This window comes from Haliotis cracherodii, unplaced genomic scaffold (genome assembly GCF_022045235.1).
Source record: "Haliotis cracherodii isolate W230 unplaced genomic scaffold, xgHalCrac1.p SCAF_14, whole genome shotgun sequence".
Taxonomy (NCBI): Eukaryota; Metazoa; Mollusca; class Gastropoda; order Lepetellida; family Haliotidae; genus Haliotis; species Haliotis cracherodii.
The window spans coordinates 27,310,036-27,594,761 of record NW_027266269.1 but is presented as its reverse complement, the minus strand read 5'-3'; the positions used below and the strand labels follow the sequence as shown (position 1 = coordinate 27,594,761).

At 42.6% G+C, this 284,726-nt stretch overlaps 5 protein-coding genes across 13 annotated transcripts; 4 read left to right on the top strand and 1 right to left on the bottom strand.

The window, feature by feature from the left end:
• Positions 1-34,067: 34,067 nt before the first annotated feature.
• On the top strand, positions 34,068-89,679 carry LOC139460662 (leucine-rich repeat-containing protein 71-like). Of its 7 annotated transcripts, none has more exons than XM_071242140.1 (18): positions 34,068-34,119; positions 34,595-34,707; positions 37,184-37,315; positions 40,564-40,689; positions 42,194-42,269; positions 42,897-42,971; positions 43,597-43,671; positions 45,190-45,349; positions 46,016-46,099; positions 48,708-48,797; positions 60,247-60,360; positions 62,093-62,168; positions 69,929-69,946; positions 81,367-81,393; positions 84,287-84,369; positions 85,581-85,695; positions 88,713-88,828; positions 89,556-89,679. In XM_071242140.1, the coding sequence occupies exons 2-18, from the start codon at positions 34,614-34,616 to the stop codon at positions 89,664-89,666; spliced, it is 1,572 nt and encodes a 523-aa protein (XP_071098241.1). In that variant the 5' UTR covers positions 34,068-34,119; positions 34,595-34,613; the 3' UTR covers positions 89,667-89,679. The 7 variants fall into 7 exon arrangements, with proteins under 7 accessions (XP_071098241.1, XP_071098240.1, XP_071098235.1 ...); XM_071242139.1 differs by having other exon boundaries at positions 37,184-37,330; XM_071242134.1 differs by having other exon boundaries at positions 37,184-37,399.
• A 21,609-nt stretch (positions 89,680-111,288) lies between these two features.
• On the top strand, positions 111,289-131,795 carry LOC139460334 (NADPH oxidase 5-like). Its single transcript, XM_071241827.1, has 13 exons — positions 111,289-111,384; positions 112,834-112,984; positions 113,783-113,993; positions 115,350-115,741; positions 116,434-116,609; positions 117,510-117,701; positions 120,510-120,642; positions 122,300-122,419; positions 123,484-123,608; positions 125,919-125,966; positions 127,290-127,499; positions 128,155-128,421; positions 131,664-131,795. Exons 1-13 carry the CDS (start codon positions 111,289-111,291, stop codon positions 131,793-131,795), a joined length of 2,253 nt encoding a protein of 750 aa, XP_071097928.1.
• Positions 131,796-148,666: 16,871 nt separating this feature from the next.
• LOC139461153 (NADPH oxidase 5-like) lies at positions 148,667-193,642 on the top strand. Of its 3 annotated transcripts, none has more exons than XM_071242713.1 (14): positions 148,667-148,963; positions 174,651-174,756; positions 178,539-178,689; positions 181,709-181,919; positions 182,588-182,979; positions 183,297-183,472; positions 184,498-184,689; positions 185,378-185,510; positions 186,620-186,742; positions 187,830-187,933; positions 188,076-188,132; positions 189,709-189,918; positions 190,784-191,050; positions 191,771-193,642. In XM_071242713.1, the coding sequence occupies exons 1-14, from the start codon at positions 148,743-148,745 to the stop codon at positions 191,900-191,902; spliced, it is 2,475 nt and encodes an 824-aa protein (XP_071098814.1). In that variant the 5' UTR covers positions 148,667-148,742; the 3' UTR covers positions 191,903-193,642. The 3 variants fall into 3 exon arrangements, with proteins under 3 accessions (XP_071098814.1, XP_071098816.1, XP_071098815.1); XM_071242715.1 differs by lacking the exon at positions 148,667-148,963 and adding an exon at positions 160,009-160,229; XM_071242714.1 differs by lacking the exon at positions 148,667-148,963 and adding an exon at positions 165,383-165,714.
• A 9,677-nt stretch (positions 193,643-203,319) lies between these two features.
• On the top strand, positions 203,320-235,672 carry LOC139460661 (NADPH oxidase 5-like). The gene is made up of 14 exons (XM_071242133.1): positions 203,320-203,637; positions 214,874-214,964; positions 216,247-216,397; positions 223,293-223,503; positions 224,849-225,240; positions 226,246-226,421; positions 227,357-227,548; positions 228,034-228,166; positions 229,905-230,024; positions 230,766-230,884; positions 231,044-231,100; positions 232,842-233,051; positions 233,612-233,878; positions 235,106-235,672. The coding sequence occupies exons 1-14, from the start codon at positions 203,396-203,398 to the stop codon at positions 235,235-235,237; spliced, it is 2,493 nt and encodes an 830-aa protein (XP_071098234.1). The 5' UTR covers positions 203,320-203,395; the 3' UTR covers positions 235,238-235,672.
• A 3,425-nt stretch (positions 235,673-239,097) lies between these two features.
• Positions 239,098-277,694, bottom strand: LOC139461152 (NADPH oxidase 5-like). The gene is made up of 15 exons (XM_071242711.1): positions 277,511-277,694; positions 273,571-273,747; positions 263,630-263,741; positions 262,724-262,874; positions 258,129-258,339; positions 256,064-256,449; positions 253,928-254,103; positions 251,883-252,074; positions 248,882-249,014; positions 247,221-247,334; positions 245,391-245,506; positions 244,310-244,366; positions 243,511-243,720; positions 242,603-242,869; positions 239,098-241,394 (listed from the first exon to the last, which is right to left on the bottom strand). Exons 1-15 carry the CDS (start codon positions 277,531-277,533, stop codon positions 241,263-241,265), a joined length of 2,457 nt encoding a protein of 818 aa, XP_071098812.1. The 5' UTR covers positions 277,534-277,694; the 3' UTR covers positions 239,098-241,262.
• Positions 277,695-284,726: the final 7,032 nt, after the last annotated feature.

Here is a 284,726-nt window from a genome sequence, read left to right as displayed (position 1 = left end):
GTTAGGATGCGCGCGCATAATCGTCAGCAGGTTAATGCAGCGGTTGCGTCAAACAGGTCGGACAGCAGACAGGCCGAGAACCGGGAGACCACGGGTGACCACGTGTATTGAAAACCGCCACTTCCGGGTACTTCACCTTCGGAACCGCTTCGTAACGGCGATGTTAACGGCACGGACGGCACTGGGACACGTGATAAGTCGACAAACCGTGTACAGGAGACTGCGGGCACATGGTATCCGAGCACGTCGACCCTACCGCGGAGCGTTCCTGACACCTCAACACCGACTCAACAGACGGATATGGGCCAGGCGACTTCAACGGTGGCAACGGTGGAACTGGGCACGTGTCATGTTTTCTGACGAAAGCAGATTTTGCATCTTCAGGAACGACGGCCGGCAGCGTGTGTACCGAAGAGTAGGTGAACGTTTGGCACCGAACTGCATCCATCAAGTCAGGCCATATGGAGGCGGAGGTTTAATGGTTTGAGTGGAATCTGCGGTGACGTCAAAACGAGACTCGTCATTATTCGAGGAAACCTGAATGCGCAGTGTTATCGTGATGACATCTTACAACCAGTTGAGGTGCCATTCATCCAACAACAGCCTAATGGTATCATTTTCCAGCACGATAATGCGAGGCCTCACACGGCAAGGCTGACCCAGAACATTGAACATTCACGTTTTACCATGGCCGGCATGTTCACATTGTACTGTAACCGGGTTTTCTTGGCTTTATCCATTATTTTAAACAGATGACACCAAGACGGCTACGGGATGTGAGGCTTATGTTTATTATAATCACGATAGACACCCTGTTATAAGAAACAATAGATAATATAGTATATGCATATTAAAACATAATATATATCATATCATATCATCAAAGCAATACAATCATTTCTATTATTTCATACAACTAAGTATTATTAGATGATATGATAGAAATGACTTACAATACATATTAACTAAAATGGTTAAACATACCCTATGTGTGGCACAAGGGTGTGAAACGTGATACCCTTGAAATGTCACCATTCGATCATGATATGTACTGCAGAAGAGAGAGCAGGAATAAATACTTAGAGTGATTAAATACAATGAAATGAATAACAAAATGCATAGTTGGTGCAATTCCATTAATGTAGATATAACCTGGCATGTATACAAGATAATATTAAAATACACTAAAGCTTAGGTTTAAAGTTCAGCCTCTAAACCACATTCATTCAAAACATCAGCATTAATAGAAATATATGATTCAATGTAAATATAATTACTTCTTAGATGCTTATTTATAATGCATAATCTTTGATTACTATTTAGTCCTATTTAGAAATAAAGATAAATTATAAACTAACCTTTTGTGGTGATCTATGAATACTCCCAGTGCAGTGCATAGTGAAGGTGGCAATATGGAGTTAGTCAGAGCAAGAAGGTAAAGTTTGAATGTGGCCAATCACAGGATCGCTTGGGGTTTGATTGATCAGCAGAGGGCTGGACAAAGAATGTAGTTGAGCTTGGGTTGTGATTGATCACTGAGGCCTGGACTTAGAATGATGGGATAAAAACAAACACACACCTGTTGAATAAAGTTCAACAGAAACAAAACTTGAAATAGATTTATTTACAAAAAGACTAAAATACAAATATATACACCTGCTACACACTTCCCCCCGGCATGAAAATGATGTCCTCATCATTTGCCTAAAACAAGGGAGAGAAATGCTTTCTGTACATCAGTACTGTCGTTGGTGAACACTCCAGCGTTGATAAGAGAACTGAGATCCTCCAGTCGGGATGCGGAAATGCAGACATGACATACTCACCGCTAGACATCCAACGTGTGTCCGAGTCCTCCCTGATCTTCTGGGTTGCTGTGCAGGCACATCTTCAGCTGACTCAGGATCATCTTCCACATTGGCAGGTTCTTCTGGGTCTGCACCAGGATCTGCGTCAGTGGTCTCCACATCTGATGTCTCCTCTGCAGCAGGATCAACCTCAGCTGAAATATCTACAGGCTGGTCTGGCTGGCTCCCAACTGCATCTCCAACTAAATCATCTTCGTCCAATGCAGAATCTTCAACTTCTGCTCTAGCCTCAGTTGGCCTATCAGCTGTATCCGCAGCTGACACTGACGGCTCAGACGAAGGGAAATATATGTCTGACTCGTCATCCTCTGGTTCCTCGACTGGAATAGCAAGTCTCTTTGATCTTCTTGGTTTCGGGATTTGGTCTCGGTGGTTTTTGGTGCTGGTGGATCCGGTACAGGGAGTGCACCAATGGGAAGTAGAAGATTCCGGTGTAACACTCTCTTCCTACCTTCACCATTCTCCTTTCCGACCACATAGACAGGCATGGGGGGGGGGGGGGGGGGGGGGGGGTTCGGCTGACGAAGAACTGTGTATATGCCACCTTCCCACCTGTCTGCTAGTTTGTGTCTTCCTTCAAAGGCGACGGTTTTAACCAGAACTCGGTCACCAGTCTCTATAACTGCTGCTCTTGCCTTCTTATCAAAGTAGGTCTTCTGATCCTGCTGTGCTTCCTTGCTGTTCTGTGAAGCTAGATGTATGCCTCTTGGAGTCGATCTCTTAATGACTTTGTGTACTGCAGCAGTGACTTGGGCTTGCTTGGCTGGATGTCAAGTCCAAATGCTAGATCCACTGGAAGTCTTGGGTGACGCCCAAACATAAGGTAGAAGGGGGGAATGTCCGGTAGACTCATGTCAAATGCAATTGTATGCATGGACTAAGGGTCCAACATGGGCCTTCCAGTCCCTCTTGTCGTCTGGTTCCAGAGTCCCCAACATATCACATATAGGGTCCGGTTGAATCGTTCACACATCCCATTACCCATGGGATGGTAGGGTGTTGTGGACGACTTATCGATCCCAAGCAGCAGGCACAGCTCTGTCATCAGCTTACCAACAAAATTGGCTCCTTTGTCGGAATGAATCCTCTTGGGTAGACCGTAAAGGATGACAAAGTTGTTGAAAAACAAGTCTGCTGTCGTCTTGGCTGATGTATTCCGACACGGATAGGCTTGAGCGTACCGGGTGAAATGGTCAGTAATGACCAACACATACTGTTGACCACTCTTGGATGGCTCCAGAGTCAAGAAGTCCATGCAGGCCAGTTCCATTGGCTGCGACGTCTGGATGCTCATCAAAGGGGCTCTGATGGATGTGTTTCCCTTCCTTTTCAGACATCTCTCACATATCTTCAGGTAGTCATCTACATCTTTGGTCATACCAGGCCAGTAGAAACGTTCCTTGAGTAGGGATAAGGTCCGATCTCTGCCTGGATGTCCTACACGATCATGCAAGCTTCTGAGTGCTGAAATCCTACATCTGAAAGGTAGTACTAGTTGTTCTTGATCACATCCATCCATGCTGGTGACTCTATATAATACACCTTCCCTCAAAGTCAAATGTGCAAATGTCTTCAATAAAGTAATCATCTCCGGGTCTCCTTGGAACTGAGTTCTGTCGGGTCTCGTGGCATTCTCCAGATGCTCCATGATAACAGCAAGGGATGTGTCCTTCAGCTGAGCACAGCACCAATCCTTAGCATTGACAGCACACACATGGTCACTTACATCTGCTTCACTTCCTGGAACCACTTCTGTAGACAAGCACAAACTCTCAACAAGATTAGGTGCACAAATCTTGTTACAGATAGCACTCACCACATCACGAGACAGGTCTTCCATCTGGACTGGGTCTTTGCTGGGCAAACGAGACAACACATCAGCATACAACGTTGCTCTTCCCTGGCCGGTACTTGATGGTAAAGTTGTAACTTGCTAGAGCAGCTAACCACCGACGTCCTGTGGCGTCTAGGCGTGCTGTAGTAAGTACATACGTCAGGGGATTATTGTCAGTCATTACCAAGAAATCATTGCCATACAAGTAGTCGTAAAATTTCTCTGAAACGGCCCATTTCAGACACAAAAACTCGAGTTTATGTGCTGAATAGTTCCGCTCAGATCGATTCAAACCCCTACTTGCATAGGCAATAACTCATAGGTGACCATCATGCTCCTGGTATAAGACTGCTCCTAGGCCATGGGTACTAGCATCAGTGTGCAGCTCGAAAGGTCTTGAGAAGTCAGCAAACCCGAGGACTGGAGGTGATGAAAGTCTGTTCTTTAACTCCTGGAAAGCTTCTTCTTGAGCAGGACCCCAGTACCAAGCAGTTTGGGATGTCTTAGACCTCGACTTCTTGGTGGCACACTTCGGCATAAGTTCTGAGAGTGGTCTGGCGATCTTAGAGAAGTCCTGGACGAATTTCCAATAGTATCCAGCAAATCCCAAGAATTTCCGGATGTCTTCTGGCGTAGGTGGTGTTGGCCAGTGCTGAATCTTGTCTATCTTCTCTGGATCAGCTTCAATCCCCTCAGCAGACACAATATACCCAAAGTACCTCACCTTCCTCTTAAAGAACTTGCATTTCTGTGGGGCGAGCTTCAGTCCACGTTCTTGTAATATTCTAAAGACGAGCTCCAGCCTCTCCACATGCTCTTTGTATGTCCGGGAAAATGTGATGAAATCATCAATGTATATAAGGCCGATCTTCAAGTTCTGTCCCTCTAGAAACTTCTCCATAAGGCGCTGATAGGTCGCTGGGGCGTTTGACAAGCCGAACGGCATCCTGTTGTACTCGAAAAATCCGAGTGGACCTACAGTAAAAGCTGTTCTCTCCTTATGGTCATCATCTATCTCGACTTGGTAATAGCCGCTCTTCATGTCCAGCACTGAGTAGAACTTGTTCCCTCCGAGACAATCTAGAAGTTCTTCAATTCTCGGGAGAGCATAACTGTCCTTAATTGTCCGGTTGTTCAGCTGGCCAAAATCTATGCATAGACGTAATCGGCCATCTTGTGCTTGGCTAACACAACGTTGGATGCCCAAGGACTATGAGAGTGTCTAATCACAGAGGACAACAGTTCTTCAAGATGACTCCGAACCTGGTCATCCATCGCTGGTGGTATACGCCGATGTCTCTGCTTGAAGGGCACGTCATCATAGAGTTCTATCCGATGCTTGACCATGTTGTAATGTCCAAGATCTTTATCGTGTTTAGAGAAGATGTCACCATACCTCCTTATAACCTCAAGTCCCTTGCAACTTCATCACGTGTAAGTCCATCTTCCTCCAACTCAATGTCGTCATTCCACTTCTCAGAGTCTGAACATCTCATATCTGGTAGGTCTTCTATTGTCACTGGTTGAAGTTCACACAGCAGAGCTTTAGTGGGAACAACCATGGTCTGGGTAGTAACATTAGACACATGAACTTGTATCTCATCTGGTCTGTCATGACAGTATCTCACAACGGCTGGTATGATGTCTAAGTCCTTGGAAATAGTAGAGTCTACAGTTGGCTGTATAAGGGCACACACTTGTGGATATGAAATCCCCTTGCACAGTTGTCCACGAATGATGGCAGAACCATTAGCAGGTATGATTACAGGCTTACATTCAATGGATCTAACAAAGCCCAACTTCCCACCATTCCTCTCTAACTCCTTCTCTCGAAGCATCATACTTCTAAAGGCCAGGTACCAAGGTGTGTAGAGGTTGGCCGTCTGAAGGAATCGGATTCCATTAACCTTTCTGCAGGCATCCAAAAGTACTCCAAGAACATTAGTCCCAAGAAGAGCAGGAACTTTGGCATTATGGCTAGTGTAAGGCACAACAAGTAACAAACAAGTCATGTCATCTTGGTCATCACAACCATCACCAATGCCCTTGACCTTAACCTCAATGTAACCAGAGTAAGGTAATGAGTTACCACCTGCACATTCAATATTAAGAAGGCTATCTACTGAATGTATGGGAATATGAGTGAGATACCTATCATAAAAAGAGCTAGACAAAATAGACACTGTGGCACCTGTGTCCACTAATGCCCTAACAGGAATATTCTCTATAAGTATATCTACCTCATTTGAATTCCCAACTAAGTCAGTGTGTGCGAATACACGAGGGCTGGATGTAACACCTACGGGCGCCCCGGGCCATAGGCGTGGCCGAGTTTAAAGGCCTCTTAAGATGGTCAAGACGTACACGACAACCATAATACAAATGTCCGGGATAGCCACACCTGAAACACACAGGCTCGTGATCCGATGCTTGTCCAGGTGTGAGAGATCTGTTGTAATTAGCTCCAACCCCAGGTTGATAGAAGTAGGAAGGGGCAGCGGCACTCCTTCCCTCGGGAGATGGAGCAGGATACTGGCTGGATTGAGGATCATACATAGCTGGCTGATATCCTCGTCCTCCCTGTCCGCGACCTCTTGATCTCAGTGGTCTTCTCCCATACTGCTGTCCGTGGGTGGTAGAACCAAAGGAAGGTTGTTGCTGGTACACTTGGGCTGACAGCTGCTGATGTTGGTCACGTAGGTCGGACACACTCGTGGTCAGATCCTTGATCATCCCCTTCAGCTCAGCGATGTCATCAGGCTTAGAGACAGGCTGGTTACTGGCCATGTTGACGGATGCGGGCTTTGACTTGGACTTCTGGATATCTGATTTGGCTCGGTTCTGTTCAAATTCTATCTCACGGAAGCACAGTCTAAGCTCATCAAAGTCGGAGATACTCTCATATTTATGAGCAGCAAGACTCGTCAGTGAAGTCTTCAATCCATCCCAAAGTCTGGACCTCAACATCTCATCCTGCTCTGCTGAAGAAATCTGCTTCTGTTCCGCCAACTGGTATAACAGTCTCTCAAGTCGACAGCTCCAGGCAGTCACGTCTTCATCATTTTGCTGGTAGGAGCTGTAGAACTCCGAAAATAATGAAGAACTTCGGCGGAGAGTACCGAAAGCACTCTTCAACTTCGACAGAATTTCCACAATAGAAGCATGATGACCACGCTTCATCACAATAAGAGCTGCCTTATCCTTAAGTGACTGACGAATAGCCTGAAGGATAACAGAGTTGTCATGGGTCTTGGACTCCATGATACAGTTCACCTCATACCGCCAAACATCCTAGTCAGCATCCTTGCCGACCGTTCCACTAAACACAGGAAGTTTAGGGAAGTGACGATAAGCAACCTTAGAACTAAGTGACACCTGTTCTGGCTGAGAACCATCTAAAGTGGAAGCTTCTTCCTTCTTCACAACTGGGCCACCCTGCGTGGCATACTGCTTCAACCAAGACTTAAAGTCATCGGGGTTATCAGCCTTAGGGTGCAAACCAATCTTAGCAAAACTATCAACAAGACTAGCATATTCTTCTTCAGAGAAATTCATCTTCAAAGGCACAAGACTCCAAGTAAAGAATAAACAAAATCAAACATGGATCCACGGCTGGCAGTAATTATTTCACAGGCACAACACAATGACTTGAAGTGCAGTAGATGGTGGTTTGTGAATGTGTCAATAACTACAAAGACGATGTTTTTTTTTTTTAAACATATACAGTGAGAGAACAACAATTGTATTTTCAGCGGCAAATAAACAAATTAAAGGACATCAGTTGGGTTTATATGGCAAATGCAAGTATTACACACATGGGTAATTAACAAGATTTGACCCTAGGATTAGATTATAACATGGTTGACAGAGGCAGAATAATAAAATGTGTGGACTACAATAACTATGAAGACCAGTGTGTCGGAACACGTGACAATATGTACAAAACCGACCGCGGTTCAAATCAACGCCATCATTATGTAGACATTTTACGACAAACGCAAACGGAAGCAAAACATCGCAAACGCAAAACAATGACAAACGGCAACGAGAATACCCACTCCCCCCCCCCCCCCCCCCCCCCCCAAAGAAAACAACAAAACACCAAAGCAAAGGGTGATAATTACAAATGGACCCAACATAATGAATGAATAAAGACCACGAGCAAAGGGGAAGACGAAGAAAGTGTATGAGCTGGTTAGATATTTAAACTAAGTGTAGTGTAGTGCAGTGCAGCGCAGGTTGAATAATATACCCCTTGATAAGAGCTAATAATGATTAACTTAACTAAGTTTATTTAAAACTAAAGTTTATTTGGCTAAGTTTATTGGTTTAAGTATATTCACACAATCATACTCACACGTCACACCTAAAAAAAAATTGTAAATGATTAAAGGTACTACAGTATGGAAATGAACGAGAACACCGATGAAGCTTGTACAAGCTCAACTAAATGCTAACTAATTAAGCTGCAACTAAGTATAAACAAACGCAAATTGTTATGGATATGTGTACACCGAATGAAAATAAATGCAGTTGACACTACATCTTATTGAGGGTAAATAACCTGCAGGTATATATGTAAACAATAGCAATGCTACTAACCGTAAAGGTATTTGAAGAAACGACAAGGAGTTATGCCAGGCAAATATTTACAAGTTCATAATGAACAGAAAATTCAAAGATGAATGTTTACAGACATGTCAAATGTAAACAAAGACAAAGCAATATTGCAAAAAAATGTAGAAACAGTACTTACAGTTCAAGAAGAACAATATATATATATATCCAATTAGATACGAGAAACAAAATAGTCCGGAAAATGAGTCACAATCACAATCACTGAACCAAGTCCAGCAAATTGTCAACTTGACCTGCCTTGGAGTCTCTGGGTCAAGGTCGCTGTCAAAGATCAGTAAGTCCTAGGGTCACAAGACCCAACCACATGGACCTGACAATCACTCGCGAGATGGCCAAATCGACCATAATTACAGTTCGTTCATACACTTGCATTCCATGCGGGGATCCAGGCATCACATCACATCACATCACATAAGAATCCTCACTGGGGGCTCCAAACATGTAACCGTATTTTCTTGGCTTTATCCATTATTTTAAACAGATGACACCAAGACGGCTACGGGGTGTGAGGCTTATGTTTATTATAATCACGATAGACACCCTGTAATAAGAAACAACAGATAATATAGTATATGCATAATAAAAACATAATATATATCATATCATATCATCAAAGCAATACAATCATTTCTATTATTGCTTACAACTAAGTATTATTAGATGATATGATAGAAATGGCTTACAATACATATTAACTAAAATGGTTACACATACCCTATGTGTGGCACAAGGGTGTAAAACGTGTTACCCTTGAAATGTCACCATTCGATCATGATATGTCCTGCAGAAGAAAGAGCAGGAATAAATACTTAGAGTGACTAAAAACAATGAAATGAATAACAAAATGCATAGTTGGTGCAATTCCATTAATGTAGATATAACTTGGCATGTATACAAGATAATATTAAAATACACTAAAGCTTAGGTTTAAAGTTCAGCCTCTAAACCACATTCATTCAAAACATCAACATTAATAGAAATATATGATTCAATGTAAATATAATTACTTCTTAGATGCTTATTTATAATGCATAATCTTTGATTACCATTTAGTCCTATTTAGAAATAAAGATAAATTATAAACTAACCTTTTGTGGTGATCTATGAATACTCCCAGTGCAGTGCATAGTGAAGGTGGCAATAGGGAGTTAGTCAGAGCAAGAAGGTAAAGTTTGAATGTGGCCAATCACAGGATCCCTTGGGGTTTGATTGATCAGCAGAGGGCTGGACAAAGAATGTAGTTGAGCTTGGGTTGTGATTGATCACTGAGGCCTGGACTTAGAATGATGGGATAAAAACAAACACACACCTGCTGAATAAAGTTCAACAGAAACAAAACTTGAAATAGATTTATTTACAAAAAGACTAAAATACAAATATATACACCTGCTACAGTACCAAGTGCTTTAACGTTCTTAATAGTCTGTCATTCCCTCAACGGAGGAGAAATCTTGATTCGTCGCTGAACCAGACATCTCTCCATCGCAGTTGAGGCCATACCCTGGGTTGACGACACCAATTCAGCCGTTGTTGACGATGTTGTCGATTCAGTATGACGCGTCGAACAGGACGTCTTGATCGTAGATCTGCTGCTCTTAAACGGTTTCGTACGGTCTGGTCGGAGATTCTGCGAAGTCCAGGTATTTGGGATGCGGTTGAGGTGACTGTGAACGTCCTTTCACGTTTCAAATATCCGTATTGCGTTTCCTTTTTTGAAGAGTATATAATTTTCACCACATTACTGTATTTTCCTCCCACTGGAATCTGTTTGTGAGGATATCTTAGACTGGTTATTATCTGGTCCTGCCTTTTTATATTTATTTAACGTGTCGTTTCAGGAATGGTACATTTGGTTATTGAGTCTGTCTGATACCAAAATACTCATGTTTTAATCGAAAGTTTATTGATAGTATTGTTAGCACTAACTGAACTTTAACTTTCATACATAGTGTAGGAATTTCAAAAACCTCGGCACAGAACATCTCATTTAATGACTACGGGGTACCATTGAATCTCCAGCAACATATGCTGGCCTCAACAGGCAACTTAATTATAGTTCACATAAATACAACTTGTGTCCTAAAAGGTACGAGTGTCAAGGAAATATTGTTATATACTGTCGTTATAGATGTAACAAATGTGAACACTTTAAAACTTACAATACAGTTAACTACGGTTATAACGAACTCAAAGGGACCACTGATTTTAGTTCGTAATAACCGTAGTTCGTCATAATCATATTTACAGCATATATACAACAGAAATAACGTGCCTACTCACCATGCAGTTTAGACCAACTATTGCTGCCTTTAGTCAAACATTTAAACCACTGGTAACATTGTGCCAAGAGCTTGGTGTCATAACGCCCTGTCCATATTGTGAGATTTGTTTTGACGACAACTCCACGTAACAACGCACGCTACCAGTTCTAATCGATATATTTGTTTGCGTGCACGACGGTTTCACAGGAGCTTGTAATTCCGAGAAGCGGCGTGACTTCGGTTTTTACGTCATGTCTAGAAATACACCAAATTCAATTGATCAGTTCTTTATTCCGCATAATAACAATACTGGTCACACGTCGAGAGAAAGGGTTCAACCAGAGACAGCTATACTTCTTTTGTGCATTCCATGATAAATAGACATTGCAATATTTTGTATTAAAATCTCATTTACATAATGTGAAATTCATCTTAAATATAGGACAAATTACATGTTCTACAAGTTTTTAGGCCAGGTGATTTTAGGCGGGATTAACGTTTTATTGCACTAAAATAGTGCGCGCGTGCGTGTCTGTGTGTGCGCGCGCATGTGTATGTGTCTGCTTTTTCTAGTCCGGACTCCCTGAGAGTGGCACCTATATTGAAGTGTTTATGATCAACTAGTGTTTTAATTTATTGATTGTGGTTTGCAAACACCCACTCGTGACCAAAGTGATGGCATAAATCCTGCTGGGATTTTGGTGGTCTAGCTTTGGTTGCCAGTGGTCTATAGCCTGGTTTTAATGTATATTAACTAATCTACTGAATAATTCTTTGTTTTGATATTGCTCAGGGTTTTGTTAATATCTAAAATGTGATATTTACCTTACTGTTTTACTGTCCTTCGTCGGAAGGTCTTTGATAATACAGTAAACTACGTTTATAACGAACACGCTTATAGCGAACCGACGGATATAACGAACTCTTTTTGGTTCCGTCCATTTGCTTATATATGCTTATAACGAGCTACGGTTATAACGAACAAAATTTGGTGGACCCTTTGGGTTCGTTATAACCGTAGTTTGCTGTTATAACTAAGTCATCGCGATATGGCTGCAATATTACTGATGCAGTATTTTAACTCACTCATTCACTCTAGTCTGGACTAATGCGCGTTATAAAGTGCTAGCCCACGGAGATACAATGTCGCAGTTGAACATGGATACCTCACCTAGACACAGCATACTGAGTAAAGCCGACAAGCCCTTAATGCCGAGCGCCAGGCAGAGAAACAACAAGTACCTTCGGTTAACGTGCCTCGCCCAATATTTGTTTCTGCTCGCCTAATATGACACCGTATTGGGCAACTAAAGACACCATAACTAATTATGATATTATGATGTCTCAAAGTGAGATTGACCAATCAGAGAGCAGAACCACCAAACCCATATACCGCCAGGAAAAATCCAAGATGGTTGTTACTGACTTATATGTCAATAACAGCCATAATGCCTTGCCCAATGTTTTTTGCTAACCTAATATGACACCGTATGTTGCAACTAAAGACACCATAACTAATACCATTATGCCTCAAAGTGAGATTGACCAATCAGAGAGCAGAACTACCAACCCCACATACCGCCAGGATAAATCCAAGATGTCTGTTACTGACCTAATATGAGACCTATACCGTCAATAACAGCCGCCTCGCCCAATACTTGTGTCCTAACGTTACATGATACCGTATATACGGCTACCAACGACACCATAACGAATAGAATAGATAACAGCCCGTCGTTAGGAAAATGCGGGCTGCTATCTAGTTTCAGTGGCCTGCTGATTTATGATTACAATCGGACATGTTTATGATAGTTCTATACATTATAGTTGTAAGAACAGTGGGAGGACATTCTACTCAACGTAATATGGGAGGACATTCTACTCAACGTGATATGGGAGGACATTCTACTCAACGTGATATGGGAGGACATTCTACTCAACGTGACATGGGGGGACATCCTACTCACTGTGACACAGGAGGACGTTCTACTTACCGTGACATGAGAGGACATTCTACTTTCCATGAAATTTGGAGGACATTCTAATTTCCGTGACTTTGGAGGACATTCTACTCACCGTGAAATGGGAGGACATACTACTTACCGTGACATGGGAGGACATTCTACTCACCGTGACATGAGAGGACATTCTACTCACCGTGACACAGGAGGACGTTCTACTTACCGTGACATGGGAGGATATTCAAACACGAAAACGTCGTTTTTTCCCGTATATGGTCATTGGACGGAAAAACGACGTTATTTGGACGCTTTCAAACCATCGTTTTTCCGTCCAAATAAAGTCGTTATTTGACATCGGAATTTACTGGGAGAGAACGATATCATCACAGTGTTTCGATGTGAAACTGCCAAAGTCATTCCTAACGCTCCTTGGAATATGACCGATGTCAGACCCGTGAAGATCCGGGGTAGAATTGTCTTCAGCAACCCATGCGTGCCGTAAAAGACGACTATGTTTGTCGTAAGAGGCAACTAACGGGATCGGGTGGTCAGGCTCGCTGACTTTGTTAATGAATGTCATCGTATCCCAATTGCGTGGATCGATGCTCATGATGTCAATCACTGGATTGTCTGGTCCTGAGTGATTATTTACAGACCGCCGTCATATAGCTGGAATATTGACGAGTGCACCGTTACACAACAAACAAACAAACAAACAAACAAACAAACAAACAAACAAACAGATCTGGGCCCTCTTGTACAAAGCGATCTTAGCGCTAAGATGATCGCTAACTCCCATAGTTTAACATAGGCTTACAATAGTCTTAGCGCTAAGATCGCTTTGTGCAAGTTGGCCCTGGACTGGCTCAATGTGTCCGGCTGTCCCAAGAGAGGATATGAATTTGGTCGATAATTGTGACTCTAACCGCGTCAAAATAACAAAGTCTCTAGGATTGTGTGTATGGTACCCCCTGAGAAGACACAAATTTCACCTTTACGTTTTTTCTTGTCGAATATGACTGGCGATACGGCGCCTATCGTCATTCTATCTCTAATTCAGATCCGCAAAGGTCAGTTTTCTCACAGATCGAACGTCCCTGAAAGCAATTTCGTATAATAGTTCTCATTAATACTACTTGTGTCCTAAAATGTACGACCGCGCAGAAATATTGTTGTATACTGTCATTATATGTAGTTTTAACTATTTTTAACACTATAAAACTTACAATACAGTAAACTACGGTTATAACGAACTCAAAGGGACCACTAATTTTAGTTCGTAATAACCGTAGTTCTTCATGCCGTAGTCAAGCAAGACTGCGTGACAAGGGTGTACTGATCTATACCGAAACGTGGCCTTTACAGCATTAACCCTCTGGATGCCGAGTTCTTTTTCTGACGCACATTTTCTTAAGATCGGAAAAGGTTGAAGGTTGTAGAGGAGGGACATATATGTCCCTGTGGCATCCAGGGGGTTAAAGAAGTTGTTATCCATAAATTGTGTTTACTTTGTCATCAGTTAACTTCTAAGTAATGCCAATGAAAAAAAATAAAAATATGTTCGTTACATCGGTAGGTTCGTTATAAGAGTGTTCGTTATAAACGTAGTTTACTGTATTTAATTTACTCACAAACTGATAAATTAGATAAACAGAAACACTGTTCAGCCCTCACTGACGACAGTCCAGGCACTTGCTCAGAGTTATCGCCCTTTGACCACACCCACCAAGAGAACCGGCGCAAAGGCAGTGTTCCCCTTCTGTTATTGCTGCAAACTTTCCCCCAACAAATGGCATGCATTTCAGGTTATACACTGAACCAAAGCTGCACAACTAACAACATATCAGGACCTTTAAGAACAAGTAGACCAACTATGACAAGTTTTCAACAATAAATTGTTTAAAAAACATATTTGTTCCATGTCCCTGTTCATATTTTCTTTTCTACTGTCCCTAATTATAACTCCTTTAGACCTTTCAGAAAACTGTTATATGGCCGCCTTGGAAAAAAAAATCAGATTCTATTTTTACAAAAAATTCACAACTTCACGTTATCAACATTAAACATGATGCTTGTAGTCAAAGACACTGCACGCAAAAAGTGCAATATAATATAAAATAATGTTTTAAATAGCTTAAGTCGCGTTGTGGTAGTCTTCATAGTTATTACATATTGACAGTAGAACGTTACCACGGACTGAGCTATGCCCCTTGCTGTAAGGATCCGATTATCTGGATAAAAAAATTAATTAATACTGTTAAACCTAAACTTTCCCTCCCGTCTAGGGCGCAGCGATTCGCTGTGCAGATTTGCGTCCTTTGGGCATGCCAGAAACCTATGGTTGTGGGTTCGAATCCCGGTCCGCCCCGTTTCTGTTTCTACGTTTGTCAGCACCATACCTGTGCTCGTGGGTTTCACCGAAGTGGTAAACGTCTGAGACCTGCATCACTTTAGGCTTTCCTCCCAATATTTTGCTGACACGCCGTGATACAACTGGAATACTGTTAAAAGCGGCGTAAACCCAACTCTCTCTCTCTCTCTCTCTCTCTCTCTCTCTCTCACACACACACACACACACACACACACACACACACACACACACACACACACACACACACACACACACACACACACACACACACACACACACAACCTCCTCGAAGGACAATTATCTGAGGAAAAGTCCATATTTGTGTTCGTACAAGCTATCGATTAATTGTCATGTTAAATATAGCCCATTGTGCCCACAGAATAAATGTATTTCACGGGAGAGGAAGGTTTGTATTTCCCAATACATTTCCCGTTCGGCGGATTTATACACGTGAAGGTGTGTACCGTTAGATCCAATAAAATATGGCCTCCAACATAAAAAACGTGTTTAATGTTCTTTTCCTTACGTGCAACACTGGAATCAGTTTCCGGCTATCTAGTTTGCATGTTCAATTGGGATATGCCGTACATGTTTTCTCATCTTACGTTACACATGAATGTCAGATTCTGATTGGCTAAGACCCATTCTGTTATTTTCAATGTGCCCCGCTTACATACAAGGTACAATTTGTATTACCCATGGGGTTAGAAATAAACGAGTTCATTAAAATCGTATGTGCACTTGTCAAATATTACTTCACGCACACCAGTGTGTTGTTTCAGTCATCGAAACGGTATTGTTGACGTTATTCGAATCCCATTGTGAAGTAAAGTCGGAATTACGTCACACTGGAAATGACGTCATAGTTGAAGATTGTTGACGTCATTCGACAAATTATGGTTCCGCTGCCGTTGCGACTTGCTTTCGTCCTTGTATGTGGACATCTTCTCCGGTAATAAATAGAACATTATATTCGTGTTCATGTCATACTATGTTTACGACTCGAGTGTCCGGAAATTAGACACGAGTGTCGTAAACATAGTATGTCATGAACACGAATATACTATTCTCTTGTTATGCTCCCCACTCGAATTGCCGAACTGTTGGCATTACATTTGTAACATACCAACCGACATTCTCCGGGTATTTACGATATTTCCCGAATGAAATAGATCTAGGGGACAAGAGATAAGAACAGCGATCTGATTGGATATCGCGTTTTCTTACAAGGGGCACAACTCGTGATCTACGCAAGCTGGCACCAGGGTCGAGCCAAGTGGCCTTGATGTGACAAGGGTAGAAATTAGGCTTTGATATATGCTATTGGACACGCTTGCCCTGGGATGATGCGAAACGGATGGTGGACAATTCATAAAGACATAGCAATAAGCCTATACTATGCATAAGCCCTTTCAATTGAGTTAGATCAAAAACACTGATAATTGTTGTTAGGATATCGAGTATTATTAATATTTACATTATATGGCGTTCATAGACAAAAAAAACCTCCAGTACTAAAAGCACGGCGTAGTGGATAGAACGCCTTGCTTGGAGGGCAGAAGGTCGGTTGCTCGATTCCCGGGCCGCGTCATCCAAAACGACGTTAAAAGGGGTACTTGTTGTTACCCTGCCTGACGCTCGGCATTATGGTGATAAGACATGGTCAGGTCGGGTCGGAGTAAGTACACTGTGTCTGAGTGGGTTATCCATGTTAAACTAACACATGGTAGTATGTCTGTCATACCCAAGAGAAGAAAAATTTAAAAAAAATAAAAATTTAAAAAAATCGGTAAAAAAATGATTTGGCAAGTCTAGGTTGCCACAGGTCCTGGATTGTTCTGGGCTCCATTTGGATTTTATTATTTTCATTTTGTAGATATATATGTTTGAATAAGATAGATTTATTTCAGGGACTAAATGTCAGTCTAGCGACATGGTATCTCAGTAGGATAAGCACTAGAAAACCGGCATAAGTCCGGACTGGTACAAACAGCCACACCCATGTGCAAGCGCTTCTAAAAATAATTGCAATAATCCCAATACAAACCCATTTGACTCACCTCATCGAATGAAGCTTGTTGCAATTGGTCACAGCGGCATAGTGTGTCCCGATTGATTGGAGAGACTCTGTACTCGTTAGACGCCATTAGCTTCTTAAAGGGACCACATCAATAACGTTATACAATTCTACAGGACCTTTCTCTACATTATCCTTTACAATTAACCAGTAATACCTCGCCGCAGATGTCGCCTGTCTGTCGTCTGTCAATAATGATACTACAAGCAGGCAGTAAGACCCAGTGAGGTGAGGTGAGGTGAAATTGGGTTTAACGTCGCGTCCAAGATAATTGCACTTATATAGCGACGTGTGTGTGTGGCTGCTTGTACTAGTCCGGACTGCTGTCGACTTATAGTGCTAGCTATGCCGCAGTTTAGCATGAATACCCCACTCAGACACAGTATACTGACTCCGAACCGACCAGTCCTTGTTCTAGCACTTTAATGTCTAACGCCAGATAGGGTAACAGCAAGTCCCATCTTTTAACATTTCTTGGTATGACGCGGCCGGAATCGAACCCCAGACCTTCCGCTGGAGGTCCAGACCCAGAGGCGGTCCAGACGCAGAGAGGCTTTACGACAGAGATATCCATTGTCCATCAGAACATCCACTTGATCAGTCTATTTTAAAAAAATATAACCAATATCTGACGGCAACTTAAACAATTGAATTTAAATGTATTTGGATGATAGTTCTTGGTTACGATATTTATAATAACCTGAGTATTTTCATATTTATTTTAAGAATTGTTTTTGGAGTGAGCATGCTTTTAGAATGCTTTTTGCAATAACACAGTCGAGATATTCTTCGTCGGAAGTAGCCATAAATCGTTTTCACACATTGTACCTTTTAGAATTTTCAAAAACAGAAACTGCGTTGTCTCATTACTGCAATAGGTGTAAGCAAGACCACGTAGTGAAATATTAAGGGCTGTGTTTTCCCTTGGTCATTATTTGTTTTTACAATTGTCTTTCATTTTCATACAATATCGGAATTAAATATAAAACATCAACTATAGACAACAAAGTCAGTGAGTTTGGTTTAACGCTGCTTACAGTAGTGGTGCAGATCTTAGACGCTTACCACTTTGGCGAAGCCCACGAGCACAGGTATAGTGAATAATATATAATCAGGTCGAACCGGGATTCGAACTCACGATGATAGGTGTCTGGAATGCCAAGGGACGCAACTCTGCACAGCGAATTGCGGCGCCTCAGACGACTGGGCCACCCGTGCCCCCAGACATCATTTGAGAGTGAAGGGGCAATAATTTTCGTCAGTGATTACTGTCAGACAATTATGAGACAATACTGTCCGTGACTGATAGCTGCCCCGGGAATCCGCTTTAGTCCCAGCCGATAGATCCCTCCTCGACCTCGGCAAGACGCTGACGTCGTCCCTAACGACCGAGCTCCGTCTACAAAGCATATGTGTAAGACGCTGCGTACGCAGAGAAAGTAAAATAACCAGTTGCTTGGACCAGCGCACGCAATATTCCGACTACTCACGTCTTGGAAACATTGTTATCGATCAGCATCTGAACATTGTATCCTGAGGGTGACACTCGCAGGTGCGCGATGCCGCTCCCCCGGACAGCTTCCAAGTCCTCCTTTTCCACCACGCGTACGTCCTCCCAAGGTAGTATCCGCGCCCCCTCACAGGCCAGCCTCAGAAGCCTCGGGACCAAACAACGGAGTTTTGCAAGGTGAGTGAATTGATAATTATGTTTTAGGTTGATGAATAATAAGAATGTTTTTGAGTAAACCAACTTTTGTCGGATGGTATGACATTGTAACTCATTATCCGTGGTTTAGTGGAGAGCGGAAGGCCCGGGGTTCGATGCCCGGCCGCGTCATACCAAAAGACGTTAAAAGATGGTACTTGTTGTTACCCTGTCTGGCGCTCGGCATTAAGGGTCTGTAACAAGGACTGGTCGGTTTGGAGTCAGTACACTGTGTCTGAGTGGTGTATTCATCATGTTAAACAGCGGCATTGTAATTTACCCCCCACCCCCACCCCCACCCCCCACCCCCATAAAGGCTGCCACAGAGGCGTCGTAAGAGGGCCAATCCTCGGATTTCTATGAAAGTGGTATTAAAAGCTTGAAGGACAAATGGAATAAGTGTTTTGAGGTGAACGGAGATTATATTGAAAAGTAAAAGTGCAAAAGATATTCTGCGACTTGGTCTTTTATTGAAGTTGCAAAACTTATTGGACGCCCCTCGTTGCATAAACTTGAAAATAGGATTTTCGACCAAACAATTACAAACGTTATCTAAAGGCTACTTGACTGAATACATTCGCTGAAACACCCCAAAACACAACTATAAAATAAGCACTTCTTGTTTGTCACCATCAAACAAGTTTGTATAGTTTCTTATACCCGACAATTTATAGGAACATTTTAATGATGCCTTCCCGGAATGAAATATGATTTACTAGACTAGTGTTTTTCCTTTTCCATCCTAAACTATGACCTGCTTGCACTTAAATGAGAGTGAGTGAGTGAGTTGGGCTTATCGCCGCTTTTAACAGTATTCCAGTTATATTACGGCGTGTCAGCAAAATGTGGGAGGAAAGCCCGAAGTGATGCAGGTCTCAGACGTTTACCACTTCGGTGAAACCCACGAGCAGCGGTATGGTGCTCACAAACCTAGAAACATAATCGGGGCGAACAGGGATTCGAACCCACAATCATAGGTTTCTGGCGTGCCCAAGGGACGCAACTCTGCACAGCGAAACGTTACTTGAAGCCGAAACACTGTGCAGTTTAGATTCCACACAGCGATCGTGACGCTAAGGAGATCGTAGCTCCCAAACAAAAGAATAGACTTGCGACAGTCGTAGCGCTAAGGCGATCGTAATTCCCATACTTTAGCATAGACTTACAACAGTCGTAGAGTTGAGGCGATCGTAACACCGGTACTTTAACATAGACTTACGACAGTCGTAGAGCTAAGATGATCGTAACTCCCATACTTTAACATATACTTACGACAGTCGTTGAGATAAAGCGATCGTAAATCCCATACTTTAACATAGACTTACGACAGTCGTTGAGATAAAGCGATTGTAAATCCCATACTTTAACATAGACTTACGAAAACCGTAGCGCTAAGGTGATCGTAACACCCATACTTTAACATAGACTTACGACAGACTTACGATCGCTTTGTGGAACTCGCCTAGACACACAACAGTTATACCCGTATCAAATATATCTCCATCGAATAACCATTTCTTGATTGTTTTATTTAGCCACCATCACTCGTGGGTGTATGCTCTCTTTTGCCCGGCAGTATAAACTACGTCAGAGAAAACATATATATATATATTTATATATATATATATATATATATATATATACTAAATAAGCTCCCGTATAATACCAATTTTATGAAACGAATGAATAGTTTTGGTATTTGACGAGCGAAAGCGAGTTTCATAAAATTGTTATTACACGGGAGCGAGTTTAGTGTTTTATTTTTTACTTGCCATTTATAACCTTTTTAGCATTGCACTGTCCCCAACGTTATCCAATTGAGCTTAACATTATTATGCTTCAAACACGTCAAATGTTGACACATATTAATTTAAATACCATACAACGGCCCACCTTTAGAAGTCGGGCATCCGCTGAACAAAGTTATCGTAGCGCAAATGTTATCGTAACTCACATACTTAAACAGAAACTAACGACTGTCGTTGCGCTACAGTACGATCGCCTTGTGGAAAGGGACCTGCACCACAAAGTTTACAATCACGTTACAATACTCTATGACGTGATTTTAAGGAATTTTGTTGCAAGATCCACCGGAGAAACAATGCCATGTGACGTCAGTCTAGCAACGGGGTTGCTGAGGTCATTGGGTGTGCATGAGCTCCTCTCAGTGATCTATCATCTCCTCACGCAATGTCATTGAATAAGCCAAGCGATGTTGGGAGCTTTCAATGTTTGTTAGTGTATCTTGTTCCCGCAGTACATAAGCGCGCGCTTTAGTATTACACAACGTGTAGTACAGCTGTATGTTTATTAAACAGGGTAGCTCTTCACGGGCAAGTAATACACAGGAGTGAGACTCAAGGTAATGTGGCCTTCTGTGATCAAGCCTCGTGATTTAGCCTGACTATCCCGACGTCGACATGGCCGTTATCGAGACACGGGTCTAATAAAGTATCGTAATTAATCACAACTGTTGTGTTCTATTGTGCTGTAGGTCTGCGTCCATATCGATTAGCAAACATATGGTTAATTAACATGTGTACCTGCACGGTTCTGTGGACAAAGACACTGTAGATTACTCTACCGTTGCAGGAGATCTGATTTCAAATTGTAATTCTGAGTGGAACTAGAGATCTAATGGGTATACTTGTGAATGCATGCTGCCTCAGACATACTTCGGTTTAGGATATTTAACAATATGCCAAACCCTAATGGTTTTAACATGACGTACGTACTCCCTGAAAGGTACCCGTAAACATCCGGGTTACAATTGGTCTTCAGCAACCCATGCTTGCCGTAACAGACGACTATGCTTGTCGCAAGAATGGACTAACGGGATCGGCTGGTCAGGCTCGCTTACTTGGTTGATGCATGTCATCGTATCCCAACTGCGTAGATCGATGTCCATGATGTTGATCAGTGAATTGTCTGGTCCAGACTCGATTATTCACAGACCGCCGTGACATCGCTGGAATATTGCTGAGTGCGGCTTTAAACAACAAAGAAAGAAAGGAACAAACAAACATCACGGCTTCGATGACATCAAAACCTCAAAATATTTAAAGTACACGCAGTTGGTTATTGAATTGGGCTTAATGTATTCACCATACTTTGGCCGAGGCACGCACCCGAAATCTCACCTCTAGAAGATCGACCTCAGTGCTTAATCAAGACCTCAATTAAAGGATAAACATGCCGCTGTTTGCGTATCTGTCCCAAGACACAACCGAAAACAAAAAAACATTGCCCTGTTTTTATCCATTTAAAACTCCTGGTCTCTTAGTTTATTGATTTCTCTGATTTTCCTATTAATAACTAGTCCCGAGCTTGTCAGTCAGATGGGAAAACACAGGGAACAACGACGGCTGACGATCAGATGATCAAATCAAGGTCCAATCTGCATTCGAGAAGCGAAACAAATCAGGTATTGATAACGGGTACTTAATCAAATGCTGTTCTGTATTAAGTCAAGTGTAGTCACAAGGTCTTATAAATCGGTTGTATACATAATGATTTGATCCCTGATGTGCCCCCCCCCCCCCCCCATCTCAGTCCGGGATAATGATTAATGTGGTGGGCGGGGTGTAGTAGGTGTGGGGGATGGGTGGATGGGGTTTAGGGTGGAGGTTAATTGCCCCATTCTCAACATAACGAACTTGCGCCGTCGCCGGGACGACACATAAGGCAATTGGCGGGCCTCTCACGACAGCGACCTTTCGACAACACATCACAAGTTTGTAAATAATGGATTCTAGACCAGACAGTGGAGTGATTGACATGAGTATCCACATCGGGAATCATCACCATTAAGTTTGATAGTGATTCATCAACCCATGCTTGGGATATAGTCGGAATCGTACAATGGACAATGCTTCTGGCAGATATTTCTGTGATGATGGCAAGGGTTTTCGATTCTATTTTACCTATCGTTGATATTACCAATTCGCGACAGCCCAAAGAACTATAAGGTAGTATTTCATTATCTCCTGTGATTGTGGAAAGCGTTGTATCGCTTTTATTTATGTGCACACTCGAAAATACTGCGTTAAACCCTCCCCTTATGTTTGTTTGTTTGTTGTTTAACGCCGCACATGGATATAACGAACTACAAGGGACCAGAGATTCAGTTCGTTATATCCGTTGTTCGTTATACACATTTACGCTCGGATACTTCCGCCATCTTGTATAATGCAAATCACAATACACGTAGATGGGCTTGTCGGTGATCAGATATCAGTTCGCTGTATCCGTTAGTTCGCTGTAGAGAATTTGTTATATACGTAAACTTTATATGATATTATATAGGAGATAAATCGGGGATTTTTTAACAGTTCGTTGTATCTTTTTGTTCGCTCTATCTGTGTTCGTTATATCCGTGTTCTACTGTAATCGAGTCCAGACCTTACAATGGCTTTTCTGAGTGATCCAGTTATACTACGAGCGAGAGGATACTGGCCTCTGCTCACAATATCGACCTTTACACAGTTCATTAGCTGAATGATGAGTTAATATGTAATAAATTATTTCATTACTTAGTTATACGTGACGTGAATAGACTGTGTAATTCTACACTGTGGTGTAACGTTTGTAATCGATGCCATGATTCGCACTGACTGATGAGCACTGCCCACGGATCGATATATGATCATAGTATCGGCCTTATTGTCGTATTGGTAAAGTCACTACGTCAGGTGTTAACTGGGGCGGAGTGATATCGTCACCTGATTTCAACAGTACCTCATAACTCAATCGAGACAGCATGCCTCCACACAGAACACCCTAATCGTTTTAACAGTGTGGCCTTAAAAGACTCGTGCGATAAAAATATTTGATCTAAAGATAAAAATGCACATTTCACCTTCGTCCTGCGGAAACAATGCAACTCAATCACTGCGTTGAAGCTTGTGAGAGAATTAGAGCGATATAGAAAGGTATAGGTTTATACGCTTCTCATTAATCATGTATTTCCTGTACCAAGCCTTGCCCCGATATCTGAAAGCTAGATATTTGCGGATTGGCATAGTAGGCGCGCACCTGTTATACCCGGTTTGGGGACTGAGCTCTTTCTCCCCGACTAGAGATGGACTATATAAGGGAAGTGATGTGTGAAAAATAAGCTGCGGTAAAGCGGGAAAATGAGTGGCCGTTCATCTACTGTAATGGATGATCTATAGCGCTACTGATGTAACACACGAACAAAGGACTTATCCAGAGTTGGTGTGTGTCGGGAGCGGTCTAGGTCGGGTGTCTATTGGCATTAACGCTTTGATGCTGCTGCCAGATTGAAGGATTGAACGCAGGAGTAACAACTGATCAGCGCTGTTGTGAGGGTCATGGACCCTTTTACTGGATATTCTGAATCTTTCGCGTAGGTGTATTGTGGTCAGGGACCGATTACGTTGAACCACTTCACAGGGAAATGTACCTCTTGTCCTGGCTTCTTGGCCCAGGCGAAGAGGAATTCTTGACTCTTGAACCACTTGTATCGGAATACTGTCCTATTGAGCCACGTGTGTGGGAATACTGTCCTATTGAATCACGTTTGTAGGAATACTGTCCTATTGAACCACTTGTGTCGGAATACTGTCCCATGGAACCACGTTTGTAGGAATACTGTCCTATTGAATCACGTTTGTAGGAATACTGTCCTATTGAACCACTTGTATCGGAATACTGTCCTATGGAACCACGTTTGTAGGAATACTGTCCTATTGAACCACTTGTATCGGAATACTGTCCCATGGAACCACGTTTGTAGGAATACTGTCCTATTGAATCACGTTTGTAGGAATACTGTCCTATTGAACCACTTGTATCGGAATACTGTCCCATGGAACCACGTTTGTAGGAATACTGTCCTATTGAACCACATGTGTGGGAATACTGCCCTATTGAACCACGTGTGTAGACATACTGCCCTATTGAACCACGTGTGTAGACATACTGCCCTATTGAACCACGTGTGTAGACATACTGCCCTATTGAACCACGTGTGTAGACATACTGCCCTATTGAACCACGTGTGTAGGAATACTGCCCTATTGAACCACGTGCGAAGGAATACTATCCTATTGAAGCACGTGTAAGGGAATACTGCCCTATTGAACCACGTGTGTAGGAATACTACCCTATTAAACCACGTGTGTAGGAATACTGCCCTATTGAACCAAGTGCGAAGGAATACGTAACTCTTGATGACTGGCATCTACTTGGTAACTGGGTCAAATATGCCTGTTTAAAGACAGCCTCATATACTTCTCTATGATAACGGATGGATCGAATGTCCAACGGAGCCCAACACGGGACAATCACGGGGTAATATCCTTACCGGAGTATTCCATTATACACGTGATGCTGCAGAGTTCCGGACACTCTTAGCATACACCCGAGTTCATAAACAAATATAAAATAACTGTTTGAAGGTCATAAGTACCAAATTGCCGGAGGATAGCAACACTTGACTTTACCGATCGAGAACTGGATAACACAATATCGGGATGGCGTCTACCGAAAAGCCCAATATGATGTGGACAAAACTAGGGTAAGTTTTCCTAGAGTGATGGGGTGATGGGTGAGGTGAGGTGAAATTGCAGAAGTCGATGCTGATCGCATCTCGGCCAAACCATTGTATGTCCTAGTCGCGAAACTAGTATACTGTTTGGTTGATTGTTTGAGTACATGTATGTGATTTGTAACGCTTTACTCAACAGTACTCCAGCTAGGACGGCGGCTTGTGAATAATCGAGTTTGAGCCAGACAATCTAGTGATTGATCTTATGAGCAAAGATCCACAACATCGAGGTAACCTATCCTGGCCACCCGATCCATTAAGTCGCACCTTACGACCAGGAAATGTTACGTTGAACTTCAAAAGCAAATGCTCAAAACAAGCAAGAAACAACTCGGCCAAGACTCCGTTATTTGCAAGCCGACGTGGTCAAGCTGAAATATTGATGGTGAAGTGAGATGAGGTGTGTGTGTGTGTATGCGTGTATGCGCGCGCGTGCGTGCGTGCGTGCGTGCGTGCGTGCGTGCGCGCGTGTGTGTGTGTGCTTGTACTAGCCCGGACTGATGTCGATTTATAGTGCACTTTAGCATGAATACCCCACTCAGACACAGTATACTGACTCCGAGCCGACCAGTCCTTGTTTAGCCCCTTAATGCCGAGCGCCAGACAGGGTAACAACAAGTACCATCTCTTATCGTCTCTTTGTGTGACGCGGCCGGTGATCGAACCCCGGACCTTCCGCTCTCCGGGCGGACGCCCTACCACTAGACCACGGAGGCGGTTGAAATATTGATGACTACGACGTAAGACAATATTCATTGCACTCACTCCATACGTTCTTACTGGGCTGAATTAGAAATAGGACATGTGGCGTTATCAGCCCCAGGGCTGACGGTTTGTCGTGGGTGAGTGAGTGAGTATCGAAAGTTTGAAACGTTTCTATTGTTTGTCATTAACAGACTCAATGTCATACATGAACACAAGCGTCCATAGGTTTGTTTGTTTGTTTGTTTTTTTAACGCCGCACTTAGCAATATTCACGCTTTATGACAACTGTCTGTAAATATTCCTGTCCAATCCAGTGATTGATATCATGAGCATCGACCTACGAAACTGCGATACGATGACATGCAGGAACAAAGTCAGCGAGCCTGTCCACCCAAGCCGTTAGTCCCCTCTTACGACAAGCGTGGGTTGCTGAAGATCAATTCTCATCCGATCTTCACGGGTTATGTGAACAGTGGTTCATCTATATCACGGCGAGTCTTCATGGCACCGGTTGTGTCGATAACAGTTATTTAAACCCTCGAGCATGGGTAGGGCGTTTGTAGACAAACGGTCATGGTCAGGGCGAAACTTGGATTCAGCGGATCTTGGTTAGACCAAGGGAGGTAACTGGGATAAGCACGTACCCTTGGAGTCAGTTCTGTCTGCATTTGGGCGATGCTTGGATGATCGGAAGAGAGCGCTTTTACTCGACTGTTCACGTTAAGCTAGTGACGTTAACACGATGGTGTAGGTGCACTGTGTGAAAAACCAAACAAGGCTCTATAGTGAGTCGTTGAGCTCCATGTACGGTACAATATGGTGCTGTTGTACAAAACAACCATAGCGCTACGACTGTCGTAAGTCAACGGGGTCGGGTGGTCAGGCTCGCTGACTTCGTTGCTGCATGTCATCGTACCCCATTTGCGTGGATGGCAATCACATGATTGTCTGGTCCAGAATCGATTATGTTTGCGACCGCCGTCATATAGCTGGAATATTGCTGAGTGCGGCGTTAAACAACAACAAACAAACAACTGGATTCTCAGCTAAGGTTTTCATTGAAGCTGAAGTAAAATCTCCAACACTCGGCGGTGGCGTACAGGTTTGTGTATAGAAGCTGAAATATCAGTCATGTTAATGCCCGAGTGAGTGTGATTTGGGGACGTTGTTAACAATATTCGCCTATATTACAAACGGGACTCGCGAAAGGAAATCACATCAATGCGGGGGTCGAACCAGGGACTTCGACGCGCCCACGGTTACTTAAACCTCTGAACAAGAAAATGGTGAGGTGAAATGGGGTTTATCGTCGCGTCCAAGGCTTATATTACAAAGCGCATGCATGTGTGTGTGCGCGCGCGTGTGTGTGTGTCTGCTTGTACTAGCCCGGACTAATGCCCATTTTATAGTGTTAGCCCACTGAGAAACAATGCCGGAGTTCAAACACAGTATTCTGACTCCGAGCCGACCAGTCCTTGTTTTAGCCCCTTAATGCCGGGCGCCAGACAGGGTAACAACAAGTACCATCTTTTAACGTCTTTTGGTATGACGCGACCGGGGATCGAATCCTGGACCTTCCGCTCTCCCGTGGACGCCCTAGGCTGACAAGAAAATAACGAGAGCTGCTTCTCAAACATTATTTAGATATATGCTAGTATACTAAGGAAATGAACACCAGTATAACAGCTGGTTTGAACAGTATTTCACTTATATCAGTGCATCAGCATGGTAGGAGAGGAAAACAATAAGTGAAGCATATGGTAGAAACTTACCATTGTTGTGAAACACAGGGGTTTGTGTTAGAAGCTTACCATTATTGTGAAACACAGGGGTTTGTGTTAGAAGCTTGCCATTGTTGTGAAACACAGGGGTTTGTGTTAGAAGCTTACCATTGTTGTGAAACACAGGGGTTTGTGTTAGAAGCTTACCATTGTTGTGAAACACAGGGGTTTGTGTTAGAAGCTTACCATTGTTGTGAAACACAGGGGTTTGTGTTAGAAGCTTACCATTGTTGTGAAATACAGGGGTTTGTGTTAGAAGCTTCCCATTGTTGTGAAACACAGGGGTAGGATACCGAAAATCTAAGAATCGCAATCATTTTTGTTTGTTGTTTATTGTCGTACTCAAAGTCCAATATTCCAACTAGATGACGGCGGTGCTAATCAGGTCCTAATCAGGTAAAACTACCCACGCCACGAATTGATATAAATCAAAATCCGTAACATAGGATCAGCAACACGTCCATATGTAAAAGGGGCTCGTCACGTAGAAGACCCGGATCCGAATCCCCACATGGGTACACTGTGTGAAGCCCATTTCTGGTGTCCCCCCCCGTGATGTTGCTGAAATAATGCTAAAGGCGGCGTAAAACAATACTCACTCACTCACTATGTAGAAGGAATTTCAAATGGATCCATGAAAATAAACCCAACAGAGAACAGTCGAGCACGGCTTCTTGAGGGAACGACGTGAAACACGTCGGGAATATGTTCTCCTCGCTGGCAGCAAGTGCGCTAATACATTTTGTGAAAATAGGATTCGAACCGTCGACCAGCGGATCCGGTCACACCCTTGCATATGCACTATGTGTGCTACAGTTAGGTACAGAACCTCTCCACCTATTCATCTTTGTATCTATTTGTCTTTTTTTCAAACTTTCTATATTGTTTTCTATTTCAGTATGAATTATAATGTTAATGTACACCATATTAAAGATCTGTCATCAGTCGTATGACATTTTTTTAATATTCTAAAAACAATCAAGTGAAACCCAGTTAGTGTTGTCTGAATAGAATTGAGGGACAATATTATTACACACCTATGGTTACCCCGTGATGATCCGAATTATAATTCATCCTCAGCAACCCATGCTTGTAAAAGGCGACGATGCCTTAACGTCTTTTGGTATGAGTGAGTGAGTGAGTGAGTATTTTTTACGCCGCTTTTAGCAATATTCCAGCAATATCACGGCGGGGAACACCAGAAATGGGCTTCACACATTGTACCCATGTCGGGAATCGAACCGGGGTCTTCGGCGTGACGAGCGAACGCTTTAACCACTAGGCTATCCGACCGCCCCCTTTTGGTAAGACGTGGCCGGGGAACGAATTCCGGACCGTGTGCTCTCCGGGCGGACGCTCTACCACTAGACCACGGAGGCGGTCATCTAGGTTAATACCATGGTACCTGTGCCCTGGATTTCCCCAGAGTGCACTATATGTGGTCAAGCCACTGACCATCACTGTATATATGGTCAAACATCTGATTAACAATGTATATGTGGTCAAAACAAGCAGTTACCCGTGAAGATTCCGGGGTAGAATAGGTCCTCAGCAACCCATTCTTGCCGTAAAAGGCGACTATGCTTGTCGTAAGAGGCGACTAACGGGATCGGGTGGTCAGGCTCGCTGACTTGGTTGATGCATGTCATCGTATCCCAACTGCGTGGATCGATGCTCATGTCAATCGGTAACGGTAACTGAAGTTAACAGACCCGTGAAGATTGTCTGAAGTGAGTCTGGATCACTGGATTGTCTGGTCCAGACTCGGTAATTTACAGACCGCCTTCGTATACTAGTAGATGGAATATTGCTGAGTGTGGCGTTAAACAACAAACAAAAAAACCCAAACAAAACCATATGTTTCAATTATCAGGAAATCTATTCACCTGAACGAGTTCAGTGGGAACGATATAACGGGCCGGAGTAACGAGGTTTACTGATAATAATAATGTCCATGATATCTCTAAATGTAGTAAAGGTGTATAAATATGTATATATGAACCTCTTTAGACCCTCGGCCATGGCCTGGCTGTAATAACGTTCAGTTCACAGACCTACGCCTTTTGAAGAAACGCAAGACACAGTTAATTGTTCCCACGTCAAGTGTCGGACTATAGCAATGACAGCAGAATCGTTCAAATCCTATCCCCGCACAAAGCGGAGAGTTCAGTTGGGTTCAGCTTCATTCAGAGGCTATTGATACATCTCGATTGATATCACTTGCTATTCAAAACGGAACAAACATATTCATTTACGGGAAATGGAGCGTGATGTTTTCGTTTTCGTAAACAGGCGCAGGTCTTGGGGTGGAGGTAAATACTGACTATATGTCACCGGTCGAGTCTATAGACCTCTTACTGTCTTGTAGGAACCGCTTAAAATGTTTTGTTTTTTGTTGTTAATCGAGTAATCGAGTCTGGACCAGACAGTCCGGTGTTTGACATCATGAGCATCGATCCACGCAATTTGGATACGATGACATGCATCAACGAAGTCAGCGAGCCTGACCACCCCCTGATCCCGTTAGTCGCCTCTTACGACAAGCATTGTCGCCTTTTTACGGTAAGCATAGGTTGCTGAAGACCTATTCTACCCCGGATCTTCACGGGTCAGGAACCGCTTAAGGGACAAGTTGAGTCAAAGTATTAAAGCTTAACTGGCTCTGTCACAGGCAATCAGGAAACTCAGGTTGATAGTTTCACTTCAGACTTGATTATCATTTTGTTTTTGTTTGTTGTTAAAAGCTGCACTCTACAATATTCCAAGTGCATGACGGTGGTCTGTGAATAATCGAGTCTGGCTAAGACAATCCAATGATTGATATCATGAGCATCGATCCACACCATTGGTTTGTTTTGTTTGTTTCTTTGTTGTTAAACGCCGCATTCAGCAACAATTTAGCTGTATATGACGGTGGTCTGCCTGGACCAGACAATCCAGTGATTGATATTATGAGCATCGATCCATGTCGCCAGGGTATGATGATACGTTGAGCCAAAGCCACCGGGCGTGACCCCCTGAGCCATTAAGTTGCCTCTCACTACCAGCATAGGGGCGGTCGGGTAGCCTAGTGGTTAAAGCGTTCGCTCGTCACGCCGAAGACCCGGGTTCGATTCCCGACATGGGTACAATGTGTGAAGCCCATTTCTGGTATCCCCCGCCGTAATATTGCTGGAATGTTGCTAAAAGCGGCGTAAAACCAAACTCACTCACTCAAACTGAAATTAAGGTATAATATAAAAACGAAAACAATTTGGTCTTTCTCAGAAAGGAAAGGGGCATTTCTTAACCACGACAAACAGTGAATGAATGTTGTTCAAAGCCGCAGTCAGCAAATCAGTTGAACACAATGTTATGGTCAAACCTGAATTACAAAAAAATATTTAAAAAAAATACACGAAAAGATTTGGGAAGCGTCCTATGTGTGATCACCAGGTTATGTTGGCAACGTCTCATTCGTCACCACTTGCATATTTCCGTAACCAACATTCGGCTTGTCCCGGAATTTGGACGAGTTGGTCACGAATGGGTAACGTCATATAATTAACACACAAACCAATATTCGATCATCAAAAATATTATATATCCATTCTATTGATAAGTAAGACTGCCCCCGTGGTCTAGTGGGAGATCATTCGCCCGGAGAACGGAAGGTCGGGGGTTCGAACCCCAGGGACGTCACACCAAGGTGTGGTGTAGCCTAGTGGTTAAAGCGTTCGCTGTCACGCCGAAGACCCGGTTTCGATTCTCCACATTGGTACCATTTCTGGTGTCTCCCTCCGTGATATTGCTGGAATATTGCTACAAGCGGCGTAAATCAATCCTCACTCACTCACACCAAAAGATGTTTAAAAATGGTACTTGTTGTTTCCATGTATGTCGGTCGACAATTAAGGGGCTAAAACAAGGACTGGCCGGCGCGGGGTCAGTACACAGTGTTTGGTTTGGTACTGCGGCATGGAATCTCAGTGGGCTAACACTATGAAACTCGGGGATGGAATACTGTAATACAGTGCAGCTGTAATATTACTCATTTCGACGTTAAACATAAAAAAACGAAACAAACAAACAAACAAACAAATAAAATATTTTTTATTCTCAAAACCCGACGCCATGTCGCTGGATCCGTTCAAAGGTTATAAACGGTAGTTTAACTGTAATATTGCTCATACTTGGCGTTAAAAACAAACAAACAAACAAACAAACAAAACAAATATTTCTCATGCTCCAAACCCGACGTCATGCCCTTCGCTGGATCCGTTCAAAGGTTATAAACGGGTTGAACTGTCTATAGGAAACGACCGTGAGTCTTTGATTCGCAGAGCATTCAACTGATCTAGCCGTCACAAAGACGGCATGGAGAAGGGTGTCCTTAAAACACAATCCGCCCAGCATACCACAGTGACAGCTGGGTGAAATATAGCCCCGACACTGACATGGAGGGGCAGAGACGCGTTAGTTTCGTGGACAATATGGCTGAGGTGGGACTGAGTAGTCTCTCTATCGCTGCCAAGAGGTTCAGGAAGAAAGGGGGGAAAGATGACGAAGGGGGTTTTCGACAGGTGGCGCTCTTGGGGTAGGTGTTAAATCGAAATATATTTATCAGTCCAAATTCAAATATTAGGGTAGAGAGTACGTGTATTCTAGGCATATTGGACTTAAAAATGTTAATTTTAATATGCATTGTATATTTCAATGATCGGAATAAAATAAGAAATGTTAAAAAATGAAGGAAGGTTGAAATTGTGTTGTGGATTTCATGTTTTTTTTATTCTTTAACGCAATTTTTGCTGTTACCTTTATTTGGCTAGATATCGATGTCACATTGGAGAGTTAAATAAGTTGATATCCATGACTAGTCAGTCCTAAGAAGGACCGTATCTAAATACCATTTAAAGATATCATAATGCGAACCAGAAGGTGTTTGTGTGGTTAGTTGGAAACTTCTACTCAAAATTTCGTATTTAAACGAATTTATACAGAATAGACACGTGAAACACATAAACAGTTACCTTTCACTCGACATAGTAATTTTATCAGTTTAAAGTAAGATAAAAAATGTAAGTATTTGTTGTGTCGAACTGTGTATTTGTTTGTCGAACTTTGTATTTGTAGTGTCGAACTGTGGGTATATTTGTTAATTAGGCGATGAAGTTGATATGCGTTCGGTGCAAATGTGAACGCTTGCTCGGGACATATTCTGTCTGATGGAAGCAAATTGGAATGAAACAAACTTGTTTCATCGTGAAACATAATTACCATAAGCGCTAAAGTACTAATTGGGCCTTGGCACAAATACAGCGTATCAAAGGTTTTTATGTCTTTTTACACGTAAAAGTGTGTAAAAATATGAACAAAACAGACTATTGTGAAACTGAGCATAATCAGGTGTTAGTAGATCCAGGTGAATGTCCATGACCTATGACACCTTGACGACAGGTGAAAACAGGTGCTTGAAACCCACGTGCATGTGATTTGTCAGTGGTTAGTGATTTGTCAGTGGCATTGTGGGATAGTGAATCGTCGTCAAAATATCAGAACGTAAAAGTAACATATTCCCTTCTCAAACAACAACTTACATGTCATTATTATTATGTACATAAACATAGCTATTATTTTTATTGCTGTTTTGATAACTTTTTTCCAGGTTAATTTGCATAATGCCTATAGCCTGTTTCTGCCATGTCAATTTGGTCTCAGTTTTATTTTTGAATGTTGAAAGTGCCTACAAATCACCTCCTGTAAAGTACATTTTGTATTGAGCACTGAGATAAAACTAGCAAATCCAGACTAGTACTTTTCCAGTTGTTTTGTTATTTCGTATTTACATCTACGTAATGCTTTGATTATTAAATCCAGCAAAACAGTTTTTTTTCATTTCCATGAGTACTTTAGTGGGTATGTTCTATTCTATTTATTTATTTATTTATTTATCTAAATTGGTTAGTTAGTCAGTTAGTTAGTTTACTTACTTATTCAATCACTTATTCACAATGTGCCTCGTGATTATTGTAAGGTTAACAGGACTTGACATAAAAGCCCAATGTTTTCAGTGTGTGCAAAGGGAAACAACTCTTATTCAGTTGCTAGGCTCGCCTTTCACTTGGCGTAGTAATAGCATAATAATATACCCAGTACTCTATCTTTGACGGTGTGTCTCCATACAGTACATACTCATCTATGTGTTCTTCGTGGTGATACAAACTTCTCTTATATGACTCAAAAGTAGCACAATAGGCCTATATTAGATGAACTATTTCTACTCCGCTAACTTCCGGTACATGTAATTCGGTGGACGATTGTTTACAATGGATGCAGATTGAAAGTGCTGTGTAGCAGTAAACGAAGTACTGTAACCTCATTTGTTTGTGTCATGTTTGTTTGTACGCATATGGTCTTTTCGATAGGTGACAATATACCATTCTCGTATATGTAAGGCCTGACAGTGTAGGCCATCTCGCGACAAATTGTAATTGATCACGTCCTCATCTTTCATCCTTATGAATATCATTTCATAAGATTTCATCTGTGGGCTGATTAAAGTCCGCAATTAACATAGAGGTATAAACAAAATGTGACCACCAGTTGTCAGAAACATGTTACAAATTACCAAAAGTTTAACAATACACTTTTTTTCTACTGTTTTGATCACGATTCCCTTCTGTGACCGTTTTCCAAATTGACCAACATCTCATATGGCACCAGACAGGTAGCTTAGCCTAGATGATTGTGAATTAGTGACTGTGTAAAGTCATGCCTTACTTTGTACCAAACAGACAGGTAAACTGAGTTATTCCACTTTCATTATCGTTCTTATTTCAGCATCGCAGCAAGAATCAAAATGGGCCGCAAAGGTGAAAAGAGTTTGAGCAAAGACAAAAACCAGTCCTCAGCTAGCCAAGATACCCAAGATGAGGATTCCAACAAGACCCCAGGTTTGTAATTATTCAAACTTATAGTTTGGCAAGATTGCAGTATACCAGATATATTCCACCATTTGGTTATGGTTTGTGTGTAATCTCCTTCCTTAGTAACGGTTTCTAAGTTTTCCAACCACCATTTTTTAGCCATCTTGTAGACTAACATCAAGTCTCTGAAATGAACATATTGTACAGAAAAAAAACAGTTGTTCAGTTATCTTAATAAAGATAGAATAAAAAGGAGCCCAGTGACTCTCTTCATTTTCAGATACTGCAGTGATCTAGACTTGCCAAACATTATAGACTTGCATGGGCTGTATTTGATATACATTTGTATCAGGGTCTGTTAGACAGACAAGCCATCTTGCCAAATTAACAGGGGGTTTAGGGGGGCTTTCCCCCCACACAGGTTATTATAATAAATGCATTTTTAATTCAAAGCAATTTTCAGTCACCAAAGTTAATGAAAAGTGCTACATGTTTGATGAAATGTGAACTGATGAGGTTGCCACTCGCCATTATAGAACTTCTACTTTTCACGTAATTATTAGCTGTTGATGGCTGATTTTCCATGTTTATCATTTGCTTTGATACTCAATTTCATGGTTTAATCATTTTAAACCCTACAATTGCATGCGAGATATTTCTTTCTGATTAGTTTGAGCTTTAAATCCCCTATTTTTTTAAGTAGTCTCATGCCCCTGTATAACATACATCAAACAAATATGTCCGACAGCTGTCTGGTATAATGCAAGTATACCCAGCAAAACACTCTGTGTCACTGTAGTTAAGATTTAGAAGTAGTGACAGGAATTGTGTAGACTTTCAGGTCTGACAGGTTGATGTAACGGTCAGCCAAATTCTAAGCCACACAGACTGACAGCTTTGAGACTATTTTGTTAATGGCTGAGATTCTAAGAGGTTACCTCTGTCTATTGCTACTGATGTATCATGTCTGGCTGGTGGTAGGGTAGCCTGGTGGTTAAGGTGTCTGCTTGTCACTACCGATTCCAGGTTCAACTTTCATGGGTACAATGTGTGATGCCCACTTCCCTTGACGTAATACTCCTGGAATATTGCTAAAAGTGGTGAAAAACTCACTCTTTCCTAAGATTTCCAGCATTCATCTCTATGGAAGGAAGAAAATTCAAATCAAGGCTAAAAAATATAATAGCCTTGGTTCTTAGGCACTACCCGCATCGTCATAAAGTCTGTCGCACATTTCGTTTTTATTTCTATTTTCCCCCAAAAATTAAAAATCCTAAAACTTAAAAAACAATTTGATCCAATATAGCATGCAGTTTCTTCCCTTTACATGCGCACTGCTTTACTGCACATCTCATGTTATGGTCATGGTGGCTATAGGAGTTTGTATGCTTGTTTATGTAGAGAGGCCTTTTCCAGGTTGATGGTACACAACTGTTAATTTGGTTACATACTAGTAACTATATTTTCAAAAGTCATCTGAGAACCAATTCCTTTTTTTTTTTTAAGCCCAATATCATTAGAAATTATGGAATTTCCATTTACCAAAATCAGAATTGAAATGTTCGTTCAAAATTATTGTCACTTATTTCAGTAATGGGAAGGAATTTGTTGAGGTGTGTGTGTTTGTTGTTTAACACAAATTCAAGCTGTATGATGGTGGCCTGTCTTGACCAGACAATCCAGTGATAGATCCACACCATCGGGGTATGAAGACACAATCAACACCAAGTCACTGACCATCCGATCCATTTGGTCACCTCTTATGACCGGCATAGGTTTCTGGAGACCTATTCCATCACAATCTCATTAAAATCAGAACTTAGATTGGAGGACATCTGATTACGGGTCATGCCAGAACGACCTTTCATCCGACCAATCAAAGCGCCGCTTACCTGATCATGAAAGTGAATGTGTTGTCTAATCATGCAACCTCAAAAATGCTAACACTGGGTATTCCGAACAACAGTTATGGCCCGTACGACTGATTCCTAAAAAAATATCGTCTATCTCTCCCTTCCGTTGGATAAACATTTGAACGAAGAAGGCGTTGTACAGTACGTGGGAAGCACTGCCATACAATTTCAACCATATATTAGATATTCCGGAATGTTCGTTTGTTCAGTTTTCAAAATTTTAATCGAGAACTTTGTCAAAATATTTTGTAAGCGTAGTCTGGAATGGAAGTCGCCAGGTTGAAACGAGTGCCGTAAAGCATGAGAAAGCTTCTTTATAATTGGCTGATGTTGACTTCTTGTCAGTCATTTCAGTGGTCAGTCAAAGTTCGCAAAAGGTCGTTCTGACGTGACACGTAATGGGATGTCCTCAGATCTTTGTTTATCGACAACGAGAACTCATATCTAATTTAAATGAGATTGATTCTAACCTGGAATCTCTTTGGGGTAATTGGTTGAGGAATGAGTTCTGTGCTCACATTGATTTTCTGTGCATTTGTTCCAACGGGCTGATAAATGAAGTATTATGATGATGATGATGTTTGTTTCAGAGCCGTACAACTGCTCTGGGTTTTTCCAGCCCGACTTTACTGAGTTGTGCCACAGACAAGACATGACCTACGTTCCACAGATCGTTCCCCGCCCGAAGCCGCCGGCCCCGTCTCCCAGTCAGGCCGCGGAAGGTAAACCAGAGAAGGGTAAAGATAAAAACAAACAACTCAGTGCCCCGGAACCAGACCCGGAACCTTTGTTAGACGAGGATGGTGGTAAACATTTTGTTTATTTCTTTTCTTTTCAATTTTTCTCATTTCTATTATTGCAAAAAACATTCTATTACTTTCTTTATTTTATTCTTTGGGAGGCCAGAAGGGTTGCAGATTGACACTAGCCCACCATCTTCCCACGATAAGAGCATCCACACACCTTTTTATCAAAGTCTTGTTTCCACCCTTGCCACATCAAGTCCTCTTTCGTGTGCTAAATATGGCTGGACTATCGCACATGTTGATAGTCCAGTCAGAGAACATTTCACAAAATCAACATCAACATCCACGATTGGTACACCTTCGTATGTAAGTGATTTACCGCTGCCTGTCTTTGTTAACACGTCTTTTTTGTCTTTTAAATCCCCCAACGATTGCCTATGTTTTTGTGTCAGGGATGAAATGGCGAATGTTTTTATTATCTGATCGACTAGGCTCTCGCCTATAGTAGTTGACGTATTTGTGAAGTTATACAAGAGAAGAACCGCGATCTGATTGGATATTGCGTTTTCATTACAAGGGGCACAACTTGTGTCCTACGTGAGGTGGCACCAAGAAATGTGGCCTTGATGTGGCAAGGGTAGAAACTAGGCTTTGATATAGGTTATTGGACACGCTTGCCTCGGGAAGATGCCCACGTTATTTTGTCTAATCTTACAGTATGTCCTGACGGCTAGGAGGATTTCCTGGCTTAATATGTTACTGTGTGTCCTTGAATAAGGACGTCATCGTAAATTGTGATGTTGATGTGTCAATAAACTCTGAATGTTGATACTGCATTGATACAAATTTATGAATATAGATAATAAATAAATAATTCACTGCTGTAGAAGTGTTTACATTTGTTAAGATTACCATGGTTAAGATGGACAATTAGAAGGCAGAAAATTCAATTTTAAACAGTTGATGGATCAGCAGGATGCATGTTTAGCATTAAGTTGATTATTTGCAGGCATACATTGATAATTTGTGGCAATAAACATAGACAAACTTTTCAATTTATCCATACTAAACTTTCCAATCAATGACCCCCCTAGGTCATCTGGTTATTTATCAACAGTCAAGTCCTGTTAATCCGACATGGTTGGTTGCATATGATTATGTCCGATTAACGAGTATGCATAGTATGATAAACAAAATTAAGTAGTATCATCGTTCGTGATCGAAAATCGGACAACTACATGATAGATAACGATACGAACACATAATAAAAAAATGAAAAATGAAATATTCATATTGTTATGTTGCATTGTTAGTGGAATATGTTTTCTAATCATGCAACCTCTAAAGCTAAATTTAAAACATTAATTGTTTATTGTTGAGCAAGTTTATCACTGCAGCCGTTGCAGCTACCAGTCTGGCATCAAGTGACGGGGCTGTGTACTCGCGACCAGTGAGTACCCGGGTACGCTGATCACTGTGTCGGATTAATGAGACTGATTAAAGGGGAAGTGTACACGCAAAAATTACTTCCTTTCTTTTTCTAAACAAAACGCAATTTTAGAATTAGTTAGTATCTGTGTTTGAAAATATACACTCATTTTTTTTCACAGTGAAAGTAGGAAGCTCACAATAGTGTGAAAGTGATATGCCGTTATGAGGCCTTCGTTTTACGAGCAAAATAGGCCTGAGTTATCCCCCTTAGATTATGACGTAATTGGTGCCAATTCAACTGGGTCCCTGTCTATTCTCAACGCAAAAGATATCAAGGACCAGTTTGCGGTAAAACAACATGGTCTACGACACACTCCGGCGCAGTGGTGACTCAGCATAACACAATTCTGGCTGGCATCTGAGATGCTAGAATCACAAAACTGTACCTACACCACGTGAAGCGGCTCTAACAAAGCATGATGACGTCATAATGTTTATCAATTGGCACCAATGACGTCATATTGCAAGGGGCATAAGCCATGGTGTTTTTGTTATGGAAATAGAACACTTGGTAAATGTGAAAAATATAAATCGTTTTAGTGCAATAAATATGTTAATTAAATATGATGTTTGTATATTTTTGTCTATGATACTTCTATGTTAACACTTTTAATGTGGAAAAAGTACAAGAAAAAATGGTTCATTTCCGTGTGAACTTGCCCTTTAATGAGTGATTTCGGTAATTCGTTGCAAATTAGGTGTGTCGGATTCGGAGTGCAAGACTGTCGGGTTAACGGGTCTAAATAGCACTCATTTAATCGGTTCCCATCATCAGTGTCGGATAAAGCCGAATGTCGGATTAACGAGTGTCGGATTAACGAGTGTCGGAGTAACGAGACTTGACTGTATATATATGATGGCTAGTACTGGTATATGTTTTAGGTTAATTTGCATAGCTGGTCCAAGAATAGCTTAGTTTTTCAATATATAAAATCTATAATTTCCAATTAAAGTCTGCCCTTGGTTATCTGGTAACAGTGGTTATATATCTATGATATGATGGCTGGTACCGGAAAATGTTTTAGGTAAATTTGCATAGCTGGTCGAAAGGGCTATTTTTAATTACAATATTTTAATTTTCTTTTATTGTGGTTTTGAATTATGTCTGATATTTCATTCTTATATTTTAACATCAAGAATTATTTTGCCTTATTTTTGTATTGTTAGACTACCAGTCCTCAATAAATTAAGGGTTGAAAATGATAGTTTGTAAACACAATGTTCGAAATGAAGGGGGGTCCTTGCGGCCTCCTTCTACATGTTCTATGGTACTTAAAGGGGCGGTTGGGTAGCCTAGTGGTTAAGGCATTCGCAAAAGACCCGGGTTCGATTCCCGACATGGGTACAATGTGTGAAGCCCATTTCTGGTGTCCCCCGTAGTGATATTGTTGAAATATTGCTAAACGCGGCGTAAAACTTCACTCACTCACTCACTATGGTACTTGAAGGGGTGGCCGGGTAGCCGAGTGGTTAAAGCGATCGCAAAAGACCCGGGTTCGATTCCTAACTAAATGGATAAGGTGGTTGGAATTGGTGCAAGTCATCATATTCAAATTGCTCGGATTGTGGCTCATGATTTCAATCACTGGATCGTCTGGTCCGGTGTCAAGTATTTACAGACAGCTGTAATATAGCTGGAATATTGCTAACTGCAGCATTAAACAAAAAGCAAAAATAAAATGGTAATCAATTCTGTAACTATCATCATGAGTTTCCTGATTGCCTGCAACCAGAGCCAGTCGAGCCTCCTCCCAAGACATACACCATGAAGGACAAGTTTGAGTACTTCAAGCCATCCATACAGGTGGAGATGGACAACCCTGACAAGTTGGACACTGTCACCGAAGTGTACATCCGTGGTGGGTATAGCTAGACACTGTTAGAGAAGTATACATCCGTGGTGGGTATAGCTAGACACTGTTAGAGAAGTGTACATCTGTGGTGGGTATAGCTAGACACTGTTAGAGAAGTAAACATCCGTGGTGGGTATAGCTAGACACTGTTAGAGAAGTATACATCTGTGGTGGGTATAGCTAGACACTGTTAGAGAAGTATACATCCGTGGTGGGTATAGCTAGACACTGTTAGAGAAGTATACATCCGTGGTGGGTATAGCTACACACTGTCAGGGAAATATACATCTGTGATGGGTATGTCTAGACACTGTCAGGGAAATATACATCCACGGTGGGTGTAGCTAGACACTGTCAGGGAAATATACATCCTCTGTGGGTATAGCTAGACACTCAGGGAAATATATATCTGTGATGGGTATAGCTAGACACTGTCAGGGAAATATACATCCACTGTGGGTATAGCTAGACACTCAGGGAAATATATATCTGTGATGGGTATAGCTAGACACTGTCAGGGAAATATACATCCACTGTGAGTATAGCTAGACACTCAGGGAAATATATATCTGTGATGGGTATAGCTAGACACTGTCAGGGAAATATACATCCACTGTGGGTATAGCTAGACACTCAGGGAAATATATATCTGTGATGGGTATAGCTAGACACTCAGGGAAATATGTATCTGTGATTGGTATGTCTAGACACTGTCAGGAAAGTATACATCTGTGGCGGGCAACACTCTAAAATATTGTTTGGTACACCTAGACACTTTGAAGTTTACATCTATGGTAGGTATATCTAGACTGTGTCACCTAACTATACATCAGGGTAGGTATATCTAGACTGTGTCGCCTAACTATACATCAGGGCGGGTATATCTAGACTGTGTCACCTAACTATACATCAGGGTAGGTATATCTAGACTGTGTCACCTAACTATACATCAGGGTAGGTATATCTAGACTGTGTCGCCTAACTATACATCAGGGCGGGTATATCTAGACTGTGTCACCTAACTATACATCAGGGTAGGTATATCTAGACTGTGTCACCTAACTATACATCAGGGTAGGTATATCTAGACTGTGTCGCCTAACTATACATCAGGGCGGGTATATCTAGACTGTGTCACCTAACTATACATCAGGGTAGGTATATCTAGACTGTGTCACCTAACTATACATCAGGGTAGGTATATCTAGACTGTGTCGCCTAACTATACATCAGGGCGGGTATATCTAGACTGTGTCGCCTAACTATACATCAGGGCGGGTATATCTAGACTGTGTCACCTAACTATGCATCAGGGTAGGTATATCTAGACTGTGTCACCTAACTATACATCAGGGTGGGTATATCTAGACTGTGTCACCTAGCTATACATCAGAGTAGGGATATCTAGACACTGACAGGGTAATGCTGAGAGTGGCATGTCAGCTCTAATGCAGCTGGTGTGAAGAATGCTGTTTGGAACAAGGGAGGTAATCCATGATATCTGTTACAGGGTGGAAGGTGGATGACTGTATGATGGAGATATTCAAGCAATGCTGGCCGGCCATGGAGAGGCTACATACAATCAAGTGAGTCAACTTGTACTGAAATTAGAAAATGTTTTTTGAATAGGTGTTATGCTTTAGTCTCTGAGAGTGGAAGGTCCGGGGTACGATACCTGACTGGGTCATACCAAGAGATGTTAAAAGATGGTACTTGTTGTTACCAAAGCTTGTACAATTTATCAACATCCTTAAAAAGGCTGCACAAAGGATTTTTAATGCCTCAAACAATACTTTATATAAGAAATAAATAACTTGTGGTTGTTGTTGTTTATTGTAAAATAGAACACTACAGGGAAAATAAACCACTCGGGGTTGCGACCCTCATGGTTTATTCTCCCTGCAGTGTTGCATGATAAAACAACTCCCACTCATTTATTTCTTAAATAAAGTATTGTTTGAGGCATTAAAAATCCTTTGCTGGCCTGCATACAATGTCATTGTTTCTGTCCTAGTTTTGAATGTAGGGACCTCTGTGAATCTTCTGTGTTTAATATCAGCATTATACCTCAGTCTCCATCTCTTCGAGGCTTAATTTTGAACACTGTTAAGCTTGTAATTTGCTCAAAAGTATTCTTCTTGTTATTAATTGTTCAAATGAATTAAAGGAAGATTATTTGTTTGTGTATTCCTGTAATCTGTTTCTGTTCCCAGCTTGTGGCAGGTTGGACTGACAGGGGAGACAGTTGCCATCTTGGCATCCTTCATGCCACTCTGTATGAATCTCAAGTAAGTTGTGTTGGATGGGTGTTACGTGTCAATTCCCGAATTGAAACAATATGTTAACCCAGGAATCTGTACATACAAGAACTTGGTGTGAAACCAACAAACAACCAGCATGTGGTATACAATCAACAAATGTATTACAAAATCCACTAAGTTTACAAATCAGTACAAATTACTGCACGTCAATTTACAATGGCAGTACACAACAGAGTGGTAGTGCAATATTCAATGCCAGTATATAATATGATGGCAGCGGTCAGTATCAAGTACTAAAATACTGTGGTGATAGCAATGTCAGTGATATATATATTTTCACTCAGCGATGAGAGTGGTCAAGCTTCCGTGATGGGCTAGGCAGAGAATCAGGGATGATGAGCAATCCTCACATGAAAGCTGATTCTGATGTGATGAAATGCATGATAGATATGTAAACATGCTCTTGTCTTGTCATATATTCTAACCAGCTACTGGAAAGCCTCATAGTGCCCTCACAACATAGAACATTCTCCATATTTCTATTACATACTATCACGGTTAAACTATCACTGTCATGTAACAATAAGGATTGCATGGAAGTACTGGACATGTTCTGCTAGTGGTGGACTATAGATGGGCTCGTCTGTTGCAGGAACCTGATCCTGGATGGCAATAGCATACAGGAGGGGGAGGAGAACTGGCATCTGCTGGTGGATGATGACAGCAGGTGAGGGTGTGTGTGTGTTGGGGCGGGGGTGTGTGGGTAGGGGTGGGAGGTGAACTGGCATCTGTTGGTAGACGATGTCAGCAGGTGAGTGTGTGTGTGTGTTGTTGGGGATTGGGGTGGGGGTGGGGGTGGGGGTTCTGGGAGGATAACTGGCATCTGCTAGTGAATGATGACAGCAGGTGAGGGTGTGTGTGTGTTGGGGCGGGGGTGTGTGGGTAGGGGTGGGAGGTGAAATGGCATCTGTTGGTGGACGATGTCAGCAGGTGAGGGTGTGTGTGTGTTGTTGCGGATTGAGATGGGGTTAGGAGGAGAACTGGCATCTGTTGGTGGATGATGACAGCAGGTGAGGGTGTGTGTGTGTTGGGGCAGGGGTGTGTGGGTAGGGGTGGGGGGAGGAGAACTGGCATCTGTTGGTGGACGATGACAGCAGGTAAAGGTGTGTGTGGGTTGTTGGGGATTGGGTGGGGGTGGGGGGAGGAGAACTGGCATTTGTTGGTGGACGATGACAGCAGGTAAAGGTGTGTGTGTGTTGTTGGGGATTGGGTGGGGGGTGGGGGGAGGAGAACTGGCATCTGTTGGTGGATGATGACAGCAGGTGAGGGTGTGTGTGTGTTGGGGTGGATTGGGGTGGGGGTGGGGGTGGGGGGAGGAGAACTGGCATCTGTTGGTTGATGATGACAGCAGGTGAGGGTGTGTGTGAGTGTTGGGGAGGGGGTGGGTGTTGGGGTGTTGGTGGGGGTGGGGTGGGAGGAGAACTGGCATCTGTTGGTAGACGATGACAGCAGGTGAGTGTGTGTGTGTGTTGGGGTGGATTGGGGGGTTGGGGGGTGGGGGAGGAGAACTGGCATCTGTTGGTGGCTGATGACAGCAGATGAGGGTGTGTGTGTGTTGGGGTGCATTGCGGTGGGGGTGGGTGTGGGGGGAGGAGAACTGGCATCTGTGGGTGGATGATGACAGCAGGTGAGGGTGTGTGTGTGAGTGTTGGGGCGGGGGTGGGTGTTGGGGTGTTATTGGGGGTGGGGGGAGGAGAACTGGCATCTGTTGGTGGACGATGACAGCAGGGGAGGGTGTGTGTGAGTGTTGGGGCGGGGGTGTGGGTGGTGGTAGGAGGAGAACTGGCATCTGTTGGTGGACGATGACAGCAGGTGAGGGTGTGTGTGAGTGTTGGGGAGGGGGTGTGGGTTGGGCTGGGAGAAATGGCACTGTAGATGACCCTTTCCTTGCATTTGGTTTGTGTTACAGATGCAAAATAGATTGTCTCCCTGCATCAGAGAGAAATGGTCTTGTAATGCTAATGACAAAATATTCTGTCTCCCAAAAATTTTCCAGGAGCACTTGTTTATTATTATTGTTATTATTGTATGGTCTGACCCTAATTATCATTTGTCTGTCACTCCACACCTTTTGGTTTCGTCGAAAATATGAAAGATTTCCCACATCAATCTGTCAAGGTGTGACATGACTGAATTCTGTTGATGCAGCAATCATCCATACTTACTCACTCCCTCATTCATTCAGTGTTCAGCTTCTCTCACTCCAACATTGCTCTGTCTCGGACGAGGCAGCGGAGGGGATCGGCAAGGCACTGGGGACAGCCAAACGGTTCAACACAAAGCTTATGTCTCTCAACCTGGCCGGCAACAGAATCACAGATGTTGGTGCGGAGCATCTCGCAGGGGTAATGTCTGGGGAAATCTCCCAACTAGCAGATAAAGGGTCGTGACTGACTGAGTGAATGATGTTCTTAGTTTACAACCATGATTGCATCAATGCATAGATGGCCCGCTCCCATCCGGATCCAGATTCTATGGTAGTCTGGATCCTGATAATACCCTCCTCCGGACAATTACTGTGTTGTAAAATCTATATAGGACAACACTGCTATGATTCATTTATTCATAAGAATTTGCTCTGATTTGTGTTTGCGTGTGTGCGAGCGTGAAGGCGTGCGGGCTTGTCTGCGTGCATCAATGTCCTGATTGAAGGGAGATAACTCTCATTTCTGGAAGTATATTTGCTGTGTAAAAGGTACAAGTGTATCAGATCAGTGTTGTCAGTTGTGAGAATTATATTGTGTTGGTAGCTGTCATTGTGTTGTCATGGTAGCGGGTGTATGACTAATGAGTGACACGACTAATGAGTGTTAGCAGTTCCTAAGAAATTGGTGTTTTAGTATTGAAGCGCATTGTTAAAGGTGGATCCAGCATTTATAAAAGGGAGGGGTCCAATATATCAAAATCCTGATGTCAATATATCAAACTACCCCTGGAACCCCCTCTGGATCTGCCTATGATTGTGAGGTATCTAGTATAAAGATGTGATGTCACATGATGTTATGTTACAGGGGCTGAGGATGAACCGATCGCTGCTGTCTCTCTCCCTCGCCAACAATCACATCGGAGATAAGGGGGTGAAGAAAATAGCAGAGGTCAGTGGGCATTCCTCAACTACAATCAGCAGACACTTAATTTTCAGACAGATTCTGCTGTCGTGATTGCAGGTAGATTTGTAAAGTATACCCACAGTACTGTTCTGTGTATGTTAACTCTGAGCTTTTCATTGTTGACCTCCATGGTGTCAACTGCTGCTTTTTGCTGGAGACTGGTGGTGTAACTCCATGGTGTCAACTGCTGCTTTTTGCTGGAGACTGGTGGTGTATTGGATGATACACCCATGGATCTTGCTGGAGACTGGTGGTGTATTGGATGATACACTCACTGATCTTGCTGGAGACTGGTGGTGTATTGGATGATACGCCCACGGATCTTGCTGGAGACTGGTGGTGTATTGGATGATACACCCATGGATCTTGCTGGAGACTGGTGGTGTATTGGATGATACACTCACTGATCTTGCTGGAGACTGGTGGTGTATTGGATGATACACCCATGGATCTTGCTGGAGACTGGTGGTGTATTGGATGATACACTCACTGATCTTGCTGGAGACTGGAGGTGTATTGGATGATACACTCACTGATCTTGCTGGAGACTGGTGGTGTATTGGATGGTACACCCACTGATCTTGCTGGAGACTGGTGGTGTATTGGATGATACACCCATGGATCTTGCTGGAGACTGGTGGTGTACTGGATGATACGCCCACGGATCTTGCTGGAGACTGGTGGTGTATTGGATGGTACACTCACTGATGTTGCTGGAGACTGGTGGTGTATTGGATGGTACACCCACTGATCTTGCTGGAGACTGATGGTGTATTGGATGATACACTCACTGATCTTGCTGGAGACTGGTGGTGTATTGGATGGTACACTCACTGATCTTGCTGGAGACTGGTGGTGTATTGGATGGTACACCCACTGATCTTGCTGGAGACTGGAGGTGTATTGGATGATACACCCACTGATCTTGCTGGAGACTGGTGGTGTATTGGATGATACACCCACTGATCTTGCTGGAGACTGGTGGTGTATTGGATGGTACACTCACTGATCTTGCTTGAGACTGGTGGTGTATTGGATGATACACCCACTGATCTTGCTGGAGACTGATGGTGTATTGGATGATACACCCACTGATCTTGCTGGAGACTGGTGGTGTATTTGATGATACACTCACTGATCTTGCTGGAGACTAAAGGTGTATTGGATGATACACCCACTGATGTTGCTGGAGACTGGTGGTGTATTGGATGGTACACCCACGGATCTTGCTGGAGACTGGAGGTGTATTGGATGATACACCCACTGATCTTGCCGAAGACTGGTGGTGTATTGGATGATACACTCACTGATCTTGCTGGAGACTGAGGGTGTATTGGATGATACACCCACTGATCGTGCTGGAGACTGATGGTGTTTTGGATGATACACTCACTGATCTTGCTGGAGACTGGTGGTGTATTGGATGATACACCCACTGATCTTGCTTGAGACTGGAGGTGTATTGGATGGTACACTCACTTATCTTGCTGGAGACTGGTGGTGTATTGGATGATACACCCACTGATCTTGCTGGAGACTGGAGATGTATTGGATGATACACCCACTGATCTTGCTTGAGACTGGTGGTGTATTGGATGATACACTCACTGATCTTGCTGGAGACTGGTGGTGTATTGGATGATACACCCACTGATCTTGCTGGAGACTGATGGTGTATTGGATGGTACACCCACTGATCTTGCTGGAGACTGGTGGTGTATTGGATGATACTCCCACTGATCTTGCTGAAAACTGATGGTGTATTGGATGATACACTCACTGATCTTGCCGGAGACTGGTGGTGTTTTGGATGATACACCCACTGATCTTGCTGGGGACTGGAGGTGTATTGGATGATACACCCACTCATGTTGCTGGAGACTGATGGTGTATTGGATGATACACCCACTGATCTTACTGGAGACTGGAGGTGTATTGGATGATACACCCACTGATCTTGCTGGAGACTGGAGGTGTATTGGATGGTACACCCACTGATCTTGTTGGAGACTGGTGGTGTATTGGAAGATACACTCACTGATCTTGCTGGAGACTGGAGGTGTATTGGATAATACACCCACTGATCTTGCTGGAGACTGGTGGTGTATTGGATGGTACACCCACTGATCTTGCTGGAGACTGGTGGTGTATTGGATGATACACCCACTGATCTTGCTGGAGACTGATGGTGTATAGGATATTTCCATGATTTTATCAACTTTGGCTAGCACATTCCTCTATTTCATGACTACGTAAGCAAAAAACATATTTGGACAATTATTGACATCTTCCCAACATAAGAGTGCCCACTACACGATATCAAAGTCTTTCAAGACTACTTTTCTTGTCGTGGGTCGTCTAAAAATCTGCATCACAGCCACTGCATTAGTGTTGAGTTGTACGAGTTAAAATACAATGAAGTTTGTGCGCAGATATATAAAAGACACCAAGTGACCGGTTCAGGCTAGTAGACACAAGCTACGATGAATCAATCAGAATCCTTGACATAGGAATAATATCCAGCTGTTTTTATGAATCCGTTTTTTTATCAACATGGTGGATTTTAGGGTACAGTTATATATTTTGTCTGCAGGCTCTGTCTCGGTTTCCACTGACCCATGAAGAGGTAGTAGAACGTCGTCGACTCATCTCAGAGAAGGGTTCTCCAGAGAGAAATAAATCTGTAAGTAATAATAACAATAATGATAATAAAAGATACTTGAAATGCACCAACCCCACCCTCTGATGTATGCTCACAGCACCATGTTATTATGACACTGTATTTCATTCTCTGCCTCCTGGGGAGTATACAAGTTACAACCCTAGCTACCCCAGTCATATTGCATTCTCATCCTGCCGGGTACCCATCCACTGCTAGTGAACAGAGGCATATTTCTAACAAAGTCACTCAGGAGACACTACATGTAACCTGTGTTTGAATTTGGGTCAGGATTGAAGCCTTGCAAACTTTCGGGAGTGGAGGTGGCCGTACACGGTTACCCATCCACCTACTCTCCGCAACATTGCCTAACTTTTCCCTACTTGTGACCTGTGTACTGTGCACAGTACCATATGTTTCCACATTACAGGGCAATAATTACATGAAGGCACAGAGCACGCTCTCATCCACCTAAAACATTGTTGTTGGCACATGGCTATGTTCTACTGTTGTCAAATAGACCAGGGTATGGGGGTTTATCTAGATATGCTCAGAGGCCAATATTCAGCCCCAGGTCTGCAGCAAGTGTCTGTAAATATTCCCAAATGTCTCCCCGAAGAGATTCCGGGTCAGAATAGGCCCCAATAAGCCACGCTTGTCTCAATGTAGAGATCCCGGGTCAGAATAGGCCCCTATACCCCACTCTTGTCTCCCTGTAGAGATTCCTGGTCAGAATAGGCCCCAATAACCTACGCTTGTCACTGTAGAGATCCCGGGTCAGAATAGGACCCAATACCCCACTCTTGTCTCCCTGTAGAGATTCCAGGTCAGATTGGCCCCTATACCCCACACTTGTCTCCCTGTAGAGATCCCGGGTCAGAATAGGCCCCTATAACCCATGCTTGTCTCCCTGTAGAGATCCCGGGTCAGAATCGGCCCCTATAACCCATGCTTGTCTCCCTGTAGAGATCCCGGGTCAGAATCGGCCCCTATAACCCATGCTTGTCTCCCTGTAGATATCCCGGGTCAGATTAGGCCCCTATAACCCATTCTTGTCTCCCTGTAGAGATCCCAGGTCAGAATCGGCCCCTATAACCCATGCTTGTCTCCCTGTAGAGATCCCGGGTCAGAGTAGGCTCATATAACCCATGCTTGTCTCCCTGTAGAGATCCCGGGTCAGAGTAGGCCCATATAACCCACGCTTGTCTCAATGTAGAGATCCCGGGTCAGAATAGGCCCCTATACCCCACTCTTGTCTCCCTGTAGAGATTCCTGGTCAGAATAGGCCCCAATAACCTACGCTTGTCACTGTAGAGATCCCGGGTCAGAATAGGCCCCAATACCCCACTCTTGTCTCACTGTAGAGATTCCAGGTCAGAATAGGCCCCTATACCCCACACTTGTCTCCCTGTAGAGATCCCGGGTCAGAATCGGCCCCTATAACCCATGCTTGTCTCCCTGTAGAGATCCCGGGTCAGAATCGGCCCCTATAACCCATGCTTGTCTCCCTGTAGATATCCCGGGTCAGATTAGGCCCCTATAACCCATTCTTGTCTCCCTGTAGAGATCCCGGGTCAGAATCGGCCCCTATAACCCATGCTTGTCTCCCTGTAGAGATCCCGGGTCAGAATAGGCCCCTATAACCCATGCTTGTCTCCCTGTAGAGATCCCGGGTCAGAATCGGCCCCTATAACCCATGCTTGTCTCCCTGTAGAGATCCCGGGTCAGAGTAGGCCCATATAACCCACACTTGTCTCCCTGTAGAGATCCCAGGTCAGAGTAGGCCCATATAACCCACGCTTGTCTCCCTGTAGAGATCCCGGGTCAGAGTAGGCCCATATAACCCATGCTTGTCTCCCTGTAGACTCCGGGTCAGAGTAGGCCCATATAACCCATGCTTGTCTCCCTGTAGAGATCCCGGGTTAGAGTAGGCCCATATAACCCATGCTTGTCTCCCTGTATAGACCCCAGTTGAGAGTAGGCCCATATTACCCACTCTTGTCTCCCTGTATAGATCCCGGGTCAGAGTAGGCCCATATAACCCACACTAGTCTCCCTGTAGAGACCCCGGGTCAGAGTAGGCCCATATAACCCATGCTTGTCTCCCTCTATAGATCCCGGGTCAGAGTAGGCCCATATAACCCACACTTGTCTCCCTGTAGAGATCCCGGGTCAGAATAGGCCCCTATAACCCATGCTTGTCTCCCTGTAGAGATCCCGGGTCAGAATCGGCCCCTATAACCCATGCTTGTCTCCCTGTAGAGATCCCGGGTCAGAATCGGCCCCTATAACCCATGCTTGTCTCCCTGTAGATATCCCGGGTCAGATTAGGCCCCTTTAACCCATTCTTGTCTCCCTGTAGAGATCCCGGGTTAGAATAGGCCCCTATAACCCATGCTTGTCTCCCTGTAGAGATCCCGGGTCAGAATCGGCCCCTATAACCCATGCTTGTCTCCCTGTAGAGATCCCGGGTCAGAGTAGGCCCATATAACCCACGCTTGTCTCCCTGTAGAGATCCCGGGTCAGAGTAGGCCCATATAACCCACGCTTGTCTCCCTGTGGAGATCCCGGGTCAGAATAGGTCCCTATACCCCACTCTTGTCTCCCTGTAGAGATTCCAGGTCAGAATAGGCCCCAATAACCTACGCTTGTCACTGTAGAGATCCCGGGTCAGAATAGGACCCAATACCCCACTCTTGTCTCACTGTAGAGATTCCAGGTCAGAATAGGCCCCTATAACCCACACTTGTCTCCCTGTAGAGATCCCGGGTCAGAATAGGCCCCTATAACCCATGCTTGTCTCCCTGTAGAGATCCCGGGTCAGAATCGGCCCCTATAACCCATGCTTGTCTCCCTGTAGAGATCCCGGGTCAGAATCAGCCCCTATAACCCATGCTTGTCTCCCTGTAGAGATCCCGGTTCAGAATCGGCCCCTATAACCCATGCTTGTCTCCCTGTAGAGATCCCGGGTCAGATTAGGCCCCTATAACCCATGCTTGTCTCCCTGTAGAGATCCCGGGTCAGAATCGGCCCCTATAACCCACGCTTGTCTCCCTGTAGAGATCCCGGGTCAGAGTAGGCCCATATAACCGATGCTTGTCTCCCTGTAGAGACCCCGGGTCAGAGTAGGCCCATATAACCGATGCTTGTCTCCCTGTAGAGATCCCGGGTCAGAGTAGGCCCATATAACCCACGCTTGTCTCCCTGTAGAGATCCCGGGTCAGAATCGGCCCCTATACCCCACGCTTGTCTCCCTGAAGAGATTCCAGGTCAGAATAGGACCCAATATCCCACACTTATCTCCCTGTAGAGATCCCGGGTCAGAATAGGCCCCAATACCCAACACTTGTCTCCCTGTAGAGATCCTTGGTCAGAATAGGCCCCAATACCCCACACTTGTCTCCCTGTAGAGATCCCGGGTCAGAATAGGCCCCAATACCCCACACTTGTCTCCCTGTAGAGATCCCGGGTCAGAATAGGCCCCTATAACCCATGCTTGTCTCCCTGTAGAGATCCCGGGTCAGAATCGGCCCCTATAACCCATGCTTGTCTCCCTGTAGAGATCCCGGGTCAGAGTAGGCCCATATAACCCACACTTGTCTCCCTGTAGAGATCCCAGGTCAGAGTAGGCCCATATAACCCACGCTTGTCTCCCTGTAGAGATCCCGGGTCAGAGTAGGCCCATATAACCCATGCTTGTCTCCCTGTAGACTCCGGGTCAGAGTAGGCCCATATAACCCATGCTTGTCTCCCTGTAGAGATCCCGGGTTAGAGTAGGCCCATATAACCCATGCTTGTCTCCCTGTATAGACCCCAGTTGAGAGTAGGCCCATATTACCCACTCTTGTCTCCCTGTATAGATCCCGGGTCAGAGTAGGCCCATATAACCCACACTAGTCTCCCTGTAGAGACCCCGGGTCAGAGTAGGCCCATATAACCCATGCTTGTCTCCCTCTATAGATCCCGGGTCAGAGTAGGCCCATATAACCCACACTTGTCTCCCTGTAGAGATCCCGGGTCAGAATAGGCCCCTATAACCCATGCTTGTCTCCCTGTAGAGATCCCGGGTCAGAATCGGCCCCTATAACCCATGCTTGTCTCCCTGTAGAGATCCCGGGTCAGAATCGGCCCCTATAACCCATGCTTGTCTCCCTGTAGATATCCCGGGTCAGATTAGGCCCCTTTAACCCATTCTTGTCTCCCTGTAGAGATCCCGGGTTAGAATAGGCCCCTATAACCCATGCTTGTCTCCCTGTAGAGATCCCGGGTCAGAATCGGCCCCTATAACCCATGCTTGTCTCCCTGTAGAGATCCCGGGTCAGAGTAGGCCCATATAACCCACGCTTGTCTCCCTGTAGAGATCCCGGGTCAGAGTAGGCCCATATAACCCACGCTTGTCTCCCTGTGGAGATCCCGGGTCAGAATAGGTCCCTATACCCCACTCTTGTCTCCCTGTAGAGATTCCAGGTCAGAATAGGCCCCAATAACCTACGCTTGTCACTGTAGAGATCCCGGGTCAGAATAGGACCCAATACCCCACTCTTGTCTCACTGTAGAGATTCCAGGTCAGAATAGGCCCCTATAACCCACACTTGTCTCCCTGTAGAGATCCCGGGTCAGAATAGGCCCCTATAACCCATGCTTGTCTCCCTGTAGAGATCCCGGGTCAGAATCGGCCCCTATAACCCATGCTTGTCTCCCTGTAGAGATCCCGGGTCAGAATCAGCCCCTATAACCCATGCTTGTCTCCCTGTAGAGATCCCGGTTCAGAATCGGCCCCTATAACCCATGCTTGTCTCCCTGTAGAGATCCCGGGTCAGATTAGGCCCCTATAACCCATGCTTGTCTCCCTGTAGAGATCCCGGGTCAGAATCGGCCCCTATAACCCACGCTTGTCTCCCTGTAGAGATCCCGGGTCAGAGTAGGCCCATATAACCGATGCTTGTCTCCCTGTAGAGACCCCGGGTCAGAGTAGGCCCATATAACCGATGCTTGTCTCCCTGTAGAGATCCCGGTTCAGAATCGGCCCCTATAACCCATGCTTGTCTCCCTGTAGAGATCCCGGTTCAGAATCGGCCCCTATAACCCATGCTTGTCTCCCTGTAGAGATCCCGGGTCAGATTAGGCCCCTATAACCCATGCTTGTCTCCCTGTAGAGATCCCGGGTCAGAATCGGCCCCTATAACCCACGCTTGTCTCCCTGTAGAGATCCCGGGTCAGAGTAGGCCCATATAACTGATGCTTGTCTCCCTGTAGAGACCCCGGGTCAGAGTAGGCCCATATAACCGATGCTTGTCTCCCTGTAGAGATCCCGGGTCAGAGTAGGCCCATATAACCCACGCTTGTCTCCCTGTAGAGATCCCGGGTCAGAATCGGCCCCTATACCCCACGCTTGTCTCCCTGAAGAGATTCCAGGTCAGAATAGGACCCAATATCCCACACTTATCTCCCTGTAGAGATCCCGGGTCAGAATAGGCCCCAATACCCAACACTTGTCTCCCTGTAGAGATCCTTGGTCAGAATAGGCCCCAATACCCCACACTTGTCTCCCTGTAGAGATCCCGGGTCAGAATAGGCCCCAATACCCCACACTTGTCTCCCTGTAGAGATCCCGGGTCAGAATAGGCCCCAATACCCAACACTTGTCTCCCTGTAGAGACCCGGGGTCAGAGTAGGCCCCAAAACCCCACACTTGTCTCCCTGTAGAGATCTGGGGTCAGAATAGGCCCCAATACCGAACACTTGTCTCCCTGTAGAGATCCCGAGTGAGAGTAGGCCCATGTTACCCATGCTTGTCTCCCTGTATAGATCCCGGGTCAGAGTAGGCCCATATAACCCACACTGGTCTCCCTGTAGAGACCCCGGGTCAGAGTAGGCCCATATAACCCATGCTTGTCTCCCTGTATAGATCCCGGGTCAGAGTAGGCCCATATAACCCACACTTGTCTCCCTGTAGAGATCCCAGGTCAGAGTAGGCCCATATAACCCATGCTTGTCTCCCTGTAGAGATCCCGGGTCAGAGTAGGCCCATATAACCCATGCTTGTCTCCCTGTAGAGACTCCGGGTCAGAGTAGGCCCATATAACCCATGCTTGTCTCCCTGTAGAGATCCTGGGTCAGAGTAGGGCTATATAACCCACACTTGTCTCCCTGTAGAGACCCCAGTTGAGAGTAGGCCCATATTACCCACTCTTGTCTCCCTGTATAGATCCCGGGTCAGAGTAGGCCCATATAACCGATGCTTGTCTCCCTGTAGAGACCCCGGGTCAGAGTAGGCCCATATAACCGATGCTTGTCTCCCTGTAGAGATCCCGGGTCAGAGTAGGCCCATATAACCCATGCTTGTCTCCCTGTTGAGACTCCGGGTCAGAGTAGGCCCATATAACCCATGCTTGTCTCCCTGTAGAGATCCTGGGTCAGAGTAGGCCCATATAACCCACACTTGTCTCCCTGTAGACTTCGGGTCAGAGTAGGCCCATATAACCCACACTTGTCTCCCTGTAGAGATCCCAGGTCAGAATAGGCCCCATATTCCACACTTGTCTCCCTGTAGAGATCCCGGGTCAGAATAGGCCCCAATAACCCACACTTGTCTCCCTGAAGAGAACCCGGGTCAGAATAGGCCCCAATCCCCCACATTTGTCTCTCTGTAGAGATCCCGGGTCAGAATCGGCCCCTATACCCCACGCTTGTCTCCCTGAAGAGATTCCAGGTCAGAATAGGACCCAATATCACACACTTATCTGCCTGTAGAGATCCCGGGTCAGAATAGGCCCCAATACCCAACACTTGTCTCCCTGTAGAGATCCTTGGTCAGAATAGGCCCCAATACCCCACACTTGTCTCCCTGTAGAGATCCCGGGTCAGAATAGGCCCCAATAACCCACACTTGTCTCTCTGTAGAGATCCCAATGTCAGAATAGGCCCCAATACCCCACACTTGTCTCTCTGTAGAGATCTCGGGTCAGAATAGGCCCCAATAACCCACACTTGTCTCTCTGTAGAGATCTCGGGTCAGAATAGGCCCCAATAACCCACACTTGTCTCTCTGTAGAGATCCCGGGTCAGAATAGGCCCCTATACCCCACTCTTGTCTCCCTGTAGAGATTCCTGGTCAGAATAGGCCCCAATAACCTACGCTTGTCACTGTAGAGATCCCGGGTCAGAATAGGCCCCAATACCCCACTCTTGTCTCACTGTAGAGATTCCAGGTCAGAATAGGCCCCTATACCCCACACTTGTCTCCCTGTAGAGATCCCGGGTCAGAATCGGCCCCTATAACCCATGCTTGTCTCCCTGTAGAGATCCCGGGTCAGAATCGGCCCCTATAACCCATGCTTGTCTCCCTGTAGATATCCCGGGTCAGATTAGGCCCCTATAACCCATTCTTGTCTCCCTGTAGAGATCCCGGGTCAGAATCGGCCCCTATAACCCATGCTTGTCTCCCTGTAGAGATCCCGGGTCAGAATAGGCCCCTATAACCCATGCTTGTCTCCCTGTAGAGATCCCGGGTCAGAATCGGCCCCTATAACCCATGCTTGTCTCCCTGTAGAGATCCCGGGTCAGAGTAGGCCCATATAACCCACACTTGTCTCCCTGTAGAGATCCCAGGTCAGAGTAGGCCCATATAACCCACGCTTGTCTCCCTGTAGAGATCCCGGGTCAGAGTAGGCCCATATAACCCATGCTTGTCTCCCTGTAGACTCCGGGTCAGAGTAGGCCCATATAACCCATGCTTGTCTCCCTGTAGAGATCCCGGGTTAGAGTAGGCCCATATAACCCATGCTTGTCTCCCTGTATAGACCCCAGTTGAGAGTAGGCCCATATTACCCACTCTTGTCTCCCTGTATAGATCCCGGGTCAGAGTAGGCCCATATAACCCACACTAGTCTCCCTGTAGAGACCCCGGGTCAGAGTAGGCCCATATAACCCATGCTTGTCTCCCTCTATAGATCCCGGGTCAGAGTAGGCCCATATAACCCACACTTGTCTCCCTGTAGAGATCCCGGGTCAGAATAGGCCCCTATAACCCATGCTTGTCTCCCTGTAGAGATCCCGGGTCAGAATCGGCCCCTATAACCCATGCTTGTCTCCCTGTAGAGATCCCGGGTCAGAATCGGCCCCTATAACCCATGCTTGTCTCCCTGTAGATATCCCGGGTCAGATTAGGCCCCTTTAACCCATTCTTGTCTCCCTGTAGAGATCCCGGGTTAGAATAGGCCCCTATAACCCATGCTTGTCTCCCTGTAGAGATCCCGGGTCAGAATCGGCCCCTATAACCCATGCTTGTCTCCCTGTAGAGATCCCGGGTCAGAGTAGGCCCATATAACCCACGCTTGTCTCCCTGTAGAGATCCCGGGTCAGAGTAGGCCCATATAACCCACGCTTGTCTCCCTGTGGAGATCCCGGGTCAGAATAGGTCCCTATACCCCACTCTTGTCTCCCTGTAGAGATTCCAGGTCAGAATAGGCCCCAATAACCTACGCTTGTCACTGTAGAGATCCCGGGTCAGAATAGGACCCAATACCCCACTCTTGTCTCACTGTAGAGATTCCAGGTCAGAATAGGCCCCTATAACCCACACTTGTCTCCCTGTAGAGATCCCGGGTCAGAATAGGCCCCTATAACCCATGCTTGTCTCCCTGTAGAGATCCCGGGTCAGAATCGGCCCCTATAACCCATGCTTGTCTCCCTGTAGAGATCCCGGGTCAGAATCAGCCCCTATAACCCATGCTTGTCTCCCTGTAGAGATCCCGGTTCAGAATCGGCCCCTATAACCCATGCTTGTCTCCCTGTAGAGATCCCGGGTCAGATTAGGCCCCTATAACCCATGCTTGTCTCCCTGTAGAGATCCCGGGTCAGAATCGGCCCCTATAACCCACGCTTGTCTCCCTGTAGAGATCCCGGGTCAGAGTAGGCCCATATAACCGATGCTTGTCTCCCTGTAGAGACCCCGGGTCAGAGTAGGCCCATATAACCGATGCTTGTCTCCCTGTAGAGATCCCGGGTCAGAGTAGGCCCATATAACCCACGCTTGTCTCCCTGTAGAGATCCCGGGTCAGAATCGGCCCCTATACCCCACGCTTGTCTCCCTGAAGAGATTCCAGGTCAGAATAGGACCCAATATCCCACACTTATCTCCCTGTAGAGATCCCGGGTCAGAATAGGCCCCAATACCCAACACTTGTCTCCCTGTAGAGATCCTTGGTCAGAATAGGCCCCAATACCCCACACTTGTCTCCCTGTAGAGATCCCGGGTCAGAATAGGCCCCAATACCCCACACTTGTCTCCCTGTAGAGATCCCGGGTCAGAATAGGCCCCAATACCCAACACTTGTCTCCCTGTAGAGACCCGGGGTCAGAGTAGGCCCCAAAACCCCACACTTGTCTCCCTGTAGAGATCTGGGGTCAGAATAGGCCCCAATACCGAACACTTGTCTCCCTGTAGAGATCCCGAGTGAGAGTAGGCCCATGTTACCCATGCTTGTCTCCCTGTATAGATCCCGGGTCAGAGTAGGCCCATATAACCCACACTGGTCTCCCTGTAGAGACCCCGGGTCAGAGTAGGCCCATATAACCCATGCTTGTCTCCCTGTATAGATCCCGGGTCAGAGTAGGCCCATATAACCCACACTTGTCTCCCTGTAGAGATCCCAGGTCAGAGTAGGCCCATATAACCCATGCTTGTCTCCCTGTAGAGATCCCGGGTCAGAGTAGGCCCATATAACCCATGCTTGTCTCCCTGTAGAGACTCCGGGTCAGAGTAGGCCCATATAACCCATGCTTGTCTCCCTGTAGAGATCCTGGGTCAGAGTAGGGCTATATAACCCACACTTGTCTCCCTGTAGAGACCCCAGTTGAGAGTAGGCCCATATTACCCACTCTTGTCTCCCTGTATAGATCCCGGGTCAGAGTAGGCCCATATAACCGATGCTTGTCTCCCTGTAGAGACCCCGGGTCAGAGTAGGCCCATATAACCGATGCTTGTCTCCCTGTAGAGATCCCGGGTCAGAGTAGGCCCATATAACCCATGCTTGTCTCCCTGTTGAGACTCCGGGTCAGAGTAGGCCCATATAACCCATGCTTGTCTCCCTGTAGAGATCCTGGGTCAGAGTAGGCCCATATAACCCACACTTGTCTCCCTGTAGACTTCGGGTCAGAGTAGGCCCATATAACCCACACTTGTCTCCCTGTAGAGATCCCAGGTCAGAATAGGCCCCATATTCCACACTTGTCTCCCTGTAGAGATCCCGGGTCAGAATAGGCCCCAATAACCCACACTTGTCTCCCTGAAGAGAACCCGGGTCAGAATAGGCCCCAATCCCCCACATTTGTCTCTCTGTAGAGATCCCGGGTCAGAATCGGCCCCTATACCCCACGCTTGTCTCCCTGAAGAGATTCCAGGTCAGAATAGGACCCAATATCACACACTTATCTGCCTGTAGAGATCCCGGGTCAGAATAGGCCCCAATACCCAACACTTGTCTCCCTGTAGAGATCCTTGGTCAGAATAGGCCCCAATACCCCACACTTGTCTCCCTGTAGAGATCCCGGGTCAGAATAGGCCCCAATAACCCACACTTGTCTCTCTGTAGAGATCCCAATGTCAGAATAGGCCCCAATACCCCACACTTGTCTCTCTGTAGAGATCTCGGGTCAGAATAGGCCCCAATAACCCACACTTGTCTCTCTGTAGAGATCTCGGGTCAGAATAGGCCCCAATAACCCACACTTGTCTCTCTGTAGAGATCCCTGGTCAGAATAGGCCCCGATAACCCACACTTGTCTCCCTGTAGAGATCCCGGGTCAGAATCGGCCCCTATAACCCATGCTTGTCTCTCTGTAGAGATCCCGGGTCAGAATAGGCCCCAATAACCCACACTTGTCTCTCTGTAGAGATCCCAGGTCAGAATAGGCCCCAATACCCCACACTTGTCTCTCTGTAGAGATCCCAGGTCAGAATAGGCCCCAATACCCCACACTTGTCTCTCTGTAGAGATCCCGGGTCAGAATAGGCCCCAATAACCCACACTTGTCTCCCTGTAGAGATCCCGGGTCAGAATAGGCCCCAATACCCCACACTTGTCTCTCTGTAGAGATCCCAGGTCAGAATAGGCCCCAATAACCCACACTTGTCTCCCTGTAGAGATCCCGGGTCAGAATAGGCCCCAATAACCCACGCTTGTCTCCCTGAAGAGATCCCGGGTCAGAATAGGCCCCTATAACCCACACTTGTCTCTCTGTAGTGATCCCGGGTCAGAATAGGCCCGTATACCCCACACTGGTCTCCCTGTAGAGACAGATCCTCACAACATCCACTCACATCCTCGTATTAAACAGCAAAGAGGCCTGCACTGACACTAATGTTTCAGAAGTTGTCTGAGAATGATCCGATGAACCTTTTTATCCTTCGTGATATCTGATGGTGCCAGCATGTTTGTGTTCACTGTTCACATGCACTGTTCACCCCTAGCCCCCACCGAGCCGTCGAGCTGAGTCCAAGGACCGTCCTGGCAGTGTTCGAAGCAGCTCCCACACAGACAAGGACAAGTCTAAGCGAGACAAACCATCGGCTAAAAAGAATAAGGTACACTACGGGGCATTTGACATTTACCATGGATGAAAGCAGAACTATAATAAGGCGACATTTTTTTTATTTCTTGGTTTATGGATTTCAAAAATCATTTCAAAAGTGAGGTAGGCAAATTGAAAAAAAACAAAAACCTCTAGGATTTTCTTTATTTGTCTTTTGGCCCATTTAAAAAAGTTAGGTAGGTATAAAAAAACATTATTCTGGAGTACCAAAAGTAAAACAACTCAATTTTTCAAGAATATTTTATTATATCCCTGGAACTCAGCTTGTGCACAAATGGCAATAGAGAAATATTCATGTAATATGAAATGCATGAAAGACGCCGCCATTTTGGCAGCATGGTTGACGATTAAACTGGTCGGCACTGTGCTTTGTGTTGACACGCTTAGATGGTATTAGAGAAGGATCCCAGTGGGAAATATCAGAGTGACTTCCCTTTGCTTTACACTCGATAACGAAACCAAAATGTTTGTTGTTGAACTTTTTATGCATTTTTTCAAGTAAAGATCGGTGGTAATAAGAAAAGGAGTAATTTGTATTTTTTTTTTTTTCAACATTTGAACTTTGAAAGAGTGGTGCATCCGTAAACCAAGAATTAAAAAAAATGTTGAATAAGCTTTTTGGTATTTGGGTATTTTACCCAGGGGTTTGATATTGATTGGGTATCGACGAGTTTTGGAGGAAATTTAATTTTAACCCACCTGTTTCTTCACATTTGGGTATTTTAACTTAAAACCTGTTTCATATCAATCCCTGTAAATCATTTAAAACTATGTCTAGGACGTCTAGACGATCTGCTCGATGATCAAGATCTATATTGTAATAAAACGGGTCTTACCCCCAGAAGTGCATCAAAACATGTGAGCACCTTGATTAAAAGCATGAAAGAATATGCAAAATATCTGTCTAAGCCCAGGTGGCTGTACACATACTTTGCAAATCCTGCAGTTGACCGAAATCTGCACGTTGAAATCCATGTTGTTTACGAACTGGATGTTTAGTTCGTTTAAGCAATTTTGATTGGTCTATGCATAAACTTGTAAGTCCAGCCAAAATGTAACTCTGGAATCGCAGCCCAGTTCAGGAAGGGTGGAAACTGGACTTTTATTGTCAGTTAATGCCCTTGCCTCAGGAAGATGCAATTATACTGCAGAGCTCCAGATAAGCTTTTGGTGTTTTACCGATGTATTTTAAAATCATTGGGTATCAGTATTTAAAAACACTATTCATCTAGTCCCTGCAAACTGGTGTTGTGTGGGTTCGAGAGCTTTATAGGACTCAAAAATACCATGATACTTCCACAAGAAAGTGTGATGGCAAATGATCATGATGTATCTGTCATCGTGGAGTTTGGCAAGGTTGACGGAAAGCCTGTTTATAATTTCAAAATAAGTTGCTGATTTGCTAATCGAATTCGCAGGGTTCCTTCACAATATTTTAATGATACACACAAGTTTTATTTTTGTAGCGTATCTGTAATGTTTGTTGCGTATTTGATACGCTTGGATTTTATTTTACTGCGTATTTCTGCATTTCTGATGCGTATTTTACGCAGATACGCAGCTTATCTGGAGCTCTGATACTGACATGGATAAAAGTATCAGTGTAGTGGCTAGTTTGCCTAACTATGAGAATAGTATTGACATAAATCAAGTTTTAGTATACCCGCTAGTTGTACCACTGCAATAGTATTGACATGGATAATAACACTGGCCATTTAATCCAGGATCCGAAGGCCAAAGAGGAAGACAAAAAGGGAGGGACGAGAAAAGAAAAAGACGACAAAGGAAGCTCCAAGAAGGGTACGTTTCCTCCCAGATTACCATTAATCAGCACAATTACCGTATTCAACGTAATAAGCGCCCAGGGCGCTCTCAAAATTGGAAATAGGGGGCTCTTATTAGAATAGAATTTTGGTGAGAAAAAAATACAGAATTGTAAGATCGTAAATTTCGTGATTTATGGTGACAGCCTGAAAAGAAACAAATGAAAAGTCTGTGCGTATTATGCACGACAGATATATTTTCCAGGATTTAATTGCCCATAATTAAGGGTGCATATAACACACAAGTGCATATTATACACGAATAAATAAGTGTTCATTGATCAATCGGAAGGGGTGGTAATTGGGATTGTTCACTAGCCAATATATTAGCAAATATTGCCGTGGGCGCTTATTAGAGCGGGGCGCTTATTACGTCGAATACGGTAGATAAACACTAGCTCGTGTGATAGAAAGTGTATACCGATCATGTCATATAAAGTTTGTTATTTGTAGACCATGTGGGATAGTTAATGACATGGTTAGTGTGTGATGCTTATTTTTATTTTTAATTGTTTTGGTGTGAAATATTTAGGTTTTGCTACTTGTGTGAACCTAGAGTTTTATTTGAGATTAGGTTTGTAATTTGTTCCTAATAACCAAGGCATTTTGTTGAACTGATTGCAACTGACTAATCACTTTGTTCCTAACTCTAGCGGACCCTGTACAAGTTAACTTGATAACTGAAACAGTGAGTCATGTGACAAGTTAACCGTTAACTATATTCGTGAGAACTACTTTTATGATGTACTGATAACAGTAGCTTCAAGGTCACTTGAAGGGTGGTCGGGTAGCCTTCTGGTTAAAGCGTTCGCTCATATCACCGAAGACCCGGGTTCGATTTCCCATATGGTTACAACATGTGAAGCCCATTTCTGGTGTCCCCTGCCGTGATGTTGCTGGAATATTGCAAAAAGCGGCGTAAAACCATACTCACTCACTCACTCAAGGTCACTTGACCCAGAACCCATTGTGATGATGTAATGGTTTTGTTTAGGTTTTTTCAAATCGTTTATCGGACAGTTGATGTTTCAAAGTAAGTTGTGCATGAAACTTGCATGCCTCTGTCGACAACGTAGATCTCAGAACTACTCACTCCAGCTCTCACCACAGCTGAGTCCCCGAGACTCCAACTCCTGTCCTGTCCTGCTCCGCGCCATGCTGGGGTTTAATGCTAACATGTCAACTCACTTTGGGATTTATCTTGACCCATATACAGCCCTCAGTCTGCAACTAATGTCTGGACAAAATGGAATAACGAGCTTCCCAATTCCTGTAGTTCTAGTCCTAACCAATCTGTGAAGATTCCGGGGTAGAATAGGTCTTCAGCAACCAATGCTTGCTGTAATAGGTGACTATGCTTGTCGTAAAAGGCGACTAACGGGATCGGGTGGTCAGGCTCGCTGACTTGGTTGATGCATGTCATTAATCCCAATTGCGTGGATCGATGCTCATGATGTCAATCAATGGATTGTCTGGTCCAGACTCGATTATTTACAGACCGCCGTCATATAGCTGGAATATTGCTGAGTGCGGCGTTAAACAACAAACCAACCAACCAACTAACCAACCAATCTAGTCATAACCAATGTTATGGCTTTGTAGAAATGACTTGTATTTCACTGAAGACAGGACCAGTGAAGAGGATTAAAAAGGCTTTAGTGGTTTGTTTTACACTATTGCCTACCTCCTAAATTGCGAAAAAAAAATGCAAAAAATACCAATTTTGAAATAAAGGTTGAGATTTTCTGCCAAGGTCACTTCGTATGGAATCCAAGATAAATCCCGAATACTAATGATACACGTCTTGGTGACGTTGTACAAAACAACCTTAGCGCTAAGACTGTCGTAAGTCTGTGTTAAGGTATGGGGGTTACGATCACCTTAGCGCTAAGATCGCTTTGTACAACGGCATTAGCATTCTTGCTTCTTTCTCAAAGTGAAGAAACAAATTCATCATCTCCAATGACCTTTGTTCTACGAACTGCATCCCTGCGTAGCGCCAGGATCTATGCTGGCCCTAAGAGGCCGGTTAACTGATTTCGTTGATAAAGAGACATCGTACCCTGATGGCAGGGATCGTTGCTCATAATACTGATCACTGGATTGTCTGGCCCAGACACAATTCTTTGGAGGCTCCTGTCATATGGCTAGAATATTGCTGAGTACGGTGTTAAAAAAACATTACCACAGAATGATATGGATATAAACCATGTTACCGTGTAGAGGGAGATTGTATTGTCAGTGATAGTGGATTATTGACTATATTTCGAAGACAGACAGAAAAACCTAATGTGAGGAAATGGCCCATATGTACTGTCTGTGCAACCTATTCAACTTTTTTGAGCTGAGCTAAAAAGACAGTAAAATTTTTTAGGCTCAGGCTGTAGACTAATGGATAATATCACAAGGGTAACAGACGGTAGGGCTGGGACGGGTAACTCGGGTACTCGGTCGTGTGGGCCTAAGAAAGACCCGGGTACCCACAGGACTAACCGGCCCCGTGGTTAGTCACGTAATATATTGTTTAATGACAAAAATGATCTAAAACTCTTTTGTTACACTACAAGTACTAATGTTCCCATTTCTTTCTGACTACGCACCCTTCCTTCTGACTTTAATATATTTGAATTAAGATCAAACTTCATGCAGTAAACGTCATTGTATGCATGACCAGATCGCTTTATACATGTATCTAAATACATTTTACCAGGGCTATGGTCAATCATTTCCAAATCTGACAGTTTGTACCTATCTCTATATATCTTCAGCAGGTATCCGGGTAGGGTTGTGTAATAGGGTGATGGGTACCCAGGTAGTAAATTTGGACTCGTCCCAGCCCTAACAGCCAGACAGGTGTCTGTTACCATGAAGTTTAGACCCAGGCTAGGACTTCTATTTAACTCTTGGCTTCATTATGTTGATGAAACAATGGTGATATTTCAGCCCTGAAGGTGTTTTAGTATAGGGAGCCTCCCTCCAGGTGAGCGACACAGACAAAACGTTTTATCAAAACTCCTTCCGTAGAACATATTTGCTTCAAACATAGGTGGACAAGCTTGTTTGAGGTAGAATTTGCAATAACTAATGCATGATTAGAGTTAAAGTGGGTGAAATTTCTTTGCTTTCTTGCATGTTGCGTTGTAGGTATTGAAGTAGCGTAGAGAAACCAACTAGCTGGTTTAAAGACTCTAGCCGCCTGTGCAAACAACGCAAGACTCGGCTTGGCCAAGCCTGTGTTTCAGTATCAGTGTTTGTAGATATTTAGGGAATCTCACCCAAGCTAACCAGCTCCAGAGTCAAAGAGATTAGTGATGTCATTTGATTGTGACATCAAAGAATCTGATGATGTCATAATGGTCTGCAAAGCATTGTGATGCAATTTCATTGCTGCGATATCTCCCTATTCCACAAAAGTATCTTAGCGCTACGATTGTCGTAAGTCTGATAAAGTTTTGGAGTTACGTTTGTCTTTTCGCTAAGATCGATTTTTGGAATGGGGCCCACGGAGAGATCACTTGATCTGATCCTAGCAAAATCTCTGTGTAGGCCAGATTTGGATGACGAGGATCGTTATCAGCTAAGCAGCGTAAAATACCCCCCAAGAAGTATTCAAAACTCAATTACTTTCAATTAACTTGCGTACAGGAACGCATGCATTAAATGAAAAACACAAATGTATAAAAACATCTCGCGTAAATACATCTCGCGTAAATACCCAATGAAGCTTTTTCAGCATGCGTACAAAGGAGCTAATTTCTGAAGTACAATTACGAGATGATTTACTTTCTAAGTCAAGCCTATATATTTAGAACAGTTGTATACATTCGAAACATTATTTCATATTTTTAAAATCTTAAAATGTTCACTAATTTTGGTAAATACCCAATAGAGTCATGAATAGACGAGTGAAAAAATATTGGTTACCCAATGAAAAATGTAATAACCCAATTAAAATAGAAACCCTACAGTAAAAACTCAATTGCTCAAAAAGTTATCTGGAGCTCTGTGTCTGAAACAAACGATATAAGACTCATGTTTCAGACAAGTGGTTCAAGTCACAGCCTGATTTAGGCTGGGCCCTGTTCAACAAAGGAGTCTTAGCTCTGTGACTGTAGCTTACACCGCTGAACACGGACTTAGGACAGTCGTAGCGCTCTGATCGCAGTGTGTGATACTACCGATGTAACGTTAAATTTGATTTCACTCCTTCACTGATTGCTGTAGGGTACAGAATCCTGATCTTTTGACTTTTGGAAAAGAACCCCACATGGAATCCAGCTCCCTGTCAAATTGTAGGGATTGACGAAACATGCAGACTTAAAAATCACTGCTCTGGACTAATGTGGACTTATATATACATATATAAATCTTGAAATTAACACTAGGCTAACATTAACTATAGGCAGAGTTACCTCCCTTTTATTGATATCCTTATGATATAACCTATCCTTCGTCACCACTCGCCCCTTTCTGTAACCTGCAAGAAGACTCGTCCCCCTATTGATAAATGTTATGTGCGAAAATACAACAAACAGATCAGAATGAGCGTGTGATATCAAGTACTTCCGTCAAAGAATCCCTCAGGAATACTGTTTGATTTTACATATCTTTTGCATCTAAACATATACCCAATATACAGTTAAATGTGTTCAATCATACTGTGTAATACCTTAAGTCCCGATGTGTCTTAAATAGCATCTGGAATATATATGACATATGGGAAATTTGCGTGAATCATTACGCAACGAGTTGACAATTCTTTCAGGTATTCTTTCTTAGATGGAACCCAGTTGCAAAAAATGTCCACAAGACGGGCACAAGTCGCTATTCGGCCTGTCCCGGAATAACACGAGTTGGTCACGAATGATAACCTATCTTGGGTTTTTCTTATAAAACAGGAAATTTGTTAATTTATTTCAAGAACGGGAATTGGTGGATATTTTTTACAGCAATGTAGGACTGGTCTGTGAAGAGGAATACACAATTTACAGGCCGAATATAATACTGACAGGAGTACATCTTAATATGACCTGTGAAGATTCGAGTTAGAATTGGTCTTCAGCAGCCCATGCTTGTTTGAAGAGGTGACTAATGGGCCCGCTGACATAGTTGATGCATGTCATCGTATCCCAATTGCGTAGATTGATGCACATGATATCTGTCACTTGATTGTCTGGTCCAGTAGATGTCAATGAGAAAATACTGATTACCTCATGTGATCAACTTTCTATGACTTTGGACTTGTGCCTGAAGTGGTTGAGGGAGCATGGGTGGCCTAGTCGTCTAAGGTGCCACGATTCGCTGTGCAGAGTTGCGTCCCTTGGGCACGCCAGAAACCTATGATTGTGGGTTCGAACCCCGGTTCGCCCCATTTATGTTTCAGCACCATACCTGTGCTTGTAGGTTTCACCGAAGTGGTAAACGTCCGAGATCTGCATCCCTTCGGGTTTTCCTCCCACATAAAGCTGACACGCCGTGATATAACTGGAATACTGTTAAAAGCGGCGTTAAACCCAACTCCTCACTCACTCCCTGAAGTGGTTGCATGTACATTTGTATCTCGATTGCTTTACCAGTTACCAGATTGGTTCCAGTGTTTTTTATCTTACTTATTTATACAGTTGCTAGGTAAGTGGTGCATAAACAAATCCTTGCCAATTTTACGATTTTTGCTGAAATTTATTTTAGTCTAGTTTTTTTGTTTTGATTTACGTAAACCATTTACACTTGTTTTTCATTTGATAATCATTAGAACAAAAATCAAGAACCATTGATAGCAGTAAACTAGTTTACTTTGTTAATCATCCTTGAAACATTTTGCTGTGCAAACACAGTGCTTTTATTTTATCATTGATGGATTTTTTTTATTTGAGTTGCTGACATTGGCAACTTTTTCAACTTTTTGTTGCATGTTTGGACACATGATATTTATAGGCTCCCTGACAATAATGATCAAATGCACCAAATGATGATGATGAAATCGACATCTTGTTCGTCGGTCGATTTCAGGATTTGTAAAGCATCAACTTGGTGTCAACAGATATTTTCCAGATCCTTTCATGTTTCTAATCAAGGTGCTCATGTGATTTCATGCACTTTGAGAAGTAAGACACGTTTATGCTTCATTATTGATCCGATCAGATAGTCTTGACTGGGCACCGCCATATTGTTTGAAGCAAATGCAAGTGATAAGAGAGAGGGAATCTGATTGGTCAATAGGAGGGACATAGAAGGGACATAACTTGTAATAACCGCTGATGGTGCTACGATCGAGTCCAGAAATTCCAGCTTTGTTCGCCAAGGGTGGAAACTGGACTTTTACAGTCAGTTAAATCCCTTGACTCAGGAAGATGTCTCAGTGTGGGACAGAGTCACCAATCCAACTACTCTTCCCCTGATTGTGAAAAAAATAAATGACCTCAGAACCCCAACTGCAATTATAATACCATATGTTTTTCGAGTATAGTGCGCACCCAAGTATAATGCGCACCCCACCCTAGCGGATACAATTTTGGAATTTTTTTTGTGGAATATTAAGTGCAGAAACAAATTACACCATACCTCTTCAGCTAATTCTGGCATATATGATATATATATCCATTCTCTGTCAACTAAAGTTCGATTCAAGGCGCCATTAGAGGTAATCGGATCGTGGTGACTGTTTATAACAGTGAGTTGTGCGATCTTCCAATTGCTTCACACACAATTTTGTCGACATTTATTAAAACAATATTAAAAGGAATTTTGAATAAATTTAAGGTAATAAGTTACAAACATAAGTCCAGATATACCATGAACACTTTTCATAACCAGACAGTGTAATACAAGATTGTGTACTCCAGTACAGATTTCTTGACATGGTATTTCCGGTGTTCCGTGCTCATGGTAATGTCTTTGCATTGGGGGAAAAAAATCATTATGATGGTATGATGCGCACCCCCTTCTACACAGCTGTGTTTTTGGGAAAAAAGTGTGCACTATACTCAAGAAAATATGGTACATATGAAATTATTGTTTCCAAAACGTTCATGTTCCAAAAGATCGTGTGTTCAGAGTTATTTAATGGATTTGGAACCAAGAAATACAATGTAACGTTGGTTGTTGAATTTCAGCCTGTAGATAGACCCATTGTCCACTGAACAAAGAAAGTTGAAGATCCAATCTCATTAAAATCAGATCTTAGTTCTCGCTACCGCTAAACAAAGATCTGAGGACATCCCATTACGGGTCACGTCAGACCGACCTTGCGTGAACTTTGACCGACCAATGGAATGACCAATCAGAAGGCAGCTTTCTCGTGCTTTACGGCACTAATTTCAAATTGGCGACTACGCTTCTCGATTACAAATATGAAACCTGAACAAAAGAACATTCTCGAACGGCTAATAGATGGGCTAGATTGTATAGATTCAGTTGTTAAACCCGTAACTATCGTTCGGAATAAAGTTTTCGAGGTTGCATGATTAGAAATCACATTCCGACGGTCACTTTCATAATCTGGTAAGCGACGCTCTGATTGGTCGGATGAAAGGTCGTTCTGACGTGACCCCTAATGGGATGTCTTCAGATCTTTGTTTAGCTGTAGCGAGATTGGTTGAAGATTATGATCATGAATATTTTTAGGGGTAGTGGTGTGGTGCATCTTAAATATTCATGATCCCTAACTTTTTTGTCCAGTATATGTAATTACACTGGCGTCCAATAACTACTAATGATGTTATTTCTTCTCTCCTCTAGACCCCCGAGGCGCAAGAGGTTATGACCGTTTTCTCCAGTTTTACTCCATATTGCTTTAAGCTAACTGTCCTTATCATGGAGATTCACCTGCCCAGTAGCACACACATACAATCTATACTTTCTAAAACAACTCTTTTAAGAGGAAGAACAATGTTTCTTTCTTAATTTTGTTCTAAATTTGATGGTTAGGTCGGCCCAGTTGTCTAAGGCACCATAGTTCATTATGCAGAGTTGTGTCCCTTAGGTGTACCAGGAACCTATGATCATGGGTTTGATTCCCAGTTCACCCTGGTTATGTCAAGCTGAACACCCTGATTAACTGAAATACAGCTTAAATTCGTGAAGATCCGGGGTAGAATATGTCTTGAGCAACCCATGCTTGCTGTAACAGGCGACTGTACTTGTTGTAAGAGGCGACTAACGGGATCGGGTGGTCAGGCTCGCTGACGTGGTTGATGCATGTCATCGTATTCGAATTGCATGGATCGATGCTCATGATGTCAATCACTGGATTGCCTCGTCCAGACTTGATTGTTTACAGACTGCGGTCATATAGCTGGAATATTGCTGAGTGCGGCGTTAAATAACAAACACCAAATAATAAATAAATCAGTGTTTAACCAAACTCACTCACTCACCTTGTGAAGAATCATGAAGAGTAAAGTACACAAGTAAAGACAGAGTGAGTGAGGTATGTTTGTCATTATATATATATATGTGATCATTATATTAGTATTCTAGCGTGTCAGCGTAAATTGATGCAGGTTTTACAAGTTTACCACTTTGGTGAAACTAACAATCATGGTTGTTATCATGACAAACCAAGCATGATATTCAGGATAGAACTGCGATTCAAACCTCATATATTAGATCCTGGCATGCCCAAGGGACACAACTGCACTTTGAATTGCTGTATCTTAGGTGACTCGCCGCCATATATGACTTATAATAGACGGAATAAGTTTACAAATGTTTTTTAGCAATCCTTCGAAAGTCAGATTATTTTATACATTGCTGTGTACAAAGCGGCAAGTAAGAATATATCGGAGATTTGCTGTTTCTGGATAATATGTGTGTGAGGGGGTGTGACGGGTGAATCTCTTCAGTGTTTCTCTTGTGTTGAGTTTTTTTGACAGTGGGTACTAGCTGTTTGTCTGACTTCCTCCGACTGCGTGTCTGACTTCCTCTGACTGCTTGTCTGACTTCCTCCGACTGGGTGTCTGACTTCCTCTGACTGCCTGTCTGACTTCCTCCACTGTGTATCTGACTGCCTTCGACCGCCTGTCTGACTTTCGCTGACTGCCTGTCTGACTTTCTCCAATTGCGTGTGACTTTCTCCGACTGCGTGTCTGACTTCCTCCGATTGCCTGACTGACTTCCTCCGATTGCGTGTCTGACTTTTTCTGACTGTGTGTCTGACTTCCTCCGACTGCGAGTCGGAATTCCTCTGACTGGGTGTCTGACTTCCTCCGACTGCTTGTCTGACTTCCTCCGATTGCCTGACTGACTTTTTCAGACTGGGTGTCTGACTTCCTCTGACTGGGTGTCTGACTTCCTCTGACTGGGTGTCTGACTTCCTCCTGTGTGCTTCCTACTTCTCATGTACTCCTACGGATATGAATCTACCCTGGACTATAAGAAAAACTAATTACCTTCTGTATGGTTAAACATGTGCTTCATACATCTAATGTTCAGGGCTGTGATTTGGAGATTGTTTTAAGAATGTATTTGAAGTTGCCTTTAACTGTCAGTAATACTTTTCAAAATACTTTTCTTAATTCTCAATTGTCTCCTTACTCTGACCTTTTTCTTGGTCAATGATGTCTGTTAATAATATTGGAAAAAATACTGTACCTTTGGCTACTTTTGCAAGAAAATGGTGTAAAATCTGAGGTAAACTGGTCTTGTTTAATTTAATTGGCACCAGTGCGGGTGCATGCATTAGTTTATATACATGTAGCCTATGTAGACTAGGTGACTTGTACACCCACCCTGGTGTCCGCCATAGCGTGCATGTGTGGGAAGTGTTCATCCTCTGGTCTCACTGACCCGTGCATCCTGCTATGCGTCAGTCAACTTTAGTCCTCCATCAGTCAATTATTGTTTTAAACCCAAACTGTTTTTCTTAGATCATGATAGAATGTACACAGAAGGCAGGTTTCTGCTGCAGACAACTGCAGAATTGATGCAATATTCATCAGTACCGTAATTAATGCATTAAAGGCATTGATAGATGTTATTGGAGTCCTTGGAACTTGAGACAGCAAGCCAGTATGCACTAGTTTCATTTATCACACAGCAACACAACTAGTTTCATATATCTCACAGCAACACAGCTAGTTTATATATGTCCTACAGAAACACAATTAGTTTCATATATATTCCACAGTGACACAACTAGTTTCATATATCCCAAAGCAACACAACTAGTTTCATATATCTCACAGCAACACAACTAGTTTCATATATCTCACAGCAACACAACTAGTTTTATATATGTCCCACAGAAACACAATTGGTTTCATATATCCTTCAGGAATACAACTGGTTTTATATATCCCATAGTGACACAACTAGTTTCATATATCCCATAGTGACACAACTTGTTTCATATATTCCATAGTGACACAACTAGTTTCATATATCCCATAGTGACACAACTTGTTTCATATATTCCATAGTGACACAACTAGTTTCATATTTATCCCACAGCAACACACCTGCTTTATATATATCCCACAGAAACACAACTAGTTTCATATATCGCACAGAAGAACAACTAGGTTTATATATCCCACAGCAAGACAACTAGTTTCATATATCACACAGAAAAACTAGTTTCATATAATCCCACAGTTGATGTGGGATACAACTAGTTTTATATATATATATATATATATATATATATATATATATATATATATATATATATATATATATATATATATATATATATATATCCCACAGCAACACAACTTGCTTCATGTATCTCAGTATTGCTAGAATGTTGCTAACAGAGGCACCAAAGCCAAATTACTCATTTCATATCCAGGCTTACCCTGGCTTACTGTTTGTCGCAGGTTCTAGCCCATCTGTAGTGTGTTGTCCCAGCTTACAATGGCTTACTGTTTGTAGCAGGTGCTAGCCCATCTATTGTGTGTTGTCCCAGCTTACAATGGCTTACTGTTTGTATCAGGTGCTAGCCCATCTATAGTGTGTTGTCCAGACTTACGCTGGCTTACTGTTTGTAGCAGGTGCTAGCCCATCTGTAGTGTGTTGTCCCGGCTTACAATGGCTTACTGTTTGTATCAGGTGCTAGCCCATCTGTAGTGTGTTGTCCCGGCTTACAATGGCTTACTGTTTGTATCAGGTGCTAGCCCATCTGTAGTGTGTTGTCCCAGCTTACACTGGCTTACTGTTTGTATCAGGTGCTAGCCCATCTACAGTGTGTTTTCCAGACTTACACTGGCTTACTGTTTGTATCAGGTGCTAGCCCATCTGTAGTGTGTTGTCCCAGCTTACACTGGCTTACTGTTTGTATCAGGTGCTAGCCCATCTGTCGTGTGTTGTCCAGACTTACGCTGGCTTACTGTTTGTAGCAGGTGCTAGCCCATCTGTAGTGTGTTGTCCCGGCTTACAATGGCTTACTGTTTGTAGCAGGTGCTAGCCCATCTGTAGTGTGTTGTCCCAGCTTACACTCGCTTACTGTTTGTATCAGGTGCTAGCCAATCTGTCGTGTGTTGTCCCAGCTTACACTGGCTTACTGTTTGTAACAGGTGCTAGCCCATCTGTAGTGTGTTGTTCCAGGTTACAACGGCTTACTGTTTGTATCAGGTGCTAGCCCATCTATAGTGTGTTGTCCCAGCTTACGCTGGCTTACTGTTTGTAGCAGGTGCTAGCCCATCTGTTGTGTGTTGTCCCAGCTTACGCTGGCTTACTGTTTGTAACAGGTGCTAGCCCATCTGTAGTGTGTTGTCCCAGCTTACACTGGCTTACTGTTTGTAACAGGTGCTAACCCATCTGTAGTGTGTTGTCCCAGCTTACACTGGCTTACTGTTTGTATCAGGTGCTAGCCCATCTATAGTGTGTTGTCCCAGCTTACGCTGGCTTACTGTTTGTAACAGGTGCTAGCCCATCTGTAGTGTGTTGTCCCAGCTTACGCTGGCTTACTGCTTGTATCAGGTGCTAGCCTATCTATAGTGTGTTGTCCCACCTTTACAATGGCTTACTGTTTGTATCAGGTGCTAGCCCATCTGTAGTGTGTTGTACCGGCTTACAATGGCTTACTGTTTGTATCAGGTGCTAGCCCATCCGTAGTGTGTTGTCCCAGCTTACAATGGCTTACTGTTTGTATCATGTGCTAGCCCATCCGTAGTGTGTTGTCCCAGCTTACACTGGCTTACTGTTTGTAACAGGTGCTAACCCATCTGTGGTGTGTTGTCCCGGCTTACAATGGCTTACTGTTTGTATCAGGTGCTAGCCCATCTGTAGTGTGTTGTCCAGACTTACGCTGGCTTACTGTTTGTATCAGGTGCTAACCCATCTGTAGTGTGTTGTCCCGGCTTACAATGGCTTACTGTTTGTAACAGGTGCTAGCCCATCTGTAGTGTGTTGTCCAGACTTACGCTGGCTTACTGTTTGTATCAGGTGCTAACTCATCTGTTGTGTGTTGTCCCAGCTTACACTGGCTTACTGTTTGTATCAGGTGCTAGCCCATCTGTAGTGTGTTGTCCCAGCTTACACTGGCTTACTGTTTGTATCAGGTGCTAGCCCATCTATAGTGTGTTGTCCCAGCTTACGCTGGCTTACTGTTTGTAACAGGTGCTAGCCCATCTGTAGTGTGTTGTCCCAGCTTACACTGGCTTACTGTTTGTAACAGGTGCTAACCCATCTGTAGTGTGTTGTCCCGGCTTACAATGGCTTACTGTTTGTATCAGGTGCTAGCCCATCTATAGTGTGTTGTCCCAGCTTACAATGGCTTACTGTTTGTAACAGGTGCTAGCCCCTCTGTAGTGTGTTGTCCCAGCTTACACTGGCTTACTGTTTGTAACAGGTGCTAACCCATCTGTAGTGTGTTGTCCCAGCTTACAATGGCTTACTGTTTGTAACAGGTGCTAACCCATCTGTAGTGTGTTGTCCCAGCTTACACTGGCTTACTGTTTGTAGCAGGTGCTAGCCCATCCGTAGTGTGTTGTCCCAGCTTACAATGGCTTACTGTTTGTAGCAGGTGCTAGCCCATCCGTAGTGTGTTGTCCCGGCTTACACTGGCTTACTGTTTGTAACAGGTGCTAGCCCATCTGTAGTGTGTTGTCCAAGCTTACACTGGCTTACTGTTTATATCAGGTGCTAACCCAGCTATCGGGGGTCGTGGTTCAGGTGGTGAGTACATGTATTGTTGAGCCTTAGGGCTCGATGAGTTCTCCTAACATCTGTTCCGACAGACTTTGCCCTGGCAGAACTAACTTTTCTTGATAAATAATTTTATTTGGATTTGATAAAGGCATATTTAAATAGTGATTATGGGAGGCATTATATTAATGGTACCCTAGAGAACCTTGATTTTAATTTGTGTCAAAATTTGAAAATTTACCTTATTGCTTCTGTCCATCTTTGCATCACAAAACAATTTCATATGTTTTACTCTGGGAATTGTTTACCGAAAGTATTTTCCTTTCTGTTTTGACAATGCACCACGATCAGTGTTTGTAACTGAAAAAATTCCCAGATTGCCATCACAACCCACATTCTTTAGAAGCTGCAGGCCCTGACTAAACTCTTCAGACCCTCATTTTTAAAAAACTGCAGCTTATGGTGTCAAGTATATCAACATTTAAATTTACTACAGGCCTTACAAATTTGAAACTACAAGCCTGACACAAAATCTATCTGCCACGGGCCTACAGGCAGGCGCTTATTTTGAATACTGACCATGATGTATCTCACTGTAAACCATGTCAGTGAATAGATCCTCTACTCTGACATACTGATTTTTATAAAGCTTATGATTGAAGACTAACTGAATCTAAACCAGAAAGTTTGTTAATTTTAATATGGAATGATGCAAGATGTGCAAGATAGGACTTGTTTAACTGGTTTCTGTTCTGTTTTACTTCATGGCATATTTAATTTTGTAGGATTTCTGACTGTGTTGCAATGATCTTTGATATAGTTCTACAGGGAAAAGTCTTTCTAGAAATTAACAAGAGATTATTTGTTCAGTTGTCCAAAAAAGTTCGTTATGTTTGCTTTAACAGTTTTACTAACGTCAAACTAACAGTGTTCAGTCCAATACTAACACTCTGTCAGACACTGTTGTGTGATGACACTACGTCCATAACACTAAGTCTTTCTCAGACACTGTTGTGTGATGACACTGTCCACAACATGAACACTCTCTCAGACACTGTTGTGTGATGACACTACGTCCATAACACTAACACTTTCTCAGACACTGTCCACAACCTGAACACTCTCTCAGATACTGTTGTGTGATGACACTACGTCCATAACACTAACACTCTGTCAGACACCGTTGTGTGATGACACTACGTCCATAACACTAAGTCTTTCTCAGACACTGTTGTGTGATGACACTGTCCACAACATGAACACTCTCTCAGACACTGTTGTGTGATGACACTACGTCCATAACACTAACACTTTCTCAGACACTGTTGTGTGATCACAGTTCAATAGCCTTGCAACTGTTTAGAGGAACGCCACATAACCTGAAGAGCACCAAGCACAGTCTACAACTCTAACACTCTCACAGACACTGTTGTGCGATCACAGTCCACTATCTGATAGGAACGCTACACAACCTGAAGAACACCAAGCACATTCTACAACTCTAACACTCTCACAGACACTGTTGTGAGATCACAGTCCACTATCTGATAGGAACGCTACATAACCTGAAGAACACCAGGCAGTCTACAACACTAACACTCTCATAAACACTGTTGTGTGATCACAGTCCACTATCTGATAGGAACGCCACATAACCTGAACACCAAGCACAGTCTACAACTCTAACACTCTCACAGACACTGTTGTGCGATCACAGTCCACTAGCTGATAGGAACGCCACATAACCTGAAGAACACCAAGCACAGTCTACAAATCTAACACTCTCACAGACACTGTTGTGCGATCACAGTCCACTATCTGATAGGAACGCTACATAGCCTGAAGAACACCAAGCACAGTCTACAACTCTAACACTCTCACAGACACTGTTGTGCGATCACAGTCCACTAGCTGATAGGAACGCCACATAACCTGAAGAACACCAAGCACAGTCTACAACTCTAACACTCTCACAGATTCTGTTGTGCGATCACAGTCCACTATCTGATAGGAACGCTACATAACCTGAAGAACACCAAGCACAGTCTACAACACTGATGAAACTATTGCTTACATTGAAACAATACATTTCCTGTTTGAATAGGTCAGTTCCAAGTTATCCCTGCTAAGATTAGCTGTGTATGGTCTCTGGTCTTGACCAGTTGATTCAGGACAATATTGCTGTCTTAAATGACCTTCACCTATTCAGCCAAGGACTAACTTCTGTACTTCCTTACCAGGCCATGATAGCTGTGCTATGATGTTCTCCCAGTCTAGCACCTTGGTGCCATGCTGGTGCCACACCCTCCCAATCTCTCTGATGGTGCCATGCCCGCCCCATCTCCCTGATAGTGGCACCATCCCCATCTCTCTGATGCTGCCACACCCTCCCCATCTCTGATAGTGGCACCCTCCCCATCTCTCTGATGCGGCCACACTCACCCCATCTCTCTCATAGTGGCACCCTCCCCATCTCTGATAATGTCATGCCTTCCCCATCTCTCAGTTGTTGCAACACCCGCCCCATCTCTCTTGGCACCCTCCCCATCTCTGATAATGTCATGCCTTAACCATCTCTCAGTTGTTGCCACACCTTCCCCATCTCTGATGGTGTCACCCTTCCCATCAGTCTGATATGCCAAATCCTCAACATCTCTGATGGCCTCATGCCTTCCCCATCTCTCTGATGGTGCCACAACCACCCCATCTCTCTGATAGTGGCACCCTCCCCATCTCTCTGATGGTGCCACACTCTCCCCCATCTCTGATAGTGGGACCCTCCCCAACTCTCTGATGCTGCCACAACCACCCCATCTCTCTGATAGTGGAACCCTCCCCATCTCTGATAGTGGCACCCACCCCATCTCTCTGATTGTGCCACACCCTCCCCATCTCTGATAGTGGCACCCACCCCATCTCTCTGATAGTGGCACCCTCCCCATCTCTGATAGTGGCACCCTCCCCATCTCTCTGATTGTGCCACACCCTCCCCATCTCTGATAGTGGCACCCTCCCCATCTCTGATAGTGGCACCCTCCCCATCTCTCTGATTGTGCCACACCCTCCCCATCTCTGATAGTGGCACCCTCCCAATCTCTCTGATTGTGCCACACCTCACCCAATCTCTCTTATGGTGCCATGCCCTCCCCATCTCTCTGATTGTGCCACACCTTCCCAATCTCTGATAGAGGCACCCTCCCCATCTCTCTGATTGGGCCACACCCACCCCATCTCTGATGGTGTCACCCTTCCCATCTTTCTGATTTGCCAAACCCTCAACATCTCTGCTGGCGTCATTCCTTCCCCATCTCTCTGATGGTGCCACACCCTCCCCCATCTCTGATAGTGGGACCCTCCCCATCTCTCTGATGCTGCCACAACCACCCCATCTCTCTGATAGTGGAACCCACCCCATCTCTCTGATAGTGGCACCCTCTCCATCTCTCTGATGCTGCCACACCCATCTTGTTTTCTGTTGAAATTGATAGTCACTTGTTCAAACATTTCATAATTACACAGATGTTTGGGTGGCCCAGGTGGTCCAGTTGTCTAAGGAACTGCAGTTCCATGTGAAGAGTTGCATCCCTTGGGCATGCCAGGAACCTATGATCTTGGGTTTGAATACCGGTTCCCCGGGTTTCTCGGTTTGTCAGCACCATACCAGTGCTCATGGGCTTCACCAAAGTGGGAAATGTCTGAGACCAGTATCACTTTGGCTTTCCTCCCACATTAAGCTGATACGCTGTGATATAACTGGAATACTGTTTAAAGTGGCATTAAACCCAACTCACTCACTCACAGACATTCGTGTTTATGTCAGTGTGCGCTGACATGACCAGTAGTCATGTCCTCACGTTGAACTCATGACATTAACCTGATCATGTTTGTTTGTTCAGATGTTTGTTGTTTAATGTTAAATGTGTTGTTGATGAATGTGAATGTTTATGTTATTTTTTTAATTGTACACAGTCAAGTCTCGTCATTCCCACACTCCGGCAATTGGGTCTATCTGACACTAATGATTTGATCCAATTAAATCAGTGCTATTTAGACCCGTTAATCCGACAGTCTCGCACTCTGACTTTGATACACCTAATTGGCATCGAATTACCGAAATCACTCATTAATCAGTCTTGTTAATCCGACACAGGTTCAGCGTACTCCGTGGTCATCTGCCTATGAGTACACAGCTAGTGTTTTGAAGTGTTGTCTGGTAGCTGCATATTACAACAGCTGCAGAGAAGAACTTGCTTAACAATAAACAATAAATGCTTTAAATAAACAAAACACGATTAATCACATGCTTAGATTAACTCAATCTCATTAAAATCAGATGATCCCATTACAGGTCACATCAGAACGACCATTCGCGAACTTTGACCGACGAATGAAATGACTTACTGGAAGTCAACATTAGCCACTAAGAAAGCAGCTCTCTTGAGCTTTGCGGTACCAGTTTCAAACTGGCGACTTCCATTCCAGACTATGCTTTAAAAAGTATTTGAATCAGTCGTACAGTCCGTAACAGTAGTTTTGTGTTAAGAGGTTGCATGTTTAGAAAACATTCTCCTAACAATGTAACATAAGAATATGAATATTTCATTTTTCGTTTTTTATTACGTGTTTGTATCGTTTTCTGTTGTGTGTTTTTCCGATTTTCGATCACAAATGTTGATTCTACTTCATTTCGTTTATGTGACATACTTGTTAATCCGACATAATCATATGCAACCAACCATGTCGGATTAACGGGACTTGACTGTACAGTAATCTACGGTTATAACGAAGTCAAAGGGACCACTAATTTTAGTCTGTTATAACCATATTTCGTTATCAGCAGAGATAAAGCATATATACAGCAAATGGATGGACCCAGAACCAGTTTGTTATATCCGTCAGTTTGTTATAAACGTGTTCGTTATAAACGTATTTCGCTGTATTTGGTTCTTGGTTCAGTTATTTCCAGGCTAGACAGATACAGCTGGAATATTGCTGACTGCAGCATAAAACAACATGCACTCACTCATGCAATACTAATGATTGGGTGTGTGGTGATGCATTGGTGTCTGGTGAACATTGGTATTAATACGCATACATGGATGTTCAAATATTAATATGGTTTCTACTTGTGGGTGTTTCAGACCATCGTCCAGGTCAGTTGACCAGCACTGTCCTTACACCACAGCGTGCTGTTGAATCTTCTAACATCACCATGATCACATGTCACACACGTGTGTCCGTCCATCGCACTCACTCACCACTCACATTCTCAGTGTCGTGTGTTGTAACTCACATTCAGGAACATGGGTTTTAGGATAGTCAGGAATTCTCATCATCTTGAGATGTCTCACGTGTGTTGCTGAGTGTGGCGTTAAACAACAAACAAACAAAAACAAACACAGTGCCCCAAGCTTGTAGTGTGTTCTGACTGACTTTCTGGAATTTTTGTCATCTTGGGGCAGCGGGGATCAGGTATTAGCCCTCATTTGATCTTTGGTTGACCATCCCTCAAGGGCTTTATGTAGTGACCTTGCCATTAGTATTTAATGTAATGACCTTGCCCTTTGGAATTCAATATAGTGACCTTGCCCTTTTGGGTTTCCTGTTGTGCCCTTGAGGGTTTAAAATGGCAACCTTGACCTACTGGGTTTCTTGTTACCTTGAGGGTTTAAAATGGCAACCTTGACCTAATGGGTTTCTTGTTGTGACCTTGAGGATTAAAACAGCGACCTTGACCCACTGGGTTTCCTGTTATCACCTAGGCCTTGGGGGTTTTATCTAGTGACCTTGCCTTCTGTGTTTGAATGACCCTATCTAGTCATTGAAGTTTACTTTAGCAACTCTGCCAAGTTCCTTAGCTAATAGTCAAAACCTGTGTTACAACTATATTACTTCTCCATTGTTTAACCTACTGCAAGGATTTTGTCCTCAGTGCCATTCATTGGCCCTACCAACACAGTGTTAAGATTAGCACTATCCATGTTCTTGAAATGGAGCGTGTTTCTCTCTGGTCAAGAATTATCACAACTTTTTATCTTTACACTTAACGTTGAGCATTCTAACACATCTTTATTCTTTCACCTCAACAGCCCTAAAACTTCTGTCCGTCCTCACTGGTAGGATCTTGTGTTGACCCACACCCTGACTGTCATGTGGCATGTTTTTCTCACTGTTGTCAACTCGCATGCTTCTGTTGAACCCCATCACACCTGGTTTTATTGCCGTTTTATGAATAATATCGTCAGATTGTTTGTCGACAATATCCTGTCCCTGTAACCATGGTAATGCCTCATCACATCAGTGGATGAACAAGTGTCAACTCTCATCAATGTCTTTCCATTGTGCACAGTTGTTACCATGGATACTTCTAATACTATGTCAACAGACTAACCCATATATCATATTTCCCGGCTCAGTGGCTCTTGTGAAACTTGCACCGACCCATACCATCATCATTTGCCATTTTTTGTCCCTTATTGTCAACAATGTGCTTGCTTCATATTGTCAACAATGTGTTGTCCCATATTGTCAACACAAGGCTTGCTTCATATTATCAACATTGTGATTGCTTCGTTTCATCATCACTGTGCTTGTACGATATTGTCAACATTGTGTCATCCCATATTGTCAACACAAGGCATGCTTCATATTATCAAAATTGTGATTGCTTCGTTTCATCATCATTGTGCTTGTCCGATTTTGTCAACAATGTGTCATCCCATATTGTCAACACAAGGCTTGCTTCATATTATCAACATTGTGATTGCTTCATTTCATCATCACTGTGCTTGTCCGATATTGTCAACAATGTGTCGTCTCATATTGTCAACACAAGGCTTGCTTCATATTGTCAGCACTGTGCTAGCTCCAATTATGTTTCTAGGTTTGTCAGCAGCATACCCGTGCTCGTGGGTTTCACCGAAGTGGTAAACGTCTGAGACCTGCATCACTTGGGGCTTTCCTCCCACATTAAGCTTACATGCCTCGAGATAACTGGAATACTGTTAAAAGCGGCGTTAAACCCAACTCACTCACTCACTCACATTGCATAGAAGTATATGCTTGTACCATAATATGCTGCTATACATGTATATTGTTCTGCATGTTGCATGTGTTGTTGTATATGTTGCACTATGTTCTTTACTCATGTGACAACATTCTTGTAGACCCGTGAAGATTCCGGGGTAGAAAAGGTCTTCAGCAACCCATGCTTGCTGTAAAAGGCGACTATGCTTGTCGTAAAAGGCGACTAACGGGATCAGGTGGTCAGGCTCGCTGATTTGGTTGATGAATGGCATTGTATCCCACTTGCGTGGATCGATGCTCATAATGTCAATCACTGGATTGTCTGTTCCAGACTCGATTATTTACAGACCGCCGTCATATAGCTGGAATATTGCTGAGTGCGGCATTAAATAACAAACACCCAAACAAACAAACAAACAAACAACATTCTTGTATATGTTGCATAGCTTGTTACACATGCATGTATATATTTTGCTACATGCTGAATATATACGTTGCACTTTATGCTCATTATGTAACACATGTTGCAATTTTTTTACCTTTTCATATGTTTTTGGTGCATATGTTGCAGTGGTGTTGAGCAGGTTATTGCACATGTTGCAATATGCAGCTTATGCTATTAAACTGCTCCACATACTTTCACAGTTACTGAGACTCTTGTGGTTATGTCCCCCCCCTGCTACACTCCATCCGATGGTAGAACATGCTTCATCACCTTGCTCAGATCCCCATTCCCTCTGGGCTGATGACCACTTGAGTTCCTACATCAGTTTCTGTGCTATGATTACATGTTCTGATGAAGTATGTAATTCATTAACATTCCCTCTGCGCTGATGACCACTTGTGTTCCTACATCAGTTTCTGTGCTATGATTACATGTTCTGATGAAGTATGTAATCCATTAACATTCCCTATGCGCTGATGACCACTTGAGTTCCTACATCAGTTTCTGTGTTATGATTACATGTTCTGATGAAGTATGTAATTCATAAATATTCCCTCTGCCCTGATTATCCGCCCGGAGAGCGGAAGGTCCGGGATTCGATCCCCGGCCACCTCATACCAAAAGACGTTAAAAGATGGTACTTGTTGTTACCGTTTCTGGCGCTCGGCGGGGCGGTCGGGTAGCCTAGTGGTTAAAGCGTTCGCTCGTCACGCCGAAGACCCGGGTTCGATTCCCGACATGGGTACAATGTGTGAAGCCCATTTCTGGTGTCCCCCACCGTGATATTGCTGGAATATTGCTAAAAGCGGCGTAAAACCAAACTCACTCACTCACTCTGGCGCTCGGCAATAAGGGGGTAAAACAAGGACTGGTCGGCTCGGAGTCAGTATACTGTGTCTGAGTGGGGTATTCATGTTAAACTGCGGCATGGTATCTCAGTGAGCTAGCACTATAAATCGGCATCAGTCTGGACTAGTACAAGCAGCCACACAAACACACACACGTACATGCACGTCGCTATATAAGTGCAATAATCTTGGACGCGACGTTCAACCCCATTTCACCTCACCTCTGCCTTGATTACCACTGATTTCTATGTCAGTGTTATTGTATCATCTAATGAAGTCTTTAATTCAGACCAACATACATCAGTCTGCATGGCTTTTATGTCTTTACATTGCATTTGATCATCTTGCTATGAATGATGTCAAACTAGAGATAAATGTTGCCATGAATAGTAATGTATGTATAATGCTGATCCCTCAATGCTGATATAGAATGACTGGTAACACTTTGATTCCATCAGTAAAGAAATCTATCTTGATCTGTTCCTTAAATCTATTTTCATTATATTTGTAATGAATAAGGAAAGTATTATATTAAAGTAAACTTTAAGAAAAGTGAAACAATTAACTATTTGCCAATGTGAGAGAACCAGTGCGTTCCCTGCACCCTTATGTGAAATGTTCTTTAAAGTGATGTTTATCCTGTATCTACCGGGTACCCACCATGCAGCTATGTGTATGTATGTTGGACAGCCTCTATAGCAGCTGATGCAGGGAAGAGCGTGGGGAAGACGAAGGACAAGAAGGTCAAGAAACCAACACCACTGGAACAGGAGGTGAGAAGTGTAACACGATAGATGTAGAGGCAGGGAGTTGGGTTGTTTGTAACTACGCTGTACCCACATCACTGATCTCACGAGGGGCGGTCGGGTAGCCTAGTGGTAAAAGCGTTTGCTCGTCACGCCGAAGCCTTGGGTTCAATTCCCGACATGGGTACAATGTGTGAAGCCCATTTCTGGTGTCCCCCGCCGTGATATTGCTGGAATATTGATAAAAGCGGTGTAAAACCATACTCACTCACTCTGATCTCATGACCCGGGTTAGAATAAGTCTCCAGCAACCCATGCTTGCCGTAAAAGGCGACTATGCTTGTCGTAAGAGGCGACTAACAGGATCGGGTGGTCAGGCTCGCTGACTTGGTTGATGCATGTTATCGTGTCCCACTTGCGTGAATCGATGCTCATGATGTCAATCACTGGATTGTCTGGTCCAGACTCGATTATTTACAGACCGCTGTGATTTAGTGGTAGCTCAATGAGCTAGCACTATAAAATCGTCATTTGTCTGGACTAGTACAAGCAGCCACACATACACACGTGCATGCATGTCGCTATACCTCTGTCTGTTTTCCATTTTCAGCCAGAACTCCTAAACTGTTGAATATTTCTTGTTGAAACTTGCTATACAGATCAGTCTAGTGGTGAACTGGTGCCTTTTAACATTTATTTATTTATTTATTTATTTATTTGTTTGTTTGTTTATTTATTTTATTTTATTTTATTTAATTTAATTTATTTATTTATTTATTTATTTATTTATTTATTTATTTATTTATTTATTTATTTATTTATTTATTTATTCATTTATTTATTTATCATGATGACAAGTTGGACATATACAGAAAATTAAGGCAGTGCTCGTTTCCTGAGCAGAACTCCTAAACTGATAAATTTTTCTAGATAAAACTTAATGCTCATTATTGTATATACGATTAAATATAGTTAATTTATACTCATCTTGTGTTCATATAATATGATTTTAAAGTGCACACCCTATATTTTATGAATAATTTTACACAAAACACAGCCACACGATTGGACAGTGTTGTAACAGCTGATGTAGGTACACACTGAAAGTCAATGTTTGCCATAGGCTTACCGTTCAGTCATGGTGTTCTTAAATATATGCATCAGTCTGATGTTGTTTACGACCTTCGAAGTGTAACCCAGTTACTTGCCCTTAGTTGTTATTGTGTCTTGTTTCACAGCAACCCGATGTCCCCGAGGTGATCAACCCTCTGATGGAGGTGGCGGACTACATGTCCGAGCTCAAGACCCTCATGGTGGCCGGGAACCGGGTCCTGCTGAATCTCAACCTCTCCAGTGAGTACGCCACGTGCACCACCTCTCCCAGTGGATAGAGTGTAGTGGATAGAGTGTCTGCCCAGAGAGTGTATGGTTTGTGGTTCAATCCCCTGACCGCCTCTGTGGTGTAGTGGATAGAGTGTCTGCCCAGAGAATGTATGGTTTGTGGTTCAATCCCCTGACTGCCGCCATCTTGTAGTGGATAGAGCGTCTGCCCAGAGAGTGTATGGTTTGTAGTTCAATCCCCTGACCGCCTCTGTGGTGTAGTGGATAGGGCGTCTGCCCAGAGAGTGTATGGTTTGTGGTTCAATCCCCTGGCCGTCTCTGTGGTGTAGTGGATAGAGCACCACCTCTCCCATGCTTACAACACAATTATTAATAACTGGAGACATGGCTATTTCAGTTTGTGGTGTCTGACTGATTCTGTGATTTGTGCAAGTAATGAGTGGAGCTCATCTTCACTATATCCGACAAATTTCTGACAGCAAAAATCGCAAAATCGCCATAATCGTCATGTTAGTAGTTGGTGTCCACCATTTGGTTTGATCCCCTGGCTGCCTCTGTAGTGTAGTGTTTTATAAATTGTTTTTAAAATGTTTTTTTGCATACGTAACTCAATTGTGATTATATTAATTTGGTCTCGTCGCTATGTGGCTGAAATAATGCCGATGTGATGTTAAATTTTAACTCAATCACTCACTCACTCAGAAAGTGTAAAGTTTGCGTTTCAAATCCACTTGCCGCCTATGTAGTGTGGTGGATAGAATGTTTGCCCAGAGAGTGTATGGTTTGTAGTTCAATCCCCTGGCCGTCTCTGTGGTGTAATGGATAGAGCGTCTGCCCAGAGAGCATACAGTTTGTAGTTCAGTCCCCTGGCAGTCTCTGTGGTGTAGTGGATTGAGCGTCTGCCCAGAGAGTGTATGGTTTGTAGTTCAATCCCCTGGCCGTCTCTGTGGTGTAGTGGATAGAGCGTCTGCCCAGAGAGTGTAAAGTTTGTAGTTCAATCCCCTGGCCGTCTCTGTGGTGTAGTGGATAGAACGTCTGCCCAGAGAGTGTATGGTTTGCGTTTCAAATCCACTTGCCGCCTATGTAGTGTAGTGGATAGAATGTTTGCCCAGAGAGTGTATGGTTTGTAGTTCAATCCCCTGGCCGTCTCTGTGGTGTAATGGATAGAGCGTCTGCCCAGAGAGCATACAGTTTGTAGTTCAGTCCCCTGGCAGTCTCTGTGGTGTAGTGGATTGAGCGTCTGCCCAGAGAGTGTATGGTTTGTAGTTCAATCCCCTGGCCGTCTCTGTGGTGTAGTGGATAGAGGGTCTGCCCAGAGAGCAAACAGTTTGTGGTTCAATCCCCTGACCGTCTCTGTGGTGTAGTGGATAGAGCGTCTGCCCAGAGAGTGTAAAGTTTGTAGTTCAATCCCCTGGCCGTCTCTGTGGTGTAGTGGATAGAGCGTCTGCCCAGAGAGTGTATGGTTTGTAGTTCAATCCCCTGGCCGTCTCTGTGGTGTAGTGGATAGAGTGTCTGCCCAGAGAGCATACAGTTTGTAGTTCAATCCCCTGACCGCCTCTGTTGTGTAGTGGATAGAGCGTCTGCCCAGAGAGCATACAGTTTGTAGTTAAGTCCCCTGACCATCTCTGTGGTGTAGTGGATAGAGCGTCTGCCCAGAGAGTGTATGGTTTGTAGTTCAATCCCCTGGCCGTCTCTGTGGTGTAGTGGATAGAGAGTCTGTCCAGAGAGTATATGGTTTGTAGTTCAATTCCCTGGCCGTCTCTGTGGTGTAGTGGATAGAGCGTCTGCCCAGAGAGTGTATGGTTTGTAGTTCAATCGCCTGGTCGTCTCTGTGGTGTAGTGGATAGAGTGTCAGCCAAGAGAGCGTAAGGTTCGTAGTTCAATCCCCTGGTCGCCTCCATGTTGTAGTGGACAGAGCTTCTGCCCAGCGAGCACATTATGTGTGTAATGTGAGTGTGGTGTGAATATTTGTAGTGTGTGTTTAGCGTATGTGTCTAATATATGTTATGTGTGTAATGTGAGTGTAGAGTGTATAGTGTGTGTGTACTGTGTGTATAATACATGTAAGGTGTGTGTAATGTATGCGTAATAGTGTAATGTGTGTGCAATATATGTACTGTGTGTGTAATATATGTAATGTGTGTGTAATGTATGCGTAATAATGTAATGTGTGTGTAATATATGTAATGTGTGTGTAATATATGTGTAATATATGTAATGTGTATGTAATATATGTAATATGTGTGTAATATATGTAATGTGTGTGTAATATATGTAATGCGTGTGTAATATATGTAATATGTGTGTAATATATGTGTAATATATGTAATGTGTATGTAATATATGTAATGTGTATGTAATATATGTAATGTGTGTGTAATATATGTAATGTGTGTGTAATATATGTGTAATATATGTAATGTGTATGTAATATATGTAATGTGTATGTAATATATGTAATGTGTGTGTAATATATGTAATGTGTATGTAATATATGTAATGTGTATGTAATATATGTAATGTGTGTGTAATATATGTAATGTGTGTGTAATATATTTTATGTGTATGTAATATATGTAATATGTGTGTAATATATGTAATGTGTATGTAAAATATGTAATGTGTGTGTAATATGTGTAATGTGTATGTAATATATGTAATGTGTGTGTAATATATGTGTAATATATGTAATGTGTGTGTAATATATGTAATGTGTATGTAATATATGTAATGTGTGTGTAATATATGTGTAATATATGTAATGTGTGTGTAATATATGTAATGTGTATGTAATATATGTAATGTGTGTGTAATATATGTGTAATATATGTAATGTGTGTGTAATATATGTAATGTGTATGTAATATATGTAATGTGTATGTAATATATGTAATGTGTGTGTAATATATGTTATGTGTATGTAATATATGTAATATGTGTGTAATATATGTAATGTGTATGTAAAATATGTAATGTGTGTGTAATATGTGTAATATGTGTGTAATATATGTAATGTGTGTGTTTCGCAGGGAACCAGATCACAGAGGATGGTGTGGAGGAGCTGATCAAGGCGGCCCAGTACCAGAAGACCCTGCTGATGGACAACAAGATCAACGGCACCGGCCTGATGAGGATCTGCCTCCATGTACGTCGGTCACCATCTACACATACGTCTTAGAGTCTTTGTTTCCTTATTTGATGTTTGACACCTCACTCAGCAATATTCCAGCTATATGACATCACCTGTACATAATCAAATCTTGACCAGACAAGCCAGTGATTGATATTATGAGCAATGATCAAAGCTATAAAGTAAGTCACGTAGCCTGACCACCGACCAATTTAGTCTTATGACCTGGAATCCTTGTGGGGCTTAAGGATTTGTATGGATTGGGAGGTTTCCCCTTGTTTTCTGATATACCTGGCCCTTAGAGTCAAGTGGGGGGGCATGGGTGGCCCAGTCGTCTAAGGAGCCGCGATTCGCTGTGCAGAGTTGCGTCCCTTGGGCTCGCCAGAAACCTATGATTGTGGGTTTGAATCCCGGTTTGCCCCGATTATGTTTCTAGGTTTGTCAGCACCATACCCGTACTCCCGGGTTTCATCGAAGTGGTAAATTTCTAAGACCTGCATCACTTCGGGCTTTCCTCCACATTAAGCTGACACGCCCTGATATAACTGGAATACTGTTAAAAGCGGCGTTAAACCCAACTCACTCATTAGAGTTAAGTGTCACACTTCAAAACCGTCAAAAATGTCCTTTTTAGGTATGTGGTAACATCAACTTTGAGAGAATATTGCATTGTATGGTTTGTTCCTCAGGGGTTTGATATGTAATTGAGTTGTCATCGGTTATTTTCTATCTTCTATCACAGAAGAACAAGGTGTCTGCCGACAGTGATGAGCTGAAGAAACTGAATGACATGATGGCAGCAAAACATCCCTTCTACAAACCACCAGCCACACCGGACGGAGAGGCAGTCTGAGAGATGTCCCCTATCATCAGGTGACATAGATAACCAATTATCCAGCAGTTGTCCACTGTTTTCTAAGAGGGTAACTCATCTATGTCAGATCCACACGTTAAACATGAAAAGATTTGGAAATATCTGTTGACGTTAAGTTGATGGTACACATGTTTTGCAAATCCTGCAGTCGACCGAAAGCTGCACAGCAGATGTTGATTTCGTTACTCGTTAGTCCAGCCTAAATATAACTCCGTAATTCCAGCCTAGTTCGGAAAGGACGGAAATTGGATTTTTATGTATAGGATAAAACATGTCCGAGGGTTGTTTTGATATTTAAAACCCGCATCCCGAGGGATTTTCCGAGGGACAGGGTTTTAAATATCCTAACAACCAGAGGGGAATTGTTTTATCTTCCTTATAAACCTATTTTGAACCTTAAAACAACATTTATCAACATTTTTATGTTTTGAACATACTTTCCATGAACCTTAGGAAACGGGCGTAAAATATCTGTTGCTGGCGTACGGATCTTGAAAAGGACATTCTAAAAAGCAGTGTGGCTTATCAACACCTCTGTAGCCTTGTGGTACACTCACTGGTCTACAGATATGAAGGTTGCGAGTTCGATCCTCTGGAATATATAGAAAACATTTGTCATTTGATTTTACATTTCATTACATGTTACATGAACGGAAGTGATATTAATAAAATACCCAGGACATTATATAAAATCTCTGGGATATTATAACACATTATATAGCAAATAATACTTGATATTATATAAAATCCCAGGGACATTACAACGTCCCTGTTTATGAGATTTAACCCGACTGGAGAACAATAGGATGACGTCACCAGAGGTTTATAAAGTCAGTTAACTGCCTTGCCTCGGGAAAATGCGTGTTGCAGCCATTCTGGCTTTCTCTTTATAATTTTGGCAAGCTTCACCAATGAAATTGCCACTTGGTGAGAGTTGCCCTCCAATGTGGTTGATGGCCAATATTATATCTGCACAAGTGTTTCATGCTTTGTTTTATCTATCAACTGACCCGTGAAGATCCGGGGTAGAATAGGTCTTCAGCAACCCATGCTTGCTGTAAGAGGCGACTTATACGATTGGGGGGTCAGGCTCACTGACTTGGTTGATGCATGTCATCGTATCCCTATTGCGTGGATCGATGCCCATGATGTCAATCACTGGATTGTCTGGTCCAGACTCGATTATTTACAGACCGCCGTCATATAGCTGGAATATTGGTGAGTGCGGCGTTAAGCAACAAACAAACCAAACAAATCTATCAACTTTTTGTTTATTTCAGATGTCAAAAGTTAAAGCAAAATGGATCAACATTTTTAAGGAACACAAATTTTCGACTGAGGACATCAGAATCTGCAAATTGCTGCCTTACAAACTGCAGAACAATTGAATTTGACAACAGAGAAACATGCCATTTCGATGGTGTTGGATTTACATTTGTTTAAATGGTGAAACAGTGAACAGGTGTTCACAACACAAGCTGTGATGGAATGATTGTGATATTTTGAATGTATATATTCTCAAAATGATAATAAATTGTTTGACTGCATATTTTACATTTCATTTTGGACAACAGGACATGTGGACTTTTCAACCATAGCCAGGAGGAGAGAGTTCCTGATTGAGTGATCGATCTATAGTGGGGTGGCCCAGTCATCTAAAGCGCCGCAGTTCGCTATGCAGAGTTGCGTCCTTTTGGCTCGCCAGAAACGTATGATTATGGGTTCGAATCCTGGTTTGCCCCGATTATGTTTCTACCACTAATAAACAATGCCACGCCGCCGCTCTAACGACCAGGGAGCACGGGTGGTCCAGTCGTCTAAAGTGCGCCGATTCGCTGTGCAGAGTTGGCGCGCCAGAAACCTATGATTGTGGGTTTTAATCCCGGTTCGCCCCAATTATGTTTCAAGGTTTGTCAGCACCATACCCGTGCTCATGGGTTTCATCCTATTGTTTGCATATGCCGCACGCAGAGTGTGGGGTGTCATTTGTAATTTTGACACCTTCAAGGAATGTTGATTAATGTCTGTGGACCATTATTTTTGTCAATCTTTTTCTGCTGATCACATCGATATCGTTGTGATTTACTTGATTTCATTCATTGTTTGTGTATGAACTAGCAATGCGGCGTCAGTAACACGCCGAGCGTCTGGAGGCTATTGGCATGCTGGAAATTGAAGTAGCCAATACGTGCAATGTTTCCCAGTCTGTGCTTAGGGAAGTGACTAGATCTCAGCGGAAGTGACAGAATCTCACCACAAGTGACGGAATCTCGCAGGAAATGACCAGATCTCACCGGAAGAAACAGAACCTCCCCGGAAGTGACGGATCAGTTTGATGCTGTGCTCATGGGTTTCGCGGGGCGGCCGGGTAGCCTAGTGGTTAAAGCGTTTGCTCGTCAGGTGGAAGACCCGGGTTTGATTCCCGACATGGGTACAATGTGTGAAGCCCGTTTCTGGTGTCCCCTGTGATACCACAGGAATATTGCTAAAAGCGGCATAAAACCATACTCACTCACTCACTCCTGGGTTTCACCATCGTGGTCCGAGACATGCATCACTTCGGGCTTTCCTCCCACATTAGTTTGGCACACCATGATATAACTGAAATACTCTTCAAAGCATCGTTAAACCTAACTCACTCACTCACGCTCATTTGAGGCCTTGATTTTGATGGTAGATATATATATGCTGAACTCAACAGAAACAGATATAATTCCGAGGCCATCAACCCCCTTCAAAGGATACATTACACAAGATTTCTTTGATCCAGAGGATTAACAGGAAGAACTGGTGTTGCATACCATCCTATTGTACAAGTATCTGTACTGCTATAAAGTGGTCATGTGTAACCCAGAAGGTGAAATAAATTGTAATTTGGATGTGGTACCTTCAAAATCAGGAAATGAGAATATGTCACATTTGATTTTAAATACATTTGTAATATTTAAACAGAAAACAAACGTATCATGGAAACGAAACCTCGTAATACGTTTTCAATACAATGACTTTGAAACATTTGTTGTATATTTACCCCTGTCGCCTGACACGTCAATTATTCACGCTGTACAAAAGTGCTAATACCTCGCTACAAGGAAATTGGGTCAACTTTTCCCGCCTGTCCCCACGACAGCTTCCCTACATTTGATCATTGAATAGGACTAACACAAACATGTTTAATGTAATAATTTACAGTTAGGACTGTGTTAAAACTTAACTCAAAAAGTGCCCTTAATGTGAAGGATAAAGCATGTCCAAGGGTTTTAAATATCATAAAAACCCGAGGGGAAGTGTTTTATCTAACTTATAACCCCCCCCCCCCCCCAAAAAAAAAAAAAAAGAAAGAAGAAAAAACAAATAACAACAACAACTTAAAATAACATTTATCAACATGTTAATGTTTCAAACATTCTTTCCATGAACATCAGGAAACGGGCGTAAAATATCTGTTGCTGGCCTACGGTGCTTGAAAACGACATTCTAAAATGCATTTATTTATCAGCGCCTCTGGATCCAAGTGGTAGACTCACTGGGCTACATATACGAAGGGAATATAAAGAAAACATTTGTCATTTGATTTTACATTTCATTGCATTGTGTTCAAATGCAAAATAAATTTAAATCGAGAAACATTCATATGTTACAATTTAAACGGATGTATTGATAAAAGCCCGGGGATATTATAACATCCCTGTTAATGAGATTCAACCCGACTGGCGAATAATAGGAGACGTTACTTAAGGTTTATAACGCAAAATAACGTGCAGTCGACGCCTTGGATCTTTTAGCGAACCATTTTAGTATAAAGAAATAAAGTTTGCTCTACCCGCATGTGTAGTGTAACAATGTATAGTTCTGCCCTGACATAGTATAGTTAAGTAACAAGGACACATAAGTGCGTTCTATTCCTGTGGCAAAACTATATTTTATTACATTAAAGCGAACTTTGTTACTTTTGAAAAACGGCTAATTTAAGACAAACCTTATGATTTATTGGAGATGGGTTTAAAATGAAATCAGTAACAAACGGTGCCTTAAATTGAAAATCCTCGAACAGGACTACATGTAGCTGACGGGCCGTTCCACCTAATTGCCTGTACCCTGACATTAAAAGACAAAAATGCCTTTTAAACATAATAAATCCCTACTCAAATTGTAAGTGTATTGTTAACTAAGCCGCATTTTATTATCCGTTCAGTGTGTGCTTATTCATAACCCTTAAAAATTATGTTTTTATAATAGTTTGCTCCAGTGACGCGGGACATACCACGAGTGCATTGTAGGGCCGATCTAACACACGAAAACACAGCCGACTTCTTGGTCGCTTGTTATTAGTTGGCTGGTTTTCTGTCGTAAAAGTTGCAACTTTGTTTCCATCCCTTTTGTTAGCATACAGCAGGACCTGCACGCCATGAAATATTGTGCTTAAGCCCCCTTTACACAGGGCTGCGACCTTTGTGCCACCTTTGAGCAATCAGAAACTGGCCAGGACGCTCAATGATCGCCTAAACCCAGAAAATCATGTTTCTATGTAACTGCTCCAGCAGTTGTTCAGCAGTAACTGCTCGAGTTGTTCAGCAGTAACTGCTCGAGTTGTTCAGCGTCTGCAACCACAATGAAACACTGCAGGTACAAGCCCTCTATTTATAGGCACGTTTACGAGGCACTAGAGGTAGCTGAAAGGAGGCCGAAAAGAGGGAGAAGCATTGTCATGGTGTCTCAAGGGTTGCCGGGGTCGCCGAATGTAGGCACGGCGGTCGCCACAGTCATCGTTCAATGCACGCTGTTAGTCGCCCAAAGGAGGCACAGGGAAGGCAGACGCATCGCCCAGATTGACTGTAAAGATTTGTAGCAGAACACATCTATTACCTGGCGACCTTTGGTCGACCACTGTGCCTTCATTCTGCAACAACGGCAATGCTTGTGCCTCCCTTCTGCCTCCTTTGAGCAACAAACCTTCTCGGCGACCTTTGTGCGACTGTTTTGAACATGTTAAAAAAATCACGGCGACCATGGCGTCCATGGCGATGTCTGAACCTCCTGTGTACCACCTTGGAACGACATAGGCAACCATTTTCGCCGTGGGACAAACATGTGGAAGGAAGAGCAACAGCGATTGTTTTGTTTGACTGCAGTATGTTGCTAAATGCCCGACACTGAGGGGCGGTCGGGTAGCCTAGTGGTTAAAGCGGTCACGCCGAAGACCCGGGTTCGATTCCCGACATGGGTACAATGTGTGAAGCCCTTTTCTGGTGTCCCCCGCCGTGATATTGCTGGAATATTGTTAAAAGCGGCATAAAACCATACTCACTCACGCACTCACTGAGCAACAGATGTACATGTGAGTATGAAACTCTTCAAGGATTGATCAAGCCAGGGTTCAGACACAACCATAAGTTCCGGGACATCAACGTCCATCTCAGGCAGCTTTGTGGTACGGACATAGTGGTATGAAGATGTTTGGGAAAACCCACGGTTGACATGATTTTGCCATTTTTCTTATTCTGTACTAAAAGTCAATTATTTGACAAGTTTAAAGAAATCGTACGTATTTCACCAATCGACGATTGATGTGGATGCGCTGTCTTGCGTAACAGTGGACGTTACCAAGGATACGTTATGTCGCGGGAAGGTTAAGCAAGAGTATGACGTCAGGCAGCCCACAATGACGTAACTCAAAAAGAGTCCTTTACAGTACAGTCGCCGCATTCCAGCTATATGTCGGCGGTCCGTAAATAATCGAGTCGGGGCCCGACAATCCAGTGATTGGCATCATGAGCATCGATCTACACAATTGGGATACGATGACATGCATCAACCAAGTCAGCGAGCCTGACCACCCGATCCCGTTAGTCGCCTCTTACGACAAGCATAGTCACCTGTTACGGCAAGCATGGGTTGCTGAACATTTATTCCACCCCGGGACTTCATGGGACAGTCGTTCATCTGTACTCGTGTCCTTTTACGCGTCCACACCAAGACCAGATACAGCCAACAATGATCCCAGACGGATACGTCTACTAATGATGAGGGATTTGACCTCAAAATCCCCATCGTTGTGCATTTGAGCGTCTAAAGGACACTGGTCCGTATCTCTAAAATGTGACCTACATTGATTGTGAACAGTGATAAAATTTGAAAGGAGCTTTTTAAATGTTTTGCAAATAGGTTAAACGAATGGTATATGGACATCAATCTGATGTGGTTGTTATACATATTTAGTGACCGAATCTTTACACTTCACTTGTTACCACTCCTTCCGTGACCTAAATGACGGCGTACGGCTCGACCCGATATGATAGGAATCGTGACAATCGTACGAGGCTTCTTCAGCTTCTTCAGCTTCGAGTTCGAGTTCGAGTTCGAGTTCGAGTTCGAGAGAGTTCGAGAGAGAAAGAGAGAAAGAGAGAGAGAGAGAGATATTTTATGTTTACATATATACTGAATCACAAAAGAAACGCCACCATGGATAGATATATGAGAAACCTTATTTGTCCAAACACTGTAAACATATTTGGAGACATATTAAAAGATGAAACTTGGCAAAACTGATCATCATGGTTGAAATTAAAGTGTCAAATGTTCTTAAAGTGAAACACAACAATCTGGTGTGGTTGTTATACATATTTAGTGACCGAATCTTTACACTTCACATTTTACCACTCCTTCAGTGACCTAAATGACGGCGTACGGCTCGACCCGGTATGATACGAATAGTGACAATCGTACAAGGCTTCTTCAGCTGAGAGAGAGAGAGAGAGAGAGAGTGAGAGAGAGAGAGAGTGAGAGAGAGAGAGTGAGAGTGAGAGAGAGAGTGAGAGAGAGAGTGAGAGAGAGAGAGAGAGAGAAAAGAGAGATTTTATGTTTACATATATACTGAACCACAAAAGAAACGCCACCATGGATAGATAGATGAGAAACTTTATTTGTCCAAACACTGTAAACATATTTTGAGACATATTAAAAAGTTGAAACTTGGCAAAACTGATCATCATGGTTGAAGTTAAAGTGTCAAATGTTCTTAAAGTGAAACACAACACCAGTCACAGAGAAAATGGCATCGCAGATCAGTATCTCGTGTGTCCGCCATATGCATTGATGACTGTCGTGCAACGTCGATACATGGAATGGATGAGGCGGTTGATGAAGGCCATAGGCACTTGAGCCGACACTCTGAGGAACGCCTGATGCAGTTCAGCTACAGTTGTCGGCCTTGGTCAAACGTCATTCAGCCGTCTTTGAATCTCGTTCCAGAGGTGTTCAATGGGATTTAAATCAGGACTGAGGGCAGGCCACTGCAAGGTTCTGATGCCATTCTGCTGGAGGAAGTCTCTTGTTGCTCTCGCAGTGTTGGCACGGGCGTTATCATGCTGAAACTCGTGGTTGCGGCGACGTGCCAAATGATGTAAGGCGTGTGGTCTCAAGACTTGATCAATGTACCGAGCTGATATGACACCATTGCCTCTCCCTGGACCGATGTTCTGCAAGACCACAGGGCCGACCCTCTGTGCAAGATCAATTCCACCCCACACCATGATGCTGGGACTACCACATGAGTCTCTCTCAACAACACAAGCATCCGAATAACGTTCCCCACGGCGTCGCCAGACTCTCTCTCTGCCATCTGCTGTTGAGATACAGTAACGGCTCTCGTCTGAGAAAAGGACTATTCTCCACTGCTGGTGGCGCCAATGCTGGTGCTGTGTTGCCCACTGAAGACGGCCCCAGCGATGACGTGGTGTCAGAATGGGTCCTCGGTGTGGCCTCTGACAGTGGAGGTGTCTGCTCGTCAATCGTCGACGCACGGTGTCCACACTAATGTGTCGCTGGTGTGTCCCCTTGGTCTGTAGAGCAGTTTCGGCAGCAGTAACAAAGCGATCTTGACGATGCTGTCGCACATTATGACGATCCTGACGTCGGGTCGTGACCCTTGATCTTCCACTACCTGGTCGGTCACCTGTAGTGTTGGTGGTCTGGTACCGCTTGAGCCTGTATATGGTCCTTGCGTGGACTTGAAATGCATTGGCTACTTGGCGGGCGGTTTGTCCAGCTTGCAATCGTCCAAGGGGTTGGTGTCGCGTATTTCTTGTCAATGTTGGCATATGGTAGCAATTCAATAACGAATGAATGTTATCCGATCTGGGTGGATTTTTATAGGGAAAGAAATGGGGGAACGCATGTCCATTTCAATGTGCACGGAACTCACGTGCATCGGTTTTATTGTCATCTGCTTTGAGTTTTTTTTCAGGACAAGGTAATGTTGAATTTTAGAAACTTTGACAAAAAATACCAAGATATTTAAATGACAACTTTTCATGCAATGTTACTTGGGGTGACGTTTCTTTTGCGGTTGATAATATATTAAAATCAAGTTTATCATCATCATCATCATCATCATCATCATCATCATCATCATCATTTACAGATTTAAAAAAAATGCAGCAAAGAGGGTTTGGGTGATCCTGGCACAGTCAGGCTGGTTAGGCTCATCATCAGCTCAGGGCCCTCCCCAACACTACAGCCTTCTGCATTACCCAGATTGTCAGAAGGGCTGTATTCCTGGTAGCAATCCCGGGTACTCTCCCGATGTCAGTCAACAGATTGGGAGGTACCAAACCTAAGGCACCGAGAAAAATGGGTAGTCGGAGAACTTGGTACTTGGGATGCAAGCGTGACATTTCGAAAGCGAGGTCTGCATATTTGCCATGTTTTTCCTCAATCTTGTCAATCATATCAGTGTCAAAAGGGACAGAAAATAAATTCAATGATATAAATGATTTCATTGGATTTATCAAAAAGGACAAGATCAGGTTTGTTGGCCTGGATATGTCCGAGGGTGTATACGGGCCTATTCCAAAGGATTTTGTATTTATCATTTTCCATGACGCCCTCATATTCCGGGTCGTACCATGGATGGACCTCTGTGTCAAAACCACAAGCATGGCGAAGACGGTAATAAAATGATTGAGCCACCCAATCATGTCCCTTAAGATACTGTGTCTGTGCCAAAGCTGGGCATCCACTCACAATGTGATGGACAGTCCCATTATATTCATTACATAATCTACATTTCATGTTCACATTTTGATGCAAAATCACACATTGACGGTTTCGAGTTGGAAGTGGCTGGTCCTGAGCAGCAAACAGAAAGCCTTCTGTTTTACACTTTTCAGGCCAGACGACTTCATCCAAGTGAATCACTCTGCAGGATTGCTGATGTTCTCAACACGCTGCACATAAACTCGACGCAGTGGTCGTTCAGATAGCCTCTCCTTGAAAAACTGAGTCTGGGCCGACTTGATATGGCACTTCGCTTGGTTGGCACTCATTTCTGTACCACCTAGCAGTACAGAACAATCAACAAAATCAACACCGATATTGCGATTATGTCCCACATCCTTGTCTCGTTTTAGAAAACTGTGGAATGCCTTGTTTTCATCACGAGTCTTGACATGCTTCACAAGAGGATCATCAGACAAATAAATGTGTGCAAAAGTGCACAAAACAATTCTACCACGAAGAGCCTCAACGTTAATCAAACCACGCCCTCCCATTAGGATTGGTAAATGTAAGCGATTGAGGGAAGAGCGAGGGTGGTGGGATCTATTGTCTGACACGATTCTTCGTTTGAGGGTGTCAATACCCTCAATTTCTTGTTTCGTCCAATCAACAACATCAACAGAATACGAAAGGACGGACACAGCATAAGTTTTTGTGGCTTTGACTTTATTACGTGAATTTAGCTCTGAGCGCCAGATTTTCTTAAGTCTACATTTATACTCTGCCCGAAGTTTGTCCTTGATATGGGTATTCTGAAGTTTTGTTCCTAATAAAATTATTATAATTACGCACGAAAGTTTTCTGTTCATGTTGTGTAAAACGTTACGAATCTGTTTTAAGTATATTTAAACTGCATGCTCATCGCAAATAAAATAAATTTTCAAATCATTCCGTGTTACGCAACATTCCTATTGCAGATTAATTAATTTTCATTGCCAAATGACACTGTCAACTTTGAATCAGACACAGACATGTGATTCACTTACCTGAGAGCTTGAGCTACCTCAGTGATTATAAAGCTGTAAATGGTAAAATGCATAGAGGAAAGTAAATGTCAGAAAACCAATGATGTTCTCAAACATGAACTGACAAAAAAGGATCTCCACTTAATTAGGGTGTAGCTACATTCATGAGTCACCATCCCACCTGCCTGTTGGAAATAAACATCCCTGTGATCATTTGTAGAAAACAGGCAGCATTTTACACTGCAGTAACAACGCAATTTCAAGTGAACATAAATTATAAAAAGGAACTGTAATTATCCGCACACCCATTGAAGTTTATACAGGAAGACGTGTACCCTGTGGTTTGTCGATTTGATACGAACAGTAAAAGCCTAGCAGTATAATGGACGAGTAAGTCCTCAAATGGTTATTATGAATACTTTTTAGGTTATGGATACCAGATACACACAGGTAATTATAAGTTAGTCGTTCAGAACAAAAAGAACATCCAGGTTTATTCTGCTGGCAAGTCTTAAAATCCCGATTCGGATTTAACCTGACACAGGTGCACGCGAGCAGTTTCTGAAACATATAGCACGACCTTATCTCTTCCGTTACGTGATGATAACGTTTTAATGTCAGACTGGTATATGGAAACGTACGGAAGCGTAGTAGGGCCACGATGAATTTCTTTTTGTCTAAGTGCTAGTATCTCCTACGTAGGATTTATACTATCTCCTATGTAGGACTTACTATCTCCTACGTAGGACTTACTTTCTCCTACGAAGGACTTACTGTCTCCTACGTATGACTTACTATCTCCTATGTAGGACTTACTATCTCCTACGTATGACTTATTATCTCCTACGTATGACTTACTATCTCCTACGTAGGACTTATTATCTCCTACGTAGGACTTATTATCTCCTACGTAGGACTTCCTATCTCCTACGTAGGACTTAGTATGGCCTAGAATCACTATCTCCTACGTACGGCCTACTATCTCCTACGTAGGACTTATTATCTCCTACGTAGGACTTCCTATCTCCTGGGGCGGTCGGGTAGCCTAATGGTTAAAGCGGTCGCTCGTCACGTCAAAGACCCGGGTACAATGTGTGAAGCCCATTTCTGGTGTCCCTCGTCGTGAATATTGCTAAAAGCGGCGTAAAACCACACTCACTCACTCACTCTTATCTCCTACGTAGTAGATACTAAGTCCTGCGTAGGAGATAGTTATACTAGTCCATCCTAAGTCCTACATAGGAGATAGTAGGTCCTACGTATGAGAAAGTAAGTCCTACGTAGAAGATAGTAAGTCCTACGAAGAAGATAATAAGTCTTACGTAGAAGATACCTAAACAAAATAAAATGTCACCGTGGCCCTACTACGCTTCCGTAGAAACGTCTACGAAGCTATTCAAAGGGAAATGCTTTGGTGAGGTGAAATTGGGTTTAACGTCGCGTCCAAGATTGTGTGTGGCTGCTTGTACTAGTCCGGAATGATGCCGATTTACAGTGCTAGCCCACTGAGATACCATGCCGCAGTTTAACATGAATACCCCACTTAGACACAGTATACTGACTCCGAGCCGACCAGTCCTTGTTTTAGCCCCTTAATGTCGAGAGCCAGACAGGGTAACAACAAGTACCATCTTTTAACGTGTTTTGGTATGGCGGGGCCGGGGATCGAACCCCGGACCTTCCGCTCTCCGGGCGGACGCTCTACCACGAGCAGCATCACGGTCACCCATCCAACTACTCTCCGCGACCGACGCTATTAAATTTCGCCTGATTGTGCGCTGTGTGCTGTACACAGGACCACTTGTCGCCTCAATGGCAGCCATTTTGACCAGCATCCAAACCCGTGAAGATCCGGGGTAGAACGGGTCTTCAGCAACCTCTGCTTGCCGTTAAAGGCGACTAAACGTGTCGTAAGAGGCGACTAACGGGATCGGGTGGTCAGACTCGCTGACTCGCTGACTCGGTTGATGCATGTAATCGATCACAAATGCGTGGATCGATGCTCATGATATTAATCACTGGAATGTCTGATCCAGGCTCAATAGCTGGAATATTGCTGAGTGCGGCGCTAAACAACAAACCAACCAACCAACCACCAGCATCCAAGAACATTCTTATTATATTAACAAACATGCATTTTGGTTGTTTTCGGAATAAATGAATTCCATATGATTCCGTGGCATTTGATTGGCTAACCAAACACCATTCTTCTCAAACCGAAAAAAACCAGGCCACGCTAACTAACGAGCTACTGTCTTTTAACAGAATGGGTAGGACTTGTGTTACATCAGATTCAGAGTAATTTGTTTACTCGCAACCACCCACGGTGTACACGAGTACAATATATAATTAACATTAGATAAACATATACTGAACCAAATTAAAAACTTCACAATCCTAAAATGTTAACATTTTGACCAGTTATCATTGTGGGCCCTTATTGTGTATTTAAACTGTAGTGGCCACGTATTGTCTTCAGATAACACCCGTTTTTGTGCAGGTGAATCGATCAAAATCATGTGCACAGCACTATAGTGGCAAAAGTGGTTTTTCACGTGCAACTGGTCACGTGGCCAAAATACCGCACGTGTTTTCAGCCATACTTGTTAGCAGTCATTAACAAAAAAAAAGAAAAACACAAGAAAACAAAAGTCTTGATGGCCATTTGTCATGCCACGCCTTTCAAATGTGCAACGTGAACGTGCCATCGGCATGTTGCAGACAGGAACGTCCGTAGCTGAAGTCGCAAGGACAATGGGTTGTAGTCGACGGACTGTTTATGATTTACAGACGCGTCTACAGCAAACGGGTACCACCGGTGACCGCCCTCGGCCAGGTCGACCACGTGTGACGTCACATGCAGAGGATCGTCAGTTTGTCATCTCTGTAACCGATTTTTGACGGCTACATCAACCAGAAATGAACAGTTTAGGGGTAGACTGAGTGTGCAAACTGTTCGAAACCGTCTGAGAACTGCTCACCTTCAAGCACGTCATGAACGTTACGCCCAGTGTTGTGTACAGGACGTTGACAGATTTCGAGGCGAAAGTGTCATGGTGTGGGGTGCTTTCTGTGGCAATGCACGTTCCAGGCTTCTTGTCATCCGTGGCAACCTCAACGCTGCTGCTTACCGCGACCAGGTACTGGCACCAGAACTTCTGCCTTTAATGGCAGCACATGGACCCGGTTTGATCTCCCAACACGACAATGTCAGACCCCACACAGCAATTTTGACAAAGAATTTCCTTCAGAATGCGGGATTCAACGTCATGGACTGGATGTCAAGGTCTCCCGACCTCAATCCCATCGAACACGCCTGGGATGCTCTTGGCAGATGTCTGCGCACTCTCCAGAACCAACCACCGAATTTTCAAGATCTTGGCACCATTTTACAGCAACAAATATTAATGGCGTCGTCTTCCCAATCATGTGTTCACAAGCATCACAAGGTCCATGCGGAGGCGTTGTGTGGCAGTTGTCAACGCACATGGTGGCCATACACGCTACTGAACTTGTGTGCCATCAGATTCTCGTGCTTGGGACTTATGATTTAAACTGTTGAAGTTATTACCGAATACCGTAGGTGCTTGGAACAAATTATGGTTACCACCGTTAATTAAAATCCTTCTTTGGACATTAATGATTAAAAATTACCTTCTCTGATACATTTGCCCGTTGTATATCATATATGGGATTACTTTTAAAAATGTGAATGTTTTAATTTTACTCAGTATACATTGAAAAATTTAAGACATCAGGATGAAGGGTTTGAGAACTCATTTATTGGAGAGAGAGAGAGAGAGAGAGAGAGAGAGAGAGAGAGAGAGAGAGAGAGAGAGAGAGAGAGACAGAGAGAGACAGAGAGAGAGCGAGCGAGAGACAGAGATATGCATCAGCTACTAGAGTGATGGGGGGGGGGGGGGGGGCTACATAGTTGGCGTGTTCGTTCTTCTCGGGTGAGTTTTTTTTTCAATCTACCGCCTTCTACCGGGAATCTATGATGGCATGTTCTACATTTTAATACAGGGATAGTGAGTGAGTATGGTTTTACGCCGCTTTTAGCAATATTCCAGCAATATCACGGCGGGGGACACCAGAAATGGGCTTCAGTAATACAGGGATAGATACGTTTTGATTAAGTAGGAGTTCAGGTTTGATATACTTAAATAGATTGCCTTTGGAACTGCATATGATACTGCATCGCCATTCTTGAAGAAACTGGTCCTTTAAAGAATTTTGGACACGGTTTGTGAGCCACTAAGTCGTAATTGAATAAGGGTTGTCCATCACTTTACATACCACAAGCGTTTCAGATATAAGTTATACATTCTTACCACTTATTACTATCTCCAATACTTCTTGAATCGGTTCGTGAAGTCCAGGATAGAACGGGTCTTCAGCAACCCATGCTTGCCGTAAAAGGCGACCATGCTTGTCGTAAGAGGCGACTAACGGGATCGGGTGGTCAGGATCGCTGACTTGGTTGATGCATGTCATTGTATCCCAAATGCGTGGACCGATGCTCATGTTGTCAATTCCTGGATTGTCTGGTCCAGACTCGATTATTTACAGACCGCCGTCATATAGCTGGAATATTGCTGAGTGCGGCGTTAAACAACAAACAAACAAAATTTCTTGAATCACGATAAACATAAACATACACGCATGGGACTCAAGGGGAACGCGTTATGGTCACGTGGTATGTCACACGGCATGTGCGTGCATTGTGGCGCTGAAGGATGTCACTCGTTTAGTATTATTGTCTACATTTGTGTGTGACATTTGTGTGTGACATGTGTGTGCGTTAATAAATAAATACGCAGTCTCTGACTTTATTATTGACGCATATGTGTACAGCACACTACAGTTAAAACGAACACGCTTATAACGAATTGACAGATATAACGCACTTACTTTTTGGTCCCGACTATTTGCTGTAGTTATGCTGTATATATACTTATAACAAACCGCGGTTATAACGAACTAAAAATAGTAGTCCCTTTGAGTTCGTTATAACCGTAGTTTACTGTATAAGAATTTATTTACGTTTAGGCTTATATGGAGTTATAAACGTATACATCGCTGTGCATATTTTACGTATTCCGTCAATTCATAATTAATTATTATTTAACGCCGCTTTGAACAATTTTCCAGTTATATCGCGGCGTGACAGCTTAATGTGGGAGGAAAGCCCGAAGTGATGCAGGTGTCAGACGTTTACCACTTCGATGAAAACCCACGAGCACGGGTACGGTGCTAACAAACCCAGAAACATACTCGGGGCGAACCGGGATTCGAACCCACAATCAAAGGTTTCTGGTGTGCCCAAGGGACGCAACGCTGCACAGCGAATCGCGGCGCCTTAGACCACTGGGCCACCCGTGCCCCCCTCATAATTACAATGAGATTATTCAATAATAGTATAAGCAGCATTTGCCTTACCCAAAAGGACGTTGTACTTTTGAAGAGGGTGGTGTTCAAGAGATACATTGGAGTATGACAGAGTTGCTGATAACCACATGTTGATGCAGACCCCTGAATGATGTACACACCTCTGGCTTTACTTTATCGAACTGAGCACGGCGAGTCTGCACCATCAGCATCAGCTTAACAATGTCCACCTTGCACGCTGGTGACATACCGGTTTAGTATTCCGCCACCTGTCCCCCAATCACGATGATAATAAACATATTTTGGCAATAAACATATATATTTATGCCTGCCCGACGAGAAAACGCATTACATTTGACATATTTACAATAAAACTGGAATCTTTATCTGGACAGTGACCATGTGAAATACAGGATCAATAATCTTGCTATGATGTACAATATTCTTATTTTCGAGCTCGACAAGAACAACAGGCTAGGAACAGAATAATAGTGTAGCGTGTCCTGGTCGTTATCACGAATCACCTTCATGAGTGTCAAATGTTCAGTCATTCACTATTGCCACGCGGGAATATGGTATGTATTGGAAGGAAAGTAACATTTTACAATAATGCTGGTGTCATTTTAATTGTCTTAATTTGCCATGTTGCAAGTTTGTTTTATGCATGTTTGTTGTTTTACGCCGCAATCAGCCGTCCAGCTGTATGATCGCGGACGGTAAATACAGTAAACTACGGTTATAACGAACACGCTTATAACGAACAGACGAATATAACGAACTTACCTTTTGGTCCCGACTACTTGCTGTAGTCATGCTGTATATGCACTTATAACGAACTACGGTTATAACGAACTAAAATTAGTAGTCCCTTTGAGTTTGTTATAACCGTAGTTTACTGTAATCGAGTCTAGACCAGCCAAACCAGTTGCTCGACATCATAAGGATTGATCTTCGCAACTGGAATAAGACGACATGCATCTACCAAGTCAGCGAGCCTGACCACCCGATCCCGTTTGTCGCCTCTCACGATTGTTTTAATTTGATTGGTTGGTATGCATGTTTTTGTTTGATTGGTTGGTATGCTTATTTTAATTTGATTGGTTAGTATGTTTAAAAAAAAAAATTGATTGGTTAGTATGATGGTTTTAATTTGATTGGTTGGTATGCTTTGCTTATTTCGATTTGATAGTATGCTTCTTTCAATTTAATTGGTTTAATTGAATGCTTGTTTTAATTTGATTGGTTAGTATGCTTGTTTTAATTTGATAGGTTGGTATGCTTAGTTTAATTCGATTGGTCGATAAGCTTCTTTCAATTTGATTTGTTAGTATGCTTGTTTAAATTTGATTGGTTAGTATGGTTGTTTCAGCTTGATTGGTCGGTATGCTTGCATTATTTGATTTGCTTGGTTTGCTTTTTTCATTTGATTAATATGCTGGTTTTGATTTGATTCGAAAAGTGCTTAGTTTAATTCGATTTGTTAGCATTTTTGTTTCAATTTAATTTGTTTGTGTGCTTGTTTTAATTCGATTGGTTAGTATGTTTGTTTTAATTTGAATGGTTGGTATGCTCGTTTCAGCGTGATTGGTTAGTATGCTTGTTTGAATTTGAATGGTTGGTATGCTCGTTTCAGCGTGATTGGTTAGTATGCTTGTTTGAATTTGAATGGTTGGTATGCTTGTTTCAGCGTGATTGGTTAGTATGCTTGTTTGAATTTGAAAGGTTGGTATGCTTGTTTCAGCGTGATTATTTAGTATGCTTGTTTGAATTTGTATGGTTGGTATGCTTGTTTCAGCGTGATTGGTTAGTATGCTTGTTTTTGTTTGATTGATTAGAATGAATTTTGGAATTATACATTCGCACATGTAAAGTCCACTTTTTTATTTGTCCTTCGTCAACGTTCGGGTCTTCGGCGTGACGAGCGAACGCTTTATCTAGTGGCTAAAGCGTTCGCTCGTCACGCCGAAGACCCGGGTCCGATTCCCCACACGAGTTCAATGTGTGAAGCACCTTCCTAGTGCACCTGCCGTGATATTTCCGGAAGATTGCTAAAGGCGGCGTAAAACCATTAATATAATCTGGTTGCAGGCGAGATTTTGTAATTTCTTTGTTCAACTTCGAAAGAAAATCTGCCCTTAACAAATAATTGACAAACTTATTATGAATGTTGATGTACTCTCATTAGGGTTACGCATTAGGATACACAGTAGTGCGAACGACCAACAATCCATAGCCGCATCTAATAAACCACCGCACTTCGGAAAGCAAACAGAAAACGTACCTATATTAAATCGTATAGTAACATTCAACAGTTTGATAGCTGTATTATCACGGCTTTGGTATATGGGTATTACAATATAAGAGTGGCGGATAATTATCTGGCTGTGACACAGGTGTAGTGTCACGCCATATATGGAGAGAGTGAGTGAGTGAGTATTGTTTTACGCCGCTTTTAGCAATATTTCAGCAATATCACGGCGGGGGACACCAGAAATGGGCTTCACACATTGTACCCATGTCGGGAATCGAACCCGGGTCTTCGGCGTGACGAGCGAACGCTTTAACCACTAGGCTACCCGATGGAGAGACTTAGGGTTGGCGATATACCAGGGGTGTCACGATAAATCGAAATATCGATATATTGCTAAGCACTTAAAGTCAATAAATCGATTGTTAAATCTGTTACCGATTGTATTAACCGTAGTTAGACAGATTCAGTAAAATACATGCAGTGCTGTTCAAATTTGTTTTTCTTTTGATCATGAGTGGTAGTAATTTACACATGGTAATGTGGAACTTTCATTTTCTTAAATCATTAGGGTAAAGAAAATACAAATCAGTCATATCTCAAACTTCACTTTTTATTTGTTGTTATGGTTATCACAAACTATCGATATTTATCGCAAAAATTGCTTGCAATATCAATAGTTATCGCAATAGTTTCTTTCAATATCAATAGTTATCGCAATAGTGATTTCCTGACCAAAAGTCACCCCTACGATATACCATTGGTACCGCTACGCCGTGATGGACAAAACTGCTGGGAATTCTTCTGGAATTCCTGGAGGTCTAGAAGCAGGAATTCTGTGGGCCCTAGGATCCAACACAAGCAAAGAGGGGGACTACGGGTCCAACAACGCCGAGTTGAAGGGATGTGTCCCAGTAGGAAAGAAAGAAGAACGAACACGACTGGATGAAGGAACGAAGGAAAGGAAGCAATTCGATGACGTCACTGAACATCTTGAGTTAAACCGCACCGCCAGGTAAATATCGACAATATTTTTGACAATATCAATTCTTCATGCAATATGTTATTTACATACCATGTTTCAATTACGTTTTGCTGATCTACACGTATGCCGATGTTAAACATGATGTTTTTTTGTTTTGTTTGTTTGTTGTTTGACGCCGCACTCAGCAATATTCAAGCTATATGACGGCGGTCTGTAAATAATCGAGTCTGGACCAGACAATCCAGTGATTGACATCATGAGCATCGATATACGTAATTGGGATACGAAGACATGCATCAATAAGTCAGCGAGCCTGACCACCCGATCCCGTTAGTCCAGACTCGATTATTTACAGACCGCCGTCATATAGCTGGAATATTGATGAGTGCAGCGTTAAACAACAAACAAAACAAACAAACCCACATCTTGGGGCATAACTGTCACTTTAAAAGAAACCAAGATGATGAAAGTCTTCTGAATGCGTACCTGTTGGAACAGTATCCCTTGTTTGTTTGTTGGTTAACGCTGCACTCCATGTTTAAATTACGCTTTGCTGATCTACACGTATGTCGATGTTAAAAATGATGTTTTGTTTGTTTGTTGTTTAACGCCACACCCAGCACTATTCCATCTATATGACAGCGGTCTGTAAATAATCGAGTTTGGATCAGACAACCCAGTGATTGACTTCGTGAGCATAGATTTGGATACATCAACCAAGTCAGCGAGCCTGACCACCCGATTGCTTTAGTTGCCTCTTACGACAAGCAAAGTCGTTCTCTACCACAAGCATGGGTTACTAAAGATCAATTATAACCCGGATCTTTACGAGATAAAGACAAAGTTAAATGCTGCAACTTCATGTGCAGTATGTTTTCTGAAAGGCATATTTGGATATTATTGCTATAACTGAGATTGAATGGAATTGAAGTTCGAGGAATGGGTTGCTGAAGACCAGTTCGAATCCGAGAACCAGCTATGTCTTTCACCATCTGCTGCCATGATATCTTCCCGAACAAGGGAGATGGAATTTCTGGGCTCGATCGTGGCGCCACCAGTGGCTATTACGAGTTATGTCCCTTCTTTGTCCCTCATACTGACCAATCAGATTCCACCTCTCATACCACATGCAATTGCATCACATAATATGGCGTCGCCCAGTGAAGACGATCTGATCGATAATCAAGATCTATTTTGTAATATAACAGGTCTTACTTCGTTAAGTGCAACAAATCACGTGAGCACCTTGATTAAAGACATGAAAAGATTTGCAAAATATCCTTTGACGCTAAGTTGTCGGTACACATGCTTTACAAATCCTGCAATCTACCGAAATCTGCACGTCAGTTTACGAACCGGATGTTGATTTCGTTACGCGATTTTGATTGGACTATATATTGACTCGTTATTCCAGCCAAGATCTCACTCCATAATTCCAGCCGAGTTCGGCAAGGGTGGAAACTGGACTTTTATTGTCAGCTACCCCCTAATTCTGGACTTGGCAAGTGGCTGCGTGTCATACTACTCTGATAGCATTAATAGTTTGTTTACGACCTCTGGCAGCTGTTTGCTTCATCCAGATTTAATAAAAGAAGCAGTTGGATTGTGGCTGCGGCATTAAACAACAGTCAATCACTGAAAGTCCTTCACTGGATGCTAAACATTTATCCATATAGAATGTCTCCTATCATAATTGCTCTCCATGTAAACATCAAAAACACAATGTAAGGCCTCGTTCGTTCTTTTCAAAGATAAACGCAAGGTTAGTAAATGCGAGGACGTGCCGTTGAGAGCGACGACAAAAGAAAAGAATTGCATGAAAGACGCCCCCCCCCCCCCCCCCCCCTTCCCCGAATCCTCCAAACCCACCTCGGATGTATGCCTATCACGAGCTTTGATCAATGTATTTATAATTGCTTCATACAAAATCATCTGGGGGTGAATTTTACATTTGGCTTTCAAAACGACAAACCTTCCCCAACTTTTGTACATACCGGCAATTCAATTAGTAAGCGCAGCCTTAAGGAAAATTGCGATGAGTAATACGTTCAAAATACACGTAATACATTATCAAAACGTAGACAGAATTATGTGTTTGACCGCGCGACAATACAGAGAAGTTTTAGTGTACCAAATAAAACTTTCATTTGACAAATACTGCAGTTAATAGGCTCTTGCATCGGGGATAGATGTAATCTGCTATGAGGGGGACTTGCAGGGATCCCAACCCCCTTTTGAATGACAAATGTACTATGTTTGTAGGCAGTAAATTGACTGAGGAATTTGATTTTGATACGTTGGACCCCTCCCTTTAAAAGATGCTGGATCCGCCCTTGAACCAATACCGACAACATCTGAGATTAAACTTGTAGGCATCATCCTCAGCCCTACCTATAACTCAAGGGCGAGAACCCTGGATAGTTGCTCCAAGCTACGTTCTTCAGCAATGGCACTTGACAAATCTGAACTTCTTATCTTGGCGCTGAACCCAATAACAAGTTGACAGCTACTTTAAACAGTTTGCACAGTCAAACGTGACAGCCATGGCCATACTAGCGCTTGAGAGAGAACAGCGCTTTGCCTTCAAGATGGCACAGAATCCACCCCGTCGTACAAGATCTGACATTGCAAATGCCTTGCATGGCTGGTTACCCTTAGAATAACAGAAAGAATATTAAAAAATGTTTTTCCGTGGTGCCCTATGCAAATGAGCATCATTTTCCTCAGAATTTGTTTTTCACATGTCTATGTTGCGGTGTCCTCAGATATTACTCGTATTGGCGTAAAGGGTCGGGTGTTTAATCCTTTGCAAAGAATCCTAAGGCAGGGTACGATATACACACGTGCCAGGTATCGCATTTTCTTAATCAAAATAAGCTAAAATATATTGTTTTCTACTGTTATCAAGTGATAACGCATCTAGAGTGTCGTGTGTTTATGTCCAGTGTCCAGGACATGGTGGCGGCACTAGAGGGTCAGTTGTCGAAGACCGTGGGACTGCACACAGGCATAGGCTACGACACCTTCAAACGGTCACTCAAAGTTAGAGATGTGAGTTGCCCACGCTGTGTGAGTTTCTGTGTGTGAGTGTGTGCGTACGTGCGTGCGTGCGTGTGTCAATGGGAGAATATGTGACTGCGTGCGTGTGTCAATGTGAGAATATGTGCGTGCGTGTGTCAATGTGAAATTATGTGTGTGCGTGTGTCAATGTGAAAATATGTGTGTGCGTGTGTCAACGTGAGAATATGTGTGTGCGTGTGTCAATGTGAGAATATGTGTTTGCGTGTGTCAATGTGAAATTATGTGTGTGCGTGTGTCAATGTGAAAATATGTGTGTGCGTGTGTCAATGTGAGAATATGTGTGTGCGTGTGTCAATGTGAGAATATGTGTGTGCGTGTGTCAGTGTGAAAATATGTGTGTGTCAATGTGAGAATATGTGTGTGCGTGTGTCAATGTGAAAATATGTGTGTGCGTGTGTCAACGTGAGAATATGTGTGTGCGTGTGTCAATGTGAAAATATGTGTGTGCTTGTGTCAATGTGAGAGTATGTGTGTGCGTGTGTCAATGTGAGAATATGTGTGTGCGTGTCTCAATGTGAGAATATGTGTTTGCGTGTGTCAATGTGAGAATATGTGTGTGCGTGTGTCAATGTGAAAATATGTGTGTGGGTGTGTCAATGTGAGAATATGTGTGTGCGTGTGTCAATGTGAGAGTATGTGTGTGGGTGTGTCAATGTGAGAATATGTGTGTGCGTGTCTCAATGTGAGAATATGTGTTTGCGTGTGTCAATGTGAGAATATGTGTGTGCGTGTGTCAATGTGAGAATATGTGTGTGCGTGTGTCAATGTGAGAATATGTGTGTGCGTGTGTCAATGTGAGAATATGTGTGTGCGTGTGTCAATGTGAGAATATGTGTGTGGGTGTGTCAATGTGAGAATATGTGTGTGTGTGTGTCAACGTGAGAATATGTCAGAGTTTGTGTAAAAATATTTGTGTGAGGTCGGTCGGCCCGTCTGTCGGCCCGTCGGTCGGCCCTTCGGTGAATGAATGAATGAATGAATGAATGAATGAATGAATGAATGAATGAATGAATGAATGAGGTATTTTTCTTTCTCAGATATTTCAGTCAGATTAAAACCCTGTTTATTGAAGGGGGGGTCGGGTAGCCTCGTGGTTTGAGCGTTCGGTCGTCACGCTGAAGACCCGGGTTCGATTCCCGACATGGGTTCAATGTGTGGAGCCCATTTCTGGTGTCCCCCGCTGTTATATTGCTGTAATATTGCTAAAAACGGCGTAAAACCATACTCACTCACTTTTTCATGAAAACCATGTGGGGAATCAACCCAAACCGTCTGCAAGACGGGTGAACACCTCACCACAATATCGTTCTGTTCTTTCAAGTTTGCCTCTTAATCGAGGCGTGTTCCTGATCCAGTTCCTGGAGCAGTTCCTGGAGCAGTTCCTGGAGCAGTTCATGCAGCAGCTTCCTCCTATTTCAGTCCTACTTCGCGGAGCGGTTCTTCAAGCTGTTCGACACTGATCACAGTAACTCAGTGGAGGTGCTCGAGCTGTTCGCCGCCATCATACGTTTAAGACACGGCACATGTACACAAAAACTCAAGTTCCTCTTTGACGTTTATGACGAGAGTGGTAAGTCTTATCTTCCTTCAATGAGACGGGTAACCAGCTCCTCTCTGTACTATCGCTGTTCTTCCTTGTAGGTGGTTATTATATCGACACGGTGTATACACTGTTCTCACTTCTCTTAGACGGTTATATCGACATTATGTATAGTATTACCACTGTTCTTCCGTCTAGGTGATGGTTATTTCGACATGGTGTGTACACTGTTCTTCCTTCCAGGTGATGGTTATATCAACATGATGTATAAACTGTTCTTCCTTCTAGGTGATGGCTATATCAACATGATGTATACACTGTTCTTCCTTCCAGGTGATGGTTATATCGACATGGTGTATACACTGTTCGTACTACCAAGTGATGGTGATATCAACATGGTGTATATACTGTTCTTCCTTCTAGGTGATGGTTATATCGATATGGTGAATATACCGTTCATCTATCCAGGTGATGGTTATATCGACATGCTGTAGACACTGTTCTTCCTTTTAGGTGACGGTTATATCGACATGCTGTATACATTGTTCTTCCTTTTAGGTAATGGTTATATCGACATGATGTATACACTGTTCTTCCTTTTAGGTAATGGTTATATCGACATGCTGTATACACTGTTCTTCCTTTTAGGTAATGGTTATATAGACATGCTGTATACACTGTTCTTCCTTTTAGGTGACGGTTATATCGACATGCTGTATACACTATTCTTCCTTCCAGGTGATAGTTATATCGACATGCTGTAGACACTATTCTCCCTTCCAGGTGACGGTTATATAGACATGCTGTATACACTGTTCTTCCTTCTAGGTGATGGTCATATCGACATCGAGGAGTTACGGACGGCGTTGCGGTCGTGTATGGTGGAGAGCTCGGTGAAGCTGGGAGAGGAAGAACTGGACATGCTGACTCAGGCATTATTTGAGGACGCAGATGAAGACAAAAACGGAGCAATTTCCTTCGAGGAACTCGAATCTGCTATTGGTAGACATCCCGGGCTGAAGGAGAGCTTGTGTCTGAGGTGAGCCTGTTGCTGAGGACGTTGAACTTAAACCCATCACATGCCGGCTGACCAACATCATTCAGGAGAAAAACCAGAAAGGACAGTCATCACAGATGCTTGGCACCGTGGTGAAACCAGCATCTCTGACCAACCCGTGCCTTCCGTAAAAGGAATGAATTAGTAATCTACTGAGTGAGTTGAGTTTGACGCCGCTTTTCGGAATATTCCAGCAATATCACGATTGAGGACACCAGAAATGGGCTTCACACATTGTACCCATGCATGCAATCGAACCCGGGCCTTTGGTGTGATGTGAAAACACTTTAACCTGTAGTTTTCACCACTGTCCCTGAAACGAATGAAGCTCAATAGGGATCAAACAGTTGATTGTCTCCCTTGGTTGTATGATGACACTCAATGAGAGGGTAGCGTAAAGTGTGTCTTTTCGGGTGTCATTTCTGTTTCCGAACGCTGCTCAAACTTTCATCTTTTATTACCCGAATCTGCATCACCTCGTGACTATTGCTCGGCATAGGGCTTTACGGGGCTAAAACAAGGACTGGTTGGCTCGGAGTCAGTATACTGTGTCAGAGTGGGGTATTCATGTTAAACTGTGGCATGATATCTCAGTGAGCTAGCACTATAAATCGGCATCATTCCGGACTAGTACAAGCACACACAAGCACACACACACACACACGCACGCACGCACGCACACACACACACACACACACACACACACACACACACACACACACACACACACACACACACACACACACACATACACACACGTCGTTATATAAGTGCAATAATCTTGAACGCGACGTTAAACCCCATTGCATCTCACCTCACCTTCCTATGATTATGGGTTCGAATCCCGGTTTGTCAGCACCATACCCGTGCTCGTGGGTTTCATCAAAGTGGTAAACGTCTGATACCTGCATCACTTGGGGCTTTCCTCCCACATTAAACTGACACGCCGCGATATAAATGTAATACTGTTAAAAGTGGTGTTTAACCCAACTCACTCACCTCACCTTCCCCCAACACTAAGCTGACACGCCATTGTACAAAGCGAACTTAGCGTTAAGGTGATCATTACTTCCATACCATCATATAGATTTTTTCACAACGGCACCATGAAAAATTGTTTGAAGCGGAGTGAAGCCCAAACAATTCACTCACTTACTATACGGGGCGGTCGGGTAGCCTAGTGGTTAAAGCGTTCGCTCGTCACGCCGAAGACCCGGGTTCGATTCCCGACATGGGTACAATGTGTGAAGCCCATTTTGGTGATATTGCTGGAATGTTGCTAAAAGCGGCGTAAAACCATACTCACTCACTCACTTAATATTCGTCTTTTCTTTGAAGCCTGGACCAGTGGCTGAAACCTCCACTAGCAAGCAGAAAACAGACGTTTCTCCAGTACTATTTCTCGAAGAAGTACTTCTTCAACAACCCCCGGAAGATATCCTTCTTCGCCATGTTGATGCTCCTCAACTGTATCCTGTTTGCTGTGGGCTGCTGGAACTACCGGACATCCAACTGGTGCATCATAGTAGCCAGAGGATGCGGCCTCTGTCTCAACTTCGACTGCACCTTCATAGTTGTCCTCATGCTCCGGAAGTGCATCACCTGGCTGCGTGCGACGCCTGCTAGCCACGTGCTTCCGCTAGACCAGCATATAATATTTCACAAGCTGACGGGAATCTTGATAATGCTGTTCACAGTGGTGCATACCGCCTTGCACATTGGAAACGCAGGTAAGAAGACAAGAAATCTAGAAATCAGCATGAGACTAATGTTTGATGATAAATGAACTAACAAAAATGCATCTTGGCATTAATGCCAAAATGCTTGATGAAAATATTGATGAAAGCCACGTTCATGTATCATAGCTGAGTGAACGAAGGAACGAACGAAGGAACGTGAGAATAAGGTATCTTACTATATCAGATATTTCAGTAAATAAATAGTAGTTAGTGATTTAATATATTGTATATCTGGGGAGCAGATGGCCATGTTGTGTTTGTTTGTTTGTTTGTTGTTTAACGCCGCACTCAGCAATATTCCAGCTATATGACGGCGCTCTGTATATAATCGAGTCTGAACCAGACAATCCTGTGATTAACATCATGAGCATCGATCCACGCAATAGGGATCGATGACATGCATCAACCAAGTCAGCGAGCCTGACCACCCGATCCCGTTAGACGCCTTTTACGACAAGCATAGTCGCCTTTTACGGCAAGCAAGGGTTGCTGAAGACCTATTCTACCCCGGATCTTCACGGGTCTCCATGTTGTGAGGTGGTGTTTGAGATGTCAATTGTACACTACAGTCATGGTTGCCGAGAGTCAGTTCAACCTGACAGTGCTTGTCTTTATGTTTGTTGCAATCATGGTGGCTGAGAGTCAGTTCAACCTGACACTGCCTGTCTTTATGTTTGTTGCAGTCATGGTGGCTGAGAGTCAGTACAACCTGACAGTGCCTGCCTTCATCTTCACCACACAAGCGGACCTGGGCTGGGTGGCCGGCTTCGCTCCTCTGTCTGGTGTTCTACTCGTCGTCGTCTTCGTCATCATGTTCATCTGCTCCATGCCGTTCGTCAGGAGGAGTGGCTATTTTCAGGTAGAGGATGACACAGTGGGGCTACTTTGAGGTGAAATACCACAGTGTTTGAGCCAGTGGGCGGCTGAGGAACTGAATATTTGATATTCTTGGGATTCCTGGGATTTTTTGACGAGATAATATATTTTTTCAGCCACAGCTATAGAACCAGATATTTTTTTTTATATTTAAAATTATTAGCCTGAATTTGTTTTAAGAAAAACACCTTGCAACAATATAATTTTTTGGTGCATTTGTTTCAAAAGTCTGAAGCATAGTTATTTTTGACAAGAATTTCGGGGACAACTTATTTTTTCGATAACATCCAAGGCCTCAGCAAGAAGGTGGTGAAATGGGGTTTAACGTCCTTGTTTTAGCCCCTTAATGTCGAGCGCCAGACAGGGTAACAACAAGTACCATCTTTTAACGTCTTTTGGTATGACGCGGTCGGGGATCGAGCCCCGGGCCCAGTCGTGTAAGGCGCCGCGATTCGCTGTGCAGAGTTGCGTCCCTTGGGCACGCCAGAAACCTATGATTGTGGGTTCGAATCCCGATTCGCCCCAATTATGTTTCTAGGTTTGTCAGCACCATACCCGTGCTCGTGGGTTTCATCAAAGTGGTAAACGTCTGAGACCTGCATCACTTCGGGCTTTCCTTCCACATTAAGCTGACACGCCGCGATATAACTGGAATACTGTTAAAAGCGGCGTTAGACCCAACTCACTCACTCACCCTGTTTCATCCTAATTATGTTTCTAGGTTTGTCAGCACCAGACCTGTGCTCGTGGGTTTCATCAAAGTGGTAAACGTCTGAGACCTGCATCACTTCAGACTTTCCTTCTAAATTAAGCTGACAGCCGTGATATAACTGTTGATGTTCACTCACTCACTCACTCACTCACTCACTCACTCACTGTTCAGGTTTTCTACTGGACTCACATGTTGTACGTGATCTTCTGGGTCTTCTTGATTCTTCACGCACGCCATTTCTGGAAGTGGTTCCTCGTGCCGGGCGCCATGTTTATTCTGGAGAAAATATCACGGTCTAAAGTGATCAAGAGGATTTCTTACGGCAATACCTTCATAACGGAAATCAACCTTCTACCATCTCAGGTAGGCTATAGAATAGTGTGCCTTCGCTTGTTCGTGGTTCTCAAATCAGAAAATACAGAACTGTTTTCTTCTGTACAAAAAAGACTTTTATTCCGCTTCGATGTTTCTCTTTCACTGTATACTATAAGTAAGAGATGCCATCATAAAAGGACGTTTGGGTTTCTTGTCATATTGGATCTTTCTGTAAATAATCGAGTCTGGACCAGAAAATCTAGTGATTGATATCATAATCCACGCAATTGAGATACTATGATATGCACCAACCACGTCCGCGAGCCTGACCACCCGGTCCCGTTAGTCGCCTCTTACGACAAGCATAGTCACCTGTTACGGCAAGCATAGGTTGCTGAACATCTATTCCACCCCGGGACTTCATGGGACAGTCGCTCATCTGTACTCGTGTGCTTGTACGCGCCCACACCAAGACCAGATACAGCCAACAATGATCCCAGACGGATACGTCTACTAATGATGAGGGATTTGACCTCAAAAGCCCACACCAAGACCAGATACAGCCAACAATGATCCCAGACGGATACGTCTACTAATGATGAGGGATTTGACCTCAAAAGCCCCATCGTTGTGCATTTGAGCGTCTAAAGGACACTGGTCCGTATCTTTAAAACGTGACCTACATTGATTGTGAACAGTGATAAAATTTGAAAGGAGCTTTTTAAATGTTTTGCAACATTGGTTGCTGAAGACCTTTTCTAACACGAACCTTCACGAGTTTGTGTTTTATAGTTTTCGTTGGGCTAACATTTCAAAATCTATCTCGCTACTTACACATGAAGCTGATGCCGTGTTCCGTGTTTAAGTGTGTCAAAATACAAAAATGTTAGAACAAATGTTTACCTGGTTCCTGCGAAGAACAATTATGCTCAAGACTATCAATAGACTTCTAGCTCTAGCTCTAGCTCTAGCTTTATTCCTAGCTCTAGCCCTAGCCCTAGCTCTAGCTCTAGCCCTAGCTCTAGCTCTAGCTCTAGCTCTAGCTCTAGCCCTAGCCCTAGCCCTAGCTCTAGCTCTAGCTCTAGCCCTAGCTCTAGCCCTAGCTCTAGCTCTAGCTCTAGCCCTAGCCCTAGCTCTAGCTCTAGCTCTAGCCCTAGCTCTAGCTCTAGCCCTAGCCCTAGCTCTAGCTCTAGCCCTAGCTCTAGCTCTAGCCCTAGCTCTAGCTCTAGCTCTAGCTCTAGCTCTGGCCCTAGCCCTAGCCCTAGCTCTAGCCCTAGCTCTAGCCCTAGCCCTAGCTCTAGCTCTAGCCCTAGCTCTAGCTCTAGCCCTAGCTCTAGCTCTAGCTCTAGCTCTAGCTCTGGCCCTAGCCCTAGCCCTAGCTCTAGCCCTAGCTCTAGCCCTAGCCCTAGCTCTAGCTCTAGCCCTAGCTCTAGCCCTAGCCCTAGCTCTGGCCCTAGCCCTAGCTCTAGCTCTAGCCCTAGCCCTAGCTCTAGCTCTAGCTCTAGCTCTAGCTCTCTCTAGCCCTAGCTCTAGCCCTAGCTCTAGCTCTCTCTAGCCCTAGCTCTAGCTCTAGCCCTAGCTCTAGCTCTCTCTAGCTCTAGCTCTCTCTAGCTCTAGCCCTAGCCCTATCTCTCTCTAGCTCTAGCCCTAGCTCTCTCTAGCTCTAGCCCTAGCTCTCTCTAGCTCTAGCTCTCTCTAGCTCCACCTAGCTCTAGCCCTAGCACTCTCTAGCTCTAGCTCTCTCTAGCTCCACCTAGCTCTAGCCCTAGCTCTCTCTAGTTCTAGCTCTCTCTAGCTCCACCTAGCTCTAGCCCTAGCTCTCTCTAGCTCTAGCTCTCTCTAGCTCCACCTAGCTCTAGCCCTAGCTCTCTCTAGCTCTAGCTCTCTCTAGCTCCACCTAGCTCTAGCCCTAGCTCTCTCTAGCTCTAGCTCTCTCTAGCTCCACCTAGCTCTAGCCCTAGCTCTCTCTAGCTCTAGCTCTCTCTAGCTCTAGCTCTCTCTAGCTCTAGCCCTAGCTCTCTCTAGCTCTAGCTCTAGCCCTAGCTCTCTCTAGCTCTAGCTCTCTCTAGCTCCACCTAGCTCTAGCCCTAGCTCTCTCTAGCTCTAGCTCTCTCTAGCTCCACCTAGCTCTAGCCCTAGCACTCTCTAGCTCTATCTCTCTCTAGCTCTAGCTCTAGCCCTAGCTCTCTCTAGCTCTAGCTCTCTCTAGCTCCACCTAGCTCTAGCCCTAGCACTCTCTAGCTCTAGCTCTAGCCCTATCTCTCTCTAGCTCTAGCTCTAGCTCTCTATCTCTCTCTATCTCTAGCTCTAGCACTCTCTAGCTCTAGCTCTATCTCTCTCTAGCTCTAGCTCTCTCTATCTCTCTCTAGCTCTAGCTCTAGCACTCTCTATCTCTAAGTCTAGCACTCTCTATCTCTCTCTATCTCTAGCTCTAGCTCTCTCTATCTCTAGCTTTAGCTCTAGCTCTATCTCTCTCTAGCTCTATCTCTCTCTAGCTTGCATATGTCAACTCAAGTGGATAAAACTTCAAAACGTACTCGGGTGAGATTTCATTTATCATCCAAAATTATTCTTCCAACTTTTTCAGTTTGTGAACAGTAACAAGCAGTTTCGTAAGTTTACAAATAGCTCGACTATGTACATTTATGTATATATTTGAATTCCCGTATGGGAGAAGAGTTGATAATACAGCTTACCAGTTTAAGTATAAGAAAGCATAGTGATGTCATTTCAATGTGATGTCATGGCTACCAGTAATAAGTGACAATATTAGTAGAATCTTTATAGCAACATTATCCTATTGACCTCTTGATTTATAAACTGTACTCACACACGCAACTGAACTTTCGGTATTAGGTGACTCATCTCGTGATCACGAAGCCTCCAAATATGAAATTCCGACCCGGGGACTACCTCTTCCTACAGATCCCAGACATTGCTAAATATGAGTGGCATCCTTTCACCATCAGCAGCGCCCCCGAACTGGAAGGTAGGTCTCACCATAAAGCGCCCCTGAACTGGAAGGTACGTCTCACCATAAAGCGCCCCGGATCAGGAAGGTAGGTGTCGCAATAAAGCGCCCCTGAACTGGAAGGTAGGTCTCACCATCAAGCGTCCCTGAACTGGAAGGTAGTCTCACCATAACGCGCCCCTGAACAGGAAGGTAGGTCTCACCATAAAACGTCCCTGAACTGGAAGGTAGGTCTGTCCATAAAGCGACCCTGAACTGGAAGGTAGGTCTCACCATATAACGTCCCTGAACTGGAAGAAAGGTCTCACCATAAAGCGTCCCTGAACTGGAAGGTAGGTCTGTCCATAAAGCGCCCCTGAACTGGAAGGTAGGTCTCACCATAAAGCGTCCCTGAACTGGAAGGTAGGTCTGTCCATAAAGCGTCCCTGAACTGGAAGGTAGGTCTCACCATAAAGCGTCCCTGAACTGGAAGGTAGGTCTGTCCATAAAGCGCCCCTGAACTGGAAGGTAGGTCTCACCATAAAGCGTCCCTGAACTGGAAGGTAGGTCTGTCCATAAAGCGCCCCTGAACTGGAAGGTAGGTCTGTCCATAAAGCGACCCTGAACTGGAAGGTAGGTCTCACCATATAACGTCCCTGAACTGGAAGAAAGGTCTCACCATAAAGCGTCCCTGAACTGGAAGGTAGGTCTCACCATAAAGCGCCCCTGAACTTGAAGGTAGATCTCACCATAAAGCGTCCCTAAACTGGAAGGTAGGTCTGTCCATAAAGCGCCCCTGAACTGGAAGGTAGGTCTGTCCATAAAGCGTCCCTGAACTGGAAGGTAGGCTCACCATAACGCGCCCCTGAACAGGAAGGTAGGTCTCACCATAAAACGTCCCTGAACTGGAAGGAAGGTCTCACCATAAAGCGTCCCTGAACTGAAAGGTAGGTCTTACCATAAAGCGTCCCTGAACTGGAAGAAAGGTCTCACCATAAAGCGTCCCTGAACTGGAAGGTAGGTCTCACCATAAAGCGTCCCTGAACTGGAAGGTAGGTCTAACCATAAAGCGTCCCTGAACTGGAAGGTAGGTCTGTCCATAAAGCGCCCCTGAACTGGAAAGAAGGTCTCACCATAAAGCGCCCCTGAACTTGAAGGTAGGTCTCACTATAAATCGTCCCTGATCAGGAAGGTAGGTCTCACCATAAAGCGTCCCTGATCAGGAAGGTAGGTCTCACCATAAAGCGTCCCTGAACTGGAAGGTAGGTCTTACCATAAAGCGTCCCTGATCAGGAAGGTAGGTCTCACCATAAAGCGTCCCTGAACAGGAAGGTAGGTCTCACCATAAAGCTTCCATCAGCCTTACGGGGCACGGGTGGCACGTCTAATTAAATAAGGCGCCGCGATTCGCTGTGCAAAGTTGCGTCGCTTGGCACAATGGAAACATATGATCGTGGGTTCGAATCCCGGTTCGCCCCGATTATGTTTCTAGGTTTGTCAGCACCATGCCCGTGCTCGTGGGTTTAACCGAAGTGGTAAACGTCTGAAACCTGCATCCCCTCGGGCTTTCCTCCTAAATTCAACTGACACGCCGCGATATAACTGGAATACTGTTAAAAGCGGCGTTAAACCCAACTCACTCACTCACTCACTCACTCACTCACTCACTCGCTTTACCGTCATTCTCTGTCTGCAGGCAAGCTATGGGTGCACGTACGATCCACTGGACATTGGACAAAGAAACTGAATGACTATTTCAATTCCTATGACGAAAGAAGAAACTCCACTATGTATTCGCAAAATCACGACAAAAGAGGTGAGTGAGTGAGTGTGTTTTTACGCCGCTTTTAGCAATATTGCAGCAATATCACGGCGGGCGACACCAAAAATTGGCTTCACATATTGTACCCATGTCGGGAATCGAACCGGGTCTTCGGCGTGACGAGCGAACGCTTAGCCACGAGGCTACCCGACCGCCCCCACCAACAGAGGTAGGCTTTAGATATTATAAGTTGTTTCCTTAGCCGCATATTTTGATAATCGTAATTGGTTTTTAGTCTAGTCAATAAATTTAACAAAAGAATAACTGATCCTATGGTGATATATTTAGAATGCTTGAGTGGGTGAGTGAGCTGGAATTTACGCCGTTTTAAATAGTATTCCAATTATATCGCGGCGTGTCAGCTTTATGTGGGAGGAAAGCCCGAAGTGATGCAGGTTTCAGACGTTTACCTCTTGGCTGAAATCCACGAGCACGGGTATGGTGCTGACAAACCTAGAAACTTCAAAATCGTCGGGAACAGGGATTCGAACCCACGATCATAGGTTTCTTGTGTGTCAAGGGACGCAACTCTGCACAGCGACTGGACAACCCTTGTCCCCAGTTAAACAAAGACATAATTTTTCATATGATGACCTCGTCTGGTATTGTCTTTAAAATCATGAACATATTGTTCCTGGAGACAGCTTAGAGGCAAAACGTTTGCATTCAGTACATCTGTCAATGTTAGGGACCTGTTTTGAAACATTTCCCCTGATCAAGACATTGAGTTCACTCCGTCAGCCAAATCACGACGTGTCAGCTCCATGTTGGCAGAATGTTACCGTGGTTATATGCGTTTAATGCTTTGATGAAACCAAGGGGAAGACGAGGAAGAATCTGTTGTTGACAAGTGTCGTGATACATTAATGATAATAACTTCCTTGGAGCTACTGTTGTGCGCTAGTTGGGAAGCCTGGTTGTTAATGCGTTCGCCTGTCACATCGAAGGCCCGGCTTCGATTCCACACATGGGTACAATGTGTGAAGCCCGTCGTTATATTGCCCGAATATTGCTAAAAGCGGCGTAAAACCATATTCACTCGCTTTGTTTTGTACCAGGTCTCCTGTCCCCGGTAGAGATGCAGAGTCACTCATCTAAAACTGTTGATATGAAGCCGATCAACCTGGTAAATACCCCTCTATCTCCACCACCGCCAGAGACCTACTCAGAGACCTCCTTTAAGGTAAGGCGACATGGATATGTCTAGACCTACTCAGAGACTTTGAAGGTAAGTCGACACGGATGTATCTAGACCTACTCAGAGACCTCCTTTAAGGTTAGTCGACATGCATATGTCTAGACCTACTCAGAGACCTCCTTTAAGGTAAGTCGACATGGATGTATTCTAGACCTACTCAGCGGCCTTCCTTAAGGTAAGCCGACATGGATGTATCTAGACCTACTCCGAGACCTTAAATGTAAGTCGACATGGATGTATTCTAGACCTACATAGGGACATTCTTTAAGGGAAGTCGACATGGATGTATCTAGACCTACTCAGAGATATTAAAGGTAACCCACAAGGATGTATCTAGACCTACTCCGAGACCTTGAGGGTAAGTCGACATGGATGTGTCTACACCTACTCAGAAACCTTGAAAGTAAGTCGACATGGATGTATCTAGACCTACTCCGAGACCTTGAAGGTAAGTCGACATGGATGTGTCTAGACCTACTCAGAAACCTTCTTTAAGGTAAGCCGACATGCATGTGTCTATACATACTCAGAGGCCTTCTTTAAGGTAAGCCGACATGGATGTATCTAGACCTACTCAGAGACCTTGAAGGTAAGGCGACATGGATGTGTCTAGAAATACTCAGAGACCTTCTTTAAGTTCAGCTGACATGGATGTATCTAGACCTACTCAGAGACCAATATTCGGCTCAAAGTTTGAAACAAATGTCAGTTACAATGCCCAAATTGGAATTATATAATTGTCAAGTTGTATTATGATAGTACTAACTAATGTAATGTAATAAATCTGTAATGTTAAGTTTCACATTTGTGCATTGAATGACATCTTAAGATTCACCTTAATTTACGAAAATCCCAAATTATTTTTCCAAGGGTTCTTAGTTGTAATCCTAGATAAATCCCCGAACGATAATGTTAATGCGATGGTTAACTTTGGATGAACTGAATAGAGGATATTTCATGTGTCTCGTGAAATATCATGTTTCCCTCATAGAGTGACGGTGGGTGGGGAGATATTTTCACGAGTGGCTACGCAGTCACAAGATGAGAGAAACATGATATTTCACGAGACAATTGAAATATCTTATTTATATTATACTTTAATTTAATCATCTCATTACAAATGTAAAATCTTGATACGTAAAGTCTCCTTACGTAACAGACAGGGACGGTTCACCACATCTTGTATTTGCGACTAAAAAGTAGTTTTTTGTTTGCAAAATCTTAAAGAATGTAAACAAAAGTATCAAAACAGATTTAGGGCCAAGAAAATTCTTTTTCATACCTTTCGATGTGATTAAATACAAAATCAACTTTAACTAAAAAACATTCTTGAAAACTACGAGACAGTTGTTGGAAGCGTAAGAATACACTCTGGTCAAGTTACAAAAATGGCGCTTTGCGAAACGAACAGTCTCGATTGACGAGATAAATTTAGAAAGTAACAGTTTAAAACGAACTATATTTGAGAGAATAGCCAACGGCAAGAAGTGATATTAACTCCATAAATGATCACCTGTCATTATTTTGCCTGGTCAATGTGGAACTAACGTAAAAGGGACGTCAACGGTTTGTATACGGGCCCGATACTTACGATAAAGGGAGACAATTTAAGGGGAGATAACTCTTGTATGAGAATAGTTCCGTCAAAGTGTTATGTTCACTGCAGTGAAATATCAATTGTTATGTTAACTGCAATGAAAACATCAATTTTCTCAACTTCTGGAAACTCATTTTCACACTGAGGTATAAAATAAAAAGTCTTACCGCCAAATGTTGAAAAGAAACTACCTTCATATACAAGGAGGCACGGGTGGCCCAGTCGTCAAAGGCGCCGCGATTCGTTGTGCAGAGTTGCGTCCCTTGGGCACGCCAGAAACCTATGATTGTGGGTTCGATTCCTGGTTCTCGTCGATTATGCTTCTAGGTTTGTCAGCACCATACCCGTGCTCTTGGTTTTCGCCGAAGTGGTAACGTCTGAGACCTGCATCACCTTGGGCTTTCCTCCTACATTAAGCTGACACGTCGTGATATAACTGGAATACTGTTACAAGCGGCGTTAAACCTACTCACTCACACTCATATACTCTCTCTATATTTCATGATAAATATAATCTTAATATTTTTTATTTTGTTGGGTTTGTTGTTTAACGCTGCACTCAGCAGTATTCCAGCTATATGACGTCGGTCTGTAAATAATCGAGTCTGGACCAGACAATCCAGTGATTGATATCCAGTGATTATTTTACGTCTTTACGATTTGAGTACATCACTATATGAGTCGTTGTTATTTCACAGAGACGAGACCGTGGCGCTGGCGATACACACAAGGACGTTCGTGTGCAGGTAAGACCTACGCAGTGCAGCATTTTGTTTGTTTGTTTCAGCACTCAGCGTCCTGTCTATAATGACGTCTTTTCTCACAACATGGTGATTCGAATGATGACTGATTTATGACCTGGATATGGTCCGAACGATGACCTAGATACGGTCCGAATGATAACCTAGATACGGTACGAATGATGACTTAGATACGGTCCGAATGATGACTCAGGTACGGTCCGAAAGATGACCCAGGTATGGCCCGAATGATGACCTAGATACGGTCCGAATGATGACTCACGTACGGCCCGAATGATGACCTAGATACGGTCCGAATAATGATTCAGGTACGGCCCGAATGGTGACCTAGATACGGTCCGAATGATGATTCAGGTACGGTCCGAATGGTGTCCAAGGTACGGCCCGAATGATGTCCTGGATACGGTCCGAATGATGTCTTGGATACGGTCCGAATGATAACCTAGATACGGTACGAATGATGACTTAGATACGGTCCGAATGATGACCTAGATACGGTCCGAATGATGCTCAGGTACGGCCCGAATGGTAACCTAGATACGGTCCGAATGATGACCTGGATACGGTCCGAATGATAACCTGGATACGGTCCGATTGTGACCTAGATACGGTCCGAAAGATGACTCAGGTACGGCCCGAATGATGACCTGGATACGGTCCGAATGATAACCTAGATACGGTCCGAAAGATGACTCAGGTACGGCCCGAATGATGACCTAGATATGGTCCGAATGGTGACCTAGATACGGTCCGAAAGATGACTCAGGTACGGCCCGAATGGTGACCTGGATACGGTCCGAGTGATGACCTAGATACGACACGAATGATGACTCAGGTAAGGCCGGCATGATGACCTTGAAACGACCCGAATGATGACTCAGGTAAGGTCCGAAAGATGACTCAGGTACGGCCCGAATGATGTCCTAGATATGGTGCGAAAGATGACTCAGGTCCGGTCCGAATGATGTCCTGGATACAGTCCGAATGATAACCTAGATACGGTCCCTGTCATGACCTAAATACGGTCCCAATGGTGACCTAGATACGGTCCGAATAATAACCTAGATATGGTCCGAATGGTGACCTAGATACGGTCCGAAAGATGACTCAGCTACGGCCCGAATGGTGACCTAGATACGGTCCGAAAGATGACTCAGCTACGGCCCGAATGATGACCTAGCTACGGTCCGAATGATAACCTAGATACGGTCCGAGTGATGACCTAGATACGGTCCGAATGATGCTCAGGTACGGCCCGAATGATGACTCAGGTACGGTCCGTATCGTGACTCAACTTATTTCTTGCAGTGTTACATCGACGGGCCTTATGGCACTTGCTCTAGGGCAATATTTGAAACCGAGCACGCTGTTCTGATTGGCTCCGGTATCGGCGTGACTCCCTACGCCTCCATCCTCCAGAGCATCATGTACAGGTTCAAGGCCTACAAGAGATGCTGCCCCAGCTGTACCCACTCCTGGTATGATGAAGTACCGCCACACGTCATGAACCTCAAGAAGGTCAGTACCAGCATGGCGTGGTTGGAGTTTGGTGATTGTAGTTAGCGCCGCAGTAACGAGGGATTCACGAAGTGTTGTCTCAACATTTAATTTGTTTTTTTTATTGATCGTGACATTTGTTCGAAAATATATTAACAGCGTTAAAACAGAAATCACTTCTTGATCAAGTAAGTATAAGAAAGGTCTACAAATGATCCAATTCCACGGAGGATAGCTTATGATATGTATTATTGAGTACATAATTTCTGTAATTACATCGCTGTTTTATTTTTGATATGTTTTATACATTATTTTTTACTTATTTATATTGTGTATGCCGTTTATACAAACGTGGGGGCACGGGTTGCCCAGTCGTCTAAGGCGCCGCGATTCGCCGTGCAGAGTTTTGTCCCTTGGGCACGCCATGAACCTATGATTGTGGGTTCGATTCCCGGTTCGACCCGATTATGTTTCTAGGTTTGTCAGCACCATTCAAAACACGATCATAGATTTCTGAAACCGCGAACGGCGGCGCCTGGAACGACTTGGCAACCCGTTCGCAACACGGCAATTTATATAGCCTTAACTAACTATACCATGATCGCAATTAATTCCTAGAATATACCTTTGAATAGCAAAAGGGCCAAAATACGTGTTCTTTATCATATCTTACCAGGTCGACTTCGTCTGGATCAACCGTGACCAGAAGTCCTTCGAGTGGTTCGTCAGCCTTCTCACTCAGTTAGAAATGGAACAGGCTATGGAAGGCGGGCTGGGCAACTTTCTCGAGATGCACATGTATATGACTGCAGCACTTAACAAGACGGACCTGAAAGGAATCGGCTTACAGATGGCCCTTGACCTCATCCATAAGAAACAAGACAAAGACCTGTTGACGGGGCTGAAAACACGGACACAGCCAGGGAGACCTGACTTCAGAAAGGTAGTGAGACGTGAAATTAAATATTTATACATCGATGGAGACAAAATTAAGTGTAATAACTTCATATGCAGTATGTTTTCTGAAAGGCATGTTTGAACATCTGTGATTGAATTGAAAAGGAGTTTTTTCTGTTTTATGTCACAGCAAGCAGTATTCTAGCTAATTTATATCACAGTGGCATGCAAATATTCCAGACTCACATTAATGGTTGTCATTACAATCCTCTCGTGTTTAACACTCGTGTTTTCTTGAGGTGCTTAATGTTATGTCTCCGTGGTGTAGTGGATAGAGTGTTTGCCAGGAGACCGCCTCCGTGGTGTCGTGGATAGAGCGTCTTCCCGGAGACCGCCTCCGTGGCCTAGTGGATAGAGCATCTGTCTGGAGACCGCCTCCGTGGCCTAGTGGGTAGAGCATCTGCCCGGAGACCACTCCGTGGCTTAGTGGATAGAGCATCTGTCTGGAGACCGCCTCCGTGGCCTAGTGGATAGAGCATATGTCTGGAGACCGCCTCCGTAGTGTAGTGGATAGAGCATCTGTCTGGAGACCCCCTCCGTGGGCAAGAGGATAGAGCGTCTGCCCGTAGACAGCATCCATAGTGTAGTTGATAGAGCATCTGTCTGGAGACCACCTCCGTGGCTTAGTGGATAGAGCATCTGCCCGGAGACCACCTCCGTGGCCTAGTGGATAGAGCATCTGTCTGGAGACCGCCTCCGTGGCCTAGTGGATAGAGCATCTGTCTGGAGACCGTCTCCGTAGTGTAGTGGATAGAACATCTGTCTGGAGACCGCCTCCTTGGTGTAGTGGAAAGAGCATCTGTCTGGAGACCGCCTCCGTGGCCTAGTGGATAGAGTATCTGTCTTGAAACCGCCTCCGTGGCCTAGTGGATAGAGCATCTGTCTGGAGACCGCCTCCGTGGCCTAGTGGATAGAGCGTCTGTCTGGAGACCGCCTCCTTGGTGTAGTGGATAGAGCATCTGTCTGGAGATCGCCTCCGTGGCCTAGTGGATAGAGTATCTGTCTGGAAACCGCCTCCGTGATGTAGTGGATAGAGCATCTATCTGGAGACCGCCTCCGTGGTGTAGTGGATTGAGCATCTGTCTGGAGACCGCCTCCGTGGTGTAGTGGATAGAGAATCTGCCTGGAGACCGCCTCCGTGATGTAGTGGATAGAGCATCTGCCCGGAGACCGCCTCCGTGGCCTAGTGGATAGAGAATCTCTCTGGAGACCGCCTCCGTGATGTAGTGGATAGAGCATCTGCCCGGAGACCGCCTCCGTGGCCTAGTGGATAGAGCATCTGTCTGGAGACCCCCTCCGTGGGCAAGAGGATAGAGCATCTGCCCGAAGACCGCCTCTGTGGTTTAGTGGATAGAGTATCTGCCCGTAGACAGCATCCATAGTGTAGTGGATAGAGCATCTGCCCGTAGACAGCATCCATAGTGTAGTGGATAGAGCATCTGTCTGGTGACCGCCTCCGTGGCCTAGTTGATAGAGCATCTGTCTGGAGACCGCCTCCGTGGCCTAGTTGATAGAGCATCTGTCTGGAGACCGCCTCCGTGATGTAGTTGATAGAGCATCTGCCCGGAGACCGCCTCCGTGGCCTAGCGGATGGAGCTTCTGTCTGGAGACCGCCTCCGTGGCCTAGTTGTTAGAGCATCTGTCTGGAGACCGCCTCCGTGATGTAGTTGATAGAGCATCTGTCTGGAGACCCCCTCCGTGGCCTAGTTGATAGAGCATCTGCCCGGAGACCGCCTCCGTGGCCTAGTGGATAGAGCATCTGTCTGGAGACCCCCTCCGTGGGCAAGAGGATAGAGCGTCTGCCCGTAGACAGCATCCATAGTGTAGTGGATAGAGCATCTGTCTGGAGACCGCCTCCGTAGTGTAGTGGATAGAGCATCTGCCCGGAGACCGCCTCCGTGGCCTAGTGGATAGAGCATCTGTCTGGAGACCGCCTCCGTGGGCAAGAGGATAGAGCGTCTGCCCGTAGACAGCATCCATAGTGTAGTTGATAGAGCATCTGTCTGGAGGCCGCCTCCGTGGTGTAGTGGATAGAGCATCTGTCTGGTGACCGCCTCCGTAGTGTAGTGGATAGAGCATCTGTCTGGAAACCGCCTCCGTGCCCTAGTTGATAGAACATCTGCCCGGAGACCGCCTTCATAGTGTTGTGGATAGAGCATCTGCCTGGATGCCGCCTCCGTGTCCAAGAGGATAGAGAATCTACCCGGAGACCACCTCCGTAGAGTAGTGTAGTGGATAGACCGCCTCCGTGGTGTAGTGGATAGAGCGTCTGCCCGGAGACCGCCTCCGTGGTGTAGTGGATAGAGCGTCTGTCCGGAGACCGCCTCCGGGGTGTGGTTGATGAAGCGTCTGTCCGGAGACCGCCTCCGTAGTTTAGTTGATAGAGCGTCTGCCCGGAGACCGCCTCCATGGTCTAGTGGATAGAGTATCTGCCCGGAGACCGCCTCCATGGTTCAGTGGATAGAGCGTCTGCCCGGAGACCGCCTCCATGGTCTAGTGGATAGAGCGTCTGCCTGGAGACCGCCTCCGTGGTTCAGTGGATAGAGCGTCTGTCCGGAGACTGCCTCCGAGATCTAGAGGATAGAACATCTGCCTGGAGAACGAAAGGTTCTAGGTTAGATCCCCGGTACGTGTTGCTCAGCAAAAAGTGGATAAAACAAGGACTGGTCGGCTGAATGTACTGTCTGAGTGGGGTCTCCATGTTAATCTGCGGCATGGTATCTCAGTGGGCTAGCACCATCAAACCGGCATTAGTTCGGACTAGTACAAGCAGCCACATACACACACAGCCACCCGGGACTCCGGATTTTATATTTTCATAACGTCTTTTTGGTATGACGTGGCAGGGGATCGAACCCTTGACTTTCCGCTCTCAAGGCGGATCCGGAGACGCTACCACTAGAGCCGGCCCGAAGGTTTTGAAGAAAGTAATGCACCTTTGCTGTTAGTTTCTCTTGATGAATGGACACTTACTGACAGACTGAGTTTGTAAACAACATGCGGGGCGGTCGGGGAGCCTAGTGGTTAAAGCGTTCGCTCGTCACGCCAAAGATCCGGGTTCGTTTCCCGACATGGGTATAATGTGTGAAGCCCATTTCTGGTGTCCACCGCCATGATATTGCTGTAATATTGCTAAAAGCGACGTAAAACTGTACTCACTCACTGTAAACATCATTCACTAAATTCCCTCACGAATATTAAATACTGTTTTCGTGTGTCTTTTTTCAGCTGTTTGCCGATATTGCAATGAAGAAGAAAGGACAAGTAAAAGTTTTTTTCTGCGGGAACCCTGTGTTGGCTAAAACTATCAAACGACACTGTGAATCTTTCGGCTTTGCTTTTTCAAAGGAGAATTTTTGAAAAGACGTTTGTGCACATGACTATATATTGCGGTCGTGTTCAGGTGTAGAAACCTACCTACATCAGGGAAACCACCCAGCCTTTTAAATATATATAACTTACAGTTCAGCGGCTGAGAGAGGCGAAAGGGTAGCCTAGTGGTTAAAGCGTTTTTATGTTATGGTAACATGTAACATGTATAGCAAGTTATGTTATGTTACATGTAACATGTATAGTGAATTATATTATGGTTACATGTAACATGTATGGTGAGTTATGTTATGGTTACAGGTAGCATGTTTAGCGAGTTATGTTATGGTAACATGTAACATGTATAGTGGGTTATGTTATGGTTTCATGTAGCATGTATAGTGAGTTTTAGTATGGTTACAGGTAACATGTATAGTGAGTTATGTTATGTTACATGTAACATGTATAGTGAGTTATGTTATGGTTTCATGTAACATCTATAGTGATTTATGTTATGGTTACATGTAACATGTATAGTGAGTTATGTTATGGTTACAGGTAACATGTATAGTCAGTTATGTTATGGTTTCATGTAACATGTATAGTGAGTTTTAGTATGTTACATGTAACATGTATAGTGAGTTATGTTATGGTTACATGTAACATGTATAGTGAGTTATGTTATGTTACATGTGACATGTATGGTGAGTTATGTTATGGTTACATGTAACGTATATAGTGAGTTATGTTAGGGTTAGATGTAACATGTATAGTGAGTTATGTTAGGGTTACAGGTAACATGTATAGCGAGTAATGTTATGGGTTACATGTAACATGTTTAGCGAGTTATGTTAGGGTTACATGTAACATGTATAGTGAGTTATGTTTTAGGGTGAGTGTGTGAGTTGAATTTAACGCCGCTTCGAACTGCATGAAGTCATATCAAATCGTAACAGCTTGAAGTGGGAGAAATGTGAGCGAATGAGTGAGTGAGTTGGGTTTAACGCCACCTTGAACAAGATTGAGTCATATCACACAGCTGCAGCTTGTGGTCGGAGGAAAGCCGAAGCCCCAGGTCTTAGACGTTATGGGCACGGGTATATGGTCATAATCATCATCAACCGGGATTCGAACCTGCGATCATAGGCTTCTGGAACGTCTTATGAACGCAAGGCAAGGCAAGGCAAGGCAAGGCAAGGCTACGCATCGCACCTCTATGATTGCCGTAACTTGGTTCAAACGTACCACAGTATGCTCATTCGAGCGGAAGGTATGTGCACCCGACCGTGTTGATAGCACAGATAAAGAGCATTAAGATCGAGTTTTCGCCGGGGGTGATAAAGTGATATAGAACTCGGGGGCGGTATGGACAGGCAGTAAGGAGAGGCACATGCAGTGAAGCTGAATATGGTTATTCCGTAACTTGTTATCAAATAGTCAAGGTGTAAATAGTGCTGCATTATTCAGTAGCTGTATGGTAATCGGTGGGTAATATGGCTATATAGTAATCACTGGGTAATTATTGCTGTATGAGTATTATTCGGTGGTATATTTGTATGGTAGTCAGTGGTTTGTACACCTGGTAATCGGTGGGTGATATAGCTGTATGGTAATCACTAGGTAATTATAGATGTATGGTAATCACTGGGTGATATAGCTGTATGGTAATCACTGGGTGATATAGCTGTATGGTAATCACTGGGTGATATAGCTGTATGGTAATCACTGGGTGATATAGCCGTATGGTAATCACTGGGTGATATAGCTGTATGGTAATCACTGGGTGATATAGTTGCATGGTAATCAGTGGGTGATATAACTGTATGGTAATCAGTGGGTGATATAGTTGTATGGTAATCAGTGGGTGATACAGTTGTATGGTAACCACTGGGTGATATTATATGTTAATCACTGAGCGATGTAGGTGTATGGTACTCACAAGGTAATTATAGCTGTATGGTAATTATTGGGTAAAGTTGCTGTATGGTAATCACTGTGTGATATAGCTGTATGGTAATCACTGGGTGATATAGTTGCATGGTAATCACTGGGTGATATAACTGTATGGTAATCAGTGGGCGATATAGTTGTATGGTAATCAGTGGGTGATACAGTTGTATGGTAACCACTGGGTGATATTATATGTTAATCTCTGAGTGATGTAGGTGTATGGTACTCACAAGGTAATTATAGCTGTATGGTAATTATTGGGTAAAGTTGCTGTATGGTAATCACTGTGTGATATAGCTGTATGGTAATCGCTAGGTAATTATAGCTGTATGATGATCAATGGGTGATATATAGCTGTATAGTAATTAGTGGGTGATATGGTCCCATGATAATTAGATTAGATATAGCTGTCAAATCATAGTATATCTATATATCTATATGGACTTCGATCATGCAAGTGTCTGTATCTAGGCTTCACACAAGGTATTGCGAATATTTTGTTGAGGACATTACATGCCTTATGTCTGCAGAAGCAAACATCTTGAGTCAATTGGGCAAATTGTGTTGCTGCTACAACCAGTAAAATAAGCAGGAGCCTGTGACCTTAGCAGAAAGGACAAACTTTATGAACGTCCTGTGATCAATTACTTCCATAAAAAGGGCTTAACACCAAAGGCCATCGATGAAAATAAGTGCACAACACAAAGGAAGGATGCCCTATATGACACTGTGGGCAGCAGAGTTTAAGCGTGGCAGGGAGAGCATTGAAGACGACCGAGTCCCGGAAGGCCAGTGACGTCTGCAACACCAGGAATGATTAAGAGAATCCATGATATGGTGATGACCAACCTGCGTATGACAGTGTCATATAACTAGTTCAGTAGGCATTTCCCGTGAGATAATATTACATTATCACAGAAAATTTGAAAGAAAGAAAGTATCATCTTGTATGGTTCCAAAGCTTCTGAAATCGGATAAAAAAAGCACCAGACACAACATATCACGTTACAATCTAGCTCTGTTTGAAGCTGATCCAGAAAGGTTCTTGCAACTATCTGTTACTACAGATGAAACCTAGGTCCACGGGGACCAGTTGGGGAGAGTTGAGTCCCTTGGGCACGCCATAAACCTATGATGATGGGTAAACGTCTGTGACCTGCATCACTCCGGGCTTTCCTCCCACATTGAGCTGTCACGCCGTGATGTAACTGGGAATACTGATAAAAGCTGCGTTTAACCCAACTCACTCAGTCACTCACTCACTCACTCACTCACTCACTCACTCACTCACTCAAAACAGTGGACGCATATGACATCACCACCAAAGAAGGAACGTACTGTTTCATCTGCTGGAAAAGTAATGATCTCTCTGTTCTGGGATGCGAGGGAGTCACCATGGTAGACTATCTACTAAAACACCAGCCAATAAACGGAACATTATAATACTGCACTTTTGAGGTCATTACTGTGAGGGATTAAGACTAAAAGCTGAGAAAAGGTTCGCTCTTCCATCAGGAGAAAGCACCTATGCACAAATCAGCCACTCCTTCTTTTCTCCGCCTCCTTCATCATCCACCTTATTTTCCTGATCGGGTTCCGTCAGTCTTCCAACTCATTCGTGACCAACTCGTGTTATTCCGGGACAAGCCGAATAGCGACTCGTGCCCATCTCGTGGCCATTTTTGTGACCGGGTTCCGTCTTAGCGCAAACGGGCATACCCAAAACAATTGTCAACTCGTTCACATATATTTCCCCATATATTAAATATATTTCAGATGCAATTTAAAGCACATCGGGACATGCGGAATTATACAGTATGTTTGTATGGCGAACGGTGACGAATGTCTTCCAACTGTTCCAAAACACGAAAAAAGCCCAAGCCGGAACTCATTTCGACGCAAACGATGACGTCAAAGCAGCTGCATACTACGCGTACAGCCAGGAGAAAAAACCTTCAACTTGCATCGTCGACAATTTTAAAGTGCATCAATGTGGAAGGGGATAATGTTGAAAAATAACTAATTTTAATGTATTGGGTTCAGGTCTCCCCATGCTTTGACATGCAAGTGCACATGACCTCGTTGGCAATGGCTGTAACCGAAGCGTGTGCCTTGTTCAAATGTCGAGATTTCTTGTGTATGTGTGTTTAGTCGTTTGTAAGAACATAACTTAACCGTAACAAAAGGAAGTTGTTCACGCGTAACGTATCATTGAATTCCGTTTGCTAGTGACCTCGTTTTTCTGTCGACGTTTGTTATGGATAATTGGATAGCGTCCTCGCAGCTCGACTACTTCAATGTATATGTCTGTATACTGCCGTCCTTCTAAGTGGCTGACGATGTTTTTCACTGTTTTCGGGGCTTTTGTCGACTTTGTGAACTAATTTGTGACATTAGTAACTTCTTTGATCGTTTCTTTGCTTTTCACAGCCGCACTACTCAAGCCATATAAAAGCGGTCTGTCTTCATAAATCATAGTTCAGTAAGCTACGGTTATAACGAAGTCAAAGGGACTACTAATTTTAGTTCGTTATAACCGTAGTTCGTATAAGCATATATACCGTATAACTACAGCAAATAGTCGGGACCAAAAAGTAGGTTCGTTATCTCCGCCAGTTCGTTATAAGCGTGTTCGTTTTAACCGTAGTCTACTGTAATTTCAATTTGTATAAATGATGTAAATATTTGTGAAATAAAAAGTATTATTCATTTCATCTGGGGACAAAAATTCATGTCATTGCGAAATTCAGAATTCAGAAATCATTTCAGCATCACTTTACGCTGCTGACATAAGAGCACATACAATCTATGTAATCTAAGATGCTCCTATTTGTACATTTATTACCGAGCATCTTTTATTATACAACCGAGCCGCCTTGAATGTATGACCTCCTGAGGTAGGGTCCTTCACACATTCCTTCACCCGTGAACACAAAGGTACAGCCTGCAGTGCGTGTGTGGTAGGTAGCCTGTTGACTCAAGACGTACAAGAGTTATTCAACAGCGTCTAGAAAAAATGCGCGTCATCTCACATCAGCAAAATGGAATAGAAGGCGGATCCCTGACCTGGAGAGCGGGATCCGGTTCGCTCTCACCAAGGTGGGAAGCTGGTTGCTTTGTCGTACAGCAATATCTCCCCAAGCAACTCCCCACGACACATGAAACTGAGCCTTGCATGAATCAAACTTGTATTCGTGGTTACAGAACATACGTTTTTTGTAGGACATGTTGAAAGTCGTGAACTGAGTGATGGAAATTTATCCCCTACGCCACCCAAACACCTCAGTTGATTTTTACGTGAACGCATAGTAAATTTAAATATACACAGTATGTATAGTTACACATGTGCAACAGTACTTAGTTAGTAAATGTTGTGCATGTGAAAGGGGTATAAATTAATAAACAAACAACTAATACCCCGTTCACACGAACAGCATATACTGACGTAAGTGAGTTTGCACATGTGTAACTATACATACCTGTGTATATGTAAATTTACTTTGCGTTCACATGAAAATCAACTTAGGTGTGTAAATAAAGTATGTACACATATTCGTCAGTCTGTTTACGACTTTCAACACAAAACAGGTTGTTTTGCAATCAAAGCTGAATGAGAAAAGAGTTACTTCACCGAAAGTTTTCGCGTGAAGCAACATGTGTTTGATTTCATCTGTACACAAAGGTTTGACTCCTTTAAACCAAAAGAAAACACCGTCCACTAAACTCTGTATATACTCATAACAGTTGGCAACTGTTGACAATTTGTTTGGTGTTTGTCAAAAGAACAGATATTAATTATATCATTCTCTTACGTTAACATAAACGTTCACATTGTAACATATACGCACAGTGCAAATTTACATTTACATTTGCACCTGCTCCAGACATGATGCAAATTTGCTTCTGGTGTAAATATACACACGTGAGTACACGCGTTCACATTACAAGTATTTCTACACGTATGCACATATACACACATATGTATACAGTAAACTACGGTTATAACGAACTAAAAGGGACTACTAATTTTAGTTCGTTATAACCGTAGTTCGTTATAAGCATATATACCGCATAACTACAGCAAATAGTCGGGACCAAAAAGGTAAGTTCGTTATGTCCGTCAATTCGTTATAAGCGTGTTCGTTATAACCGTAGTTTACTGTATATGCGCATGTGAACGGGGTAAAAGGCAAATTTCCCAATAATGTAGTGGCATAGTCGAGATGAATTAAACTGAGGAGGTCGCCTCACATTAACTGGAAGGAAGTATCTCTGAAGGGGCGGTGGGGTAGCCTTGCAGTTGAAGCGTTGGCTCGGTACGCCGAAGCCCCGGGGTCGATTCCCCCATAGGTACAATGTGTGAAGCTCATTTTCCGGTGTCCACCGCGATGATATTGCTGGAATATTGCTAAAAGCGGCGTAAAACCATATTCACTCACTCACTCACTCTTAAAACAAAACATTTTGTGTTAATCATTAACATAATCTGGATCATCACTTCATCGTTTGGATGAAACGGATGCGATGGCAACGGCGGTAACTATAATATAGCTTTTGTTTTATCAAACTAAATTCTCAAGAATTATTTTCATAGCTGTATACAGCTTTGTAAAAACTATCTCATATTTTTGTTTTACAATCGTACTGTTTTTTGGCGATGAAAAAACGGGCATCGGAGGTATGAAATCTGTTTGCACAAATGTAACGATTTAAACTGGTTCCGAATATGGAACGCATTCCACCATCAATCACGAAGTTCAGTTAAGTTCAAGAAAATCTATACCCCCGTGGGGATTCCGGGTTAGAATAGGTCCCCAGCAACTCATGCTTGTCTCCCCGTGAGGTTGGTGGTTAGAATAGGTTCACAGCAGCTTATGTTTGTCTCCCCGTGGGGTTGGTGGTTAGAGTAGGTCCACAGCAGCTTATGCTTGTCTCCCCATGGGGTTGGTGGTTAGAATAGGTCCACAGCAACTTATGCTTGTCTCCCCGTGGGGTTGGTGGTTAGAATAGGTCCACAGCAGCTTATGCTTGTCTCCCCGTGGGGTTGGTGGTTAGAATAGGTCCACAGCAACTTATGCCTGCCTCCCCGTGGGGTTGGTGGTTAGAATAGGTCCACAGCAGCTTATGCTTGTCTCCCCGTGGGGTTGGTGGTTAGAATTGGCTCACAGCAACTTATGTTTGTCTCCCTGTGGGGTTGTGGTTAGAATAGGTCCACAGCAACTTATGTTTGTCTCCCCGTGGGGTTGTGGTTAGAATAGGTCCATAGCAACAACCTATGCTTGTCTCCCCTTGGGGTTGGTGGTTAGAATAGGTCCACAGCAACTTATGCTTGTCTCCCCGTGGGGCTGTGGTTAGAATAGGTCCACAGCAATCTATGCTTGTCTCTCTTTGTGGGCTTGGGGGTTTAGAAAAGGTCCCCAGCAACCCATGCTACCCCCCATCGGAGATTCACAGTTCAAATTTGATGCTGCGTTAAACAACAGGGAACACTGTGACCAGGTGGGAACTCCGATGCGACGAGCGATCACTCCGGCCACTAAGCCAATCATGGTCCCTGGTAACTGTGATGAAAGAACCGCGTGTTTCAAGACCCGCGCGGACAGCTGCATCTTGGGGAAAAGATGCAACGTTCGTGGTGATCGTTTCACATGATACATCATAACCCGCCGCTCTATATATCAACCGGAAACTGTGCCACTAATATACTCCCCATTACTTTAAGTCATAAACATTCTTTTTTGAAAAGGCACATCACTGCTGTCCCTGTTGGGCGTCTGAGTTTCTTTGATCAGTTAAGTACCAGCGGTTATAAAGGGTAAGAGAGGCTGAGAACCTACCCGACTAACAGCATGCTTGGATGAGGCTTCACTTTGTGACTCAATGAGGCCCATCTTAAGAACACTTATTGCAGTGATCATAGCTACCGTAAATCCTTGAATAAACGCCTGCCTTGAATTGACGCTGGTCAAGATATTTTTTAAACTTAGATATTCCATTTGGTACTTAATAAAGTGATATTGAAACGAAAACCGTTATCCTACACGGTCGGGTGGCCTAGTGGTTAAAGCGTTCGCTCGTCATGCCGAAAACCCGGGTTCGATTCTCGACATCGGTACACTGTGCGAAGCCCATTTCTGGTCCCTCCCCCTACTGCAATATTGCTGGAGTAAAACCATACTCACTCACTCATACACGTTTTATTATAATTACACGTCCCATCTCCATGAAAATTAAAAGTGCTTACGGTCATTAAAACGGACTCCTGCTTTGAATAGAAGCCGAGAGTAAGACATCTCTGAAATAAATAGACAGGTTTTGTTTGTTTGTTTGTTGTTTATTCCAGCTATATGGCGGCGGTCGGTAAATAATCGAGTCTGGACCTTACAATCCAGTGATTGATATCATGAGCATCGATCCACGCAATAGGGATCGATGACATGCATCAACCAAGTCAGCGAGCCTGACCACCCGATTCCGTTAGTCGCCTCTTAGACAGGTATTTACGGTACTTTAAGAGTAGAGTGTTATCACACTCAGGTCGTAATATACCTTGTCGCGTTGTTAAACATGACCCCATCAGGCTGGGTAGCTGGACATCACCGTCACACATCCTCTCGGTGTAGTAATTTTAAACATCCTCGGAATTCAAAGTTATTCTTATTTCTGTGAGGTGAGGTGAGGTGAAATTGGGATTAACGTTGCGTCCAAGATTATTGCACTTATATAGCGACGTGCACGTGCACTTGCACGTGCACGTGTGTGTGTGTATTTGTGTGTGTGCATGTGTGTGCATGTGTGTGCTTGTACTAGTCCGGACTGATGCCGATTTATAGTGCTAGCACACTGAGATACTATGTCGCAGTTTAACGTGAATACCCCACTCAGAGAAAGTTTTCTGACTCCGAGCCGACCAGTCCTTGTTTTAGCCCCTTAATGACGAGCGCCAGACAGGGTAACAACAAGTAACAGCGCCGGGTATGACGCGGCCGGGGATCGAACCCCGGACCTTCCATTCTCCGGGCGGACGCTCTACCACTAGCTCATTTCTGTGAGAGTTAATGAATAAATAAATAGCGTCTAATATGCATACTCATAGAATATGGACTCAAATGATTTTAAAAGAAATTCCTTTGAGACGCAAAAAATGTCTGGATGTTTGCATCAATCACAAATGAAGACTGCATGTCATATGTAACTGACATTTCTTTTGTGGTAGTGTATTCACTCAAAATCCAGGGTGTTAGTGGGGGATTTTCTTGAATGTGACATAATTAGTAAGTCCAGGATGTTAGTGGGTGATTTTCTTGAATGTGACATAATTAGTAAGTCCAGGGTGTTAGTGGGTGATTTTCTTCAAGGTCCACAGCAACTTAGGTTGTCTCCCCGTGGGGTTGTGGTTAGAATAGGTCCACAGCAACTTATGCTTGTCTCCCCGTGGGGCTGTGGTTAGAATAGGTCCACAGCAACTTATGCTTGTCTCCCCGTGGGGATGGTGGTTAGAATAGGCTCACAGCAACTTATGCTTGTCTCCCCGTGGGGCTGTGGTTAGAATAGGTCCACAGCAATCTATGCTTGTCTCTCTTTGTGGGCTTGGGGGTTTAGAAAAGGTCCCAAGCAACCCATGCTACCCCCCATCGGAGATTCACAGTTCAAATTTAATGCTGCGTTAAACAACAGGGAACACTGTGACCAGGTGGGGACTCCGATGTGACGAGCGATCACTCCGGCCACTAAGCCAATCATGGTCCCTGGTAACTGTGATAAAAACCGCGTGTTTCAAGACCCGCGCGGACAGCTGCATCTTGGGGAAAAGATGCGACGTTCGTGGTGATCGTTTCACATGATACATCATGACCCGCTGCTCTATATATCAACCGGAAACTGTGCCACTAATATACTCCCCATTACTTTAAGTCATAAACATTCTTTTTTGAAAAGGCACACCACTGCTGTCCCTGTTGGGCGTCTGAGTTTCTTTGATCAGTTAAGTACCAGCGGTAATAAAGAGTAAGAGAGGCTGAGAACCTACCCGACTAACAGCATGCTTGGATGAGGCTTCACTTTGTGACTCAATGTGCCCATCTTAAGAACACTTATTGCAGTGATTATAGCTACCGTAAATCCTTGAATAACCGCCTGCCTTGAATTGACGCTGGTCAAGATATTTTTTAAACTTAGATATTCCATTTGGTACTTAATAAAGTGATATTGAAACGAAAACCGTTATCCTACACGGTCGTGTGGCCTAGTGGTTGAAGCGTTCGCTCGTCATGCCGAAAACCCGGGTTCGATTCTCGACATGGGTACACTGTGCGAAGCCCATTTCTGGTCCCTCCCCCCACTGCAATATTGCTGGAGTAAAACCATACTCACTCACTCATACACGTTTTATTATAATTACACGTCCCATGAAAATTAAAAGTGCTTACGGTCATTAAAACGGACTCCTGCTTTGAATAGAAGCCGAGAGTAAGACATCTCTGAAATAAATAGACAGGTTTTGTTTGTTTGTTTGTTGTTTAACGCCGCACTCAGCAATATTCCAGCTATATGGCGGCGGTCGGTAAATAATCGAATCTGGACCAGACAATCAAGTGATTGATAGCAGCGATCCACGCAATTAGGATCGATGACATGCATCAACCAAGTCAGCGAGCCTGACCACCCGATCCCGTTAGTCGCCTCTTAGACAGGTATTTACGGTACTTTAAGAGTAGAGTGTTATCACACTCAGGTCGTAATATACCTTGTCGCGTTGTTAAACATGATCCCGTCAGTCTGTGTAGCTGGAAATCACCGTCACCCATCCTCTCGGGGTCGTAATTTTAAACATCCTCGGAATTTAGAGTGAGGTGAAATTGGGTTTGACGTCGCGTCTAAGATTGTTGCACTTATATAACGACGTGCATGCATGCATGCATGCGTGTGTGTGTGTGTGTGTGTGTGTGTGTGTGTGTGTGTGTGTGTGTGTGTGTGTGTGTGTGTTTGTCTGCTTGACTTATGCTGATTTATAGTGCCAGCACACTGAGATGCTATGCCGCAGTTTAACGTGAATACCCCACTCGGACACAGTTTTCTGACTCCGAACCAACCAGTCCTTGTTTTAGCCCTTTAATACCGAGCGCAGGACAGGGTAACAACAAGTTCCACCTTTTAACGTCTTTTAGTATGACGCGGCCGGGGATCAAACCCCGGACCTTCCGTTCTCCGGGCGTTGGTGTGTGATTTTGTTTCAATCTGACATAATAAGTAAGTCCAGGGTGTTAGTGGATGATTTTCTTGTATGTGACATCATAAGAAAGTCCAGGGTGTTAGTGAGTGATTTTCTTGAATGTGACATAATATGAAAGTCCAGGGTGTTGGATGGTGATTTTCTTGTATGTGACATAATAAGAAAAACCAGGGTGTTGGTGGGTGATTTTCTTCAATATGACATCATTAGAAAGTGCTGGGTGTTAGTGGATAATTTTCTTGTATGTGACATAATAAGAAAGTCCAGGGTGTTTGTGGGTGATTTTCTTCAATCTGACATAATATGAAAGTGCAGGGTGTTAGTGGGTGATTTTCTTCAATCTGACATAATTAGAAAGTCCAGGGTGTTGGATGGTGATTTTCTTGAATGTGACATAATTAGAAAGTCCAGGGTGTTAGTGGGTGATTTTCTTGAATGTGACATAATAAGAAAGTCCAGGGTGTTGGATGGTGATTTTCTTGAATGTGACATCATTAGAAAGTCCAGGGTGTTAGTGGGTGATTTTCTTGAATGTGACATAATAAGAAAGTCCAGGGTGTTAGTGGGTGATTTTCTTGAATGTGACATAATTAGAAAGTCCAGGGTGTTCGTGGGTGATTTTGTTGAATGTGACATAATATGAAAGTCCAGGGTGTTTGTAGGTGATTTTCTTCAATCTGACATCATTAGAAAGTGCAGGGTGTTAGTGTGTGATTTTTTCTTCAATCTGACATTATTAGAAAGTCAAGGGAGTTAGTGGGTGATTTTGTTGAATGTGACATAATTAGAAAGTCCAGGGTGTTTGTAGGTGATTTTCTTGAATATGACATCATTAGAAACTCCAGGGTGTTAGTGGGTGATTTCTTCAATTTGACATATTTAGAAAGTGCAGGGTGTTAGTGGGTGATTTTCTTCAATCTGACATCATTATAAACTCCAGGGTGTTTGTGGGTGATTTTCTTGAATCTGACATAATTAGAAAGACCAGGGTGTTAGTGGGTGATTTTCTTCAATTTGACATAATTAGAAACTCCAGGGTATTGGTGGGTGATTTTCTTGTATGTGACATAATAAGAAAGTCCAGGGTGTTAGTGGGTGATTTTCTTGTATGTGACATGATAAGAAAGTCCAGGGTGTTAGTGGATGATCTTCTTGTATGTGACATGATAAGAAAGTAAAGGGTGTTAGTGGGTGATTTTCTTGAATGTGACATAATTAGAAAGTCCAGGGTGTTCGTGGGTGATTTTCTTCAAACTGATATAATTAGAAAGTCCAGGGTGTGAGTGGGTGATTTTCTTCAATCTGACATTATTAGAAAATCCAGGGTGTTTGTGGGTGATTTTCTTTAATGTGACATAATTGGTAAGTCAAGGGTGTTTGTGGGTGTTTTTCTTCAATCTGACATGATAAGAAAGTCCAGGGTATTAATGGGTGATTTTTTAAAATGTGACATAATTAGAAAGTCCAGGGTGTTAGTGGGTGATTTTCTTCAATCTGTCATAATTAGAAAGTCCAGGGTTTCAGTGAATGATTTTCTTGAATCTGACATAATTAGAAAGTCCAGGGTGTTAGTGGCTGATTTTCTTGAACACCGCACACATACACACACACACACAATAAGTCTATTAAGTTCTAAGTCGTAAGCTTTTTTGAAAGTGTAGGAGTTACCGTCATGTGAGCGACAAGATCGCTTTGTGAAACGGGACCCTGGCCTTTCATATATGACACTCAATGTAAACTCCCACACAAAAACAAAACCTACCATATTCGTCACCCATCGTCCCTTGCCGAATCCTGCGACAAGACTTGTCAACATTAATTTTTAAGTCATTTTCAAACTTTGTAACAACGATGTTACTTGGTAATATGTTTAAATAAATTTATTTTGGAATAATTTTTTTCATTTAAATGCTATATTCTGACATATGTTAAGATGTACTAGTAAATTGAGATGATTCATTTCATCCTAAAATTTGATAGAGTTTATTATACAGTCTCTTAAAAAGACCGGTTTGGGTCTGCCTCAAGCCTGACCTTCAAACTTTCGATGCAAATTTTAATTAACTTATCACATATTCTCTGAAAATCAAGTTACCCTAATGTTAGAAATATCCTGTAGATTGCAAAACAAGATGTTGCATCAAAATGACACCCAAACAATCATGTCACAAACTGCTGTCCCTACTGTTTTCACTGATTTATATTTGAAAACAATGATTTCTCCCTGCTGCTGACCTGAGGGTACTTCCTCTTTGGGAAAACCTCATGTCATCCAAGACCACCCAAAAACACAGAGAGTGAAATACAGAAATACAGTCACCCCGTGTCCAAACATAAGTAAAAACGAGCATGTATATTGTTTTATCTCTGCTGATATATGGTCATAAATCAAAACTAAAACCAATATATATTTTTTAACTCATACAAAGCATGAACAAGAAAGGTAACTGAGAATGAATTTTGAAAAAACCCAGTCATCGGGGAGCATGAACTGTTTTGGATAGAAAACAAGACTGATTGGTCTTAACTGTTAAAGGCAGGATGGAGAAGGGCGATTACACATTCTGTAACACCATGTACCAAAGTAACAGTGTTTGTTTGTTCATGTTTAATTAATAATGTTTATAATGTATATTTACATATCATGAGTGATTGAGTATGGTTTTACACCGCTTTTAGCAATATTCCAGCAATATCACGGCGGGAGACACCATAAATGGGCTTCACACATTGTACCCATGTCGGGAATCGAACCCGGGTCTTCGGCGTGATGAGGGAACGCTTTAACCACTAGGCTACCCGACCGCCCCCTAATACATTATGAACTTTTTTCTAGATGATGAATCCTTTTTCCCATAATTGAATGGTGCTGAAATGTGTCACTTGTGTTTTACAGTTCTTCATTTTATGGCAGTGCAACAGAAGGGACAGGCGTGAATGAAGGAATTATATCCTTTCAAAATTTGATTGTTTTGCATTCCTAAATATACACTTTTAAAGACTCGTCCTACTACTCAAAGTAAATAATCTTATATATCATAACATGCAGTAACATTAATGTTCACATTCTCTTGAGTGAGTGAATATGGTTTTACGCTGCTTTTAGCACTATTCCAGCAATATCCCGCAGGGAGACACCATAAATGGGCTTTACACATTGTACCCATGTCGGGAATCGAACCCGGGTCTTCGGCGTGATGAGGGAACGCTTTAACCACGAGGCTACCCGACCTACCCGAACTTAGTGAATGTAACAGAGTGGACAATTTAATGTAGCAATCAGGTTGTATTTCACAATGTCACGGTTCTAAGATGTCAATTTTTGCTTCGTTCGTCGTGGTAAGGTTTCAAATGTTTGATGTAAAGGTACATAGGTAAATTGCTCCATATTGATCAAAATGTATATATTTTGACTAAGATATTTACCAGAGTTGTAACAGTAGGGACACTAAAATGGAACAGATTGTGCAAAATGATTCTAAAATATCAATTAGTGCCTAATTCGTTGGAGTAAAATATCAAATATTTGTTGTAAATCATATAATATTTATTTAAATGTATATATTTTTACTTAGATATTCACTGCAGTTGGAGCTTAACTTTTAACCACAAGATATGTGTAACAGTAGGGACATTAATTTGTTATTTTTGAAACATTTACCTTTAATACTTTTAATTTACATTTGACGATTCAAGGGTTGTTAATGGTTTTGTTACAATTTAATCTTGTGAAATGAAAATATTTACTGACAATATGCATGTAGTTAGTTTGGTCAATATATTTCATCTAACTGCAATAGATGTTACTTCCGAATTCATAACTTTCGGAGGGGCGGTCGGGTAGCCTAGTGGTTAAAGCATTCGCTCGTCTTGCCGAAGACCCGGGTTCGATTCCCGACATTGGTAAAATGTGTGAAACCCATTTCTGGTGTCCCCCGCTGCTATATTGCTGGAATATTGCTAAAGGCGGCGTAAAATCAAATTCACTCACTCACTCACTCACTCATAATGTTCGGAACACATTTATAATATGATCATGTATTGACACACGTGAACATACAACTAATTTGACCTGTGATGAAATGGACATTAGACATTCAAAGTTTACATAAATCCTGATTATGTTGCTAACTTAAGGTTCAAAGAATATGCATGGGCTCAAGCAGATGCGATTGGTCAATTTTGTATGAAGGCATTATGACATCAAAGTTTGTTCAGCTTGTTAATAATGTTAATCAAGTTTTAGTTTACCTGTTCTAGACGACTAAAAGACAAAACATGTATCATTGATTACTGTTTCAAGTTCGTTGTTATAAACGTTTCTAAACGTCTAAAGGGGTTATATTAAGCTATGACATTCCATTGACTTTTTCGATATCTGCCGATGATAAATAAGGAAGAGAATGCATGGATGTCAACTTCTTTATTAGGAGGAACACAATGTTTCGGAGTATTACTTACTCCTCCATCAGGTGAATGATGATGAAGGAGTAGGCATCATCACCTTGATATTTGAACCTATATAACCCCCGTAAAGCGTCGCAGATGTCGTGGGGCATATTTGTTTGTGACATGCTTGGTTAACTGGCAGGTAAATAGGACGGATGGGAAAACGGCTACTGAACTTGTAAACGTGCTATCTTACATATACAGTAAACTACGATTATAACGAACTCAAAGGGACCACTAATTTTAGTTCGTAATAACCGTAGTTCGTTATAAGCATATATACAGCATATATACATTAAATGGCCGGGACTAAAAAATAAGTTCGTTATATCCGTCAGTTCGTTATAAGCGTGTTCGTTATAAACGTAGTTTACTATACAAGCGAAATATTGTCACTGTCCATAGGTATTAATACTTCTGTGATCATCAGAAGCATATGGATTGTTACTATTTTCCTAGCAGTTGTGTTTGGTGGGACTAAAGATAAGCCTGATAAAACCACAACATTTAAGTATTTATATACTTAATTTTCTATTTTGTCTATTCTGCTGCAGTATAGCAATGGTTGACAACGAATGGTTCATGTCACATTTGTCTGCTAAGATGAAAGGAATTTTGAAGAAGAATTTCCCTTTAGCTTTTAAGTAGCGGAGGTGTAGCCTTGTGGTTGGTGCGTTAGCTCTTCACGCCGAAGGCCCGGGTTCGAGTCCCCACATGGGTACAATGTGCAAAGCCCATTTCTGGTGTCCCCCGTCTTGATATTGTTTGAATATTGCTAAAAGCGTCGCAAAACCATACTCACTCCACATTAAGCTGACACACCATGATAGCACTGAAATGAAATTGGTTCTCTCACTTACTGATGGGATGGGGGTCGGGTGTTGGGTTGTTGGGGTGTGGGGTGTGGTGTGAGTGTGGGTGTTGGCCTACTGGTTAAAGCGTTAGCCCGTCACGCCAAAGGTCCGGTTTTAATTCCCCAACATGGGTACACTGTGTGAAGCCAATTGCTTGTGATATTCACCCTGACATTGCTGGAATATTGCTAAATGCGGCAAAAACTTTACTCCCTCTAAAATCAGTGCTATTAAATAACAATCAGTCAGGTTTACCCTACACTCCCGTAAATGTTCGTTTTGACAGAGTGAAGGGTGAATATAGTATGTGATCATATTTCATAAGTCAGCATGACGCTCGTTGTAGATAAATGGAAAATCACAAACAAATCATTTCTGTCTCACCTCGTCACCAACATTTAGATAATACAAGCTACACGAGACACGGGTGACTGCCGCGCACTGACACTAATCTCGGTTACAGTGTATGAAAAAGAACGATCCGTTCACTTCAGTCCATGACAAGCGCCAAAGATGGGCACACGTACGGAGTCTCCAGGTAATGCTGAAGATCCTGGAATTCCTGGAGGCGATCTGAGTACGAGGACACATGATGGCGAAGGCTGCTCAAATGGTGGATTTCAGGAATGTGTGATAGACGTAGACGATGGAAAGAGGACGGAAACTGAAGGTGGGATGAAGGATAAGAAAAGCAGGAACTCGAAGGGACGTCCGCCATTGAACCATTCCTTAAGGTATGCAGGTACAATTGCAATACAGTAAAACGAACTCCTTGGAGAAATCAGTTCGTTACACTGCCAAAACATCCATACATACAAGCTTGTATATGTTTTGGATAGATGTGTATTTGTTTTGTTTGTTTGTTGTTACACGCCCACCCAGCGGCGGTCTGTAATTAATCGAGTCCGGAAAAGACAATCCAGTGATTGACAACATAAGCATCGATCAGCGCAATTGGGATCGATGACATGCATCAACCAAGTCAGCGAGCCTGACAACCCGATCCCGTTAGTCGGCCATTACGACAAGCATAGTAACCTTTCACGGCAAGCATTGGTTGCTGAAGATCTTTTCTACCCCGAATCTTCACGGGCCCTTTGGATAGATGAGATATCCAAAAATATACAATTTTGTATATATGATGTATTTAAAATTGTTTTTCTTTGTATATATTGTTAAAGGGAGATACTTGCTATGTATTCGTATATAATTATTATGAATGTGCAAAATGAAGTGTTTTAGTTGAGCGCAGTGTTGCTTTATGTTGGTAAAAGGGAATAGTTGCTACGTATTGTCATATATTTGTTCTGTATTTTCCAAATTGCTGATCAAAGTTATTATTAAGTTACAAATAAAACTGATATAGTGGCGTGTAATATTACTGAGATGTTTAATTAGTACTCCACACTGTTGACGGGTAAGCGATTGAGGCGTCTGATACTTTTCCTGGCGGGGTGCTAGGAATGTGAGTGGACATTATGGTCAAATGCACAGAGCGGGTTAGCAGTCGGAGGTGATTGCAATGGTGGTGACTTCTATATTATAATGACTTGAAATCTATTTGTGCTGTGCTTGGATTGGTTTGTACAGAATGCCGCGATGTGATTTGTAACATGCTCTCGTGCAAAAAGCAGAAAAGCCAACAGAGTGGATTGCACAGACGATAAAAGCTATATTACTATTACTTAAAAATGTTGAATTTGGTTTGTGCTGAGCTATCGGTTTAATTGTACGATATATCATATACGTTGTTCGTATAACCTCTATGGATGTAACGAACTACAGGTGACTGGAGAAATCAGTTCGTTATATACGTTGTTCGTTATAGAACGAATACATGGATATAACGAACGACACTGACAGGAGAAATCAGTTCGTTATATACGTTTTTCGTTATAGAACGAACTCCATGGATATAATGAACTACAGGGGACTGGAGAAATCAGTTCGTTGTATACGTTGTCCGCCATCTTAGTTAAAAAAAAACAAAAACACAAGCGGTGGTCACTTCATAATATTCATGTCATAAAATTTATGGAAGATTGTTCATCAAATATGCATTTAGCGTTTCTGCCAATATGATTAACAAATATGACCTTGTGTTGTCAACAGCTTCATATCCTCTCATGGAATATGGAAGGATTACCGTATTCGACGTATTAAGCGCTCGGGTGCTCTCAAAATTGGAAATAGTGGGCTCTCGTGAGAATATAATTTTGGTGAGAACAAAAACAGAGTTGAAAGATTGTAAATTTCGTACAGTAGTTTATGCTGACAGCCTGAAATGATACAAAAGAAAAGTATGTACGTATCATACACGACAGATATATTTTCCAGAATTTAATTGCCCACAATTAAGGGTGCACATAACACACGAGTGAGTATTATACACGAATCAATAAGTCTTGTGTACATTGATCAATCGGAAGGGGTGCCAATTGGGATTGTTCACTAGCAAATATATTAGCAAATATCGCCATGGGCGCTTATTACGTCGAATACGGTATATAAATATACATAATCTGGTAAAGTAAAGAATTTCTTGCATAATATATACTTTGAAAATACTTTGTTGAAGATATGTTAATTTTGAGGGTTTTTCGGTGTTTGTTCAATTAATTGCGTGAGACGAAAGGTAAAGAAACATGGTCATTAGTGTGAGTGAGTGAGATGGGTTTTTACGCCGCATTTAACAGTATTCCAGTTATATCGCGGCGTGTCAGCTTATTGTTGGAGGAAAGCCATAAGTGATGCAGGTCTTAGACGTTTACCACTTCGGTGAAACCCACGAGCACGGATATGGTACTGACAAACCTAGAAACAGAATCGGGGCGAACCGGGATTCGAACCCACATCACAGGTTTCTGGCGTGCCCAACTCTGCAAAACGAATCGCGACGCTTTAGACGACTGGACCACCCGTGCCCCTGGACGTTAGAGCGGCGGCGTGGCATCGTTTATTAGTGGTAGGTTGTTTACTGAATAATCAAACGCATTTTCAACAACTTTGAAAACTGTGTTGAGCTTCAACTCAAAACATCTGTATTGGCGCTTTAATTAGGAATGAAAAAGGACTCACCCGTATTCCTTGCCTAATATACACGAACAGAGATCTCGATTTGTTCGGTTACATCTTATCCCGAAACTGCCAAAAGTGAGTATGCCGATCATGACATTATGCGTTTATGCCTTTAACAGATTTCACTGCAAGAATGAAAGACCTAATGATACACCCGCACGTATTATGAATGACTGGTGATGATCAAAGCGATGATTGTAATCTGCCCAAATCAACGAAAGACAAAAAAAAAACTATAAACAATTTTTGAAAACAGTCAGCTGAGTTATGCTTTACATTTGATATACGCACTATAAATGGAAGCTTATTTGAGGATACTGTTCACATGTACGTATTACACACAATGGGGCAAGTTTAGTAGACTGTTATCGCTAGCTCACAGCTTTTTCCATACGTCAGTGACTTTAGGATCAATTACAGACATGACTCAAACCATTTCCTCTTATATTTGACTTTTTCTGTGAACATGGTACACAGATATGTCTCCAGGAGAACTACATATACGTGGTTATCGTATTAGTCATGACCATAGAGAACATGACAAGTATACATGGTGGAAATTCAAATGGAGGGGAAATAATCAGGTAATGTCCCTCAACAACGTTTATGACCATTTAATGGACGTGTGTGATTATCCTTACAGGTTAATTGATGTGTTGCTTTTGCAATTCCCTATTTTGACTTGTACCATAGTTCCCGTGTTTCTGTCAAGTGAACAATTGACTTGCCTTTGCATGTGTTTGTGACGGGTTGGGCAAGATACGCTCTCCTTTTTTGCAAACACCTGGTATCATCACTATTTGGAACAATAAGACATAGCCATATAAAGACGCCCAGTGGTTGCAGTGGTTAACTTCTAGAGATACTTAGGGACTGTTATCATCCCTTATTGGAGTGAAACTTTTTATTGTCTCACTGCTCAAGCCAAGAAATCAATCTTCAACATCAATAATAATCACAAGAAATACATTTTCATATGCAGACAACACTTAAATATTTGGCAAATTAAAAGTTCCAATATTATGTTGCGGTGCTGGATTCTTGTTAACAAACTTTATTCTGCAAGTGATGTCTTAGCAGAACCATCTGTAGTATGCATGTCCTTCCTCACATGAATGTTGTTCTTGTCCTTTACTACATGAATATTATTCGTTTCCGTCACTACATGAATATTGTTCGTGTCCTTCTATGCATTGATATTGTTGTTCTCCTTCTCTGCATTGTTATTGTTTTTCCCCTTAACTACATCAATAATGTTCTTGTCCTTCTCTACATTAATATAGTTCTTGTTCTTCTCTACATTAATATTGTTCTTCTCCTTAACAACATCAATAATGTTCTTGTCCTTCTCTACATTAATATTGTTCTTGTTCTTCTCTACATTAGTATTGTTCTTCTCCTTCTTTACATCAATATTGTTCTTCTCCTTCTTTACATCAATATTGTTCTTCTCCTTCTTTATATCAATATTGTTCTTCTCCTTCTCTACATTAATATTGTTCTTCTCCTTCTCTACATTATTATTGTTCTTCTCCTTCTAAACACCAATATTGTTCTTCTCCTTAACAACATCAATATTGTTCTTGTCCTTCTCTCCCGCCGTGATATTGCTGGAATATTGCTAAAAGCGGCGTAAAACCATACTCACTCACTCACTCACTTGTCCTTCTCTACATCAATACTGTTCTTGTCCTTCTCTACATTGGCATTGTGCTTCTCCTTAACTACATTAATATTGTTCTTATCCTTCTCTGCATTGACATTTTGCTTCTCGTTAACTGCATTAATATTGTTCTTATCCTTCTCTACATTGATATCGTTCTTATCCTTCTCTACATTCATATTGTTCTACTCTTTCTCTGCATTGATATTGTTCTTGCCCTTCTCTACATTGATATTGTTCTTCTCCTTCTCAACATTGATTTTGTTCTTATCCTCCTCTACATTGATATCGTTCTTCTCCTTCTCTGCTTTGATATTGTTCTTCTCCTTCTCTGCATCGACATTGTTCTTCTCCTTCTCTGCATTGATATTGTTCTTCTCCTTAACTACATTAATATTGTTCTTCTCCTAAACTACATTAATATTGTTCTTGTCCTTCTCTACATTGATATTGTTCTTCTCCTTCTCTACATTGATATTGGTCTTATCCTTCTCTACATCGATATTGTTCTTCTACTTTTCTACATTGATATTGTTCTTATCCTTCTCTACATTGATATTGTTCTTATCCTTAACTACATTAATATTGTTCTTATCCTTCTCTACACTGATATTGTTCTTCTCCTTCTGTACATTGATATTGTTCTTATCTTTCTCTAAATTGATATTGTTCTCCTCCTTCTTCACATTGATTTTGTTCTTATCCTTCCCAACATCAATATTGTACTTGCTCTTCCTCACTTCAACTTTCCAATAATCATATCGTTCCATTCTTATCGAGCAATAGACACGTGGAGGACATGTCCAAACTTGACGCATCAGTTACAAAAATGATGTCTGATGCACTTCCCTATTTTGACTTCCACCATATGTTCTCGTGTTTTTTCAGGTAAACAATTTACTTGCCTTTGCACGTGTTTGTGACGGGTGCCACCGGTGGGGCAGGATACGCTCACCTTTTCGCGAACATATGATGCATCATTATTTGATAGTGATTCATAAACACATGCTCATGAAATAGTCGGGATCGTACCAGCGAGTCTGCAGAGATTTCTTTTGGATATGGAAGGGTTTTGTCGCTTTATTTACATTAATATTGTTCTTAAAAAGATTCCCATCGCCATAACGGCTGTCTTTCGCTAGAGTTATATTGTACTTTTCCTTCCCTACCTTAATGTACTGTTTCAACTATATGAGCATGCTCATATCACATACAATGTACGTCATTGTCTATGGACCCGTGAAGATCCACGGTAGTATAGGTCTTCAGCAACCCTTGCTTACCGTAAAAGGCGACTATGCTTCCCGTAACAGGCGACTATGTTTGTTGTGATAGGCTTCTAACGGGATCGGGTGGTCGCGTTCGCTGACATGGTTGATGCATGTCAAAGTATCACCATTACGTGGATCGATGTTCATGATGTCAATAACTGGATTGTCTGGTCCTGAGTCGATTATTTACAGACCGTCATCATATAGCTGGAATAGTGCGAGGTTGAAAAACAAACAAACAAACAAACATTGTCTAGGTGCAGCTGTGATGATAAAAATAGTCCTCATCCTGAAAGTGACCTTTTAGTTATACGTGACAAGTGTGTGCACGCCATGCTGTTCCGCGACCTACTTGCAAGTCATACCTTCATGCACCCTTTCTTGTGGGATCGCTGCATGAGAGCTTCAATTTCATACGAGTCACAAAGAAGAAGAATGATTGCAGAAGATCGGGGCTGGGGGTTTGGGGTGGATGAGGTGTGCAGGTGCCCGTGCCCTAGTGAGACGGGCATTAACTATAGGTTCACTGATAGAATGCTTGTGCTGTCGCATTAAATGAGGCGGTCCAGACTCGATTATTGTTCAGGGCTAAAGTACCACAAATAAACTACCTGCGTCATATCGCGAACTTAAATGCGTCATATCGCGAACTTAAATCTCCTAAGCGTAATGAAACTTAATAATGTCTCAAACTGTTTAGTTGTGAGCTGAAAGTTTGTTGTTAGTGTGCGAATGGTGAGCTATAATGACGGCATCATGTACGTAATTATATGGCCCATGCCGTAGACACAAGAAATACCTGCTAAAAGCAAGAGTCGATTGTAAGATTCAGGCTTTATCATGAGCGTATGTATATGGATCACTATTAAAAAGTGATGATAGCAGGTGTAAAGAGGGTGAGTAAAGGGGAGAGTAAAGGGATGAGTAAAGGGTGAGGAAAGGGACGAGTAAAGGGGCGAATAAAGGGGTGAGTAAAAGGATGTGTAAAGGGGGTGAGTAAAGGGGTGAGTACATGGGCGTGTAAGGGGGGTGAGTAAAGGGGTGAGTAGAGGGGAGAGTAAAGGGGTGAGTAAAAGGACGTGTAAAGGGGGTGAGTAAAGGGTAGAGAAAAGGGATGAGTAAAGGGTGAGTAAAGAGGGTGAGTAAAGGGGCGTGTAAAGGGGTGAGTAAAGGGGCGAGTACAGGGGAGAGTAAAGAGGGTGAGTAAAGGGGCGAGTACAGGGGAGAGTAAAGGGGTGAGTAAAAGGACGTGTAAAGGGGCGAGTAAAGGGGGTGAGTAAAGGGGTGAGTAAAGGGTGAGTAAAGAGGGTGAGTAAAGGGGCGAGTAAAGGGGGTGAGTAAAGGGTAGAGTAAAGGGGTTGAGTAAAGGGGGTGAGTAAAGGGGTGAGTAAAGGGTGAGTAAAGAGGGTGAGGAAAGGGGCGAGTAACGGGGTGAGTAAAGGGTGAGAAAAGAGGGTGAGGAAAGGGACGAGTAAAGGGGCGAATAAAGGGGTTGAGTGAAGTGGTGAGTAAAGGGGTGTGTAAAGGGGGCGAGTAAAGGGGTGAGTAAATGGGCTTGTACGGGGGGTGAGTAAAGGGGTGAGTAGAGGGGTGGGTAAAGGGGTGAGCAATGGTGAGTGAGCATGTGAGTTAAATTGTAAGTCACGTCGGCAATATTTCAGCCATAATGTGTCTTGAACAAGTTATACAATATTTCTAAAAATATTTTCTTTTACAGACATTGTGGCTTAGTTCTATTTTCTTTAAAAAGTCAAGGAAAAATGGGAATTATCATTGCTAAATAACGCCTTGACGGTGGTATATCTGATGTGGTCAATACGACATTGTGGTGAGTAAGGGGGTTAGTAAAGGTGTGAGTAAAGGGTTTGGTAAAGGGGGTTAGTAACGGGGTGAGTAAAGGGTTTGGTAAAGGGGTTTAGTAACGGGGTGAGTAAAGGGTTTGGTAAAGGGGGTTAGTAACGGGGTGAGTAAAGGGTTTGGTAAAGAGGGTTAGTAAAGGGGTGAGTAAAGGGTTTGGTAAAGGGGGTTAGTAAAGGGTTAAGTAAAGGGTTGAGTAAAGGGGGTTTGTAAAGGGTTGGGTAAAGGGGGTTAGTAAAGGGGTGAGTAAAGGGCTGGGTAAAGGGGGTTAGTAAAGGGGTTAGTAAAGAGTTTGGTAAAGGGGGTTAGTAATGGGGTAAGTAAAGGGTTGGGTAAAGGGGGTGAGTAAAGGGGGTTAGTAAAGGGTTGGGTAAAGAGGCTAGTAAAGGGGTTACAATTGACTTGACATATAACCAAATACAAGAACTCAATAAATTACGAATTGAAAATCCGACTTAAAGATTTTTCTATAAAGGAGGCAAAATCGTAGAGGATATTAGACGCGAAAAAGTAAATGACAACACACAGCAGATTAAAGGTAGAGACATTAACATTAGACAAGGCGACAGGAGACACACACGGATAACACAGGATGACTCTGGGAGCGGGGAGAGAAGGAGACGTTATCTTAGGTCAAACTCTCGCTGGCAGACCCCTGGTCGGAAGGCTGTGAGATAGAGGTATGGCCAGGGCCATGACAGTTTACGGGTGCTTCAAACAATTGTACCCCACAGTATTGTCAACAATGATGTTTATTTGTTTATTTTGGAATGCATCAATTAAAGATCATGACTTTGTAAGCTTTATATGTAAATGCGACGTCATTGGATTGACATATTCTTGGTCCAAAGATATTGACTTACTTTTCATATATCCAGATTGTAAGGTTATAACAAAAGACGGAGAAAAAATATTTGACTTTGGCCGTCTTTCAGGTGGAATATTACTTCTTATTAGAAAGAAAGGTTTGAGAATTTAAAGAAAATGGACAAAAATCCGTAAAAGTGGAATATTTGTGTTATTAGACATAACCATGTTTAATACAGATAAGGATGTAGTGTACTCATGTGTGTATATTCACACAGAATCGTCACCCTCGTACAGTACGTTATCACCTGACTGTCATAACTGTGTTTTTATTGTTGCAAGGGGCTACTAGATGTTCGTTCTCACTGCGGCATCTTTTATATTATGTTAGGTGGAGATTTTAATGCACACACGGGTACTGAGCCGGATTTTGTTGAAGATGACATTCTTGAATATTTAGATAATGACAATTCTTCAGTGTATAGTTTCCTACTCGACCATTTTAAGATGGTACGAGCGTCAGCAGACAATGTGTTAAACAACTTGGGAAAAGGTTTGATAAATTTATGCAGTGTCTTAAATATACATATCATGAATGGAAGATGTTAATCAGACTCAGAAGTTGGAGACTATACGTTTATTGGCAATTAAGATGCTAGCGTCATAGATTACATAATCTGTTCATCTGGGTTGTTTGACGTTTGCTGTAATTTCAACATATTATCACGCATGGAATCCTCTCATCTTCCTGTCATTGCTAGCTGACATACTTCTGTGCAGACTGCATTCTGATTGTTTTGCATTCCTAAATATACACTTTTAAAGACTCGTCCAACTACTCAAAGTAAATAATCTTATATATCATAACATGCAGTAACATTAATGTTCACATTCTCTTGAGTGATTGAATATGGTTTTACGCCGCTTTTAGCAATATTCCAGCAATATCCCGCAGGGAGACACCATAAATGGGCTTCACACATTGTACCCATGTCGGAACCGAACCCGGGTCTTCGGCATGATGAGGGAACGCTTTAACCACGAGGCTACCCGTCCTACCCGAACTTAGTGAATGTAACAGAGTGGACAATTTAATGTAGCAATCAGGATGTATTTCACAATGTCACGGTTCTAAGATGTCAATTTTGGCTTCGTTCGTTGTGGTAAAGTTTCAAATGTTTGTTGTAAAGGTACATAGGTAAATTGCTCCATATTGATCAAAATGTATATATTTTGACTAAGATATTTACCAGAGTTGTAACAGTAGGGACACTAAAATGGAACAGATTGTGCAAAATGATTCTAAAATATCAATTAGTGGCTAATTCGTTGGAGTAAAATATCAAATATTTGTTGTAAATCATATAATATTTATTTAAATGTATATATTTTTACTTAGATATTCACTGCAGTTGGAGCTTAACTTTTAACCACAAGATATGTGTAACAGTAGGGACATTAATTTGTTATTTTTGAAACATTTACCTTTAATACTTTTAATTTACAAGCAGATGCGATTGGTCAATTTTGAATGAAGGCATTATGACATCTAAGTTTGTTCAGCTTGTTAATAATGTTAATCAAGGTTTAGTTTACCTGTTCCAGACGACTAAATTGATTACTGTTTCAAGTTCGTTGTTATAAACGTTTCTAAACATCTAAAGGGGTTATTTTAAGCTATGACATTCCATTGACTTTTTCGATATCTGCTGATGATAAATCAGGAAGGGAATTTATGGATGTCAACTTCTTTATTAGGAGGAACACAATGTTTCGGAGTATTACTTACTCCTTCATCAGGTGAATGATGATGAAGGAGTAGGCATCATCACCTTGATATTTGAACCTATATAACCCCCGTAAAGCATCGCAGATGTCGTGGGGCATATTTGTTTGTGACATGCTTGGTTGACTGGCAGGTAAATATATAGGACGGATGGGAAAACGGCTACTGAACTTGTAAACGTGCTATCTTACATATACAGTAAACTACGATTATAACGAACTCAAAGGGACCACTAATTTTAGTTCGTAATAACCGTAGTTCGTTATAAGCATATATACAGCATATATACATTAAATGGCCGGGACTAAAAAATAAGTTCGTTATATCCGTCAGTTCGTTATAAGCGTGTTCGTTATAAACGTAGTTTACTATACAAGCGAAATATTGTCACTGTCCATAGGTATTAATACATTCTGTGATCATCAGAAGCATATGGATTGTTACTATTTTCCTAGCAGTTGTTTTTGGTGGGACTAAAGATAAGCCTGATAAAACCACAACATTTAAGTATTTATATACTTAATTTTCTATTTTGTCTATTCTGCTGCAGTCTAGCAATGGTTGACAACTAATGGCTGAAGAAGGATTTCCCTTTTGCTTTTAAGTAGCGGAGGTGTAGCCTTGTGGTTAATGCGTTAGCTCTTCACGCCGAAGGCCCGGGTTCGAGTCCCCACATGGGTACAATATCCAAAGCCCTTTTCTAGTGTCCCCCGTCTTGATATTGTTTGAATATTGCTAAAACCATACTCACTCCACATTAAGCTGACACACCCTGATAGCACTGAAATGAAGTTAGTTCTCTCACTTACTGATGGGATGGGGGTCGGGTGTTGGGTTGTTGGGGTGTGGGGTGGGGTGTGAGTGTGGGTGTTGGCCTGGTGGTTAAAGCGTTAGCCCGTCACGCTAAAGGTCCGGTTTCGATTCCCCAACATGGGTACACTGTGTGAAGCCAATTGCTTGTGATATTCACCCTGACATTGCTGGAATATAGCTAAATGCGGCGAAAAACTTCACTCCCTCTAAAATCAGTGCTATTAAATAACAATCAGTCAGGTTTACCCTACACTCCCGTAAATGTTCGTTTTGACAGAGTTAAGGGTAAATATAGCATGTGATCATATTTCATAAGTCAGCATGACGCTCGTTGTAGATAAATGGAAAATCACAAAAAATTCATTTCTGTCTCACCTCGTCACCAACATTTAGATAATACAAGCTACACAAGACACGGGTGACTGCCGCGCACTGACACCAATCTCGGTGACAGTGTATGAAAACGAACGATCCGTTCGCTTAAGTCACTTACAAGCGCCAAAGATGGGCACACGTACGGAGTCTCCAGGTAATGCTGAAGATCCTGGAATTCTTGGAGGCGATCTGAGTACGAGGACACATGATGGCGAAGGCTGCTCAAATGGTGGATTTCAGGAATGTGTGATAGACGTAGGGGATGGAAATAGGACGGAAACTGAAGGTGGGATGAATGATAAGAAAAGCAGGAACTCGAAGGGACGTCCGCCATTGAACCATTCCTCAAGGTATGCAGGTACCATTGCAATACAGTAAAACGAACTCCTTGGAGAAATCAGTTTGTTACACTGCCAAAACATCCATACATACAAGCTTGTATATGCTTTGGATAGATGTGTATTTCGCCTTTTTCGCGAACATATGATACATCACTATTTGATAGTGATTCATAAACACATGCTCATGAAATAGTCGGAATCGTACCATCGAGTCTGCAGAGAGTTCTTTTGGATATGGAAGGGTTTTGTCGTCATATAGCTGGAATAGTGCGAGGTTGAACAACAAACAAACAAACATTGTCTAGGTGCAGCTGTGATGATAAAAATAGTCCTCATCCTGAAAGTGACCTTTTAGTTATACGTGACAAGTGTGTGCACGCCATGCTGTTCCGGGACCTACTTGCAAGTCATACCTTCATGCACCCTTTCTTGTGGGATCGCTGCATGAGAGCTTCAATTTCATACGAGTCACAAAGAAGAAGAATGATTGCAGAAGATCGGGGCTGGGGGTTTGGGGTGGATGAGGTGTGCAGGTGCCCGTGCCCTAGTGAGACGGGCATTAACTATAGGTTCACTGATAGAATGCTTGTGCTGTCGCATTAAATGAGGCGGTCCAGACTCGATTATTGTTCAGGGCTAAAGTACCACAAATAAACTACCTGCGTCATATCGCGAACTTAAATGCGTCATATCGCGAACTTAAATCTCCTAAGCGTAATGAAACTTAATAATGTCTCAAACTGTTTAGTTGTGAGCTGAAAGTTTGTTGTTAGTGTGCGAATGGTGAGCTATAATGACGGCATCATGTACGTAATTATATGGCCCATGCCGTAGACACAAGAAATACCTGCTAAAAGCAAGAGTCGATTGTAAGATTCAGGCTTTATCATGAGCGTATGTATATGGATCACTATTAAAAAGTGATGATAGCAGGTGTAAAGAGGGTGAGTAAAGGGGAGAGTAAAGGGATGAGTAAAGGGTGAGGAAAGGGACGAGTAAAGGGGCGAATAAAGGGGTGAGTAAAGGGGTGAGTAAAGGGGTGTGTAAAGGGGGCGAGTAAAGGGGTGAGTAAATGGGCTTGTAAGGGGGGTGAGTAAAGGGGTGAGTAGAGGGGTGGGTAAAGGGGTGAGCAATGGGTGAGTGAGCATGTGAGTTAAATTGTAAGTCACGTCGGCAATATTTCAGCCATAATGTGTCTTGAACAAGTTATACAATATTTCTAAAAATATTTTCTTTTATAGACATTGTGGCTTAGTTCTATTTTCTTTAAAAAGTCAAGGAAAAATGGGAATTATCATTTCTAAATAACGCCTTGACGGTGGTATATCTGATGTGGTCAATACGACATTGTGGTGAGTAAGGGGGTTAGTAAAGGTGTGAGTAAAGGGTTTGGTAAAGGGGGTTAGTAACGGGGTGAGTAAAGGGTTTGGTAAAGGGGGTTAGTAACGGGGTGAGTAAAGGGTTTGGTAAAGGGGGTTAGTAACGGGGTGAGTAAAGGGTTTGGTAAAGAGGGTTAGTAAAGGGGTGAGTAAAGGGTTTGGTAAAGGGGGGTTAGTAAAGGGTTAAGTAAAGGGTTGAGTAAAGGGGGTTTGTAAAGGGTTGGGTAAAGGGGGTTAGTAAAGGGCTGGGTAAAGGGAGTTAGTAAAGGGGTTAGTAAAGAGTTTGGTAAAGGGGGTTAGTAATGGGTAAGTAAAGGGTTGGGTAAAGGGGGTGAGTAAAGGGGGTTAGTAAAGGGTTGGGTAAAGAGGCTAGTAAAGGGGTTACAATTGACTTGACATATAACCAAATACAAGAACTCAATAAATTACGAACTGAAAATCCGACTTAAAGATTTTTCTATAAAGGAGGCAAAATCGTAGAGGATATTAGACGCGAAAAAGTAAATGACAACACACAGCAGTTTAAAGGTAGAGACATTAACATTAGACAAGGCGACAGGAGACACACACGGATAACACAGGATGACTCTGGGAGCGGGGAGAGAAGGAGACGTTATCTTAGGTCAAACTCTCGCTGGCAGACCCCTGGTCGGAAGGCTGTGAGATAGAGGTATGGCCAGGGCCATGACAGTTTACGGGTGCTTCAAACAATTGTACCCCACAGTATTGTCAACAATGATGTTTATTTGTTTATTTTGGAATGCATCAATTAAAGGATCGTGACTTTGTAAGCTTTATATGTAAATGCGACGTCATTGGATTGACATATTCTTGGTCCAAAGATATTGACTTACTTTTCATATATCCAGATTGTAAGGTTATAACAAAAGACGGAGAAAAAATATCTGACTTTGGCCGTCTTTCAGGTGGAATATTACTTCTTATTAGAAAGAAAGGTTTGAGAATTTAAAGAAAATGGACAAAAATCCGTAAAAGTGGAATATTTGTGTTATTAGACATAACCATGTTTAATACAGATAAGGATGTAGTGTACTCGTGTGTATATTCACACAGAATCGTCACCCTCGTACAGTACGTTATCACCTGACTGTCGTAACTGTGTTTTTATTGTTGCAAGGGGCTACTAGATGTTCGTTCTCACTGCGGCATCTTTTATATTATGTTAGGTGGAGATTTTAATGCACACACGGGTACTGAGCCGGATTTTGTTGAAGATGACATTCTTGAATATTTAGATAATGACAATTCTTCAGTGTATAGTTTCCTACTCGACCATTTTAAGATGGTACGAGCGTCAGCAGACAATGTGTTAAACAACTTGGGAAAAGGTTTGATAAATTTATGCAGTGTCTTAAATATACATATCATGAATGGAAGATGTTGATCAGACTCAGAAGTTGGAGACTATACGTTTATTGGCAATTAAGATGCTAGCGTCACAGATTACATAATCTGTTCATCTGGGTTGTTTGACGTTTGCTGTAATTTCAACATATTATCACGCATGGAATCCTCTCATCTTCCTGTCATTGCTAGCTGACATACTTCTGTGCAGACTGCATTCTGATTGTTTTGCATTCCTAAATATACACTTTTAAAGACTCGTCCAACTACTCAAAGTAAATAATCTAATATATCATAACATGCAGTAACATTAATGTTCACATTCTCTTGAGTGATTGAATATGGTTTTACGCCGCTTTTAGCAATATTCCAGCAATATCCCGCAGGGAGACACCATAAATGGGCTTCACACATTGTACCCATGTCGGAACCGAACCCGGGTCTTCGGCGTGATGAGGGAACGCTTTAACCACGAGGCTACCCGACCTACCCGAACTTAGTGAATGTAACAGAGTGGACAATTTAATGTAGCAATCAGGATGTATTTCACAATGTCACGGTTCTAAGATGTCAATTTTTGCTTCGTTCGTTGTGGTAAAGTTTCAAATGTTTGTTGTAAAGGTACATAGGTAAATTGCTCCATATTGATCAAAATGTATATATTTTGACTAAGATATTTACCAGAGTTGTAACAGTAGGGACACTAAAATGGAACAGATTGTGCAAAATGATTCTAAAATATCAATTAGTGGCTAATTCGTTGGAGTAAAATATCAAATATTTGTTGTAAATCATATAATATTTATTTAAATGTATATATTTTTACTTAGATATTCACTGCAGTTGGAGCTTAACTTTTAACCACAAGATATGTGTAACAGTAGGGACATTAATTTGTTATTTTTGAAACATTTACCTTTAATACTTTTAATTTACAAGCAGATGCGATTGGTCAATTTTGAATGAAGGCATTATGACATCTAAGTTTGTTCAGCTTGTTAATAATGTTAATCAAGGTTTAGTTTACCTGTTCCAGACGACTAAATTGATTACTGTTTCAAGTTCGTTGTTATAAACGTTTCTAAACATCTAAAGGGGTTATTTTAAGCTATGACATTCCATTGACTTTTTCGATATCTGCTGATGATAAATCAGGAAGGGAATTTATGGATGTCAACTTCTTTATTAGGAGGAACACAATGTTTCGGAGTATTACTTACTCCTTCATCAGGTGAATGATGATGAAGGAGTAGGCATCATCACCTTGATATTTGAACCTATATAACCCCCGTAAAGCATCGAAGATGTCGTGGGGCATATTTGTTTGTGACATGCTTGGTTGACTGGCAGGTAAATAGGACGGATGGGAAAACGGCTACTGAACTTGTAAACGTGCTATCTTACATATACAGTAAACTACGATTATAACGAACTCAAAGGGACCACTAATATTAGTTCGTAATAACCGTAGTTCGTTATAAGCATAAATACAGCATATATACATTAAATGGCCGGGACTAAAAAATAAGTTCGTTATATCCGTCAGTTCGTTATAAGCGTGTTCGTTATAAACGTAGTTTACTATACAAGCGAAATATTGTCACTGTCCATAGGTATTAATACATTCTGTGATCATCAGAAGCATATGGATTGTTACTATTTTCCTAGCAGTTGTGTTTGGTGGGACTAAAGATAAGCCTGATAAAACCACAACATTTAAGTATTTATATACTTAATTTTCTATTTTGTCTATTCTGCTGCAGTCTAGCAATGGTTGACAACTCATGGCTGAAGAAGGATTTCCCTTTTGCTTTTAAGTAGCGGAGGTGTAGCCTTGTGGTTAATGCGTTAGCTCTTCACGCCGAAGGCCCGGGTTCGAGTCCCCACATGGGTACAATATCCAAAGCCTTTTTCTAGTGTCCCCCGTCTTGATATTGTTTGAATATTGCAAAACCATACTCACTCCACATTAAGCTGACACAACCTGATAGCACTGAAATGAAGTTAGTTCTCTCACTTACTGATGGGATGGGGGTCGGGTGTTGGGTTGTTGGGGTGTGGGGTGGGGTGTGAGTGTGGGTGTTGGCCTGGTGGTTAAAGCGTTAGCCCGTCACGCTAAAGGTCCGGTTTCGATTCCCCAACATGGGTACACTGTGTGAAGCCAATTGCTTGTGATATTCACCCTGACATTGCTGGAATATTGCTAAATGCGGCGAAAAACTTCACTCCCTCTAAAATCAGTGCTATTAAATAACAATCAGTCAGGTTTACCCTACACTCCCGTAAATGTTCGTTTTGACAGAGTTAAGGGTAAATATAGCATGTGATCATATTTCATAAGTCAGCATGACGCTCGTTGTAGATAAATGGAAAATCACAAAAAAATCATTTCTGTCTCACCTCGTCACCAACATTTAGATAATACAAGCTACACGAGACACGGGTGACTGCCGCGCACTGACACCAATCTCGGTGACAGTGTATGAAAACGAACGATCCGTTCACTTAAGTCACTGACAAGCGCCAAAGATGGGCACATGTACGGAGTCTCCAGGTAATGCTGAAGATCCTGGAATTCTTGGAGGCGATCTGAGTACGAGGACACATGATGGCGAAGGCTGCTCAAATGGTGGATTTCAGGAATGTGTGATAGACGTAGGGGATGGAAAGAGGACGGAAACTGAAGGTGGGATGAAGGATAAGAAAAGCAGGAACTCGAAGGGGCGTCCGCCATTGAACCATTCCTCAAGGTATGCAGGTACCATTGCAATACAGTAAAACGAACTCCTTGGAGAAATCAGTTTGTTACACTGCCAAAACATCCATACATACAAGCTTGTATATGCTTTGGATAGATGTGTATTTCGCCTTTTTCGCGAACATATGATACATCACTATTTGATAGTGATTCATAAACACATGCTCATGAAATAGTCGGAATCGTACCATCGAGTCTGCAGAGAGTTCTTTTGGATATGGAAGGGTTTTGTCGTCATATAGCTGGAATAGTGCGAGGTTGAACAACAAACAAACAAACATAGTCTAGGTGCAGCTGTGATGATAAAAATAGTCCTCATCCTGAAAGTGACCTTTTAGTTATACGTGACAAGTGTGTGCACGCCATGCTGTTCCGCGACCTACTTGCAAGTCATACCTTCAAGCACCCTTTCTTGTGGACTCGCTGCATGAGAGCTTCATGCGTCATATCGCGAATTCGAACTTAAATCTCCTAAGCGTAATGAAACTTAATAATGTCTCGAACTGTTTAGTTGTGAGCTGAAAGTTTATTGTTAGTGTACGAATGGTGAGCTATAATGACGGCATCATGTACGTAATTATGTGGCCCATGCCGTAGACACAAGAAATACCTGCTAAAAGCAAGAGTCGATTGTAAGATTCAGGCTTTATCATGAGCGTATGTATATGGATCACTATTAAAAAGTGATGATAGCAGGTGTAAAGGGGGTGAGTAAAGGGGAGAGTAAAGGGATGAGTAAAGGGTGAGGAAAAGGACGAGTAAAGGGGCGAATAAAGGGGTGAGTAAAGGGGTGTGTAAAGGGGGTGAGTAAAGGGGTGAGTAAATGGGCGTGTAAGGGGGGTGAGTAAAGGGGTGAGTAGAGGGGAGAGTAAAGGGATGAGTAAAAGGACGTGTAAAGGGGGTGAGTAAAGGGTAGAGTAAAGGGATGAGTAAAGGGTGAGTAAAGAGGGTGAGTAAAGGGGCGTGTAAAGGGGTGAGTAAAGGGGCGAGTACAGGGGAGAGTAAAGGGGGTGAGTAAAGGGGCGAGTACAGGGGAGAGTAAAGGGTGAGTAAAGAGGGTGAGGAAAGGGGCGAGTAACGGGGTGAGTAAAGGGTGAGGAAAGAGGGTGAGGAAAGGGACGAGTAAAGGGGCGAATAAAGGGGGTGAGTAAAGGGGTGTGTAAAGGGGGTGAGTAAAGGGGGTGAGTAAAGGGGTGAGTAAAGGGGCGTGAAAGGGGGGTGAGTAAAGGGGTGGGTAAAGGGGCGAGTAATGGGTGAGTGAGCATGTGAGTTAAATTTTAGGTCACGTCGGCAATATTTCAGCCATAATGTGTCTTGAACAAGTTATACAATATTTCTAAAAATATGTCTTTCTACAGACATTGTGGCTTAGTTCTATTTTCTTTAAAAGGTCAAGGGAAAATGGGAATTATCATTGCTAAAAAACGCCTTGATGGTGGTATATCTGCTGTGGTCAATACGACATTGTGGTGAGTAAGGGGGTTAGTAAAGGTGTGAGTAAAGGGTTTGGTAAAGGGGGTTAGTAAAGGGGCGAGTAAAGGGTTTGGTAAAGGGGGTAAGTAAAGGGGTTAGTAAAGGGTTTGGTAAAGGGGGTTAGTAAAGGGGTGAGTAAAGGGTTTGAAAAAGGGGGTTAGTAACGGGGTGAGTAAAGGGTTTGGTAAAGGGGGTTAGTAACGGGGTTAGTAAAGAGTTTGGTAAAGGGGGTTAGTAAAGGGGTGAGTAAAGGACTGGGTAAAGGGGGTTAGTAAAGGGGTTAGTAAAGAGTTTGGTAAAGGGGGTTAGTAAAGGGTACGTAAAGGGTTGGGTAAAGGGGGTGAGTAAAGGGGATTAGTAAAGAGTTGGGTAAAGAGGTTAGTAAAGGGGTTACAAATGACTGGACATATAACCAAATACAAGAACTCAATAAATTACGAATTGAAAATCCGACTTAAAGATTTTTCTATAAAGGAGGCAAAATCGTAGAGGATATTAGACGCGAAAAAATAAATGACAACACACAGCGATTAAAGGTAGAGACATTAACATTAGACAAGGCGACAGGAGACACACACGGATAACACAGGATGACTCTGGGAGCGGGGAGCGAAGGAGACGTTATCTTAGGTCAAACTCTCGCACAGTATTGTCAACAATGATGTTTATTTGTCTATTTTGGAATGCATCATGGCTGATGGCTAAATTAAAGGATCGTGAATTTGTAAGCTTTATATGTAAATGCGACGTCATTGGATTGACATATTCTTGGTCCAAAGATATTGACTTACTTTCCATATATCCAGATTGTAAGGTTATAACAAAAGAAGGAGAAAAAGTATCTGACTTTGGCCGTCTTTCAGGTGGAATATTACTTCTTATTAGAAAAAAAAAGGTTTGAGAATTTAAAGAAAATGGACAAAAATCCGTAAAAGTGGAATATTTGTGTTATTAGACATAACCATGTTTAATACAGATAAGGATGTAGTGTACTCACGTGTGTATATTCACACAGAATCGTCACCCTCGTACAGTACGTTATCACTTGACTGTCGTAACTGTGTTTTTATTGTTGCAAGGGGCTACTAGATGTTCGTTCTCACTGCGGCATCTTAGGTGGAGATTTTAATGCACACACGGGTACTGAGCCGGATTTTGTTGAAGATGACATTCTTGAATATTTAGATAATGACAATTCTTCAGTGTATAGTTTCCTACTCGACCATTTTAAGATGGTACGAGCGTCAGCAGACAATGTGTTAAACAACTTGGGAAAAGGTTTGATAAATTTATGCAGTGTCTTAAATATACATATCATGAATGGAAGATGTTGGTCAGACTCAGAAGTTGGAGACTATACGTTTATTGGCAATCAAGATGCTAGCGTCATAGATTACATAATCTGTTCATCTGGGTTGTTTGACGTTTGCTGTAATTTCAACATATTACCACGCATGGAATCCTCTCATCTTCCTGTCATTTCTAGCTGACATACTTCTGTGCAGACTGCACCCGCGCAAGCTCATGGTAATAAGAAGGCTTCTAAATTCGTTTGGGTCAATGATAAAGCTGACCATTTCATGTACAATTTGTTGAGCAGGGAATGCTACTCTTTATTAGAAAAGGCTGTTGACGAAGTGCTACACAATATACACGACAGTGTTAGATACATGTCAGAGGCCTTGTGCACGGCAGCAAGCGACATGAAAAGAGTGTGTACTTCTAACACATCTAGTCAACAGTGGTTTGACCGTGAATGTGAACTACTTAAAAAAGAAAGATGTAAATCTTTAAACACTTTTATTTGAAAAAAGGATAATAACTCATTATGTGAGCATAATTATATTAGAAATAAATATAATTGTGTATGCAGAGAAAAGAAAGCGATTATTTTCAGAGGGAAGCAAGAACAACTTGAACACAGCATTCGCGATTCTAAACAATTTTGGACCATTCTTAAAGGGCTAAATACTAATTGTTATACACAAAACAATGTTCCAATTGATGATTGGTTTAACTATTTCAAGGATCTATTTTCAACTTCTACAGAGAACGAGGAAAGACGTTTTGATATCGACGAATCGAATGCATTTAACTCTTTCAACACCGAAGGCCGGTATACCGGCCAAAAAGCATTGAGTCCCCAGACACCGTGGGCCGGTGTACCGGCGAAGCCGTAGTCACGTCAAAATAGTATATATTTTTGTGGACCTACCTGTAATATCAATCATTTATTAAATCTATCACATTTCACAATGTCTGATGATACGTATTCCATTTCAATTTATCATTTTTTTATCGATAAATTAAAAAAAAATATTCACTATTTCCAGCTATGTTATTGAAAATAACATTCTCGGACACAATTTTCGACAACGGGTCCACATTGAACATGTTAAAGTGCAAAATAAAGACGTTTTAAACAAATCTTTAAATATATTATACAAAATAATAAATGAAATCAACAAAAATAAATCTAAAAGTAATCAAACTTACATCTAAGTTATTATTTCCATCTTTTCGTGCGATCGCGTATAATGTAAGTCAAAAGGACCTCTCGGCTTTCGTCGCCTTGAATTCTCGGCTCGGACACGACGTTTAATGCAAAAATATATGCATGAAAAATCTTTGTCACAGCTCGTAACCTAGAACGATACATTCACGAAGTTCCATATTTTTAACATGTATCGTGATTTCCTGCTTAAAACGTTCAGAATAACACGATTTAACAAAAATCTTTCGTCAACTTCTGAAAATTGTCAAACACGAACTTGGTATCACAGCTGTAATTTGATTGGCTGCCTTAGGTCACGTGCTCAAATTTGACCCATCCCGAACCTTGTAGCAGATTTCGGCAAGAAAGTGTCATTAGAAACCAATTTTAATCCAATGAAATCGCTAGTTATAACTACAAAAAAAAAAACCAGGCGATGCTACGAGCGTGTAGATGAAGGAATAAGCTTTCGAGCGATGTGTCATATGCCATTCTTCGACGAACGTGTTATTCATACGAAGTCTTGAAAACGGGGGTATTTCTTCATATTACTGAGCGGACAGCCGCTGTTATGGGGAAATGGGTGATGACATATACTATTTATAATTCTTTTTCAAAATGTTTTTCCAATTTCGTAAACAATGAAAATAAAACAGAAATAGGTAAGTGGATTTCATGAAATCTTATATTTGCCGAAAATCGTCAAGTTTTCGCTTCCTTGGTCCGTAATCTGGATGTTAACAACGTGTTAGCTTACATTTTTCATTTACAACGAACTTAATTAAGTTGTAAATGCATTATTTTAAATAATGTGAAAAACATAACTTTCATATTTATAAACCATAGGATCAGACCTTTCAAATGGTGCATAACATGTAGTAGCAAATATATTTTACAAGCAGATATTTTCTTTGATAAATGTTGGCTTCATCTATCACACAAGAGTCTCTGGGAACTCGGTGTCCCAGCAGTAAACACTTCTGGTTGACTGGTGTTGAAAGAGTAATTTGATAACTCTTTTTGTCAGTTAACTTCAGATATTCTTGATTCGCCTATAACAAGAAATGAAATTTCAGAAAGCATTGCAAACTTAAAAAGTAATAAAGCAGCTAGTGAAATGTTTACATATTCGTCCGAAATTCTCCTCTCCTACCTTGAAATCCTTTTTAACGTTATGCTTGAAAAGACGTATTTTCCAGAACAGTGGATTTCAGAGGTTGTAATTCCTTTGCACAAACAGGGATCAAGTAATGTCACCAACAACTATATATAGGGGTATAACTCTTTTGAGTGTTTTCAGTGAGATGTTTACCAGTATTATACACAAACGTTTAGTATTTTGGACCGATTCCTTTAATAAGCTAGATGAAGCACGAGTCGGTTTCAGGCATGGATACTCTACAATTGATGATGTATTTATATTGCAGACACTTGTACAGAGATATTTAGAAAGAAAACGAGAAAAAATGTATGCTATATTTGTTGATTTTGCTGAAGCGTTTGACTCAAATAACAGAAACATGTTGTGGTCCCTTTACAAAACTCAAGGTATCAGTACTAAGACTGGTATATTAGTATGTTGCATATATCACAATGTGAAGGTTTGTGTTCGAAACAATAACACCTTATCTGATTCCTTCTCTTGTAATATTGGGGTTAGACAAGGATGAATTCTAAGTCCATTTCTGTTTTCGTTTTTTATAAATGAACTTTCGATACAACTATCTGTAAGTTGTAACGGGGGCAGCCAACTCCATCCGGAAACTATTAAACTTTTTCTGCTCCTTTTTGCTGATGATATAGATTTTTCTCGAGAACAGTATATGGACCTCAAAAGTTAATAACTGAACTTGAGTACCGTTGTTACAAAAGGAAATTGAAGTTAAAATATGGAGGGAAACTATCAAAACGAGAAAAATGGTTATATAAAGGTAAAACACTTGAGGTTGTAAGAAGTTACAAATATTTGGGGGTACATTTTACAAATCGACTAACTTGGTCACTGCATTGCAACAAAGCCGCACTGCAAGGCAAAAAGATTTTAATTGGCATTTTACAAAACCTAAAACCCCTTGAAAATATTAGCTATGAAACTTTTTAAAGATTTTAAAGTCTTATTCTACTCTTTGGTGCTGAAGTATGGGGTCTAGGAAACTATGATACAATAGAGAAGGCACATCTATTTGCGTGGAAAAGATTTTTATGATTAATTCCAACACTCCAAATGTTTACGGGGAATGTGGGAGATACCCTATGCATATATTTAGTTACATAAAAGTAATGAAATATTGGATAATATTGCTTAAAATGCCAAGTACCAGATTCCCAAAGAAATGCTATAACATGATGAGAGCAACACGTAACAGTACCAGATCGTTTCGTATATAATTTAAGACAAAGGCTTAAAGATATGTATTTTCAAAAGGGGTACTCTTCATTATGTTTACACAATAAGTTAAATCATTACACCTGTTTTGAATAATTCATTCTTACTGAAAAATATCGTTTGGATATAAATGTTAAGAAATTCCGAAAGCACTATTCCGTTTCAGATGTAGTTCTCATGACCATCTAATAGAAAAAGGTAGATATGTAGCGAAATCAAGGGAAAACCGATTGTGTAAATATTGTACTTGCCATGAGATAGAAGATGAATACCATTTTTTGCTAGTAAAGTAGGTGAGTAAAGGGGATTAGTAAAGGGGTTAGAAAAGTGTCGAGTAAAGGGGTGAGTAAAGGGGTTAACAACGGATTTTAGTAAAGGGGTGAGTAAAGGGTGAGAGAAAAGGGTGTGAGAAAAGGGTGTGAGAAAAGGGGGTGAGTAATGGGAGTGAGTAAATCAAAGTAGTGAGTGGAATTCTGAGCATGAGCCAACCCGTCAGATGACTTGACATCAACCATTTATCTGGGCCTTACCGTCCAACCACCGTTGTCGGCCCTTAAGTCAAACAAGGGACTTAAGTGTAGACCCCAATGGGGCTGAGATATTAAATGTGGTCGTAACATGCCACCTTCCAGAATCCCCTGGATGTAGGTGTGGTTCGCAGTTGTTCGGGTATCAGCGTTGTGTGAAATAAGGCTCTTGTGGTGAAGATGAAATTAATAGTTTGAAGATACGAAAAAAGTATTCTTTGTTGCGGAGCAGCCCTCCTGGTAATCATGGCAAACACACCTCAAACCCCACACGATGCAGATGGTGAATTTTGCTGAGAGTTAACAACAATATGTGAGATCATCATGCCGTATCTGAGTGTTTTATAGCATCCATAGAGACCGCCTCCGTGGTCTAGTGGTAGAGCGTCCGCCCGGCCGCGTCATACCAAAAGGCGTTAAAAGATGGTACTTGTTGTTACCCTGTCTGGCGCTCGGTATTAAAGGGCTAAAACAAGGACTGGTCGGATGCGGCATGGTATCTCAGTGGGCTAGCACTATAAATCGGCATCAGTCCGGACTAGTACAAGCAGCCACACACACACACACACACACACACACACACACACACACACACACACACACATACACAGACAGACACACACGTCGCAATGTAAGTGCAGTAATCTTGGACGCGACGTTAAACCCAATTTCACCTCACCTATAGCATTCATAGAATACTGGACATGGACTGCTGCTACTACTACTACGTGCCATATCAAATCGGCACAGGTTCGGTTTATGAAGGGAACGCTATCTGAACGACCCATGCATCGAGTTTATGTGCAGTGTGTTGACAAGTACATCAACTCCTTCGTTTGGATGAAGTCGTCTGGCCTGAAAAGTAAAACAGAAGGCTTTCTGTTTGCTGCTCAGGACCAGTCACTTCCAGCTCGAAACCGTCAATGTGTTTTTTTGCATCAAAATGTGAATATAAAATGTAGATTATGTAATGAATTTAACGAGTCATTGTGAGTGGATGCCCAGCTTTGGCACAGACACAGTATCTTAAGCGACATGGTGGTGTAGCTCGATCATTTTATTACCGTCATCGCCATGCTTGTAACTTTGACACAGTGGTCAATCCATGGTACGACCCGGAATATGAGGGCGTCATGGAAAATGATAAATACAAAATTCTTTGGAATAGGCCCATTTACAGCCTTGGACATGTGCAGGCCCAAAACCTGATCTTGTCCTTTTTGATAAATCCAATGAAATCATTTATATCATTGAATTTTTTGTCCCCTTTGACAGTAATGTGATTGACAGATTGAAGAAAAACATGTCAAATATGTGGACCTCGCTTTCGAAATGTCACGCTTGCATCCCAAGTACCCAGTTGTCCGACTCCCCATTGTTCTCGGTGCCTTAGGTTTGGTACCTCCCAATCTGTTGACTGACATTGGGAGAGTACCCGGGTTTGCTACCAGGATTACAGCCCTGCTGACAATCTGGGTAATGCAGAGGGCTGCAGTGTTGGGGAGTCTTCACATTCTCCGAAAAGTTCTGGGTGGGTTTGACTTGGCAGCGCTTCCTGGGGGAAGTCCCATTCGCTGTCTGGGCTGTGTGTAGAGGGGGCAAGTGCCCTGAGCTGATGATGAGCCTAACCAGCCTGACCGTGCCAGGATCACCCAAACCCTTTTTGCGGCATTTTATATTTTAATCTGAGCATAACAATAATCACAATGAAAGATAAATTATTGTTGATATCGTATCAGCATAACTACAACTGATAATACAGGTTGTTGTCCTTTACGTTTTTTGAATAGAAGACAATAAACATTACCGAGTCTGTGGCTATCTAATAACACATGTCAGAACATGTAATTTGTCGCCCTTCCAGGCTACATACGTTTATTAATATTCAAAGGCCACATGCAACATGCATGACAACAAGAGGACTACATGTCTACGGGGTACACTGCTACCCCCGATAATGGAGCGAAACAAACAAATAAAGGGGGTGATTACTCCTTATACTTCAGCCCTTATAAACCATGCACTCAATCTTAATTGCTTTGTTCTAGTCAGGACAGCATGGTTCGTTCCCTGGAGAAGCAGCTCTCAGAGACGGTGGGCCTCGACACAGAGATTGACTACAAGACATTCAAGAGGAGCCTTAAAGTTAGAGATGTGAGTGAGTCAGCTTCATCTCGTGTGAGAGTCAGATTTCCCTTGTCTAAAAGTGATTGTGTGAGTCAGCTTTAACTTGACTGAGAGTGATTGAGTGAGTCAGCTTTCCCTTGTCTAAAAGTGATTGTGTGATTCAGCTTTGCCTTGACTGAGAGTGATTGTGTGAGTCAGCTTTCCCTTGTCTGTGAGTGATTGTGTGAGTCAGCTGTCCCTTGTCTGTGGGTGAGTCAGCTTTCCCTTGTCTGCGAGTGATTGTGTGAGTCAGCTTTCCCTTGTCTGTGAGTAATTGAGTGAGTCAGCTTTTCCTTGTCTGTGGGTGAGTCAGCTTTCCCTTGTCTAAAAGTGATTGTGTTAGTTAGCTTTCCCTTGTCTGTGAGTAATTGCGTGAGTCCGCTTTTCCTTGTCTGTTGGTGAGTCAGCTTTCCCTTGTCTGTGAGTAATTGTGTGAGTCAGCTTTCCCTTGTCTAAAAGTGATTGTGTGAGTCAGCTTTCCCTTGTCTGTGGGTGATTGAGTGAGTTAGTCAGCTTTCCCTTGTCTGTAAGTGATTGAGTGAGTTAGCTTTTCCTTGTCTGTGAGTGATTGTTTGAATCAGCTTTCCCTTGTCTGTGGGTGATTGAGTGAGTTAGTCAGCTTTGCCTTGTCTGTAAGTGATTGAGTGAGTCAGCTTTTCCTTGTCTGTGGGTGAGTCAGATTTCCCTTGTCTAAAAGTGATTGTGTTAGTTAGCTTTCCCTTGACTGAGAGTGATTGTGTGAGTCAGCTTTCCCTTGTCTGTAAGTGATTGAGTGAGTTAGCTTTCCCTTGTCTGTGAGTGATGGAGTGAGTCAGCTTTTTCTTGTCTGTGGGTGAATCAGCTTTTCCTTGTCTGTAAGTGATTGAATGAGTCAGCTTTCCCTTGTCTGTGAGTGATTGAGTGAGTCAGCTTTTTCTTGTCTGTGAGTGATGGAGTGGGTCAGATTTCCCTTGTCTGTGGGTGAGTCAGCTTTCCCTTGTCTGTGAGTAATTGAGTGAGTCAGCTTTTTCTTGTCTGTGAGTGATTGAGTGAGTCAGCCTTTTCTTGTCTGTGAGTGATGGAGTGGGTCAGATTTCCCTTGTCTGTGAGTGACTGAGTGAGTCGGCTTTCCCCTGTCTGTTTGTGATTCAGAGAGTCAGCTTTCCCGTATCTGTGAGTGAGTGGGTCAGCTTTCTCTTGTCTGTTATTGAGTGAGTCAGCTTTGCCTTGACTGAGAGTGATTGAGTGAGTCAGCTTTCCCTTGTCTGTTTGTGATTCTTTGAGACATCTTTCCCTTGTCTGTTTGTGATTCTTTGAGACATCTTTCCCTTGTCCGTCAGTGATTGTGTGAGTGAGTCAGATTTCCCGTGTCTGTTAGTGATTGTGTGAGTCAGATTTCCCTTGTCCGTTTGTGATTCTTTGAGACATCTTTCGCGTTTCTGTTTGTGATTCTTTGAGACATCTTTCCCTTGTCCGTCAGTGATTGTGTGAGTGAGTCAGATTTCCCGTGTCTTTGAGTTATTGAGTTAGTCAGCTTTCCTTTGTCTGTGAGTTATTGTGTGAGTCAGCTTTCCCGTGTCTGTCAGTGAGTCAGCTTTCCCTTGTCTGTGAGTGAGTGAGTCTGCTTTCCCTTGACTGAGAGTGATTGTGTGAGTCAGCTTTCCTTTGTCTGTTGGTAATTGTGTTAGTCAGCTTTCCCTTGTCTGTGAGTGAGTCAGCTTTCCCTTGTCTGTGAGTGACTGAGTGAGTCGGCTTTCACCTGTCTGCGTGTGATTCAGTGAGTCAGCTTTCCCGTATCTGTGAGTGAGTGGGTCAGCTTTCCCTTGTCTGTGATTGAGTGAGTGAGTGAGTCAGCTTTCCCTTGTCTGTGAGTGATTGGGTGAGTGAGTCAGCTTTCTCTTGTCTGCGTGTGATTCAGTGAGTCAGCTTTCCCGTATCTGTGAGTGAGCGAGTCAGCTTTCCCTTGTCTGTGAGTTAGAGAGTGGGTCTGCTTTCCCTAGTCTGAGAGTGATTGTGTGAGTCAGCTTTCCCTTGTCTGTTGGTGTTTGTGTTAGTCAGCTTTCCCTTGTCTGTAAGTGATTGAGTGAATCAGCTTTCCCTTGTCTGTAAGAAATTGTGTGTATCAGCTTTTCCTTGTCTGTGAGTGATGGAGTTGGTCAGATTTCTCTTATCTGTGAGTGACTGAGTGAGTCAGCTTACCCCTCTCTGTTTGTAATTGAGTGAGTCAGCTTTCCCTTGTGTGTGATTGTGTGAGTCAGCTTTCCCCTGTTTGTGTGTGAGTGAGTGGGTCTACTTTCCCTTGTCTGTGAGTCATTTTGTGAGTCAGATTTCCCTTGTCTGTGACTAATTGAGTCAGTCAGCTTTCCGCTGTCTGTGAGTGATTGTGTGAGTCAGCTTTCCCTTGTCATTGAGTGATTGAGTGAGTGAGTCAGCTTTCCCTTGTCAGGGAGCAAATCAGCTTTCCCTTAGCTGTTAGTGAGTGCGAGATTTTCGTTGATGTTATATTTGTTTTAGGCGTTTACATCTTCGGTGAAACCCATGCCACTTGCTATGGCGATGATAACATTATCAGGACGGACATGGATTTGAACCAACGATCATAGATTTCATGCACACCCAAGGGTCGGAAATCTGCGCTGAAATTTGTCCAATGGCTTCTTTTAAAACATCCCCAAAATGTCACATCCTCCTTTTATGTGACACACAGAGGCCAGAAACCAGAGGGTGTGGGTTAATACCGGTTTGTGGGTTTCACCGGTTTCCTCCCACATTAAGCTGAAAAGCTGTTATCTGCTGTTAAAAGCGACGTTAAACCTAACTCACCCACACCCGCGGATAATATAGTCGTCCATAGTAATGGGAAAGCAACAGTCAAATATAGATCGGTGACATTCCGCCCTGAGTGTGTGAGTGAGTGAGTTGGGTTTAACGCCGCTTTTAACAGTATTGCAGTTATATCACGGCGTGTCAGCTTAATGTGGGAGGAAAGCCCGAAGTGATGCAGGTCCAGGACCACTTCCGTGAAACCTACGAGCATGGGTATGGTGCTGGCAAACCTAGAAACGCAATCGGGGCGAACCGGTATTCGAACCCACAATCATAGGTTTCTGGCGTGCCCAAGGGACTCAACTCTGCATAGCGAATTACAGCGCCTTAGACGACTTGGCCACCCGTGCCCCAAATTCCGCCAAACAAAAGAGGGAAACACACATTGAATTGATTTGTAATCCAGATCATGAAACAATCCCCTTTGCAATTAGCTAGAGACAACGACGTGTTGAAGAAAAAAACATTTTTTTTAAACCCACGAGCACAGGTATTGTGCTGACAAACTTAGAATCAAATTCAAGATTCGAACCCACGATCTTTTTACGTCAATCTAAAACAAAAGATGCACACTAAGGATATCCTGCATATACATGTGTTGTGAAAATTGTGAAAATGTACTATTTGTTTGTTTGTTTGTTTGTTGTTGAACGCCGCACTCAGCAATATTCCAGCTGCATGACGGAGGTCTGTAAATAATCGAGTCTGGACCAGACAATCCAGTGATTGACATCATGAGTATCGATCCTCGCAATTGGGATACGATGACATGCATCATCAAAGTCAGCGTGTCTGACTACCCGATCCCGTTACGACAAGCATAGTCGCCTCTTACGGCAAGCATGGGTTGCTGAAGACCTATTCTAACCCGGATCTTCACGGGTCCAACAACTGATATTAATTGCTGACTAGGCTGACTAGGCGGAGTTTCATATTTCTGTTATTGGCGTTGTCTCCTCTTTCAGTCTTTCTTCGCCAGACGGTTCTTCAAGTTGTTTGACACTGACAAGAGCGAGACTGTGGATGTGGCAGAAATGCTGGGTGCTATAAGACGCTTGAGGGATGGAACATCGACAGAAAAGCTCAAATTTCTCTTTGACGTTTACGATGAGAGCGGTAGGTGTGACCCACTTTGAGGGCTGTCGCATGCGGTACCTACCTCAACTTAGAGCAATAGGTATTGCTTTCTTGAGATGAGATTTACTATATCACTTTGATTGTAGGTGTAGGTGTTATCTCCCTTTGATGAGAGTGGTAGGTGTTACCTCCCTTTGATGAGAGTGGCAGGTGTTATCTCCCTTTGATGAGAGTGGTAGGTGTTACCTCCCTTTGATGAGAGTGGCAGGTGTTATCTCCCTTTGATGAGAGTGGTAGGTGTTATCTCCCTTTGATGAGAGTGGTAGGTGTTAGCTGCCTTCGATGAGAGCAATAAGCCTCCCTTTAATGAAGGAATTGCTTTCTTAGATGAGGTTGTACAGTTAAGTCACCCACCCTACAGCCCAGACTTAGCCCCCGGTGTCGTTTCCTGTTCCGGCAAATGAAATCTGGCCAACGTGGAAGACTCTTCCATGATGACGAGGGCATAAAGGCTGCCACAGAGGCGTGGTTAGAGGGCCAATCTGTGGATTTCTATAAAAGTGGTATTGAAAGCTTGAAGGACAAATGGAACAAGTGTATTCAGGTGAATGGAGATTTTATTGCAAAAATAAAAGTGCAAAAGATATTCTGCGACTTGGTCTTATATTGAAGTTGCAAGACTTATTGACACCCCCCACCCCACCCCCCACCCCCCACACACACACCTCCCCCTCGTAGGTGGAACAAACTTTTTATGAAAGTGGTATGTGTTACCTCTCTGTGACTGCAGCCATAAGTGTTGACTCGATGTACCCGACATCTGATGAAATCGTTGTAAGTGTTATCTCCCTTAGATGAGATAGCTGTTACACCACTTTGACTGGAGTGGTAGGTGTTACCTCACTTTGATTAGAGATGTAAGTGGTATCGCCCTTTGATAAGATAGCTGTGACACCACTTTGACTGGAGTGGTACCTCCCTTTGATGATAGTAATATGATTTACTTACGTTGAGTAACGGTTCCCGTGACGCGTATATATGATGCTGTTCTATAAGAGACACAGAAAAGGAAAACGTTTTTTCATAATTGTCAACAGATATTATAACATTAATCGTAGCCTTTTAAAACCATTTAAACTTAGGGTCAGATGAGCATACGGACTTTGCATTTTCATGTTTGTAAAAAAACAAAAGACCTGTTGCAAAGTGTGATGATGTCAATTTAACCATCACCCATTCCTGCAACAGATTGTAAAAAGTATTTTGTGTCTGGGTAATTTTGTGTATAAATAATAATATCTTCAATGAAGACTGGGGTAAGAACTGAATTTGTAACCACATGATCTCTACTATTTTGAAGTGTTGTAAATTTGTGCCGATAAGTGCTTTTTTTTAATTTTCAAAGATAAAACGTTTACGATGTCCATCGGCAGTTGTGTAGTGTGAGCCTTTTTTACTTTCTACTACTTTAAAAAAATCAAATTGTATATAAATATAAAACCAGGTCCTGAGTTCATAATGAGTTTGAGTTACCATGTTGATGTACGTGTCATTTGTTTTAATGCGTCTAAACTTGTTGTGCTCGGCAATGCTCCAGCCACACGGGCGGGCTTTTGAATAAGAATTGTCAATGCAAGAGAAGAACATGTTCAGATTATCCACCCAAACAGTTTCCATTTGACACAAAGTCCAAAATAGCTTTGCCAGTTATATGAATGGCCCACTGAAAATCAGTGCTGATACCAGGTGTTTGTACAAAAGGTAAATAATCGAGGCTGGACGAGACAACCCCGAGATTGATATTGCGAATAACGACACACTACGTCTGGATACGATGTCACGCCCTCAACCAAGTCACCGAGTCTGACAAACCCATCCATAAAGTCGCCTGTTCTCCTGTTCTAACGTGTGTCGTCGTCGTAGTGGTAGTGGAAGAGGTGGTGGTAGTGGCAGTGGAAGTGGTTGTAGTAGTGGCAGTGGCAGTGGTAGTCGTAGTGGTAGTACTGGCATTGGTATTGGCATTGGCATTGGCATTGGCAGTGGTCGTGGTGGTATTTGTATTGGTATTGGTAGTGAAAGTGGTCGTGGTGGTATTGGTATTGGTAGTGAAAGTGGTCGTGGTGGTATTGGTATTGGTAGTGACAGTGGTTGTGGTGGCATTGGTATTTGTAGTGACAGTGGTTGTGGTGGTATTGGTATTGACAGTGGTCGTGGTGGTATTGGTATTGGTAGTGACAGTGGTATTGGCAGTGGTGATGGTAGTGTTAGTGGCAGTGGCAGTGATATTGGTAGTGGTGATGGTAGTGGTAGTGGCAGTGGTATTGGTAGTGGTGATGGTAGTGGCAGTGGCAGTGGTATTGGTAGTGGGGATGGTAGTGGTAGTGGTAGTGGCAGCGGGGAACACTTCCATTCACATGAATATCGAATATGATAGGTCAACAAGAGGTTTCAAATCACAATAGCAAGCACATCCAAACAATCAGCGCCATAGTCACTGTTATATTTGATGTTTTTAATCTTTCATGTCATGTATCAATTCAATCCTTCCATGAGAATATTTGCCAACAAACCAAACATGTGACCAACCATTCCTTAATAAACACTCCAGCAACGATCAACCCCCTCCCCTCCCCTCCAGGTGATATCAAAATGATGTGTACACTGGTTTACGTCCCGTGGGGTAGTTAGGTGACGGTTATATTAACGTACACTGTTCTTCCTTCTAGGTGACGGTTATATTAACGTACACTGTTCTTCCTTCTAGGTGACGGTTATATTAACGTACACTGTTCTTCCTTCTAGGTGACGGTTATATTAACGTACACTGTTCTTCCTTCTAGGTGACGGTTATATCAACGTACACTGTTCTTCCCTCTAGGTGACGGTTATATCGACATGGAGTATAGACTGTTCTTCCTTCCAGGTGATGGTTATATAGACATGCTGTATACACTGTTCTTCCTTCTAGGTGATGGTTATATCGACATGGAGTATAGACTGTTCTTCCTTCGAGGTGATGGTTATATAGACATGCTGTATACACTGTTCTTCCTTCTAGGTGATGGTTATATCGACATCGAGGAGTTACGGACGGCGTTGCGGTCGTGTATGGTGGAGAGCTCGGTGAAACTGGGAGAGGAGGAACTGGACATGCTGACTCAGGCATTATTTGAGGACGCAGATGAAGACAACAGTGGAGAAATTTCGTTTGAAGAACTTGAATCTGTTATGGATAAGAATCCTGGAGTGAAGGAAAACCTGTGTCTCAGGTGAGAGGGTGTCACACGTAGGAGCTCTTGTCACGAATGATCACACATTTGTCTGTTATACTACTATTAATACATGCACATTAAACATCACACATGATGAAGATGGAGAATGGCCCATTGGTCGAAATTGAAAATCAATTCCTTCATCAGATAGACCCGAGTTCGAATCCAACATTTGCACACATCCTTAGCATTTGTTTGCCATGTAAGTAAGTGCGTGAATGACTCAGGGCATGTCAGCTTGGTGTTGAAAGAAAGACCTATATTCACAAATTCACAATTTAACCTTACCCCAACGTCTCTTCTGTGATAAAATGGTCGGGATTGCTTCACAATAAATATATAAATACATTGTTGAATGTCTGATGCATGTGAAAACATATATATATTGTCATATTGTCATATTGTCCTGGAACCCTAGCTCCACAATATGACAGGACTGTATGCATTAGATAGTGATGGAAATAAATAAGGGACACTTGGTTTTAGACACAGTAAAATGATAGCTATCATGGGTTCCCAACCTTGTCTTCCAAATGCGGGTTTGAAAGACATCTCAACATTTGATTCAGACATGTGTTGACTATGTATGCACGCTATTTCAAACGTACTGACATCAATATAATAATTCTTGAAGATCGCAGTTCTACTAGCTATTTCCTCTACAGTGTCGAACAATGGTTACTACCCCCACCAGCGAAAAAGAAAAGTTCGTGGTATGACCACTATTTCTCGAAGTCATACATCTTCAACAACCTCCGGAAGATAGCCTTCCTTGCCTTTTTGATGCTCCTCAACTGCATCCTGTTTGCTGTGGGCTGCTGGAACTATCGGACATCCAACTGGTGCATCATAGTAGCCAGAGGATGCGGCCTCTGTCTCAACTTCGACTGCACCTTCATAGTTGTTCTCATGCTGCGGAAGTGTATCACCTGGCTGCGTGCGACGCCTGTTGGTCACCTTCTTCCGCTGGACCAGAACATTTTATTCCACAAGTTGACCGGCATCTTGATAATGCTGTTTACCGTTCTTCATACTGCCATGCATATTGGAAATGCAAGTAAGTTGATAAAACAACACTACATAATTCTCTCGACATTTAGATAAAATACATAACTCAGAAAAATAGTTAATTTTATATTAACGATCCATTTGGTGTTTTGAAACAAACAAAATAGACCCATGCAATGACATTTTTTGAAAGGACTGAAAGACAGTCGATTTTCTATTTGACAGGATGATTTGGAAAGAGGTAATGCTTTGTCATGTCCTTGTGATTGATGCCCTTGTGTTTGAGTGTGTCTCTGACTTCAAAGACAGCCATTGTACTGGAGACTTAGTTCAAGCTGACAGTGTCTGTATTTATGTGTGTTGCAGTCTTGGTAGCCGAGAGTCAGTTCAACCTGACAGTGCCTGCCTTCATCTTCACCACAGAAGCGGACATTGGCTGGGTGGCCGGCTTCGCTCCTCTGTCTGGTGTTCTGCTCGTCGTCGTCTTCGTCATCATGTTCATCTGCTCCATGCCCTTCGTCAGGAGGAGTGGTTATTTTCAGGTAACGTGATAACTGGTGAACATTTTCAATGATATTTTCCAGGACAATGCTACTCAGAGGTTATCCGTCAATTTATAAGAAATGCCCATCTACCAAATTATTTAAGTCAAAGAAATACGTCAAAAGCATGTATTCGTGAACAATGTACCCTCACCACAGACTGAAGAAAGAACGAAAAGGCGTGTATTCCTGAGGACACGGGGTGTAATATTATCTAGAATATGCTATTGACGTCTTTCTTTGACATAAATAATGTGGGCATTTGTTAAAATGTGATGGATAACAAATTAACAGTAGGCACACTTTTTGGACAGAAGCTTCTTGAATGTGCTGTGATAGCAACGTTTCGGTGTAAGACCTTTGTCGAGAATGAATAATGTGAATATGGTACAGATTATTATATGTGGTAGGTAACGACTAACAGCTACAAGATCAGTGGGATCTACTTTGTCATAAATAATTCAAGGCTGAAGTTGAAACACCACAATCATTAAACAGACGGTAACCTCTCTGTTCAGGAGTTGGCAACACTTACATGATGCATCCTTTCTGTTTAGGAGTTGGCAACACTTACATGATGCATCCTTTCTGTTTAGGAGTTGGCAACACTTACATGATCCATCCTTTCTGTTTAGGCGTTGGCAACACGTACATGATCCGTCCTCTCTGTTCAGGAGTTGGCAACACTTACATGATCCATCCTCTCTGTTCAGGAGTTGGCAACACTTGCATGATCCATCCTCTCTGTTCAGGAGTTGGCAACACTTACATGATGCATCCTCTCTGTTCAGGAGTTGGCAACGCTTACATGATCCATCCTCTCTGTTCAGGAGTTGGCAACACTTACATGATGCATCCTCTCTGTTCAGGAGTGGGCAACACTTACATGATCCATCCTCTCTGTTCAGGAGTTGGCAACACTTACATGATCCATCCTCTCTGTTCAGGAGTTGGCAACACTTACATGATGCATCCTCTCTGTTCAGGAGTTGGCAACACTTGCATGATCCATCCTCTATGTTCAGGTGTTCTACTGGACCCACATGTTGTACGTGGTCTTCTGGATCTTATTAATTCTTCACGGGCGCCATTTCTGGAAGTGGTTCCTGGTTCCTGGCGTTGTATTTATAGTGGAAAAATTGTCGAGGTCTAAACTTATCGGAAGAATGACTTACGGTAACACCTTCATAACAGAAATCAACCTTCTTCCATCTCAGGTAAGATTTTAGACCTGCATGGTCCTTATTTTTAGATTAAAAGAATGTGAACATCTGATAATAAAATATAAAGGGTTTCAGATGGTTTGTCATCATTAGTGTCCAAAGAGTTATATTTAAAAATTAAGATTGTCCTATCAAAACGTTACTATATTCGTGTAAAAAAAAAATCAGGTGCTAATGCCATTTGTATGGAATACTACAAAGGACATTGTCGCGTTGTCGCCCTCCCAAAAACAAGCAAAGGGTGTCAATATTAGCCAAAGCGCAACATTGCGACAATGCGACAATGTGACATTTTGGCCATTTGTCGCATTGCCGCGCTGAGTGAGGTTTTTTTTTTATATATTTTAAGTGTTTGTTTCTTGCTGTGAAAAAAAAGTTTGGTTTATGAAAACCGACACAGACAATAACGATATATGAACTAATTTCTACAGCAACCATGAACGATTTGTTTTCATTTTGCAAAAGCAAACCACATGTCGCGTTGTCGCATTGTCGCCGTTCCAAAAAGGAGCAAAGAGAGTCAAAATTGGCCAAAGCATGACATTGCGACAATGCGACAATGCAACATGTGGTTTGCTTTTCTCAAAATGAAAACAAATCGTTCATCATTGTAGTATTCAATACATTTGACTTTATTAAAAGGTATGCAATTCTGACTCTTGGTCATGTTCCCATGTTACAGGTGACCCATCTTGTTATAACAAAACCTGCCAGTATGAAGTTCCGACCCGGGGACTACCTCTTCCTACAGATCCCAGACATCGCTAAATATGAGTGGCATCCCTTCACCATCAGCAGCGCACCCGAACTAGACGGTAGGTCTCCTTATGAAGTAGTGCCCCCGAACTAGACGGTAGGTCTCCTTATGAAGTAGTGCCCACGAACTGGATGGTAGGTCTCCCCATGAAGTAAAGGCCCGAACTAAAATGTAGGTCTCTCCATGAAGTAGTGCCCCCGAATTTGACGGTAGGTCTCCTTATGAAGAAGTGCCCACAAACTAGAGGGTAGGTCACCCCATGAAGTGGTGCCCCCGACCTTGGCGGTAGGTCTCCTCATGAAGTATTGGCCCGAACTAGACGGTAGGTCACCCCATGGAGTAGTGCCCCCGAATTTGACGGTAGATCTCCTTATGAAGAAGTGCCCCTAAAACTAGACGGTAGGGCACCTCATGAAGTAGTGGTCCCGAACTAGATGCTAGGTCACTCCTTGAAGTAGTGCCCCCAAACAAGATGGTAGGTCTCACCAGGAAGTAGTGTCACCGAACTTGGCGGTAGGTCTCCACAGGAAGCAGCGCACCCGAACTTGGCGGTAGGTCTCCCCATGAAGCAGTGTCCCCGAACCTGAAGGTAGGTCTCTCCATGAAGCAGCGCCCTCGAATTTGAAATTGGGTCCTTCTATACATGAAGCAGTGTCTCCAGTGAGGAACGTGGGTTGGAGTACAACACAAATGTTAATTCTCTCCCTGTGTTTCGTCATATCGAGTTATTGGCTCGCTGTTAACAGTATGACAGCTGCATTGCTGGCCTTAAGGTAGCCTAAACTGGGATGTGTTTTCACAGTTACAGTCAACAACCTGATACTGCTTCGAGAAACTGGTCCCATAAACGATGCACGACATTTGGTGCCATAACCGTCTTGCAATGATGAAACACATCAAATGTTTATATTAGTTCTCGCGGTCACAAGGTGGTCCCCGGTGAAAACCCGGGTGAGAATTGGTCTTCAGCAACCCATGTCGTAAGTGGCGATCGGGTGGACAGGGTCGATTACATACAGACCGCCGTCCTACAGGTTGAATATTGCAGAGATTGGCGTTGAACAACAAACAAACACAAGGTAGAAGGTGCATATTACGTTTGCCCTGCGCTATATTCCCCCCGTCAAGATACTCCTGTGTTATTTTACACCTACGTTTTCAATACAGACAGGTTATGGGTACACGTGCGATCGGCCGGACATTGGACCAACAGGCTGTACGAGTACTTCAGTTCCTTTGAGGAAGAAAGAGACGCAGAAATAGAGGAGTCCAAAGGACACGTTAACGCTGGTAGGGGTTCTGTTGTTCTTTGTCGCTTGAAATACACATGTGAGTGACTGAGTATGGTTTTACGCCGCTTTTAGCAATATTCCAGCAATATCACGGCGGGGACACCAGAAATGGCTTCACACATTGTACCAATTTAGGGAATCGAACCCGGATCCTCGGCGTGACGAGCGAACGCTTTAACCACTTGGCTACCCGACCATCCAGATACACATGTACAGCAACAATCCACCTATTTCACAATTACATATTCGAGTCGGAGCTACACAGTCCATTGACTGATATCCAGGGTCAACCGAGTCTGACAGACCCTATACACTCAGTTGTTTCGCAGAAGTCACCAACTGCTGCTCTGTGTATTCTCAAGAGAACTCTGTTCAATCCAGATATAGGAAGAACAGTAATACCAACTTTTGATCAACGTTAGACAATCTCATTAAATTCAGATTTTTTTTCCTGATACGATAGCTCTTTGCATGAAGATACCCCCAAAATAGAAGGCTGCGCACGGTGACCCCTGCGTGAATGTTCACCGCCCAATCTAAACTAAAGATGGTGGGCTCTTGAGCCTGCTCCCATACAATTCGGCTTTGTTCCTTACCTTTGGAAAATTCGATTTGATGAAAAGGAAACTGACACAGAATACATATATCCGGTCTCTTTCTGGTGTCGATTATTGGAAAGTGTATCTGTTGCGAGGGTTATGAGATCTTCGGAGCAGAGGAGGGGAATGAGTTTTAACGCCACTTTGAACAGTATTCATGTTATATTGCGGCTTAATATGGAAGGACAGTGATGCAGGTCTTAGATGTTTTTACCTTTTTGGTGAAACGAACACGACTCTAGTGCTGGCACACCTAATAACAGAATGAACAGGGATTTAAACCCACAATCAAAGGCTTATGGCTTGTCCAAGGCATGTAACTCTGCACAGCAAATTGTAGCGCCTTATACAACTGGGCCAACCGTGGCACCTGTCACACAGAGAGGTATCGTATCGGCAAAAAGATCTGATTGTAATGTGATCGGACGTCATTGTTCCTGCTAATAACAAACTAGTTTACTGTATGAGATGGTGCAATGTTTGCAGGCTTCCGCGATCCAGTTCATCTATTGAGCTATAAAAAGGAAGGAAGAGCTGAAACTAATGCTTCAGACTCTGGCAAGGTTGACATCCCCAAGCACTGCTTCAAGGTAAGTTGGGGTTGTTATTGCCAATGTTTTGGAAAATTGTGATTCCAAATCAGTTCAAGCACATTAACTTCAATGTGTGATGAAGGGTACACCAGGACCATGTCTAACGCAGTTGCTGATGTCATTTCGTTCTCTGTTCCAGTCGAGACGGGCGACCTATTTACACGTCGGGAAGAAGCAGAAGAAGGTACATGTGCGGGTAAGTGGTTTCCTAAAGGTCAGATCACAGAGAGTGATTCCATACCTATCACAGTTACCCAAGATACTCCGGTCAGATCACGGAGAGTGTTTCCGTACCTATCACAGTTACCCAAGATACTCCGGTCAGATCACGGAGAGTGTTTCCATACCTATAACAGTTACCCAAGATACTCCGGTCAGATCACGGACAGTGTTTCCATACCTATCACAGTTACCCAAGATACTCCGGTCAGATCACGGAATGTTTCCGTACCTATCACAGTTACCCAAGATACTCCGGTCAGATCACGGAGAGTGTTTCAATACCTATAACAGTTACCCAAGATACTCCGGTCAGATCACGGACAGTGTTTCCATACCTATCACAGTTACCCAAGATACTCCGGTCAGATCACGGAGAGTGTTTCCATATCTATAACAGTTACCCAAGATACTCCGGTCAGATCACGGACAGTGTTTCCATACCTATAACAGTTACCCAAGATACTCCGGTCAGATCACGGACAGTGTTTCCATACCTATCACAGTTACCCAAGATACTCCGGTCAGATCACGGAATGTTTCCGTACCTATCACAGTTACCCAAGATACTCCGGTCAGATCACGGAATGTTTCCGTACCTATCACAGTTACCCAAGATACTCCGGTCAGATCACGGAGAGTGTTTCCGTACCTATCACAGATACCCAAGATAATCCAGTCAGATCACGGAGAGTGTTTCCGTACCTATCACAGTTACCCAGGATAATCCGGTCAGATCACGGAGAGTGTTTTCATACCTATAACAGTTACCCAAGATACTCCTGTTAGATCACGGAGAGTGTTTCCATACCTATCACAGATACCCAATATAAGACAATCATATCACGGAAAGTGTTGTAGTGACGGGGGCACAGGTGGCCAGTCGTCTAAGGCGCCGCGATTTGCTGGGCAGAGTTGCGTCCCTTGGGCACGCCAACAACCTATGATTGTGGGTTCGAATCCCGGTTCGCCAAGATTATGTTTATGTCAGCGCCATACCCGTGCTCGAGGGTTTCACCGAAGTAGTAAACGTCTGAGACCTCAAAAACTAGCTTTCCTCACACATTAAGCTGGCACTCGGTATAACTGCATTTATGTTAAAAGCGGCGTTTAAACCCAATCCAACTTTAATGTCAAAGAGACCCCAGGTGAAACAGTCTGACGAGTTTGAATGCCATTTGTTCTCTTTGAACACACGATGCCATTTAGAGAGTGGTTAAATGCAACAAATGTTATATTTGAGATAACTCCGCCTCAGTAAAGTGATTAGATGCCTCACTCTGGCAGTGTGATCTTGAGTAACGGACGGGAATCTGTACTTTACAAAGAATGTGTCATCCAAAATACAGAAAACTACGTTTATAACGAAAACGCTCATAACGAACTGACAGATAAAACGAACTCATTTTTTTTGGTCCCGACCATTTGCTGTACATATACTATATATGCTTATAACGAACTACGGTTATAACGAGCTAAAATTAGTGGCCCCTTTGAGTTCGTTAGAACCGTAGTTTCTTGTATGACATTTGTTACAAATGCTTCTCTTGCAGTGTTTCATCGACGGACCCTACGGAACCTCGTCTAGGGCAATATTTGAAACCGAGCACGCTGTTCTTATTGGCTCCGGTATCGGCGTGACTCCCTACGCCTCCATCCTACAGAGCATCATGTACAGGTTCAAGGCCTACAAGAGATGCTGCCCCAGCTGTACCCACTCCTGGTATGATGAAGTACCGCCACACGTCATGAACCTAAAAAAGGTCAGAGATTGGGAATGGACAGATTTAGATCATTATTATTTTTATTATTACTATGATGATGATGATATTTAACGAGACACATGGAATATCCATTTTATTAAATCCGTTTTATGTAGTTGTCTTCCAAAAATTGAAATTGTTTTTTATACATATGTAAAGCATTGAAACATAAATTCTCCCCACCTCAATTGCAGGGAAATTTTACCACCCCGTCCCATTTTAAATGAAACATTTGAAAAAAGCTATTAAAGTTACGAACCGATACCAACTGTTATGATTTTACCACTTCAATGTAAAACTGGGGGCACGGCTTGCACAGTCGTCCAGTCGATTCGCTGTGCAGAGTTGCGTCCCCCTGGCACGCCAGAAGCCTATGACTGTGGGTTCGAATCCCGGTTCACCCAGATTAGGTTTCTAGGTTTGTCAGCACCATACCCGTGCTCGTGGGTCTCACCGAAATGGTAAACGTCTGAGACCTGCATCAATTCGGGTTTTCCTCCGACATTAAGCTGGCACGCCGTTACATAACTGGAATACTGTTAAAAGCGCCGTTAAACCCAACTCACTCACTCACTCACTCACTCACTCACTCACTCATTCACTCACTCACTCACTCAATGTGGAACTAAAGTAAACCGAAATATCTTCTGATTTCTAGCAGAAGAAACTTACTGATTAAGCGGAGATAAATAAGGGAGGTAACTTTTTACAGAAAATATTCCTGTCAAAGTGTTTTGTTCACTGCAGTGAAATATCACATGTTATATTCACTACTATGAAAATATCATTTTCCCAACTTTAGAAACTCAGTCTTTAACACTGAAGCATATGGCGAATATATTTCTTCCATTGGTGTCGTTACAAGGTCGACTTCATCTGGATCAACCGTGACCAGAAGTCCTTCGAGTGGTTCGTCAGCCTTCTCACTCAGTTAGAAATGGAACAGACTATGGAAGGCGGGCTGGGCAACATGATCGAGATGCACATGTATATGACTGCAGCACTTAACAAGACGGACCTGAAAGGAATCGGCTTACAGATGGCCCTTGACCTCATCCATAAGAAACAAGACAAAGACCTGTTGACGGGGCTGAAAACACGGACACAGCCAGGGAGACCTGACTTCAGAAAGGTAGTGAGACGTGAAATTAAATATTTATACATCGATGGAGACAAACTAAAGTGTAATAACTTCATATGCAGTATGTTTTCTGAAAGACATGTTTGAAATTAACATACTTAGACGTTTAGGGGGGGTGCTTCTGCCGCTGTACCCTAGCCATAACAACAAACAAACGAGACAAATATAGATACTTAAATTTGTGCTTGTTTGTCTTCTTCTGTATTAAATGGTGCTCATTATATATTTAAACATGGACGAGAGATAGAAATTGATAGCTTCTCGACAGACCCAGTGCACGTATGTTATGTGGCATTCACCCTTCACTCTAGCAGGATATACAATGTACAATGTACTCATCAACTTTTAAGCTCCTGACATTCAATGACTTGAGAGTTCCTTTAACTCCCGTGGGTCTCTTGAAGACTGACGTCATGGATCGTGAGGCGACTAACGGGATCGGGTGGTCAGACTCGCTGACTTGTTGATGCATGTCATCGTATTCCAATAGCGTAGACCGATGCTCATGATGTCGATCACTGGATTGGATTATTTACAGACCGCCGGCATAAAGCTGGAATATTGCTGCGTGTGACGTTAAAAAACAAACAAACAAGCTTCATGTTAGTCTATTGATGACGTTTATTCTTTCTTATTCGTTGTCACATAGTCAAATTGGTAGTTGTCTCCTTACGTATGCCATTTATAATCTGTGGCATTGTTATTTTTCAGCTGTTCAGAACGATTGCTGCGGAGAAGAAGGGACACGTTAACGTCTTCTTCTGTGGAAACCCCACCCTGGCTAAAACTATCAAACAACAGTGTGAATCTTTTGGGTTTGGCTTTTCAAAGGAGAATTTCTAAATGGACATTCCAAAGCAGCTATAGGAGAAACGACATGACATCACGTGATATCTTTTCAGTATAAACCGAGGGTCAAAATAAGTATTTAGTTTAATTTTTGTGATTGTTTTAGATTTGAAAAGTGAAATAACTGTTCAATTTGATTACGAATATTTAACCATTACTTATTCCTGCAACAGTAATTTTAAAAGTAATCTGTGGCTGGATAATTTTGTGTAAAAATATTTCTGTTCAGTTACGACTTGGATATGAAATGAATCTGCATCAACATGACTCCTACCATGTTCGAAATGTTTTAATTTTGTGCCGAAAAATGAAGATTTATTGATTTTTAAGATAACATATCTAAGATACCAATCAGCATAATTCTGAAAAAAACCAGTTTCATCTTTAAAAGTTTCTAATATAAAAATATTTAAAAATTAGAATCTTGTGAAAGTGTTCTTTAAGTGTTGACTAAGTGCCAGATCAGTTCATGTCTTCGACAAAATATCCCTTACTTGATATTTTCAACTGGGTTGCTGAAGAGCTACTCTTACTTGTGTTATTAATAACTTGTTCCCATCAGACTACCACACGCTATCAACTTGAATCACTTGTTGTCAGCACTGTAACAACGACTGTAACTTTTTTTTATTCTCTGCAATTTGACCTACACTGCCTGGCAAAGGAAAGTAAACCCTTGAAAATTGGATATAACCAGCAATAAATAAACTTTATCAAAAGGTTACTTGGCTGAAAACCGTCGCCGAAACTTTAAACGTAAGGTCCAATATTGCCTATGATATCTGTATCATATATACTCACCGCCAAAAGAAACGCGAACCACAGAAACATATAGAGAAGTATGTACGTTAATAAGAGATGTTTCCAATGGGTATCATTTAATGAAAAAACTAACAATCAGTCAAGTGTTACCGAAGAGTGTCTCTATTTATACCACAATATGCTGCACGTGATTTCCAAACTTTACACGCAAATGGTGCATCTTGAGTTATGGATCTATGACGTCACATGTTATCTGATCATGAGCGTCGGTTAACACAACATACTAGTATGTTCGTTTGTGCATCGAATGAATCTAATGTCTCTTGAATATAAGTAAGTCTTCATATATTAACCAACATGTATGGTATTCGCGTTTCTTTTGTCGATGAGCATATATTACCATCGAATAGTCATTTCTTGTTTGTTTCATTTTAACCACTATCAGACATTTTGCCTGGCAGTTTATATCACCATGTCCTGCCTAAATGTTGATCACTTGCGTGAGAAAGCTATAGACATCAGTTCCGAAACGTCGCGTTGAAAAAAAAAGTGCTATCACCCCAATCAATAACAAGTAATTGAATATTTTGCCGGCCGAGAGTGTCTTGCGTATATAAAATGATTAGATCCCCAAAATACTATATTCGCGAAGTAAGGGAGTTAACTGACAATAAAATTAACTTGCCAACTACACTCGAATGTCCAGGCTCGATCGTTGCGCCACCAGTGGTTATACCGAGATATGTCCCTCCTATTGACCAATCAGATTTCATCACTCATATTACTTGCATTTGCTTCAAACAAAATTGCGGCAACCAGTCAAGACGATCTGATCGATAATGAAGATCTATATTGTAATAAAACGGGTCTTACCCCGCGAAGTGCATCAGATCACTTGAGCGCCTTGAATAAATACATGAAAATATTTGCAAAATATCTTTCGACGCCCAGTTGACGGTACAAATGCTTTTCAAATACTGCAGTCGACCAAAATGTGCACGTTGAAATCCATGTTGTTTACGAACCGGATTTCTAGTTCGTTTCGCGATTTTGATAGGACTGTGCATGAACTCCGGACGTCTTTCCTAGTTCGGCAAGGGTGGAAACTGGACTTTTATAAAGAGAGTTTTTATCAACGAGTGTTGATATATTTGATATCAAAAGACACGAGGGTGAGATTTTATTTATCATCCAACATCATTCTTCCAACTTTTGCAATTTGTAGGCAGTAATTAGCAGTGTCTTCAGTGTAAAAAGTACTGCTAACAGCTTCAGTAGCAGAGCCATTAGTGATGTCATTTGATTGTGACGTCATGGTAACCAGTGACGTCACAATGGTCTGCAAAGCATTGTGATGTAATTTCATTGCAGCGATATCTAATATCTAATCCAAGCGATATCGCCTGTGGGAGCCAGTTTTGGATGATAAAGTCAGTTTAACTCCCTTGCCTCGGGAAGATGAAAAATATAGTCGATTGGAAAATGACGCGTCAGCTGTGTCTTGCGTCCAGCTGCCCTGGTGTGATGCTCTGTGAACACTTGCCTGACAGGCGGTGGGATAGCGCTGTGGATAAAGCGTTGGCTCGTCAGGCCAAAAGCCCGGTTCAATTCCCAGGTGGGTACAATGTTTGAGGCCCATGTTGCTGGAATATTGCCGAACGCGGCGTAAAACCATAATCACTCACTTGCCATGGCTAACCCACATGTTTCTGATTGTGTGCAGCATGTGTTGTCTTACTGCAAATGTTACTTATTCAAATGTTTTACACATTTTCTGTTTTTCTTCTAACCAACAACAACCGAAGCACAATCATTTTGTATCACGTTGTTAATAAAGTTAATGAAAGTAACACTAGTTTTTGTTTGTTTTTCGTTAATCTGGTATTCTTGAAGGAGAGAGCGGGTGACGGGTATTATACGCCGATACGGCACCTGTATCACCTTAAACCGAATATGAGTGAGTGAGTGAGTATGGTTTTACGCCGCTTGTAGCAATATTCCAGCAATATCACGGCGGGGGACACCAGAAATTGGCTTCATACATTGTACCCATGTGGGAATCGAACCGGTCACCGGCGTGACGAGCGAACGCTTAAACCACAAGGCTACCCCACCGCCCCGTAACCGAATACGGGGCAGTGGAGTAACGTAGTGGTTAAAGGTTCTCTAGTCACGCCGAAAACTAGGCTTTGATTACCTTCACGGGTCGATGTTTGAAGCTAGTTTGCGGGTGTGAGCATTGCTAAACGCAGAGCTAAACAAGACTTCCTAAGACCGCCTCCGTGGTGTAGTGGTAGAGGGTCCGCCTGGAAAGCGGAAGGTCCGGGGTTCGATCCCCGGCCGCGTCATACCAAAAGACGTTAAAAGATGGTACCCTGTCTGGCGCTCGGCATTAAGGTGTTAAAACAAGGACTGGTCGGCTCGGAGTCAGTATACTGTGTCTGAGTTGTGTATTCATGTGGAACTGCGGCATGGTATCTCAGTGAGATAGCACTTTAAATCGGCATCAGTCCGGACTAGTACAAGCAGCCACACACACACACACACACACACACACACACGCACGTGCATGCACCTCGCTATATATAATCTTGGACACGACGTTAAACCCAATTTCACCTCACCTCACAAGACTTCCTAACCCACAGTACCCGCATCTTGACAAAACACAGGTGGTCGATAACAGGTACACCAATCAACGCTGGATGTATGACTTCTTTGAGAGGCATTCAGAAGTTCTAGTACTAAGTAAGGATAAGCTGTATAGATGAACAACTCCTTTATTACAATTCGGAGCGACGTTTCGGTGTAGGTTCTAACACCGTTATCAAGTGATGTACAGAGTATGGTTGACAAGCTAATGTACAGGTATCAGGCAGTGTTTATACAGTTGAGTTGATCAACATCAAAAGACTCCAATGAACCGTGACCATGGCTACAACATACCCCCTATACACCATCAACTCATCAAAGGCCCCAATCAGTCATAACCCTTTGTTTATAATACTCTTTTCATCTGTTAGGAAGTTAACCTTATATCGCCCCTTCGGGTACATAACAGGCAAGGCGACTATGCTTGTCTTAAAGGGCGGCTAACGTAGTTGATGCATGTCATCGATCCCAATTGCGTGGATTGATGCTCATGATGTCAATAACCGGATTGTCTGGTCCAGACTCGATTTTTTCTAGACAGCCGTCATATAGCTGGAATATTACTTAGTGCGGCGTTAAACAAACAAACAAACAAACAAACAAACAAACAAACAAACAAACATAACAGGTGCAACTACATCCCAATCTACTCAACCGTATAAACACGACCTCATACCTGTATATATGCAGTCTTGTGTATCTCCCAACTTAGTCTACACGTAAAAGGGGGCGGTCGGGTAGCCTAGTGGCTAAAGCGTTCGCTCGCCGAAGACCTGGGTTCGATTCCCGACATGGGTACAATGTGTGAAGCCCATTTCTGGTGTCCCCCGCCGTATTGCTGGAATTTTGCTAAGAGCGGCGTAAAACCATACTCACTCACTCACCCACTACACGTAAAAGACCTGCAGAACATACTGACATATTTATCCACTGAATACCTGCGGTTTTATTTTGATGAAATTTGTAAGGCTAGTCATGGAAGGGCGGCTTCTCCTATTTCAAAACTGTTCGTGAAACATTTTAAAAGCGGATGAAGAATGTAATGTGTACTTAATTTTCAAAGCGGCGCACACTGAGCAATGGAACACCAGCACGTCACGCTTTGTAACATTGAGATTCGTTAAAGGCGACCTACTATTTGATATCTTAGGTTTTTCGAAAACATTCATATGAAAAAATTAACGCAATTGCAGTTACAGCGCAATGTTCACAATTCACTGGGAGTACAAGTGTGCGGAGAGTAATTGGATGGGTCTCAGCAGTATTCCCGATAATCACTGTCCAGACAAACCAATGTCGTGATCAGCAAAGATTATACATTCAAAACCAAGTCAAATCACCCCCAGAATATGACCCCCCGATCCCCTTTGTCGGTTTTTCCCCCATGCGTGGAAGGCTGAACTGAGTGAGTGAGTGAGTGAGTTTGGTTTTACGCCGCTTTTAGCAATATCACGGCGGGGGACACCATAAATGGGCTTCACACATTGTACCCATGTCGGGAATCGAACCCGGGTCTTCGGCGTGACGAGCTAACGCTTTAACCACTAGGCTACCCGACCGCCCCTGAACTGAGCCTCAGCTGTACATGATCAGTGTGTTACCTACGGTTTTTGTTTGTTTGTTTGTTGTTTAACGTCTCACTCAGCAATATCCCAGCTATATGTTGCAGGTCTGTAAATAATCGAATCTGGACCAGACAATCCAGTGATTGATATCATGAGCATCGATCTACGCAAATGGGATACGATGACATGCATCAACCAAGTCAGCGAGCCTGAACAGCAGTTCCCGTGGGTCGCCTCCTACGACAAGCACAGTCGCCCTTTACGGCAAGCTGGGTTACTTTAAACCTATTATCAACCCGGATCTTACCCACGGAGTGAAGAGGCGTACAGGGTTGACCTCATCTTGTTCGTTAAGATTGGATCACAGTGACCTCGCTAAGTTTCACTCACAAACAATAAAGATATTTTTACAAGCTTAACACTTTTTTTTTATTAAACCAACCAACGATCACCACAAGCATCAAATTCGCTTTGCATTCTATATTAGTTCCACTGAGGTCTACGACAGACATAAAATAATCGAGGTATATCCATTTACCCGGTACGACCACAGACAGATCGTGGTCCCCATGAGAGTGCCGAATTGAAGTCATTTAAACTTATATGAAAATGAATAAGAGAACACTTAGTTTTAGTAACAGTAAAATGATATGTTATCATGGCTTCCCAGCCTTGGCTACAAAATACGCGTTGGCAATATCCACACAAACACAACTCAACATTTGCTTCTGATTCTGATGTGTTGAATTCGTATGCGCGCTATTTTCAAATGTAGGATAGCTTATTTCTCTATAGGGGGCACGGGTGGCCCAGTCGTCTAAGGCTACGCAATTCGCTGTGCAAAGTTGCGTCCCTTGGGCACGCCAGAAACCTATGATTGTTGGATCGAATCCCGGTTCGCCCCGATTATGTTTCTAGGTTTGTCAGCACCATACCCACGCTCGTGATTTTCACCAAAGTGGTAAACGTCTGAGACCTGCATCACTTCGGGCTTTCCTCCTACATTAAGCTGACACGCCGTGATATAATACTGTTAAAAGCGGCGTCACACCTAACTCACTCACTCCCCCAACTCACTCCTCCAATTCACTCACCCACCCACTCACCCACCCACACACTCACTCACCCACCCACCCACCCACCCACTCACTCACTCACTCACTCACACTCACACTCACACTCACTCACTCACTCACTCACTCACTCACTCACTCACTCACTCACTATTTCTCTATATTTTTCATGGCTCCCTTATTCGCCTCCATCAGTGTATTTGGACAGGCATCTAAACTTGCGTTAGATGCTCCGGGCGTACCATCAGTGTCTGTTTTGAGACATATGCTTTGTGGCAGTGTTTGTTCACGAATAAACGTACACGACTGTGTGTCAGATCACTCAAAGTGGACAGTTACGATACATACATATACCTGAAAGGATGATTGACCTCTGATTTATGGCCCGAAACATCCCAAATATGAACGCTACTATTCGCTTTTGCTCTGTAGCGCAAAACGCTGTGTGTAGATCACCCTTGTTTTGATGACCTTGGCCTTTGTTGGAAGCTGCCAGTCACACAATAGGCAATCAGGCTCGAGTCTGTTGATTTCATTTCTTCACTATTCGATCGTACAGTTAACATGGACTTTTCCAGAAGTGGATTGACAGGATATCAATTCAAGGAAACTGGTGAACAGAACTTCCGAAATTTAAAGAGCAGCACTGATTGAGTTTTTAGGTTTTCTTACAGTTGCCCCGCGTACTAAAAACTATGCACTTAAATTAACATTTGTTGAAAGCATTCGTAAATAAAGATCTTGAAAAGTGCAGCGGATGTTTTTTTCGGAAATAAAGTGCTACTGTACTGCCTGAACAAACAATAGCAGGAACATTTTATTACTGCATAGAAATTTCGACAATGAGATTTTTTTTATTTATGTACTTTAAATACACATTCAACTTCATGATCTTTCGCTTGTCAGACACCATGGAAAGTTCACTCTTTTCGTAACAATGGATGGTATCGTGCACGAGTGTAGTGCATGCATTCTCAGTGTATCAGGTTGTGCATCAGTTTATATCCGGGTATTTCAGAGTTGCTGACGGACGTTCAGGCTCATAGGCAAACTCAAATTACATCGCTGTTGACCTTGAAGATGACACAGCACCTCTTCACTCTGCAGCTGGGAACTCTCCACAAAGCTATATGGAGTTTAACCATGGCCAGACAATCTACACATACAGGAGGTCAGACAATCTACACATACAGGAGGCCAGACAATCCACACATACAGGAGGCCAGACAATCTACACATACATGAGGCCAGACAATCCACACATACAGGAGGCCAGACAATCCACACATACATGAGGCCAGACAACCTACACATACAGGAGGCCAGACATTCTACACATACAGGAGGCCAGACATTCTACACATACAGGAGGCCAGACATTCTACACATACAGGAGGCCAGACAATCCACACATACAGGAGGCCAGACAATCCAAACATACAGAAGGCCAGACAATCCACACATACAGGAGGCCAGACAACCTACACATACAGGAGGACAGACAATCTACACATTCAGGAGGCCAGACTATCTACACATATAGGGGTCCAGACAACCTACACATACAGGAGGCCAGACAATCTACCCATAAAGGAGGCCAGACATTCTACACATACAGGAGGCCAGACTATCTACACATACAGGAGGCCAGACAATCTACACATAAAGGAGGCCAGACATTCTACACATACAGGAGGCCAGACATTCTACACATACAGGAGGCCAGACAATCTACACATAGAGGAGGCCAGACAACCTACACATACAGGAGGCCAGGCATTCTACACATACATGAGGCCAGACAATCTACACATACAGGATGCCAGACAATCCACACATACATGAGGCCAGACTATCTACACATATAGGGGTCCAGACAATCCACACATACAGGAGGCCAGACAATCCACACATACAGGAGGCCAGACAATCCAAACATACAGAAGGCCAGACAATCCACACATACAGGAGGCCAGACAACCTACACATACAGGAGGCCAGACATTCTACAAATACATGAGGCCAGACAATCTACACATACAGGAGGCCAGACATTCTACAAATACATGAGGCCAGACAACCTACACATACAGGAGGCCAGACATTCTACACATACAGGAGGCCAGACATTCTACACATACAGGAGGCCAGACATTCTACAAATACATGAGGCCAGACAAACTACACATACAGGAGGCCAGACTATCTACAAATACATGAGGCCAAACAATCTACACATACAGGAGGCCAGACAACCTACACATATAGGAGGCCAGACAATCTACACATACAGGAGGCCAGACATTCTACACATACAGGAGGCCAGACAACCTACACATACAGGAGGCCAGACATTCTACACATACAGGAGGCCAGACATTCTACACATACAGGAGGCCAGACAACCTACACATACAGGAGGCCAGACATTCTACACATACAGGAGGCCAGACATTCTACACATACAGGAGGCCAGACAATCTACACATACAGGAGGCCAGACAATCTACACATACAGGAGGCCAGACAACCTACGCATACAGGAGACAAGACTATCTACACATACAGGAGGCCAGGCATTCTACACATACATGAGGCCAGACAATCTACACATACAGGATGCCAGACAATCCACACATACATGAGGCCAGACTATCTACACATATAGGGGTCCAGACAATCCACACATACAGGAGGCCAGACAATCCACACATACAGGAGGCCAGACAATCCAAACATACAGAAGGCCAGACAATCCACACATACAGGAGGCCAGACAACCTACACATACAGGAGGCCAGACTTTCTACAAATACATGAGGCCAGACAATCTACACATACAGGAGGCCAGACATTCTACAAATACATGAGGCCAGACAACCTACACATACAGGAGGCCAGACATTCTACACATACAGGAGGCCAGACATTCTACACATACAGGAGGCCAGACAACCTACACATACAGGAGGCCAGACATTCTACACATACAGGAGGCCAGACAATCTACACATATAGGGGTCCAGACAACCTACACATACATGAGGCCAGACAATCTACACATACAGGAGGACAGACAATCTACACATACAGGAGGCAAGACAATCTACACATACAGGAGGCCAGACAATCTACACATACAGGAGGCCAGACAATCTACACATACAGGAGGCCAGACAACCTACACATACAGGAGGCCAGACATTCTACACATACAGGAGGCCAGACAATCTACACATACAGGAGGCCAGACATTCTACACATACAGGAGGCCAGACTATCTACACATACAGGAGGCCAGACAACCTACACATACAGGAGGCCAGACATTCCACACATACATAAGGCCAGACAATCTACACATACAGGAGGCCAGATATTCTACACATACAGGAGGCCAGACAATCTACACATATAGGGGTCCAGACAACCTACACATACAGGAGGCCAGACAATCTACACATACAGGAGGACAGACAATCTACACATACAGGAGGCAAGACAATCTACACATACAGGAGGCCAGACAATCTACACATACAGGAGGCCAGACAATCTACACATACAGGAGGCCAGACAACCTACACATATAGGGGTCCAGATAATCTACACATAAAGGAGGCCAGACTATCTACACATACAGGAGGCCAGACAACCTACACACATAGGGGTCCAGATAATCTACACATAAAGGAGGCCAGACTATCTACACATAAAGGAGGCCAGACAATCTACACATACATGAGGCCAGCAACCTACACATACATGAGGCCAGACAACCTACACATACAGGGGCCCAGACAACCTACACATACATTAGCCGACATCACAGTAACAACGCCACAGTATCATCCACACAGTTGCAACATCACAATAGCAACGCCACAGTATCACCCACACAGTAGCAACATCACAATTAGCAACGCCACAGTAACATCCACACAGTTGTAACATTACAATATCAACGCCACAGTATCAACCACACAGTAGCAACATCACAATAGCAACGCCACAGTATCACCCACACAGAACCAACATCACAATAACAACGCCACAATATCACCCACACAGAACCAACATCACAATAACAACGCCACAGTATCACCCACACAGTAGCAACATCACAATAGGAACGCCACACTATCATCCACACAGTTGCAACATCACAATAGCAACGCCACAGTATCATCCACGCAGAAGCAACATCAGAATAGCAACGCCACAGTATCACCCACGCAGTAGCAACATCACAATAGGAACGCCACACTATCATCCACACAGTTGCAACATCACAATAGCAACGCCACAGTATCATCCACACAGTAGCAACATCACAATAGGAACGCCACACTATCATCCACACAGTTGCAACATCACAATAGCAACGCCACACTATCATCCACACAGTTGCAACATCACAATAGCAACGCCACAGTATCATCCACGCAGAAGCAACATCAGAATAGCAACGCCACAGTATCATCCACACAGTAGCAACATCACAATAGCAACGCCACACTATCACCCACACAGTAGCAACATCACAATAACAACGCCACAGTATCATCCACACAGAAGCAACATCACAGTAGCAACGCCACAGTATCACCCACGCAGTAGCAACATCATAATAGCAACGCCTCAGTATCATCCACACAGTTGCAACATCACAATAACAACGCCACAGTATCATCCACACAGTAGCAACGCCACAGTATCACCCACACAGTAGCAACATCACAATAGCAACGCCACAGTATCACCTACACAGGAGCGACATCACAATAGCAACGCCACAGTATCACCAACACAGTAGCAACATCACAATAGCAGAGCCACAGTATCATCCACACAGAAGCAACATCACAATAGCAACGCCACAGTATCATCCACACAGTAGAAACATCACAATAGCAACGACACAGTATCACCAACACAGTAGCAACATCACAATAGCAACGCCACAGTATCACACACACAGTAGCAACATCACAATAGCAACGACACAGTATCACCAACACAGTAGCAACATCACAATAGCAACGCCACAGTATCATCCACACAGTAGCAACATCACAATAACAACGCCACAGTATCATCCACACAGAAGAGACATCACAATAGCAACGCCACAGTATCACCCACACAGAAGCATCATCTCAATAGCAACGCCACAATATCATCCACACAGAAGCATCATCTCAATAGCAACGCCACAATAACAACTCCATATCATAGCGGGTCTATCGAATATCGGGGTAGATATATTTTGGGATGAATGACAACCTTGAATAACAATGATTATTCAGTAACTGCTCCCGACAGGTCACAGATGACTGGCGCACACTTGTGTGAGACGGGTGTGTGGATACTTCAACAGTATATAAGGGGTTTGGGGGAAACCTCTGTCACATGTGCCGCTAAAATCTCTCGAGATGGACAAGACTTTGGGTGCGTCGGGCAAGAATTGGGAAGTTGTTTCTGAAGCCAATGCTCAGTCACAGCAACTCACTGAGATGTCCGAAGACGTCCCTGTCAAAACTGAGCTGTCCACAGACGTCCCTGTCAACACTGAGATGCAGGAAGGTGCTCCACATGGAAGGAAGAAGGAGACGGAGATAGAGAAGGAGAAAAGTGCGAATGGGAAGGAGCGCCAAGCTATGTTTCAGCACTTAAGGTATGAATCTTGATTAAAGCGACAATACAATTTGTGAGGTGAGGTAAAATGTGGTTGCACTTTTATAGCGAGGTGCATGCAAGTCTGTATGTGTGTGTGTGTGCGTGCGTGCGTGCGTGCGTGCGTGCGTGTGTGTGTGTTTGTGTGTGTGTGTGTGTGCATGTGTGCGTGCGTGCGTGCGTGCGTGTGTGCTTGTGTGTGTGTGTGTGTGTGTGTGTGTGTGTGTGTGTGTGTGTGTGTGTGTGTGTGTGTGTGTGTGCGTGCGTGTGTGTGTGTGTGTGTGGACTGGTGCAGCGTTGTGTTTGGGCGACAATATTCCTGTGTTTTGCTCATGTTTTCAATTCATTTGCATGACTAGCAGAAGTGTTTCCAGAAAGTGTCAGGAGGACCAGCAATACCCCAGACGTGGTACAACATGTTGCCAAACATTAGATGACAGTATTGTTATAACACATAATGTCATGACCAATTTGCTTAACCTTTAGCCTGCTGAATTATTTTCACACTTCTTACCCCTGCCTGCTGGATTAATTTTAGCATAAGGCGCTCTAAAGAGGGTGGGTGATTTCAAACAGTCGGTGCCTCATTCAACAAGGGCCAATTGAACACAGATTTTGTACATTTAATCCTGATAGAAAACTACACAATACTATGTAAAAATATCCCGATGTTTTCAATCATTCCAAGGTTAAGACCAAAGCGAACACAAAATTTGTAAATTTTCTTGAACTTACCTGAATTGCGTTAGTGAAGGTGGTTTGCATTTCATGCTAGGAACCTTTTAATATTGTAACATTTGTGCAAATTGATTTCAATAATCATATCTCCGATATGTTAATTTTAATTGAGTAACAATTCGGTTTTTTTTTATCGGCATATAACAGCGCGATGGTAAATTATGAACCATTTCAGTAAATTTATTATCTAAACGTTAAACAGAAAAATAACTTAATTTTCGAGGTCATCATGTCGGTTGCAGAAATACGAATATTCAGGTTAATCTAAAGTGTCATGTTATAAAATTTGCAGGAAACAATTAATGACTTATAAATATTCACTAATCCTAATTTCAAGCGTTTGGTTGAATATTTACGATATACAAAAATAAACAACCCGTGTCATGATGCTAGCAGATGTCCTAAAATCAAACATGGCGCGCATCGCCCGACCTCCGCATAACTTATTGCTAATTTAATATCAACAAAGTTTACATTGCCTTTATAAATATAACTTGGCGAAAGTTGATGATCTTCTCCATCGAAGAATGTTTTATTCGTCATATTCCGATTAATATGACGAGAGAAAAACGAAAATAAAGATCGTGAATTCTGACAGCACTATTTCAATAAGTGCAAAGGTCACTGGATGTGATGTCACAGACAGGGGTAGTCCGCTGATAATCTTTCGTAACAAAACAATTACAGTAAATTTTGAAATAGTTTGCCTATCACATACAGCAAAAACATAAGTCCATACACAGTATCAGTAATTGCCACTAACATGAAATAAAAATGTGACTTTGACGATATAATTCGCGTATTAGTTAATCCGTTTGACCTTTCATGCTCCCGTGACCCGGAAACGGTAGACGATAAATCAACATGTCACATGCAAGTTTCTCGGTATCTTTTATTTGAACTTCTGTTGATATTTTAGAATCACCATTCAATGTTACGGTGAATATAAATGGGACATGATTCATATTTCAGCGATGTACACGCTGATAAGTTTCACTACAACAAGTGTATCCCACGTAATACGTCTATGGATATCGTCGAGATCACCCTCTACAACAGGTGCGCGAAAATGGGCTTGAAAAAACTTGTTAAAATAACATCCCCGCGTTGCTGAATATGATAGGGTATATATAAGCAATAAAATGCTACGTACATATTTTTGGTGTTAGTTCCACATTACATTTGGGATAGGTTTCCTTTCGGGAATACATTCATAGATTCTAGCATGATTTTAGAACAGTTTCACGAAGGATTTCTAAATGTATTCCAAAAATATGAAGACCACCATGATTGTCTATTGATGATAGATTTGTAATTGATTAATTATTTACAGCTGTTTACAGGTTTTAAAATTTTAAGTGATATTTAGTAGTTATTTATTTCCCCACAATAATTGTGTGTGTGGACAGTAAATATTGGTCTTTGCATCAGCACAGTGTAACTGATCAAACTTCAATTATTATCTTTAGTTTAAACATATTTTTTCAACAATTAGTATCTTTTACTCTGAAAATCAACTATGTGAATAAAGAACTCTCTGATGTCATCATTTTAATTTTAGTATTCCATGAATAATGAATAAATCAGATCCTCAACATATATACATTCATGTACTAAGCTCATATGGACATTAATCTTGTGCATTATGTGTTTTGTTTCCAAATAAAACAATGCTGAAATATAATTTATTAGGAATATGATACAATAATTACAGTAACAGTACCTGTAACAGTACATGCCATTTTTGTTTGTTTAATCACAAGAACCATGGTGGCACAGAAGCTGGTAAGCTAGCCATGTTTCTTAGAAAATGCTATCTCAGTCTTCTGGTTGGTTCATTTCTGAGGTGTCCATGTTTTTCACATTTTGATATATTTTTAGGACAAAACGTAATCTGTGTAGATCTGCCTGTTTTGTTATGTAAAACAAATTCTTGTTTTAAAATGAGAAAAGGAAACATTCAGACGAATTTTTTTTATCCCATTGATTTACGAAAACCAGTTGAAATGTACAGTGGTGACTTTTGTACCCAAAATTGCGAGTGATTTGGTACCCAAATGGGTATGTGATTTTGAAGATCTACCTATAATTATTTCAAAGATATACATTAATGTTGGTGTCTTAAACTTAACAAAATATCACTTTCCCATCAAAACAATACATTCTAACTTAGGTTTAACCAACTTAACTTGCCTCTTCTTCAGTGACAAGACGTCAATTTTCTCTCAAAGCTAAATAATCAATTTCAAGGATCACAGTCATAATCATATTATGAACTTGATGAAATATTTTATTATGTGTTCTGTTCATCTACATGAAAACATAAATATGAATATAGATGTAATGTTAGACCAATAAAAGTATTATGTTGTTATCATTATGGCATATCAATACGTTATATCGCTGTCCGTTGCGTTCGTTTTCAGGAAATATTTTAAAGTTAAAATCATCGAGCGTGAAATCCATTACGGTTTCGGATTTAGACTTACACATTTGATGGCGACAATCACGAAGAAATATGAAACAAATATGAAACAAATAGGAGTGAAGATTGCTCTCCAGATCAATAAATAGTAAATAGTTGACAAAAAATAGTAAATTATGTATTTTCTTTTGAATTTGAATCTATTTCGGAATTTCTTTATGATAGCTTACCAACTTTTGCATATTTTCCCGTCATTAGTCACATGCGGTACGTGCTTCCGGTTTCAGAAATGATAGCTAAAATTGCAAGTATAGTGGTTATTTCTCGAAAACTGCATTATTTTGCTATCGCATGGTTTACCTAGAATGTATATCAGTCCAGATGTTGCGTATCATCCAATATTTGTCATTTTTCGCAGTGTTTGTTGACTTTGTTCAACTCAACAAATCGCGAGTAAGGCCACACCCAAACGTATCACTGACGTTTGTCGGCTTGTCAATGTGTCGGAAATTTTATCAAACGAAATCATTTGCAAACTCTTTAAAAATGATTTTTTTTTTACAAAGATTTATACATACGTGTCAATAATTCTAGAAAATTAAGTTAGATGTAACAAAATGATTGTAATAGTCTAACGGGATAACTATGCATGTGGAGTTGTTTGTTTACCGCCGTTGCCATGATCGTACAAGTTCCATCCAATCGATGATGTTACGATTCAGATTGTTTTTGTTTACAATTAGCTACACCGAAAGTTGCTATTTTTAGAAATTAAGGAACATGAGTGTTTTCCTTTCGTCAGCAAACAAAAAACTATGATCGAATAGGAAAAATGATGAAATTATAAAGAAAATATCGGACTGCATGCCGCTCAACGTGAAGTGCCAAAAGTCAACAATGGCCGTTTCTCGTTTCTGGTAGTTGTGTGCCGGGAAGTTTGGCCGAAACTTTTTTTAACTCGCGATATTTTCTTTTTGAGGTAAATAAGTGACTGAAAGTTTTGATATTGAGCAAGCTGAGCATTTATGCATGTCATAGGTTATTTAAATGTTACGCAAAGCCTTCTTGGTAAATAGATATGGCGAGTTTTATTTTGGGGTGTCGTTATGCTATTCGCCTGTCGAATGGGTTCGACATTAGATGCACGGGAAGTGACACCTCTGTCGAATGGGTTCGACGTTAGCGTGCAGAGCTTTAATCGTGTATTATATATCTGGTGTTCTTTAACTTCTTTTGAGTAGTATATTATAATTCATAACAAAACCTCTTCTTCTTCTTATTTTATCGATCATGGAACTCCACCTATACTTTCTTTTGCCGCCCAGTTTAGATGTGGGATATTTCGGGGTACATGGGGGTTTATGCGTCATGCGTTAGGTTTTATACCACAAGAAACGGAAAAGGTGTTTTGTTAGGAATATCCAACTGATAGATCAAGTTTAAAAAGCAGGTGAAATGATGAGTCACCCTAAACATATTCGGGGACCCGTGAAGATCCGGGTAGAATAGGTTTCCAACAACCTACGCTTGCCGTAAAAGGCGACTATGCTTGTCGTAAGAGGCGACTAACGGGGTCGGGTGTCAGGCTCGCTGACTTGGTTGATGCATGTCATCGTATCCCAATTGCGTGGATCCATGCTCATGATATCAATCACTGGATTGTCTGGTCCAGACTCGATTATTTAGAGACTGCCGTCATATAGCTGGAATATTGCTGAGTTCGGCGTTACACAAACCAACGAACAACCATAATCATATACTGTGACGATGTTTCTTTTGGGCTCGAAATAGATTTGCTAATTTGCTATCCAGTACATGTGTTACCGCATGACCCTCATGTAATCGGGATGTGAGTGGGTGGTTGGTTGGTTAATTTACAATCAGAGCAGGCTTTGAGTGTCAACTTACTTACTTACTTTGGAGATTTAACGTGCGCTTTCCGACTGATGCGTATTTCGCACACGGATTGAGTGTCAAGTTATAATTAGAAACTTATGCACTATCGTATACCCTAGCTCAGCCAATCAGAGCAGGTGTTGTGTGTCAAGTTATAATCAGGATGTCGGGCAATATCGTGTACGCTAGCTCAGCCAATCATTGCAGGTGTTATGTGTCATGTGATAAACAGGATGTCGGACACTATCGTGAACTCTAGCTCAGCCAATCAGAGCAGGTGTTGTGTGTCAAGTTATAATCAGGATCAAGGACACTAACATGCTTTATTCTAAAACCCGTATTGAAATACAGTATGATTATCAGGAGACTAATTATCATGTTTATCCTACAATACAGTATGATTATCAGGAGACTATTTGCCATGTATACTGCGATACAGTATGATTATTAAGAGACTGATTGTCATGAATACTGCGATACAGTATGGTTATCAGGAGACTGTTTATCAAGTATATCCCGCGATACAGTATGATTATAAGGAGACTATTTATCAAGTATATCCCGCGATACAGTATGATTATCAGGAGACTATTTATCAAGTAAATCCCGCGATACAGTATGATTATTAGGCGACTATTTGTCATGAATACTGAGATACAGTATGATTATCAAGAACTTATTTGTCATGTAAATTGCGATACAGTATGATTATCAAGAACTTATTTGTCATGTATACTGCGATACAGTATGATTATCAAGAGATTGTTTGTCATGTATACTGCGATACAGTATGATTATCAAGAACTTATTTGTCATGTATAATGATATACAGTATGATTATCAAGAGATTGTTTGTCATATATACTGCGATACAGTATGATTATCAAGAACTTATTTGTCATGTATGTGCGATACAGTATGATTATCAAGAGATTGTTTGTCATGTATACTGCGATTCAGTATGATTATCAGGCGACTATTTGTCATTAATACTGCGATACATTATGATTATCAAGAACTTATTTGTCATGTATACTGCGATACAGTATGATTATCAAGAGATTGTTTGTCATGTATACTGCGATCATGTATCAGGAGGCTATTTGTCAGGTATACTCCGTGATATAGGATGGTTATGAAAACTCTATTTGTTGTGTATATATTGAATACTAACCGACCTCCCGTGTGATACCAATTTTATGAAACTCGTAAATAGTCGTGGTATCTGACGAGCGAATATATAATGTTATTTATTACTTGCATTTATAACGTTTTTAGAATTACACTGTCGCGTGTGAATAGGCTGTCATCAACACGATTCACGGCATGATATTCAATTGAGTGAGTGAGTGAGTTGGGCTTAACGCCGCTTTTAACAGTATTACAGTTATATCGCGGCGTGTTAGCTTAATGTGGGAGGAAAGCCCGAAGTGATGCAGGTCTCAGACGTTTACCTCTTCGGTGAAACCCACGAGCACGGGTATGGTGCTGACAAACCTAGAAACATAATCGGGGCGAACCGGGATTCGAACCCACAATCATAGGTTTCTAGCGTGCCCAAGGGACGCAACACTGCACAGCGAATCTCGGCGCCTTTGACGACTGGGCCACCCGTGCCCCCGATATTCAATTGAGTTTTACAGAGTAATACTTTGAGTTTAAACACGTCAAAAGTTGAAACGTATGAATTTAAGACCATACAACGGTCCATCTTAAAATTCAGACGTCCGTTCCACAAAGTTATCGTAGTGCTAAGGTTATCGCAACTCACATACTTTAACATATACTTACGACTGGCGTTGCGCTACAGTACGATCTTCTTGTGGAACGGGGCTCTGAGCCACAAGGTTTACAATCACGTCACAGTACCCGATAACGTAATTCGTGGAATTTTGTTGCAAGATCCATCGGCGAAATGATGCCATGCAACGTTATCCTAGCAACAAGTTTACTGGGGTCATCGAGTGTGCATAAGCTCCTCTCAGTGATTTATCATCTCCACACGCAATGTCGTTGAATAGGCCAAGGGATGTTGAGAGCTTTCAGTTTTTTGTTCGTGAAACTTGTTCCGACAGTACATAAGCACGTGTTTTGGCATTATACAATGTGTATTTCGAACACCACCCCCCCCCCCCCCCCATAAAAATACAACAACAAAAGAGCATAATCTTACCGAAAGTCTGTGACATGCGTGCAGTTTTATCTGCTAAAGCTAAACAACAGACGTGTATTGGATTTCGTGGAAAGCGACATATCGAAGATATCAATTTCACAATTATCACAAATAAATGAGCTATAAAAGAAAACCTTGACAGACAAAGGGGTGAAAAGCGTGTGAAAGCAGCAACGACACATGGCTACCCCCCACGCATACACAGAAGAGGCTTGACCTAGGTTGCAGATTCCTTTTCCCCATTTGTGGCATCCCCCGCCGTAATTTTGCTGGCACATTGCTAAAAGTGGCGGAAAACAATACTCACTCACTCACTACCGTCTGTACTGTACGGAATATAAGAATATTATTGGAACCAACAACAATAACATGGGTGTTCACCTAAGAATATTCACGGTGTAATGTTCAAAAATAAAAGCTGGAAATAGAGTTTACATGAGGTGAAAGTGGGTTTAACGTCGCGTCCAGGAGTATTGCACTTATATAGCGACGTGCAATTCACGTGTGTGTGGCTGCTTGTACTAGTCCGGACTGATGCCGATTTATAGTGCTAGCCCACTGAGATACCATGCCGCAGTTTAACATGAATACCCCACTCAGACACAGTATACTGACTCAGAACCGACCAGTCCTTGTTTTAGCCCCTTAATGCCGAGCGCCAGACAGGGTAACAACAAGTGCCATCTTTAACGTCTTTTGGTATGACGCGGCCGGAGATTGAACCCTGGACCTTCCGCTCTCCGGGCGGACGCTCTACCACAAGACCTTTAAATAACATAATCAATGTGAGAACCACTTCAATAATTGTTTGATTGAAAAACTTTGTATAAGTAACAAATCACATAATGCCACATATAGGGCTAATGTTTCAACTGAGGAAGAAATCTTACAAAACCATTCATAAGTGCGATTAACTTTTGACTTGACCCTGAAACCTGAAGACATCTCAATTCCTCTTTTTCTCTAGATTCTAGCAATGAACCACCAAATCTCTGTTTCAAAGCCATAAATCGTAATACAATCAAGAAGGGTTTTCTCTTTATGTTCAAACACTGTAAAGTGGAGTGAGTGAGTGAGTTGGCTTTTTGACGCCGCTTTTAACAGTATTCCAGTTATATCGCGGCGTGTCAGCTTAATGTGGGAGGAAAGCCCGAAGTGATGCAGGCGTCAGACGTTTACCACTTCGGTGAAACCCACGAGCAGGTGTATGGTGCTGACAAACAAAGGAATATAATCGGGGCGAACCGGGATTCGAACCCACATTCATAGGTTTCTGGCGTTTTCTAGGGACGCAACTCCGCACATCGTCTACGGTCTACGGTTCCTAAAAAAACCATTGAGTGATAGATAACAATGATCAATCAATCAACGTATTATCAGTTAACCCTTTGAACAAAGTATGTTGTTTTTACATGGGCACTTCACGCCATGATATGAGTGTATTCCCTTTGTTTTAGTAAACCTAGACATGTAAACACTCACTTTTGACATATCCACTGTGCAAGATAACAGTGAGTTAGATAACAATGAACAACCAGTCAGTGTATTGTCGGTTACCCTTTGAACAAAGTATGTTGTTTTTACATCTGTACTTCACGCCATGATATGAGTGTATTCCCTAGGTTTAGTAAACCTACCTTCACGTGTAAACACTTACGTTTGACATATCCACTGTGCTAGATAATAGTAATTAATCAATCAACGTATTTTCTGTTAATCCTTTGATGACTAGGAATGATCCGTTGATTTACAAAAAAAAGTAAATCAACTGATCATTCATCTCTTGCTGGGCTGCCACGTGCATATTACATAACACACATTTCACCTCTCATCAAACCTGGATTTCGATTGAATAATTACCCCAGACACAATAAATGCCAAATGGGAACCTTTGTCAGGTAATCTAAGTGGTGCTACCACTAATTGTACCTGTAATAAATTCATTAACTGAGCATCAAGTGAATGACGACAAATACACAAGTGTAGGGTTATACGAGAAAACGTGGATGACGACAAGGGAGTACTAATCGTATTATCGACGCAATCCGAAAATACTTTCACTGCATGGATACTTTTTTTAGAATGAAACTATAACCATCTGGGGTATTTCCAAATGACGACATCCGATGAGCTCCGCCGTTCTTTTTGTCTGTTTGTTTTGGCTGAAGAAATTAATTAACATGCGCCCTTTGTCGAAATCTTTATAGATCACAGTTAACCAATCAGTGTTTATGCAAAATTGCGTAAAACAAATATTGCCTCCAGCCTCAAAGTTTATTTAACTGTCCTTGCAGACGGTAGCCCAGTCTCTGGTCACGCTCAGTTGCGTTGCGTATCATCCGGGTACTCACGGGGGAAAAAACAATAACAAAGGCAACAACCAGTCCGGGGAATTGCGTTAGCTACAGGTGTCCATCAAAGTTTAAATAAAAATAAAATAAAATAAAGTCATACGACTCTTGCTCAGACGTTATTTGATCCAGGTTACAACATTCAAGGCCCCAGTAAAACTTCAAAAAAGGTTTATGGCAGACATGTTGAGGACTTTTCCAAATTTCACGCAACAGGGAAAACCATGTCCGGGGAAAATCATGTCCGAAGCAATTCCCTTTTTTAACTTGTACCATATGTTCGCGTGCTGTTGTCCGGTGAACAATTGACGTGCCTGTGCATGTGTATGTCACGGGTGCCGCTGGTGGGATAGGATACGCTCACCTTTTCGTGAGCACCTGGCATTATCACTATTTGATAGTGGTTCATAAACACGTCCTCATGAAAAAGTCGGAATCGTACAATCGACTCTGTTATTGGCGGGGCGGTCGGGTAGCCTAGTGGTTAAAGCGTTCGCTCGTCACGCCGAAGAGCCGGGGCCGATTGCCGACATGGGTACAATGTGTGAAGCCCATTTCTTGTGTCCTCCGCCGTGATATTGCTGGAATATTGCTAAAAGCGGCATAAACCCATACTCACTCACTCACTCTGTTATTGGCAGAGCTTTCTTGTGAATGAAAAAAAGATTTATTGCTTCAATTTCCTTTTATCTAGATTCACCTTAGTTTAACTTTGTTTTAATGTCGTTTAATCCTCTAAAACTTCTCGTCGATCACTTGATTGTCTGGTTTGTTTGCAGGCGTCATGCGACAGATGCTTGCTTTTTTTAAATTATTTTTTTAGAGAATTAAAGTAATCTAAAATCTTGTTGTTTTACACCACAATTAACATATTTATGGTTGCACCCTATCCTGAATTACGGGGGATGACGTAGGACGAGGGTAGCCTCGTGGTTTAAGCGTTCGCTCGTCACGTCGAAGACCCGGGTTGGATTCCCGACATGGGTACAATGTGTGAAGCCCATTTCTGGTGTCCCCCGCCGTGATATTGCTGCAATGTTGCTAAAAGCGGCGTAAAATCATACTCACTCACTCGTGGATAAAGCTTTGGCTCGTAATGCCAGAGATCAGGGTTTGAATGTGCGTGTGCCCCCATCCGTGTTTTGCTGGAATATTGCTAGAAGCGGTGTAAAATCGTAATCACTCACTTACATCAGGAATTTCCTTTTTGAGAGGCATTTAGAAGTTGGGGTACTAAATAGCACTTGCTTGTAACGGTGTTAAAACCGATACCAAAACGTGGCTACTAATTATAACAAAGAAGTTGTTAATTATCCTTATAAATATCTGTAAATAATCGAGTCTGGACCAGACAACCCAGTGATTTGCATCATGAACATAGCTCCACGTAATTGGTAGACGATGACATGCATCAATCAAGTCAGCGAGCCTGACCACCCGATCCCGTTAGTCGCCTCTTACGACAAGCATAGTCGCCTTTTACGGCAAGCATGGGTTCCTGAAGATCAATTTTACCCCGAATCTTCACGGGTCGAATGGGTTAGTGAGGGGGCCTACTCTATACAAGGTATTCGAAATGCATCTGATAATGTATTCATATTTTCCTTTTTGTTGACTGCATTGGTGTCCAATGTTTTCCTTGTGTTGTGTCCAGTGAAGACAACATCGTTCATTCTCTGGAGATGGTGCGGCCTGACACTGAGATTGACTTCAACGCTTTCAAGAGGCACCTCAAAATTAGAGATGTGAGTTGACCAAAGTTAACTGCTTAGTACTTTTGCAGCATCATTTTAACTACTACTACTGCTACTACTACTAATGATGATGATGATGATGATGATGATGACGACGACGACGACGACGACGATGATGATGATGATGATGATGATGATGATGATAATAATAATAATAATAATAATAATAATAATAATAATAATAATAATAATAATAATAATATCATGTGCTTCAGTGATGGGCACAAACGAAGCCCTGAAAACTCGCAAGAGTCAAGTTGCCGAACGCGATTTGTGTCCTATGAGATGTTCACAGGAGCATGTGACACAGGGGGGCACGGGTGGCCCAGTCGTCTAAGGCGCCGCGATTCGCTGTGCAGAAACCTATGATTGTGGGTTAAAATCCCGGTTCGCTCCGATTATGTTTCTAGGTTTGTCAGCACCATACCCGTGCTTGTGGGTTTCACCGAAGTGGTAAACGTCTGAGACCTGCATCACTTCCGGCTTTCCTCCAACATTAAGCTGACACGCCGTGATATAACTGGAATACTGTTAAAAGCGGCGTTAAACAAAACTCACTCACTCACAGGCAACAGAATGGATGAAAGAAACGACTTGATTAGAAACACAATGCAAAACATGACACTTCCCAATCATGAGGAATGACCGTTAATCGTGAAACCAAAATCTGTGTAATAAACTATACAGTTAAAACAGCCTCAGTATTCGCTCGACGGACTTCACAGTCTGCATGGTTACGGGACTTGACCTGATCATCTAGTCCGTGTCATTGTATACCCCATACTCGTCATTAACGGGCATAAAACAAACCCCTTTGTTGTTCCTATCCATCGATGTATCAAGAATATGTGCCTTGGTAAAGCTTCAGCCTAGAAGACTCGTGAGAATCGGGGTTAAAATTGGCCTTCAGCAACTACTGCTTGTCGTAAGAGGCGACAAATGGGATCGGTTGGTCAGGCTCGTTGACTTGGTTGATGCATGTCATCGTATCCCAAGTGCGTGGATCGATGCTCATGATTTCAATCAATGGATCGTTTGATCCAGACTCGATTAGTTACAGACCACCGTCATATAGCTGGAATATTGCTGAGTGCGGCGTTAATCAACAAACAAACAAACAAACAAACAAACACACATAAAAAAAACCAAAAAACAAAAAAAGCCTGCCTGAGACTGATCTAATCTAGAATATGCACCCGATTCGTGTGCCGTGCATTTTATATTGAATGTACAAACTCCATTAAGCCTGATGACATTTACTGTTCTCTTTTAGTCATATTTTGCCAGACGTTTCTACAAGCTGTTTGACACCGACAAGAACCACTCGGTGGATGCTTCAGAACTGATCTCAGCCATCAGCCTTTTGAGACACGGAACAGCCACAGAGAAGCTAAAGTTCCTCTTTGACGTCTACGACGAGAGTGGTAAGATTGAACTCCCTTTCATCTGAATTGTAAGATCTCTATCCCTTGATGAGGGCGAGTTCGGCGCTTGACACCTTCGTCACCTCTGCATGTGTTTGCATGCCAGGTGACTTCGAGACGGGTGCCACCAGTGGGACAGGGTACGCTCAACCTTTTACAAACACCTGGTGTTATCACGAATCGAGAGTGATTCATAAACACAGGCTCATGATGAAGTCGACATCGTACAATGGATTCTGCTTGTGGCTCTGGTCTTAACGTTCAGGCACCCACGACACTGTACACTATAGAACATTGTATACCACGTTTTTCCAAGATTGATATTTCATAAATGAAACCCTGAAGGGTTATCCCACGAATATCCGATTATACCACACAATAATTATTTTAGCGAAGGTATCAAAACGGACCTTAAGCGCTTTTTGTAACTGTTTGATGTGATGACCTTTCATCCCTTGACCATTGTACGCTCAAATGGACATGTCATTTTAAGAAAATACTTGGTCATGAGTCTGAAAACCATCAGTCATCAAACCGTCTCCTCAACATGTCGACCAATACTTCTCGATCAGCTGTATACGTGAAGGTTCCCTTGTTTTGATCTTGCTAATCCGAGAAGAAATTCCTAGCAGAAATTCATAATATGCATTAAGAAACAGATCAGCAAAAAAATGTTTAACCCCCTAATTTCACACAAAATTCGTGAGGAGGTCCAGGGGTCAGATGACACTTCCTTCACTGTACCTCTGAGGGGAAAAACTACATTCAAACACTTTTGTGTCGAACTTTGATGTCTCGTACTTTGATATGTCGAACTTATGGTTCTCTCGAAGTAAACACGTGGTCCCTGCGCATTCCTTTTCTTTTTTCATTTTCGGTTGTCAAACCTCGGATAGCTCGAAGCATTGAAGCAGGTCCCTTAAACCTTGGCACAACGGTGTTTGACTGGTCCGACTTATCAATGGTCAACAAGTTTTTCCTTACATTTGTTGTAACATTCTAGGTGACAGATATATGAATAAAATGTATCACACTGTTCTTCTTTCACCATGTCGATATAACCATCACCTAGAAGGAAGAACAGTGTATACACCATTTCGATATAACCATCACCTAGAAGGAGGAACAGTGAATACACCATGCCGATATAACCATATATATCGACATGGTGTATACACTGTTCTTCCTTCTAGGTGATGGTTATATCGACGATGGTGTATACACTGTTCTTCCTTCTAGGTGATGGTTATATCAACATGGTGAATGCACTGTTCTTCTTTCGAGGTGACGGTTATATCGACATGGTGTATAAACTGTTCTTCTTTCGATGTGATGGAAATGTCATCATGGTGTTTACACTGTTCTTCCTTCTAAGTGATGGTTATATCGACATGGTGTATTCACTGTTCCTCCTTCTATGTGATGGTTATATCGACATGGTGTATACACTGTTCTTCCTTCTAGGTGATGATTATATCTACATGTCGAATACATTGTTCTTCTTTCGATGTGATGGTAATATCAACATGGTGAATACACTGTTCTTCTTTTGAGGTGATGGTTATATCGGCAAAGTGAATACACGGTTCTTCTTTCGATGTGATGGTTATATCAACATGATGAATGCACTGTTCTTCTTTCGAGGTGACGGTTATATCGACATTACGTACAGACTCTTCTTACTTTCAGGTGATGGTTATATTGACATGATGTATACACTGTTCTTCCTTTCAGGTGATGGTTATATCGACATGGTGTATACATTGTCCTTCCTTCCAGGTGACGTTTATATCGAAATGGAGTATAGACTCTTCTTACTTCCAGGTGATGATTATATCAACATGGTGTATACACTGTTCTTCCTTCCTGGTGACGGTTATATCGACGATGGTGTATAAACTGTTTTTCTCTCTAGGTGATGGTTATATCGACATGGTGTATACACTGTTCTTCCTTTGAGGTGACGGTTATATCGACATGGTGTATACACTGTCCTTCCTTCCAGGTGATGGTTATATCGACATGGTGGATATACTGTTCTTCTTTCGATGTGATGGTTATATCAACATGGTGAATACACTGTTCTTCTTTCGATGTTACGGTTATATTAACATAGTGTATACACTGTTCTTCTTTCGATGCGATGGTAATATCAACTTGGTGAATACACTGTTTTTCTTTTGAAGTGATGCACTGTATACACTGTTCCTCCTTCTAGGTGATGGTTATATCGACATGATGGATATACTGTCCTTCCTTCGAGGTGACAGTTATATCGAAATGGAGTATAGACTCTTCTTACTTCCAGGTGATGGTTATATTGACATGGTGTATACACTGTTCTTCCTTCCTGGTGATGGTTATATCGACGATGGTGTATACACTGTTCTTCCTTCTAGGTGATGGTTATATCGACATGGTGTATACACTGTTCTTCCTTCTAGGTGATGGTTATATCGACATGATTTATACACTGTTCTTCCTTCTAGGTGATGGTTATATCGACGATGGTGTATACACTGTTCTTCCTTCTAGGTGATGGTTATATCGACATGGTGTATACACTGTTCTTCCTTCTAGGTGATGGTTATATCGACATGATTTATACACTGTTCTTCCTTCTAGGTGATGGTTATATCGACGATGGTGTATACACTGTTCTTCCTTCTAGGTGATGGTTATATCGACGATGGTGTATACACTGTTCTTCCTTCTAGGTGATGGTTATATCGACATGATTTATACACTGTTCTTCCTTCTAGGTGATGGTTATATCGACGATGGTGTATACACTGTTCTTCCTTCTAGGTGATGGTTATATCGACATGATGTATACACTGTTCTTCCTTCTAGGTGATGGTTATATCGACATGGTGTATACACTGTTCTTCCTTCTAGGTGATGGTTATATCGACATGGTGTGTACACTGTTCTTCTTTCGAGGTGACGGTTGTATCGACATGGAGTATATACGGTTCTTCTTTCAATGTGATGGAAATGTCATCATGGTGTATACACTGTTCTTCCTTCTAAGTGATGGTTATATCGACATGGTGTATTCACTGTTCCTCCTTCTAGGTGATGGTTATATCGACATGGAGTATACACTGTTCTTCCTTCTAGGTGATGATTATATCTACATGTCGAATACATTGTTCTTCTTTCGATGTGATGGTAATATCAACATGGTGAATACACTGTTCTTCTTTCACCATGTCGATATAACCATCACCTAGAAGGAAGAACAGTGTATACACCATTTCGATATAACCATCACCTAGAAGGAGGAACAGTGAATACACCATGCCGATATAACCATATATATCGACGATGGTGTATACACTGTTCTTCCTTCTAGGTGATGGTTATATCAACATGGTGAATGCACTGTTCTTCCTTCTAGGTGATGGTTATATCAACATGGTGAATGCACTGTTCTTCCTTCTAGGTGATGGTTATATCGACATGGTGTATACACTGTTCTTCCTTCTAGGTGATGGTTATATCAACATGGTGAATGCACTGTTCTTCTTTCGAGGTGACGGTTATATCGACATGGTGTATAAATTGTTCTTCTTTTGATGTGATGGAAATGTCATCATGGTGTATACACTGTTCTTCCTTCTAAGTGATGGTTATATCGACATGGAGTATACACTGTTCTTCCTTCCAGGTGATGGTTATATCGACATGATGTATACACTGTTCTTCCTTCTAGGTGATGGTTATATCGACATGATGTATACACTGTCTTCATTCTAGGTGATGGTTATATCGACATGGTGTATACACTATTCTTCCTTCTAGGTGATGGTTATATCGACATAGTGTGTACACTGCTCTTCTTTCGAGGTGACGGTTGTATCGACATGGAGTATATACGGTTCTTCTTTCGATGTGATGTCTATGTCATCATGGTGAATACACTGTTCTTCCTTCTAAGTGATGGTTATATCGACATGGTATATACACTGTTCTTCCTTTGAGGTGACGGTTATATCGACATTGTGTATACATTGTCCTTCCTTCCAAGTTATGGTTATATCGACAAGGTGGATATACTGTTCTTCTTTCGATGTGATGGTTATATCAACATGGTGAATACACTGCTTTTCTTTCGATGTGACGGTTATATCAACATAGTGTATACACTGATCTTCTTTGATGCGATTATAATATCAACTTGGTGAATACACTGCTTTTCTTTTGAAGTGATGCACTGTATACACTGTTCCTCCTTCTAGGTGATGGTTATATCGGCATGATGGATATACTGTCCTTCCTTCAAGGTGACAGTTATATCGAAATGGAGTATAGACTCTTCTTACTTCCAGGTGATGGTTATATTGACATGGTGTATACACTGTTCTTCCTTCTAGGTGATGGTTATATCGACATGGTGTATACACTGTTCTTCCTCCTAGGTGATGGTTATATCGACATGGTGTATACACTGTTCTTCCTTCTAGGTGATGGTTATATCGACATGGTGTATACACTGTTCTTCCTCCTAGGTGATGGTTATATTGACATGGTGTATACACTGTTCTTCCTTCTAGGTGATGGTTATATCGACATGGTGTATACACTATTCTTCCTTCCAGGTGATGGTTATATCGACATGGTGTGTACACTGTTCTTCCTTCTAGGTGATGGTTATATCGACGATGGTGTATACACTGTTCTTCCTTCTAGGTGATGGTTATATCGACATGGTGTATACACTATTCTTCCTTCCAGGTGATGGTTATATCGACATGGTGTATACACTGTTCTTCCTTCTAGGTGATGGTAATATCGACATGATGTATACACTGTTCTTCCTTCTAGGTGATGGTTATATCGACGATGGTGTATACACTGTTCTTCCTTCTAGGTGATGGTTATATCGACATGGTGTATACACTGTTCTTCCTTCTAGGTGATGGTTATATCGACATGGTGTATACACTGTTCTTCCTTCTAGGTGATGGTTATATCGACATGGTGTGTACACTGTTCTTCTTTCGAGGTGACGGTTGTATCGACATGGTGTATATACGGTTCTTCTTTCGATGTGGTGGATATGTCATCATGGTGAATACACTGTTCTTCCTTCTAAGTGATGGTTTAATGGACATGGTGTATTCACTGTTCCTCCTTCTAAGTGATGGTTTTTATCGACATGGTGTATACACTGTTCTTCCTTCTAGGTGATGATTATATCGACATGGTGTATACACTGTTCTTCCTCCTAGGTGATGGTTATATCGACATGGTGTATACACTGTTCTTCCTTCTAGGTGATGGTTATATCGACATGGTGTATACACTGTTCTTCCTTCTAGGTGATGGTTATATCGACATGATGTATACACTGTTCTTCCTTCTAGGTGATGGTTATATCGACATGGTGTATACACTGTTCTTCCTTCTAAGTGATGGTTATATCGACATGATGTATACACTGTTCTTCCTTCTAGGTGATGGTTATATCGACATGGTGTATACACTGTTCTTACTACCAGGTGATGGTTATATCGACATGGTGTATACACTGTTCTTCCTTCTAGGTGATGGTTATATCGACATGGTGTATACACTATTCTTCCTTCTAGGTGATGGTTATATCGACATGGTGTGTACACTGCTTTTCTTTCGAGGTGACGGTTGTATCGACATGGAGTATACACTGTTCTTCCTTCTAGGTGATGGTTATATCGACATGGTGTATACACTGTTCTTCCTCCTAGGTGATGGTTATATCGACATGGTGTATACACTGTTCTTCCTTCTAGGTGATGATTATATCTACATGGTGTATACACTGTTCTTCCTTCTAGGTGATGGTTATATCGACATGGTGTATACACTGTTCTTCCTCCTAGGTGATGGTTATATCGACATGGTGTATACACTGTTCTTCCTTCTAGGTGATGGTTATATCGACATGGTGTATACACTGTTCTTCCTTCTAGGTGATGGTTATATCGACATGGTGTATACACTGTTCTTCCTTCTAGGTGATGGTTATATCGACATGGTGTATACACTATTCTTCCTTCCAGGTGATGGTTATATCGACATGGTGTATACACTGTTCTTCCTTCTAGGTGATGGTAATATCGACATGATGTATACACTGTTCTTCCTTCTAGGTGATGGTTATATCGACGATGGTGTATACACTGTTCTTCCTTCTAGGTGATGGTTATATCGACATGGTGTATACACTGTTCTTCCTTCTAGGTGATGGTTATATCGACATGGTGTATACACTGTTCTTCCTTCTAGGTGATGGTTATATCGACATGGTGTGTACACTGTTCTTCTTTCGAGGTGACGGTTGTATCGACATGGTGTATATACGGTTCTTCTTTCGATGTGGTGGATATGTCATCATGGTGAATACACTGTTCTTCCTTCTAAGTGATGGTTTAATCGACATGGTGTATTCACTGTTCCTCCTTCTAAGTGATGGTTTTATCGACATGGTGTATACACTGTTCTTCCTTCTAGATGATGATTATATCTACATGTCGAATATATTGTTCTTCTTTCGATGTGATGATTATATCAACATGGTGTATATACTGTTCTTATTTCGAGGTAACGTTATATCAGCATGATACTGTTCTTACTTCCAGGTGATGGTTATATCGACATGGTGAAAACACTGTTCTTACTTGAGGTGACGGTTATATCGACATGGTGTATATACTGTTCTTCTTTCGAGGTGACGGTTATACCAACATGGAGTATGGGCTTTTCTTACTTTCAGGTGATGGTTATATCGACATGGTGTATATACTATTCTTCTTTCGAGGTGACGGCTATATCGACATGATGTAGACACTATTCTTCCTTCCAGGGGATGGTTATATCGACATGGTGCATACACTGTTCTTCCTTCCAGGTGATGGTTATGTCGATATCAAGGAGTTACGGATGGCGTTGCGGTCGTGTATGGTGGAGAGCTCGGTGAAGCTGGGAGAGGAGGAACTGGACATGCTGACTCAGGCATTATTTGAGGAAGCAGATGAAGACAAGAACGGACAAATGTCCTTCGAAGAATTCGAATCTGCTATTGATAGACATCCTGGGTTGAAGGAGAACTTGTGTCTCAGGTTAGATTCAATGACAAATATATTCGAAACTATCGAATAAAATCTTCTAATTCCATGATTTGACTCTTATACCAAAACGGGCTTGTTTTATTAAGGGTAACGCTTTTTCCCCGGGTATTATCATTTGCAGGAGCCCGAGGTCTTCTATTAACTACCCGACGAAGCTAAAATGGATGGCATTTGTTATCAAATAAAAAGAAACAACAATATCGGTTTTGAAACATTTACAGCAATCAACACGAATGTCACTGGCCTATTTTTACAAATATGGAAACGTCATAGAAGAAACCAGATGACGTCACTATTCAACGTGACGTAACCGATCCCTATCCTATGACGTCACCTAACAACGGGCGTGATAATGGCCCGTCGTCAAGCAATATTAGGGCATTATCAAGTTACAGAGGCCCGCTCATTTCTGATAACATGCGGTCGGTTTAATGATAATTCAATCCATTTTAGCTATACGTTTCTGTTGTTCTTGCAAAACCCTTGACCCGTGCAATTCGTCAGGACGTTTTTCTCAATATGGTATGCTATATAATATAGGTATAGCGGGTAATATAGGGGGTCAAATTATTGGTGTATTTTCCGTTCTTCTGATCTGTGCAATTTGACCATGCCCCATTCATGTCCAGAAATGCATTCTGAACTATGTAACATCTTTTCTAATTTGACATGAATGTTCATTCTAATCGTATGTAATATCATACGGGATATAATTTGCATTTTATAACTTTAAACCCAACTTAACCATTTCTGCAAAGCAAATCTGATAATAATGAAAACTAGATGTGTGTACAACGCTAGAATCCAGTTGAAAGAACTCTTCGAAAGGACTTGTGGAGACACCATCCAACTGTAAACATTAACAGGAAATTGTATCTACAAGCAATGATAATGATGACAGCAACATGCCCGGGAATACATGATTGTATTTCTATAAGAAGTAAGCCTATTATAAAGAGGGAGCTTGTCTTGGTCACCAAACTCTACTGACCATATTGAGGGTACACACAGTTGATGTTGGCTACTTGATGTTAAGGCTTTGTTTGGTTTCTAATCCCGAATGGGCTTCTGGGTGAAGTTTGGAGCGTTGATCATCTACATTGCTTTATGACTTTTCTTGAAGCTACTGGATAGCAGTGAATAATTGCAAGATTAATGTTACCGTTAAAAAGGCAATACTTTTCAGTCATCAGTATCTTCCTCCTCTCACGCAAACACAACCTACTTAAAGCTATATGTACACACGTGCACCAACACCAACACGCACGCACTCCTTACGTCAACGCATACGCTGCATCGGCTTACACTATTTTGTATAACTTCATTTCAAAAACAGCTTGGATCAATGGTTAACGTTGTCACCAAAGAAGAAGGCATGGCCTTCTCTAAGTTACTATTTCTCGAAGAGGTACGTCTGCAACAACCCCCGGAAGCTAGCCTTCTTCGCCATGTTGATGCTCCTCAACTGCATCTTGTTTGCTGTGGGCTGCTGGAACTACCGGACATCCAACTGGTGCATCATTGTAGCCAGAGGATGCGGCCTCTGTCTCAACTTCGACTGCACCTTCATAGTTGTCCTCATGCTTCGGAAGTGCATCACCTGGCTGCGTGCGACGCCTGTTGGTCACCTGCTTCCGCTTGACCAGCATATCATGTTCCACAAGTTGACGGCAATCTTGATAATGCTGTTTACTATTCTTCATACTGGAATGCATATCGGGAACGCAAGTAAGTGTGCTTTATTCCGTCATTATTCTCACGCTCGGTGCAGCATTACATGTTCTTTACGCTTAATATGTACAATCATATCATTTAGGTCAACGGAGTAGCCCAGTGGTTAAAGCGTTCGCTTGTCACACCGAAGGTCTAAGTTCGATTCCCAACGTGGGTATAATGGGCATAAATTAACACATGTGTCTGTAATGCAAGAGTTTTCAGCATGCCGAGACTCAGTTTAACCTGACCGTGTCTGTATTTCTGTTTGTTGCAGCCATGGTAGCCAAGACTCAGTTTAACCTGACAGTGTCTGTATTTCTGTTTGTTGCAGCCATGGTAGCCGAGACTCAGTTTAACCTGACCGTGTCTGTATTTCTGTTTGTTGCAGCCATGGTAGCCAAGACTCAGTTTAACCTGACAGTGTCTGTATTTCTGTTTGTTGCAGCCATGGTAGCCGAGACTCAGTTTAACCTGACCGTGTCTGTATTTCTGTTTGTTGCAGCCATGGTAGCCAAGACTCAGTTCAACCTGACAGTGTCTGTATTTCTGTTTGTTGCAGCCATGGTAGCCAAGACTCAGTTCAACCTGACAGTGTCTGTATTTCTGTTTGTTGCACTCACGGTAGCCAAGACTCAGTTCAACCTGACAGTGTCTGTATTTCTGTTTGTTGCAGCCATGGTAGCCAAGACTCAGTTCAACCTGACAGTGTCTGTATTTCTGTTTGTTGCACTCATGGTAGCCAAGACTCAGTTCAACCTGACAGTGTCTGTATTTCTGTTTGTTGCGGCCATGGTAGCCGAGACTCAGTTTAACCTGACAGTGTCTGTATTTCTGTTTGTCGCAGCCATGGTAGCCAAGACTCAGTTCAACCTGACAGTGTCTCTGTATTTCTGTTTGTCGCAGCCATGGTAGCCGAGACTCAGTTCAACCTGACAGTGTCTGTATTTCTGTTTGTTGCACTCATGGTAGTTGAGAGTCAGTTTAAATTGACAGTGTCTGTCTTTATGTTTGTTGCAGTCTTGGTAGCCGAGAGTCAGTTCAACCTGACAGTACCTGCCTTCATCTTCACCACAGAAGCGGACATTGGCTGGGTGGCCGGCTTCGCTCCTCTGTCTGGTGTTCTACTCGTCGTCGTCTTCGTCATCATGTTCATCTGCTCCATGCCCTTCGTTAGGAAGAGCGGCCATTTTCAGGTAGCTAAAATGCAGCATGGCTATTGTATATAAATATTAATAATCTTAATACAGTTCAAAAAAAGAAACGCACATGTACTATGTAGTATGAACCTTACTTCACAAAAAATCCGGTATATAAATTGGATATATGTTATTGGAAAATGTTGGTGGCCTGATATTCGACTAACGGTGCGTCAAAACGCAGCCATTGTCGATTGGCAATGTCTTAAACGGCATTGTTTTCACGCTTGTTCAAAAATGTCATGGGGAAAAACAGTAAAGCAAAATGCACATGCAAGTTGTGGTTACTCGTGGTAGTGTCTATTAAAAGGCAAGCATAAGCCAATAATTTGTCATTCAATTGTCAACATTTTTCAAGTTCGAAAATGCTGCCGATCTGAACATCGCCATAGGACGTATCCAAAGAGGGGAATCACAATCTTCCGTTGCACGCCACTTCAACGTCCACCACAGCATAATTTGCCGTCTTTGGGACCAAAACACACAGTTCAATTTCCCTGCAGACCGTCCGGGAACCGGCCGACCAAGAGTTACCACCCCTGCACAGGATCGCTACATGCGACTGTTCCACCTACGTCATCGCAATGCCACAGCTACGGAGACTGCAGGACGCATCCCTGGTTTGAGGAGGATATAGGACCAGACTGTCAGGAACCATCTTGGCGAGGCTGGAATCCGACCCAGAAGACCATTTATCAGATCCATCGACAGTGACGCTTGTGTTGGTGCCATACCTTACAGCCTTGGAATGTGAGAAACTGGAGACGAGTGTGGTTTTGCGATGAATCACGATTTCTTCTTCACCGGTGAGATGGAAGACAACGTGTTTATCGTCGTCGAAATGAGCGTTTTACCGCACATTGTGTACGTGAATTCCAAACCCACACACTCACTCACTCACTCACTCACTCACTCACTTACTCTCTATTCAGGTTTTCTACTGGACTCACATGCTGTACGTGATCTTCTGGATCTTGCTGATTCTTCACGGACGCCATTTCTGGAAGTGGTTCCTTGTCCCGGGCGCCATGTTTTTTCTTGAGAAACTCTTTCGATCAAAATTGATCAAACGCATGAGATACGGCAATACCTTTATAACGGAAATCAACCTTCTGCCGTCTAAGGTAGGCTGTATAAGCAATCCAGAGCTGCTTATAAAATATCGCGTTTATTTGAAGAAATGCTTACCGCAGTTAATCTCTCTCGTTAACAAATATATCGACCCCTTACGTAGCAGGGTAACACATCGTAAGCATGTGATAAAGTATGGGAGTTACGACTATCTTAACACTACGGTCGCACTGTGGAACAGTTATATACGGTAGGAGGTGAAATGGGGTTAAACGTCGCGTCCAAGATTATTGCACTTATATAGCGACGTGTGTGTGTTTGTGTAGCTGCCTGTACTAGTCCAGACTGATGCCGATTTATAGTTCTAGCTCACTGAGATACCATGCCGCAGTTTAACATAAATACTGACTCCGAGCCGACCAGTCCTTGTTTTAGCCCCTAACCTAGTGTCAGAGCGTCATATACGGTAGGAACATGTATCCATGCTTAGTAGGTCTAGATTGAAGACCATATACAAATCATGCTTTGCTTTCCGCAGGTGACTCATCTTGTGATCACGAAGCCTCCCAAAATGAAATTCCGACCCGGGGACTACCTCTTCCTACAGATCCCAGACATCGCTAAACATGAGTGGCATCCTTTCACTATCAGCAGCGCCCCCGAACTAGAAGGTAGGTCTCACCAGAAAGCGGCCCTGAACTGAAAGGTTGGTCTTACCATTAAGCGGTCCTGAACTGGAAGGTAGGTCTCACCAAAAAGCGTCCCTGACTGGAAGGTAGGTCTCACCATAAAGCGTCCCTGAACAGGAAGGTAGGTCTCACCATAAAGCGTCCCTGAACTGGAAGGTAGGTCTCACCATAAAGCTTCCCCGAACTGGAAGGTAGGTCTCACCATAAAGCGCCCCCAAACTAGAAAGTAGGTCTCACCATAAAGCGTCCCTTAACTGGAAGGTAGGTCTGTCCATAAAGCGCCCCCGAATTGGAAGGTAGGTCTGTCCATAAAGCGCCCCCGAACTTGAAGGTAGGTCTGTCAATAACGCGCCCCCGAACTGGAAGGTAGGTCTGTCCATAAAGCGCCCCGGAAGTTGAAGGTAGGTCTGTCCATAAAGCACCCCCGAACTGGAAGGGAGGTCTGTCCATAAAGCGCCCCCGAACTGGAAGGTTGATTTGTCCATAAAGCGTCCCCGAAGTTGAAGGTAGGTCTGTCAATAAAACGCCCCCGAAACTGGAAGGGAGGTCTGTCCATAAAGCGCCCCGGAAGTTGAAGGTAGGTCTCACCATAAAGCGCCCCTGAACTGGAAGGTAGGTCTGTCAATGAAACGTCCCCGAACTGGAAGGGAGGTCTCACCATGAATCAGCCCCTCCGAACAACGAGGACGGTCTTCCTATGGTGCGCTGTGCGACATCTTGTTGTGCTACAGGGTCTGCTCTTCGTGGGTACGAATCCTCAGTTGTGGCAGTTCATGGGGAAACACAACGCCCATGCTCACATGGGTTTCACAAATGGTAAACATCTTAGATATGCGTTATGCAGCTCACACACCATGAAATAACTGAAATACTATTCAGTGTGACGAGAAATTGAAATCGCTCGACTATCCCCTGGCGGACAATCTGCATATCGCAAACATGCTATGATGATCCATGAACGCGGACCCTTTACGTATGTCAGCATACAAAATTATTACAACAAACCACATAAACTTGTTTGACCTTTCACTGCCATTGAATGGTATATGTTTAGTATCATATCCGATGTCACATAAACAACTCCGCTACAGATGTTTCTCTACAGGGTAAGACTAAAGATACCCGGCAACAAAGCCGATCGGTGCACAATCAGGTAGTTGAAGCATGTCATCATTGACGTTGATCGTTGATCATGAAACCAATACTGGATTGTCCAATGACGCGATTCTTTACAGACCGCCGTCAAAAAGCTAGAATATTCCTGAGAAACAAACATACAAACAAACAGGCAAGCAAGCACAAAAGCAAACAAACAAACAAACAAACAAACAAACAAGAAACAAACAAACAGGTGGACGCCTGTTTGTGGACACGTGGAAAGAACGTGCCTTGTTTTCTTCTACATTGTCGACACGTCATGTATTTTCAGATTTTCGGGAGTAACTGAGTGACGAACATCAAGAATCAATAATAATCGCATTTATGAAAATATGTTTGTGTGTTGCCCGTATCTCCTATTTAGTAACAATGGGGAGCGGTCGGGTGGCCTGGTGGTTAAAGCGTTCACTCGTCACGGCGAAGACCGTGTTCGATTCCCGACATGGGTACACTGTGTGAAGCCCATTTCTGGTGTCCCGCCGCCGTGATATTGCTGGAATATTGCTAAAAGCGGCGTAAAATCAGACTTACTCACCAGTAACAATGGTCCGTTTGTATGCAGATAAGTTATGGCTTCACGTGCGGTCAGCCGGACATTGGACAAACAGGCTTCATGATTATTTCTACACCCTTGACAGAAATATGGGCGATCAGAGTCACCTCCAAGGATATGTAAACAAAGGTATGTGCACCCTTTCACATCGCGGAGTTGTGACGTATCTCGTTAACACTGAGGTGTCAGCCATTGTGTGTAAGTAGGGTATATTAAAGATTTGTCAGGCAGATTCGAAAAAAACCAATGCACTCACTTTAACAGGTTTTGTACCTGGCGTGTTCTGTAAATCAGTCATAAAATAGCACATTCCACATCAAACTATAATATGTATGTGTGTAACTTGTATATATTGTATTGTGATCACATTATAACATGTATGTGTTTTGCGTGTATATCTTGTAATATGATACCATCATAACATGCATGTGTTTTGCTTGTATATCTTGTATTGTGATCCCTTTATTACATGTATATGTTTTACTTGTTTATCTTGTAATATGATCCCATTATTACATGCATGTGTTTTGCTTGTATATCTTGAATTGTGATCCCTTTATTACATGTGTGTGTTTTGCTTGTATATCTTGAATTGTGATCCCTTTATTACATGTATATGTTTTGCTTGTATATCTTGAATTGTGATCCCTTTATTACATGTATATGTTTTGCTGGTATATCTTGAATTGTGATCCCTTTATTACATGTATATGTTTTGCTTGTTTATCTTGTAATATGATCCCATTATAACATGTATGTGTTTCGCTTCTGTATCTGTATCATGTAAGAATGTTCAGTGTTCCATTCTGTTGTAACATATATACTCAGCTTTGGTATATTGCGATGTCATTCCGCCGCCCAATGTTGCAGGGTTTGCTGGAAGCCCAGTCAGGTTACAGAGTTACAAATCAATTATTGTCGACATGAAACCTACGTGTGGAAAAAGTCCCCCCACAGCCACAGAAGGGAAACCTAGAAACATAATGGAGGTGGGTGTACAGCCTTCAGTGGAGGACTCAGAATTCAATATTTCGAAATAGGATAAAACCGTCTAAAAACCCATCAGGGATATACATGTGCTTTCTAACTAGCGTTTTAGATAAGTTGAAATGGCCACATTCAGCGTTTACTTTCTCTTCTGTTTTCAGTCAAGGAGTGCGTCATACCTTTTACCTCGGAAAGTACACAAGGAAATGCAGGTGCAGGTAGGTAGGCACGTGAGCACAGATACACATATGCAAAAATACACACGAGGCGTGTTTAGAGACACATACAAGCGTGCTAGGGACACATACAGTTGTGCTTAGAGGCACATACAAGCGTGCTGAGAGACACAGACAGGGGTGCTCTTAGAGACACATTCGGGCGTGCTTAGAGTCACAAATAAAGGCGTGCTTAGTGACACATGCAGGCGTGCTTAGGGGCACATCCAGGAGTGCTTAGAGACATAATGTCATACAGGCGTGCTTAGAGACAGATGCAGACGTGCGTAGAGACAGATGCATGCGTGTTTAGAGGCACATACAGACGTGCTTTTAGACATACAGGCGTGCTTAGGGACACATACAGGCGTGCTTAGAGGCAAATACAGGCGTGCTTCGAGACAAATACATGCGTGCTTAGAAACACATGCAGGCGTGTGCTTAGAGACATAAACAGGGGTACTTAGAGACACACATAGGCGTGCTTAGAGACTAAAATACAGGCGTGCTTAGTGACACATGCATGCGGGTTTAGAGGCACATTCAAGAGTGTTTAGAGACACAATGTCATACAGGCGTGCTTAGAGACATATACAGGCGTGTTTAGAGAAACAGACATGCGTGTTTAGAGACACAGACAGGCGTGCTTAGAGACACAAATACAGGCGAGCTTAGTGACACATGCAGGCGTGCTTAGAGGCACATAGAGGCGTGCTTAGAGACACAGACAGGCGTGCCTAGAGACACATACTGGCGTGCTTAGAGGCACATACATGCATGCTTATAGACACATAGAGTTGTGCTTAGAGACACAAACAGGCGAGTTTAGCGACATATACACTCGTGCTCAGAGACACATAGAGGCGTGCTTAGAGCCACATTAACGTGCTAAGAGACAGATACAGACGTACTTATGACACATACACTCGTGCTCAGAGACACATAGAGACGTGCTAGGGACACATACAGTTGTGCTTAGAGGCATATACAAGCGTGCTTAGAGACACAGACATGGCTGCTCTTAGAGACACATACAGGCGTGCTAAGAGACACATTCAGGCGAGCTTAGTGACACATGCAGGCGTGCTTAGAGACACATTCAGGAGTGCGTAGAAACACAATGTCATACAGGCGTGCTTAGAGACAGATACAAACATGCTTAGAGACAGATGCATGCGTGTTTAGAGGCACATACATACGTGCTTTTAGACATACAGGCTTGCTTAGGGACACATACAGGCTTGTTTAGAGACAGATACAGACGTGCTTCGAGACAGATGCATGCGTGTTTAGAGGCACATACAGACGTGCTTATATGAATACAGGCGTGCTTAGAGACACAGACATGGGTGCTTAGAGACAAATACAGGCGTGCGTAGAGACACATACAGGCGTGCTTAGAGACACATACAGGCGTGCTCAGAGACACACACAGGAGTGCCCAACTTGCAGACATGCGAGTTTGGTATACGAAGATATATAGCTGAGGAGACGCTGGGTGTCGTTGTATGAGATGGATTACGCGTAAATATGCCTGATATTCATGGATAAAAACAATTCCATAGAAACAAATTATTAAATATTGATAAATAGCAATTATGGCTCCAGCTTTACCGGTATGACCAGTTATGTATGTTGATCGAGGGACATTAGTTGTGGTCTCTCTACAGCTGGCGACCAACAAAATACAACGAAAATGGTCGCTAAAGAAAACATTACACACTTATACGTCCATCCCTTGCAGTGTTACATCGACGGGCCTTATGGCACTTGCTCAAGGGCAATATTTGAAACCGAGCACGCTGTTCTGATTGGCTCCGGTATCGGCGTGACTCCCTACGCCTCCATCCTACAGAGCATCATGTACAGGTTCAAGGCCTACAAGAGATGCTGCCCCAGCTGTACCCACTCCTGGTATGATGAAGTACCGCCACACGTCATGAACCTCAAGAAGGTCAGTACCAGCATGGCGTGGTTGGAGTTTGATGATAGTAGTTAGCACCGCAGTAACGAGGGATTCAAGAGGGCTTGGTAATTAGGGAAAGTCTTTGACAAACAACATCCAGGTCAGAAGACGTTCATTCTTCACCAACAGGCTTCTCGAGGGGCCAACGCACGGTCAAGGTCTGTGTCTCTGTTGGATGTTTTTGTTTGTGTGTTGTTTAACGCTGCCCTCAGCAATATTCCAGCTGTATGACGGCGGTGTGTAAAAAATCGAGTCTGGACCAGACAATCACGTGAATGATACAATGAGCATCGAACCTCGTCACTTGGACACGATGACATTCATCTACTAAGTCAGCGAGCCTGACCACCCGATCCCGTTAGTCGCCTCTTACGATAAGCATGGGTTGCTGAAGATCAGTTCTAATCAGGATCTTCACGGGTCTCATTTGGATGTCAACATCGTGACCTTAAAGGACCAGACACTGCTCATGATTTCAGTCCCTGGTTTAAATGAACAGTTTTCTCTCACTTCGTAAGACTTTTGACTTATATTTTCTTTTCTGACAGGTCGACTTCATCTGGATCAACCGTGACCAGGAGTCGTTCGAGTGGTTCGTCAGCCTTCTCACTCAGTTGGAAATGGAACAGGCTATGGAAGGCGGGCTGGGCAACTTTCTCGAGATGCACATGTATATGACTGCAGCACTTAACAAGACGGACCTGAAAGGAATCAGCTTACAGATGGCCCTTGACCTCATCCATAAGAAACAAGACAAAGACCTGTTGACGGGGCTGAAAACACGGACACACCCAGGGAGACCCGACTTCGGAAAGGTAGAGAGATGCAATATGACTTACCTGCATACGTTAGTAGCCAGTGGAGTTCAAATATTTAACAAAATATGTACGCTCATTTATATTTTGGCGACAGTATATCCCCACCTGCCACGTGGTACCCACTATACAGGGTCATGCTTTCATAAATAAAAACATCGTGTTTTTTCTGCAACCAACCATGAGCTTCAGGTATGTCGATGATCTGATATCGTTCAAATCGCCAATTCCCTTCCATTGATTTACGGGCGGTCGGGAAGCCTAGCTTTCGCTCGTCACGCCGAAGACCCGGGTTCGATTCCCGACATGGGTACTTATGGCACTTGGTTACAAAGTGTGAAGCCCATTTCTGGTGTCCCCCGCCGTGATATTGCTGGGATATTGCTAAAAGCGGCGTAAAACTATACTTACTCACTCACCAAATTGAAAAGCAGGGATTGTCCCAGAAATCTATAGGCATAAAATTAGATTGAGAAACCAGAAAATTACTACATGAGACCAATAAATCAATACATTAGATTAAACAACCATTTTAGGATTTAAATAAGGCAAAACAATGCAATTAATGTTAGTGCTCTCACAAAATGCAGAAGGCTGTCCTAAGAAGGCCTGTCTCCGTTCTTGCATTCAGAATAGTATTTGAAGGTGACAGGACTGTTTCCAAACGGCATTTGGCAAGTAGATTAAACACAAGTCAGCTCGATTTGCCCCCTTGTCGCTCCTACATAGGTACAGCCAGCCTTCTAGAAACTGTCCCATCCAGAAACACCTTTAACAACGAGGCCTGCCATATTCTTGAGCATAAACAACAACAGATAATTGTTTTTTTTACAAATCTGTTCAGGAAATCAAGTTCCCATTCTTTTCTGGTGTTTTAATCATTTTCTGTCATGGACACCGATCAAATACGGTTACTTTCAACTTATATCCATTCAGCTTTGAACTATTTTCTCTATTTATTGGGTTCGAATCCCGATTCGCCCCAATTAAGTTTCTAGGTTTGTCAGCACCATACCTGTGCTCGTGGGTTTCACCGAAGTGGTAAACGTCTAAGACCTGCATCACTTCGGGCTTTCCTCCCACTTTAAGCTGACATGCCGCGATATAACTGGAATACTGGAATACTGTTATAAGCGGCGTTAAACCCAACTTACTCACTCACTCTATTTATTGGGAGAGACATTTAATATTAATATAATCTGCATGTAATTTTGAATTGTTTTTCAGCTTTTCGCAGAGATTGCCAAACAAAACAAGGGGCACGTGAAGGTATTCTTCTGTGGAAGTCCGCTGTTGTCCAAGACTATCAAACAACACTGCGAATCGTTTGGATTCGGTTTTTCAAAAGAAAATTTCTAATAGCATGATGGTGTTCTTGTTCAGCCTTTAGTTGAAACATCTTGACCTGTTGTTGATCTTATGTCACTATCAACTTATATTGATTTCTGTTCTTATTTTGCTAATATCCCCCTTACGACTCAGACAATACGACTGACTGTTAAAACATGGCCCGGGTATTTCAGCCCGGGCATTTCATCGCTAATTCAGAGTGAGTTGGGTTTAACGCCGCTTTTAACAGTATTCCAGTTACATCACTTAACAGAGGTCTCCAAAACCATCCGCAAGACCCTCAAGAACTCCGACCCCAGGCCCAAACCAGCTCCATCACCCATCAGAATCACCATACCCTACCAAGGCCCTGTCACTCATCAGGTTTCCTGCCTCATCAAGAACGAAGCCAACATAGATGTCACCTTCTCTAGCGGCAAGATCATCAAGACCCATCTACAAGCTAATGGCAGAGGCACAAGCAAGTCCTAACCCATGGGGATGTATATACCAGATACCCTGCAACTATGGCCACCAGTACATTGGAGAAACCCTTAAACCCCTCAACACAGGACTCAAAAGAACATCGGACCTCTGTTAACAAGCTAGACCTGAAATCCGCTATTTCCGAACACATTCTGAAGAACGAAAACCATAATATCATGTTTGCCCAGTGTCCATTACTTAGCTATGATAACTTAAGTGTTGGCTTCCATTGTCTATTGCTAATTATCTATCAGCGCCAATCATCTGTTGGCTTCCTTTGTTAGTACCTACCCTTTGTTATTTTCCACCTTTTGTTATCTTATAAATTTTGTTGTCCTTACATGTACATATATATATATGCTCTCTGCCTCATGGCATCGATTCACCTGATGAAGGAGTAAGCATATACTCCGAAACGTTGTGTTCCTCATAATAAAGTAGTTGACATCCATGATATATTCTCTTCCTTATATGGTAAATTGTCTCCTTAAGTTTAGATATATATGAAAATAAGCATCTTGTATATATATATATATATATATATATATATATATATATATATATATATATATATATATATATATATATATATAAAGTGCACACCACATACACACACCTTCGTAAGAGGCGACTAACGGGATCGGGATCGGTTGGTCAGTCTCGCTGACTTGGTAGATGCAGGACATCGATCCCAATTGCGTGGGTCACTGGATTGTCTGATCCAGACTCGATTATTTATAGACCGTCGTCATATAGCTGGATTATTGCTGAGAGCGGAGTTGAACCACCAACCAACCCCCCCCCCCCCCCCCCCCCCCCATATATATGACGACGGTCTATAAATAATCGAGTAATAAGCCCGAAGTGATGCAGGTCTCAGACGTTTACAACTTCGGTGAAACCCACAAGCACGGGGAAACATAATCGGGGCGAACCGGGATTCAAGCCCACAATCATAGGCTTCTGGCGTTCCCAAGGGATGCAACTCTGCACAGCGGATCGGGCGCCGAAGTCGACCGGGCCACCCTATGGATATCGTAAATTAGTTTTGTTATGATTGATTGTCTTGATTTCCGTTAATACTGAAGTGGCGGCCGGTTAGCCTTGTGGTTAAGGCGTTCGCCCTTCACGCCGAAGACCCGGGTTCGATTCAAGACATGGTCATCAGTCAATAGAGATCAAGGCTATTACATCCCATCCGCCTACTATGAACTCATTAAGCAATAATCACCACACGTATGTGAACTTATCCTGTTTAATTGGCTTCATGTCCCATTGGCTTCCCCCTCTGTGTTCTCTGTCCATGTTGTGGCAGTATTATCCTTCTGTTGTCATTACCTACTCATGCTATCCCACTCATGTATGCAATTGCTGTTACTGTTAATCCTCTACTGTGAATCCCCCACCTACTTTATATATTCTGTACAATGTTCCTCATTCATTTAACCCCCCCCCCCCCCCCCCCCCCAAAAAAAAAAAAAATACCAAAGCCAAACCACATAATCAAACTAACAAACTTCCATACTCAGCTCCTTTAGTTCGCCCCCCAAACCCTCTTGGCATTTTTTCAAATCTCCAAATTTCCAAAATTCTATATAAGCAACCACTAAAACTCTCCTACTGGATTGCCAAACAACTTTTCCCCCTTTTCGGAAACACATTAAATGTCTTCGCCGGGCCCGTGTGCGAAATACGTTGCAGTCGGAAAGCGCACGTAAAATCTCCAATATAAGTAAGTCTTCATTCAGTCCTGCTTGACAACGGTATAAGGATCGACACCAAAACGTCGCCTTCACAGTATTAAAGAAGTTGTTATCCATAGATTGTGTCTACTTTGTCATCCGTCAATTTCTAAGTAATGCTTATCAAACAATTTGGTATGAATATAGATCTTGTTGTCATACGTATACATTCCGCGAAACTTAGTTTTTGTAAGTCGTGAAGATAAATTCGTCAATGTCAAAAATATCTTTATGTACGGAATTTTTTAGTGATTATTTCACCTGTCAATTTCAAAATTTCGCGGGTTTAGAGCCAGCGTGTGAAAGCAATGAGACATTTGTGGCCCAGAAATAGTGGTTCGTACGATGGCCCATAAGGGACATGCAGTCTGTTTTTCAATATTTTGATATTTAACTTACTTTTATCGTAACATTTTGCAAATTAACACAATTTGTCATACAAATATGTGATAAATCATGTATAAAAACAACCGAAAACATGGAAAATGTACTTTCAAGTAGCTGTGATAATATTCCCACCGCGGTGGAAATAGTTTTCATTTTAGTTTTTGACATTTTCGCTTTTGTTTTTGACATTTTCGTTTCAGCTTTTGACATTTTCGTTTTAGCTTTTGACATTTTCGCTTCACTTTTCAGCGATTCAATATCTTCTTTATACGTGATTTATCACTTATTTGTATGACAAATCGTGTTAACTTGCAAAAGGTTACGATAACAGTAAGTGAAATATCAAAATATTGAAAAACAGACTCCATGTCCCTCATGGGCCACCTTAGGTTCGTGTATGATTTTCTCAGTTGTGCGTGTTCTGAAATGAATTTCATCAAGTTTGATCAGCTGTGACTTCAGTGATGTCGGGACATTGTTTTTGTGGCCTTTCAGAGGGAGGATTTTTTTCTTATTGACTTTCAAATCCCCCTCCTGCCAAATCCTTACAGGGGTGGTTGACGCAGATGGCAGTGAATATCGACCAAAAAAGGTTTGGGAACAACATGATGTCATGAATACAGTTTCTTCAAACACATGTTTATGATGTTATATTTTACTTTCAGTTGTTGCAATGACCAAATTGCCTGTTACTTCCCATCTGTTCGCCATCAGACATGCCCCTCTCAGTTTCATAAACATTTCATTTGCATGCAAAAGATATGCCTTCGAAAGGTCTTATAATCTCATCATCGAAGCAGTCAGGCTTATGGCCTAGAACATCATATCGTCGCCCAAACATCCGATATCAAACTACCGTATTTACTCTACTTGACGCTAGGCGGTTTCCGTAGCAAGAAGAAAACCTTTTAACCAATCAGAATCAAGCGTTCTTCAATGTCATGGCAGAAGTACAGACATCTTTACGTCATGGTGTTCAATGTGACGTCACTTTCTCACCCTGTTCGTACTTCGTGTTACCATGCCGACAACAGTCACAAAATATGTCTTAATAATCGTTTTATTATCGATTTATTATCGATTTGGGAGAAAACGTAAAACGACTACCGATTTGGCTGAAACGGAAGACCAACAAACAAATCAATTAAGTATCAACGCTGGCGTTGTATTGTATCTCTGAAAGCGAGACGTATTTTGTCCATTAGGGTGAGATTTGTGACAGATAGAAAAAATAAAACAGAAATGTGTGACGTTATCAAAATTTTATCAGTCATTTTGTATGTACATATGCAAATATAAAATATATATGAAAATATGGATTTTCTTGTATAAAAAAGTACGGTAATTGTCAGACAGTGCAACTATGGATGGAGAGTTGCCTCCCTTAGTCTTGTGGAGATTGACTTGCAAAGATTGCAACAAGATTTCCGTCACTGCTTGCCTTCCCTTCTCCGCCATGGTGGATCAAAATACTGTTCAAAGCGACCTTCACCTTGAGCGTTCCACTCACATATAAAGCAGGATAATTATATATAACGTCATGATTCATTATGACAACGTTGGAAGGTTTGGTTGCGAGATGAGAAATAATGCATGGTCAGGTTTCATAGAAACAAAATGAAATAGCCCCTTCCCCACAATCTCATTTCTATATGCCAACACAAAAGAGTTCACCGAGAATATCTCTGCAGCTTGTGAACTCTAAGGAGGAATTCTTGAACACGTGTTTCTAGCTAGGTGCACGTGTTTCCAGCTGGGAGCACGTGTTTCACGCTTGGTGCACGTGTTTCTAGCTGGGAGCACGTGTTTCACGCTTGGTGCACGGGTGGCGCAACGCAACCCGCGCGCGGACCCTGTTCTCACCCCGAGACAGGGTGCAGTTTTCACAAAAAATATATTTGTCTAAAACAAATATTTCGCCGAACATAAGTCTCTGTAGACTCCAAAACCTGGTAAGAGTTGAAAACAATGAAACCCTAGTTATCCAGACATGCCGATCCCAATAATACCACCGGGCTCACCTTTATCCGGATAAATGAATCAAAGGTAAAGGACTTTTGTAAATGAAGCCAACCTTCACAACAAGCAGGAAGCGTGGTTTATGAAATATGTGAGTCTGGCCTAATGGGGTCTCACAGTTCGTAATAAATAATAATTGCATATCACATATTGCACACGAATAACGTTGAAATAAGACGCTCGACTTTATATACAGACTAAGGGGAGATCACCCTTATCCTTGACTTGATGCAACGAACATACACACAGCACCATGCAACCATGTATACCGTATTCGACGTAATAAGCGCCCCGCTCTAATAATATATTGGCTAGTGAACAATGCCAATCAGCACCCCTTCCGATTGATCAATGTACACAAGACTTCTTTTTTCGCGTTTGATACGCACTCGTGTGTTATATGCACCCTTAATCATGGGCAATTAAATTCTGGAAAAATATATCTGTCGTATGTAAACACTTCAGGCTGTTAGCATAAACCACGAAATTTACGATCTTTCAACTCAAAATAATATTGTAATAAGCGCCCCCTATTTCTAATTTTGAGAGCGCCCTCGGCGCTTATTACGTTGAATACGGTATATATAAAGGCTACCTAACAACACTGGAAAATTAAGAATTGAAACATGTAATAACAGACGATAGAACAAACACTACCCCAACCATGTGATGTCATCAATGGTAGATCCGGATGTCGTGTCTATATATTTTGATGGCCAGATTGTTTGTTTGTTGTTTAACGCCGCACTCAGCAATAGTACAGCCATATGACGGCGGTCTGTAAATAATCGAGTCTGGACCAGACAATCCTGTTAGAATAGGTCCTCAGCAACTCATGTTTGCCGAAAAATGCGACTATGCTTGTCGTAAGAGGCGACTAACGGGATCGGGTGGTCAGGCTCGCTGACTTAATTAATGCGTGTCATCGTATCCCAATGCTCATGTCAATCACTGAATTGTCTGGTCCAGACTCGATTATTTACAGACCGCCGTCATATAGCTGGAATATTCCTGAATGCGGCGTTAAACAACAAACGCCTACAACATTTATTCCTAACGGAAATACACTTACACGCCATTGACTCGGACATGACATGCTATAACTTTTAACAATGCACCGAAAACCCCAAATCTAACCTTATCCTCTAAAACAAGCAGATGCCATGGGACTGGAAGACAGCCTGCAAAAAGGCGATAAAACGTTGGTTCGTCACGACTTCAGCTACGGCGGATCAAGGTTACAGTTTCTGCAGCTCATTTATAATGTCCTCATCCGTGATGAGGCTAGAAGAGTGTTCCAGCAGCGTAAAGCAAAGGTATACCACAGCAGATTCCCTTAAAATGAGGTTAGGATGTCGCAAGAGTTTGGAAGTATGTATACGAGGACAAGCACTATGAGACCCGAGTCCGAGGGTGCGGGCCTAGAAGTTCTCCTTACAGAAGCTGAATCCGAACGCCTCACAATGTTGTTTAATGGACTTCCCCAGCATCGGGTTGCCGCAGAAGAACACCTTCACATTCCCCTTCTTCTCAGCTGCGATCTTGGCGAAGAGCTGAAAAAAGGTATGCTTTTCTTTAACAAATTGCTATAATAACGTTTGTGAGTGAGTGAGTGAGTGAGTGAGTGAGTGAGTATGGTTTAACGCCGCTTTTAGCAATATTCCAGCAATATCACGGCGGGGGACACCAGAAATGGGCTTCATACATTGTACCCATGTCGGGAATCGAACCCGAGTCTTCGGCGTGACGAGCGAATGCTTTAACCACTAGGCTACCCGACCGCCCCAAATAACGTTTGTATTTATGTGAGAGAAAACCCTATCCTATCCATAAGAAACTGCTCCCAAAAGCAGAGTTGATTGTAAGATTCCAACTATATCGTGAGCATATGGTTATGAATGGTAATCAATGACTATCCTGCCCCAATGGTCGAAACCATCACAAACACATGCAAAGACAAGTCAATTGTTCACCTGAGAAAAAAACCCGGAAACAAATGGTATCAGTTAAACATGTAATTGCATTTCGGTCACTGATTCGTCAAATTTAGAAATGTCCCCATGATCAACATGACTTCCAACAAAGGTTTGATAGCCTTGAATGTTGTAACCCTGATCAAACAACTTCTCATATACATGACTCTGTTTGATATCTATGAGGAACGAGAATGCTCGATTGCACCTCGAAAGAAGCTGCTGGAATATTGCTCGACATAAAGGGAAGTTGACGATTGGAAACTTGAAGTCATCGTTCTGGTCATACGGTATTGTGGAGAGTGTTTTGACGCTCTGAAACTGTATGCATAGATCTAAATATGAAACAGATGAGGCGGTCTCTCTGGTCTCCTTTATTTATTGTTCAGGTGGGTAAATCAGGGGAGTGAGTGAGGTTTTACAGCGCTTTTAGGAATATTCTAGCAATATCACGGCAGGGGACACCACAAAAGGGCTTCACACATGGTACCCATGTAGAGAATCGAACCGGGTCTTTGGCGTGACGAGCGAACGCTTTAACCACTAGGCTACCCGACCGCCCGTAAATCAGTGGAAGGTAATTTGATGGTTATTGAACGATATCAGATCATCGACATACCTGAAGCTCATGTTGATGAGTTTGGTTGCAGAAAAAACAAGATTTTTTTATTTAGGAAAGCATGACCCAGTATAGCGGGTCCCATATAAATGAGCGTACATATTTTGTTAAATATTTGAACTCCACTGGCTACTAACGTATGCAGGTAAGTCATACTGCATCTCTCTACCTTTCTGAAGTTGGGTCTCCCTGGCTGTGTCCGTGTTTTCAGCCCCGTCAACAGGTCTTTGTCTTGTTTCTTATGGATGAGGTCAAGGGCCATCTGTAAGCCGATTCCTTTCAGGTCCGTCTTGTTAAGTGCTGCAGTCATATACATGTGCATCTCGATCATGTTGCCCAGCCCACCTTCCATAGCCTGTTCCATTTCCAACTGAGTGAGAAGGCTGACGAACCACTCGAAGGACTTCTGGTCACGGTTGATCCAGATGAAGTCGACCTTGAAGGAAAGGAAATTAAACGTCAATTTATAGTTTAGTGAGATGAGAGGACATCAAAGTTCAGCTGTTGATCAAAACAGATGATTGAAAGCACAAGCAAGGACTGTTTATTTGTTTGTTGTTTAACGCCGCACTCAGCAATATTCCAGCTGTATGACGGCGGTTTGTAAATAATCGAGTCTGGACCAGACAATAACGTGAATGATACAATGAGGACACGATGACATTCATCTACTAAGTCAGCGAGCCTGACCACCCGATCCCGTTAGTCGCCTCTGACGATAAACATGGGTTGCTGAAGATCAATTCTAACCAGGATTTTACTCCTTAATGATGAATGTCAGGCAGAGTACATATTTTAAAGTCTTGTATGACGAAGCCAGGCGATCTAACCACCGACCTGCTATCTGGGCAAACGTTCTATCAACTACCCAATGGAGGCGATCTGCCTGGATTAGAATTATATGGATCCAGAAACAAATTGTGCCATATGACAAGCCTGTGGGTGAAGAATGAACCTCTTCTAATCTGGATGTTGTTTGTCAAAGACTTCCCCTAATTACCAAGCCCTCTTGAATCCCTCGTTACTGCGGCGCTTACTACAATCACCAAACTCCAACCACGCCATGCTTGTACTGACCTTCTTGAGGTTCATGACGTGTGGCGGTACTTCATCATACCAGGAGTGGGTACAGCTGGGGCAGCATCTCTTGTAGGCCTTGAACCTGTACATGATGCTCTGTAGGATGGAGGCGTAGGGAGTCACGCCGATACCGGAGCCAATCAGAACAGCGTGCTCGGTTTCAAAAATCTCTCGTGAGGAAGTACCGTACGGTCCGTCTATATAGCACTGGAATGAGGAATATGCGATTGCCAATAGGCGAGATACTGTAAGAATAAGTAAAATCCATAAATACATGTGTGTGCTTCGTTAAGACCATGCTCTAATTCACTCACGCAGTACACATCCACCGTACTACCTCGATCGCACAACCACCACTCGAAAAATATTCCCTGCACCCTCGCTTTCCCAAACATCTTCGACAACACTGTTCCCCCACCACCCGCTCTTGTCCACTATTCCACACAAAAACCAGTACCCCCTCAGAAAACACGATAGTGTTGCCCATACTCTCAATCAACAAAGTAATAATCGTTCTAAATGAACGGAACATCTATATACTACCGATTGAAAACTACATGTTCTTTTGATTAAAACTATGGGACTAAGTACTTATATAAAATCTTTCAACTGTGTATCTTTTTGGCCAGATACCCTCTTGTTGTTACAATACTTATAAGCATAAATATTTATTCAAGCATTTTCAGTAACACGACCCCCCCCCCCCCCCCCACCCCCCTTCCTCCCACCCGCCCCCTCCGCCATTCCCTACAAGAAAATGAAATGGTCGGCCCCAAAGACAAGGAGTAAAACTCACCTGCACGTTAACAACTTTATGTGTCTCAGCCTTTCTTTTGTAGGTAGATTTTCGTGACTGGATAAAAAGCAAAAGTCAATATAATTAATTATATACAGTAAACTACGGTTATAACGAACACGCTTATAACAAACTCACCGATATAACGAACTTATTTTTAGCCTGATGGTTAAAACGTTCGCTCGTCACGCCGAAGACCCGGGTTCGATTCCCGACATGGGTACAATGTGTGAAGCCCTTTTCTGGTGTGCCCCTCCGTGATATTGCTGGAATATTGCTAAAAGCGGCGTAAAACCAAACTCACTCACTCACTACAAGCGACGAAACCCTTTCCATAATCACGAGAAATGTACAATTACTATGATGATGAAAAGAGTTTTGTCTCCTGTATTTAAATCTTGATATGGATATTGCGGTGAGTGGCTTGGGTTTAACGTCGCTTTTAACAGTATTCCAGTCATATCACGGCGTGTCAGTTTATTTTGGAGGAAAGCCCGAAGTGATGCAGGTCTCAGACGTTTACCACTTCGGTGAAACCCACGAGCACGGGTATGGTGCTGACAAACCAAGAAACATAATTGGAGAGAACCAGGATTCGAACTCACAATCATAGGTTTCTGGCGTGCCCAAGGGACGCAACTCTGCACAGCGAATCTCTGGGCCTTAGACGACTGGGCCATCCGTGCCCCCGCTGATAACATGGACATCAAAGCACATCCACCAAAATTGTTATAAAGAATGGACAGACCAGTGTCAGGGTTGTGTTCAGCCATGACCCAAGCGAAAGCATTGTGTGAGTGAGTGAGTATGGTTTTACGCCGCGTTTAGCAATATTCCAGCAATATCACGGCAGGGGGACACCGGAAAATGGGCTTCACACATGGTACCCATGTGGGGAATCGAACCCGGGTCTTCGGCGTGACGAGCGGACGCTTTAACCACTAGGCTACCCCACCGCCCCGAAAGGATTGAACGAGGCGCCCCGAAAGCCGCCAACGATGAGCGTATATTGTATGTGTAGGTTTCTGGGAATTAAATCTCCCATCTTTAATGCTGGATTTTGACGTTTTCATCAATATACCTTATAAGATTTTTTAAATTTTCTTGACTTGGCGAAATCTGTAATGAGTTGGACGGACCGGATGCTGACGGTAGTGTCTACGTTGCGATGGGCGTCAGATGTCGCCTTGTCAAACGCTGAAAAAATAAACCCGAGAAAGTAAAATTAAATATGAATTTGATAACAGAGGATAACCTGAAGTAACGATTGCGGTTTGATAATATATATAGTGTTATTAAATGATTTGACCATATAAACAGTAACTGTTTTATTCTGTTATGTGGGCATTTATACAGTGTTAAATCACTGATTTGACCATATACACCGTGTAACGCAGTGATTTGGACATACATCGGATTCTGTTATCTCGAGAACTGTTATCTCGAATGTACCGATATCTCGAAACTAATCTTAGTTCTCGAATGCCTCACAATATAAATACATATAATTTGACCACTAGTTCGTACGTTTGTTTGTTGGTTAACGCCGCATTCAGTAATATGCATCTGAACTACGTAAATAATCGAGTATGGACCAGACAATTCAGTGACTGGCGTCACGAGCAACGATCCACGCAATTAGGAACGATGACATGTATGAACCAAGTCAGCGAGCCTGACCACCCGATACCGTTAGTGGCCTCTTACGACAAGCATGGTGAAGATCCGGGGTAGAATAAATCGTTAGAGCGTCTAACGGGATCGAGTGGTCAGGCTCGCTGACTTGGTTGACGCATGTCATCATATCCCAATTGCGTGGATCGATTCTCGTGATGTCGATCACAGGACTGTCTGGTCTGGTGACTCGAATATTTACAGACCGCCGTCATATAGCTGGAATATTGCTGAGTGCGGCGTTAAACAACAAACAAACAACGAGTTTCTTCCAAAGAAACAATGGGTATTAAGTGCAAACTAATATCTGTCCCTGACTGGTTTCGGTAAAAATTATACAAGTTTGTAAAAATATCAAGACCGCGTGCATCTCACTCCGCTGTTGCCAATCTGTCACGTAATACATGTGCACATCTACATTTGTTACACTATTTATTGATTATTCCCTGCGAAATAAGTTTCAATTAGTCATCGCATACACCTGTTGTATTCTAAACTTTTCGTACTGCTGTGAATCAATATTACACAATCTGGTGTTTGATCTGGCTGGCTGACGGTCCATACCTCTCTGTCGCGAATGTCTGGATATTCCGAAGTAGTGAGTGAGTGAGTTGGGTTTAACGCCGCTTTTAACAGTATTCCAGTTATATCACGGCGTGTCTGCTTAATGTGGGAGGAAAGCCCGAAGTGATGCATGTCTAAGACGTTTACCTCTTCGGTGAAACCCACGCGCACGGGTATGGTGCTGACATAATCGGGGCGAACCGGGATTCGAACCCACAATCATAGGTTTCTGGCGTGCCCAAGGGACGCAACTCTGCACAGCGAATCGCGGCGCCTTAGACGACTGGGCCACCCGTGCCCCCTATTCCGAAGTAACAAAAGGCTCCCGCTAGGTTCGAGACACCAGTGTCCGACTGTATTTGCAGTGTGAGTCAGCGGTTTGACCGTTCATGAGTGATTTGATAAAAATAGTAAGCGTTACTCCGTGATTTGACCACATATACTGTATACTACGGTTATAACGAACTCGAAGGGACCACTAATTGAAGTTCGTAATAACCATAGTTCGTTATAAGCATATATACAACATTTATACAACAAATGGTCGGGACTTCGGTCAGTTCCTTAGATATAACGAACCCACAATCATAGGTTTCTGGCGTGCCCAAGGGACGCAACTCTGCACAGCGAATCTCGACGACTGGGCTACCCGTGCCCCCGACTGTGTATTTACCTTTATTGACATGTGCCTTTGGTTGAGTTGTTTTCTTGGCCTCGTAAGTGTTGAAATATTCATAGAGCTTCTTTGTCCAATGTCCCGCTGACCGCACGTGCAGCCACAGGCGATCTGTGAGAAACAAGTGTAGTGCACGTCAGTGTAAAGACAGCATTCAACGTGTGAGAGGAGTGAGTGAGTGAGTGAGTATGGTTTTACGCCGCGTTTAGCAATATTCCAGCAATATCACGGCGAGGGACACCACAAATGGGCTTCACACATTGTACCCATGTCGGGAATCGAACCCGGGTCTTCGGCGTGACGAGCGAACGCTTTAACCACTAGGCTACCCGACCGCCCCACGTGTGAGAGGAACACTCATCTTGATCATATAGTGATAATAAGACTTGGCCAACACAGTCCCTTTAACGTTACTCCTTCATAAGCCCAAGTGTTCGAAACAGTTCAGGAACAGTTCGAATACAGGTGAGGTGAAATTGGGTTTAACGTCGCGTCCAAGATTATTGCACTTATATAGCGACGTGCATGTACGTGTGTGTGTTTGTGTGGCTGCTTGTACTAGTCCGGACTGATGCCGATTTATAGAGCTAGCTCACTGAGATACCATGCCGCAGTTTAACATGAATACCCGACTCAGACACAGTATACTGACTCCGAGCCGACCAGTCCTTGTTTTAGCCCCTTAATGCCGAGCGCCAGACAGGGTAACAACAAGTACCATCTTTTAACGTCTTTTGGTATGACGCGGTCGGGGATCGAACCCCGGACTTTCCGCTCTCCGGGAGGACACTCTACCACTAGCCCACGGAGGCGGTCTTAAGTTGTCTTAATTGTGTCCACTGACATACCACGCAGCAGTTTTAACGTACATAACCTACTAAGACACCAAATACCATCTTGATTCTTTCAACAAGTTTACAATTTGAATATTGATTGATTTTAAATTATATATAGCGCCAGACAGGGTAACAAGTACCATCTTTTAACGTCTTTTTGTATGAAGCGGCTGGGGATCGAACCCCCGACCTTCCGCTCTACCACTAGACCACGGATGCGGTCAGTTCGAATACAGTAAACTAGGGTTAGATTCTATGTATCATCATCCTTTACAGTTTGTAAATAGTAATAATCAGTGTCTTGAGTGTACAGAGTAAGCCAACCAGCTTCATACTGTGTCTTAGTGGGGTATTCATGTTAAACTGCGGCATGGTATCTCAGTGTGCTAGCACTATAAATCTGCATCAGTCCGGACTAGAACAAGCGGCCACACACACACACACATACACGTGCGTGCACGTCGCTATATAAGTGCAATTTATCTTGGACGCGACGTTAAACCCCATTTCTCCTCACATCACTACGGCAGTCGCTAATATAGCTTTGTGGGGCGTGCCACTGGTGCATAGAGCTACATTATGTTAAATCGAGCTAACTTGAGATAAGTATTACAGTCGAACGGCGTTGTCTCGTACTCCTGGGGACCGAAGAAATAGATTGACTTGTCCGAAGTTCGACACAGCCATCTCGACGTTTATTACCGACCTAGCCCGAACCGGACTGTGAGTTCGACACAGCAGGGAATTCGATACATCCGAGTTCGAGACAACGGGATTCAACCGTGTTGCCTTGTTGACAACTGATTAATTTAAGTCCCGTACCTTCCAACTCCGGGGCACTGCTGATGGTGAATGGATGCCATTCTGAGCTAGCGATGTCAGGAATCTGGATGAAGAGATAGTCCCCTGGCTGGAACCGCATGTTCGGCGGCTTGGATATAACAAGGTGTGTAACCTGGTGGGAACAAGGGGAATAAGTAGGGATATAACACATTGTTCTTGTAACAAGGAGTTACAGTAGGGAGATATCACATTGTTCTCGGAACAAGGGGAATACAGTAGGGAGATATCACATTGTTCTCGGAACAAGGGGAATACAGTAGGGAGATATCACATTGTTCCAGGAACAAGGAGATACAGTGGGGAGATAACACATTGTTCCAGGAACAAGGAGATACATTAGGGAGATATCACATTGTTCTCGGAACAAGGGGAATACAGTAGGGAGATAACACATTGTTCTAGTAACAAGAAGATACAGTAGGGAGATATCACATTGTTCTCGGAACAAGGGGAATACAGTAGGGAGATATCACATTGTTCTCGGAACAAGGGAAATACAGTAGGGAGATATTACATTGTTCCAGGAACAAGGAGATACAGTAGGGAGATAACATATTGTTCTCGGAACAAGAAGATACATTAGGGAGATATCACATTGTTCTCGGAACAAGGGGAATACTGTAGGGAGATAACACATTGTTCTAGTAACAAGGGGAATACAGGAGGGAGATAACATATTGTTCCAGGAACAAGGAGATACATTAGGGAGATATCACATTGTTCTCAGAACAAGGGGAATACAGTAGGGAGATAACACATTGTTCTAGGAACAAGGGGAATACAGTAGGGAGATAACACATTGTTCTAGGAACAAGGAGATACAGTAGGGAGATAACACATTGTTCTAGTAACAAGGAGATACAGCAGGGAGATATCACATTGTTCTCAGAACAAGGGGAATACAGTAGGGAGATAACACATTGTTCTAGGAACAAAGGGAATACAGTAGGGAGATAACATATTGTTCTCGGAACAAGGAGATACAGAAGGGAGATAACACATTGTTCTAGGAACAAGGGGAATACAGTAGGGAGATATCACATTGTTCTAGTAACAAGGGAAATACAGCAGGGAGATAACACATTGTTCTAGGAACAAGGGGAATACAGTAGGGAGATATCACATTGTTCTAGTAACAAGGGGAATACAGTAGGGAGATAACTCATTTTTCTAGTAACAAAGGGAATACAGTAGGGAGATAACTCATTTTTCTAGTAACAAGGAGATACAGTAGGGAGATAACACATTTTTCTAGTAACAAGGAGATACAGTAGGGAGATAACACATTGTTCTAGTAACAAGGGGAATACAGTAGGGAGATAACTCATTTTTCTAGTAACAAAGGGAATACAGTAGGGAGATAACTCATGTTTCTAGTAACAAGGAGATACAGTAGGGAGATAACACATTTTTCTAGTAACAAGGAGATACAGTAGGGAGATAAGACATTGTTCTAGTAACAAGGGGAATAAAGTAGGGAGATAACATATTGTTCTAGTAACAAGGGGAATAAAGTAGGGAAATAACACATTGTTCTAGTAACAAGGAGATACAGTAGGGAGATAACATATTGTTCTAGTAACAAGGAGATACAGAAGGGAGATAACACATTGTTCTAGTAACAAGGAGATACAGAAGGGAGATAACACATTGTTCTAGTAACAAGGAGATACAGTAGGGGGATAACATATTGTTCCAGGAACAAGGGGGATACAGTAGGGAGATAACACATTGTTCTAGTAACAAGGAGATACAGAAGGGAGATAACACATTGTTCTAGTAACAAGGAGATACAGAAGGGAGATAACACATTGTTCCAGGAACAAGGGGAATACAGTAGGGAAATAATACATTGTTCTAGTAAGAAGGAGATACACTTGGGAGAGAGCACATTATTATATAGGAAAAAGGGGTATAACGTATTGTACATTTGTAAATATGATATTTGTGTGTGCAAAAACACTTAATTCCAGTTATGTTTTTGTACGGAAGTTAGAATAAATTCATTCTGTCATCTACAGTCCTGGTTCCCCAAGATAAAATTTTGTAGTTGTTCTCATTGACAAGGCCTCAAATAACATAACCATTATATGTAAGCATTACTACATCAGTTGTTTGATCAAAGAACTGTAGTAAAGCTTTAAAAAAATGGATGACATTTGTAGATCTGATGCATATAAATATGCATGTTTTTTTCAGGTAAACAATTAAGTTGCCTGTGCGTTTGTTTGTGACGGGTGGTACCAAGGTGGCAGGATATGCTCGCCTTTTCGCGAACACCTGGTATCATCACTATTTGATAATGAGTGAGTGAGTGAGTTGGATTTAACGATGCTTTTAACAGTATTCCAGTTATATCACGGCGTGTCAGCTTAATGTGGGAGGAAAGACCCAAGTGATGCAGATCTCAGACGTTTACCACTTCGGTGAAAACCCACGAGCACGGGTATGGTGCTGACAAACCTAGAAACATAATCGGGGCGAACCGGGATTCCAGCCCACAATCATAAGTTTCTGGCGTGCAACTCTGCACATCGAATCTCGGCGCCTTACACGACTGGGCCACCCGTGCCGCCCCATTTGATAATGACTGATAAACACACGCTTATGGTATAGTCGGAATCATCCAGCGGACTCTGCTTTCCAGAGAGCTTCTTATGATTGAGTAAAGGGTTTTGTCGTCTTTCATTTAATTAACTATTACAGAAAAGTCATTAACCTTATCGCCCTCCAAGACAAGTGTCGTAGGCATTTTGGCGAGATATGGGTTTTAACAGGGAGTGCAAATATAATGGTTTATATATTTTCGCGTTAATATATAATATTTATGAACCATATATTTTCACTCCCTTGAAAAACATTCCCTGTGATGTTCACCCACTGATGGACTCCAGTACTTGAAGGTCGGACATCACAACTAACTGCCCTGGATACATGCATGTAGTAATCGAGAATAGAAACTATAAGACACATGACCTACCTCTGAGGGGAGTAGGTTGACCTCCAGGATGAAGCTGTTGCCGTATCGCACCCTCTTGATCATTTTGGAGCGGAACAGCTTCTCCAAGAGAAACATTAAACCAGGAGCGATGAACCACATCCAGAAGTATCGGCAATGCAGGATCAACAGCACCCAGAATGGAATATACAGCATGTGTGTCCAGTAGAACACCTGCGAATAGTAGCATAGAGCATGTGTGTCCAGTAGAACACCTGCGAATAGTAGCATAGAGCATGTGTCCAGTAGAACAGTGGGGAATAGTAGCATTGAACATGTGTCCAGTAGGACAATGGGGAGTGGTAGCATTGAACATGTGTCCAGTAGGACAATGGGGAATAGTAGCATTGAACATGTGTCCAGTAGAACACCTGCGAATAGTAGCATAGAGCATGTGTCCTGTAGAACAGTGGGGAATAGTAGCATAGAGCATGTGTCCAGTAGAGCAATGGGGAATAGTAGCATAGAGCATGTGTCCAGTGGAACAGTGGGGAATAGTAGCATAGAGCATGTGTCCAGTAGAACAATGGGGAATAGTAGCATTGGACATGTGTCCAGTAGAACAATGGGGAATAGTAGCATTGAACAATTGTCCAGTAGGACAATGGGGAATAGTAGCATTGAACATGTGTCCAGTAGGACAATGGGGAATAGTAGTATTGAACATGTGTCCAGTAGGACAATGGGGAATAATAGCATTGAACATGTGTCCAGTAGGACAATGGGGAATAGTAGTATTGAACATGTGTCCAGTAGGACAGTGGGGAATAGTAGCATTGAACATGTGTCCAGTAGGACAATGGGGAGTAGTAGTACTGAAGATGTGTCCAGTAGAACAATGGGGAATAGTAGCATTGAACATGTGTCCAGTAGAACAATGGGGAGTAGTGGTACTGAAGATGTGTCCAGTAGGACAATGGGGAATAGTAGCATTGAACATGTGTCCAGTAGAACAGTGGGGAATAGTAGCATTGAACATGTGTCCAGTAGGACAATGGGGAATAGTAGCATTGAACATGTGTCCAGTAGGACAATGGGGAGTAGTAGTACTGAAGATGTGTCCAGTAGAACAATGGGGAATAGAGCATTGAACATGTGTCCAGTAGAACAATGGGGAATAGTAGCATTGAACATGTGTCCAGTAGAACAGTGGGGAATAGTAGCATTGAACATGTGTCCAGTAGGACAATGGGGAGTAGTGGTACTGAAGATGTGTCCAGTAGGACAATGGGGAATAGTAGCATTGAACATGTGTCCCGTAGAACAGTGGGGAATAGTAGCATTGAACATGTGTCCAGTAGGACAATGGGGAATAGTAGCATTGAACATGTGTCCAGTAGGACAATGGGGAGTAGTAGTACTGAAGATGTGTCCAGTAGAACAATGGGGAATAGTAGCATTGAACATGTGTCCAGTAGAACAATGGGGAATAGTAGCATTGAACATGTGTCCAGTAGAACAGTGGGGAATAGTAGCATTGAAGATGTGTCCAGTAGAACAGTGGGGAATAGTAGCATAGAACATGTGTCCAGTAGGACAATGTGGACTAATAGCATAGCACATGTGTCCAGTAGAACAGTGGGGAATAGTAGCATTGAACATGTGTCCAGTAGAACAGTGGGGAATAGTAGCATTGAACATGTGTCCAGTAGGACAATGGGGAGTAGTAGCATTGAACATGTATCCAGTAGAACAGTGGGGAATAGTAGCATTGGACATGTGTGTCAAGTAGAAGACCTACGGATAGTAGCATAGAACATGTGTGTCGAGTAGAACACCTGGGAATAGTAGCAGAGAACATGTGTTTTCTCCTGGGAATAGCGGCTTAGAAAATGTGCCCAGAAGAACACCTGGGAATCGCATAGAACATTTGTGTCCAGAAATTAGGAGCCAATACATAGGCAGATATTGTTATGCCCGTAAGAAAGTATAATGCTGGCCAAAACATACTAGTCAAGCATTCAGTCAGAGGGTACACGTTTACATATCACATTTACTCAAAGTAGAAACACAGTATTTTTATGTACCTCAAAATAGCCACTCCTCCTGACGAAGGGCATGGAGCAGATGAACATGATGACGAAGATGACGACGAGCAGAACACCAGAGAGAGGAGCGAAGCCGGCCACCCAACCGATGTCCGCTTGTGTGGTGAAGATGAAGGCAGGCACTGTCAGGTTGTACTGACTCTCGGCCACCATGACTGCAACAAACATAAAGACAGGCACTGTCAGGTTGTACTGACTCTCGGCAACCATGACTGCAACAAACATAAAGACAGACACTGTCAGGTTGTACTGACTCTCAGCCACCATGACTGCAACAAACATAAAGACAGACACTGTCAGGTTGAACTGACTCTCGGCAACCATGACTGCAACAAGCATAAAGACAGACACTGTCAATTTGAACTGACTTTCAGCCACCATGACTGCAGCAAACATAAAGACAGGCACTGTCAGGTTGTACTGACTCTCTGCAACTATGACTGCAACAAAGATAAAGACAGACACTGTCAGGTTGAACTGACTCTCTGCAACCATGACTGCAACAAACATAAAGACAGACACTGTCAGGTTGTACTGACTCTCTGCAACCATGACTGCCAGAAAGATAAAGACAGGCACTGTCAGGTTGAACTGACTCTCTGCAACCATGACTGCCAGAAAGATAAAGACAGACACTGTCAGGTTATACTGACTCTCGGCCACCATGACTGCAACAAACATAAAGACAGACACTGTCAAGTTGAACTGACTCTCGGCCACCATGACTGCAACAAAGATAAAGACAGACTCTGTCAGGTTCAACTGAGTATCAGCTACCATGGCTTCAAAAAAAATGGAAACGTGTACGACAATGAAAACCAGGGCGTAGCGTGTTTATGTCAAAGAGTTTGTTCACGTAGTGAAAGAGTACCTTTGTACTATTTTCACTAGATGATTTTTTTTCCATGGAAAAAGTTTTACTGGTAAATAATTACCACGACGGGGATTTTATTCGGGGAGTTTTGAAGGTCCGGCATGAATTGCCTGCAGAAAGCGTTCCCTAACCCTAACCCTAACATAACATAACCTAAAACTTAACCCTAACAGTGTGGCATAAATTGCCAAAATAAAGCATTCCCTAACCCTAACCCTAACCCTAACTCTAACCCTAACCTAACATAACCTAAAACTTAACCCTAACAGTGCGGCATAAATTGCCTAAAGAAAGCATTCCCTAACCCTAACCCTAACGATTACCCTAACCCTAACCAAAACCCTGATATATGAATGAGGGGCGGTCGGGTAGCCCTGTGGTTTAAGCGTTCGCTCGTCACGCCGAAGAACCGGGTTCGATTCCCGACATGGGTACAATGTGTGAAGCCCATTTCTGGTGTCCCCCGCCGTGATATTGCTGGAATATTGCTAAAAGCGGGGGAAAACTATACACGCACACTCAAACTCACTCACTGATATATGAATGTCAGCGTTTGGACATTACATACAAAGTTCATTTCTTCGAATCACACAAAATGTGTTCCACAGGCATGTGCTCAATTTCACAGTCCGAGAAACGTTTACTCCGGCTATATTTGTTCTGGGTGGATCTGATTACACGTGGAACTGATCATCGTTGACATTTACATGACGCGGCTTCCACGTGACCTCAAGTGAGGTTTCACTGCACGGGTAACGCCCAGTATTGCATGCGTTATGTAAAAGCATCACTTCACAGTTGAAACCTTGCATGTTAAATTTTTATTGCACCGGTGACTAACCCACTGTCTCATTTTACAGCAGGATCTAGTGGGTCGACTCCTTGAACACCCCATCAACATCTTCATCAGTGGCAGAAGAAATGTAAATAATCTAGTATATCCGATTGAGCACCTGTAAACATGACACAATGATATAACGAATATTTGCGGATATGAGTGAGCTTTCAGCAATATTTCAGCAATATTTCAGCAATAACATGGTGGAGGATACCGGCAATAGGAATATTATACCCTTTATGCCCACGTTGGGAATCGAACCTGGACCTTCGGTGTGACAAGCGAACGCTTTAACCACTGGGCTACTCCGTTGACCTAAATGATATGATTGTACAAATTAAGCATAAAGAACACGAAATGCTGCACCGAGCGTGAGAATAATGACCGAATAAAGCATACTTACTTGCGTTCCCGATATGCATTCCAGTATGAAGAATAGTAAACAGCATGATTAAGATGCCCGTCAACTTGTGGAACATGATATGCTGGTCAAGCGGAAGCAGGTTACCAACAGGCGTCGCACGCAGCCAGGTAATACACTTCCGGAGCATGAGGACAACTATGAAGGTGCAGTCGAAGTTGAGACAGAGGCCGCATCCTCTGGCTACAATGATGCACCAGTTGGATGTCCGGTAGTTCCAGCAGCCCACAGCAAACAAGATGCAGTTGAGGAGCATCAACATGGCAAAGAAGGATATCTTGCGGAGGTTGTTGAAGAAGTAGGCTTTCGTCAGGTGCCGATTTCCCTTCTTCTTGGCTTTTGTGGGCGGTTTGAGCCATTGTTCAACACTGCAAGACAAACAGGACACCAAATCAGGCAGTGTTTCTGTAATAAATATCAATAATGATATATCAATATAATCAATATTACCAGTGAAGGCAAGACAGGCTGCATATGAAAGGAGAATCGACGGAGCCTTACAAATGTATAGAGCCTTATAAATGCACACAATAATTCAGTGCTGTTTTACGCTGCAGTCAGCAATATCATTCATCCTTTAAATGAACAGGCAAACCAGTGGTGATTTGTTTGGTTGGTTGGTTGGTTGTTTTACGCCGCACTCAGCAATATTCCAGCTATATGACGGCGGTCTGTAAATAATCGAATCTGGACCAGACAATCCAGTGATTGATATTATGAGCATCGATCCACGCAATTGGGATCGATGACATGCATCAACCAAGTCAGCGAGACTGCCCACCCGATCCCGTTAGTCGCCTTTTACGACAAGCATAGTCGCCTTTGTACGGCAAGCATGGGTTGCTGGAGAACTATTCTGCCCCGGATCTTCACGGGTCCAAACCGGTGATCGAACGCAAGAGCATCGATCCACGCAGTCGGGATACGATGCCAGATAGTCAAGTCACACAGTCATACATCCCGATCGTCCTAAGTCGTACAAACAATGGGCCAACCACGATCCAGTGTAAGATCAAACATGATATAGTGTTTGACCAAACCGAATCCAAAGTATGACCAAACATGATCCTGTGTATGAGCAAACATGATCCAATTTATAACCAACCATGATCCTGTTTATAATCAAACCTGATCCAGTGTATGATCAAACCTGATCCTGTGTAGGATCACACCTACTCAATTTTATGATCAAACATGATCCCGTGTATGATCAAACATAATGCAGTTAGAACAAACATGATCCGGTGTATGATCAAGGATGACTCAGTCTATGAATGATCATACCCAATCCAGTGTATGATCAAACATGATCCCGTGTAGTATCAAACCTGATCCAGTGTATGATCAAACATGATCTGGTGTATCATCAAGGATGACTCAGTGTATGATCAAACATGTGGCTGTGTAGATCAAACCTGATCTGGTGTATCATCAAAGATGACTCAATGTATGATCAAACATAAGGCAGTATAGATCAAACATGATCCAGTGTATGATCAAACATGATCTGGTGTATCATCAAAGATGACTCAGTGTATGATCAAACATGTGGCAGTGTAGATCAAACATGATCCAGTGTACGATCAAACGTGATCTGGTGTATCATCAAGGATAACTCAGTGTATGATCAAACATGAGGCAGTGTATGATCAAACATGATCCAGTGTATGATCAAAGATGACTCAGTGTATGATCAAACATGTGGCAGTGTAGATCAAACATGATCCAGTGTATGATCAAACGTGATCTGGTGTATCATCAAGGATAAGTCAGTGTATGATCAAACATGAGGCAGTGTATGATCAAACATGATCCAGTGTACGATCAAACATGAGGCAGTGTAGATCAAACATGATCCAGTGTATGATCAAACGTGATCTGGTGTATCATCAAGGATGACTCAGTGTATGATCAAACATGAGGCAGTGTAGATCAAACATGATCTGGTGTATCATCAAGGATGACTCAGTGTATGATCAAACATGAGGCAGTGTATCTGTAAGTGCTGTTGGTCCAGACTACCTCTTACAGATGTTCTTTTACTCACCCTACAGAGAGATTCTCCTTTACTCCGGGGTTCTTTTCAATCACCGCTGACAATTCGTCAATGGTAATCTGGCCACTGTTGTCTTCATCTGCTTCCTCAAATAATGCCTGAGTCAGCATGTCCAGTTCCTCCTCTCCCAGCTTCACCGAGCTCTCCACCATACACGACCGCAACGCCGTCCGTAACTCCTCGATGTCGATATGACCATCACCTAGAAGGAAGAACAGTGTATACATCATGTCGATATAACCATCACCTAGGAGGAAGAACAGTGTATACATCATGTCGATATAACCATCACCTAGGAGGAAGAACAGTGTATACACCATGTCGATATAACCATCACCTAAAAGGAAGAACAGTGTATACATCATGTCGATATAACCATCACCTAAAAGGAAGAACAGTGTATACACCATGTCGATATAACCATCACCTAGAATGAAGACAGTGTATACATCATGTCGATATAACCATCACCTAGGAGGAAGAACAGTGTATACACCATGTCGATATAACCATCACCTAGAATGAAGACAGTGTATACATCATGTCGATATAACCATCACCTAGAAGGAAGAACAGTGTATACATCATGTCGATATAACCATCACCTAGAAGGAAGACAGTGTATACACCATGTCGATATAACCATCACCTAAAAGGAAGAACAGTGTATACACCATGTCGATATAACCATCACCTAGAATGAAGACAGTGTATACATCATGTCGATATAACCATCACCTAGGAGGAAGAACAGTGTATACACCATGTCGATATAACCATCACCTAGAATGAAGACAGTGTATACATCATGTCGATATAACCATCACCTAGAAGGAAGAACAGTGTATACATCATGTCGATATAACCATCACCTAGAAGGAAGAACAGTGTATACATCATGTCGATATAACCATCACCTAGAAGGAAGAACAGTGTATACACCATGTCGATATAGCCATCACCAAGAAGGAAGAACAGTGTATTCACCATGTCGATATAGCCATCACCTAGGAAGAAGAACAGTCTATTCTCCATGTCGATATAACCATCACCTAGAATGAAGACAGTGTATACACCATGTCGATATAACCATCACCTAGAAGGAAGAACAGTCAAGGTAGTTGATACCTGTTGGAAGACATGGGAGGGCGGATATCTCATCGATATTATGGTTCAAAGTACAGTAAACTACGGTTATAACGAACTCAAAGGGACTACTAATTTTAGTTCGTTTTAACCGTAGTTCGTTTTAAGTACACATACAGTGAGTGAGTGAGTGAGTATGGTTTTACGCCGCTTTTAGCAATATTCCAGCAATATCACGGCCGGGGACACCAGAAATGGGCTTCACGCATTGTACCCATGTCGGGAATCGAACCCGGGTCTTCGGAGTGACGAGCAAACGCTTTAACCATTGGGCTACCCGACCGCCCCCGTACATATACAACATGAGTACAGCAAGTAAGTTCGTTATATCCGTCAGTTCGTTATAAGCGTGTTCGTTATAACCGTAGTTTACTGTATATACAATGTGTAGTTTTTGGACAATGTAAGGGTAACATAGATGTGTTAGGGAAAATAATCAACCACATTTTAAATGTGGTAGTCCAGTGCTAGTCCGGTCTATATGACTACTTCTTAATGATCATATAAATTGGCTTTAATGTTTGAATTATTGTGTTTCGCGTCTACCATGATACGATAAAACATGGTACTCGGTGTTACCCTGCCTGGCGCTCGGCAAAAACAAGCACATGTCGCCTCGGATTTGTATTGGGTATGAGTAGGGTATCCATGTTAAACTGTGGCTTGGCATCACAAACACACACACACACACACACACACACACACACACACACACACACACACACACACACACACACACACACTCTCTCTCTCTCTCTCACACACACTCACACACACACACACTCACCCACTCACATACATACACACACACACACACACACACACACACACACACACACACACACACACACACACACACACTCACATCAAATAGTTTTCATGTCTGAATAAGTTGATCTCGTCTATTATGTCAGACACGGCTAGAGATTATTTCACAATGTCATTTATGAATCCCAGATTAGTTTTAGAAGTGTCTCTCATATACGGTACGCTATTTGCTGTATGTATACAAAATAAAAAAAACACTTTCTATATACTAGAGGTATGTTTTTCAACCCTTTTATAAAATTAATTTGCTCACATGGGAGTCGGGTAACCGGTTGAATCACGGGGCACAACTCACGATGTGCGTATGACAAAGATCCCGCTCTCAAGCTTAGTCAGGTGTCGTGCTGTCCAATCCAACATATGGATGGGAAATTATTGCCACAGCTATTCGTCGTATAGAAACTCAGCACAACCAACGTAAACATTGTCGTCACGAACAAGCGCCATGTCCATGAACAATTTCACTGAAAAAAGCTTCAGCAATTATTTTCCTAATCTAACGTTTTGTGCTCAGACTGAATGACATGTACAAGCTTCAGCAATTGTATATTCCTAATCTAACATTTTGTGCTCAAGACTGAATGTCATGTCATTGTGGCTTCTCTCTGGGGGACTCATGTCGAGTATATTAGGGAGAGAAGTGAGAGACGCCTTTATTTAACATGTCGGGGACTGATCGCGTATTTACATAAACCAACTCAGATCATTATCAGATATGGTAAACACGAAGTGACTGAGTATGGTTCTACGCCGCTTTCAGCAATATTCGAGCAATATCACGGCGGAAGACAACAGAAATGGTTCCACACATTGTAGCCGTGTTGGGAATCGAACCCGGTCCTAAGCGTGATGAGCGAAGGCAGCCAGTTGGTTGGTTGGTTGGTTGGTTGGTTGTTTAACGCCGCACTCAGCAATATTCCAGCTATACAACAGCGGTTTGTAAACAATCGAGTTTGGACCAGACAGTCCTGTGATTGACATCATGAACATCGATCCACGCAATTGGGATACGATGACATGCATCAACCAAGACAGCGAGCCTGACCACCCGATTCCGTTAGTCGCCCCTTACGACAAGCATAGTCGCCTTTTACGGTTGCTGAAGACCTATTCTATCCCGGATCTTCACGGGTCAAAGGCAGCCAGAAAGACTATATGGCGTATTAATAATATCCTATAGTTTGCCCGTTCAGTTTGTGAAACATATCACTTAATATGAAGTCGTGAACGTGATAATTGGACATGAAGATTCCAAGTTCCCTCACACCAAAAACAATTGAGCCAGTAAGCAGACATGTCATCGCGATCTGACCTCAAGCCCTGGCGTGGCAAACTAATGGTTTCTATCATTAGCAATGACCTTCCCTGTGGGAGTACTGTGACTCATATCCGGTCTTCAGCCGCTACTGGCTTTAATCGGCTTGTACGACACAAATGGCATACAAGAGACCAATTATGATCAGATGATATGAGGTGAAATTTGGTTAAACGTCTCGTTCAAGATTACTGCACTTTTATAGCGACGCGCGCGGGCGCACGTGTGCGTGCGTGCGTGTGTGCGTTCGTGCGTGCGTGCGTGTGTGTATGTAGTCCGGACTAATGCCGGGTTGGTGGAGTAGCCAAGTGGTTAATGTGTTCGCTCGTCACGCCGAAGGCCCGGATTCGATTCCCGACATGGGTACAATGTGTGAAGCCCATTTCTGGTGTTCTCCGCCGTGATACTGCTGGAAGCGGCGTAAAAACATACTCACTCACTCACTACAAGCATGGGCTGCTAAATAGCGACTCTAACCCGGATCTTCACGGCTTGTGTAACCTATGAGATGAGGTCGTCATATGTCGGGAATCGAACCCGGGTCTTCGGCGTGACGAGCGAACGCTTTAACCACTAGGCTACCCTACCGCCCCGGATTAATGATGCTATCTTCATTATAGAAACAAATCTGTAGTTTTCCGTAGCACCCACACGACAGGTAACAAATGTAAGCCACTTTGGAATGATATGTCGTCATCGGCTCCCATGGCAAGTGAACCCCAATCCACAGCAAAAGTAGATAAAGTACATAATTATTCACACTAAAAATAAAATGACATTGTCATCAGACCCTTGAAGATCCGGGCTAGAGCAGCTCTTCAGCAACCCATGCTTGCCGTATAAGGCGACTATGCCTGTCGTAAGAGACGACTGACGGGGTCGGCTGGTCAGGCTCGCTGATTTGGTTGATGCATGTCATCCTATCCCATTTGCGTAGATCGATGCTTATGATATCGACCATTGGATTGTCTGAACCAGACTCGATTATGTACAGAACGCCTCATATAGCTAGAATATTGCTGAGTGCTCCGTTAAACAACAAACAAACAAACAAACAGTTAGAAAAGGTCAACAGCAACAAATGCTGGTCGTAAAAGGCAACTTAAAGAAACAGGATCGGTGACGCGGGTGATAACGTGTCCTCGCACCCGACGGCATGGAGCGTTGTTCACCATCAGTCACTGGATTGTTTGGTCCAGACTCGAATATATACAGGCCGCTGTCATATAGATGGAGCATTGCTAAATCCGACGTAAAACAATGAATAAACAAAATTTATATCTTGGGGGGAACCTACCATTCTGGTCGTACACTTGGAAGAGAAAGTTGAGTTTTTCTGTCGAGTTCGCCTGTGTGAGCTTCCTGAGTGACGCAAGGAGTTCAGACACCTCGATTGTCTCGCTCTTGTTTGTGTCGAACAGCTTGAAATACCTCTCTCCAAAAAACGACTACAACGGAATGAAATATAAGCATAAAAAACTAATTCAAACATAATGGAGACTTGGAAAGAAAAATTACCAACCCGACCAATTCTGAGTATGAGATGAAACGTGGTATTATGTATGAGGGTATCGATCGGTTTTGTAACTCCATAAGTCTTTCGCACGATATTTCTTTATTCGCAAGTGGTAGTATATGTCTGAGAGAATATAAAAATAGCAATCGACGTCATGACAGATATCAGCGCGCGGGGAAGCCTAGTGGTTAAAGCATTCGCTCGTCACGCCGAAGGCCCTGGTTCGATTCCGGACATGGGTAGAATGTGTGAAGCTCATGTCTGGTGTCCCCCGCCGTGATATAGCTAGAATATTGCTAAATGCGGGGTAAACCCATACTCGCACACTCACTCAGTATTCACAAACATGCAACACGCTGAAACCATACGAGGGGGCATGGGTGGCCCAGTCGTTTAAGACGCCTCGATTCGCTGTGCAGAGTTTCGTCCCTTGGGCACGCCAGAAACCTATGATTGTGGGTTCGAATCCCGGTTTGCCCTAATTATATTTCTAGGTTTGTCATCACCATACCCGTGCTCGTTGGTTTTACCGAAGTGGTAAACGTCCGAGACCTGCATCACTTGGGGCTTTCCTCCCGCATTAAGCTGACACGCCGTGATATAACTGGAATACTGTTAAAAGCGGCGTTAAACCCAACTCACTCACTCGTTCACTGAAATCAGACTAAGGTACAAAACTTGACATACGTCTTTGACTCTGAGGATCTTCTTGAAGGTCTTGTAGTCAATCTCAGAGCCCAAGTCCACGCTATTTGACACCTGCTTCTCCAGCTCACGCAGGATGTGGGCATCCCCATCACTGAAAAGCATCATCAGAATTTATAATTTTACAAACACAAACACATTCGCTCATTTCCTGATCTATACACACGAGTGAGTGGGTATTTTTGATTTCACTCGTGGGTGGTAAAACCTCTGAGACCTGCTTCACTTCGGGCTTTCCTCCTACACTAAGCTGACACGCCGTGATATAACTGGAATATTGACTAAACACGTAAAATGAGCTATCGCTTCACATCCTATAACACCACCTAAACACAACATCCACATAATCTGGTGGAATTTTAACATGTTTAGAATTTTTAACACGTTCAAATACGTTTAGAATTTAAACATCTTTAAACATGCTTAGAGTTTAGAAATTTTCAGAATTTACACATACTTAGAGTTTAAACATATTTAGAATTGAAACATCTTTTAACATATTTAGAACTGAAACATCTTTAAACATATTTAGAATTGAAACATCTTTAAACATATTTAGAATTGAAACATCTTTAAACATATTCAGAATTGAAACATCTTTAAACATATTTAGAATTCAAACATCTGTAAACATGTTTTGAATTTTAACACGTTTAATGCTTAAACATGTTTCGTATTTAAACACGTTTATACTAATATAATTCGAAAAATTATATTTGGGACATCAAAAGTCTCCTTAGCAAAGGTGGTAGCTTGAAGGACTACAAATCAAGAAGTCGCAGGTTCGAATCCCGCCGGTTTTAAAGGTGTTGTCCTGACAGTGAGATTATATCTGATTACTTAGAGTCTAAACGTTTTTGGTTAACCAGCCCCTACTTCTGTATCCCCTTTAAAAGCTAAAAACCCTTAGAGAGCCCCTCTTTTATAAATTACCCCAAATGAATTTCAAGGGATGTAAGGTCTTGCCAACATTTTGACCCTAAACACGTTTAGAAATAAACGCGTTAAAATAATGGGGCAAGGAACGTGTTTGTGGTCTAAACATTTTTACAGTGCACTGAACGACTGATCAATGTTCCTACGTCAGTTAATTATAACCTCCCCTTTCAAATCTGCACCTTAACACGTGACATAAAACTCTACAGGTACCTCACGCGTTGATAGACTCTAATGGCTTTATATTTATGATCTAGTTTGTTTTAAACACCTGTATTATGTTAAAACACGAACTGGGTGTACCTTTTGCACACTGACAAAGATCTAAATATCCTCATGGCGCGAAATACATTACAGGTGCTAATGCATATACTCTGACGTCATCATGAAGACATACTCGTCATGTCCTGTTGTCATGTCATCCATGAAAGGAAGATGAAAAACTCATAGGGACGTATCACGTTAACTGAAGCCAGGTTTCAAGGATGTCCGGGTACAAACCGCTGATATAGAGAGACAGATGTAGACACACTAATCACTGTTGTTTCTAAGTCTTCTACCATTTTCTACAGTATCCGTTGCCTGCGGACAGTTCGTATCAGGCAGACCATCAGAACGGCGGCCATGAATAGTGGTGCATGACTGAGTTTTACTGGAAGTAGGCATACTCCCTGCAGGCGATCACAGTCGCCGTTGTTCCCAGGGACCTAGACTGACACTATGTTAATATTTGCTTTCTTCTTGAAGCATTGGTTCAGTGATTGGATAAAGTAACGTTTTTTACTGTTACCAAACATAATAATCTCTAATAATAATATACATCTATTCCATATGAACAGAGCATTTTAGAGATACAAAAACACCTTTGTTGTATATAAGAATAAATAAGAATGCTAATACCAAATACCAGGTGTATACGGGACCGTGGATTTAATATTTTCGAAGGGGTGGGGTGATTCTTGTTTGGGAATAATATATAGGCGAATATTATTCACTCGGTCGTTAAATTCAAAACGTCATCGCGAGAGAAATATTCGCGATTAGCCGCCGAAGCTGCTTCTAGTAGATATAAGAGACAAAACAGTGATGAAATAGGAATGCTTCACTGAAAATCAGTTATGACCAGCTCTTCGCGAAACAGGTAGAGGGGGAAAATAGTATATTTATGTGTCACGCGTTACATAGGCTGTGTATATACAGAAATGGACATATAATTTAAAAGTAACGCCCAACCATAAGGCTTATGGGACAAAATAAAACAATAATACATATATGAATAAAACATAAGCGGGATACTGTTCGTAAAAATGGTAAAATTCATAGTAAACATAATGTTCATGAATTACATAATTTTTATTACGTTTATACATTTTATAAAGTGTGCTTGCTAATAAGACTTGTAAATTTTCTGACTTTAAAATAATAATAAATTTGTTGAAATTAGTTAGATTTGTGAAGGAAGGATTTAATGATATTTAGAAAGTGCGTGTCTTAAATCTAAAAAAAGGACATGATATTAAAAAATGTAAATAATTTTTAATATTTCTCTTTATAACTGTTTCAAACATTGTGGGCAACATCTAGAAGAGGGGTTGGTGGTTTGTTAAAACGTCCAGTTTCTATGGCAAGAGTTAAAGATCCACATCTGAACAAAGCTAAAATGCGATGGCTGTTCTATATATTACTTTTTAAACATGTCCTGCACCTCAAGTAGCACCGTCACTCGTGACATGCATAAAAATATAAGTGCGTGTTGCATAATGCTGCGCCCAGTACTCTTGCCCTACGACGGCGGTCTGTAAACAAACGAGACCAGACACGCACATTTGTTCTTTGAGAGATGAACTCGTTAATGTTTTGGGCAGCCACAACACAATATTGTTTAGTAAATCCATGCTTTCAAAGTATGTTTAGTAAACAATGAGGACAAACATATTGTTTTGTCATTTCGGGAACAGATAATATGTTTCACTTCAGAATGCACATAAGGCTCACACCCTTGAGACATACACTGGGTGGATTTCGAGTATTCCCACAATATAATAGTATACACACAGGTCGGACAGGTTCGTCAATCGCAAATACATTAACCTGTGAATTGAGCCCGTTTAAGTGCCCCATTAAGATATCAAACACAAAGAACACACATTGAGAGAACCGCCGATCATGGAAACGTCCAGTCAGCAGGGACGCACATTCACTGTAAAACGACCCTGAATTCCATTCGGTTAAGAAATAATCTCATTCAGACTTTCGGAAGTTGTCAATAACAAATTAGTATTGCAATCGAACAATAGACTTCACACGAAAGGCAGTTAGAAGTCGAAAACAAATCTCAAGGGAGGGCCGCGGGGCTTTTGATTCTGACAGTGGGGTGGAAATACGGGTCCAGACAGCCGTGGGGCTTCTGATTCGGACACTGCGGTGTGAAAACCATGCATGGCTGAAGCATTGATCTACACCTTAATATGAATAAGACTGTGGAGTCGAAATATTTTGTACGTCCACTGAAGTGCGTGTTTGCATTAGTACTGTAACTCTCAAGAGTGAGTGAGTGAGTGAGTATGGTTTTTCGACGCATTTAGCAATATTCCCGCAATATCGCGGCGGGTGACACCAGAAATGGGCTTCACACATTGTACCCATGTCGGGAATCGAACCCGGTTCTTCGGCGTGACGAACGAACCCTTTAACCACTAGGCTACCCGCTCGCCCGTAACTCTCAAGACAGTGGTTGATCATGCTGATATGCTCATTGATTCTGGTCGTGATTCACGGTAAGGAAACAAACAAAATAATCTTACAGAAACGTCTTGGCGTTTATACAAGAAAATTTAATGTCAAGATTTAAGGTCACGTTTTGTAGAGGTAAAGAAATAATGTCAAATGACCATCACATCAAACTTATTGTATTTCCATTTCCTATCTACATGAGTTGTACAACGACCAAGTCGTTCAAGTCTTTGAAAGGCATTTAGAAGTGATACACATGAGGAAGAGTTTATGGATGTCAACTTCTTTATTATGAGGAACACCAAGTCATTTCCCTCGAAGAGTTACACGTGTGTAAACGTGATGTAAACGTCATGATAGAGAAGCTAACAAATTCTCTTCCTCAAGTGTATCACTTCTAAATACCATTCAAAAACTACTCTTAATTAATCTACTTTTGTGTTCATTCCCACGACGGTATTTCCGTGAATACATAATTATACATCTCAATCTATAGGCCTGCCGGCGAAATTAGACTTATTCAGTTACAGATGAAAGCATCTCGAATACTGTAGCTCTAAAGCAACACTGTGTGCCTGATGAAGGCCGGGAGAGCTGGAGCTAAACATTTATGTAGTAAATTAATAAATAAATTTAATATTGAACGCCACATGATTATGACTAGTCGTTTGTTTGTTTGTTGTTTAACGCCGCACTCAGCAATATTCCAACTATATGACGGCGGTCTGTAAATAATCGAGTCTGGACCAGACAGTCCAATGATTGACATCATGAGCATCGATCCACGCAACTGGTAGTCGGAATCGTGGAATGTATTCTTTCTTGGAGATTTCTTGTGATAATGCAAAGTGTTCTGTTGCTCATTTTTTTCAAATACTAGAGTGAGTGCGGCGGGTCTTCGGCGTGATGAGCGAACGCTTTAACCACTAGGCTACCTCACCGCCCTCCTCATAATAAGTAAGCTGACATCAATACAAACTGTAGATATTCCATTTAAAGATTTAAAAGAAAAATAACTTAAGATAAACGTTTTATTCATGTTTCAGTTTAAGAAATCACTCCGGGCTCTTTGCGTCGAATGACAGAAATAGTCGGCACTGCAGTTGTCCAATTAAAATGCGAATAGGATGCATTGGTTTAATCCCTGGCACAACCAGCCGCTTCACAAGGTGTAATCACCCCATTTAACCTATTGTGATAACAGGAAAGATGTTCTGGGGACCTTTACAGCTTAGGGTTCCCAGGATGGTGTTTAGATATTTTTTTGGCGTGTTATGACATGACCGACCAAGCTGATTGTGTGTAATCAAGCATAGTTAAGGTCACCGACCCAATTATCCTTCTCATAAAAAGACACCTTTTGCTGTCAACCATTTACAAGGTAGATCGTTAAAAACGACACAAAAACATCTATGATGACCTTATGTATGTGTTGACAATTACACTTGGCTGTGAGGACGCGCGGCAGTAACGCCAGTGAGTGGGGGGGTGGGCGGGGTTAGATACACCTGGTCTGTGACAGAGATGTAGTTATGTTAAACATAGAAACATAAATGGGGAGAACCGGGATTCAAACCCACGACCATGGGTTTCTGGCGTGCCCAATGGGACACAACTCTATAAAGCGAATTACGGCGCCTTACACCTCTGGGTCACCCGCTGTCTCCCCCGCTGTTTTGTCCAACTTTGACTTCTGTAGCTGTAATTGTGGAAAATATTATCTAGTTTGGTGGGATGTTTTGTCCAACTTTGACTTCCACAGCTGTAATTGTGGAAAATATTATCTAGTCTGGTGTGATGTTTTGTCCAACTTTGACTTCTGTAGCTGTAATTGTGGATAATATTATCTAGTTTGGTGTGATGTTTTGTCCAACTTTGACTTCCACTGCTGTAATTGTGGAAAATATTATCTAGTTTGGTGGGATGTTTTGTCCAACTTTGACTTCCACAGCTGTAATTATGGAATATATGACCTAGTCTGGTGTGATGTTTTGTCCAACTTTGACTTCCACTGCTGTAATTGTGGAATATATGATCTAGTTGGTGTGATGTTTTGTCCAACTTTGATTTCCACAGTTGTAATTGTGGAATATATGACCTAGTCTGGTGTAATGTTTTGTCCAACTTTGAGTATATAATTATTAATATCTGGTTTGCTGAGACTTTTGTCCAACACTGGCTTTAATAGCTATAAGTGGGGTATATGATATCTTGGTTATTGCGATGTTTCGCAAATAATCGAAACTCAAACCCACACAGATCGTGTGGCATCAGGAATAACATTTGTTCTTTGACGGTGGGGACCCGTGAAGATTCCGGGGTAGTAGTATAGGTCTTCAGCAACCCATGCTTGCCGTAAAAGGTGACTATGCTTGTCGTAAAAGGCGACTAACGGGATCGGGTGGTCAGGCTCGCTGACTTGGTTGATGCATGTCATCGTTCCCAATTCCGTGGATCGATGCTCATGATATAAATCACTGGATTGTCTGGTCCAGACTCGATTTTTTACAGACCGCCGTCATATAGCTGGAATATTGCTGAATTAAACAACAAACCAACCAACCAACCAACCAATCTTTGACGGTGGTGATTACCCGAACTGGCGTGTTTGGAGATTAATGCTGTCCCTATCTAAGGACCCGCAAACCCTTAGAAATCACTGACGGCTGCTTAAAGCTGTATAGGTTTGTTTATGAAAAAACAGACATTAGAACAATAACATCTGTCTTCATCTAAATACAGCCCATATCGTGTTTATCTACAATGTGTGTTGACTATATACGATACGAGCACAATGGTGTGTTTCGCAATGTACCAGCCGCACTTCTTGTACAATGACGTGTTTGTGAGATTGGTATTTAGGGCACCTTGACATCCACCGATGATGTCATCTCGAATGAGAATGATTGCCAACGTACCAACAATAATGAATTATGTCGTTAGGTAGACCGAAATACGTTTTTATCCAAGGAACTAGTTTTGTCAGTAGCAACGCACACAGTCATCTGGCAAATCAGCCAGGAAACTCGATCAACCAGAGCCGGTAAACAGCTTAAAGAGCTGCTTGGTAATACGCCAACTTACTTAAGTATTAACACACCCGCGTTAATCCGGACATACGTATTTCCCACCGTGAAGATCCGAGTTAGAATTGGTCTTCAGCACTTCATGATTGTCGAAAGAGGCGACTAAGGGGACGCGATGCATGTCACCGTATCCCAAATGCGAAGATCGATGCACCTACTGTCAGTCACTGGATTGTCCTGTCCAGACTCGATAATTTACAGAACGCCTTTCATTGCTGACTTGCGTTAAATAATAGACAAATAAGATAACGTTTTCCAATGAAGTCACCCGGTTTAACGAAACATTTAAGGACATGATCGCGTCCTGTTAATTATAAACTTTCTCAACATATCATATCATAGCATATCTGAATAAAGCATTGTTTGAAACAGTGCCTTCGGAGTTCGGATGTTTCCATATTCAATTATTTATTGTATGAAATAGGTGGTCTATTGTTCATTGCGGTGAAAAATAACATTTACTCACTCTTGTATTTGAAAATATTTCAAATATAAACGACAAAGCCCTTTGCACAATTCAGTGAGTGAGTGAGTTGGGTTTAACGCCGCTTTTAACAGTATTCCAGTTATATCACGGCGTGTCAGCTTAATGCGGGAGGAAAGCCCGAAGTGATGCAGGTCTCAGACGTCTACCACTTCTGTGAAACCCACGAGCACAGGTATGGTGCTGACAAACCTAGAAACATAATCGGGGCGAACCGGGATTCGAACCCACAATCATAGGTTTCTGGCGTGCCCAAGGGACGAAACTATGCAAAGCCAATAGAGGCGCCTTAGACGACTGGGCCACCCGTGCCCCCCCCCCCCCCCCCCAACACACACACACACACATACACACACCCACACTCACAATTAAAATAAATCTCTGCTACAAGTGTACGATTGTACGATTCCGGCTATGTGATCAGGATGTGTTTATGAATCATGGTTCAATTGTGATGATATGAGGTGATCGCGAAAAGGTGAACAAATGTAGACACCAAAGGCTGGAGCTGTTGGAAAATTTGAAACTTGCCGTCATCCCCTGGCCCTACCAGCCTGATGGTTGTCACGAATAGTGAGAGTAAAACACGTTGTGCACAGTAAATCCACCTTTTTCCAACATTCATATATTGATAATATTGATTGGGCTATATGTAGCTCATGCGCTCGACTGTAACTTGCAACGATTACTATACACTAGGTCAATTTGCATTATACAAGGAAACCTTCTATAACGTCATCTATTCTTTCGGGATCTTTCGTGTGTGTAAGATGGGCTCTAATGGCCCCGACAAGACCCTGACCTAGGTGATGCCACCTCTGAGGTGGGTTATTACAGGAATAATAAGAACAAGTATCTCCTCTGTCCTTTCGCAGGGTAATAGCTTGTCTAATTTCGCAATTTAGCAATTTTTCAAATTGATCGTGGTAGACGAGTTCGATTTAAACAGTATTTAAGTTATATCACGGTGTGTCGGCTCAAAGTAATGTTGATTTTAGACGTTTACCGTGTGCAAACAGACGCGTCAGGAAACATTTACCTGTCAGCTTCATTCATATGAACGATAGGGCAATATAGTCAGAAAATCTGATACCCTTTGCCTTCATATGAACAAAATCGCAATAGTAATTTGGATCTGTTTAATCACGTTTCTGTACCATGTGTTCTATGTTAATGTGTGATATGCGTATGTGTTCTATGTTTATGTGTTCTATGTTTATGTGTTCTGTGTATGTGTTCTATGTTTATGTGTTCTTTGTATGTGTTCTATGTTTATGTGTTCTATGTTTATGTGTTCTATGTTTATGTGTTCTATGTTTATGTGTTCTGTGTTTATGTGTTCTATGTTTATGTGTTCTATGTTTATGTGTTCTGTGTATGTGTTCTATGTTTATGTGTTCTGTGTATGTGTTCTATGTTTATGTGTTCTGTGTATGTGTTCTATGTTTATGTGTTCTGTGTATGTGTTCTATGTTTATGTGTTCTGTGTATGTGTTCTATGTTTATGTGTTCTGTGTATGTGTTCTATGTTTATGTGTTCTGTGTATGTGTTCTATGTTCATGTGTTCTATGTTATGTGTTCTATGTTTATATGTTCTATGCGTATGTTTTCTATGTGTATGTGTTCTATGTTTATGTGTTCTATGTTTATGTGTTCTATGTTTATGTGTTCTGTTTATGTGTTCTGTGTTTATGTGTTCTGTGTATGTGTTCTATGTTTATGTGTTCTGTGTATGTGTTCTATGTTTATGTGTTCTGTGTATGTGTTCTATGTTCATGTGTTCTATGTTATGTGTTCTATGTTTATATGTTCTATGCGTATGTTTTCTATGTTTATGTGTTCTGTTTAAGTGTTCTATGTTTAAGTGTTCTATGCTTATGTGTTCTATGTTTATTCGTCTACGTTAAAGTGTTCTATGCGTATGTGTTCTATGCTAATGTGTTCTATTTATGTATTCTATGTTAATGTGTTCTATGTTCATGTCTTCTATGCGTGTGAAAAGATTCCGGTGAACAATTTCGGGATGAAAGGATGATTCAAGTGTGATTTAGATGAATTTCTGTTAAAGGTGAGCGAGTGAATGAATGGGTGTTGATACAATTCCCTATTGGAGAGGGAGTCCTAAGTTGGATAACTTGTTCCCAATCCATTTCAATCTGAATAAAATATGTTTAAATCACAATTCCCTAAATGTATCAATGTTGTCATCCATAAATGTTAGAGATACTTTGTTAAATTGTTTGATAGGCATAAGATAATTTGTTATGCAACTGCATTAAATCTCCGGATCCAGCAGGTACACGCCATATCATGACTGACATTATCAGCGTGGAGCGATATGTAACCTGTATTCGTCTGAAGTGAGAATACAACATTGATTCAGAGTGTAGGTCTCTGCTTTGACACAGTGAACACGAACGGTGTATTTTGAGGAGAGTGGTTAATACAACAAATAGCCACAAAATCCTTTCCAACTGATCATGTGTGTGTGAATCACTATCAAATAGTGATGATACCGATGAGACGGGCACGCGTGTTGACAAACAACGAAACACAATAAGGGTGAAACTGCGATACGAAACAACGCTAGATAGTTGGATATCCATAGCATTGTGAATGTGGCCTAGCTGAGTAAGGCAGGTTAGAAGTGTTTTAATAGAATAAGAACATATATGTTTCCTACCTGAGGACCGTCTCCTTCTTTGCTTGAGTGTTAAGTGTTTCGTCAGCAGTGCTGGTGTCGACTTGTGGTTCCTCGGGGGTAGAGGCTTCTCGGGTATCGCTGTCAGCAATTTCAATAACAAGATCCCCAGTTGTAACGTCTTTCTGATCTTGTTGCTCATTCATGATGGCGGGCGTCCTGTTGCAGATATAGTTATCCATCATCACCCTTCCTATAGCGCTACTGTCGTTCATCGTCGTTGCAACACCGTTAATACCCGTACCACAACACGAAGCAGTCATTTGACTCAGTGACACTTTCACCTGTAACACGTGACCTCACCTTTGTCCTCCACCAGAAGGAACACCAACTGGTAATGGCTGCTGGCAATGTATGGATGTGTTGAGATACGCAACAATCGGTCGTAGGTACGGGTGGAATATAATCTTATTGTATCATCTCGTCACAACATTCAGTACACTGCGGCATGTCGGGGTGTTTTCATGAAGACTAATCAGGATTAGAGCTGTTCATTGTTACGTGCAAGTCACTTAACACAGGTTGTCACGTTGGGGGATTACCATCAGATTATCGGCTGGGATTTCCAGCGGGGTTCGTGTCTGGTTCTACGGGGGATTTGCCTTTTGTGCATGAGTAGAATCACGGCGGGAGGTGAGTCGTAGTACGTAGTGATGGTGATTATTATGGTTATGATGATGATGATTATGATTAAGATTATTATTATTTATGGTGGTGGTGGTAGTAGTAGTAGTCTGGTAGTAGTAGTAGTGCTGGTAGTGGTAGTCTTAGTAGTGGTCGTGATAATGGTGATGATGATGATGATGATGATGATGATGATGATTGTGATTATTTTTATTATTATTTATGGTGGTGGTGGTAGTAGTAGTCTGGTAGTAGTAGTAGTGTTGGTAGTGGTAGTCTTAGTAGTGGTCGTGATAATGGTGATGATGATGATGATGATTATGATTATGATTAGTTTTGTTATTATTTATGGTGGTGGTGGTAGTAGTAGTAGTCTGGTAGTAGTAGTAGTGCTGGTAGTGGTAGTCTTAGTAGTGGTGGTGGTCGTCGTCGTATGGTAGTGTTAGTATGGTAGTTGTCGAAGCCGTATTATTATTATTATTAGTATGATTAGTAGTAGTTTGTTTGTTGTTTAACGCCGCACCCAGCAATATTCCAGCTGTATGATGGCGGTCTGTAAAAAATCGAGTCTTGACCAGACAATTCAGTGATTGACATCTTGAGCATCGACGTAAGCATTTGGGATACTATCGTAATACGGTAGTAGTAGTAACAGTTGTAGAAGTAGTAGTGGTAGTTACGATCGTATTAGTATTAGTATTAGTATTAGTATTAGTAGTAGTAGTAGTAGTAGTAGTAGTAGTAGTAGTAGTAGTAGCAATAATAATAAGTAAGGATAAGATTTATGGTTGAACAACTTCGTTATGACAATTAAGAGCGACGTTTCGGTGCAGGTTCTAACACCGTTATGAAGCAAGTGATGCACATAGTATGGTTGACAAGTATATATGCAGGTAGGAGGCAATGTTTATACAGTATAGTAGATATCAGATATCACATACCCCCGGCGTAACATCAACTCATCAACCCAATCAGTCATAATCCTGTTGTTTATATCTCTGGCTTCAGTTTTGTTATAATAATGTTACTTACTCCGCCGGTTTCTTAACTACCCCTTTTGTGATATCTACTCTACTGTATAAACATTGCCTCCTACCTGCATATATACTTGTCAACCACACTCTGTATATCACTTGCTTGATAACGGTGTTAGAACCTACACCGAAACGTCGCTCTTAATTGCAATAAAGAAGTTGTTCATAAATATTATCCTTACTTAGAACTACAACTTCGAAATCCCTGTCAAAGAAGTTACTCAAAATAAGTTAAGGACTAACAATTGAAAGACTGTGTTTCAATACCCATGAGCCACGTCAGATTAACTTAGTCTTTCGAAAATATCGGGTGTTATATTGAGTAGTTCTCAAATTGCCAAAGTGGTAGGTTTGGGCGTGGTCGAATCCGACATAGTTGCTGTAGTCGTAATGGTTGTCGCAGTAAGGAAGGAAGTAACAGTGGTGAAGTATCGTCACTGATATGCACAAGTCAGGTGGTGGTATAATAACACATTCCCACCAACAGGAAACACATTTCCACCAACAGGAAACACATTCCCACCAACAAGAAACACATTCCTATTAAGAAGAAACAATTGTCTATCTCGAGAAACACATTTCTATCTGCGTAAAATACATTCCTATCAACAAGAACCACATACCTATCAACAAGAAACACATTTCTATCAACAAGAAACACATTTCTATCAACAAGAAACATTTCTATCAACGAGAAACACCTTCCTATTATAAACAAGAAACGCATTCCTATCAACAAGAAACACATTTCTATCAACGAGAAACACATTCCTATAAACAAGAAACACGGTCCTAGTAATAAGAAACATATTTCTATCAACAGGAAACACATTCCTATCAACAAGAATCACATTTCTATCAACTGGAAACACATTCCTATCAACAAGAAACACATTTCTATCTACGAGAAACACATTCCTATCACCAAGAAACACATTTCTATCAACAAGAAACACGGTCCTATTAATAAGAAACACATTTATATCAACAAGAAACGTATTTCTATCAACAAGAAACACATTCCCATCAACAAAAACACCTTCCTATTATTAACAAGAAACACATTCCTATCACAAAGAAACACATTCCTATCAACGAGAAACACATTCCTATTAATAACAAGAAACACATTCCTATCAACGAGAAACACGTTCCTATAAACAAGAAACGTATTCCTATCAACAAGAAACACATTTCTATCAACGAGAAACACCTTCCTATTATTAACAAGAAACGTATTCCTATCAACGAGAAACACATTCCTATACACAAGAAACGTATTCCTATCAACAAGAAACACATTCCTATCAACGAGAAACAACTTTCTATTTTTAACAAGAAACACATTCCTATCAACGAGAAACACTTTCCTATAAACAAGAAACGTATTCCTATCAACAAGAAACACATTCCTATCAACGAGAATCACATTCCTATAAACAAGAAACAATTCTATTGACAAGAAACACATTTCTATCAACAAGAAACACATTCCTATCAACAATATACGAATATGTACATTTATGAACACACAATGGCATTGCAAGTGGTCAAATGTAACAAATGTTATATTTAGGATAACATTTTCTCAGTAAAGTACATATTCTAGCCGGTCTTGGGTTGGGTCCCATCCGGGATTCGAACCCACACTGCTAGAGTGAGGCACCTTAGTCGCCAGCACACAAAATCATCGACCTAACCCACTAAGCCACAGAGGCTTCCACAAAAAATGAAAGTCCGACTAGTGGTAGTTCAGATCACGTACCTTGAATACCCCTCTGACAAGTATAAATGGCTCCCGCGGCCGAGAGCTATGAACACACAATGTCATTTAGAAAGTGGTAACAAATGTGATATTTGGGATAAAACTTTCTCAATATTAAGTACAGATTGTACATTACTAAGAAAGTGTTGTCCCAAATATAACATTTGTTAAATAAGAACATTCTCCTCACCTGGTGGGGGCACGGGTGGCCCAGTCGTCTAAGGCGCCGCGATTCACTGTGCAGAGTTGCGTCCCATGGACACGCCAGAAACCTATGATTGTGGGCTCGAATTCCGGTTTCCACCGATGATGTTCCTAGGTTTGTCAGCACCATACCCGTGCTCGTGGGCTTCACCAGAGAGGTAAACGTCTGAGACCAGCATCACGTCGGGCTTTCCTCCCACATTAAGCTGACACGCCTTGATATAACTGGAATACTGTTAAAAGCGGTGTCAAACACAACTCAATCAATCAAATCTCTTAAGCTGGTTGTACTTACCGCATACCACGTCTCGTGTCCATACTGAACTTGTTGTGTTAGCATTCATAAACCGATTGTGAGGAGGTGAAAATCTTTTGTGGTAGAAAGCACACATGAAGGGAACTTGCCACGGCACTAAGGCTTGACAGACGAAGCTTGCTATGTCAAGTTTGCTTGCACTCCAAAACCAAAGCACTATAACATGGCTAACATAATCTAGCAACTGCGCGTTCAACTAGCAGAGCGTGTTGCCCGTTGGGGTACTTGGATTTCACTGTGAATGTAGTGTGATTGTGAAACCAGTGTTCTCATTCTCACTACGCACCACTGCGTGATCGTGTTGTAGGGAAGAGTATAAGAGTGCGTATCAGGTAACAAGCTAACTCCCACTACCAATCTTCCCGAGGCTAGGGAGTTAACTGACTGTAAAAAGTCCAGTTTCCACCCTTGCCGAGCTATAGTCCGCTCGGTGCAAATTCTTACCGATGATATGCAAAATAGATAACAATCCGAAAACAACAATTCGTCTTAAATGGCATGAAATTTGTTTATTTGTCCATACGAACTCGTCACCACAATTTCAGACAATGTCACTACCCTCATACAATATGCACTAAAAGTAAGTGCGTGTTCCTACTATTACCGGCGGTCGGGTAGCCTAGTGGTTACTGCGTTAGCTCGTCACGCCGAAGACCCGGGTTCGATTACCGACATGGGTACAATGTCTGAAGCCCATTTCCCCGCCGTGATAATGCTTGAATATTGCTAAAAGCGGCGTAAAACCAAACTCACTCACTCCTACTATTACCCCCACCACTTCTGCTACCACCGCTACCATTATAACTACTATCTTTACTACTTGATAACACTAACATAAAAACTAATATTTATTAAGCCATACACAGTAAACTACGTTTATAACGAACCCGCTTATAACGAACTGACAGATATAACGAATTTATTTTTGGCCCCGGCAATTAGCTGTATATTTGCTGTATATATGCATATAACGATCTGCGGTTATAACGAACTAAAATTTGTTGTCCCTCTAAGTTCGTTATAACCGTAGTTTACTGCACATATAAACGCAACGCCAGAGAACCCCCGGAACAGGTTTCATTTGGGATAAAAGGCACAAATAAGTGAATCCCTGAAAACTATTGATGATATCGGGTGTTTACCAGGACAAACATTCCCCCCGAGTAAGTGAGTGAGTGAGTGAGTGAGTGAGTTGGGTTTAACGCCGCTTTTAACAGTATTCCAGTTATATCAAGGCGTGTCAGCTAAATGTGGGAGGAAAGCCCGAAGTGATGCAGGTCTCAGACGTTTACCACTTCGGTGAAACCCACGAGTACGGGTATGGTGCTGACAAACCTAGAAACATAATCGGGGCGAACCGGGATTCGAACCCACAATCATAGGTTTCTGGCGTGCCCAAGGGACGCAACTCTGCACAGCGAATCGCGGCGCCATAGAGGACTTGGCCACCCGCGCTCCCCAATGTGTACTAAAAGTAAATGCGGGTTCCTGAGAGAGAGCGTTGACATGGTGAAAATATATATGTATCAGGACGATCACTTTGTTTACGGGTGCTGTGACAGGCCAGTGAATATCTCTTTAAGTTAGCAGAGGTGAGGTGAGGTGAAATGGGGTTTAACGTCGCGTCCAAGATTATAGCGACGTGCATGCACGATTGTGTGGCTGCTTGTACTAGTCCGGAATGATGCCTATTTATAGTGCTACCTCACTGAGATACCATGTCGCAGTTTAACATGAATACCCCACTCAGACACAGTACACTGACTCCGAGCCGACCAGTCCTTGTTTTAGCCCCTTAATGCCGAGCGCCAGACAGGGTAACAACAAGTACCATCTTTTAACGTCTTTTGGTATGGCGCGGTCGGGGATCGAACCCCGGACTTTCCGCTCTCCGGGCGGACACTCTACCACTAGACCACGGAGGCGGTCTCAAGTTGTCTTAAGTGTGTCCACTGACATACCACGCAGCAGCTTTAACGTACATAACCTACTAAGACACCAAATACCATCTTGATTCTTTCAACAAGTTTACAATTTGAATGTTGATTGATTTTAAATTATATTCCTCTTGAAATGAAGAGGTAAAAGTAAACCCTATTCGCTGTGTGTGGAGTCCAACGTTGACACTTCTCTCATAAGGAGTAATAGATAGTCAGGTCTGATACATGAACACACTGGATATCAAAACCCATGTTTGTCTTTCAAGGAAAGTGAACAGTCGGTTCCATTCTGGTGGTCGTTCACAGGGTTGGTTGGTTGTTTTTTAACGCCGCTCTCAGCAATATTCCAGCTATATGACGGCGGTTCGTTCACAGGGAAAACAACTTGTAAATAAATAGAGACTTGCATGGATTCCTTTTAGTAACGCTCTGTAATCATAAATCATGATGTCTCTATTACACAATTTTCAAGCAGTACGTTGCTAATAAGTTGCCGTGCCTGGCTAGTTTCTGGAAATGTTTCTTGTTTTACAGGTCAGAGTGCGTTTCAACGGACACTTCTCGCATTTGAGACAACAACATGCTCTGACCATTCATACAGCAATGGACCCGTGAAGATCCGGGGTAGAATAGGTCTTCAGCAACCTACGCTTGCCGTAAAAGGCGACTATGCTTCTCGTAAGAGGCGTCTAACGGGACCTGATGGTCAGGCTCGCTGACTTGGTTTGATGTATGTCATCATATTCCAATTCCAACTCTGTGTTGATATACCTCCTTATCACGACCGTTTATCATTCATAGTTGCTATTGGATGTATTGCTTCATTCCTCAGGGGTTACCTGAAACGAGGTCACATAGCTGGAGTGTTTAGTGGGCCCTGTCAAGCGTGTCAACAATGTGTGGTGTGTGAAAGAGAAGGAGGCTCATGTTTATACGTATGCCTTTCAGGGCCATTTTTTTCTTGATATTTCAGGGTACTAGGTTGAATTTGCAAGATACATCAACTTGTTTAAATTTTAACATAATGATCTTGAAATTATAAGATGCTATGTTGAAATTCCAAGATACTACGTTAAAAGTTCATGATACAAAAAAGTTGAAATTTCAAGATAATAAAGTTTAAATTTTGAATTTCAAGATAATAGGTTGCAATGTCAAGATCATCTTGAAATTTGAAGTTAGTATCTTGGAAATTCTAGTTAGTATCTTGAAATTTCTAGTTAGTATCTTGAAATTTCAAGAAAAACCAAAAAAACCAAAACAAACGACCCTAAAAGGCTTCCGTATATTTGTCATACGTGTTTGAATAGATATATATGATATGGCTGATTGCAGCAATACACACTTAGATGTATGACAGAGGCAGTAGAGTTGGGGGAAGTAGGTGAGGTGGAGGTTAGTATCTTGAAAACAAAACAAAACAAAACAAACGACCCTAAAAAGGCTTCCGTACATTTGTCATACGACCCTAAAAGGCTTCCGTACATTTGTCATTGTACGTGTTTGAATAGATATATATGATATGGCTGATTGCAGCAATACACACTTAGAGGTATGACCGAGGCAGTAGAGTTGGGGGAAGTAGGTGAGGTGGAGGTTTAGGTGGCTAAGGTGGGTGAGCTGGATGTGGATGTGGATGTGTTGAGGTTGAGGTGAAAGTGGGTGAGGTGAGGTGGGTGAGGCGGAGGTGTAGGTGGGTGAGATGGAGGTGGGTGAGGTGGATGTGGTGAGGTGGAGGTGGAATTAGGTGAGATGGAAGTGCAGGTGGGTGAGGTGGAGGTTGTGAGGTGGGGGTGAAAGTGGGTGAGATGGAGGTGCAGATGGGTAAGGTGGCTGAGGTTGATGTGGTAATGTGGAGGTGAAAGTGGGTGAGGTGAGGTGGGTGAGGCGGAGGTGTAGGTGGGTGAAGTGGGTGAGATGAGGTGGGTGTGGTGGAGGTGGGAGAGGAGGAGGTGAAAGTGGGTGAGATGAGGTCGGTGAGGTGGAGATGGGTGAGGTGGATGTGGGTGAGGTGGCAATGGTGTTGGGAGAGGTGGAGATGGAGATGGGCGAGTTGGAGATAGAGGTGAGTGAGCTGGAGGTGGGTGTGGTGGGTGAGGCGGATGTGGTGGTGGGTGAGATGGAGGTGGAGGGCGGCTAGGGCAGGTGTTTTAAGGGCTACAATTCTTCGTGGCTGTTGTGCATCTCCTTGTGGTTCAGTTTCTCGTGGTGGCGGTGAGTGTACGTAATACTTTGTGGTCGCGGTGCTGCAGTTCCTCGTGGTGGTTGTTGTAGTTCCTTGTGGTGATTGTGTTGCAATTCCTTGGGGTGGTGGTTGTGGTGGCGATGGTGACGATGGTGGAGATAATGCAGTTCCTTATGGTGGTGACGGTAATGGACCAATGTTGGTGGACCAATTGCTTGGAGTTGTGGACCAATTCCTTGTGGTAGTGATGGTGGTGTATCAATACATTGTGGTGGTGGACTAATCCTTATGGTGATGCAGGTAGAGGACAATTCCTTATGGTTGTGATGGTGGTGGACAATTCCTTATGGTGGTGGTGCTGGTGGACAATGCCTTATGGTTGTGATGGTGGAGGACAACTCCTTATGGTGGTGATGGTGGTGATGGTGGTGGACAATTCCTTATGGTGGTGTTGGTGGTGGACAATTCCTTATGGTGGTGTTGGTGGAGGACAACTCCTTATGGTGGTGATGGTGGTGGACAATTCCTTATGGTGGTGTTGGTGGTGGACAATTCCTTATGGTGGTGATGGTGGTGGACAATTCCTTATGGTGGTGTTGGTGGTGGACAATTCCTTATGGTGGTGTTGGTGGAGGACAACTCCTTATGGTGGTGATGGTGGTGATGGTGGTGATGGTGGTGGACAATTCCTTATGGTGGTGTTGGTGGTGGACAATTCCTTATGGTGGTGATGGTGGTGGACAATTCCTTATGGTGGTGTTGGTGGTGTTGGTGGTGGACAATTCCTTATGGTGGTGTTGGTGGAGGACAATTCCTTATGGTGGTGATGGTGGAGGACAACTCCTTATGGTGGTGTTGGTGGAGGACAATTCCTTATGGTTGTGATGGTGGTGGACAATTCCTTATGTTTGTGATGGTGGTGGACAATTCCTTATGGTTGTGATGGTGTTGGACAATTCCTTACGGCTGTGATGACGGTGGACAAGTCCTTATGGTGGTGATGGTGGTGGACCAATTCCTTATGGTTGTGGTGGTGGTGGTGATGGTGGTGGACAATTCCTTATGGCTGTGATGGTGGTGGACAATTACTTATGGTGGTTGTGTTGGTGGTGGACAATTCCTTATGGTTGTGGTGGTGGTGGACAATTCCTTATGGTGGTGGTGGTGGACAATTCCTTATGGTGGTGGTGGTGGACAATTCCTTATGGTTGTGATGGTGTCGGACAATTCCTTATGGTGGTGGTGCTGGTGGTGATGGTGTTGGACAATTCCTTATGTTGGTTGTGGACAATTCCGTATGGTGGTGATGTTGGTGGACAATTCCTTATGGTTGTGATGGTGGTGGACAATTCCTTATGGTGGTGGTGGAGATGGTGATGGTGGTGGACAATTCCTTATGGTTGTGATGATGGTGGATAATTCCTTATGGTGATGGTGGTGGTGATGTTGGTGGACAATTCCTTATGGTTGTGATGATGGTGGACAGTTCCTTGTGGTGGTGGTGGTGGTGATGTTGGTGGACAATTCCTTATGGTTGTGATGATGGTGGACAATTCCTTATGGTGGTGGTGGTGGTGATGATGATGGTGCGGACTATTCCTTATGATGGTGATGGTGGTGATGGTGGTGGACAATTCCTTATGGTAATGATGGTGGTGGACAATTCCTTATGGTGGTGATGGTGGTGGACAATTCCTTATGGTAATGATGGTGGTGGACAATTCCTTATGGTGGTGATGGTGGTGGACAATTCGTTATGGTTGTGATGGTGGTGGACAATTCCTTATGGTGGTGATGGTGGTGATGCTGGTGGACAATTCTTTATGGTAGTGATGGTGGAGGACAATTCCTTATGGTGGTGATGGTGGTGGACAATTCCTTATGGTTGTGATGGTGGTGATGCTGGTGGACAATTCTTTATGGTAGTGATGGTGGAGGACAATTCCTTATGGTGGTGATGGTGGTGATGGTGGTGATGTTGGTGGACAATTCCTTAGGGTGGTGGTGGAGGTGATGGTGGTGGACAGTTCCTTATGGTAATGATGGTGGTGGACAATTCCTTATAGTAGTGATGGTGGTGGACAATTCCTTATAGTAGTGATGGTGGTGGACAATTCCTTATAGTAGTGATGGTGGTGGACAATTCCTTATGGTAATGATGGTGGTGGACAATTCCTTATGGTATTGATGGTGGTGGACAATTCCTTATGGTAATGATGGTGGTGGACAATTCCTTATGGTGGTGATGGTGGCGAACAATTCCTTAGGGTGGTGGTGGAGGTGATGGTGGTGGACAGTTCCTTATGGTAATGATGGTGGTGGACAATTCCTTATGGTAATGATGGTGGTGGACAATGTTTTGATCACAGAATTGAAAAAGTAAAAATGCCAGAAAGTGATAATGACATTTGGGTCAAATTCAAGCATAATCGCTAGACAACTGCAAGTCCTATTCGTTATCTATGCTGATTTTGAATCGGTTACGAGGAAGGTCATGGGTTGTGAGGGAAATCCAAGTCAATCCCACACTTCGATATATCAGAAACATGAACCATCAGGCTTCTCATACACGATCGTAAGTTCAGATCCTCGCTACAATAAAACTGCTGTGATGTACAGAGGAACACACTGTATCCAGCAGTTCATTTAATGTCTTGTGAAGGAAGAAATTAATATTGATAACATATTAGAAAATGTATTTCCCATGAACTTAACGAATGAACAAGAAAAACAATTTCAAATGGCTACTGTTTGCCATATTTGTAAAGAGCACCTTGGTCTTGACCGCGTTTGTGATCATGATCACATCACTGGTCAAAATCGAGGAGCAGCACATCCATTGTGCAATTTACAACTTCAGTTTAGAAAGGTCAAAGGTCAAATCTTCAGCAAGTTTCAACGTTTCGATATTCCTGTCATTTTCCATAATTTGAAAGGTTATGATTCCCACGGTATCATTAAGCATTTAGACAACACATATCATGGAAAGATTGATTGTATAGCAAACAGTTTGGAAAAATACATATCTTTCTCACTTGGGAGTCTGAGATTTATTGATTCTCTCAAGTTT

What these genes read in the sequence shown, in the direction of transcription:
- LOC139460662 (XM_071242134.1), top strand. Translation starts at nt 34,614, where the DNA reads ATGGGCCGCAAAGGTGAAAAGAGTTTGAGCAAAGACAAAAACCAGTCC. An exon ending in CACCGAAGTGTACATCCGTG is followed by an intron (nt 40,690 to 42,193) that starts GTGGGTATAGCT and finishes TATCTGTTACAG; the next exon opens with GGTGGAAGGTGGATGACTGT. An exon ending in CAACACCACTGGAACAGGAG is followed by an intron (nt 84,370 to 85,580) that starts GTGAGAAGTGTA and finishes CTTGTTTCACAG; the next exon opens with CAACCCGATGTCCCCGAGGT.
- LOC139460661 (XM_071242133.1), top strand. Translation starts at nt 203,396, where the DNA reads ATGGACAAGACTTTGGGTGCGTCGGGCAAGAATTGGGAAGTTGTTTCT. An exon ending in TGACGTCTACGACGAGAGTG is followed by an intron (nt 216,398 to 223,292) that starts GTAAGATTGAAC and finishes TCTTCCTTCCAG; the next exon opens with GTGATGGTTATGTCGATATC. An exon ending in ACAAGGAAATGCAGGTGCAG is followed by an intron (nt 231,101 to 232,841) that starts GTAGGTAGGCAC and finishes CATCCCTTGCAG; the next exon opens with TGTTACATCGACGGGCCTTA.
- LOC139460334 (XM_071241827.1), top strand. Translation starts at nt 111,289, where the DNA reads ATGGTGGCGGCACTAGAGGGTCAGTTGTCGAAGACCGTGGGACTGCAC. An exon ending in GGTCACTCAAAGTTAGAGAT is followed by an intron (nt 111,385 to 112,833) that starts GTGAGTTGCCCA and finishes CTCCTATTTCAG; the next exon opens with TCCTACTTCGCGGAGCGGTT. An exon ending in GGAGGAGTGGCTATTTTCAG is followed by an intron (nt 116,610 to 117,509) that starts GTAGAGGATGAC and finishes CTCACTGTTCAG; the next exon opens with GTTTTCTACTGGACTCACAT.
- LOC139461152 (XM_071242711.1), bottom strand. Translation starts at nt 277,533, where the DNA reads ATGGACACGAGACGTGGTATGCG. An exon ending in AATTTAAAAAATCTTATAAG is followed by an intron (nt 244,367 to 245,390) that starts GTATATTGATGA and finishes CTTTTTATCCAG; the next exon opens with TCACGAAAATCTACCTACAA. An exon ending in GGAGACCCAACTTCAGAAAG is followed by an intron (nt 241,395 to 242,602) that starts GTAGAGAGATGC and finishes ACCTTTTTTCAG; the next exon opens with CTCTTCGCCAAGATCGCAGC.
- LOC139461153 (XM_071242713.1), top strand. Translation starts at nt 148,743, where the DNA reads ATGGGCACACGTACGGAGTCTCCAGGTAATGCTGAAGATCCTGGAATT. An exon ending in GGAGGAGTGGTTATTTTCAG is followed by an intron (nt 183,473 to 184,497) that starts GTAACGTGATAA and finishes CTCTATGTTCAG; the next exon opens with GTGTTCTACTGGACCCACAT. An exon ending in TCCCCAAGCACTGCTTCAAG is followed by an intron (nt 187,934 to 188,075) that starts GTAAGTTGGGGT and finishes TCTCTGTTCCAG; the next exon opens with TCGAGACGGGCGACCTATTT.